At 42.3% G+C, this 288,358-nt stretch overlaps 7 protein-coding genes across 15 annotated transcripts in view; 3 read left to right on the top strand and 4 right to left on the bottom strand.

Annotated features, from left to right (window-relative positions):
- Positions 1–6,612, bottom strand: part of LOC110508411 (splicing factor 3A subunit 2) — a 9,002-nt gene extending 2,390 nt beyond the window's left edge. Inside the window, exons 1-5 of one of the 2 annotated variants that reach the window (XM_021588927.2) lie at positions 6,488–6,612; positions 1,107–1,393; positions 967–1,013; positions 768–877; positions 614–663 (exon numbers count right to left, since the gene is read on the bottom strand). In XM_021588927.2, coding sequence (XP_021444602.1) covers positions 614–663; positions 768–877; positions 967–1,013; positions 1,107–1,304 — 405 coding nt within the window. In that variant the 5' untranslated portion in view covers positions 1,305–1,393; positions 6,488–6,612. Of the gene's footprint in view, positions 1–613; positions 664–767; positions 878–966; positions 1,014–1,106; positions 1,394–5,572; positions 5,994–6,487 lie in introns of those variants that run through there. The other variant, XM_021588928.2, reaches the window with a different exon arrangement.
- Positions 6,613–20,183: 13,571 nt separating this feature from the next.
- LOC110508409 (fizzy-related protein homolog) lies at positions 20,184–50,916 on the top strand. 3 transcript variants are annotated; one of them, XM_021588924.2, is made up of 14 exons: positions 20,184–20,353; positions 23,604–23,713; positions 25,516–25,586; positions 34,825–34,953; positions 35,072–35,135; positions 35,235–35,365; positions 35,526–35,608; positions 35,775–35,958; positions 40,217–40,282; positions 42,048–42,150; positions 42,393–42,577; positions 42,917–43,150; positions 49,266–49,463; positions 49,656–50,916. In XM_021588924.2, the coding sequence occupies exons 2-14, from the start codon at positions 23,701–23,703 to the stop codon at positions 49,695–49,697; spliced, it is 1,503 nt and encodes a 500-aa protein (XP_021444599.1). In that variant the 5' UTR covers positions 20,184–20,353; positions 23,604–23,700; the 3' UTR covers positions 49,698–50,916. The 3 variants fall into 3 exon arrangements, with proteins under 3 accessions (XP_021444599.1, XP_021444600.1, XP_021444601.1); XM_021588925.2 differs by lacking the exon at positions 23,604–23,713; XM_021588926.2 differs by lacking the exon at positions 40,217–40,282.
- Positions 50,917–74,639: 23,723 nt separating this feature from the next.
- LOC110508408 (spindlin-1) lies at positions 74,640–88,228 on the bottom strand. 3 transcript variants are annotated; one of them, XM_021588921.2, is made up of 5 exons: positions 88,088–88,228; positions 87,104–87,145; positions 86,248–86,513; positions 79,616–79,849; positions 74,640–77,826 (listed from the first exon to the last, which is right to left on the bottom strand). In XM_021588921.2, the coding sequence occupies exons 2-5, from the start codon at positions 87,121–87,123 to the stop codon at positions 77,621–77,623; spliced, it is 726 nt and encodes a 241-aa protein (XP_021444596.1). In that variant the 5' UTR covers positions 87,124–87,145; positions 88,088–88,228; the 3' UTR covers positions 74,640–77,620. The 3 variants fall into 3 exon arrangements, with proteins under 3 accessions (XP_021444596.1, XP_021444597.1, XP_021444598.1); XM_021588922.2 differs by lacking the exon at positions 88,088–88,228 and adding an exon at positions 87,500–87,587; XM_021588923.2 differs by lacking the exon at positions 88,088–88,228 and adding an exon at positions 87,351–87,529.
- Positions 88,229–145,330: 57,102 nt separating this feature from the next.
- LOC110508407 (potassium/sodium hyperpolarization-activated cyclic nucleotide-gated channel 2-like) lies at positions 145,331–202,399 on the bottom strand. The gene is made up of 9 exons (XM_021588920.2): positions 202,362–202,399; positions 197,954–199,141; positions 189,500–189,923; positions 178,768–178,929; positions 164,385–164,603; positions 150,586–150,732; positions 150,269–150,509; positions 149,798–149,962; positions 145,331–148,382 (listed from the first exon to the last, which is right to left on the bottom strand). Exons 2-9 carry the CDS (start codon positions 199,123–199,125, stop codon positions 147,313–147,315), a joined length of 3,600 nt encoding a protein of 1,199 aa, XP_021444595.2. The 5' UTR covers positions 199,126–199,141; positions 202,362–202,399; the 3' UTR covers positions 145,331–147,312.
- A 3,104-nt stretch (positions 202,400–205,503) lies between these two features.
- Positions 205,504–210,068, bottom strand: LOC110508406 (E3 ubiquitin-protein ligase RNF126). Its single transcript, XM_021588919.2, has 9 exons — positions 209,918–210,068; positions 209,138–209,196; positions 208,943–209,003; positions 208,585–208,823; positions 208,371–208,442; positions 208,203–208,272; positions 207,998–208,091; positions 207,793–207,908; positions 205,504–207,667 (listed from the first exon to the last, which is right to left on the bottom strand). The coding sequence occupies exons 1-9, from the start codon at positions 209,990–209,992 to the stop codon at positions 207,515–207,517; spliced, it is 939 nt and encodes a 312-aa protein (XP_021444594.1). The 5' UTR covers positions 209,993–210,068; the 3' UTR covers positions 205,504–207,514.
- On the top strand, positions 210,038–219,422 carry LOC110508405 (SURP and G-patch domain-containing protein 1). The gene is made up of 14 exons (XM_021588918.2): positions 210,038–210,174; positions 210,662–210,833; positions 210,965–211,074; positions 211,266–211,523; positions 211,735–211,858; positions 211,967–212,070; positions 216,025–216,148; positions 216,327–216,682; positions 216,977–217,083; positions 217,345–217,522; positions 217,959–218,065; positions 218,234–218,379; positions 218,536–218,665; positions 218,754–219,422. Exons 1-14 carry the CDS (start codon positions 210,156–210,158, stop codon positions 218,778–218,780), a joined length of 1,962 nt encoding a protein of 653 aa, XP_021444593.2. The 5' UTR covers positions 210,038–210,155; the 3' UTR covers positions 218,781–219,422.
- A 17,419-nt stretch (positions 219,423–236,841) lies between these two features.
- LOC110508403 (serine/threonine-protein kinase STK11) lies at positions 236,842–283,848 on the top strand. 4 transcript variants are annotated; one of them, XR_005040119.1, is made up of 11 exons: positions 236,842–236,991; positions 238,188–239,195; positions 257,341–257,424; positions 260,898–260,987; positions 268,250–268,382; positions 268,548–268,684; positions 270,277–270,404; positions 274,292–274,349; positions 278,678–278,877; positions 281,386–281,629; positions 282,501–283,848. XR_005040119.1 is itself a non-coding variant. In XM_021588914.2 (11 exons), exons 2-10 carry the CDS (start codon positions 238,912–238,914, stop codon positions 281,577–281,579), a joined length of 1,308 nt encoding a protein of 435 aa, XP_021444589.2. In that variant the 5' UTR covers positions 237,175–237,363; positions 238,188–238,911; the 3' UTR covers positions 281,580–281,601; positions 282,501–283,848. The 4 variants fall into 4 exon arrangements, 2 of the variants coding, with proteins under 2 accessions (XP_021444589.2, XP_021444590.2); XR_002471301.2 differs by lacking the exon at positions 236,842–236,991 and adding an exon at positions 237,175–237,363; XM_021588914.2 differs by lacking the exon at positions 236,842–236,991 and adding an exon at positions 237,175–237,363 and having other exon boundaries at positions 281,386–281,601.
- Positions 283,849–288,358: the final 4,510 nt, after the last annotated feature.

The following is a 288,358-nucleotide window of genomic DNA, read 5'->3' as shown; positions in this document are numbered from 1 at the left end:
TAATTTGCACACACTGTATACATATTTTTTTATTGTGTTATTGACTGTACGATTGTTCATCCAATGTGTAACTGTGTTGTTTTTGTTGCACTGCTTTGCTTTATCTTGGCCAGGTCGCAGTTGTAAATGAGAACTTGTTCTCAACTGGCCTACCTGGTTAAATAAAGGTGAAATTAAAATGTAAAAAAATATATAGTTCATTTTTAGAAACACGAGTTTGGCCAGTCTGTGGCTTCAGGCTTTTGGAATAAATGTCTTTTAGATTCCACAATGATTATTTAGTTGTGGACACTACATCACTGCACTCCCTCTTGGACCTCGTCTTTATAAGTCACCTTGATTTAGCACCTGTGTGTTTAATCAGTTTCTTTATGAAAATATTTAACAAACTCCATGACATTAGCAAGGGGCTATTTGCAGCACACAAGTAGACTACAAATGCATGCTGGGGCTGGCATGCACTGAGCTTGTGATGTGAGCGCTACTGGAGCGAAATTGGGGCAAGCGAGAATGCTAACGCTCCAGCCTTTGGGAATCTCGCTCCACTCTCCAGTCAAATTGGGCACTCTCCACTCCTCGCCTGCTCCGCTCACATACTCTGATTCAGACTCACCTGGAAAAGTAAAGACTGTTGCCCGCTCTCTGGATCTCTCTGTTTTGTTACTGTTGAGAAGGGAAATAATATCAATACATTACATTAGATTGTTCTAGAGTCATCAAATCCTTTGAGAGCCTGATGATGACTAACAAAACACATATTAACCTACCTTTGTACCCCGGTCGACCAATTTTCACAAATTTCTTGACCTCAACCTTCACCTTTTCGGGGGCTGGCTGGGCGGGAGCTTCTTTTGCTTCTTTGGCTGCTCTTCTCGCTCTGCATTCAACAAAATAGAGAAGTGAGCACAACCAAATATACACAGTGCTAAAATGACACAAAAGTAGTCGTAATCCATATGTACTTACAAATTTGTTTGATGCTTCTTTCCCTGTGTATGGGCCAGGTAGCTGCCCTGTAAAGAGAAAACAACAATGGTTAAAATCTGTAATTCCAATGACAATTGATCATCATATAAAGAGTTATGTTAAAATGAGCACTTCCTTACCTCATTGTTGTGGAGTGTCAGACACAGTTTACACTCATAAGAGCCCAGATGGTTCTTCATGAAATAGGGGTCCTTGTTGATGTCAATGGTCTCCAGGGCCAGCTGGCGGAGCCGCTCTCGCCGGTCCCGGTTGCTCTCCGAGGAGGACGCCACCCCACCACTCCCAGTCTTGCCCCCAGCTCTGTGTTGGAAATCCATTTTGCAGGGCAATGGATTCACTCACAGTCAAAACACTCAACTCCACCTCCTGGACAACTGGTCAAATACTCAAGGTAGACGTCTTCACTCTGGAGAAACATATTGGGGAAAAAAAGTTTAACATAATTTAAAAAAGGTATGTTTTTTCACTTGTGCATTTGGGGAGCATCTTTGGAAAATGAAATGAAGACTTGAAATTGTAGTATGATCTAAAATAAAGACGCGCGACCACGAGGTTCTAGCTCCAGCCTGTTTATTAACCTAACCCTTGCATGTCCTACCTAGGTACGGATGCCCCCAAGGGACATCCTACTACATCTTCCCCTCTCCCATGAACAAGAACTCAACATGCATAACCACTGCAACTGAATAACTGAAATGCAATTTGGAAACCAGTATTATTCTCTAACATGCTACTTCCCATCCTGAAACAGTATGAAAGCATTAAATCACACAGTATGAACATTAACTTAGGTACAGTCTTTTTGCTGGGTATGTTCCTCAGCAGTATGTTATCTCTTCACGTAACATAGTCTTTCAGCCACTCTGGTGGCTTCACATCCCTTTTTGGGCGCGCTTGTGGCTCCGTGAGCATTCTCTCTCCTTCACCCTCTTTTTGTGCATTTTCTGTGGCCTCGGTCTGTGTGGCTGGTAGATCTGGAAGAGCTCTGAGGTGTGTTTTGTTTCTTCGTACCTATTCTGAGCCTGTGTCCACCACATAGGAGCGTGGGGCATCCGCTTTCCTCAGCACTATTGCTGGTGTCTTTGAGTTTGTAATCCACACGCGTTGACCTTCGGTCAGCTCTGGCCTCTCCTTAGCACGGTGTCTCCGATTAAAGTCTCCAGTTTGCGTTTCTTTCAGACGTTTGTCCCTCTCAGCGAAGGCCTTTCTGTTAGGCCATCTGAGTTTGAGCTGAGCCGGCAAGACAGGCAATGGGGAACGCAGCCTCCTGCCCATCAGGAGCTCGGCAGGCGACGGCCCATGATGCAGTGGCGTAACTCTGTAAGCTAACAGAGCCCTGTATGGATCCTTGTTCTTTTTCAGCAGTCCCTTGACTGTTTTCACAGCTCTCTCTGCCTCACCATTACTCTGTGCATGGTAGGGGCTACTGGTCACATGTATGAAGTCATATTCTGCAGAAAAGGAGCTCGCAGAGAACTGGGGAGCGTTATCTGTAACCAGGACCTCCGCGACCCCTTGCCTGGAAAAAATAGACTTTAATCCATTGATAACACCAGCTGATGTGGTTATGGGTGTCTTTGCTATTTCAATGTATCTTGAGTAGTAATCTACCACTAGCACATAAGTGTCATTTTTCCAATAGAACATATCCGCCCCTACCTTTTGCCATGGCCGTTTTGGCAGCTCCGTTGCCATCATTGGCTCCGGATGACAAGGTTGACATTTTGTACAGACCTCACACTGGGCCACTAGCTTGGCAATCTGAGTACTCAGACCAAGCCACCACACTGACTGTTGAGCCCTCAGTCTGCATTTGGTTATCCCCATGTGTCCATCATGCACTCTGTCTAGCATTTCTGGTTGTAGAGTCTCTGGGATAACTATCCGTAGTCCTTTCATGAGAAGGTCTCCATTATAGTGGAAGTCACTTTGGTGCACCCAATAGGGCTTCAGCAGCTGAGGCAGTTCCTCCTGCCTGGGCCATCCCTTTTTGCACTGCTGAACTATCTGTTGGCAGATGTGGTCTCGTTGTTGCTCCTCTGCAATCTGCTGCAGTTTGGTCTGAGATGCAGGTAGACTGTCCCTTATTGCATTAATGGACACCTGTACCTCACCCTCTAGACATTGCTCCTCCTCTGATAATGGACGTTTAATTGGGGCCCTGGAGAGTGCATCTGCTGTGATCAGTGCCTTCCCTGGCACATACACCATCTTGTAGGTGAACCTCAGTAATCTGAGGCGGAAGCGCAGAACTCTGGGAGGCAAGTCGTCCAGTGCTTTTGTCCCTAACAGAGCCAACAGTGGTTTGTGGTCAGTCTCTGCTGTAAACTGCACGCCAATAAGGTATTGGCTGAGCCTTTCACATGCTCATGTGATAGCCAACGCCTTCTTCTCCACTTGAGCATATCTTTGCTCTGTGTCGGATAAGCTTCGGGAGATGTATGCTATTGGACGCCACTCCATGTTGTCCTGCATCTGTGTGAGGACCGCCCCTAGCCCAAAGGATGATGCATCTGCTGATACTTTTGTCTTAGCGTGGGGACGGTACTGGGCCAGCACTCTCTGTGAGGCCAGATCTCCTTTGATTTTGTCAAACGCTACCTGTTGCATGTGACCCCATGACCAGTCATTCTCTTTGGCTAGTAGGTCTCTCAGAGGTTTGGTTGTATCTGAGAACTGTGGGAGGAACTTACCCACATATGTGGCCATGCCTAAGAAGGTCCTGACTTCAGCCACATTCTGGGGTCTGGGCATATCTGTGATGGCGCTGATCTTCTCTGGGTCCGGCTCTATTCCAGCTGCACTGATTTTGTGTCCCAAGAACAAGACTTCTGATTGTGCAAAAGTGCATTTTTCATTGAGTGTCAGGCCAGTCTCCTGGAGTCGGGTCAGAACTGCTGTGAGCCTTACATCATGTTCTGCTCTGTCCCTTCCGCACACGAGCACATCGTCCGCGTGGACTATGACGCCACTCAGCCCCTCCAACAGCTGGGACATGTGTCTTTGGAAATGCTCAGGACCGGAAGCGATTCCAAATGGCAAAGCGTTAAAACAGTACCGGCCAAACGGTGTTATAAACGTTGTGAGTGCCCTACTCTCTGATGACAGCGGTATCTGCCAGAAACCTGAGCGGGCATCTAGCTTTGTGAAGACTTGTGAGCCATCCAACTGAGCCAGTGACTGCTCCACTGATGGTAAGATGTGTCTCTCTCTGCAGAGTGCCTTGTTCAATTTAGTCATGTCCACACAGATCCTTATTTCCCCATTGGCTTTTGGGACCACCACCATCCCTGCACACCAGTCTGTGGGACTCTCTATTTTAGACACCGCCCCAATGTCTTCCATCCTCCCCAACTCTTCCTTTACTCTGGCCAATAAAGGGATAGGCACCCGGCGGGGGGTGGTAAGGGGACAGCATCCTCTTTCAGGCGGATTTTGTAGTCACCTTCTATCCTTCCTAGACCAGAAAACACTTTTGGGAATTTCTTTTTGAAAACCTCACCTGGGTTCTCCAGTTCACTCACTCTCTCAATGTGTTGCAATGCTTCAATTGCTGGCAGCCCCAGCAACGGTCTGGCTAGAGAGTCAATGACGAAGACAGGCTGGATGGCACTTTTGTCTTTACTCTCCAGTTTGATCACCAAGTGCCCTACCACTGGTAAAATGTTATTACTGGGCCCGTACAGTTTTTTGTTTGTAGAGAGCAAAGGGCCATCTCTGCTATAGCTATACAGCCTAGTTGGGATAGCTGTCACTGCTGCCCCAGTGTCTAGTTTAAATGACACAACCTCCCCATTGAGTTTAATGTCTGAATGCCAGCCAGTATTGTTTCCCTTTACTTCTCCCAGCAAGATGCTGTCCTGCTGTACCTCCTCTGAAACCTCATGCATTTGCTTTAATCGACAGACAGCTGAAAAGTGTCCTCTCCTGTGACATTTCCTGCATTCAGCATCCTTTGCTGGGTAATCTTTCCATCTGTGGAAAGGGGATTTCCCACATTTGCGACAAACATTTGAACTAGCTACTGGTGCTGTCTGTGATTGTTTTCTCCACGTCTGTCTCTGTTTTGTGTTCCCCTCTGTTTTTTTTTTTAGCTCTGTATGAAAATGCATGTATTTCCTCACTCTCTTCGTTCTGCAAGTATCGTCTGCTGTCTTTTTACTGTCTCACTCTGCCTAACCTGGTTTACAGCTTTGGACAAGGTAAACTGGGAATCCAACTGTAACTTTTCAGAAAGTGATATATTCCTTATTCCGACTACAATCCGATCTCGGATCAGCTCTTCCCTGAGCGCGCCAAACTGACAATGTTCTGCTAGTTTGTGAACAGCTGTGATAAAACTGTCGGTGGTTTCACCCTGCTCCTGTTTGCGCATATTAAACCTAGCTCTCTCAAAAATAATGTTGTGTCTCCCTACAAAATGCGTTTCAAAACAGTCTTTAACGGCACTGTAGTTAAGTTTCTCTTCCTCGGTCAACGTTGAAGCATTTAATATATCATCGGCTTCATCACCCATAGAGTAGATCAGTATATTAACTTGAAATGCCTCATTTTTCACGTTTAAGCCTACCCTGCTACCCTGTACCTTTCAAAGCGCCTGATCCATTTCGGCCAGTTTTGAATGTCCATACAAACAAAATTCTCCGGGGGACTAATGCGAAATCCGTCAGCACTAGCCACTGGCCTGTCCGTGTTTGCGCCAGAGCCCGTTGAACTTGGGAGTCGCAAACCCTGAAATCCCCCCAGCTTCTTCCTCTTGCAACATGTTGCTTTGCAGTAGCTTAGTCCTTGCTCGTTAGCTAGCAAAATAATAATATGCGCTGTTTTATCTCCAACACTGTGCCCTCCCTGCTTTGAAACAGTCTGAATGTATGATTTACTTGGTACCTCCTTCACGTTTATGTGAATTTTAAAACCACTTCTGACACCATGTAGTATGATCTAAAATAAAGACGCGCGACCACGAGGTTCTAGCTCCAGCCTGTTTATTAACCTAACCCTTGCATGTCCTACCTAGGTACGGATGCCCCCAAGGGACACCCTACTACAGAAATTGTACCAAATTAAATAACATTTCTTCAGCTTAGCTAACTAACTAGTAACATTCGCAGACCATGGCACCTACCTAGCAATTAGGGTGCAACTAGCCAACTAACTAAAGCTACTATTCAAACGTAGTTTGTTACATACATTTCTACACCAAAAGCAAGAGGCCTAACAATGCATGTAATTACACTATTATAAGACAACTACTATAGGCTATAGTATCTATAGTATCTTATACACTGGGTTTTGGTGCAGAGGGTGGATTAGCTAGCTATGCTAATATTAGCTTGTGTTAGCTTTGTTGAGGTAACCGGCAAAGCAGCTACGACTTTAACGAACAAAACGGGACTTATTTTCATATCTGTTGCTGTAGTAAATGTAGGTGCATCTAATCAAGTTAATGGAATATCTTTAATATCTCATTTACCACAGAATTACTCGTTTTTAAACTCACCAATTCCTCAACGTTTGCGTCACAACGTAAACACTAATGCACATTGGCAAACTTCCGTTTCGTACATGTGTATAACTTTATTGACAAAACTACACAACGCATAGTTCAAACAATGCATTTTTGATATATTTTACGAGATAGTTCAGCAGAAACGTGAATATTTGAAGTTAAGCCTCTCTAAAAATGCAAGACGTCCGTTTGTCTATAATGTATAGCCTATAATGTTCAAATGCGTATTTTGTATGTATTTATTTAACTAGGCAAGTCAGTTAACAGTTAACAGGAACAGTGGGTTAACTGCCTTTAAAAAATATATACATATATTTGTTTTATTACCCATGTAGAAAAAGTCTGTATACATACAATACATAGACAATAATAACATATGCTAGGGGGTACAACAAATTACAGATTATACAAAGACCTTAAAAGAAACACACATATTGATTGTTTTAACAGCTTTCTTATTAGAAGAATGTAGAATGGTCCTAATGCACTGCTCAAATTCCTTATAGAAAACACGGAAGAGTGGTTTTTTATTAGTGAATTTACATTTATGAATGTGAAATTTGGCATTAGCAAAATTAGATTTATGAGGTAAAATTGTTTTCCTTTATCTTTATTATGGTAAAGGAAACCGAGCAGCACGTTCTCCCATAACAAACAAAAGTCATCAAGAAAATTAACAATTATAAAACTGTGAATATCTTTCCATAATTGTTTTACATGTCGACAATGCCAAAATAAATGTGAAACTGTTTCTGGATGCTCAACACAAAAAGTACAATCAACATTAGTGTATTTTTGGAGTTTCTTCAGGTAATGATTCACAGGGTATTACTTATGGATCATTCTTAAAGAGACCTCTTTGGCTTTGTTAACAAGCAAGTATTTGTGTGGTAATAACCAGACTTTTCCCCAACATATATTAGTGACCAATGTATTCCAGTAACTTGTGACATAAGGATTGGATACAATCTCCCTTTGAAATAAAGCATGTATACATCTGTTGTTCTGAGGGAGCAAGGAGAAACATATTTTCCCTATTGGAGAGTCAACTGGATTAAGCGAAGGTAGGTCAAGAAGGTGAGGTCTGGCTACACCTCTAAATAACACGAGAGTTCCAGATGGAATTACAGTTAACTGCCTTGTTCAGGGGCAGAATAACAGATTTTTACCTTGTCAGCCCAAGGATTCGATCTTGCAATCTTTCTGTTAGTCCAACGCTCTAACCACTAGAATACCCTGCCACCTATCTTTTTCTTTCTTTGCTTTTTTCTTTGTTGCTTCACACGAACATTGTACATAATAATAGACATATATCACAAATAACAAAAGCCCAAAGAAAAGTAAATAATAAATAAACCAGACAGACACAAAAAAAGTATATTACACTATATAGTTACATTCTGACAAAATACTGTAGACACTTCTTTGACCATTTGCTATTTATACCTTTCAGGGATGTTTAAATAATATTCTAAATCAATTAGAAAAATATTGAAACTTTTTTTTAAACCCTTGAACGTAATTTAATGGATGAAACATTTTCCCTATAAAATTACTTTCACTCTGACAGTCACTTTGGCATTCACTGTGCGTGTATGTAAACATTCAAAATAATAAAACATTTGGTAATGCTTACATGTTTACCCATCTTATCACTAATATACCTTTTCATATTATATTAACGATCAAATATTTGTTCAAATGCTTATCATTCCTACCCAATTGTCAGTGATTGGGTGCAGAGATGTAGCAGAGTCAGGCGCAGGACACAGGTTTGAGCAACACAACGGAATAGGAACAATAGGAACAATAGGAACATAAATACACACTAGCACATACAACAACCACTTAAGACACCAACAATCACGGACAGAACAGAAATGTATGCCAGAGGGTTAAATAAGAAACATGATATGGGAATTGAAACCAGGTGTGTGTAATACAGACAAAACAAAACGAAACTGAAACGTGGATCGGTGGTGACTAGAAAGCCGGTGACATCGACTGCCGAACACCACCCGAACAAGGAGAAGGGCCGTCTTCGGCGGAAGTCGTGACAGTACCCCCCCCCCCCCCCCCCCCCCGACGCGCGGCTCCAGCAGCGCGCCGACACCAGCCTCGGGGACGACCCGGAGGACGGGACGCATGGCGATCCGGTGGAGACGGTGAAACTCCTGTAGCAATGAAGGATCTAGGATGTCCTCCACCGGTACCCAGCATCTCTCCTCCAGGCCAAACCCCTCCCACTCCACGAGGTACTGAAGGCCCCTCGCCCGACGCCTTGAGTCCATGATGGCTCGTACAGTATACGCCGGGACCCCCTCGATGTCCAGAGGGGGCGGAGGAACCTCCCGCACCTCAGACTGCTGGAGCGGACCAGCCACCACCGGCCTGAGGAGAGACACATGGAATGAGGGGTTAATGTGATAATCTGGGGGGAGTTGTACCTATAACAAACCTCGTTCAGTCTCCTCAGGACTTTAAATGGCCCCAAAACCGCGGACCCAGCTTCCGGCAGGGCAGGTGAAGGGGCAGGTTTCGGGTCGAGAGCCAGACCCGATCCCCCGGTGCATACACCGGGGCCTCACTGCGGTGGCGGTCGGCACTCGCCTTTTGCCTCCTGACGGCCCGTTGTAGCCGCACATGGGCAGCGTTCCATGTCTCCTCTGAGTAACGAAACCATTCATCCACCGCAGGAGCTTCAATCTGGCTCTGATGCCATGGTGCCAGGACCGGCTGATAACCCAGCACACACTGAAATGGTGATAGGTTGGTAGAGGAGTGGCGGAGGGAGTCTTGGGCCATCTCCACCCAGGGGATTTAAACCGCCCACTCCCCCGGCAGGTCCTGGCAATAGGACCGCAGAAACCTACCCACATCCTGGTTGACTCTTTCCACCTGCCCGTTACACTCAGGGTGGAAACCTGAGGTAAGGCTGACCGAGACCCCCAGGCATTCCATAAACTCCCTCCAGACTCTAGACGTGAATTGGGGACCCCGATCAGAAACTATATCCCCAGGTACCCCGTAGTGCCGGAGTACGTGGGTGAACAGGGCTTCCGCAGTTTGTAGAGCCGTAGGGAGACCGGGCAAAGGAAGGAGACGGCAGGGCTGAAAACCGATCTACAACGACCAGGATCGTGGTGTTACCCCGCGACGAGGGAAGATCCGTCACGAAATCCACCGATATGTGTGACAACGGTCATTGTGGAACGGGAAGGGGTTGTAATTTCCCTCTGGCCAGATGTCTAGGTGCCTTGCACTGTGCGCATACCGAACAGGAGGAAACATAAACCCTCACGTCCTTAGCTTAAGTGGGCCACCAGTACTTCCCAGCAAGGCAGCGCACCGTCCGACCGATGCCAGGATGACCAGAGGAGGGTGACATGTGAGCCCAACAGATCAAACGATCGCGGACATCAAACGGAACGTACAGACGCCCAGCTGGACACTCAGTGGGAGTGGGCCCTGCACGTGACGCCTCCTCGATGTCCGCGTCCTCCTCCCATACCACCGGTGCCACCAGGCGAGAAGCTGGAATTATGGGAGTGGGATCCGTGGACCGCTCCTCTGTATCATACAGCCGGGACAGTGCGTCTGCCTTAACGATCTGGAAACCTGGTTTGTAGGAAAGGGTGAAAACAAAACGGGTGAAAAACATGGCCAACCTTGCCTGGCGAGGGTTCAGTCTCCTCGCTGCTCGAATGTACTCCAGAATGCGGTGGTCAGTCCAAATGAGAAAAGGGTGTCTAGCCCCCTCAAGCCAATGTCTCCATGCTTTCAGAGCGTTTTCGCTCCGCCGGGCTGAGCTTCTTCGAAAAGAATGCACAGGGGCGGACCTTTAGTGGCATACCCGAGCGCTGAGACAGCACAGCCCCTATCCCTGCCTTGGACGGTCCACCTCAACTATGAACGCTAAGGAGGGATCAGGATGAGCCAGCACGGGAGCCGAGATAAACAGAGCCTTCAGGTGACCAAAAGCCCTGTCCGCCCCAGCTGATCACTGCAGTCGCACTGGTCCCCCCTTCAACAGGGAGGTAATGGGAGCCGCTACCTGACCAAAACCCAGGATAAATCTCTGGTAGTAGTTGGCAAACCCTAAAAACTGTGGCTGAAATGCGGTCAATCTCCATCTCTTCCCCTGACGCTGAAAAGCGGTACCCTAGGAAGGAGATTTCTCAGCCTTGATGTACAGGTCATGTTCCAACAGTCGACCAAGCACCCTGCATACCAGGGACACATGCTCGGCGCGTGTAGTGGAGTATATTAGAATGTCATCTATATACACCACTACACCCTGCCCGTGCAGGTCCCTGAAAATCTCATCTACAAAGGATTGGAAGACTGATGGAACATTCATTAACCCGTACGGCATGACGAGGTACTCATAATGCCCAGAAGTGGTGCTAAATGCTGTCTTCCACTCATTTCCCACCCGGATACGCACCAGGTTGTAAGCGCTCCTGAGGTCCAATTTTGTGAAGAAGCTCGCCCCGTGTAATGACTCGGTCATACTGGCTATGAGCTGTAGCGGGTAACTGTATTTTACCGTGATCTTATTTAAACCTCGATAACAAATTCACAGGCGCAAACCTCCATCCTTCTTCTTCACAAAAAAAAACTTCAAGGAGACAGGTGAGATGGAAGGCTGAATGTATCCCTGTCCCAAAGATTCAGTGACATATGTCTCCATAGCCACCGTCTCCTCCTGTGACAGAGGATACACGTGACTCCTGGGAAGTGCAGCTTCTACCAAGAGATCTATCGCACAATCCCCATGTCGATGGGGTGTTAATTGAGTCGCCTTCTTTTTACAGAAGGCGAGTGCCAAATTGGCATATTCGGGGGGATAAGGAACCTAAGGAAACACCTACACACCTCCCTGAACACTGACAGGACCATCCCTTGAGAGCCCTCTGTTGCCACGAAATAATAGGATCATGAGAGGCCAACCAGGGAAGGCCCAACACAACAGGAAACGCAGGAGAGTCGATCAGGAAGAGACTAATTCTCTCCTCGTGCCCCCCCTGCATTCTCATAGCAATGGGTGCTGTGACCTCCCCAATTAGCCCCGACCCTAAAGGATGACTATCTAAGGCATGTACAGGGAAGGGAACATCAACAGGAACAATAGGGATCCCTAATCTATGTGCCAAGCTGTGCCATCAGAGTTCATGGGTTTGCGCCCAGGCTCTGTCGTAACCGGCCCTTGACCGGGAGGTCCGTGGGGCGACGCACAATTGGCCTAGCGTCGCCCAGGTTAGGTAGGGGTGTCCTTGTCTCATCGCGCACCAGCGACTCCTGTGGTGGGCTGGGCGCAGTGTGCGCTAACCAAGGTGGCCAGGTGCACAGTGTTTCCTCCGGCGCATTGGTGCGGCTGGCTTCCGGGTTGGATGCGTGCTGTGTTAAGAAGCAGTGCGGCTTGGTTGGGTTGTGTTTCGGAGGACGCATGACTTTCAACCTTTGTCTCTCCCGAGCCCGTACGAGAGTTGTAGCGATGAGACAAGATAGTAGCTACTACAACAATTGGATACCACGAAATTGGGGAGAAAAAAAGGGTAAAATAAAAAATAAAAAAAAGAGACTGATAGATTACCTTTTAGGCCAAACATTGCTGTGAACAGATTGGTGAATTTCTGGATTTAAGTGACATATGGAGAGTTAAAAACCCTGGAGATTAACGTACACATGGAGTAATATAGATCGTTCACTACAATCAATAATTGACTTGTGGGTGATAACCTCAAGCCTTGATCCCAACACTGTAAAGGTAAAAATACTGCCTTCCGTCCTGACGGATCATAAAGTCATATGACTGTGCAGTAATAATGGTCAGAACCGGGAAAAAAGAACTTGAGAAAAAGGAAGCCGGGAAAGTACGCTGGTAAGACTTGACAAGACAAGATGAACTGGCAACAGAAAAACAGAGAACACAGGGATGATGGGAAGATGGGCGACACCTTGCGGGGGGTGGAGACATGCACAAAGACATGTGAAAAAAGATCAGGGTGTGACAGAAATAGAGGTTGAGGATAGAGGAAGGACAGGAATAAAAACAAACAAAATATACCCATTTTAAAATAGACTGTGTCCATAAAATGTATATAGTGTGTATAAGCTGTAAGTAGAGGCCTGTTGTTGTTGTTCACTAGTTTACTCCAATTAGGGGAGGGTTAGAAAGTAATAAAGGAAAATGTATTTTAAAAAGATATGCATATATATACATATATATATATATATATATATATATATATATATATATATATATATATATATATATACTGTATGTTTTGTTTGGTATATATATCATATTTATATCCAAAAATCTTATTTTACATTGGCGTGTTATGTTCAGTAGTTCCACAACATGCAGTGATATTGCAGAGAGCTACATGAATTCACAGAAATACACTTCTCCTTAATGCAACCGCTGTGTCAGATTTCGAAAAAACTTTACGGAAAAAGCATAATCTGAGAACGGTTCTCAGAGCCCAAACCAGCCAGAGAAATATCCGCCATGTTGGGTAGTCAACATTAGTCATAAATAGCATTATAAATATTCACTTACCTTTGATGATCTTCATCAGAATGCACTCCCAGGAATCGCAGTTCCACAATAAATGCTTGTTTTGTTCGATAATGTCCATCATTTATGTCCATTTATGTCCAAATAGCTTATTTTGTTAGGGTGTTTGGTAAACAAATCCAAAAGTGTGACGAAAAGTTCAAAAAGTTCCGTTACAGGTTGAAGATACTTATCAAACTAAGTATAGAAGCAATCTTTAGGATGTTTTTATCATAAATGTTCAATAATGTTCCAACCGGAGAATTCCATTGTCTGTAGAAAAGCAATGGAACGAGAGATACCTCTCATGTGAAATGCATGTGACTGAGAACGAGGCTGCTGGCAGACACCTTAGTCAAACAGCTCTCATCCGGCCCCCCTTCACAGGAGCAGCCTAAAAACAACGTTCTAAAGACAGTTGACATCTAGTGGAAGGTTTAGGAAGTGAAGAATTACCCATATCCCACTGTGTATTCGATAGGGGTAACTACAAACCTCAGATTTCCCACTTCCTGTTTGGATTTTACTCATGTTTTTGCCTGCCATATGAGTTCTGTTATACTCACAGACATCATTCAAACAGTTTTAGAAACATCAGAGTGTTTTCTATCCAATGCTAATAATAAAATGCATATATTAGCATCTGGGACTGAGTAGAAGGCAGTTTACTCTGGGCACGCTATTCATCCAAAAGTGAAAATGATGTCCCCTATCCCAAAGAAGTTAATTGGGTTTTGAATGTGACTTGGAAACTGAAGGATTTTTAAAACTGACTGGTTGATTTGAGTACATTTTAGTATGTTAATAACTACTGTATATGAGTGAAGCAATTAATTTCATCTGAATTGGTTTTGATTGTTGTTATGCTGACATGTGTAAAGAAGTTGTGTACTAAAGATGTTGACACTATTCTCAGCATGCCCTGGTGAGTGGAAAGGGTGAACTCTGATCCTGAGAATGAAACTGATCTTAATCTATTTGACCTTTACCCGTTACCAAATTAAATGTTTTATGGTACATGATAAATACTATAGCAGGTTTATGCTAATGGAACATAGATGCCATAGGCATTGCCTTATAAATAGTGGGATCATGATGCTTGTCCTGGGTCATGTTCATTAGGCACTAAACAGAATACATTTTACACAGAGTATAACGACACAGGGCGAGACACAGATGCAGACACCGGAGGCAGATGGTTCGAGTCTCTGATATTTATTGAAAAACAAGGGGCAGGCAAGAGGCAGGTCGAGGACATGCAGAAATTCATAAACCAGGTCAGAGTCCAGAAAGTACAGGGCGGCAGGCAGGCTTGAGGGCAGGCTGAATGGTCAGGCAGGCGGGTACAGTGTCAGGGCAGGCAAAGGGTCAGAACCAAGAGGACTAGAAAAACAGAAACTACGAAAAACAGGAGCATGGAAAAACAAACTGCTTGGCTTGGCTTGACTTAACAAGACAAACTGGCAATAGACAGATAGGACACTGGTATAAATACACAGGGAATAACGGTAACAAATGGGAGACACCTGGTGGGGGGTGGAGACAAGCACAAGATAGGTGAAACAGATCAGGGTGTGACACCGAGTCAATAACTGGATTTGTCCAACAAGATATACTCATTTGTGTTCCTACAGATGGTGCTATAGGGATGGAAATAGTTATATTGATCAATGGGAGTATGCTGATCAATGGGAGTATGCTCAGTATCAACATTATGAAAAATGTACTCTGACTTGATATTGATATTTTTAATGTCTTTTGAAACTTTGTAATTTTTATTTTAAATTGAGAGAAATCTGAAAATGGGGGAATGTGAGAGAAATTACATATTTACCAGATGTTTTATATTAATAGTTAACAATTAATAATTAACAAATAGTAAGACATTTCTGTTCTACTAATGCTGTGTTTTTATGGTCTCCACACTAGCTCCCTGCAGCTAATCTGGGCGTATGGTCAAGGACAATCCCTCATTGTTTCTAATCATTCTTGTATTTGGGAAACTAAGCCGGGTTGGGTGTTAAAACAACACCAGGTGCACAAGATGAACCCAAAAAATGGCGTATGATGCCCCCCGATCTGCATGGGAGGGGTGCAACCAGCCATGACAAAACATTTTAGTGTCAGCTACAGTGGGGCAAAAAAGTATTTAGTCAGCCACCAATTGTGCAAGTTCTCCCACTTAAAAAGATGAGAGAGGACTGTAATTTGCATCATAGGTACACTTCAACTATGACAGACAAAATGAGAAAAAAAATCCAGAATATCACATTGTAGGATTTTTTATGAATTTATTTGCAAATTATGGTGGAAAATAAGTATTTGGTCACCTACAAACAAGCAAGATTTCTGTCTCTCATAGACCTGTAACTTCTTCTTTAAGAGGCTCCTCTGTCCTCCACTCGTTACCTGTATTAATGGCACCTGTTTGAACTTGTTATCAGTATAAAAGACACCTGTCCACAACCTCAAACAGTCACACTCCAAACTCCACTATGGCAAAGACCAAAGAGCTGTCAAAGGACACCAGAAACAAAATTGTAGACCTGCACCAGGCTGGGAAGACTGAATCTTCAATAGGTAAGCAGCTTGGTTTGAAGAAATCAACTGTGGGAGCAATTATTAGGAAATGGAAGACATACAAGACCACTGATAATCTCCCTCGATCTGGGGCTCCACGCAAGATCTCACCCCGTGGGGTCAAAATGATCACAAGAACAGTGAGCAAAAATCCCAGAACCACACGGGGGGACCTAGTGAATGACCTGCAGAGAGCTGGGACCAAAGTAACAAAGCCTACCATCAGTAACACACTACGCCGCCAGGGACTCAAATCCTGCAGTGCCAGATGTGTCCCCCTGCTTAAGCCAGTACATGTCCAGGCCCGTCTGAAGTTTGCTAGAGAGCATTTGGATGATCCAGAAGAAGATTGGGAGAATGTCATATGGTGAGATGAAACCAAAGTATAACTTTTTGGTAAAAACTCAACTCGTCGTGTTTGGAGTACAAAGAATGCTGAGTTGCATCCAAAGAACACCATACCTACCGTGAAGCATGGGGGTGGAAACATCATGCTTTGGGGCTGTTTTTCTGCAAAGGGACACACATGTAGTAACTGAAAAGGTGTTAAACAAATCAAAATATATTTTAGATTCTTGAAAGTAGCCACCCTTTGCTTTGAGGACAGGTTTGCAAACTCATGGCATTTACTCAAACAGCTTCATGAGGAATGTTTTTCCAACAGTCTTGAAGGAGTTCCCACATATGCTGAGCACTTGTTGGCTGCTTTTCCTTCACTCTGTGGTCCAACTCATCCCAAACCATCTCAATTAGGTTGAGGTCGGGTGATTGTGGAGGCCAGGTCATCTGATGCAGCACTCCATCACTCTCCTTCTTGGTCAAATAGCCCTTACACAGCCTGGAAGTGTGTTCTGGGTCATTGTCCTGTTGAAAAACAAATGAGAGAGCAAAACAAATAAGAGCAAAACAGATGGGATGGCGTATCACTGCAGAAAGCTGTGGTAGCCACACTGGTTAACTGTGCCTTGAATTCTAAATAAATCACAGACAGTGTCACCAGCAAAGCACCCACACACCATCACACCTCCTCCTCCATGCTTCACTGTGGAAACCACACATGCGGTGATCATCCGTTCACCTACTCTGCATCTCACAAACACATGGTGGTTGGAACCATAAATCACACAATTTGACTCATCAGATTTCCACCAATCTAATGTCCACTGCTTGTGTTTCTTATCCCAAGCAAGTCTCTTCTTATTATTGGTGTCCTTTAGTAGTGGTTTCTTTGCAGCATTTCGACCACGAAGGCCTGATTCACACAGTCTCCTCTGAACAGTTGATGTTGAGATGTGTCTTAACTTGAACTCTGTGAAGCATTTATTTGGGCTGCAATCTGAGGTGCAATTAACTTTAATTAGCAGAGGTAGCTCTGCGTCTTCCTTTCCTGTGGCGGTCCTCATGAGAGCCAGTTTCATCATAGCTCTTGATGGTTTTTGCAACTGCACTTGAAGAAACTTTCAAAGTTCTTGAAATTTTCCGACTTGACTGACCCTCATGTCTTAAAGTAATGATGGACTGTCGTTTCTCTTTGCTTATTTGAGCTGTTCTTGCCGTACTATGGACATGGTCTTTTACCAATAATGGCAATTATATCTTCTGTATACCACACCTACCTTGTCACAACACAACTGATTGGCTCAAACGTATTAAGAAGGAAAGAAATTCCACAAATTAACTTTTTGTTGAATAATATGTACATGTATTAAAGTGACTATGCATAGATAATAACAGAGAGTAGCACCAGTGTAAAAGGGGGGGGAATGCAAATAGTTTGGGTAGCCATTTGATTAGATGTTCAGGAGTCTTATGGCTTGGGGTGGAAGCTGTTAAGAAGCCTCTTGGACCTAGACTTGGCACTCCAGTACCGCTTTCCGTGTGGGAGAAGAGAGAACAGTCTATGACTAGGGTGGCTTGAGTCTTTAACAATTCGTATGTCCTTCCTCTGACACTTCCTAGTATAGAGGTCTTGAATGGCAGGAAGCTTGGCCCCAGTGATGTACTGGGGCGTAAGAACTTACCCTTTGTAGTGCCTTGCGGTCAGAGGCCGGGCAGTTGCCAAACCAGGCAGTGAAGCAACCCGTCAAGATACTCTCGATGGTGCAGCTGTAGAACCTTTTGAGGATCGGAGAACCCATGTCAAATTTTTTCAGTCTCCTGATGGGGAATAGGTTTTGTCGTGCCCTCTTCATGAACACTGGTCACTTTAAAAATATTTAAATCACCAGACTCAAGCTTTTGGAGCTGTAGCCCCAAATGATTTTGTTTCAGGTCTTTTGACCTGCTGGGATGGTGTAAAACAAGCTACTGTAAGCTACACTGAATTACACACTGCAACGAATACTCCAGACATGAGCCCTGGCCTGCCCTTCCTTTTTTGTGCTGCCTAAAATCAGCATTTCTGTGTACGGTGGAGCAAAATACAGAGAGATCCTTAACTTCTCTAGGATAGGGGGCAGCATTCGGAATTTTGGATGAAATGCGTGCCCACATTTAACTGCCTGCTACTCATGCCCAGAAGCTAAGATATGCATATTATTAGTAGATTTGGATATAAAACACTCTGAAGTTTAGAAAACTGTTTGAATCATGTCTGTGACTATAACAGAACTTATTTGACAGGCGAAACCCAGAGGACAAACCATTCAGATTTTTTGTTGTTGTTGAGGTCACGCTCTTTTCAATGGTTTTCATTGGGAATCCAGATTTCTAATGGACCTTCTTGCAGTTCCTATCGCTTCCACTGGATTTCAACAGTCTTTAGAAATTGGTTGAGGTTTTTCCTTTGAGAAATGAAGAAGTAGCCATGTTCAAAACATATAAGTCAAAATATATAAGTCATCAATGAACAACAAATGAACAATGGGAAAATAATTGTATCTCTAGTCAGCTTTGGATGTTTGGTAAGAAAAGGCAGTTTGCCTTGAGCAAAGGGTGCATCGATTGTACAGTAGGCCTACAGCCAGAGAGAAAGTCAATCTGTCAGACAGGGCAGGAGCTCTTCATCAGGGTCCCTCTCTTTCTCCGACATTCACAGTTCCTCCATAGCCACTCCTCCATAGGTAGTTGATCTGTGCTACATGTGAGCTACACACGAGAACTAATTTTCCACTTTGACAAACGGGTTCAGGTAGCACAGAAGAAACATGCTATACACCCGAACGAAGGTCAACTAATCTAACTGGCATTTGAGGGGGATCTTATAAGAAGATTTCGGGAGAATGGAATGATAGATTACTCAGGAAGTTTCACAGAGCATGAAGGAAGCTGCAACTCATTTGGAAAGTTAAGATTGAAACAATCTAGCTGGTTGTTTTTTTAAATCAAAATCTTTCTTTAGTGTGTCCATTGTGCTGATAGAGCGCTGCGAGATTTCGTGCCATTCAACCTGTCACTTCTTGGTCTAAAGCATTTTTTGAACTCGTATGTTTACTGTGGTACAGCGTGATATAAGCAGAATTCAATATAATTCCAATGCAAGAACCCAAATGATGCCCCTGGGTATGAAAACATTTCGGTATGCTACATTCTATTATGGTTTTCTTGATAAGCCTATTGTTTTTTATTACTGTAAATGGAACAGTATGTATTGGAAAAGTGTTTATGGTGTACTGGCATTTCTAAATTGATTATGTGTGTCAAATTTGATTGACAGAAATGTATTGTGCCATACAGGGTTGGAGAGTAACAGATTACATGTAAGTGATTGCAAAAACTGTAATCAGTTACATTACCAACAAAAATATTATAATCAGATTAGATACTTTTGAAAAATGTGATTATTACTTCGAGGATTACTTTTAAATTCAGAAAGGATGCTTGTGAAAAAAACATCTTTGACACTTCTCTGTTTTCTCAATGACATTCAAACAGCTTTGAAAAATAGAGCAAGTTTAAATTTGTTCAACATGAGCGAGTCTGACAATAAGTCAGAGACCACAATGATGACATACCAAATGTGTTTGATGGATCTAGGGAAAAGTGCAGGAATAGTCTTTTGTAGGCTACGGTCCAAACTATGTCTTCCAATGGTGCGACTGCTGGTGGCATCCAAAGATTATCCAACTTGAATAAACGCTTGGAGGTAAGGATGACAGCAGTGGTGTGGTCAATGGCGATCATTATTGAAATCTACTTAGCGCATTGATGGGAAAAGGGTTAGGCTTAGCTAAAATGAATAGAAGGTCAGGATAAATAACTTGGCAGGTTAGAAGAATTAAAGATAATTAATTTAAGATTAGGAAAGGGGTTGGGTTTAGGTTTAGGTAGAATGGGCAGCAGGTTAGGAGAATGAGGCTAGGAAAAGTGTTGGGGTTAGGTTTAACTAAAAGCAAAACTGTCTTGAGTGGCAACAAATCTGCCCAATTAGCTAATTCCCTTTCTTTACACCTACTTATGTTGATCCTCCCACTTCTGTTGACACACCCACTTTCAGACACACCCAATCATGTATGCAGTTACCCATGACTCTTCAGAATCACTTCTGCCTGTCTGTTCCCTTGACAACGCAAAATGTGTGATTCGAAAAAAGTGACGTAACCGCGTTTTTCCCATGTTCCTTTGCGAATCCCGGTCAAGCATTTGTTGGTGAAAACATTCATCTCTTTCTGGGCTGGAGAATAAAGAATATGTATTTTTTCTCCACATAAATCTCGCCAGACAAACAATAATCTCCGATTCAGTGCATAACTGAGAGTCTTTCACGCTGCACGGTAGGTCCATTTGAAAAATGTTTGTGTGAGAAACAAGTTCGAACGTTTGGAGATTGATAGGTTGCTAACGTTAGCGCGGTACTAACGTTACTGGTCAGCGAAAGGAACAGTTGTGATTTATGACTAGCATTGCTTTATCGTGGTAATTGTAGTTAGCTTTCTACAATCAGTGGCTTTAGTGTCGTCGAATAATTGTATTTTTGGACGGTGTTTGAAAGTGGCTTTCATATTGGCTCAACTATAATATGGCGAGCTAGTTCCGGCATTCTTGAACTAGAGATCTAACATTAGTTTTCTGCCAATTAAAATTGTAACAGACCATCGGGCTTAGTTTAGAGAGAACAACATCAGTAAACTATGCCAACAGTTTTCTGATTATGCACGACAGAAGCAGTTGCATCTAGCTCTATGATGAAACTGGCTCGTGAGGACCACCACAGGAAAGGAATACCTAAAGTTACCCCTGCTGCAGAGGATAAGTTAATTACAGCCAGCGAGATTAGTGCGCCAGCTATTCAAGTCTCTACACAAAACAACCCGAATAGCTAGGTACAATTTACAGAAAACAAAACAGTGCTTTGGAACTAAAGTATTGAATTAATCTACATCATTAAGGCAAAGCCCAGTATCACATAGGAGATGCATAATATGCAGCTGACAAGTACACTATATATACAAAAGTATGTGGACACTCCTTCAAATTTGAGTATTTGGCTATTTCTGCCTCACCTGTTGCTGACAGGTGTATACAGTGCCTTGCGAAAGTATTCGGCCCCCTTTAACTTTGCGACCTTTTGCCACATTTCAGGCTTCAAACATAAAGATATAAAACTGTATTTTTTTGTGAAGAATCAACAAGTGGGACACAATCATGAAGTGGAATGACATTTATTGGATATTTCAAACTTTTTTAACAAATCAAAAACTGAAAAATTGGGCGTGCAAAATTATTCAGCCCCCTTAAGTTAATACTTTGTAGCGCCACCTTTTGCTGCGATTACAGCTGTAAGTCGCTTGGGTATGTCTCTATCAGTTTTGCACATCGAGAGACTGAATTTTTTTCCCATTCCTCCTTGCAAAACAGCTCAGTGAGGTTGGATGGAGAGCATTTGTGAACAGTAGTTTTCAGTTCTTTCCACAGATTCTCGATTGGATTCAGGTCTGGACTTTGACTTGGCCATTCTAACACTTGGATGTGTTTATTTTTTAACCATTCCATTGTAGATTTTGCTTTATGTTTTGGATCATTGTCTTGTTGGAAGACAAATCTCCGTCCCAGTCTCAGGTCTTTTGCAGACTCCATCAGGTTTTCTTCCAGAATGGTCCTGTATTTGGCTCCATCCATCTTCCCATCAATTTTAACCATCTTCCCTGTCCCTGCTGAAGAAAAGCAGGCCCAAACCATGATGCTGCCACCACCATGTTTGACAGTGGGGATGGTGTGTTCAAGGTGATGAGCTGTGTTGCTTTTACGCCAAACATAACATCTTGCATTGTTGCCAAAAAGTTCAATTTTGGTTTCATCTGACCAGAGCACCTTCTTCCACATGTTTGGTGTGTCTCCCAGGTGGCTTGTGGCAAACCTTAAACAACACTTTTTATGGATATCTCTAAGAAATGGCTTTCTTCTTGCCACTCTTCCATAAAGGCCAGATTTGTGCAATATACGACTGATTGTTGTCCTATGGACAGAGTCTCCCACCTCAGCTGTAGATCTCTGCAGTTCATCCAGAGTGATCATGGGCCTCTTGGCTGCATCTCTGATCAGTCTTCTCCTTGTATGAGCTGAAAGTTTAGAGGGACGGCCAGGTCTTGGTAGATTTGCAGTGGTCTGATACTCCTTCCATTTCAATATTATCGCTTGCACAGTGCTCCTTGGGATGTTTAAAGCTTGGGAAATCTTTTTGTATCCAAATCCGACTTTAAACTTCTTCACAACAGTATCTCGGACCTGCCTGGTGTGTTCCTTGTTCTTCATGATGCTCTCTGCGCTTTTAACAGACCTCTGAGACTATCACAGTGCAGGTGCATTTATACGGAGACTTGATTACACACAGGTGGATTGTATTTATCATCATTAGTCATTTAGGTCAACATTGGATCATTCAGAGATCCTCACTGAACTTCTGGAGAGAGTTTGCTGCACTGAAAGTAAAGGGGCTGAATAATTTTGCACGCCCAATTTTTCAGTTTTTGATTTGTTAAAAAAGTTTGAAATATCCAATAAATGTTGTTCCACTTCATGATTGATATCTTTATGTTTGAAGCCTGAAATGAGGCAAAAGGTCGCAAAGTTCAAGGGGGCCGAATACTTTCGCAAGGCACTGTACAATCGAGCACACTGTCATGCAATCTCCATGGACAAACATTGGCAGAAGAATGGCCTTACTGAAGATATTTGTGACTTTCAACGTGGCACCTTTCCAACAAGTCAGTTTGTCAAATTTCTGCCCTGCTAGAGCTGCTACGGTCAACTGTACGTGCTGTTGTGAAGTGGAAAGGTCTAGGAGCAACAACGGACAGCCGTGAAGTGGTAGGACACACAAGCTCACAGAACAGGACTGCCCAGGGCTGTAGCGTTTAAAAAAATCGTCTGTCCTCGGTTTCAACACTCACTACCGAGTTCCAAAACTGCCTCTGGAAGAAGAACTGTTTGTCGGGAGCTTCATGATGTGGGTTTCCATGGTAGAACATCTGCACACTAGCCATAAGATCACCATGCGCAATGCAAAGTGTCGGCTGGAGTGGGGATGTATGGCCCTATGAAACCCATTTAATTTTTTTCCAAATTCCATTTTTTCTCTGTACATTTTTCAAAATTCTGTGTTTTACGGTTTACTCTAATTTCATCATCAGTAAGAGTCTATTAATGTGAATGAATAAAAGGTCAACAATTTAACAAGATATAACAGTACATTTGTTATGCAACACATCGTACAATTTTTTTTAAATCAAGGCAAGTGCTTCAAAACGGAGTTCTACTAAGAGTTTCATTATAAATGGAAAAAAGTAATGTAAGAATCTAGGCAACAATGCATCAACCGTCTCCTGTTTCCAGCTGGAGGATGTTTGTGACTGCCTGGGATGATGACTTTTGTGCCAACAAAAACTCTGTACAGGTGAACATGCTCTGCATGGTACTTCACTGCCTCAAACCAGCTATTCCATCTGGAGCTCTCTGCTTCAGGAGCCTTGGCCAGCACAAACTCCTTCATAATGAGGAAGCTCACCCTTCTTCTCTTTCTGGCAGGCTTCTTGAAGAAGACAGCTCTCATCCATGTCACAAGTGATGCAACTTCAGAGAACTATTTGTAGTGCTGCCAGGTCTCACCCACCAGATTGATGACATGGCAGAGACAGGTAACATGGACACTGTTGGGCATCACTCCTTTCAGAACCTCCTTGTATGCCTTCGGGCAGTAGGAGGCATTATCTGTGACCACTGCCCAGGCATCGTTCAGATCGTTGCTGTGGAGGGAGGCTAGTATAGCTTGGGAAAATGTTGAGTAGTTGCATCTTTCCATGAAAATGACATCCACCAGAAAGTACTGGTTTTCAACACCTGGAATGAAGGATAAGGAAAAACTAGAATTATGTTTGAACCTAAAATAATAATGTGACAACAACTTTTCTCTCAACGTGATCAAGACAAAAGAGAGGATTGTGGACCACAGGAAAAGGAGGACCGAGCACGCCCCCCTTATCATCGACAGGGCTGTAGTGGAGCAGGTTGAGAGCTTCACGTTTCTTGGCGCCCACATCAACAACAAACTAACATGGTCCAAGCACACCAAGACAGTCGTGAAGAGGGCGCGACAAAACCTTATTCCCCCTCAGGAGACTAAAAAGATTTGGCATTGGTTCCTCAGATCCTCAAAAGGTTTTACAGCTGCACCATCGAGAGCATCCTGGTTGCAGGGGGTACCGGTTGTAGTGGTTGCATCACTGCCTGGTATGGCAACTGCTCGGCCTACGACCGCATGTCACTACAGAGTTTAAGCTTCCTGCCATCCATGACCTCTATACCAGGTGGTGTCAGCAGTTAGCAATTGTCAGACTCCAGCCACCCTTGGTGTGGAATGTCCTCTCTGCTACTGTACGGCAAGCGGTACCGGAGTTTCAAGTCTAGGTCCCAGAGGCTTCTTAACAGCTTTTACCCCCAAGCCATAAGACTCCTGAACAGCTAGTCAAATTGCTACCCAGACAATTTGCATTGTTCCCCCCACCCTCTTCTAAGATGCTGCTACTCTGTTATTATCTATGCATAGCCACTTTAATTACTGTACCTACATGAACACATTACCTCGACACTGGTGCCCCCGCACATTGACTCTGTACCGGTACCCCCTGTGTATATCGCCCCGCTATTGTTATTTACTGCTGCTCTTTAATTATTTATTCTTATTTCTCAATTTTTTAAATATATATAGGTATTTTCTTAGCTGCATTGTTGGTTAAGGGCTTGTAGTAAGTAAGCATTTCACCTGTTGTGTTCGGCGCGTCTGACAAAGAGAATTTGATTTGATTTTAAGCTCTTAGCTGTTGGACTCTGGAGTGATGCATCGTGCGTCGGACTGCCAGATGGTGAAGCGCGAGTCTGGATTTGGCGGATGCCTGGAGAACGCTACCTGCCTCAATGCATAGTGCCAATTGTTAAGTTTGGCGGAGGAGGAATACTTGTCTGGGGCTGTTTTTCATGGTTCGGGCTAGGCCCCTTAGTTCCAGTGAAGGGAAATCTTAACGATACAGTATACAATGAAATTCTAGACTATTTTCTGCTTCCAACTTTGTGGCCCTTTCCTGTTTCAGCAAGACAATGGCCCCATGCACAAATCGAGGTCCATACAGAAATGGTGTGGAAGAACTTGACAGGCCTGCACAGAACCCTGACCTCAACCCCATCAAACACCTTTGGGATGAATTGGAATGCTCTTGTGGCTGATTGGAAGCAAGTACCTGCAGCAATGTTCCAATATCTAGTGGCAACCCTTCCCAGAAGAGTGGTAGCTGTTATGACAGCAAAGGGGTGACCAACTCCATATTAATGCCCATGATTTTGGAATGAGGTGTTCAAGCAGGTGTCCACATACTTTTGGTCAGTAGTGTAGCTATGATATTTTTGAATGTAAATCAATGCTATATCATTTCTTATTCCTTTACAGCTATGGACCAGGACTATGAGTGTCGGCTGCTCAGGCAGATCAACATTCAGAACGAGAATGCCAGCCCTATTGTAAGTGGATTGACTTTTTAAAAGGTATTGTCTGTACTGTTTTATTATTCTGTATTGGCTTGTGTTGTCCAATATCATTCTGTATTGAGATGGTATGATGTTCCCTTGTTTACTTCTTGCAAATATCTTAGAATTCAAACCTCAAGATGGTGTCTAAATGTATTCATGTATGAATTGCTTGGCACACACTTAGCTGACCACAGAATGTTCAGGGATTTGGAGAGTGAGTTTTAGTTCAATTGATGGGACATGGGGTGAAGGTAATCTATCCAGAGATACTGGTGATGTTAACGCTTCAGTGTACAGGTTAATTTGCATAATTTGGTGGAATTAAATTGGCGCGTGTGTGTATTTTCGTTAGTTGTCATGTATCTCATTTATCACACAGCCTAGTTTGTGGAGCGGAATAGCCTATCACCTGTCAAACAGAGCGAGAGCAGCTCATCAGAAATGTGCTACTGGAGTGAAACGTGCTTTTGTAAGCCCAGTCATTGCGCCACCAATAATTCTAAATGCAAATATTTCTAAATCGCGCCTCCTATTCGAGTGCATAGGCTTTACCAACGGTAGACAGGCTATCAGCGCGTAACTAGAGAGTATAACTGCATCCAAAATAACACCGTCGACTGCAGTTAATGCACTTTTACTGCAGTTTCAAAACTATCTTTTTTTTGTAAGGGTAGCCAAAATCCAACGATAGAAATGTGGAGGAAATGATTTTATAAAGGCCGTTAAACAGAATTTTTCTCCTTCTGTTTTATTGGTTTTCATAAACTTTATTTAGTTGTCCAGAAGCCGAAGGTACAATCCTAGTCATATTAGCAACCCATGCTAGTTTTTGCTGTTAGATTCGCCCTCTTCTCTAAGTTTCTAACACAGATTTTCATGGAACTGCTCGCCATCAGTTGCGCTGTTTAGAACTGTGTTTTCCAACTAATTGCATTTTGGAAAATGTTAAATGGTGTTTTAATTGGCTGCGTCATTTACAGGAGTTGCTTGTTCAATAATAGGTTATACAGTGGGGCAAAAAAGTATTTAGTCAGCCACCAATTGTGCAAGTTCTCCCACTTAAAAAGATGAGAGGCCTGTAATTTTCATCATAGGTACACTTCAACTATGACAGACAAAATGAGAAAAACAAATCCAGAAAATCACATTGTATGATTTGTAATAAATTTATTTGCAAATTATGGTGGAAAATAAGTATTTTGTCAATAACAAAAGTTTATCTCAATACTTTGTTATATACCCTTTGTTGGCAATTACAGAGGTCAAATGTTTTCTGTAAGCCTTCAGAAGGTTTTCACACACTGTTGCTGGTATTTTGGCCCATTCCTCCATGCAGATCTCCTCTAGAGCAGTGATGTTTTGGGGCTGTTGCTGGGCAACACAGACTTTCAACTCCCTCCAAAGATTTTCTATGGGGTTGAGATCTGGAGACTGGCTAGGCCACTCCAGGACCTTGAAATGCTTCTTACGAAGCCACTCCTTCGTTGCCTGGGCGGTGTGTTTTGGGATCATTGTCATGCTGAAAGACCCAGCCACGTTTCACATTCAATGCCCTTGCTGATGGAAGGAGGTTTTCACTCAAAATCTCACGATACATGGCCCCATTCATTCTTTCCTTTACACGGATCAGTCGTCCTGGTCCCTTTTGCAGAAAAACAGCCCCAAAGCATGATGTTTCCACCTCCATGCTTCACAGTAAGTATTGTGTTCTTTGGATGCAACTCAGCATTCTTTGTCCTCCAAACACGACGAGTTGAGTTTTTACCAAAAAGTTATATTTTGGTTTCATCTGACGATATGACTTTCTCCCAATCTTCTTCTGGATCATCCAAATGCTCTCTAGCAAACTTCAGACGGGCCTGGACATGTACTGGCTTAAGCAGGGGGACACGTCTGGCACTGCAGGATTTGAGTCGCCGGCGGGGTAGTGTGTTACTAATGGTAGGCTTTGTTACTTTGGTCCTAGCTCTCTGCAGGTCATTCACTAGGTCCCGCCGTGTGGTTCTGGGATTTTTGCTCACTGTTCTTGTGATAATTTTGACCCCACGGGGTGAGATCTTGCGTGGAGCCCCAGATCGAGGGAGATTATCAGTGGTCTTGTATGTCTTCCATTTCCTAATAATTGCTCCCACAGTTGATTTCTTCAAACCAAGCTGCTTACCTATTGCAGATTCAGTCTTCCCAGCCTGGTGCAGGTCTACAATTTTGTTTCTGGTATCCTTTGACAGCTCTTTGGTCTTGGCCATAGTGGAGTTTGGAGTGTGACTGTTTGAGGTTGTGGACAGGTGTCTTTTATACTGATAACAAGATCAAACAGGTGCCATTAATACAGGTAACGAGTGGAGGACAGAGGAGCCTCTTAAAGAAGGTCTGTGAGAGCCAGCAATCTTGCTTGTTTGTAGGTGACCAAATACATATTTTCCACCATAATTTGCAAATAAATTCATTACAAATCCTACAATGTGATTTTCTGGATTTTTTTCCCTAATTTTGTCTGTCATAGTTGAAGTGTACCTATGATGAAAATTACAGGCCTCTCATCTTTTTAAGTGGGAGAACATGCACAATTGGTGGCTGACTAAATACTTTTTTGCCCCACTGTATATATTAGAGGTCGACCGATTAATCGGAATGGCCGATTTCAAGTTTATTTTTGGACACTATTTTTTTATTACACCTTTATTTAACTAAGCAAGTCAGTTAAGAACACATTCTTATTTTCAATGACGGCCTAGGAACAGTGTCTTAACTGCCTTGTTCTGGGGCAGAACGACAGACCTTGTCAGCTCCGGGATTCAATCTTGCAACCATAGTTAACTAACGTTAGTCCAACGCTCTAACCACCTGCCTCTCATTGCACTCCACGAGGAGCCTACCTGTTACGCGAATGCAGTAAGAAGCCAAGGTAAGTTTGCTAGCTAGCATTAAACTTATCTTATAAAAAACAATCAATCAATCATAATCACTAGTTAACTACACATGGTTGATGATATTACTAGTTTATCTAGCATGTCCTGCGTTGCATATAATTGATGCGGTACGCATTCACGGAAAAAGGACTGTCGTTGCTCCAACGTGTACCTAACCATAAACATCAATGCCTTTCTTAAAATCAATACACAGAAGTATATATTTTTAAACCTGCATATTTAGCTAAATGAAATCCAGGTTAGCAGGCAATATTAACCAGGTGAAATTGTGTCACTTCTCTTGCGTTCATTGCACGCAGAGTCAGGGTATATGCGATAATAATAAATGTTTTGTTTTCTAAATGATAGTTTCCGGATTCGACCATATTAATGACCTACGGCTTGTATTTCTGTGTGTTATTATAGTTAAGTCTATGATTTGATAGAGCAGTCTGACTGAGCGGTGGTAGGCAGCAGCAGGCTCGTAAGCATTCATTCAAACAGCACTTTCGTGCGTTTTGCCAGCAGCTCTTCACTCTGCTTCAAGCATTGCGCTGTTTATGACTTCAAGCCTATCAACTCCCGAGATTAGGCTGGTGTAACCGATGTGAAATGGCTAGCTAGTTAGCGGGGTGCGCGCTAATAGCGTTTCAAACGTCACTCGCTCCGAGACTTGGAGTAGTTGTTCCACTTGATCTGCAAGGGTAACGCTGCTTCGAGGGTGGCTGTTGTCGATGTGTTCCTGGTTCGAGCCCAGGTAGGAGCGAGGAGAGGGACGGAAGCTATACTGTTACACTGGCAATACTAAGCCCCTATAAGAATGGAATTCAAATGGTATAGAGAGAAATAGTCCTATAAATACTATTTTAACTACAACCTAAAACCTCTTAACTTGGAATATTAAAGTCTCGTGTTAAAAGGAACCACCAGCTTTCATATGTTCTCATGTTCTGGGCAAGGAACTTAAACGTTGGCTTTTTTACATGACACATATTGCACTTTTACTTTCTTCTCCAACACTTTGTTTTTGCATTATTTAAACCAAATTGAACATGTTTTATTATTTATTTGAGGCTAAATAGATTTTTATTGATGTATTAAGTTGAGAAGTGTTCATTCAGTATTGTTGTAATTGTCATTATTACAAAAAAACCAAAAAAATTGTCCGATTAATCGGTATTGGCTTTATTTAGTCCTCCAATAATCGGTATCGGCGTTAAAAAATCATAATCGGTCGACCTCTAATATATATAGTATTTCTACTTTAAGATAATAGGTTTGCTATTGTTGCATCTTTCCATTAAGCTGTTAATGAAAAATGTATGTTCCTTGTATGCATGCAATGTGGTTTCTGTTGGCCATGTCATTTTTGTGTTTTGAAAAAATTGTAACCTGGTTAACAAGGGTATGTTAGTTGGCAGAAAAATGTACCGACATTTGCGTCACCCGAGATCCAAATCCCCTGATAGTAGGTCAGGAGTACGAGTATGCTTTACTTGCCCGACATGTACGAGAACTTGTTTGCGTATTTATTTTTGCAGAACTGCATATGGAACATAATGTTAGGCTAAGCATAACACACTGTCAGTGTTTTGAAGTTCAAAGCTACTGAACAAAGGCTGGATTTCCTCAGATCACTGACAATAGTCTGATACTGGCTCCTCCCTAACCGGTATAATAACAAAACTGCTTTGTGAAGACTAAAGGGAGTGTCTGTGTGAAACTAGGGCTTTGCTATTTATCACAGTGTGTGAAGTCTAAAATATAAGGTTTTATTAAAATAGTCTATTTTATTCAGGTCCCCTAGTGTTTTCTCTGAATTAAAATCACCTATGATTGACCTCTTCTGTTGACTTAATAATACGTTTTTACCCCTCCCCTCTTCCTGTGGAAACCCATTAGAAAATGGGCCTTAGGCTACATGTGTTTCTTTCAATCGTATTTCTATTGAACATTTCATCTGCAGGAATTTTTCTGCCATTGAATTCCTTATGCAGGCCACCTAAGCTATGTTTTGGGCCACCGACAGTACCAGTCAAAAGCTTAGAGATACCTACTCATTCAAGGATCTTTCTTTATTTTCACTATTTTCTACATTGTAGAATAATAGTGAAGACATCAGAACTATGAAATAACACATGAAATCATGTTCTAACCAAAAAAGTGTATTCTTCAAAGTAGCCACCCTTTGCCTTGATGTTAGCTTAGCACATTTTTGGAATTCTCTCAACCAGCTTCAGCTGAAATGCTTTTCCAACAGTCTTGAAGGAGTTCCCACATATGCTGAGCACTTGTTGGCTGCTTTTCCTTCACCCAGTGGTCCAACTCATCCCAAACCATCTCAGTTGGGTTGAGGTCGGGGGATTGTGGAGGCCAGGTCATCTGATGCAGCACTCCATCACTCTCCTCCTTGATCAAATAGCCCTTACACAGCCTGGAGGTCTGTTGGGTCATTGTCCTGTTGAAAAACAAATGATAGTCCCACTAAGCACAAACCAGATGGGATGGCGTATCGCTGCACAATCCTGTGGTAGTCATGCTGGTTAAGTGTGCCTTGAATTCTAAATAAATCACAGATGGGGTCACCTGCAAAGCACCCCCACACCACCTCCATGCTTCACGGTGGGAACCACAAATGCAGCGATTGTCTGTTAACCTACTCTGCATCGCACAAAGACATGGCGGTTTGAACCAAACATCTCAAATTTGGACGCATCAGACCAAAGGACAGCTGTCCACCGGTCTAATGTCCATTGCTCATGTTTCTTGGCCCTCATGTTTATTGGTGTCCTGTAGTAGAGGCTTCTTTGCAGCAATTCAACCATGAAGGCCTGATTCACGCAGTCTCTTCTGAACAGTTGATGTTGAGATAGATATCTGTTACTTGAACTCTAGCATTTATTTGGGCTGCAATTTCTTAGGCTGTTAACTCTGCTGCAGAGGATATGTTCATAGAGGTAACCCTCGGTCTTCCTTTCCTGTGGCGGTTCTCATGAGAGCCAGTTTCGTCATAGCTCTTGATTGTTTTTGCGACCGCATTTGAAGAACATTTCTAAGTTCTTAATTTTCTGCATAGATTTACTTTCATGTCTTAAAGTAATGATGGACTGTCGTTTATTTTTGGTTGTTTGTGCTGTTCTTGCCATAATATGGACTTAGCCCTATTTGGTGAAAGACCATCTTCTGTATACTACCACTACCTTGTCACAACACAACTTATTGGTTCAAATGCATTAAGAAGGAAACAATTCCACAAATTAACTTTTAACAAGGCACACCTGTTAATATAAATGCTTTCCAGGTGACTATCTCATGAATCTGGTTGAGAGACTTCCAAGAGTGTGCAAATCTGTCATCAAGGCAAAAGGTGGCTACTTTGAATAATCTAAAATATATTTAGATTTTTTTTTCTTTTTCTGACATGATTCCATATGTGTTATTTCATAGTTTTGATGTCTTCACTATTGTTCTACAATTAGAAATCAGTAACAATTAAGGAAAAACCCATTAATGAGTAGGTGTGACAAATTATGACTGGTACTATGTATAAGGTCCCACGGTTGACCATGCATCAGAGCAAAAACTAAGCCATGATGTCAAAGGAATTGTCCGTAGTGCTCCTAGACAGGATTGTGTCAGCACAGATCTAGGGAAGGTTCCCAAAAAATGTCTGCAGCATTGAAGGTCCCCAAGAACACAGTGGCCTCCATTCTTAAATGGAAGAAGTTTGGAATCACCAAGACTCTTCCGAGAGCTGGCCGCCCGGCCAAACTGAACAATCTGGGGAGAAGGGCCTTGGTCAGGGAGGTGACCAAGAACCCGATGGTCACTCTGACAGAGCTCTAGAGTTCCTCTGTGGAGATGGGAGAACCTTCAAGAAGGACAACCATCTCTGCAGCACTCCACTAATCAGGCCTTTATGGTAGAGTGACCAGACAGAAGCCACACCTCAGTAAAAGGCTCATGACAGCCCGCTTGGAGTTTGCCAAAAGGCACCTATAGACAAGATTCTCTAGTCTGATGAAACCAAGATTGAACTCTGGCCTGAATACCAAGTGTCACTTCTAAAGGAAATCTGGCACCATCTCTATAGTGAAGCATGGTGGTGGCAGCATCATGCTGTGGGGATGTTTTTCAGATGCAGGTACTGGGACACTTGTCAGGATCGCTGGAAAGATGAACGGAGCAAAGTACAGAGATCCTTGATGAAAACCTGATCCAGAGTGCTCAGGACCTCAGACCTCAACGGTTCACCTTCCAACAGGACAACGTCCCTAAGCACACAGCCAAGACAACTTAGGAGTGGCTTCGGGAAAAGTCTCTGAATGTCCTTCAGTGACCCAGAGCCTGGACTTGAATCCGATCGATGGTCTCTGGGGAGACCTTAAAATAGCTGTGTCAACAACGCTCCACATCCAACCTGACAGAGATTGTGAGAATCTGCAGGGAAGAATAAGAGAAACTCCCCAAATACAGGTGTGCCAAGCTTGTAGTGTCATACCCAAGAATATGTGATGCTGCAAAAGGTGCTTCAACAAAGTACTGAGTAAAGGTCTGAATACTTATGTAAATGAGATATTTCAGTTTATTTTTAATAAATTAGCAAAAAAGTCTACGTTTTTTTGTCATTATGGGGTAATGTGTGTAGATTGAGGGGATAAAAAAAAAATATATATTTTAGATTAAGGCCTAACAATGTGCGAAAATGTCAAGGGCTATGAATACTTTCCGAAGGCACTGTGTGTTTGTGTGTGCTCAGCAGAAAAAGAAACGTCCCTTTTTCAGCACCCTGTCTTTCAAACTTCACAGATCTTCATTGTAAAGGGTTTAGACTGTTTCCCATCCTTGTTCAATGAACCATGAACAATTAATGAACATGCACCTGTGGAATGGTCGTTAAGACACTAACAGCTTACTTAGGACACTTACGTACAGCTTAAACTTAGGACACTAAAGAGGCCTTTCTACTGACTCTGAAAAACACCACAAGAAAGATGCCCAGGGTCCCTGCTCATCTGCGTGAACGTGCCTTAGGCATGCTGCAAGGAGGCATGAGAACTACAGATGTGGCCAGGGCAATAAATTGCAGCATCCGTACTGTGAGACACCTAAGACAGCGCTACAGGGAGACAGGATGGACAGCTGATCGTCCTCGCAGTGGCAGACCACGTGTAACAACACCTGCATAGGATCGGTACATCTGACGTCCCTACCCAATTTGAAGTTTAACTTTTTAAAATGGTAAGGTTTATGATTAGGTTAGGGTTTAGCCTATGCTAAACGTCCCAAGGATTCCTGTTAACACTACCCTCAGTGAACGGTGTCCACTACTCTCACACTGCTGGCAAGATGGGGGTGACGAAACGTGAATTTGGACCAGTCCCTGACAAATGACAACCCATACATCAAAAAGAGGCGCTATTTAGTAACCTGCTGTTTTTTTGTGTGAATGTCTATATAAACATTTGAATGACCGAGCTTGAGGAATAACCTTTGCAAAGAGCAAATATAAAACACCAGATTTTGCCGGCTTCACTAAAGGGGTGCAATGTTAACATCACCACAGAGTTGAACGTTCTTAGCACGGCACTTCTTTACCACCGCTTTACATTTGGGCATAGCATCAATTGTTTTTTACGACACCCAACACCATACCATGACACTTAATGTAACAGTATATGGCCAGTGTGCATTTCTGGCACTTTATTGAGCTGCCAAGCTTCTATCTACGCAGCACTCAACGTAGAAGCCGTAACAGTTAGTTCACAGTAATTCACTGTCCTCCCAGACAAGTGTAGTTGCGTTGGGTGATCGCGCGCCAAGGCAAGATGGGCTTATAGCCATGTAAAGAGTACCCTATTCATTATTTTTCCTGAAGTCTGTTTTCTCCTAATCTTATACCGGTCTTTTTTTCGGTGGATTAAATGGCAATACAAATACAGTAATAAATGCACTTGCATAACTTGGATAACTACACCCAAAATTCTAAGCTTCTTTAGATTTTTTCCTAAAGTGTTTGAAAGGGATTTTGGCTATCTATTTCCCTAGAGGCAGATGAGGTTGTGAATTTGTATGTCTGTCCAGTATGAAGGAAGTTGGTAGTTTTTGGGAGCCGCTAGCATTAGCGCCATGACTGGAAGTCTGTGGTATCTACTCAAAATAAAACATGTGTATAGTGCCCTAGCTTTAAAACTGCAAACATTTTAGCTCAGCTCCATTGGAGAAATGTGTAGAATTGCAGGAAATTGGCTTAAAAAATGGTGTCCTCTGATGACGATTTCCCTGTCTTACACTATCATTCGCTCTTCCCCCCTGTAAAGAAGGCCATAGATGCAGTGCGAGCGCTGACACCCACCAACTCCCCTCTGTCGTCACCAAGCAAACATGGCGACCGCTTCATTCCCTCCCGCGCCGGCGCCAACTGGAGCGTCAACTTCCACCGCATCAACGTGAGTCCCCTGCAATGCACCCTGGGATTTTGTCTTCTGCCCAAAGTTTTACATCTGTGTTGATTGTAATCACTTTCTGGGTTTCAGCACATGTAATCACTGTGTTGATGTTGTGTAGGAGAATGAGAAGTCCCACAATCAGAACAGGAAGACAAAGGATGGCACAACAGACACTAGCAAAGGTAACCCTCTTGACTCCTTTAAAAGTCTCCTACGCACTTAATCTGTGCTGCTCATGCATGTCTGCTCACCCCCTCTGTACTCCACTATTTCTCCTTTAGCAGACGGCCTGGCGTACTCTGCCCTGCTAAAGAACGAGCTGCTGGGGGCAGGCATAGAGAAGGTCCAGGACCCCCAGTCAGAGGATCGCCGCCTCCAGCCCTCAACCCCTGCCAAGAGGAGCCTCTTTAGTGTCCGTAGTAGGCCCTTATACATTCTGGGGCAATAGCGTCTTTTTCAAAACTACCAGGACTAGAGAGGTTATGCTGGAGTTAGACACTTTTTATATTTGTTAGTCGTACTACAACATGTTAACTTTTGATTCTCAATATGCCACTTGTGTGGGTTTACAGTATTCTGTCTGTGCCAAACGGTCTCTCCCTGAGGATGGCAACACAGTCTCTCCATACTCCCTGTCTCCTGTTAGCAGCAACAGGTAACCACCACCTTCACTTTCTCATACATTTTATATTATATGGCCAACAGTGATATTTTATTTCTCCTCTCCCTCTCATTCCATTCTAATTATATTACTCTTGGTGAAGAAGAGTCTTCTGTTTCACATTGAATGAGCAATCCAGCCCTCCTTGTCTCCCTCCTAGTCAGAAGCTGTTACGGTCGCCTAGGAAACCCACACGTAAGATCTCTAAGATCCCCTTCAAGGTGCTGGATGCTCCGGAGCTGCAGGATGACTTCTACCTCAACCTGGTGGACTGGTCCTCCCTCAACGTCCTCAGTGTCGGCCTGGGAACCTGTGTCTACCTGTGGAGTGCCTGCACCAGCCAGGTGGGGGGGTGTGTGTGTGTGATTGTGTGTTTAAAGGGTAACTCTCAACCCAAATTTTAGCCTTTGCCCAACCCCTTCAAAAAAAAAATATGCATTCAGGTGAGAAGATGTGGGTGTGGGGAATTGCTCATGAATATTAATCTGATGAAATGAATGCGCATCGCAAGTAAATAGGGCTTTGGACAGTTGGCTCACAGTGGTAAGGTGGCGAATTCCTGACATCTATGGGGTGCAAAAATAATCTTTGAGATGTAAACTCCCATTTATTGCATATTGTGCTGGGAAGAAGTGCGATCATCACCTTGAAAATGAACATGAGGGGCTCAATTCAATCCATCCCGTATTGCATTATTACGCAGTAGCTCTTTTTCCAATGGCCAAATTAACTCATATTGGTCTTGGGTACTGTACAAATCTACAATTACTACCAGGGCGACCCCCTCTTACAGGTATGCTTTTACTTTTCAGAATTAGAAGTGTCTGGGTATGAGATGATTATTGTAAATAGATTTTTATCTCCAAATGCTTTATCTGCCCCATGTGGAATTAGAACTCACAACCATTGTACTATGAGCCAACTGTCATAGTGGACTGAGCCACCAATCTGTCATAGCATTCAGGGGAAAAATACAACAAGTTGACATGACCACTAATGTCATCTATTTGTTCTTATGATGGATGTTAATTTAGTTTTTTTAATATATATATTTACACAAACTGGGCCTTTACTAGTATTAGCAGACTGATCTATACATATGTAGCTTTCTCTACGATTCTTATTAATGGTATACAGAAAGAACAAAACCCCGACATCAAACATTTATATCAAAAGGTGAAAAGTTGTGGCCAAAGACACACCTCATCCACATCAAATTAAATATGTTTCTTGATCAAATAGCATGGAAAACAACTTTTTGAGTAGTATTAACTTATCGTCCATAAACAACTTAATGTACATTACTGTATTGTACATAGGCTGGTCATGTAGGTTTGTACCTGTAGACTTTCCATCACCATGAAGAAAAACAATGCACAACAGAATAATTGAGTACACAGAAATAAGTTGCGTTCGCAAAGTATTTCAAGAAACTGGAAAACATATCAAGCTAGTATTTTTATATTCCTCAAGTATGTATTCCTTCAGATTTAACTTTTTTGTACAAATAATTATTAGACTCAAGTTACAATTGCTGGTAAACACTCAAATACATTTTAGTTAAACCTTTCCTATATTATCAAAAATCGAATTAAATTGTATTTGTCACATACACGTGTTTAGCAGATGTTAATGTGGGTGTAGTGAAATGCTTGTGTTTTTAGCTCTAACGGTGCAGTACTATCTAACAGTAATATCTAATAATACACACAAATCTAAAGGAATGGAATAAAGAATATATAAATGTTTAGACAAGCATTATCAGAGCGGCATAGACTAAGATACAGTATATACATATGAGATGAGTAATGAAAAATATGTAAACATTATTAAAGTGGGTGGTGTTCCATTTATTAAAGTGGCCATTGATTCCAAGTCTATGTATATAGGGCAGCAGCTTCTAATGTGCTAGTAATGGCTATTTAACAGTATTTCAAAGTCTGATGGCCATTAGATAGAAGCTGTTTACAGTTTCTCAGTCCCAGCTTTGATGCACCTGTACTGACCTCGCCTTCTGGATGATAGCAGGTTGAACAGGTAGTGGCTCGGGTGGTGGTTGTCCTTGATTATATTTTTTGCCGTCCTGTGATATCGAGTGCTGTAGGTGTCCTGGAGGGCAGGTAGTTTGCCCACAGTGATGCGTTGGGCAGACCGCACTCTCTGGAGAGCCCTGCACTTGCAGGCGGTGCAGTTTCCAGACCAGGCGGTGATGCAGCCCGACAGGATGCTCTCAATTGTGCATCTGTAAAAGATTTTTAGGATTTTCGGTGCCAAGTCAAATTTCTTCAGCCTCCTGAGGTTGAAGAGGCTCTGTTTTGCCTACACCACACTGTCTGTGTGGGTGGACCATTTCATTTTGTCAGTGATGTGTACACCGAGGAACTTGAAGCTTTCCACCTTCTCCACTGCGGTCCCGTCGATGTGGATAGGGGGGTGCTCCCTCTGTTATTTCCTGAAGTCCGCAATCAACTACTTTATGTTGACGTTGGGTGAGAGGTTATTTTCCTGGCGCCACACTCGCAGGTCCCTCACCTCCTCCCTGTAGGCTGTCTCGTCATCGTTGGTAATCAGGCCTACTACGGCTGTCGTCTGCAAACTTGATAATTTAAGTTGGAGGCGTGCATGGCAACGGAGTCATGGGTGAATAGGGGGTACAGTAGGGGGCTGAGCATGCATCCTTGTGGGGCTCCCTTGTGTTGAGTATCAGCAAAGTGGTGTTTTTTCCTACCTTCGCCACCTGGGAGCAACCCGTCAGGAAGTCCAGGACCCAGTTGCACGGGGCGGGGTTCAGACCCAGCGCCTCAAGCTTAATGGTGAGCTTGGAGGGTACTATGGCTTTGAATGTTGAGCTATAGTCAATTAACAGCATTCTTACATAGGTGTACCTCTTGTCCAGATGGCATAGGGCAGTGTGCGATTGCAGCGTCTGTGGATCTAATGGGGTGGTAAGCAAATTGAAATGGGTCAAGGGTGTCAGGTAAGGTAGAGGTAATATGATTCTTGGCTAGTCTCTCAAAGCACATCATGATGACAGAAGTGAGTGCTACGGGGCAATAGTTATTTTAGTTCAGATTAGAGATGTACCCATATGAAAACATAATCAACCTATTTCTTTCACTTACTTGTAGGGATGCACGATATATCGGTGAGCATTTCGGAATCGGCCGATATTAGCTAAAAATCCCAACATCGGCCTGATGTCTAGTTTAACGCCGACGCCAAATCCAATGTCAAAGCTGACATGCATACCTATATAACGTAAGTAGATGATGTAATGACTCCACGAAAAATACAGCGCTACACAGAACAAAAGCAGAGAAATTCTCAACGGACACTTCCAACAACTAAACAAGTTTTTAAAGTCGAGCTGTCCTTTGAAAGTGTAAGAACATTTCAGCGAGACAACTCAAAGGCGAACTTCATTTAACGCCAAGATAATGGAATTCATTGCCCTTGACAATCAACCGTCCTCTGTTGTGGATGATGTTGGCTTTCTCTGACTGTTCGAGCCCTGGTACACACTATTTTTCAGATGTTTCCCTACCAGAGTTGCACAGTATTGTTGAAATTCACATCCATGAGCATCACTGCTGTTAGCTTCACATCTGACATTTGGACCAGCGATGTCAGCCCCATGAGCATGGAGTCTGACAGCACAGTTGGTAAACGAGGATTTCATTCTGACCTTTTCTAGGGAGTTTTTCCTAGCCAACGTGCTTCAACACCTGCATTGCTTGATGTTTGGGGTTTTAGGCTGGGTTTCTGTACAGCACTTTGAGATATCAGCTGATGTACGAAGGGCTATATAAATACATTTGATTTGATTTGAAAGCCGTATTTATTACATGCTCAAGAATGTTCTGGTTCTCATGCCATTTCAATGGCATTTGAGAACATGTTTGACACTTGGAAACATGAACACACTCCTAGCTCCATTCGAACAACGGACTAAAGAAATCAGCTCAATTGCGCCTGCAGCAGACGTGATACCCTCTGTCATGTCATTGAAACGCCTGCTCGACAAAACTGCCGACACAGACTGGGGTTAACTTACAAAAGTACTTGAGGCTGTGAACATGCGATTTGGTGGCATTCTCTGAGTCTCTTTACTGTGTTGCCACCATGCTAGATGATAGGGACAAGGACCGCTACTTCGATGCAGACATAAAACAGGTTTTACGTGAAATGTTAGACACAGCTGGACAAGATGAAAACGGTCACAGTGACAGTGTGCACTGAGGAAGAGAGGCCACGGACAGACAGAGCTGAAACTTCACTGCTTGACATGTATGATGAAATCCTGGCTAGATTTACTATTAAAATACCATAATGTGTCACTTTTGCAACAAACTGTCAAAATGAAGACCAGAATTGACATGTTTCACTATAACTAAGCCGGAACATCTGGTTTTCAGCAACAATAAAAACAATTAAAATCATGAAAGTTACTATTTGATACACTGAAATCAGTGACCACCTTCTCACTGCGAGAAACGTTCTACTATTTGATGTTTCCATTTATCTCAAAGGCCTTTTGTAAGCTCTTTCATGTGATATGAGTTGGTAATTGACAATATATCAATTATGTATTTTGGTCTCCAGGTGACGCGTCTGTGTGACCTGTCAGTGGAGGGGGACTCTGTCACGTCAGTGGGCTGGTCAGAGAGGGTGTGTCTGTCTACTTTGCCTCCGATATGTTCTCCCCTTATCAGAGCCATGTACTGTATTTATAGAGTTGGGACATTGAGACTTTGCATTATGATGCATTTTCAGTGCATTCAGAAAGTATTCAGACCTTTTTATTATGTTACAGCCATATTCTAAAATTGATTAAATAGTTTTTTTTCCCTCATCAATCTACACATAATACCCCATAATGACAAAGCAAAAACAGGTTTTTATACATGTTTGCAAATCAGTAAAAAAAAAAAAAAAAATGTAAGTATCACATTTTGCATAAGTATTCACACCCTTTACTCAGCACTTTGTTGAAGTGCCTTTGGCAGCGATTAGAGACTCAATTCTTCTTTGGTATGACGCTACAAGCTTGGCACACCTGTATTTGGGGAGTTTCTCCCATTCTTCTCTGCAGATCCTCTCAAGCTCTGTCAGGTTGGATGAGGAGCGGCACAGCTATTTTCAGGTCTCTCTAGAGATGTTAGATTGGGTTCAAGTCTGGGCTGTGGCTGGGTCACTCAAGGAAATTCAGTCCCGAAGCCAGTCCTGCAGTGTCTTGGCTGTGTGCTTCGGGTCATTGTCCTGTTGGAAGGTGAACCTTCGCCCCAGGCTGAGGTCCTAAGCACCCTGGATCAGGTTTTCATCAAGGATCTCTCTGTACTTTGCTCTGTTCATCTTTGCCTTGATCCTGACTAGTCTCCCAGTCCCTGCCACTGAAAAATATCCCCACAGCATGATGCTGCAACCACCCGTAGGCATGGTGCCAGGTTTCTTCCAGATGTGACACTTGCCATTCAGATAATCTTGTTTCTCATGGTCTGATAGTCTTTAGGTGCCTTTTGGCAACTCCAAGTGACCTGCCATGTGCCTTTTACTGAGGAGTGGCTTCCGTCTGGACACTACCATAAAGGCCTGCCTGATGGAGTGCTGCAAAGATGGTTGTCCTTCTGGAAGGTTCTCCCATCTCCACAGAGGAACTCTGGATCTCTGTCCGAGTGGCCATTGGGTTTTTGGTCACCTCCCCGACCAAGTCTCTTCTCCCCCTGATTTGCTCAGTTTGACCGGGCGGCCAGCTCTAGGAAGAGTCTTGGTGTTCCAAACTTCTTCCATTTAAGAATGATGGCCACTGTGTTCGTGGGGGCCTTCAATACGGCATACATTTGTTGTGTGTGCTGTCTCGGAGCTCTACGGACAGTTCCTTCAACCTCATGGCTAGGTTTTTGCTCTGACATGCACTGTCAACTGTGGGACTCCAGTCAAGTTGTAGAAACATCTCAAGGATAATTAATGCAAACAGGATGCACCTGAGATCAATTTCGGGTCTCATAGCAAAGGGTCTGAATACTTGTGTTGATAACGTATTTGTTTTATTTTTAATACATTTGTCTAAACCTGTTCATTTTTTCCCTTTGGGATATTGTGTGTAGATTGAGAAAACATTTGTTGAATCCATTTTAGAATAAGGCTGTAACGTAACAGAAAAAGTAAAGGGATCTCAATACTTTCCGAATGCACTGTACAGGACACTACAACATTCTATGGCAGCCATTGTTTGCACCCTATTACCATTACATGAGTAATATCTAAACAATGCTATATAACTAAATGAAATAAATTCTGAAAGTTGGTTAAATATATGGCTCTGCCCCTTAGTCGACCCTATATCCCGTTGTAGTCATGTGTTTCTAGAGATTTCAGGGGGTGTGGTGGATTTGCCCTGAAACCATGTCTGGTTATTGTGTGTGTGTGGTTTCAGGGGAACCTGGTAGCAGTGGGGACTCATAAGGGCTATGTACAGATCTGGGATGCGGCAGCAGGGAAGAAGCTGTCTGTACTGGAGGGACACACAGCCAGAGTGGGTGAGTGGGTGTAGACTGATGCTGCCCGTCTTACAGAGAGAACAGGACAGCTTCTCCTTAGAGAGAGGAGCAGTAGTGATGCACCATAGAAATAGATTGATACAGAATACAATATCTATTAATTATATTGCTATGGCTTCATGTAAATATTTAGCGTTTAGTCAAAACAACTATGAAAATTGAGTGCATTTCAACTGTTTTGTATGATTTGAATATAATTTATTTGCAAACTTTCTCTCTAGGTGCGTTGGCGTGGAATGCCGACCAGTTATCGTCGGGCAGTCGTGATAGGGTGATCCTACAGAGGGACATCCGAGCCCCACCCCTCCAGTCAGAACGCCGTCTCCAGGGACACAGACAGGAAGTCTGTGGCCTCAAATGGAGCACAGACCATCAGCTGTTGGCCTCGGGGGGAAACGACAACAAGGTACATGCACAGACAAGGCACCAGTCAATGTCATTTGAAATCAGGAAGTACATTGAAATTCGGATTCTCCAATGTTTTTCAATGAGGAAAATTTAGAATTTGGTTTATATTCTAAATTGACTATAATTTTAAATGGAATTGACCTCAGCCCTGCACAGCACAGACCACCAACTACTGGTATTGGTGTAATTACAAGACACACACAGAAACACAAACCTGCAGTCTGACCTATCCCATCTCACAATAGTTAAACCCTCTCTTGATTAACTACACGACTGCTTTTATCCTTATCCTATAGCATTATTTTCCTAAACTAACAATCCTTCCCCCTCCCCATAGCTACTGGTATGGAACCACTCCAGTGTTCTCCCGGTGCAGCAGTACACAGAGCACCTGGCTGCGGTTAAGGCCATTGCTTGGTCCCCCCATCAACACGGCCTGCTGGCATCTGGAGGGGGCACAGCCGACCGCTGTATCCGCTTCTGGAACACCTTGACGGGCCAACCCCTGCAGTGCACCGACACCGGATCCCAGGTGTGCAACCTTGCCTGGTCCAAACACACCAATGAACTGGTACGTAGCTAGTGGGTGCTTTTTGAGTTCATTCTTTGGGAAACCTGAACAACATTGACTATGAAATGGGGCCTCCCGGGTGGCTCAGTGGCCTAGGGCACTGCAGTGCTGGCTGTGCCACCAGAGACTCTGGGTTCGCGCCCAGGCTCTGTCGCAGCCAGCCATGACCGGGAAGTCTGTGGGGCGACGCACAATTGGCCTAGCGTCGTCCGGGTTAGGGAGGGTTTGGCCGGTAGGTATATCCTTGTCTCATCGCACAAAAGCGACTCCTGTGGCGGGCCGGGCGCAGTGCACAACTAAGGTCGCCAGGTGGACAGTGGTGCGGCTGGCTTCCGGGTTGGATGCGCGCTGTGTTAAGAAGCAGTTGGGTTGTGTTTCGGAGGACACATGACTTTCGACCTTCGTCTCTCCCGAGCCCGTATCTTCCTCCTCCTGTGCACTGAAACCACTGAAGTCATCTCCTTCGGTGTCGGAGTTGAATAGCCTCAGAATTGCTTCATCCGATGTTGGATCGTTTTCATTGTCGCTCTCGTCACTTTCATCCGGAGGCAAATACCCCGCTGAGCTCATGCTGCCCCTTCAACACGCAGCAGTCCAGCCTTTCGAAACCCGTTGATGATAGGGGATTTTTTGACAAGGACCCACTGGCAGACTTGACCATCCTCTTCGCCTGCGGCCCGTTTTAGTGAAAGATTTCTCCCCACTTGTCATCCAAGCCTCCCACTGAACAAGGAGCGCCACCTTAAATGCACGATTTACACTGATGTCGAGTGGTTGCAAATACTTTGGGCCATCTGCTTTTCTTCCCTCTGAAAGCTTTTGTTTTCTTTTTGCACTGAGTCAGTTCCTCACGCTGCTGTTTCCAACGTCTTATAATCGACTCATTAAGGCCAAGCTCCCATGCAGCAGCTCTATTTCCTTTTCCAACAGCCAGATCGATCGCCTTCAACTTGAAAGCTGCATCATATGCATTTCTCCGTGTCTTTGCCATGATGAGGGTGACAAAATTACTACCGTAATCAGAATGATGGGAAATTTGAGCGCGCTCGATTTACGTCACATTATGTGACGGTGCTCAGTTTTTTGGCGGCATGAATCTTGTGAAAGCGGGAAAAATCCACAAATTAGCCGCGTCATTGTATAAACCGCGAGGTTCAAAGTGTGGGAATAAAGTAGCGGCTTATAGTCCGGAAATTACGGTATATTGAGGGGGACACACGTTTTTATTAATTTTAGAATAAGGCTGTAACCCATATACAGTGCCTTGGGAAAGTATTCCGATCCGTTGACTTTTTCCACATTTTGTGGAAGTATTTTAGTACCTAAACTACTTCCATAGGTATTAAATGTGTCAAACAGTTTCCTGATCTTTGTTATATACCTTAGATATCAGGCAGACACTTTTTTTTATTTTTGGGTTTGTTATTCAATGCTAATAGCAGTAAGGCCAAGTTCAATACTTCGTCAAATATTTTTTTAAGCATTTTTGGGGATTCTTAAAGACTGTTAAAATTCTAAATCAAATTGCTAGATTATCCTAGGTATGACCATCTTAAAGGATCTGAGCCCCCCCCCCCAATTTTCTCCTAAAATGACATACCCAACTCAAACTGCCTGTAGTTCAGGACCTGAAGCAAGGATATGCATATTCTTGATACAATTTCAATTGACACACTTTGACATTTGTGGAAATGTGAAATTAATGTAGGAGAAATAACACATTAGATCTGGTAAAAGATAATACAAACAAAAAACATGCTTTTTCATCAACTTTGAAATGCTAGACCAAGGCCATACTTTCAGATAGGAGTCGGTGTAATTTGGATCCTGTGAAGATCTACATTACTGCACAATATTTAGTGTCAAATCTGCCAGGAGTTTGCCCAAATGTGCCGAATTTATACATTTTCATGTACATAACTATAGAGAACATACAAAAATGCTATGGCATTAAAAAACAAAAAAAAATTAACATAGTCCCAAGAATGTCATACATGATGGATCATTAGCTTATATACTTTTACACATCTAGATGGCTGGGCGGGGTGGGTGTGGAGCCAGAGACAGCAGTGGGGTCAAACTGTAGACCCCAGTTCCTACATTTGAACATAATAATGGATTTTATCAAACACAACTATGCTATATTTTTTTCTCTGGGACCCTCAGGATGACAAATCAGAGCAAGATTACTGAATGGAAGTCATTCTAGTCACATTAGCGCATGTTAGCAACAACCGTCCTGGTTTAGGGAGACCGATCCCGTAGAGGTTAAAACAATTCCATATGTTAGCTTAGTACCCCCTCCCCCCAATACACCACAATCCACTAATGCCTATGATTAAGTGTTAAATAACACTATTTTATTAAACAAGGTTAGTTTCAACATGAAATTCATTGCAGCTGAAGTCGTGTATAAAACCCACAATGCAATCTTAATTTGAAATTTCTTAACTGCCTTTTATTTCCATAACCTCAAAGTTATTGGAAATGTTATTCATTTTTTTCCTATGTTTATTCCCCCCCAAAAAGTTAAATGGGATACTTGAAAATAATGTTCTAGGATTTCTTCTTGGAAATGTACTTAACTTTAGGACAGCTAAATGCGTGTCTTGTGACGAATGGATACTGGAACCGTTAATTAACATTTTCTTGCGTCACAGACACAGTTGGCTACCGGACATTTACAGTGCCTTTCGAAAGTATTCGGCCCCCTTGAACTTTGCGACCTTTTGCCACATTTCAGGCTTCAAACACAAAGATATAAAACTGTATTTTTTTTGTGAAGAATCAACAACAAGTGGGGCACAATCATGAAGTGGAACGACATTTATTGGATATTTCAAACTTTTTTAACAAATCAAAAACTGAAAAATTGGGCGTGCAAAATTATTCAGCCCCTTTACTTTCAGTGCAGCAAACTCTCTCCAGAAGTTCAGTGAGGATCTCTGAATGATCCAATGTTGACCTAAATGACTAATGATGATAAATACAATCCACCTGTGTGTAATCAAGTCTCCGTATAAATGCACCTGCACTGTGATAGTCTCAGAGGTCCGTTAAAAGCGCAGAGAGCATCATGAAGAACAAGGAACACACCAGGCAGGTCCGAGATACTGTTGTGAAGAAGTTTAAAGCCGGATCTGAATACAAAAACATTTCCCAAGCTTTGAACATCCCAAGGAGCACTGTGCAAGCGATAATATTGAAATGGAAGGAGTATCAGACCACTGCAAATCTACCAAGACCTGGCCGTCCCTCTAAACTTTCAGCTCATACAAGGAGAAGACTGATCAGAGATGCAGCCAAGAGGCCCATGATCACTCTGGATGAACTGCAGAGATCTACAGCTGAGGTGGGAGACTCTGTCCATAGGACAACAATCAGTCGTATATTGCACAAATCTGGCCTTTATGGAAGAGTGGCAAGAAGAAAGCCATTTCTTAAAGATATCCATAAAAAGTGTTGTTTGAAGTTTGCCACAAGCCACCTGGGAGACACACCAAACATGTGGAAGAAGGTGCTCTGGTCAGATGAAACCAAAATTGAACTTTTTGGCAACAATGCAAAACGTTATGTTTGGCGTAAAAGCAACACAGCTCATCACACTGAACACGCCATCCCCACTGTCAAACATGGTGGTGGCAGCATCATGGTTTGGGCCTGCTTTTCTTCAGCAGGGACAGGGAAGATGGTTAAAATTGATGGGAAGATGGATGGAGCCAAATACAGGACCATTCTGGAAGAAAACCTGATGGAGTCTGCAAAAGACCTGAGACTGGGACGGAGATTTGTCTTCCAACAAGACAATGATCCAAAACATAAAGCAAAATCTACAATGGAATGGTTCAAAAATAAACATATCCAGGTGTTAGAATGGCCAAGTCAAAGTCCAGACCTGAATCCAATCGAGAATCTGTGGAAAGAACTGAAAACTGCTGTTCACTGAGCTCGAGCTGTTTTGCAAGGAGGAATGGGAAAAAAATTCAGTCTCTCGATGTGCAAAACTGATAGAGACATACCCCAAGCGACTTACAGCTGTAATCGCAGCAAAAGGTGGCGCTACAAAGTATTAACTTAAGGGGGCTGAATAATTTTGCACGCCCAATTTTTCAGTTTTTGATTTGTTAAAAAAGTTTGAAATATCCAATAAATGTCGTTCCACTTCATGATTGTGTCCCACTTGTTGTTGATTCTTCACAAAAAAATACAGTTTTATATCTTTATGTTTGAAGCCTGAAATGTGGAAAAAGGTCGCAAAGTTCAAGGGGGCCGAATACTTTCGCAAGGCACTGTACATTCAGCAAGAAAGATGAAGCGCGTTTAATTTATCTAGCTAGCTAGTAATTAACAATATATTACCATATTCTAGAAGTGTTAAAAATCTAGCGTTAGCTCGTCAAATGGCAAAGAAGAACTTGGCTAACTTAGCTAACGTTAGCTATGTTGCCTATAATGTCGTTATGCGTTAGCTAACGTAAACTCACTAACTTTTTCACATCGCCTTGGTCCGTACAATTGACCTTTATTTTAGCGCACCAAAAACGTAATACTTCCAGATCAACACCATTGTAAAGCACACTTTTTCCCCTTTCCAACAAAATAAATGACATGACCTAAACGCTGCCCGTTTCTGCATAATTCAAGCAGGCAATGAGCCCCGTCGAGTCTTTTTTTTTTTTTTTAAATGGCGGGTGAGGAAACGAAACTAATGCATGATAGTAAGAAGGAAAATTGCTTTTTTTCACTCGATTTGTCCACCTTATCGCCTCTAAAATGTAAATAAAACACTAAAGCGTTTATATAATGTGTGATTGCATACCTATTTGAAGGTTTGTGTCGAATTTGAATCGGGTTTTTAGGACGGAGCTAAAGTGATCTTCATAAGTAAACTGTTTTTTTGAGTCGTGATCGCTTGCAGTGACGACGCAAAATATACCCCCGTCTGTCCATTTCTTGTTTTTAAACGATGAGAGAAGTGCTAAACCTGGTGGAGAGAGATTGTAAGACAGAAATAGTAGCTTTATGACACGTCATAATGTAACGGAGGGTCCATTTTTTTCAACTTTTCTCCAATACTATAGAGCCATTACCATGTCAATCAACCCTTGAATAGAAACATAGTTCACACCCCAGATTTTGAAGTCAACACAGTCGCTATACAGTCCCATTAGTTTTCTTTGTAGCCTCGTTTGAATGTCGCAGTTGCGCACATTTGTACGGAATGGGGTGAGTTTACATTAGCTAACTTACCGGTCGTGCAGTCCCTCTACCACCATCCTTCTTATCATGGACAACACCTTCTCCTCCAGCTGGTCCCAATGAATGGTCTCTCAGCTCCATTCTTAGCAGCCGACTTGATGTCGGACCACTTTTTTTTACGGTGGTGTCACTAGCCATACCCCCGACGGCAGAGACCGACTCGCCCACTCTCACCCATCCTATCTTTTTGGTCTCTGCAGTGACCCCACAGTTTGTCTCCCCAACAGCAACCTTTTCCTGGCTGCTATTTCCTCCACCATCACTTCAAACTCTTGTTTGCTGAACATTTTATTGCGCTTTCCTTAGTTATCCGTTTATTGATATAGCTAGTCTGATGGCTATAATGTGTGAAAAAAATGTTTGTTTTTGTGCATCAAGGGTTCGCGAGCCAACAAAAAAAGAATAATTTCGAGACCCAAAGCAAAAAACAAATGGAATAAAATGGAAATATCAACATTTTATTATAGTGGGCCAAATCCTATCATCCCGGTCACAGGCTTGTTTATTGGGTTCAAGCACGTCACTAATGTCAATGCCACATAAGGTATTTACGAAGTTCCTAAGAATGAACTATCTTAGGAACTTATATTTTTCCTTAAACTTCTTACTTTTTTTTTCTTAATGTTTTGTGAATCCAGCCCCAGGTAATTATGAAATGTGATGGGCCATAACCCGATCTCCAGTAACGAGAACCATGTAGCTATGACACATTCCTACATGATTTCTTTATTTCAGACCGACCACTTAGAAGTTAAATCAGGGGGGGGGGGGGGGAATGTTTTACTGAACATAGTCTTTCACAAAATTGGGTGGATTATCCCCTTTAAGCATTTGTCACTATTATTTTTACTTCCAGGTGAGCACACACGGTTACTCCCAGAACCAGATCTTGGTGTGGAAGTACCCCTCCCTCACACAGGTGGCGAAACTCACAGGCCACTCCTACAGAGTGCTCTACCTGGCCATGTCCCCTGACGGAGAGGCCATCGTGACAGGCGCCGGAGACGAGACCCTGCGCTTCTGGAACGTCTTCAGCAAGATGAGGTCCACCAAGGTAACCCCACACCTCATTGACTGGCGACCATTGATTTTGTGCTGCCTGTGCCCCACTTAAAGTCTACCTGTTTTTAAATTATTTTGTTACCAATACCAACCCAATAAGCAAAACCAGTGTCTCATTTGGGAAACACTGGTATAGAGGATTCTAGTGTGTTAGAGAACTGACCCCTGCTCTCTTCCTCTGCAGGAGTCCGTATCTGTTCTGAACCTGTTTACCAGGATCCGGTAGCCAGAGGGAAGCTTGTGTCCAACCAGGGGGTGAACCAGCACACTGGATTTCATTCAAAAAAAAACAACTCCCCTTTCTCTGCCCCCTTATGTCCTCCTCGGCCTCTGGTAGCCTATGGTCCTTTCAAATACCCAAGGCCAGGTCGTCAAGCCGATAGATGGGAGTCAATATTCCAGTGGAATAAATCCTATCCTCACAACACCCATCACAACCAGTGTGACATTACAAGGCCACACCACCATATATAGTGATTTTCCCTGGAAGAGGAGGATTCTGGGCTGTAATCTTCCCCAAGTGATTCTGTTTTGTTTACAGACAGACTGTGCATACCTGCCAAATATGAAGTTTGTCCTTTTTTTTTAAAATGTTTTATTTATTGTTTATCACGTAACGTTGCCAGTGTGCAACAGCAGACTTTGTTTTGTTTCCTGTGTGAGTGAATGTTGAGTGTCGGACTCTTCAGCGAAGAGCCTGAAAGTTTTGTTTGTGCCTGCCTTAAAGGGATAGTTTACATCTTAAAATGAAAGTATGTAAAATATTTTTTTTGCCTCACGAGCTATGAAAATGTGTGACATGCTTTGAATTCAGGGTGAGCTGTCCTGTACCTATTTGTAAACTTTTTTTTTTACATGTTGTAGACCATTCTAATTTATTCACACGGTAAAAAAATAAGTTTTAAGTTAATTGTGTGATGCGTGTCAATAATGGTGGAAATCTTACATTTTTTAATTAGAAAACAAATCTGCAGTTGTCATTTTGAAATTTGAGCTGTGGCCAAATACTAACTACATAGAATCACTTAGTTTTTCTCTGTAAATTGTGTTGTTTTGCCAGTTAATTGTCTTTTTTAAATGTTTAACCAAAGTATCAGTACTCAGTAATCACTTGCATGGATATATGTAGGTTAACCTACATTTACAGAGACAAATTACCATTTTTGGTGTCTTGAGTTCTAAGAAAATGTCATTGCATTCAGTCTGATAACGAGCAAGTAGTATTTGGGAACATAGGTAAAAAACTAGGCATAAACTTTGGAATTTATACTTATACAGGATAAAACCTGAAAAATATTAAAATTGTAATTTTTTTCCTGGGTGTAGCAGTAACTGAAATGCGCTTTAAAGAAAAGGGAAAAACATTCATGGTCTCTTAAAGGCCTTGATGGTTGCATTGTGCTATGTGTGTCTGTCTGCGGTATAAAGATATTTAATCCAGGGTACTTATTTTTTTTCTCAGCATTTCTTTGTTTGATTCTTGTAGTGGTACCTTTTTTCATTTTCTCAGTTTGGATGTGGGTTTTGAGTGACCTTGTGTGCCGTCTTTGAATGAGTGCTATTTATTTGAGCTGTGTAAAAGTGTCCAGTTTACACACAGCATGTGTGTATTATTCTGAGAGCTGATTATTATCTGATAGTTGAAAGATGGAATGCTGACCTGTACAGTGTATATACTAGCTCCAGTCCTAGCTAAGCGTTTGTACTTATTATTTTATGCCACAGAAACAAAACAAAGAATGCTACCAAATTGAAATGCATAAAGAATGTTATGAAGGTCAAAAAATATTTCTGTACTGAGAAAAAAAATTAAGTGATCACATCACTATTTTCGAGTGTATGCTATTATCTGTTTGCATTATAAAGTGTGTGTGTGTAGGAGAGGGAATGCAGAGCATGTATGATTGGCGTAGTGTTGTATAGTCCCCTGAGAGAGACATCATTCTTGCTAAAGAGCTTTAACTGCTGTATGTGTTGATGACTATCATACCGTTAATCTCCCGTGGGCAGATTCTGCATGTAGACCGAGAGATTCTGCCAGGACTGAAAGGGATGTGTGAAATGGAGCAGCAGTAGGTCAGTTTTTTTTGGTGGGTTTCATCACTGTTTTTTTTGGTGGGTTTCATCACATGTTGTTATTGTACCAGAAACTGAAGTCCAGTGTGAGATGGCTCTTGTAAAAGCTGTCCTAATACAAGGGAAGCACCAGAGGGCACCAGTCTTCTCTTCTACAGCAGCAGCAGCCTTTCATCCACACCTCTGTTCCATTTCCGCACCAAGATCAGGCCAGTGGTGGACAACTCCAGTTCTGGAAGGCATGTGCAAACTTTTGATCCAGCCCAGTGCTATTTGATTGAACTAATGGTTGCATAAAAAAAGTAAGTGGATTCGTTGAATGGGTTGAATGTGCCTGCACACACACTGACCGTTCAGAGCCCTCTTGAGCTAGTGCCCTAGCTCCCACCCCTTCAGTGTTCACCTGTGTGAAAGGACTGAGGAATTGTGAGAAATATGGAGCTTCTGCTTAAACTAGTCCTTCAAACGGTTAAGATTTTCAACAATATTGTTTTTAGAGACAAAACCAAAGGTTCAGGAACTGGTAATGTTCCATATGGGCCCACATCACAGCTGCTTCTTAATAGTATTGAATTGCTACCTTTTCTTCATGACCACAAGTGAAAGGAGAGGCCAATAAGGTGTCTCTTTACCCTTCACTGGTCATGGTGAGAGAGGGGATAGAAGCCCATTCTAAAAACAACTTACCAAGCCCCCTCCCCCCTGTCTAACCTGGTTGCTTGTTTGCAAATCTGTTGTTTTCACCTATCCAGTCCTTTCAGTTCTGCAAACAGAGGTTAGCAGATATGAGTTTGTTTTTCAACCAGATAGACAAGTGGAAACTACTGAAGACTATTGGACCACAAAACAATGAAGGATCAAAGCGGTGTGCTCACCTAACAGATAATGGATTGTGTCTTCCATCTTCTTGTAGAAACCTTTCCTCCAGACCGATCATAATCCCATGCAAATTACACAGATATTCTATTGTGATGTAGGGATACACCAGGACACGCACAGCATTACATCTCTACAGCAGCTCCAGCTTAGAACCTGTATCATTAAGCCTTGAGAGAAGGTTGGAGAATAGAGATAGATGTCTTCATCTGGATAATCCTGCCTCCCGATGAGTCTATCAGGAGACAGCCCAGAGAGAGAGGTCTGTCTGATCCATATTAAACCCAGTTGTAGTGCTAGTCACCACCAGGCTTCTTGGCTATCAAAGGAGTGGAGCTGAGTGTTGGCTACCCAGGCCCATCCTACTGACATTTCCTGAACAGAATGGAGCTGTAGTGGGTCATAGAGCTCTTTTGCAAATGGATTCTCATCCTGCCTGTCCCCCCAACCACCTTTTGGCTCAAAATGGAAGGATTTCTTCAGACCCGAAAGACAGGATAGACCTATATCTTGGGTTGGTTTGCAATACAACATAGTAAGGCAATATGATTTGATGCCAAATCCTATTAATAGGATATAATACCATGCATAGCCTATTTACTGGTAAACATTAGGTTGTGCACTCAATAATAATAATACATTATTTTAAAAAGTGCTTCAAAAGCAAAAAAAGCAAAGAAGCAATACATCATGAGTAGCCCATATAGTTAGCTAGGTCAACCTAGTAAGTATTTGAGTGCATGATGCATCCTCCAAAGATGTAGAGAGACAGTTTATGGCTTGATCAAAGAAAGGTGGTCAGGGAGATGGTTGATGAAGTCTGGCGACAATATTGTAGAAGGCTACTCTGGGAACCATTGTGAGTCATGTAGCCACTGTACACTTCTCCTTCATTATGTATAGCACACACTTGGATGATGCCTCAGCAGCTCTGGGTGCCAGAAAGCCCACCACACATAGTTCTCAGTAGTAGCCAGTCTTCCTTGCTACAAGCCCTCTACTGCATCTCATATTCCTCTCAAGCTTCAGGTGACTCTTCAGTTTATGTTTTCAAAATATCAGGAACCAGCAGCCAGGTGAAAAAATAAATAAATAAATTGTACAGTGTCTAGGTGCATCATTCGAAAAAATTATAATAAAAACAATTAGCTAGCTGGACAAGCAAAAAAATAGTTGACCTGCCAGTCTATCTGCAAATCTGTGGGTCAAAACCACCGGAAATATGCAATAAAACTCAATGTTATCAAAAAAACAAACACATTTTGGTGATTTCTGGTATATCATCAAAATGTATCAATAACAGCACATTTTTGGACTCATTCACCAGTTTTTACCTGATTAAGTACAATACATTGGAAATTAATGTTGAAAGTTACATATTCCTTAAACTTAAGTTGAAAATGATGCTGTCGCTGCTTCCTGTTGACAAGACTTGCAGTAATTCTTTTTTTAAAGTTGCCAAATCAATAACCAACATGCAGGGGTATAAAGTACTTGAGTAAAAATAATTAAAAGTACTCCCTTAGTAATTTTTTATGGAAGTTTTCTAAGGTATCTATACTTTACTATTTGACAACTTTTACTTTTACTTCACTACATTCCTAAAGAAAATAATGTACTTTTTACTCCATACAACTAAACCTAAAATGTATTATCTACACGTACAATGCCTTCAGAAAGTATTCATACCTTTTATTCCACATTTGTTGTGTTACGGCCTGAATTCAAAATAGATTAAATATAAAAAAAATTCTACACACAATATCCCATTATGATCAAATGAAAACGTGTTTGCTAATTTATTGAAAATTAAATACAGAAATATCTAATTTACATGAGTATTCACACCCCTGAGTCAATACTTTGTACAAGCACCTTGGGCAGTGATTACAGCTGTGAATCTTTCTGGATAAGTCTCAGAGCTTTCCATACCTGGATTGTGCAACATTTGCCCCTTATTACTTTCGAAATTCTTCAAGCTCTGTCAAATTAGTTGTTGATCATTATGAGAGAACCGTTTTCAGGTCTTGCCATAGTATTTCAAGTAGATTTGAGTCAAACTGTAGCTCTGCCAGTCACAGGAAGATGCACTGCCTTAGTGGTAAGCAACTCCAGTGTAGATTTGGCCTTGTGTTTAAGGTTATTGTTCTGCTGAAAGGTGAATAAATCTCCCAGTGTTTGGTGGAAAGCAGACTGAACCAGATTTTTCCTGTGCTTAGCTTCATTCTATTTATTTTTTTATCCTGAAAAAAATCCCCATTCCTTTATGACTACAAGCATACCTATAACATGATGCAGCCACCACTATGCTTGAAAATATTGAGAGTGGTACTCAATAATGTGTACAGTACTCACTTTGTATTCAGGACAAAAAATGAATTGCTTTGCCAAATTTTTGGCAGTATTATTTTAGCAACTTGTTGAAAACAGGATGCATGTTTTGGAATATTTTATTCTGTACAGGCTTCCTTCTTTTCACTCTGTTCATTAGGTTAGTATTGTGGATTAACTACGATGTTGTTGATCCATCCTCAGTTTTCTCCTATCACAGCCATTAAACTCTGTAGCTGTTTTAAAGTCAACATTGGCCTCATGTTGAAATCCCTTCCTCTCCGGCAACTGAGTTAGGAAGTACACCTGTATCTTTGTAGTGACTGGGTGTATTGATACACCATCCAAAGTGTAATTAATAACTTAAGCATGCTCAAGGGGAAATATAATATCTGCTTTTTACCCATCTACTCATTTTATTTTTACCCATTTCAGCCTATACTGCCCTTCAGTGCTGTGACCTTTTGGCCCAGACAGAGACATAGATCTCCCCAGAGAACACGGCTACTCCAGCTGCTCTCTCTTCCTTTGACACCATTTACTCTCAGAGTCATAGCTACTCCTAACTGGAGAGTTTCTCTTTTCTCCCACTCTAACCTGTCCATTTACTCATTTGAATTCCATGCTGACACTGTCAGTTGTTCACTCAAATATTGTTGTTATCAAACGCCCACCAGGGGCTCTTGGAGAATTCCACAATGAGCTTGACACTTTGATAAGCTAATTTCCTGAAGATGGCTCACCGCTCTTCGTACTTGGCAACTTCAACCTCCCGACGTCTGCCTTCGATTAATTTCTTTCCAACTCTCTCTTTCCCCTACTCGTCTCTTTTGACCTCACCCTTTCCCAATCCTCTCCAACTCAGGTAGGTAGGCAAAACTCTTTACCTCATCTTTACTAGAGAATGTTCGCCGACTAATCTCACTGCAACCCCCCCCCCCCACCCCCCCCAGGTGTCCGATTCCTACATTGTGTCCTTTTCTGTCTCCCTTTCCTTCAACCCTAGCCACTCAGTCCCTACCCAGATGGCAATGCGCTGTCGTAATCTTCGCATTCTCTCCCCCACTACTCTCCTCTTCTATCCTATCATCTCTCCTTTTTGCTAAATTCTTCACCCTCCTGTCCCCTAATTCTCCTCTCTTTCCGCATCATATGACTCGCACTGTCCCCTATCCTCCTGGCACCCCTCCGACACTGTGGCTGAGTGACTCATCGTGAGCTTAAAGAACAGGGCTGCAGGCAGTTGAGCGAAAAGGGATTAAAATTAACTTCCGGAGGACCTATCATCCTTTCACTCCCTCCGTTCTACCTTCTCTTCCTCTGTATCTGCTGCTAAAGCCACTTTCTATCACTCTAAATTTCAAGCTTCTGCCTCTAACTCTAGGAAACTCTTTTCCACCTTCTCTCCCTCCTTAATCCTTTACCCCCTCCCTCCTCCTTCTCTGCGGACTAATTTGTCAACCACTTTGAAAAGAAGGTTGTTGACATCCACTCCTCATTTACTCAGCCTATTGAGTCCACTGGTCCCACTCACACAGAACTACATTACGCCTTGACCACATCCTCCCCTCTCTCCAGATTAAATCTTGTGACTAGTGTGGCCTGGCCGCCTGACAACCAGCCGGCTCGACCCCATCCTCTCCTCCCTTCTTCAGACCATCTCTGGAGACCTTGGCCCATTCTTCACTTCCCTCATCAACTCATCCCTGACCACCTGCTGCGTCGCATTTGACTTCAAAATGTCCCGAGTCGCTCCCCTCCTCAAGAAACCAACACCCTGACATCAAAAACTACAGACCTGTGTCCCTTCTTTCTTCTTTCCAAAACACTTGAGCATGCTGTCTCTGATCAACTCTCTCATTATCTCTCTCAGAACGATCTTCTTGACCCTAACCAGTCAGGCTTCAAGACCAGTCACTCAATCGAGACTGCTCTTCTCTGTGTCACGGAGGCTCTCCGCACTGCTAAAGCTGACTCTCTCTCCTCTGTTCTCATCCTCCTAGATTCATGATGATGACTGCTAGCTTGCTAGCTAAGATTTTTGAAAGTATGACGTTGACAGTCCAATCAAAGCTATGGTAGATAAATCGTGATTTTACATTATTTTATCTGTGGACAATGACCTTGAGGGCATTTCTAATGTGGCAGCATCCAAGGGGCTTGAATTTTCTATCTCTACTCATAGATGTTGCGGTGACAAGGTGTCCCCATGAGTGACAGAATACTGAGCCAATCACAGCTCCACTGAGAAATTGCCAACCCCTACGCTCTGTATTTTCCACTGGCTGCCCCACCACCACAGAAAGCATTGAGCTAGGCTGAAACACCTGCATTTAGGAGCTGCCTTAATCAAGAAAACTAAAAAGAGACCAGCTTTATTAAGTCAATGAGTTTTCACACTGATATGTGACACATATTAATGCCAAAATAACCACTGGGCTCACCTCACAGAAAGAGAGACGCAACACTGTTTTGGCAATCACTCCTATCGATAAATAAGTTTAAATCAATTGCGCAAAAGGAGTTTGCCCGTCCTGTTAAAACAAACACAGAAAAACCACCACCTAGACTAGTGTCCTCATGGTCTGTGCAGCAAGCTAAATGTTTGACATCCCTACTAATAGGTTGTGTCCGTATAGGATTGTAGCGTCGCCCCACAGCATCCTCAGTCATTGCAGACTTGCGGCCATCTATTTGAGTTTGCATGGCTCAGGGCTCTCTTGAGGCGCGAGTGGGACTTCACAATTATGAGCGACCTTTACAGACAATGCTCCTGCGTAATTGTATTCATTCATTTATCCACTGGCTATGAAACGTCTTTACAAATGTTTAGTGAATAGGTATTGTGAGGTATCAGGGGTGAGGTATGGACCATGTCAAAATTAGGGTTGAATTGCAAAGTAGCACCACTTGGATTTTCCAAGTAGGTTTTTATTTTACAAATATGTTTATGTGGAAGAGGGGTGAGATGAGCACTTTCACCAATATTAAGGCACATATAAGTAGGCCTTAGGTGGTTATTGAAGGTTTGACAATTTATTTGAAGAGTTGAAATCCTTTGCATATTATTTCCTATTTCAATTATTTGTTCAGGTAATTGCAACTGGCTAGGAAAAGACAGGATCCACACATGAATATGATCAATCATCTTGTGGTTTCCAGGCTTACACCTGTGTGTAAAGTGACCATACTCTGTAAAGAATAATTGCCCAATGCATTTCACCTTTTCTCATGATAGTAGATTTAATCCAATTGCAAACAGCCTTGTATATGATCATCATGAATAAATGTTATACATTATAGCATGTGCTTGTAGGCCTATTTGCGTTTTACATCATTAATGTGTAACTCCATTGGCTTTTATTTGTAATTTCATGTCACAATTTGTTAGGGCCGCACCCTTGATTTTCTACTACAGCACTAGAAAAAAATAATCGAATCTCAATTGGTCTCTTCCTGTAGTCGTCATCTGCATTGATCCAACCTCCTTTCTGGTGTTTGGACAGTATATAAACAGACAGAATCTCTCTCTCTCTGAGCTACCTAGTAACATCATAATAACCAATACGTGGACCTCAAATGGGGGGGGCTTACAGCTGAGATTGACGTGTGTTTCAATGGCAGCCGGAGAGAGAGATGTGCTGCCATAAGGAGACCCCTGTTGATCCGTATAGGCTACGCTACATGATGGTAAGTCAGACTTTCTCAATTTCACATGTTAGACAGGTAAATCTATTTAAAACGGGTTGTTAAGAACATTTCGTCGACGTGGTCATTGTAGAGATATATTTTGATGTTCACACAATTATGGTTTAATGGTACAGGACGTGTCCCAAATAAGAAAACGGTCAGTGTGAGAAAACAGTAAATCGTGATCTATCATTGACAAATTAAGAGTAGACTCCATCTTTACAGGAGTGATTCTGAAATATATTGTAATTCTCTCGCTCGTCTGCCGCGATATAACTCGAGCCTCGAGAAAAAATATTCCCTCACCGGTTGCTGTTTTTTTTTTTTTTTTTTAAAGAACAAATCGCAAAATGTTTTGAGCAGCCGTTAACTTTCAGTAGCCTATTTACGTAGTTTATCTTCATTTACGTTTAATATCATAAAAAATAAAATCAGCTTTAGATGGGAAACTTTCGAGCAACAGGTGGCAGGTTTTTTTCCGGGCCGGAGTAGGGAAAGGCGAGTCTGATGCTGAGGATGGGAGAGAGATGAAGTAGGGCGTCATTCAGCCCGAGACACCGGACAGCTCCTACGTTCACAATGTCTATTCGCCTATTTATGTGGGTCAATCAATACGAAGGTTGTTTCTTTTAAATTCGCCACCAGATTTTAAATGTGTTTGTTGGTCTTGTTAGCAACTACATCACACCATGTAAATTATATAACTAGTAGGCTTTTGCCTCAGAATATATACACAATATCCTTAATTCATCTGGACATTTAAAAAAAATTAAATCACCATTTACTTTCAAGTGTAAAGGTTCATGAAATTCATGTCAAAAAGAGCCATTGATATGTTTATGTTTCATTTTACTTTTCAATGTAATTTTCACTCTAAAATTGTATTGCCAACAGAAAATCAAGTCAAGGCAGGTCTTGGCAAATATAACCTTGCAAAAGAGGAATTTACTTTTCCACACAAGATGACAAATCTCCTCTAGTCATTCTGTTCTCCTAAGAGAGGGCTTTATCTGCTCGTGATCAGCCAACCTCTCTACCAACCATGGTTGCCAACAACGACTGTCAAGGCCCCTTCCCCCCATCCTTCCCTTCTCTTCCTTTGCTAAACTGTCACCCCCACCCCATCCCCCTCTCCCAGTTGCTCCCAGTCCTGTTGCATAGCTACCAGCTCTGCCCGTGAAACACTGGAGATGGAAGACAAAGATTATAGCTGTGTGTGTGCATGTGAGCATGGCATATGTTGAAAAATACAAATATAAGATGTTAAAGAAAATTAAGTCAAAAGCCAACAATAATCTGATTTATCTGCTGTGGAAGTGCAGTGAAGTTTATTTTTTACTGTCATTAGTGGAGGAGACTGTAGTGTCTAGATAATGTAAGATAATATTTACATTATGAAATCATAGAACCATTTTAATAAATACCTATGTAGATCGGGCATACTAATGAAGGCCATCTCCATTTCTTTAATATTAGAATTTCACTAGAAAAGAAGGCCTCCATGCAGTAGCAGTGCTTTAGCAAATAAGGTTTATTATGAGTGCTATGTTCCCCTCCCCCTATTCTCCTCCACCTCCCCTCATCCTGCTCTCCTCTCCTCTGCCTCTTTGAGAAGAGCTGAAAGGTTGGCATTAGAACAACAAAGGCAGGACAGAATGTCAACAGGCTTCAGAGAGAAATAGGCAGAGAGAACGGAGAGAGATGGGGGGAGAGAAAGAGAGAGGGAGAAAGAGAGAGAGAGAGAGAGAGAGGAAACACAGGAATGAGTAAAGGACAGTGCGAAATCAACCTCTAGCCCCTACATCCCTTTTCACTTTTTATATCTTCCACTAGAGTTCCACTACAGCTCCCAAATGCAGTGTGAGTATGCATAGGAGAGTGTGGTATTTACATGTTGAGTGCATACTGTATAAATGTGGATGTGCGGAGCGGGAATACAAATGTTAGGTGGGTACATACGTGAAATGTCAAGTGGAATGTGAGTTTTTACCCTCAGAATCTGTGTCAAGGCTCTGTGCTATCACATTTTTTTTAATCATTATTCTCTTTCAGCTGAAGCAAGGGATGAAAAACACCAGACAGATGGATGGATGGAGGATGGAAAGAGAGACATGGTCCTAGTGCAGTGTGGAAGACTAGTGATTTTGTTGTGATGCTGAGCAATGAGAATAACAACAAGTCCCAGTCTGCCTCTCAGCACAGGGCACTTCCCTACAGTCTGCTGCATACTAGTGTGTGTGTGTGTGTGTGTGTGTGTGTGTGTGTGTGTGTGTGTGTGTGTGTGTGTGTGTGTGTGTGGTTGTGTGTGTGTGTGTGTGGTTTCGAGGTGGAATTGCAACGTAAACATGCATGACTATAAATGCAAAAAAAAACCATCATGATGTGTAAACTGAAATAACATAGATATTTAATTCAAGACTGGAACATTGATAAAATACAAAACACGTACAAATGGTCACATTCATACAATCAGAAAATGCATTTGAAATTTGGAACCTCATCGCAAACATGCTTTGAACAGTTTCCCAGGCAAGCTGTTAAAAGGGAGAAGCAGCCATTTTCCCCTAGTAATCGCATGTGACTTGCATTTAAAACTGGTACAGTTGAACTAGGGCAGGAGACCAACGGTATATGACTCTATGACTACACTTTGTAGATAAAACCTCTATAATTGCTTTATCTGACATCAACAGACTTCATCAACAGACTTCATCAACATTTGCAGAAAGCCTAGACCAACTAACACATTACAGATTTTAACCTACAGACAATGTACAGGCAGCATTTATATGACTACGGAGACAAAGGGCATTGGTAATGGATTTGTACAAAAGAAGCCATTTTGAAGTGCTCTGTTACCAAGATGGAATACTTCTATTCAATTTAGCATTCCCCTCTGTGTTCCATTTGACCCAATGAGTCATGAGAACACATAGCCTACCCAGACTTGTGTCTGTTCTATTAATTGTATTCATATGACTGCACACAGTTAGCGTTGCTGTCGAGCGTGTCATCACACACACAACACTTCAGAGGTCTTCACGTTACAGTCCTACTTCAACCTTCCGCTTAGCACCATAGTTTATTGTGCACCTTATTCTCTAGACACAGAATATTGCATGTTAATTAAAGGAATGGGTTATAAGAACCGGTGGCTAGAACTCAAATCCTTTGATGTCCCCACATGTAGCACTTGAAGGGGGCTTAAGGAGGGCCTGTGAAATCATTAAAGCAGATCTCAATTGCACACTAGTGACCACACATAATGAGATATAGCCACTATGGTCACTCTACGCCCTGATATGCTTTCCATTTAACCACCCACCTCCTCCCTCCAGATTAGTCTGATTGGTCACAACGGGTGCTGCACCTTGGGTAGTGGATAAGGAGCATTCACCACCATTACAATGGAAATTTTGAAGACATGAGAGCGCCTCATATAGATACAACATCCAACCATAGGTGGAAACGCCTCATATAGATACAACATGGAGTTGGGCTTCCTGTGTGGTCACAGTAGTAGGTGAGCTCATTCCATACAACTATGAGGGTTCCCTTTTTAAGTAGGTGAAGCATGTGGCCTGGGAGTTCCAGGTGTCTGAAAGTCGCTGTCTCTGGATCATATGTGCTGTGAACGTCTGCGAGCATGGGTTTGAATCTGACCCACTGCTCTAGCACCCTCTCTCCTCTATATTTCTATCCTATCCTAAAAAAGTTCCCCCTGACCCTTACCCTGCCCCACTCTGTGTAGTAGGGGCTTCATTCACTAGGGGTTTGAGGCTCCTTCAGTATGTGTAGGAGTTCTCAATGACAATGCTTCTGAAGAAGAGGAACCTGTCTCTGCACAGGCAGGCGAGGTAAATGTAGACAGGGCAGAATGACTTCTTCTGGTGGGTGATGAGGTGGAGGGCAGCATCGCAGGCTGGGTAGACCATCATGTTGGTGTGGCCTCTGCAGGCGGGATATTACATGGAAAATTAAAGATAGGCTGCAGGGTAAGACATTAAGGGTACTGTAATGCATGCTACATGCAGGATGTGTTTAAATGTTTTGATCAGGTTTCATCTCAATTGAACTTCCTGGTTTAATAATGGTTAAATAATAGAATAAGGACACCTTGATAAGACCTACATGATACCTACTGTAATGTTTTCTACTTCATTCTACTTTATCTAAGGCCTACTATAAATGTAGCAGGTATTGCACCTTCATAAATATCCAACTACTGCTACACAAGCAGTCAATACAACTCATGCATGTAAAGTTATGGTGACAGTTGAAAATGTTTATTTTACATGGCCAGTCATTCAACATCACCAGCACAACCACACACACTACCCAGTCATAATGCCATTTATTCAGTAGGAAAAGACAAAAGCTCTAGAACACATAAACAGAAATGTATTGTTGAAAAAAGAACTGTAAATGGATTGTGTGTCTATCAGGCCCAAGGTGGTGATGGTCAGAGATACATTGCTGTGCTAGATGGCTAGCTCATGCTGTATGGTGCCAAAGAAAACATTCACTACAAGAAACCGTTGGCCGCGTAGGGCTCCACGGAGTAGTCATCTTACCTGTAGGGGAGAGAAGGAGAGACCGGGTGAAAAGAAAGTTGGTGAGTTCACACAGTATTGACAGTGCTTGTCTGAGTACTTCTGACAGAAGGACAGATCTTGGTTCTATTCCCCTCTAAAAATACAGTAGAAGGAGTACTAGTGTAGTGTGCATCTGTATAAGACTGTATATGTATAAGACCGTGTGTTGTGTACTCACCCAACAGAGAGGATACTACGATCACAGACCCCTATACTCCAACACTGACAAAGCTGCAGAAGCAATGTTCACGTAGCTGAGGAAAATCACCTTTGGAAAACAGCAACACATTAAAAATTACTATAGCATAGCCTTGTCTCACTTGGCTAGGTGCAAGGCTAAGTATAGCCTAATATAAAGAAAAAAAACGAAGCGTATCTGCATTAGTTCCCTGACGTGCTCCCTGTCTCCGTTCCATATGGCAAATGGGGAGGATCCAATGTGATTCAAAACTAGGATGTCAAAGACATTCTGCAGAACAAAAAGACAGTTTGAAAATGTAAACTAATTATGAATCTTATGAATCTTTTAACAATGACTGAAGTTAATCTAAGTGATCCGATCTTACCCAGCCATCCTCACCACTCCCTCTGGATCTGAGGCTTGGCACACATCTCCTGTCACATACAGAGCCTTCTGGGCCCCCAGGCTTGTGCTGTTCTCTGCCACCTACAGGACAGAGGGAGCAATGACACACTGGTAAAGAGGCTGTCACCATCTGGTCATAATAGAAAGGACAGATGTACATACACTGCTCAAAAAAATAAAGGGAACACTAAAATAACACATCCTAGATCTGAATGAATTAAGTATTCTTATTAAATACTTTTTTCTTTACATAGTTGAATGTGCTGACAACAAAATCACACAAAAATTATCAATAGAAATCAAATTTATCAACCCATGGAGGTCTGGATTTGGAGTCACACTCAAAATTAAAGTGGAAAACCACACTACAGGCTGATCCAACTTTGATGTAATGTCCTTAAAACAAGTCAAAATGAGGCTCAGTAGTGTGTGTGGCCTCCACGTGCCTGTACGACCTCCCTACAACGCCTGGGCACGCTCCTGATGAGGTGGCGGATGGTCTCCTGAGGGATCTCCTCCCAGACCTGGACTAAAGCATCCACCAACTCCTGGACAGTCTGTGGTGCATCATGTCTCGCTCCATCCATCAACGCCACATTGGTGGATGGAGCGAGACATGATGTCCCAGATGTGCTCAATTGGATTCAGGTCTGGGGAACGGACAGGCCAGTCCATAGCATCAATGCCTTCCTCTTGCAGGAACTGCTGACACACTCCAGCCACATGAGGTCTAGCATTGTCTTGCATAAGGAGGAACCCAGGGCCAACCGCACCAGCATATGGTCTCACAAGGGGTCTGAGGATCTCATCTCGGTACCTAATGGTAGTCAGGCTACCTCTGGCGAGCACATGGAGGGCTGTGCGGCCCCACAAAGAAATGCCACCCCACACCATGACTGACCCACCGCCAAACCGGTCATGTTGGAGGATGTTGCAGGCAGCAGAACGTTCTCCACGGCGTCTCCAGACTCTGTCACGTCTGTCACGTGCTCAGTGTGAACCTGCTTTCATCTGTGAAGAGCACAGGGCGCCATTGGCGAATTTGCCAATCTTGGTGTTCTCTGGCAAATGCCAAACGTCCTGCACGGTGTTGGGCTGTAAGCACAACCCCCACCTGTGGACGTTGGGCCTTCATACCACCCTCATGGAGTCTGTTTCTGACCGTTTGAGCAGACACATGCACATTTGTGGCCTGCTGGAGGTCATTTTGCAGGGCTCTGGCAGTGCTCCTCCTTGCACAAAGACGGAGTTAGTGGTCCTTCTGCTGGGTTGTTGCCCTCCTACGGCCTCCTCCACGTCTCCTGATGTACTGGCCTGTCTCCTCGCCTCCATGCTCTGTACACTACGCTGACAGACACAGCAAACCTTCTTGCCACAGCTCGCATTGATATGCCATCCTGGATGAGCTGCACTACCTGAGCCACTTGTGTGGGTTGTAGACTTCGTCTCATGCTACCACTAGAGTGAAAGCACCGCCAGCATTCAAAAGTGACCAAAACATCAGCCAGGAAGCATAGGAACTGAGAAGTGGTCTGTGGTCACCACCTGCAGAACCACTCCTTTATTGGGGGTGTCTTGCTAATTGCCTATAATTTCCACGAGTTGTCTATTCCATTTGCACTTATTGTCAATCAGTGTTGCTTCCTAAGTAGACAGTTTGATTTCACAGAAGTGTGATTGACTTGGAGTTACATTGTGTTGTTTAAGTGTTCCCTTATTTTTTTTGAGCAGTGTAGTTAGTCAGACAGACAGATCCACAAACCTTCTGCAAGGCGAGCTCCTTCCTGGCCGTGATGACGATCTGGCCACCCATCTTTGAGTAGTGGTATTCCACCTGCTCTCGTATGCCCGTGCTGGCACCAGTCACCAGCACCATGGCACCACGAACAGACCGAGGGGAGAGACAGACAAACATCAGTCAGTCAGGCTGCTTGGGGTGAGGAAGACAACTGACGAGGGAGGAAGATCATTTTACATTTCAGTCATTTAGCAGACGCTCTTATCCACAGCGACTTACAGGAGCAATTAGGGTGTCACGTGTGCTCTGTCTACGGCCTCTAGGTCACCAGGCTGCTCGTTAGGGTACACACCTGTCAGCAGCGTTACGCGCATAATGACACTCACCTGGACTCCATCACCTTCTTGACTACCTTCCCTTTATATATCACTCCCTTTGGTTCCTTCCCCAGTCATCATTGTTGCTGTTTCATGTCGGTGCGCTGTTTGTGTTTCTTGTTTTGTTAGTTTATTTATTAAATGTATTCACTCCCTGAACTTGCTTCCCGACTCTCAGCGTACATGGTTACACAGGGTTAATTGCTTTGCACAAGGGCGCATCGACAGATTTTTCACCTAGTCGGTTCGGGAATTAGAAAATCATCTCATCACAATGGATATGATACAATATTGGTGTTTTGAAGTTGAGCATGAATTTGTGATGAAATGATCATCATCATCATCATTACCATAAATACCCTCACATCAAATTTCCTACATTTTTGAAGCCAACATACACGTCAGAAAGAGCTCCATTATATTGTCAAATAATCACAATAGTCAAATCAGTGCATTAAATCTCAATGTATGTGAAATAGAAAAAGGTAAAAATGAATATAAGAATGGAAAATGAAAATGACAACAATTGCCTTAAAAATAAAGAATATACATAAAAGTAGCTCAAAAGGTGTATTCAAAACCTTTTGCCTGCCCTTTGCCTTGCTACTCAACTGACATGGATAGCTACTGTTGGAGAACTGGATCAAATGTGTCCTTCCAGAGGACTGCCATCAGCCAAATGCTGAACATGAAAAAACGTGGTCTTCATCCTGCCCTTCGTAATCATGTTGAATTCATTTCAATGCTACAGGTGATGCTTCGGTAACACACCTTATTTGTTTAAAAAAAAATCCCGCCTGTGTCAATATCCTAGTTGATCTAAAATCAAAACTGTCAAAAAGTATATTCTAAAAACTCCACCAAGTTCTGTACAGGATGGTAGCCTATGTAGGTACTCTGCTGCAAGCCGCAGGAAGAGAGTTTCTCGCCATCCAATGGGATGACATCCACTTCTTCAAATGTATATTAGGTATAGCCTACTGCTTGTCTTCCCGGAAAGGGGGATACCTAGTCAGTTGTACAACTGAATGCCTTCAACTGAAATGTGTCTTCCGCATTTAACCCAACCCCTCTGAAGGGCATGGAAGTTAAACTAAGGGCTCTATTCAATCTTTATCACTGAAGTTTTACAGATTCCACAAGATAAATTTTAAGGTAATTTCCGATTGAGCCGACATACACAGAGTGTATAAAACATTATGAACACCTTCCTAATATTGAGCTGCACCCCCTTATGCCTTCAGAACAGACTCAATTTGTCGGGCTATGGACTCTACAAGGTGTCGAAAGCATTCCACAGGGATGCTGGACCATGTTGACTACAAGGCTTCCTTGGGGAAGCAGCTTACAGTTGTGTCAAGTTGGCTGGATGTCTGTTGGGTGGTGGACCATTCTTGAGACATACTGTTGAGCGTGAAAAATCCAGCAGCGTTGCAGTTCTTGATACACTCAAACCGGTGCGCTACTACCATGCCCCGTTCAAAGGTACTTAAATCTTTTGTCTTGCCCATTCACCCTCTGAATGGCACACATAGAAAATCCATGTCTCAATTGTCTCAAGGCTTAAAAATCCTTCTTTACCCTGTCTCCTCTCCTTCATCTACACTGATTGAAGTGGATTTAACAAGTGGCATCAATAAGGGATCATAGCTTTCACCTGGTCAGTCTATGTCATAGAAAGAGCAGGTATTCTTAATGTTTTGTATACTCAGTGTACGCAGCTTCACTGTGAATGCAGTCTCCATTGACGCGGAAATATTGCCATTAAATTTAAATCACGCTGTAAAACTGAAATTTACAGATTGAATAGAGCCTTACTACTATAGCCTTATCTAGCCCAGATGCCAAGGTTTATGTTTTGATTGTAAAGTTGGCACATAGATGGAGACTCAAAAGACTCAAAGACTCCAGCCACCCATGAAACATGTTCAATTTGGTTTAAATAATGCAAAAACAAAGTGTCGGAGAAGAAAGTAAAAGTGTAATATGTGCCATGTAAGAAAGCTAACGTTTAAGTTCCTTGCTCAGAACATGAGAACATATGGAAGCTGGTGATTCCTTTTAACATGAGTTCAATATTCCCAGGTAAGAAGTTTTAGGTTGTAGTTATTATAGGAATTATAGGACTATTTCTCTCTATACCATTTGTATTTCATATACCTTTGACTTTTGGATGTTCTTATAGTGTAACAGTATAGTATAGTGTTGCCAGTGTAACAGTATAGCTTCCGTACCTCGCCTCGCTCCTACCTGGGCTCGAACCAGGAACACATCGACAACAGCCACCCTCGAAGCAGCGTTACCCATGCAGAGCAAGGGTAACAACTACTCCAAGTCTCAGAGCGAGTGACGTTTGAAACGCTATTAGCGCGCACCCCGCTAACTAGCTAGCCATTTCACATCACATCGTTACACCAGCCTAATCTCGGGAGTTGATAGGTTTGAAGTCATAAACAGCAGAGCTGCTGGCAAATGCACAAAAGTGCTGTTTGAATGAATGCTTACAAGCCTGATGGTGCCGACCATCGCTCAGTCAGACTGCTCTACCAAATCATAGACTTAATTATAACATAATAACACACAGAAATACGAGCCTTAGGTCATTAATATGGTCGAATCCGGAAACTATTCTTTCAGTGAAATACGGAACCGTTCCGTATTTTATCTAAAGGGTGGCATCCATCAGTCTAAATATTCCTGTTACATTGCACAACCTTCAATGTATTGTCATAATTACGTAAAATTCTAGCAAATTAGTTCGCAATGAGCCAGGCGGCCCAAACTGTTGTATATACCCTGACTCTGCGTGCAATGAACGCAAGAGAAGTGACACAATTTCACCTGGTTAATATTGCCTGCTAACCTGGATTTCTTTTAGCTAAATATGCAGGTTTAAAAATATATACTTCTGTGTATTGATTTTAAGAAAGGCATTGGTGTTTATGGTTAGGTACACTTTGGAGCAATGACAGTCCTTTTTCGCGAATGCGCACTGCATCGATTATATGTAATGCAGGACACGCTAGATAAACTAGTAATATCATCAACCATGTGTAGTTATAACTAGCAATTATGATTGATTAAGTTTAATGCTAGCTAGCAACTTACCTTGGCTTCTTACTGTATTCGCGTAACAGGCGGGCTCCTCGTGAGGCAGGTGGTTAGAGTGTTGGACTAGTTAACTGTAAGGTTGCAAGATTGAATCCCTAAACTGACAAGGTACAAATCTGCCGTTCTGCACCTGAACAAGGCAGTTAACCCACCATTCCTAGGCCGTCATTGAAAGTAAGAATGTGTTCTTAACTGAAGATTAAATAAAGGTGTAAAATCGGCAAAATCGGCATCCAAAATTACAGATTTTCGATTGTTATGAAAACTTGAAATCCGCCCTAATTAATCGGCCATTCTGATTAATCGGCCGATCTCTACTACATACAGTATATGTACATATCTACCTCAATTACCTTGTACCCCTGCACATCGACTCGGTACTGGTACCCAGTGAAAATAGCCAACTTATTGTTACTTCCTTGTGTTTTTCTTCTATTATTTTTCTCTTTGCATTGACGGGAAGGGCAAGTAAGCATTTCACTGTTAGTCTACACCTGTTATTTACGAAGCATATGAAATAAAATTGGATTTAATATACTGTACCAGTCAAACGTTTGGACACACCTACTCAATCCAGGGTTTTTCTTTATTTTTTGCTCTTTTCTACATTGTAGAATAATAGTGAAGACATCAAAACTATGAAATAACACATGGAATCATGTCGTAATCAAAAAAGTGTTCAAGAAATCAAAATATATTTCATATTTGAGATTCTTCAAAGTAGCCTTGATGACAGCTGTGCACACTCTTGGCATTCTCTCAACCAGCTTCACCTGGAATTATTTTCCAACAGTCATGAAGGAGATCCCAAATATGCTACTTGTTGGCTGCTTTTCCTTCACTCTGCAGTCCAACTCATTCCAAACCATCTCAATTGGATTGAGGTTGGGTGATTGTGAAGGCCAGGTCATCTGAAATCACCTGGAATGCATTTCAATTAACAGGTGTGCCTTGTTAAAAGTGTATTTGCGTTTGAGCCAATCAGTTGAGTTGTGACAAGGTAGAGCCAGTTGAGTTGTGACAAGAGATAGCCCTATTTGGTAAAATACCAAGTCCATATTATAGCAATAACAGCTCAACTAAGCAAAGAGAAACGACAGTCCATCATTACTTTAAGACATGAAGGTCAGTCAATCTGCAAAATTTCAAGAATTGTAAAAGTTTTTTCAAAAACCATCAAGCGCTATGATGAAACTGGCTCAATTGAGGACCGCCACAGAAAAGGAAGACCCAGAGTTACCCCGGGATGCAAACTAGTCACCTTTCTGGGAAATAACATTCACATTAACAGCAGAATGCAGCACACGGCTGAAGAGAGAAGAGACAACCAATTTGCTAGTGACAGCATCAGCGCCTGCTCTGGAAAGACAGCAGAGAGTAGAAAGGCAGTTTGCCACTTACAGCAGTGTGTCCCCTAAACGATAACGAAGAGGTAGGTGAAAGCATGACTACGGAGACGGGGTGAGAAGGTGATGAAGCATACTTCATGAGCTGTAACCAAAAAACAACTGGCATTTGGAAAGTTTAAGGTGAGGGAGAAAGTGTGGTGAAACAAGTACTATTATTGTTAGCATTGTTAAGTAACGTTATTTTGCTAGCTGGAACTAATTCTCCATAAGCTAGCCAGAGAAATGTTGAGCAACATTAGCCAATTTAACTGATAATTTAGTTTATGGTGGGAAAATTAGCTGGCTAATAAAGTCAGTCAGCTAACGTTAGCTAGCTAACGTTACACCATCAGATGAACTAACATCAGATGAGCTAACCAATTCGCTATAGTATTAACTTAACTGGTATAATGTTATGACTCCTTGCCATTCTTGAAGTTATAACGCGTTAGTTGCTTACGGGACCCTGGCAATCTATGTGAAATGTTGACTAGTTAGCTAGCTAATGAACTAACTACTATTTGTGAACTAATGTTTTCCCTCTACAATATGTGGTTAATGTTCAGAATGAGAGAATTAGGTAAAAATGAGGCGTTGCTTGTTAAACAAGTGGATTGGGGCTCCTGAGTGGCACAGCGGTCTAAGGCACTGCATTTCAGTGCTAGAGGCGTCACTACTGACACCCTGGTTTGAATCCAGGCTGTATCACATCCAGCCGTGATTGGGAGTCCCATAGGGTGGTGCACAATTGGCCCAGCGTTGTCTGGGATTGGCCGGTGTAGGTGTCATTGTAAATAAAAAATATTTTCTTAACTGACTTGCCTAGTTAAATAAAGGTTTAAAAAAAAAGTGTAGCCAGTCCTGGCTTAAGCTGGATGCCACTATAGAGGTGAAAGGAACACCATACACCACACACTTCCTCTCTTTCTCACTTTTCCAATAAAGTGGATAAAAAGGGGTATGCCAGCTGCACTCTGCCTGAAAGAGATCAATTATGTCAACAAAGGGTCTCATGCTCTGCGGCTGGCACATTGTAGAACAGATGTCTACAGGCAGAAAGTGTACAATGTAATAACCTGCAGTGTAGCCCAAAGATATTGATTTTGTGTTGAACTTCACAGTACAACTTGTGTGTGAGTGAGGGGGGGGGTAATTAAATGTTTTACTCGGTGAACGTTATTTTTGCACACGTGTAGCCTTGTGCACTTGATCAATGTCTACCATAGTGGCCACTATAATAGAGCAACAATAGAATGCCTGTGTGTTTCTGTCACGTCCTGACCTTAGTTCCTTTTTTATGTCTCTGTTTTAGTTTGGTCAGGGCGTGAGTTGGGGTGGGCATTCTATGTTGTGTATTCTATTGTATTTCTGTGTTTGGCCTGGTATGGTTCCCAATCAGAGGCAGCTGTTGATCGTTGTCTCTGATTGAAAACTTACTTAGGCAGCCTGTTTTCCCACTATGGGTTGTGGGTAGTTGTTTTCTGTGTCTGTGTTTTACCATACAGAACTGTTTTCATTTCTTTTGTATTCAGTGTTCGTTTATATTTCATTAAAATATGGACACTTACCACGCTGCGCATTGGTCCCATCTTTCCTACTCCTCCGCAGAAGAGGAGGAAAACCATTACAGTTTCATTCTATTTGTACTTTAAGATGTTTTTTTCCCAAGTGCAGGGATTTTTTGCATGCTTCGGTGGAAATTAAAAAAGTGTCACCTTTTTAGCCCTCACCAGTTTGCGTCCCAGGTTACCTCTGCTGTAGAGGATAAGTTCATTAGAGTTAACTGCACCTCAGATTGCAGGACAAATTAATGCGTCACAGAGTTCGTAAGAGACACATCTCAACATCAACTGTTCAGAGGAAACTGCATGAATCAGGCCTTCATTGTTGAATTGCTGCAAAGAAACCACTGCTAAAGGACACCAATAATAAGAAGATACTTTTTTGGGCCAAGAAATATGAGCAAAGGACATTAGATCTGTCCTTTGGTCTGAGTCCAAATTTGAGTCTTTGTGAGATGCAGAGTAGGTGAACAGATCTCTGTATGTGTGGTTCCCAACGTTTAGCATGTAGGAGGAGTGATGGTGTGGGGTTGCTTTTATGGTGACACTGTCAGTGATTTACTTTTAATTCAATGCACACTTAACCAGCATTGCTACCTCAGCATTCTGCAGCGCTACGCCATCCCATCTGGTTTGCGCTTAGTGGGACTATCATTTGTTTTTAACAGGACATTGACCCAACACACCTCCAGGCTGTGTAAGGGCTATTTGACCAGGAAGGAGAGTAATGGAGTGCTGCATCAGATGACCTGTTCTCCACAATCACACAACCTCAACCCAATTGACATGATTTGGAATGAGTTGGACCGCAGAGTGAAGGAAAAGCAGCCAATAGAAGCATATGCGGAAACACCTTCAAGACTGTTGGAAAAGCATTCCAGATGAATCTGGTTGAGAGAATGCCAAGAGTGTGCAAAGCTGTCATCAAGCCAAAGGGTGGCTACTTTGAAGAATCTCAAATATAAATTACATTTTGATTTGTTTAACACTTTTTTTGGTTACTACATGATTCCATGTGTTATTTCATAGTTTTAATGTCTTCACCATTATTCTACAATGTAGAAAATAGTAAAAAATAAAGAAAACACTTCTAAGCTTACTAAATAATACACTTTTGTAGAAAGCTGCAAAATAACATTGCAAATATATTTCCTCCGAAGGCCTTGACAGTCCTGTAAGCTCGCAAACTATATATACACTGTAACAACGAAGGAGAGGGAGGAGAGAACATTACAAATAAAACATTTATTCCAAACAGAGATTTTGAATGCCACTGACTGATAGACTGGCATAATGACAGAAACAACGGTTTCAATAGCTAGCAAACACAGCGAGAATAATAGAGCAAGAACACAAGAGGAGAGGAAAATGACAAGTCTCAAAATGGGATGTATAATTTCAGAGTTAAATTAAACATGGCATTTTGAGAGAACATGACTAAGAAGGTATTTATCTTCAACTTTTCTAAACAAAAGCTAGTTTCAAAAGTCAATTTCAACATCAACCTCTTACTGTGGAAAAATACCCCATTAAAACCTAATGTCCAGCTTTAGAAAGGTCTGTGCAATTTTTACACCTGTTATTTCCCAAGGTGAACGAAGAACAAAAGCTAAGCTAGAAACATTAAACGTTTTTATTACCATTTTATGTTTCATTCCTTATTCCTTTTTAGTGAATCTGTCCACAGAGCGCAAGTGATTTTCTTCAACAAATCTCCTTCGGAATTGTATTTCTAATGACAACCCATTGACAGTCAATCACTTGAACTGTACAAGAATGGACTAAAACCACTACAGAAGTCAAATCAAATCAAACTTTGTCACATGCGCCGAATACAAGTGTAGACTTTACAGTAAAATGCTGACTTACAAGCCAACAGTGCAGTTCAAGAAGAATAAAATATTTACCAAGTAGGCTAAAATAAAAGTAATAATAAAAAGTAACACAATAAGAATAAGAATAGAGGCTGTATACAGGGGGCACCGGTACCGAGTCAGAGTGCAAAGGGGGGGGGGGGTCAATGTAAATTGTCCTGTTGGGACTGTTTTATGAATTGTTCAGCAATCTAATGGCTTGGGGGTAGAAGCTGTTGAGGAGCCTTTTGGTCCCGCTCCGGTACCGCTTGCCGTGCGGTAGAAGAGAAAACAGTTTATAACTTGGGTGACTGGAGTCTCTGACAATAGGCTTTCCTCTGACACCGCCTATTTTATAGGTCCTGGATGGCAGGAAGCTTGGCCCCAGTGATGTCTGCTCTTCCTATCATTGTGAAGCAGAATTCACCAAGCGTTGGATTGTTAACCCACTAATAGGGAACGTGAGCTGGGTTTAGACCGTCGTGAGACAGGTTAGTTGCCATACCTGGCGGTGATGCAACCGGTCTGGATGCTCTCGATGGTGCAGCTGTATAACCTTTTGAGGATCTGGGGGCCCAAGCCAAATCTTTTTAGTCTCCTGAGGGGGAAAAGGTTTTGTTGTGCCCTCTTCACGACTGTCTTGGTATGTTTGGACCATGATAGTTCGTTGGTGATGTGGACGCCAAGGAACTTGAAACTCTCAACCCACTCCACTACAGCCCCATCGATGTTAATGTGGGCCTGTTCTGCCCTCCTTTTCCTGTTGTCCACGATCAGTTCCTTTATCCTGCTCACATTGAGGGAGAGGTTGTTGTCCTGGCACCCCACTGCCAGTTCTCTGACCTCCTCCTTATAGGCTGTCTCATCGTTGTCGGTGATCAGGCCTACCACTGTTGTGTCGTCAGCAAACCTAATGATGGTGTTGGAGTCGTGTTTGCCACGCAGTCATTGCTAAAACAAGGAAATGCTCATTTTACAACAATTGTTCAAAGTGTGGTTTAATGTGTTTATTAAAGCTTTTGCTCAATTGAACTATTTATAACAATCAGTAATTACCTGCTAGAATCATATTACAAAATTGTTTTCTGTTGTCCACACTTGCTTCAAGATGTCCACCATTGTTCCTGTACCCAAGAAAGCAAAGGTTACTGATCTAAATGTCATCATGAAGTGCTCTTTTTTGTAAAAAAAAAAAAGACGTTTTATTATACAATACAAAACATACACAAAAATGACAACATGCTGACATACAAACATCCACAGCCTCACCCCTGCCTCATGAAGTGCTTTGCGAGGCTATTTAAGGACCATATCACCTCCACCTTACCCGACACCCACTACAATTTGCATACCGCCACAACAGATCCATGGAAGACGAAATCGCCATTGCACTGCATACTTTCCTATCCAACCTTGACAAGAAGAACACCTATGTGAGAATGTTGTTCATCAACTTCAGCTAAGCATTCAACACCATAGTGCCCTCCAAGCTCATCACTAAGCTCAGGACCCTGGGTCTGAACCCCTCTCTGTGCAACTAGACTTCCTGATGGGCCAACTCCAGGTGGTGAAGGTACTCCCCATTCACACGACTGCATGGCAACGCACGTCTCCAACTTTATCATCAAGTTTGCTGACGACATAGTGGTAGGCCTGATTACCAACAATGACGAGACAGCCTACAAGGAGGAGGTGAGAGCCCTGGCGAAGTGTTTGCCAGGAAAATAACCTCTCCCTCAATGTCAAGAAAACGAAGGAGTTGTTTGTGGACTACAGGAGACAGCCGAGAGAGTACGCCTCCATCCACGGGGCCACAGTGGAGAGGGTCAAAAGCTTCAAGTTCCACGGAGTGCAAAGTTCCTCCTGAGAAACCTGAAATGGTACCGCTACACTGATACCGTGATGAAGGGGCAACAGCACCTCTTCAACCACAGGAGGCTGAAGAAATTTGGCTTGGAGTCATGTTTGACCATCTCAAACTTCTACAGATGCACCATTGAGCACCATTCTGTCGGGCTGTATCACCGCCTGGTATGGCAACTGCACCTCCCGCAACCGCAGGGCTCTCCAGAGGGAGGTGCGGTCTTGCCCAGCGCATCACCTGGGGCACAATGCCTATCCTCCAGGACACCTTCAGCACCAGGTATCACAGGAAGGCAAAGAAGATCATCAAGGACCTCAGCCACCCAAGTTCACCCTGCGACCATCTAGCAGGCAGAGACAGTACAGGTACATCGAAGCTGGCCCCAAGAGTCTGAAAAGCAGCTTCTATCTCTAGGCCATCAGACTGTTAAACAGTCATCACTAGCCGGCCTAGATTCAATCAGATCAAGCATTAACTGGCGATAGCAGACACCCGCATAGCGGATGTTTTGGCGGTGTTGGAGGTGGAACTGCATTGGGTAAAATAGGTGAGCAGCTGCTCTTGCCATCATTGTCATGAAACCACACCCGCCCCACTTACACCCGCCCCATAATTACGCTCTATCATCCTGCTCGAGGTGTAAATTAAATGTCATCTTCCAGTGTTCAAACTTGTAAACAAGGCTGCATGGGATTACTGTTAATGCGACTCCATGCAGCCAAGAGCAATGTCCACTTTAGGTGTTGTTTCTACATTATTTCAATGAAATTACATTGAACCAATGTGGAAGACGTTGAATTGACATTTGTGCCTAGTGGGATACTGTATTCTTGACATAGCTCATCCTATACAACTACTGCTGTACATACCCTTTTACTACTTACACCGTATATTGTAGATATTGTCTATACACACCCTGTATTAATATTCCGGACTCTAACATTGCTCGTTTCTTAATTTCTTGTTTATTTTTATTTTGTTTTGTCGCGGCACCTGCTTTAACATCTGCTAATCTCTGTACTAATAAACTTTGATTTGATTTTAAATGTTTATTTAAAATGTTGGAGGGGGGGAGGATTAAATGATGGAGAAACCATTTGTCCTTCTGTCTTTTTGTATATATTGTGCTGCTTTACCAACTGGGGTGGTTACCCACCATAATGAAACAAACAATAATGAACCAACAATTGCTGCAATCTCTAAATCATGCATTATTTAACAGCAAATCATACCAAAGCATCTTTGCAGTATTTTCAAGAATGCCTCACAATACAGGTATTTACAAAAGCAAGTACAGTTACGTTCACAGCGTTCTAACGTGACAGAAATATTTGATTATTCAACCATGACTAAGGGTATATTATAATCCAAAATGTCTTGCAGTGACAGCCGATAGTATTTAAATGTCTGGCTCAAATAAACATGACTTCTCTGTACTCATGAAACTAGTAGGTCTAATAATTTGACCTCAGCTGGTGTTTGGCTATTCTGAGACATGTGCAGTCAAATCTTGGCAGTTGTTTATAATTTCTATTAAATCATTTTTTTATTGCACTTATTCTAGCAACACATTTGAACATCAACATAGGTCATTTTCATTGATAATATCTACTTCCTTACATTTATATTTTAGTCATTTAGCAGACGCTCTTATCCAGAGCGATTTATAATTAGTACTTCTTAGCCAAACAAAATCAGACATAACTGCTTAATCACTTGTTTCTTAAAAGCAAAGGAAATACATGCAAGCTTTGCACTGTTTACAAAACACTAGTCACTATGAGTCACAGAGTTCACACTTTTAGCAAACTTCTGACGTTGGACAAGACACAGGTCAGGGAATATGTCCACAATAATGGCAGGGTAGTGTCATGGTTGCAGAGTTCCATTTCAATCCAGTCAATTCAGGAAATGGATTGACATTCCAATAATGAATTAAGTTTCCCAATATTTTGACTTTGGTGAATACTGAACTTCAACTCTCTTCCTGAATTGACTTGAGTTGAAATAGGCCTCAACCTAAGATGAGTGTACAGGTGTGAGGGTTGGAGGCAGGGGGGCCTAGTCCTTTCTAGGGGGCTTTGACCGGGTAGAGTTGTATTCTAGGTCGTTTTGACCAGGTCGTAGACGTGGATGTGGAAGTCATCGTCGTATTTGATGTAGTAGACAGAGGGTTTGGCTGGAACCTGGTAGATAACCAGCCCCGTCCTTTTCACGCCCTTATCCGTGACGTACTCCACCTGCTTACCCACAAGGCTCTCTGTCTCCTCGCCTGGCTTCCTGTCTGCAGGCAGTAGGTGTTTGTTCTCTGGGAAACAAGAAAATAATAAGATGAGGAAGAAAGAACAGAGATAATGAAAAAAGAGAATTTGCATATGCTGTCGTCTGCCCTTTTACTTCACATACCAAAACAAATACTTCCTCCTCATTCAGGTAGCCTGCTCAGAAGCTAAGCTATTTATTTAACCAGGTAAGTAATTGAGAACACACTCTATTTTACAATAACATCCTGAACAGGGAATGAGCATAAGGTATGTGTGTGTGTTCCAGTTCTCATGCTCAATTAAAAACTCAAGTCTATTTCACCCAGTAGCCTCACAAGATTTACATGACCTCCTATTTTTTCATATGCTTTCAGTCACCTGCCTTCCATTTAGCTTCACAACAATTACTTCACCACAGGTGGTCATAGTACTCTCGACGTCATTCTCTTCCTATGTCCCTATTCCAACTTCAGTGCTGTACGCAGTAAACTCCAGTACTATGCCTTCTTAAAACCTTGAGTGTAGGGGGCAGTATTTTGATGTTTGGATGAAAAACACACCCAAACAAAACTGCCTATTTCTCTGGCCCAGAATCTAGAATATGCATATAATTGTCAGATTAGGATAGAAAACACTCTAAAGTTTCCAAAACTGTCAACATATTGTCTGTGAGTATAACAAACTGATATTGCAGGCGAAAACCTGAGGAAAATCCAACCAGGAAGTGCTGTTTTTGCTGAAACGTCTCTGTTCCATTGCAGGCCTTCCCTCCATTTAAAGGGATATCAACCAGATTCCTTTCTCTATGGCTTCCACATGGTGTGAACAGTCTTTAGACATAGTTTCAGGCTTTTATTCTGAAATATGAGCGAGAAGGATCACATGCGCAACAGCTTGGAGCAGACATTTTCTCTCTTTCTCTTATTGAAAAAGCTACGGTCCGGTTGAAATATTATCGATTATAAACAACCTGAGGATTGATTATAAAAAACGTTTGACATGTTTCTACAAACTTTACGGATACTATTTGGAATTATCATCTGCCCCGTCGTGACCGCTCGAGCCTGTGGATTTCAGAACAAAACGCGCTAACCAAATGGAGGTATTTTGGATATAAAAATAATCGTTATGGAACAAAAGGAACATTTGTGTAACTGGGAGTCTCGTGAGTGCAAACATCCGAAGATCAAAGGTAAGTGATTCGTTCTATTGCTTTTCTGACTTTCGTGACCAATCTACTTTGCTGTTTGTAATGTTTTGTCTGCTGAGAGAGATGTCCTAACATAAACGCTTGGATAGCTTTTGCTGTAAAGCTTTTTTGAAATCTGACACGCCAGGTGGATTAACAACAAGCTAAGCTGTGTTTTGATATATTGCACTTGTGATTTCATGAAAATTAAATATTTTGAGTAATTTAATTTGAATTTGGCGCTCTGCAATTCCGCGGCTGTTGACGAAAATGATCCCGCCAAGAAGTTTAAGAAGATAAGATACTGTAGAGCTATACCAACATGAGTGTACCCTTGACAATCAAAAGGACCACCATCCCCATTACTATGTTAAATGAGGTTTCCCTTTGGTCAGCACTAACATTGCATAAATCCTGAGATTATCATAATAGGCTATTTGAGAGGGAATGATAATTATCTCTGGCAGTGTCTGAGAATGTTTAATCTTTCATTTGTATAGTCCAGATTTATCAGTGGACCGATTATCTCTCTCCATTTCTGTCTCTCTGTATTGCCCTTCCCTCTTTTTACAGGATTGGGGAATTAGCTGATTCCAACCAAAGAAAATTAAAACAAATATCCCAAAACAAATAAAAGCTCTTACCTGCTTCAGGGAGGATGCGGAGGTCTCCGTCCTTATAGTCGTCCCAGAGCTGGTACATGTAGAGCACAGGGTCCTTCTCATAGGTGATGTAGTACCAGTTGGTCATGATGGGGGCGCGAGACAGCACCATGCCCCGCCACTCGTTCTTCTCACCGTCCTCCTTCTCAAACAGGTGCTCCACAGCCTTCCCCACCAGCTCTGGCGCATCATGGGGCACCTTGATCTTGTTGTTTACTATAGGGGTAAACCACAGATTTTATAGTGTTGAAAATAAATCAAATAGCAACATGGTTAAGCAGACCGAATGCTGCGCTCACTTTTGGTTTAAAATTAAACAGAATATGAGCTTTTGCAAGACAAGGCAGATTCCACCAGGCAACTAAAATAGTTCCCCAATTAGGGAAAGGTAGAGGGAATAGCATTGATTTTTTTGTGTACTTTGGGCGGTGACTAGAGGTGGAAACACAAATACTCAATTTCAAAACCACTCCTAAGCACTTGTGTAGATCTGAATGGCATGGATAGCTGTATAGGTCCAATCCTACACAATCCTTCCACATTGACACATATACAGTAGAAGCGAGGTGCTAGGGTTCATAATGGGATTGAGCACAATTATATTGCACAGAGTTGTGGTTTGCTGTACGGAAGAAGAATACAATTATCAATGAGGGGAAATTACACATGATAAGGCAAAACTGAAGGACCTCGGCGTTACACTGGAACCTGATCTCTCTTTTGAAGAACATATCAAGACTGTTTCAAGGACAGCTTTTTTCCATCTATGTAACATTGCAAAAATCAGAAACTTTCTGTCCAGAAATGATGTAGAAAAATGAATCCATGCTTTTGTCACTTCTAGGTTAGACTACTGCAATGCTCTACTTTCCGGCTACCCGGATAAAGCACTAAATAAACTTCAGTTCATGCTAAATACGGCTGCTAGAATCCTGACTAGAACCCAAAAATTTGATCATATTACTCCAGTGCTAGCCTCCCTACACTGGCTTCCTGTCAAGGCAAGGGCCCTTGCTGTCTCTGCCGGGCCGGTTCCCCTCTTTCCACTGGGATTCTCTGCCTCTAACCCTATTAAAGGGGCTGAGTCACTGGCTTACTAGGGCTCTTTCATACCGTCCCTAGGAGGGGTGCATCACTTGAGTGGGTTGAGTCACTGATGTGATCTTCCTGTCTGGGTTGTGCCGTGGCGGAGATCTTTGTGGGCTATACTCGGCCTTGTCTCAGGATGGTAAGTTGGTGGTTGAAGATATCCCTCTAGTGGTGTGGGGGCTGTGCTTTGGCAAAGTGGGTGGGGTTATATTCTTCCTGTTTGGCCCTGTCTGGGGGTGTCATCGGATGTGGCCACAGTGTCTCCTGACCCCTCCTGTCTCAGCCTCCAGTATTTATGCTGCAGTAGTTTGTGTGTCGGGGGGCTAGGGTCAGTTTGTTATATCTGGAGTACTTCTCCTGTCCTATCCGGGGTCCTGTGTGAATTTAAGTATGCTCTCTCTAATTCTCTCTTTCTCTCTCTCGGAGGACCTGAGCCCTAGGACCATGCCTCAGGACTACCTGACATGATGACTCCTTGCTGTCCCCAGTCCACCTGGCCGTGCTGCTGCTCCAGTTGTTCTGCCTGTTGTTCTGCTCCAGTTGTTCAACTGTTCTGCCTGTGATTATTATTATTTGACCATGCTGGTCATTTATAAACATTTGAACATCTTGGCCATGTTCTGTTATAATCTCCACCCGGCACAGCCAGAAGAGGACTGGCCACCCCACATAGCCTGGTTCCTCTCTAGGTTTCTTCCTAGGTTTTGGCCTTTTCTAGGGAGTTTTTCCTAGCCAATGTGCTTCAACACCTGTATTGCTTGCTGTTTGGGGTTTTAGGCTGGGTTTCTGTACAGCACTTTGAGATATAAGCTGATGTACGAAGGGCTATAGAAATAAATTTGATTTGATCAAATTAATCTGTTATGTACATGCTGGTCTGGAGCAAAGACCTGCACACACAGTAGCTCTTGTGTATTTTGTAGATAGACTGACTGGACTTCCAATTGGTGAACAGTGTTTAGCAAACAGACAAAACTTTGAAAACAAAATGTAAATATGTTGTTTTAAACTTCCTAAAGTTACATTAATTACTCAGCAGGCTATCTTAACCATATGGGAGACGTCTGCTACGCTACCGTTAAGGCAGAAAATAACCCGGATGGAGATTCGCTTTGACAAAAACGAGACTGACGGTATAATGGAATAATTGAAGATGCTCAATGTGAAAATGGTCACAATGCAAACAATTCTTGAAAAGCAAATAAACAGCCAGGTCGACAGCCTTCGTGACAACATGGAGAAGCTGGTCATAGAAAATCAAAATCTCATCAACTGATTTGGAGCAGAAAGCCAAATAAATCTGTGAAGATATTGACCTGGATATAGCGCTCCTGAGTTCAAGAATGGGCAGTATCGAGGACAAAAATGTAACACAACAAGAACCCAACTAAACAGCTTGACCCAGACGCATCTATAATAGTAACCTTACAAGGACAACAAAGACACGGCAGAAAAGGAGGAGAGCTGTCACCGAGGGTGCCAGAGTTGGTGGCCACTGAAAGAATGAGAGCAAGAGGCTGGGGACCAGGAGTCGTGAAGGTCACATTAAAGATAAAGGGTATGTCCTCCGGCTAAAGCATCATCGGTCCACACAAATGGAATAATCAAAATCAACTTCAAAACTTCAAGATTTCTACATTTCGGGGAATGGGAGGATGATGAAGCAGTTCTTCTGATCCCTAGGGCGACCACAGACGCCGGGACTAACAGGTCATGTCCCGGCTTAACAATTGCATTTAATTCACTGGAACGTTAATGGATGGACGACCTCAAATTCTACTCTTAGAACATTACTACTACAGGCCCTACACTCTGACTATTCATCTGAATGAAACTCATTTGTCTGGCGACTCCACTATTGACTTGGATGGTTATTCTTGGTTTGGACGCAACCAAAATGTTCATATAAGAGCAAGAGCCCCTAAAGCTTCAGGTGGCATCTGACTTTTTTTAGGAACAAATTGAACAATAGAGAGTGAACATTGTGGACAAGTCAATGGATGGAAAAATTGGTGTAAGATTTGAACACCGTGTGTCTAGATAAATAAAAAAAACATTATTTTGTTATTTTGTCTTGTTATTTACCACCGGAGGGTTCTACGGATGTGCTTGTCATTGGCAAGGACTAGGGAGTTTTTCTTAGGATAAAAAAGAACCAGAATAGAGCTAAGCACAGGCAAAATCTTAGAGAAAAACCTGGTTCAGTCTGCTTTCCAACAGACACTTATGAGACAAATTCACCTTTCAGCAGGACAATAACCTAAAACACAAGGCCAAATATATACTGTAGGTGCTTACTAAGACGACATTGAATGGTCATTAGTGGCCGAGTTACAGTTTTGACTTAAACCAGCTTGAAAATCTATGGCAAGACTTAAAAATGGCTGTCTGGCAATGACCAACAACCAATTTGACTGATCTTGAATAATTTTCAAAAAATAAAAAATTGGCAAATATTGTACAATCCAGGTGTGCATAGCTCTTAGAGACTTACCCAGAAAGACTTAACTGTAATCGCTGTCAACGGTGATTCTAACATGTATTGACTCAGGGGTGTGAATACTTATGTAAATTGGATATTTCATTTTCAGTACATTGGCAAAATGTTTTAAAACATGTTTTCATGTTGTCATTGTGAGGTAGATGGGTGAGAAAAATAAATATTTAATACATTTTGAATTCAGCCTGTAACACAAAATGTGGAATAAGTCAAGGGGTATGAATACTTTCTGAAGGTACTGTGTGTGTGTGTGTGTGTGTGTGTGTGTGTATATATATATATATTCGGTGACCTGAACAGTCGTATCTGTGATCTGAAAGATTGTTTAATTGACATTGATGTTATTGCACCTAAAGTTGCTTTAGACACAGGTTTAAATAGGCATGAGTTCTCAAAAGGATTCCAAATTCTACATTCTAGACGGTAGATTATCACCACAAAATGATAATTTTGTCAACAAAGTGAAAAGCAGTCGTCGACTATATTATAACACCTCATGACTGTCTGAATTCATGCGTGGAGTTGAATGTGATTACTTCAACTGAGCTTGTGGAAAGTAAAGGTCCTGAGTGTATCGGCCTGATTGGAGGCCTGCTCCTTCATTGTTGTTTCTGAAACTATACTGGGGAGGAAGGTGATGTAGGCTTATCAAAGCCAAGTGCAAATCAGACAAAAAGAAGGCCTAGAAACCTAGCTGACTATTTTCTTTCATCTGACATGTGCTGTACTGTTCTTATGGACCTTATTGATAACCTGGAAGCTTGCCAGAAAACACAATATAATATCGATCAGTGGTATGGCCGGTTCTGTGATGTACTACATGATGCAATGGAAAAGTGTTTACCTGTTAAAATCAGTATCATCCAAGCCCAAAACCTCAACAAATTGGTAAACCCTTACTGGAATAAAGAGTTAAGTCATTTATGGTTTGTAATGAGTGTTGCAGAAAATATGTTTCTAAAATGTAACGACCAATCAATGAGAAGAGGTTTAAGGGAAGAGTTTAAACAGTGTCAACATATGTTGACAACAAGCTAAGTTCTAGAAGAGGAGATTCAGTAGGGGCCAAGCACTGCATCTTGAACAACTGCAAAGTAAGCAATTTTGGACTGAAATCAATAAACTGGGTCCGAAAAGAGTTATGAAAATTCCAATGGAAATCATACTGGAAAATTATCAACTTGAACATAGGAAGAATTGTGTATTAGATAACTGGGAGAAGAATTTTGTTAACCTATTTTCAGGCAATAATATACCACCTGTGCTTGATGATTAATTATAAATTATACATGTAACTTAAAGAATGGGTTGGAAATTGAGATGAATAGGGCTGGATACACCTCAAACGTGCTCCTGAATTGACTTTGGAGGAAGTTAGGAAGGCTGTTGAGAAAGCAAAATAAGAAAAGCAATAAGAATAGCAGAGTTGCCAAATGAAGTCCTAAAGTCTACTAGGTTACTGCAGACTCTATTTTGTCTTTTACTATTGTACCCGGATGATATTGTTCTCATTGCAGAAAGCGAGTTTGATTTGCAATGTATGCAGAACACAGTCAATCTCTGGTGTACCAAATGGAGATGAATGATTAATGAGACAGTAAGAAGTTTTCATATTCTCTTTTGAAGCAATACCCCTAAAACACTAACTCATATTGGTTTCCTTTTGATGAATGTATGACTTTTAAAGAGGGTATAAAGTATGTACTAGATTCTGTCGTAAGTACACTGAAAGTCTGTAAAGACCTGGGCTATTGTACATATTCGCAGCTCTTTAGTTCATGTGTGTCCTATACTGAACTATGCTGCTGGAATCAGGGGTTTTATAGAATCCAAAACAGCAGACTCTATTCAGAATAGAGCCATACAATGTTTTCTGGGAGTGTGTAAGTTTGCTCCAAGCCTTGCTATTCAAGGAGACATGGGTTGGGAGCTCTGTGAAATAAGACAAGAGGGGGGAAATTATTAGGTTATGGAACATATCCTATCAATAGCCTTATCAATATTCCAGTGGACAGAATAACAAAAATGTATTTCAACTGGGATAAAACACACAACTACCCTTGGACAACGGAACACGATGCCATATTTAAGGAAGCTGATCTACAACACTTTAGAAACAAGTTAGGATGCAGTATGATCAAACAAGTTTACCAATTTTCATTGTAGCTAAGGGTTAATGGACATATGGCTAAACCAAAACTCTGAACTTACAACCAGATCAAAGGAGCTACAATCTATGACCTTATGTCACCTCTCACCTAACCAAAAGGTCCTTGTGTGCCCAGTTGAGAACCAGGATACTGCCTCTGACAATTTGAAGTACGTAGGCTCAATGCCATTGATGAAGAAGAGCGACTATGTACTATCTGGGATTTAGGAGGTTGAGAATGAAGTGCACATTTTATTGTACTGTATATGATGATTTGAGAGCTATACTGTTTGCTAAAATGTTGCAAAGAAAACAGGAACTATTCTGGATTTTAAAAAAGAATGGCAATTTACAAAAAAAAATATTCCTGGTTGTAAATTGTATCTCCAAAGCTTGGAAGATGCAACACGGTAAACTGTGTACTTCAAAGGTTTTCACCAGATTATTTTTTCCTAAATAGCCAATTTCTGTATACATTAAAGTTTTTTGCCAGATCAGGACCTAACATAAGGACAACTCAGAGTATGCTGTTCTGTTCTTCTGAAATGGACTACATTTTCATCATACCATGTTACTTTAGACCATTCTAAAATAAATAATGGATTTATTGTGAAGGTGTAGGCTATATTACAGGGATTTATAAGACTTTCTATAATATAGATGTTTCAAAGTTCTCCAACGGTGGCTTGTAGACTACGTGTGGAAGCCAGGAGAGGCTAAATGTGTTTATGTTCATTAACGGTCAATTACCGTGAGATCGGAAGTTATTTGCTTGACAATCACCGGCTGACTAAATTTAGTGACCGCCATAGCCCTACTCGTGATCAACCTGGTTAAATAAAAGCTTCAACATACTCAAATAGCAAGCCAACCCACCGACTTTCTCTGTTAAAACCTGGAGGTTGGACACTCGCTCATCCTTGAACAGCTCAATGCCATAGACGCAGTCGAATCCGTCGTATTTGACCATGTAGAGGGAGGTGTTGACGGTGAGGCGCTCCAGCACTGTGCCTTTCCACTTGGTCAGGTTGCCCTTCTCCCTCCAGATGTGCTCAATCCGCATGCCCAGCAGGTTGTTAGGGTCCGGGGTCGATGACAATGACGAACCTGAACTCTCACTCAGCTCACCGCTGCTACGCTTTCTGAGGGGAAGGGAGAGAAGAATATAGGCTCTTCATCTATGTCTGTAATGTCTTTTTCGTTATGTGTCAGACCCCAGTAAGACTAGCTGTCTCCATTGGCGTCGGCTAATGGGGATCCTAATTTTTTTTTAAAAGTAATCTGTAGCTAGAGGACTTCTGCTCTCTCCAGGAGTAGCTAATTATCAGTTATTTGTCTTAATCAGTTGTTGCCGTCTTTTGTTGGCTAGTGCCATTACTTTTTTCATACTAGCACTTTGCTGATAACTATATTGAGGTAAAACTTACTATGATTGTGATATGTGGTTGTCTCACTTAGCCATCTTTACGCTAAATTTAAGTCACTATGGATAAAAGCGTCTGCTAAATGACAAATGTAAAATGGGTAAAAAATAAATTCAACCCACTGGGCACAGACGTCAATTCACAGTCTATTCCACGTTGGTTGAACGTAATTTTGTTGAAATGACGTGGAAACAACGTTAATTCAACCATCGTATGCCCAGTGGGCAAGTTCGGGTTCAAGCAAACCAGGAAACACACAAAACAGTACTAGAATATCAGTGAAATAATCAACAAGTGATTCAACCTACCTGCCCCTTTTCTTGGACATATTTCCATAAATTCACACAATCCTGTGGGTAGAGGGCAAAGAGTGTATTTTACAACACAAAAACATTTAATAATCTCAATCTTGAGAAAGTAACTTGATACAATTGTATTGTGTGTTGGATTATGAGTTTATATTTTACTAGGTTATATGGATAACACATGGACAGTGTCTTGAGGAGCAGAAAGACCTATATTCAAGTTACAAAGGAAGAAGGCACACATATTTACCTGGGGATTCTGGACACTCATAACAATATTGGCTAAATTACAGTGTTATCATATCGCATAATTATGGTTACGTAAATTATGCTGTCCCCCACAACCAACAAACCCACCAATGTAGTCTACAAGTAGTCCTACAGGATTGGTTATTTTACCCATGTAGCCTAGTAGTTTCCCGCGAGTAGACCACAGGGGTGGTAGCCATTGTAGCCATACCGGATGTCAACAAACAACAATGTCGCCCTCCCTCTCGCTGTATAGCCTCTTTCAACTTCTGCCAGTGCAATTTCCTATACAATCATGTCGCGTCTCTAGTGTCATTTCGCTGCGACCAAGTTTCGAAAAATTGTAGCAATTAGATTTTTCTGGACTAGACAAGAGATATACCTGGCGACAGACATAATCAAGTTGAAGCCATCCTGTAAGCAGAGGTGTAGCTTTTCACATTCGTAATTTTTGTTCAGATGTTGACAATTGTTTTTCAAAGGCGCGCGTGCCTATTTGCGACATCAACGTCGATGTAACAATCAACGTCATGTAATCATGTATAGGCTACAGTGAGGTTGTTTTGTGACATAAAACTGACCTCTGGTCTACAGTAAAACGACCATTGCGGTATTTGCATTACAATAGCGCACGCAACAGGCGAAGTTGACGCACTGGAGGGCTTGAATTACAGCAGGCTTATACTCTAGTGCAGTAAAACGATTATTAAAGTAGAGTAAATATTTAAACAGAGTTACCTGGGCACTATTTTCATATCTACTTCCCTCTGCTGAGCAGAATCCACCTCATGAAAGCTACAAGGAAATAGTCTTACTACGGAAACTACAACTACCAAGATAGGTCTATGCCTTAACGAACTGTTCATTAAATCAGTGTACTTCTCAAAGGACGCTGGGAGTTGGTGTCCATTACGTCACTCACCATAAAGCCATGGAAAGTGATTGGGTGCTGTATCTCACAAAGGAGCGGACATGTTTTAATTTAGCATACATCTACAGTGTGGCTTTGGCAAGCATTTAAAGATTCCGTGTGTATCTATTTTGCCTATCTGTTAGTAAACTTTGAGGCCAATAGGCTACGTACGTTGAACTAACCTACATTTCCCACCATGCAATACATTTTGTGAATTGTCTTTCCCAATATTCATTATCTCTTTCCGCCTCTCACAATCCGACTGCTGTGTCCGTACTGTACATAATCAACTAGAGCTACAGAGCAGACTGATCAGAAAAGACAGCTACCTGACACAGGACCTCTGAATCTCAATGGATGTGATCAGTCATGTCCAAAAGGAGGCTCCTAAATATCTTACTCAAATGGTGGAAAACGTATACAATTCTCATACTTGAGTAAAAGTAAAGATACCTTAATAAAAAATGACTCAAGTAAAAGTGAAAGTCACCCAGTAAAATACTACTTGAGTAAAAGTCTAAAAGGTTTTAAATATAGTTAAGTATCAAAAGTAAATATCTGCCAGAAGTCCGCCAGATCAGTGGAAATAGGGATGACCAAGGGTGTTCTCTTGATAAGTGTGTGAATAAGACAATTATCCTGTCCTACTAAGCATTCAAAATGTAACATGTACTTTTGGGTGTCGGAAAATGTATGCAGTAAAAAGTACATTATTTTCTTAAGGAATGTAGTGATGTAAAAGTAAAAGTTGTCAAAAATATAAATAGTCAAGTAAAGTACAGATACCCCAGAAATCTACTTAAGTACTTTACACCACTGTTGGCTGGCAGCAATTATTTATTGTGTTTTATTTAACTCAGAACTTTGTCTCCCATCTCAGTATTTTAGAACAGATAATATGCATACAGTTTTACTAATAAAGGGTAGCCTAGTGGTTAGAGAGTTGGACTAGGAACCGGAAGGTTACAAGTTCAAACCCCTGAGCTGACAGGGTACTAATCTGTCGTTCTGCCCCTGAACAGGCAGTTAACCCACTGTTCCTAGGCTGTCATTGAAAATAAGAATTTATTCTTAACTGACTTGCCTGGTTAAATAAAGGAACAAATAAAAACCATGCTTAAATGTAGGCTAAGTACAATTTTGGTATCTCTCAAAATGTCAAGGAGGTTAAACCAAGTAAAATAAATGTTACATTACAGTAACAACGATGATGTAATAGGGATCATAAGTTTCCACATCTCTCCGTTTTCGCTGGTCTCCTCCAGTGGCCAAACATGGCAGGAGATAGAGTCTAATCATGTTGAGGGTGGAGGATCATAAACCACTGTCCAGTCCAAGTCCTGTGACAGATCTAACAAATACCTGCCTTGTCAAATAAATGACATAAGAAAAATACTCTGTACTGTTAGCTGCTAAGGAGGCCGGATAAACCATTACATCTGATCAAATTTGGCCTACTCAACAAACTCCTCCAACGATACTGTTCTAGTTCTAGTTTTTACCACTAGATATTCTAGTTTTATAAGTTCTAGTTTTTACCACTAGATGTCAGACACAGTCTATGTCACAGCAGACCATTCATAATGATCAAATCAAAGTTTATTTGTCAAGTGTGCCGAATACAACAGGTGTAGTAGACCTTACAGTGAAATGTTTACTTACAGGCTCTAACCAATAGTGCAAAAAAAGGCAATAGGTGAACAATAGGTAAGTAAATAAATAAAACAACAGTAAAAAGACAGGCTATATACATTAGCAAGGCTATAAAAGTAGCGAGGCTACATACAGACAACAGTTAATCAGGCTGATTAAGGTAGTATGTACATGTAGATATGGTTAAAGTGAGTCGCAGTAGCATAAAAGAGGGGGAGGTGGGTGGCGGGACACAATGCAGATAGCCCGGTTAGCCAATATGCGGGAGCACTGGTTGGTCGGCCCAATTGAGGTAGTATGTACATGAATGTATAGTTAAAGTGACTGGGTTGGACAGACTTTCATGGATTAACTGTACAAAGCAGATGATTGAGTGTTTCAGAGGGCTTCTCTGACAACCTATCCTCTATTAGAGCTCTGAGTACCTTTCTTAGTTCCGCAGTGGCATGTGTGTGCGTCAGTAGGACGCACACACACACTAGTGGGATATACCTGCTGGAGCGCGTTCTACGGATGGGTGTTGTTATCGTGACCAGTAAGCTGAGATAAGGCAGAACTTTACCTAGCATAGACTTATAGATGACCTGGAGCCAGTGTGTCTGGCGACGAATACATAGCGAGGGCCAGCCGACTAGAGCATACAGGTCGCATTGGTGGGTGGTATAAGGGGCTTTGGTGACAAAATGGATGGCACTGTGATAGACTGCATCCAGTTTTCCGAGTAGAGTATTGGAAGCTATTTTGTAAATGACATCGCCGAAGACGAGGATCGGTAGGATAGTCAGTTTTATGAGGGTATGTTTGGCGGCGTGAGTGAAGGAGGCTTTGTTTTCGAAATAGGAAGCCGATTCTAGATTTAATTTTGGATTGGAGATCTTTAATATGAGTCTGGAAGGAAAGTTGACAGTCTAGCCAGACACCTAGTTATTCGTAGTTGTCCACATATTCTAAGTCAGAACCGTCCAGAATAGTGATGCTAGTCAGGTGGGCGGGTGTGGTCAGCGATCAGTTGAAAAGCACGCATTTGGTTTTACTTGCGTTTAAGGGCAGCTGGAGGCCACGGAAGGAGTGTTGCATGGCATAGAAGCTCGTTTGGAGGTTAGTTAACACAGTGGCCAAAGAGGGGCCCAGATGTATACAGAATGGTGTTGTCTGCGTAGAGGTGGATTAGGGAATCACCCGCAGCAAGAGCGACATCGTTGATATATACAGAGAAAAGAGTCAGCCCGAGAATTGAACCCTGTGGTACCCCCATAGAGACTGCCAGAGGTCCGGACAACAGGCCCTCTAATTTGACACACTGAACTCTGTCTGAGAAGTAGTTGGTGAACCAGGTGAGGCAGTCATTTGAGAAACCAAGGCTGTTGAGTCTGCCGATAAGAATACAGTGATTGACAGAGTCAAAAGCCTTGGCCAGGTCGATGAAGATGGCTGCATAGTACTGTCTTTTATCGATGGTGGACATGATATCGTTTAGTACCTTGAGCGTGGCTGAGGTGCACCCGTGACCAGCTCGAAAACCGGAATGCACAGTAGAGAAGGTACGGTGTGATTCAAAATGGTCAGTGATCTGTTTATTAACTTGGCTTTCGAAGACTTTAGAAAGGCAGGGCAGGATGGACACAGGTCTGTAACAGTTTGGGTCAAGAGTGTTTCCCCCTTTGAAGAGGGGGATGACCGCGGCAGCGTTCCAATCTTTAGGAATCTCGGATGATATGAAAGAGAGTTTGAACAGACTGGTAATAGTGGTTGCAACAATGGCGATGGATAATTTTAGAAAGAGAGGGTCCAGATTGTCTAGCCCAGCTGATTTGTATGGGTTCAGGTTTTGCAGCTCTTTTAGATCATCTGCTATCTGGATTTGCGTGAAGGAGAAGCTGTTGGCCTGGGTTGGGGTAGCCAGGAGGAAAGCATGGCCAGCCGTAGAGACATGCTTATCAAATCAAATCAAATCAAATTTTATTTGTCACATACACATGGTTAGCAGATGTTAATGCGAGTGTAGCGAAATGCTTGTGCTTCTAGTTCTAGCTTATTGAAATTCATTGGTGGTGACAGTGTTACCTAGCCTCAGTGCAGTGGTTAGCTGGGAAGAGGTGCTCTTATTCTCCATGGACTTTACAGTGTCCCAAAACTTTTTGGAGTTAGAGCTACAGGATGCAAATTTCTGTTTGAAAAAGCTAGCCTTTGCTTTCCTGACTGACTGCGTGCATTGGTTCCTGACTTCCCTAAAAAGTTGCATATCGCGGGGACTATTCGCTGCTAGTGTAGTCCGCCACAGGATGTTTTTGTGCTGGTCGAGGGCAGTCAGGTCTGGAATGAAGCAAGGACTATATCTGTTCCTAGTACTATTTTTTTTGAAAGGGGCATGCTTATGTAAGATGGTGAGGAAATTACTTTTAAAGAACAACCAGGCATCCTCGACTGACGGGATGAGGTCACTTTTCTTCCAGGATATCCGGGCCATTTCGCTTAGAAAGGCCTGCTCACAGAAGTGTTTTCGGGAGCATTTGACAGTGATGATGGGTGGTCATTTGACTGCGGACCTGTAGTGGATGCAGGCAATGAGGCAGTGATCGCTGAGATCCTGAGTTCAAGGTTTGGGCCGACAGATAAACAAAGAAATAAACAAAATGGAGTACCGTGATTAATTAACAGTCCAGCAGTTATCAGCTATGTAGCCAAGTGATCATAGTCCATTGAACAGCAATAGATGGAACAGGGAAGTCGCGGGGTAGTCGTTACTATGCTAGCACGCTGAAGACACAGCATTTCAAGTTAGCAGGCTGGGGTAATTAGAAGCTTCTGCTCCGACATCTGGCAAAGGCCGGTTGAGGGCACAGCGGGTGGAGTTACGTCGGCGGACCAGTCGTGTTGGTACTTCGGGGCGTCATATCGACATTTGGTCCGGACCAGATGGCGAAAGAGGTATTGTTGCGGATAACTGGTGCTCGCTTCGGGGCAGGGGCATTTGCCACTATAGCCACTCGGTAGCAGCCAGCTAGCAGCGAAGGTCCAGAGCTCCGGGAGGCATCAGCTGAGTAGCCGAGTGATCACAGAGTAGGCCGGGAGGTGGGCCTGGCTCAGGGCTAGCTTTGCAGGTGGGTCACTCGGTGGCAGCTAGCTAGCTGTGATGATCAGGAGTAATGGTCCAGGGTTTATGGCAGGAATCCGGAATTGTAGTGGAGAAAACAGTCCGATACGGGCAGACTATTATCCAGGCTAAAAAAAAACGTCTGGTGTCTGTGCAGAAGGTAAAGGTCGCTAGCAGTGGCTAACAATGACTAAATAGCTAGTAGCTAATTAGCTGGTTATCTCCTGATGGCTAGCTTCTGTCTGAGGTTCTGGCTAGGGCTGTGGTATATTTAATTTAAAAATGGAAAAGAGATTGAAAATAAATTGAAATATATACAAAAAAAGACGAAAAATACAAAAAGTAAACGAGAGGACGACAAACCACGTCTGCAATGCTACGCCATCTTTATGTACCCTAGCATACTAGAGCTTGCAGACACTTAAACGGTGTGCTATTAATGAGTACAAGGAAGCACTGATTTGTTGATGTGTAAATATAACAGTCTAAAGTGGCCTCTTCTTTTTGTTCCCTTCATCTGTACTGGTCTGAGAACACAGGCTAGGGGAATGCAACGTACATTGATATATTTGCGAGGAATGTGGTTTCGCTTGTCAGTGCACACACAAGAAGACCAGGTAAGGAAAATGAACTTTAGACTATTGAGATGCACCCAGATGTGTCATTCTGCTGTCAGTCTTATCCCATCTCTCTCCCATAATCCAGCGTAATATATACCCTGTGCCCTGTCACAATACTTTTGCAATGCATCCTTCTTTCTTTCCTCCCTCATTTGAACAGTATTTGAACAGGGCCATGGACTGCTCTCTCTCTGTGGTTTGGATGCCAGTGTGCCTCTGCCTTGGCTAACTCAGCAAGACTGGATCTGTCCAGAGAAGTCTGTGGGTTTGGCTAAAGCTGAGATGGTATACAATCCTCCCCCTCAGCCATTCATCATTATGGACACAGGACACTGAACAACAGAGGTGATTGTTGTTGTATGAGGATCATCCTGGCCTGACTTGAGAAACTAAAAGCCTGGTACACAAGGATATATAATTTTGGTCAAACATTTAAAGTAAAATACTGTCATAAGGCCTTTGTCATAAGGCCTACATCCTTATAATGATGTCGTCATGAATAGTCATGCGTTATTACAACATATGTCATCTTATGTCAACTGTCATGAGTCATGACAGCTTAGGAAATATGTCATGACATTATAATGGAACTGCCATGTACGCCCCATGAAAGAGTAGGCCTAAAGTGCATTTTCTGATGTCAGAAACTGAAACTCTGTCTATCAGCCAAACACCTAACACTATGAGTAAAGTGCTGCCACAATGTCTTCAGTTCTACACAGTGCAGATGTTTAGTCAGTGTGTGTGGGGGTAGGTCAGAAAGTTAATATGTTAAACTGACAGAATGTGTACAAAGCATTCCTGCTGTCCAAGGTTGCCTGTCCACGTCCCTGGCTTCCCGTCATTGTCACAGCAACGGAGCAGAATGCATTAGTTCACTACACTGCTATGTTGTTTCACCAAATAGCTGAACGTTTTTAGAGATGAGAGAGTTTAATAGACACATGTACACCTTTGCATATGTAATTACAGGGGTACAGTGAAGTTCTTGAACTCCAACAATACAGGACAAATTTAAAAAAAAGAAGACCGGGGGAGCAGGAGAGAGTACATGGGGTGTAGGTAGCTGACAAGCGGTGGCTATTCAGCATGATAAATGTCCATTGAGGTGGGGACAGGGTAAAAATGTCCATTGAGGTGGCTGGGGATGGAGCTATTGGCCAGTCTTGCAGTTTTTGCTATGATGCTCCTATACTGAGTGATGGAAATGGGAGAGCAAGCAATGGGTCGGGTGTCTGGGGTCCCTGATTATCTCCTTGGCCTTCCTGCAACACCTGGTGTGTTCGGCTGAGCGTACAACCCTCTGTAGCGCCTTGCAGTTTGCGGCGGTGGAGTTGCCGTACCAGCCTGTGATGCAGCCCGACAGTATGCTCTCGATGGTGCTCATGTAGAACACTGTGATGGCCCTCGGAAACAGGCCACATTTTTTCAGCATCCTGAGGTTGAAGAGTCGCTGTTAGGCCTTCTTCACCACAGTTTCCCTGTGGTTTGACCATTTCAGCCACTCAGAGATGTGTACGCATTGACCGTCTCCACGGTTGATGAGGATGGGGGCATGCCCAGCCTAGTTCCCCCTGAAGTCCACAATCAGCTCCTTTGTTTTTCTGGCATTAAGGGAGAGGTTGTTTAACCGGCACCACACCGTCAGATTGCCTACCTCCTCCCTGTAGACCGTCACATAATTTGTTGTAAATCAGGCCTACTACTGTGGTGTTGTCAGCAAACTTGATGATGGAGTTGGAACTGTGTGAGGCCACACAGTCGTGGGTAAACAGGGAGTACAGGAGGGGCCTGAGGACGCACCCTTGTGGGCCCCCGTGTTAAGAATCAGTGCCGAGGAGGTGATGTTGTCGACCTTCACCACCTGAGGGTGGCCCGTCAGGAAGTCCAAGACCCAGTTGCATAGGGAGTTCAGTCCCAGGGCTGTGAGCTTTGTGGTGAGCCTAGAGGACACTATGGCATTGAAGTTGTCTTGACTAATAGGATAACTGATTCATATTTGTAAGAGTGAACCAGAATGATGACGATGCTATTCTGACTTTCTCCTGATTTCATTTTCCACACAAAGTTGTTGTGTATATTTTCTTGGGAGGGAAATGAGAAATAAAATATGACTTTATTATATTTTACAGTTAATTTGGTCCACTACATTTTTTAAATTTTTTATTTATTTCACCTTTATTTAACCAGGTAGGAAAGTTGAGTACAAGTTCTCATTTACAACTGCGACCTGGCCAAGATAAAGCAAAGCAGTTCGACACATACAACAACACAGAGTTACACATGGAGTAAAACAAACATACAGTCAATAATACAGTAGAAAAAAGAGTCTATATACAATGTGAGCAAATGAGGTGAGATAAGGGAGGTAAAGGCAATAAATGGGCCATGGTGGCGAAGTAAATACAATATAGCAATTAAAACACTGGAATTGTAGATTTGACAGTAGTGTGCAAAGTAGAAATACTGGGGTGCAAAGGAGCAAAATAAATAAATAAATACAGTAGGGGAAGAGGTAGTTGTTTGGGCTATTTATAGATGGGCTATGTACAGGTGCAGTGATCTGTGAGCTGCTCTGACAGCTGGTGCTTAAAGCTAGTGAGGGAGATAAGTGTTTCCAGTTTCAGAGATTTTTGTAGTTCGTTCCATTGGCAGCAGAGAACTGGAAGGAGAGGCGACCAAAGGAGGAATTGGCTTTGGGGGTGACAAGTGAGATATACCTGCTGGAACACGTGCTATGGGTGGGTGCAGTTATGGTGACCAGCGAGCAGAGATAAGGTGGGACTTTACCTAGCAGGGTCTTGTAGATGACCTGGAGCCAGTGGGTTTGGCGACGACTATGAAGCGAGGGCCAGCCAACGAGAGCGCATTACTTCTAGTTTGTTGAGTATAACGTTAATATGGTGACAACAATGTAGGCTGTGTGGCGGTTATGGTATGAAGGTTTGTCTTGAAGAGGTTTTTGTGCCTGGTCACAGACAGCTGTTATGTTTTTCTCTGAAGTTCACATTCAAAGGGAAAAGGTGAGAGGAGGAGTGTAGCTTTTTTTTACAACAAGCAAATTGATGATGCTGTGTGTGGCTGCTTTGAAAATTGACTGTGTGTGATCAGGGGTGTATTCATTCCAGTGATTCTGTTACAAATTGCTAGGAATGAAACAGGGAGGGACGTACCTGAATTTGTCCAATATAAAATATAGTTTTAACGGTTTGGACTAATGAATACACCCCAGATCAGTTAGATGCAGGCAAGAGTGTGCAAGGCAGTATTGAATGTGTCACTGTCTGTCACCTTGATTACTCCAATTTGTCACTCGACCTGTGCACCTACGTTCTAAACTTTCATTTGTAGGCTAGGTTGTAGCAACCTCATGATGGGTATAGGGCATATTCGAGTATCATGTAGTAGACTAAACATATTGATGTTACATTGATCTGGTTGAATGGAATATGAATGACAATCATCCAATATGCTATAATGGAAATAAGGCCTCCCAAAAATGTGTCCTCATTAATCTTAATCGGCACCGACCGCCACTGACACATTACATGTGCACACACAGACAGACAGACAGACAGACAGACAGACAGACAGACAGACAGACAGACAGACAGACAGACAGATAAATGTTTTTCGAAGTAAATAATTTGTGTCTTTTGCTGTCATGATAATGGAGGATAGGAACAGTCTGCAGCTCGACCTCAACTCTCCTCCTCCTCCTCCCTTCCCAGCACTTAGCTCTTCATAAGCCTCATAAAAACCCCTCTGTGACAAGCAGTCTCAGACCTCCCTGAATGAGACATGAGTCCTCCTAAATGGGGGGAAGGGGCATCTCTAAATAGCCAGCTAACTATCTGCTGCTGTCTCTGCTGCTAAGAGGTTCCTCCAGCAGTGTTATTCAAGGAGGGGATCCCGTGGAGGCGTTCTTCCCAGGGGCATGCTGCGAATCTCGGCTACAAAAATAGAGTACTCCCTCCATCTCACATCTCCAGATATCTGTCCAGGCAGAATGCTCAAGATTGACTTCGAAATTTGACATCTGTGCATGTCCTGAGGATGACAGGAAATACCTTAACCTCTCTGCTCACCGAACCCGTTAGCGGGATGAAATTCGACAACATACGGTGATCGCTACATAAATAGTCATATTAAACATTCATGAAAATACAAGTGTCTCACATGTTTCGAAAGCCTAGAATATTGCTAATCCAACTGCGTTGTCAGATTTAAAAAATTTAGATTTACTGCGAAAGAATACAATGAGATTATCTGAGGATAGAGCCCCATAAAAAACAACTATTTCAACCAGCACAGGCGTAACAAAATCGCAAACTGCAATAAAATAAATTGTTTACCTTTGACAATCTTCCTCTGTTTGCAATCGCAATGCTCATTGTTACACAATGAATGGTCTTTTGTTTGATCAACTCCATTTTTATAGCCCAACACGAAACACAAAACATTTTGTGAACTGCTTGTGTTGTGAATTCCGTCTCATTCCATTTTCGATGACACATTCAATGTAAATACACACACTAAACGTGACTTTTCCAGTCATGTTTGGTTTCATTGCAATCAACTGGTTTGTTTGTAACACAACCATCATCACTTTGTTTGTAACACAACCAAACCTGATGTGATGGGTCATTTCGCGGGACGTATTGAAAGAAACCGATTTGAAGACAACAAGCAATGACATCATTGTGCACCAATGAAATGACCTCTGTTTCGTTGATTACTGTATTTTAACCCAATGACCACTGATCATCTTGAAATCTAGCTGGGTAGTTAGCCAATGAGCTGAGGTAAACGGCAATATGTAATGTTTATGTGTTGGAAGACCAACCCATGTAGTAAACTCCTGCATAAAGTGGGTCATTCGCCATTGAAGTTTCATACCGGAAGGAGCAACACATGTTACGCACAGCGTTGTTTTGGTAAAGCGCATCTTCAGCTGTTTATACATCAATCAGTATGGCGACTAAGTCAGGGAAAGCTAAATCTTTTTTAAATTATTTTATTTGTTTTATTTCACCTTTATTTAACCAGGTAGGCTAGTTCAGAACAAGTTCTAATTTACAACTGCGACCTGGCCAAGATAAAGCATAGCAGTGTGAACAGACAACACAGAGTTATACATGGAGTAAACAATTAACAAGTCAATAACACAGTAGAAAAAAAAGAAGAAAAAAAGTCTATATACATTGTGTGCAAAAGGCATGAGGAGGTAGGCGAATAATTACAATTTTACAGATTAACACTGGAGTGATAAATGATCAGATGGTCATGTACAGGTAGAGATACTGGTGTGCAAAAGAGCAGAAAAGTAAATAAATATAAACAGTATGGGGATGAGGTAGGTAAATTGGGTGGGCTATTTACCGATAGACTATGTACAGCTGCAGCGATCGGTTAGCTGCTCAGATAGCAGATGTTTGAAGTTGGTGAGGGAGATAAAAGTCTCCAACTTCAGCGATTTTTGCAATTCGTTCCAGTCACAGGCAGCAGAGAACTGGAACGAAAGGCGGCCAAATGAGGTGTTGGCTTTAGGGATGACCAGTGAAATATACCTGCTGGAGCGCGTGCTACGGGTGGGTGTTGCCATCGTGACCAGTGAACTGAGATAAGGCAGAGCTTTACCTAGCATGGACTTGTAGATGACCTGGAGCCAGTGGGTCTGGCGACGAATATGTAGCGAGGGCGAGCCGACTAGAGCATACAGGTTGCAGTGGTGGGTGGTATAAGGTGCTTTAGTAACAAAATGGATGGCACTGTGATAAACTGCATCCAGTTTGTTGAGTAGAGTATTGGAAGCTATTTTGTAGATGACATCGCCGAAGTCGAGGATCGGTAGGATTGTCAGTTTTACTAGGGTAAGTTTGGCGGCGTGAGTGAAGGAGGCTTTGTTGCGGAATAGAAAGCCGACTCTAGATTTGATTTTAGATTGGAGATGTTTGATATGAGTCTGGAAGGAGAGTTTACAGTCTAGCCAGACACCTAGGTACTTATAGATGTCTACATATTCGAGGTCGGAACCATCCAGGGTGGTGATGCTAGTCGGGCGTGCGGGTGCAGGCAGAGAACGGTTGAAAATCATGCATTTTGTTTTACTAGCATTTAAGAGCAGTTGGAGGCCACGGAAGGAGTGTTGTATGTCATTCAAGCTCGTTTGGAGGTTAGATAGCACAGTGTCCAAGGAAGGGCCGGAAGTATACAGAATGGTGTCGTCTGCGTAGAGGTGGATCAGGGAATCGCCCGCAGCAAGAGCAACATCATTGATATATACAGAGAAAAGAGTCGGCCCGAGAATTGAACCCTGTGGCACCCCCATAGAGACTGCCAGAGGACCGGACAACATGCCTTCCGATTTGACACACTGAACTCTGTCTGCAAAGTAGTTGGTGAACCAGGCAAGGCAGTCATTAGAAAAACCGAGGTTCTGAGTCTGCCGACAAGAATATGGTGATTGACAGAGTCGAAAGCCTTGGCCAGGTCGATGAAGACAGCTGCACAGTACTGTCTTTTATCGATGGCGGTTATGATATCGTTTAGTACCTTGAGCGTGGCTGAGGTGCACCCGTGACCGGCTCGGAAACCAGATTGCACAGCGGAGAAGATACGTGGGATTCGAGATGGTCAGTGACCTGTTTGTTGACTTGGTTTCAAAGACTTTAGATAGGCAGGGCAGGATGGATATAGGTCTGTAACAGTTTGGGTCCAGGATAGAGAGAATAAAGTAGACGGCACGGGTCAAAATTTTGATTTATGACCCTGTGTCCATGATGACGTGTATATGTCCAAATATCGGCCTCCGGCCATCCTGTTCCTGTGGTCACTTGTTAGAGGGTGTGTTATTTTATATCTATATTGCGTCCTTTGAAGTTGTCATGCTGATTGATGTCTAGGGACCTGGTTGAACTGGGGGGGGGGTTCAGTGTTTGAACTTTTGAAAGTGTATGGCCCCCCACCCCCAGTTTTATTGCCCTTATGGTTGTTATCTGATGAAGCAGGAATGTTCGGGGTATTGGCTGTGGCAGACGCATTATAAATAAAAGTCCAGAACAAGGCATGCGACCCCAGAACAGTAAACAAGATTTTTAAACATAGATTTTGTGATCAGTGGCAAAGCTGTGATGACTGTAACAAAGGAAGCAGGACCGCAGCTGAAACATAGAGAAAGGGCCAAGTATAATGCCGCAATATACGATGCGCCAAAAAGCGGTTTCTAAGTGTGTATAGAACCCAGATACCGCCCGCAACTGCGCTGAAAGATCAAGTGCTGATGTCTAATGGACAGCAATGGGGGTATCTGTTTGATTACTTGGCCTGTAGAGTGAACCGCTATACGGTAGCAGAAGGAGAAGAATATACCGACCAGACATTAGGAGTGGACTATGGGGTTGAAGACTGGACAGTTTTTCGCCAGGTTTTATGTCCCGAACTGAGACTTATCACCAAGGGGTATAGCTTGTTCACAGGCTACGAGACCCGTTGGGAAGGTACCCCTGACTCCTCAGGAAGAGTATTTCACAGGGTGAAAATACAAAGAAAGAATGGACTTCCATGTGGCTGCGTGGAGTTCTATATCAGCAACGAGGAAATCCGCAACCAAAACATTCATTATGGGGATTTTAGTTTGCACATGCTTATTCCTTTTAAAAGTTTGGATTTAATGGAATTGAACATGTTGGAGTTGTTGGACGCTCTGTTTGTACAGAGCCAACAGCGACAGAGCATTGTTCGGCTAAAGAAGTGCATAATATATACGAATCCCGAGGATTATGATTCAAAGGAGCCCCAAGAAGGTACATTGTCAGAAGGGTCACCCCCCGAAGAAAACTAAGTACGCGGCTGCGTTAACCAAGCCCTGATACCCAGAGTTACCCAGGGTTCAACAATAAAAGGAGGGTCCTTAAAACCTACAGTTCTTCACTTACGCATTAACCATACCAGAACTCCGAAACGTCATGGGGGCCCGAACCTAAGGATTGTATGCCTCGCAGCCCAACATTCTACTCCCCCCTGGCAAGACCCGCGACACCCCCTACATGTACACAGCCAGAGGACATGTGTGATGGGGTGGTCAGTACTATTTTTGTGGACACCATCAAGGCCTCTGTAGCCACGCTTTTAGACGTGGTGATTGGAGAGTATATACGAGAAAAATGCATCGGTTGTGAGATCAATCACCCCAACCAGCGCAGGCATCCATGCCTATACGACCCCCCAAGATACTACTTCTTCAACCATTTTGAGGAGCTGGTGAAAAGACTTTGGTCCTGCAGGTTTATACCATCGCTGGTCAGAGCCCTGGAGTCTATGGGTCTTGTGCCGTCTATCCCCAGAGTTTACGGGGTAACCGAGGCTTTCCTACATGAACTGAAGGAGGCGATCTACATCCACGAGAAACTCAAAGAAATCCGACACACCCTGGTGGACAATAACAAATACAGGGAAGCTGTAGTGGCTGATGTGATGACTTTCTGGCTCAATAAACCCCAAGAGACCGAGTGACATTTTGTTATTTAGATGTAAAGCAATGGGTAACTATGTGTATATGATGTTAGAGAGAATAAATACATTTGTTCTTTTGAGAGAACTTACAAATGTTATGCATCAAATTATTGAAAATAAAGTGAACAATGTATCGTTCTACACAACCCACAATTCCTGGACTAATGTAGAGCGTGTGCTGAAAATGGAAGAAATCATGAATCATGTACGACATGCGGGCGAGAGTCTACAATGGACACAATTGGTATCCCGTCTTGGGGATGATTCTGAAGAACTAGAAACAACTTTGTCTAAGATTTTACTTTATTTGTTTGAAACACCATTTAATTGTAACATGTATCATATTTGTTGTTTATATACTTATATAGCGGATGTGTGTGTCTTAAAAATTCAGCGACACCAGCCTGTTAATCTAAACCAAATATACAGGGTGTTGCATGATGTGATCATTGAGAAAACGGGGACATGTATCCTGCAACGAATTCTGAATTGTCTGTATATGTAATACATAATGTTTTCTTGAAAATAAAAATCCAAAAAATGAAAATGAAATGTTGTCGTTATTTGAAAGTGGCTCATTAACGTTATTGCACCTCAGAGAGGCAAGAAAGATGGCAGAGCAGATGTTGAAAAACATTTATTATAATCCCTCTAACCCTGGGTCTTATGGGGGTAAGGAACGTTTACAGAGAGCTATAGCCGAAGAAACAGTTAGCCGGTTAAGCGATGCTAAAGTGAATGAGTGGTTATCAGAGCAGGATGCGCACACTCTACATAAACCCGTAAGAAAACAATTTCCAAGAAATATAGTTTTTTCTACCCAACCATTGTCCCAATGTCAGGCTGATCTATGTGACATGCAGGCCCTTGCAGATAAAAATGATGGAAATCGCTACATGCTAATGGTTATAGATATTTTCTCTAGCTTTTGTCAGGGTCTTAAAAAATAAGAGCGGGGCAGAGGTGACCCTGGCCTTTGACTCTATCTTGAAGGAAGGAGGAGCCCCCAAGAAAGTGCAGACTGATGGCGGAATTATTTTTTTTAATAATACTTTTCAGAAACTCATGAAGAAGCACAATATAGAACATTTTGCTACAGGCTCGGATTTGAAAGCTTCAGTTGTTGAACGCTTTAACAGAACTCTGAAGGAGCGGATGTGGCGCTACTTTACAGCTCACATAGTTCAAGATTTAGTAATGGGGTACAACAATAGTTACCATAAGAGTATACGGATGAAACCCTCCGAGGTCTCTTCTGAAAACTCTTTTCAAGTCTTTAAAAATGTGTATGGTTTGTTCCCCCTTCGCCGTAAGATTTTTACATTTTTTTATTCATTGTGGGGGACTTGGTGCGTATATCCAAGTTGAGGGGTGTTTTCGACAAAAAATATGAGCAAGGCTACAGCGATGAGTTGTTCACGGTTACTGAATGTCTGCCGCGCATACCCCTGGTCTACAAATTAAAAGATTATGACGGGGAACTTATAGAGGGATCTTTTTATGAGAAGGAATTACAGAAGGTACAGTTGGGTAAAGACAAAGTATTTCACGTGGAGGAGATTCTAGATCAAAAGAGAGAAAAGGGTCCAAAATGTGTGCTGGTCCGCTGGAAAAACTGGCCCCAAAAGTTCAACAGTTGGGTATTAGAGCAGGATGTGGTGGAGGCATCGGGGGTCAATTTAAACCCACATGCATGATAAAATACATCATAATTCGCGTGTACACAGGAGTGCATCATGGAACACAGCGGCTTGAAAGATAAATTATTCCCATTCCCCGCGGATGGGAATGCTGGATTTTACAACATGTTTGTGTATACCGACATCATATCCTATCAATGGGTCGGAGACAGCTGTGTGCCACTCCTGAGAACGGTTCATATAGACGGAAAGGATGGGGACATAGTCACTGTCACCTACGACAAGCCACACCACGTACCTGTAAGCAAGAAATATAGTGAAAACATTCTTGTTGAGCTTAAAATGGATCAGAACGAAAACATCAAATTTACTTATGGTAAAACGATTGTAAAAATCCACTTTAGACCCACCAAAACCTCTCTACATATATAATATTAGTATTATATATTTTAAATACATAATACAAATAAATTCAAAAGGGTTATGGAACACCCACATCTCGACCCTAACCATTATGTCTCATACTATGTTGATCAAGTGGGTAATGGGTTACCCGGCTATTATGGATCCCCAACCATGTACTACGGTTCAGGGATAGGAGGTATATTTCTTAACCTCTTTAGGATGGTTTTACCGTTTATGAAGAGAGGCCTCAGCATAGCCAAACCGCATTTAAAATCAGCAGCAAAAAATATAGTAAGTGAGGTTGTAGCCAATGCTATGACCAGAAGGGCGTCACCAGATGTCGAGCGTCAAGAAGGCTCGGGGCTGATGATGTTGTCTCGAAGACCAAAAAAGAGACCTCCGGGTATAAGGCGCAGGCTTGCGCCTAAAAAACTGAGATTGACATGGGTTAACAAGTCATGCATAACTTTATCTTCAACAGGCATTTGATCTTCAGACGGTAAGCTCGCAGGTACAGGCATTACAGGGGCTTGGCTCTCGCTAGGCTCGTCATCTTTTAAAGGGTCCGGTAGGGAAATAGTTAAATGGCGGGTCTCTCTCTCCCCTTGTTTCACCAAGGCCAAATACCTTTGCAAGAGGTTTGTGTATTTTTGGACCTTATCATAGGGGTTCAATCCTTTTTGATTCAAAATATCCTTCATGGCCGTATCCAAATCATTTTCCCCCTGTTTGTCTGATATTTTCAGGACCCTGCACTTGTTTTTTAAGTCTATCCAACTCTTGTTGTGGCACCAGATACATTTTATTGGCCATCACCCTCTGTGTTCAACCCCCACGTCTGGCAGCAATAAGGCTGGTGATGAAGGGCACGGCTATACTTAGTAAAGGTAGAATAAAACCGCCAGACTGTTGTATGCTGTCTTTTCTTTTGAAGACTGACCCTTTTATTGGCAAAGAGTTTGATCACGGTCTTTTGTTTCTTTAATTTTTTCAATTGGGTCAGGGTGAGTGGAATGTGTCCTTTGAGAAGATTCAAAGCAATCTCACATAGGGATAATATGAGATCTGAAGAACAGTGACCCAAGATGGCCTTCCGTTCATTAGATGTAGCCCCAACTAGGCTTCTCAAGAGGGGCAGGTTTCTTTTTAAACGCAGAGACATAGCGGTTACTTTTTAGGAATGTACGCAGCCGGCCACTCCCACGGAAACAGACCTGTTCGTAGCCTCAGGTGTTCTGGAGTATTTGTTTTAAATCCACGATTAAATAAGAAAATTGCGCTTTGGTAGTGTCCTCGTAGCTTTCCATGAAGTAGGATTTCCTTCCCGGGTACATCTGCTGAGCTAGAGTGTTAATTTGTCATTTGTCATTTTTGAACAAAACCATGTAATTGGCGTTCAAACTGATGGTGCAGCTATTTTTATCTTGGTGAAACACATTCTGCACCAAGTAAAGCACAGACAGGTTTCTATAATGAGTATATTGGGAAAACGCTCAGGCAATTTCGGGATGTTCGCTACCTGCAAATAGCATATTGTCCAAAACCAGCAGATTGTTTTTATGAGGAGGTAAAAGTTCATCAGACAGGGATTCAGGTATTCCTTCAACAAACTTGATTTTTATTGTCTTCAACAATTCATCATACAGAGGTTGATAACAAGAATAACACCACACAACATTATCAGGCTTTTGAGATAACACATGTTCAGAATGCTCTAAAATACTTTTAACAAAACAAGTTTTAACACTATTAGACGGCCCTGCGATTAAGGCCGAAAATGGCAGTTGCAACCGGGGATCAAAACCTTCTACAGCAGTCATTATATCTTAAGCTTTAATGACACACTGCGGCTTGTAGCATAAGTTAGTAGCCAAAGGGCAATGTGGTCCGGTCAGGCAAAAGCCGTCTCTTGTCATAGACTACCCTGAATCTTTTAGTAAGTGGGGCATTCCTCAGGTGGAAGCCCTTTTTATCCCTAACAATCTTTTTGTAGGAGCTCAAAATCTCCAAGTCACTATTCCTGTCATTTATGAACCCCTCGACCAAGCGTGTGATTGATTCCAAGTTTACACGCGGGGCATTTTCATTGTTTTGAGTCACGCCTTTGGCTTTCAACACCACGTGATTCTTTTTAGTCCTAAAAGCATAGCTTTTGGGACCACAGGAGGACCATTCTGTGATGTGGTCACCCTCTTCGAGTTCACTCGTTAAGCCACCCAGATAGTTGCTGAGTGGGGGGCTCCAATCCCCCTGTTTGCTTACATAGACCACAGAGTCTGTGTCATGGTAAAGAACCCGCCTCTGAAGCTGCTCCATGAGCGTGTACAGTTCAAGTCGGCCATAGGCCGTGGTAAATGCTGCAAAAAACACATTCACATTACCCGGGGGTAGAACCCATTTCTTGTTACGTCGCCATTGCACCAGGGCAATGTCTTGACTCAAGAATGAAAAATGTGAAATTTCGTATTGGTCCGAAAAAACAAATTCCAAAAATTCTTCGGGGTCTTTAATAATCGACGTTGTTAGCATATTACATATCTGCGATAATTTGCCCCAAAGCGAATTTAAGTACAATTTCGACACATTTCCTTTGGTTTTGTTGACCTCTATTCTGTCAGGGTCAAGAAGTATGCCATCTCTGTCGTGATAGTCTTGAATGTACCTGTCTTTGCTCTCTTGATCTGTGACCGATGCAGGATAGCCTGAAGCCATTTGCTTGCATCTCAAGAAGGTTTTGATGTACTCTTTAAAAAGAGTGTCTGATTTCTTGGAAAAGTTCCACACTTCAAAGATTTTGGCCACACGATACCCCATCTCTAAAGCCTTAGAGAATTCAACTGTGACCCACACCCCTGTCAGGGCTCTTTCTTGATCTGAGTGATCACGTGGGGTTTGCTGTTTGTTTTCACTGCAGGTGTGACAAAGGGGAAAGAAAAGTTTTCCTTGAGGGCCCCTGTAAGGCAACACTGGTATAAACAAACACCTAGGAGGGTAGACAGTTGCTTTGATCAGACCAAAATAGTTTTGAGGTAAGTCAAAATCGCAATGAATAATTTCCGGATGCCCCATAGGATAGCATGAGGAACTCATTACATGAGGATAAAGGGATGTAAAATCTACATATCCTATTGTCTCGTTGGGTTGCGCTACATACCGCAAGGTCAAAGCATTGGTGCGGCCTCCATACTAGGCCGGTCGTGGTTCCAGGGGTTCTGGTGTGTCATAGCTGGAAAGGAAGGCTTGAACATGAGGATCAGACTTTTTGAGGGCGGCCCATTCGTGCTCCCACAAAACCTCCACTTTTAGCCCGTAAGTAGCCTGTAAAGAATCCAATTTGTCTTGAAACTCTTGGTACATTTCCCCAAAAGTCTTTTGGGTTAGGACACACATGGCGTGGGGCACAAAGCAAGATTTACAACCGTGGAAGAAACAACCGTTGTACTCATACACGTCCATCTGGGTGTATCCATCTACATGGTAAGAGCCAAACGCCTTCTCGCCCCGATTCAAAGCATGTTGAATAAAAATGTCTTTATCCTGGGCCATATACTCCAACCATTGAATGGACCCACTAGAGTATGACTTGAATTGGCGTCGGTAGTTGTCAGGCGAGGGAATTGCTATAGAGGATGTAGGCAGATAGTGTGTCGATAGATTTTCATGCATGCCGATGCAATAGTTGTACAATTCCAGGGGTCAATGCCTGCATCTTTGATTACCTCTTCTCTGAATCTGAGGTATCCTTCACGAAGTATAACCACATCATTGTCACAGTATGATTCCATCTCTTTATGGAAATCAAAGGTGCCATGTCTTACTGTCTCGTACCACGTCATGAATCTCTCACGCTCTTTGGGAGACATTTGATCACACCCGTACATTTCTGGGCTGGGATATGATCTGACATAATGTAGATTCTCCTCAGATGTGAAGAAGTGGGGGAACCAGCCTTTCACAGAGTTTTCAAAACCCAAGGCCTCTGGCATTTGAGCCAATCTCATGGGTAAGAAGCTTAAACTGTCAATGTATCTCTGGTTGAAGGCTGGGTCTACAAAACACAAGATTTTACTACCTTGAGCTATGACACTAGGTGCCACGCCTTGCTGCATCAAGGGGTTCAGAAGAAGGTAGGCTCTAGCATTGTGCGCTATAAACGTGAAGTTTCTGTACTGGGGTTTTCTAAAGTGTTTTAGAAAGAGCAGTGCACAATTCAATCCCTCTGCCGACCACTTTTCACCCTTGAAAGTCATGGTAGATACAAAAATAGGTAAATGAACCTTCGATTGCTGATTTGTCTCAAAATCATAGAACACATATTTCTCTGAATGTTCATCTTCAGCCAAGGGCTGAATATAACACTTGTGTGGCACTTCTTGAACCACTTCAGCGTTTCAAAGGCCCTTCACGGATTGGACAATGTATGATTCCACACACATGCGGTTTAGGGCAATCTATTTTAAGGTTGTAATTGCAATGACATTTTGGGCATTTCTTGCTAATGTCACAACTGCTTACAGATTTACATGCCTTGGGGTGCCATGTTTCAATTTTGTGTTTTTCGTAACAGTAGGTCGAACGACATGTGCGGTGGCAATCCTCACAGGGTGTCAAGTTTAAGGGTTGCTTTGGGCAATCTGCATCCTGACATACTGAACAGTTATAATGGCACGGGTGTAGCCGGCATGGCAGGATGGACACACATATGGTGCCCCTATGAATGCCGTGATGTTGGTAACGGCGTAGTAATGTTCGTTTTGCACATAAAAGTACAGAATCTGAGGATGCGTTTGGGGGTTGTTTTGGAACTTCAAGAGAGCTGCATTAGCTCTACTGTGGTACAAAACCACAATCTTGATATTCAGAAAGTTTTCAAATTTGACTATGTCAGAGAAAGCCACAGCATCCTGTATACCGAGACCCACGGCCGTTTCAAGCTATCTAGCCTTTTGCAATGCCGTCAGATCAGTACATCCAGGGTTAAGTAAATGCGCTAGGCCTATTGCAAAACATAGCCTATTACCTGGATTGTGAACGTTTATGAGGAAGGTCCTTTTATTGCTTATGATTTCTGACTGCATTAGGCTATCAAGCTTCCTTCTCTGCCCACCACCACCCTGGGGTTGATATATTATTTGCACTACAAGCTCAAGGGTCTGATCTGCTATGACGACTAAATTTGACTGAACAAGGCGTTCTAGCAGTGCGATAAATTTCCACAAATTTCCAACTGTAAGACATCACGTGGTTCGCCATAATCTCTTTCCCTGTCTAACAGATCGTTCAGAGTGTCCAATATCATTACGTAAAACACAGCATAGTCAAGATTCTGATTCACCCATAGGAAATTGAAAAACGGTCGAATCTCTGTATTGTTGAATTTATTCCGGTACACAACCTGGACACGTCTATCAATACCATTTTCAATTTTCAAATTCCCCAAAAACATAATGTGGCGTTTCAGACTCTACGGACATGGGCGTTAACGGTTGGGATGTCGCTGTTGGTGTAGCGGGTGCTGAAAATGTCAGTCTCTCGTTCATCCGATTAATTAGGGTTATGAGGGCTTCGGGAATCTGTGATAACAGGTTTTCATCGGGCGTCCCTGACTCGTTCATACGATTAATCATTTCTAGGAGTTCGGCTGGAATCTGTGATAATATGCTTTCATCTATCGGTATTATGTCTGTTATCCCCGCCTCGTTCATACGTTTAATAATTTCTAGGAGTTCTGGCGGTATCTGTGCTAAGAGGCTTTCAACTGTCTCAACTTGTTCCTGTGGTTCTGCCATTTGGATAATTAAGGATGTGCGTTTTTGGGTATTTCTGGAATGATCCATGTTACATACAGTGCCATGCGAAAGTATTCGGCCCCCTTGAACTTTGCGACCTTTTGCCACATGTCAGGCTTCAAACATAAAGATATAAAACTGTATTTTTTTGTGAAGAATCAACAACAAGTGGGACACAATCATGAAGTGGAACGACATTTATTGGATATTTCAAACTTTTTTAACAAATCAAAAACTGAAAAATTGGGCGTGCAAAATTATTCAGCCCCTTTACTTTCAGTGCAGCAAACTCTCTCCAGAAGTTCAGTGAGGATCTCTGAATGATCCAATGTTGACCTAAATAACTAATGATGATAAATACAATCCACCTGTGTGTAATCAAGTTTCTGTATAAATGCACCTGCACTGTGATAGTCTCAGAGGTCCGTTAAAAGCGCAGAGAGCATCATGAAGAACAAGAAACACACCAGGCAGGTCCGAGATACTGTTGTGAAGAAGTTTAAAGCCGGATTTGGATACAAAAAGATTTCCCAAGCTTTAAACATCCCAAGGAGCACTGTGCAAGCGATAATATTGAAATGGAAGGAGTATCAGACCACTGCAAATCTACCAAGACCTGGCCGTCCCTCTAAACTTTCAGCTCATACAAGGAGAAGACTGATCAGAGATGCAACCAAGAGGCCCATGATCACTCTGGATGAACTGCAGAGATCTACAGCTGAGGTGGGAGACTCTGTCCATAGGACAACAATCAGTCGTATATTGCACAAATCTGGCCTTTATGGAAGAGTGGCAAGAAGAAAGCCGTTTCTTAAAGATATCCGTAAAAAGTGTCGTTTAAAGTTTGCCACAAGCCACCTGGGAGACACACCAAACATGTGGAAGAAGATGCTCTGGTCAGATGAAACCAAAATTGAACTTTTTGGCAACAATGCAAAACGTTATGTTTGGCGTAAAAGCAACACAGCTCATCACCCTGAACACACCATCCCCACTGTCAAACATGGTGGTGGCAGCATCATGGTTTGGGCCTGCTTTTCTTCAGCAGGGACAGGGAAGATGGATAAAATTGATGGGAAGATGGATGGAGCCAAATACAGGACCATTCTGGAAGAAAACCTGATGGAGTCTGCAAAAGACCTGAGACTGGGATGGAGATTTGTCTTCCAACAAGACAATGATCCAAAACATAAAGCAAAATCTACAATGGAATGGTTCAAAAATAAACATATCCAGGTGTTAGAATGGCCAAGTCAAAGTCCAGACCTGAATCCAATCGAGAATCTGTGGAAAGAACTGAAAACTGCTGTTCACAAATGCTCTCCATCCAACCTCACTGAGCTCGAGGTGTTTTGCAAGGAGGAATGGGAAAAAATGTCAGTCTCTCGATGTGCAAAACTGATAGAGACATACCCCAAGCGACTTACAGCTGTAATCGCAGCAAAAGGTGGCGCTACAAAGTATTAACTTAAGGGGGCTGAATAATTTTGCACGCCCAATTTTTCAGTTTTTGATTTGTTAAAAAAGTTTGAAATATCCAATAAATGTCGTTCCACTTCATGATTGTGTCCCACTTGTTGTTGATTCTTCACAAAAAAATACAGTTTTATATCTTTATGTTTGAAGCCTGAAATGTGGCAAAAGGTCGCAAAGTTCAAGGGGGCCGAATACTTTCGCAAGGCACTATAGTTCCCAACAGGGCATTAATTTCCTAAGATCCAAACAATTCCCAGAAAATACCTAACTGTCATGGGAATTTTACAATTCCTATGTGTTCATTAACCAATTAAATTAAAATCACTCTGTCTGTTTCTAAGAATTTGTAAGATCCTTATTTGCATAAAATAGACAGAGACCAGTCTTATCAAAATTAGCCAATAGTATTTATTCTCGGAGCGCGCTGCTCAAAGAACCCGGTACAACAGTTTATATATCAAATATGACGTCATAGGTTTGAAAATGTCCTTCCTCCTCTTGATCAGGACAAAGCAGGTTCAAAAGTTAATTCCAACTCACCAGCGCACACACGACACACAATATAACTGGATTAACTCCTGAAGTCTCACCATAATTTATTACCACTTAGCAGACAGTTCCAGATACGGAAAACCTGGAGAGGCTCTCGCTGTCTTATTTGATCGCCACAGAGTTATAGTTGAGTCGGTTCAAACATAGGTTAATGACCCTCTTTGCTTACTTAAGACACACACACACATTCCTTCCTACACAATGGTTATCATTTCCAATTACCCCTTATCCATGCTACATAACCTCTTTCTTAGGAACTAACATTATTAATCAGATATTGTAAAACAGGGTAGAGTTAGTTATAGTTCTATTTAAATATAGATATTGTTTAGTCATTATTCATAAAATTCCTAACACTAACGCACCCCAAAATCGATTATATTAATATCCTCACTTTCAAAATTCTCCATCTCTATAGGCTTGCAGAAACGCAAGAAAAGAGTTTTCATCAGGACCTCTGTCCTGACTGAGACATAGTATGGAATGAATTTACAGAGCGTGGGGGGAGTTTAGTGTTTTTCGGGTGACATCCTCTATGCAAAAATGAACCGATATTAAATGGGTTGTTTAGAAAATAAACATTGTTTTTCAACCTTAGGGGGCGGGCTGTCTAGACCTTTTATATGCAGGGATGGCGGCAATGCCTTTTTCTTCCTACATCCTCGGGGGATATAACGCCTGCTGTTTTTGGGAACACCCAGTATGCATAATGAACCGTTAGTACCGGTGTTGATTAGAAATAACATTGTTTTTAAATCATAGGGGGTGTCTAGACCGTTTATATTGTGGCTGTGGGTTTTGACTTTTGAGCCCCCACATCCTTTGGGGGGGTGGAAATAAATTAGGATTTGAAAGGCTTATGTGATAATGACACAAAAGTGCCTACCTGGTTCCAAACACACCATGCAGACACACAACCTCGAAAAACCCATTGTTTTTGAAACATACACGCCCGCACGCGCACGCACACACACGCACACCCGTCTTTCCTGAAAGCCTTTTTTTCTCAGACACCCAGGGAGTGAGGGAGCGTGATATTCCAGGTGTTAAAGGTGAGATACAATTTTTCAAAACTTTTATTTAATTCAAAATATTTAGTACAGACCTTTTAAAACATGCTATAATTAGTACAGACAATTTGACTATTCCTTTCTTACAGATAAAGGGTTAGCTCTGACATCCATCCGTTTCCAATTCACCATCGTCAAGACAGGCTCTCTTGCTCACTAGATATCCCGCACATTCCACGTTACATAAGTTTTCAATCCATGGCTAGTTCATACGTCCTGCACTTAGGCCCAGGTTGTGTCTTAAGGATAGAAGTGCCCAGCGGCGTAATTGTTCACGATTTTGGAAAAGATTGTCCAGCTTTTTCATCATGGTTAGGAACCCTTTCAAAAAGAGGATGGCATGATTGACTGTGACAGCCACCCCCTGGAGAGCAGCTCTCCTTTGGGGTGTAAAGGGGTATAAACTTTTTTTTTTTTGGATCCCCAACCTAGGAAAAATCACCTGTTGTTTGGGTATCGTTATGTATATATGTCCTCCTATTGTTGAATTGTTTAGATAAAAACACATTGTTTCAAACACCCCTGCAGAGACATATATATACACACACACACACACACACCCCTCACACACACACACACACACACCCCGAAAAAAACATTGTTTTGAAACACAATTGCATACACTCACACACACACACACACGCACACCCCAGGATAGATCAACTGCAAACACATGCTTTAACATGTACAGATGCACTATCTTGTTAAATAAACACTAACTCTAAAGTGTGACAGCTTCAAAGGAATAGATGCACTATATGCATAAATTAACACTCTAAGGCGTGAGAACGGATGACAGGATGTACTGACAGGATGCCCATATATGGGCACTCCCTAGAGCATGTGATAACTTCCCGCCAGGATGTCCTGACAGGATGCCCATATATTGGCATACACACGTAACCCATGACATAGGGTCATAAATCACACGTTTGACGTGTGCCGTCTACTGTACTCTCTCTCTTACAGACACACACACTCACACATGGGTGCGCACACGTAGGTACGCACACATACACAGACGCACGTAGGTATGCATGCACCCAGGCACAAATACACACACACCTACCACTGTATGGACTTATCATTAATAGAGTGCTTCTCTCTCTCGCTCTTTCTCTCTCTCTCTCTCTCTCTCTCTCTCTCTCTCTCTCTCTCTCTCTGTCTCTCTGTCTCTCAATTCTTTAATCACTCACTAAATCCAAGGTCCTCAGACGGACTCCTGACTATACAGTCCTGAATCATACTCTATTACTCTGGTTGCATCTCCATAGTCTTCAGTGGTTTCCTCTCCGTCATCTGCACTAATCTGACAAGACAGGGTCGGTCAATGCAATAGTGGAGAATCTACCAAGAGAGTTTGCTTTCACCACAGTACGTCATTGATATATGCTCAACCCCGCATCCTCTGAGCTTGGTGGTTCACTAATGGTTCAGTAAAAAGTTTGGTTCAAGCTTTCATTATGTAACCCTGAAGAAGGCACTGGGTTGCCGAAACGTTGGTTAGGTTTACCCATTCAATTATTGTGAGCGTATATACAGTGGGGCAAAAAAGTATTTAGTCAGCCACCAATTGTGCAAGTTCTCCCACTTAAAAAGATGAGAGAGGCCTGTAATTTTCATCATAGGTACACTTCAACTATGACAGACAAAATGAGAAAAAAATCCAGAAAATCACATTGTAGGATTTTTAATGAATTTATTTGCAAATTATGGTGGAAAATAAACTTTTGTTATTGACCAAATACTTATCTCAATACTTTGTTATATACCTTTGTTGGCAATTACAGAGGTCAAATGTTTTCTGTAAGTCTTCACAAGGTTTTCACACACAGTTGCTGGTATTTTGGCCCATTCCTATATGCAGATCTCCTTTAGAGCAGTGATGTTTTGGGGCTGTTGCTGGGCAACACGGACTTTCAACTCCCTCCAAAGATTTTCTATGGGGTTGAGATCTGGAGACTGGCTAGGCAACTCCAGGACTTTGAAATGCTTCTTACGAAGCCACTCCTTCATTGCCCGGGCGGTGTGTTTGGGATCATTGTCATGCTGAAAGACCCAGCCACGTTTCATCTTCAATGCCCTTGCTGATGGAAGGAGGTTTTCATGTCGTGTTTGTCCTCCAAACACGACGAGTTGAGTTTTTACCAAAAAGTTATATTTTGGTTTCATCTGACCATATGACATTCTCCCAATCTTCTTCTGGATCATCCAAATGCTCTCTAGAAAACTTCAGACGGGCCTGGACATGTACAGGCTTAAGCAGGGGGACACGTCTGGCACTGCAGGATTTGAGTCCCTGGCGGCGTAGTGTGTTACTGATGGTAGGCTTTGTTACTTTGGTCCCAGCTCTCTGCAGGTCATTCACTAGGTCCCCCCGTGTGGTTCTGGGATTTTTGCTCACCTTTCTTGCGATCATTTTGACCCCACGGGGTGAGATCTTGCGTGGAGCCCCAGATCGAGGGAGATTATCAGTGGTCTTGCATGTCTTCCATTTCCTAATAATTGCTCCCACAGTTGATTTCTTCAAACCAAGCTGCTTACCTATTGCAGATTCAGTCTTCCCAGCTTGGTGCAGGTCTACAATTTTGTTTCTGGTGTCCTTTGACAGCTCTTTGGTCTTGGCCATAGTGGAGTTTGGAGTGTGACTGTTTGAGGTTGTGGACAGGTGTCTTTTATACTGATAACATGTTCAAACAGGTGCCATTAATACAGGTAACGAGTGGAGGACAGAGGAGCCTCTTAATGAAGTTACAGGTCTGTGAGAGCCAGAAATCTTGCTTGTTTGTAGGTGACCAAATACTTATTTTCCACCATAATTTGCAAATAAATGTGATTTTCTGGATTTTTTTCTCTCATTTTGTCTGTCATAGTTGAAGTGTACCTATGATGAAAATTACAGGCCTCTCTCATCCTTTTAAGTCGGAGAACTTGCCCAATTGGTGGCTGACTAAAAACATTTTTGCCCCACTGTAGAGTGCGCGGCTTAAATAGTTTGATTTTAGATTTTTTTTATATTAAACAATATATAGAGTGTGGAGAAAAAGTATTTGATACACTGCCGATTTTGTAGGTTTTCCTACTTACAAAGCATGTAGTTGTCTGTAATTTTTTCATAGGTACACTTCAACTGTGAGAGACGGAATCTAAAACAAAAATCCAGAAAATCACATTGTATGATTTTTAAATAATTCATTTTCATTTTATTGCATGACATAAGTATTTGATACATCAGAAAAGCAGAACTTAATATTTGCAATTACAGAGATCATATGTTTCCTGTAGTTCTTGACCAGGTTTGCACACAGCAGGGATTTTGGCCCACTGCTCCATACAGACCTTCTCCAGATCCTTCAGGTTTCGGGGCTGTAGCTGGGCAATACGGACTTTCAGCTCCCTCCAAAGATTTTCTATTGGGTTCAGGTCTGGAGACTGACTAGGTCACTCCAGGACCTTGAGATGCTTCTTACGGAGCCACTCCTTAGTTGCCCTGGCTGTGTGTTTCGGGTCATTGTCATGCTGGAAGACCCAGCCACGACCCATCTTCAATGCTCTTACTGAGGAAAGGGCCAAGATCTCGCGATACATGACCCCATCCATCCTCCCCTCAATACGGTGCAGTTGTCCTGTCCCCTTTGCAGAAAAGCATCCCCAAAAAATGATGTTTCCATCTCCATGCTTCACAGTTGGGATGGTGTTCTTGGGGTTGTACTCATCCTTCTTCCTCCAAACACGGCGAGTGGAGTTTAGACCAAAAAGCTATATTTTTGTCTCATCAGACCACATGATCTTCTCCCATTCCTCCTCTGGATCATCCAGATGGTCATTGGCAAACTTCAGACGGGCCTGGACATGCTCTGGCTTGAGCAGGGGGACCTTGCGTGCGCTGCAGGATTTTAATCCATGACGGCGTAGTGTGTTACTAATGGTTTTCTTTGAGACTGTGGTCCCAGCTCTCTTCAGGTCATACACCAGGTCCTGCCGTGTAGTTCTGGGCTGATCCCTCACCTTCCTCATGATCATTGATGACCCACGAGGTGAGATCTTGCATGGAGCCCCAGACCGAGGGTGATTGACCGTCATCTTGAACTTGTTCCATTTTCTAATAATTGCGCCAACAGTTGTTGCCTTCTCACCAAGCTGCTTGCCTATTGTCCTGTAGGCCATCCCAGCCTTGTGCAGGTCTACAATTTTATCCCTGATGTCCTTACACAGCTCTCTGGTCTTAGCCATTGTGGAGAGGTTGGAGTCTGTTTCATTGAGTGTGTGGACAGGTGTCTTTTATACAGGTAACGAGTTCAAACAGGTGCAGTTAATACAGGTAATGAGTGGAGAACAGGAGGGCTTCTTAAAGAAAAACTAACAGGTCTGTGAGAGCCGGAATTCTTACTGGTTGGTAGGTGATCAAATACTTATGTCATGCAATAAAATGCAAATTAATTACTTAAAAATCATACAATGTGATTTTCTGGATTTTTGTTTTAGATTCCGTCTCTCACAGTTGAAGTGTACCTATGATAAAAATGACAGACCTCTACATGCTTTGTAAGTAGGAAAACCTGCAAAATCTGCAGTGTATCAAATACTTGTTCTCCCCACTGTGTGTATATATATGTGTGTATATATATATATATATATATATATATATATATATATATATATATATATATATATATATATATATATATACGGTTCTTTAATTCTTAACATGGCATTGTGGTTTGTCCTTCCTAGCATGGCCAGATAGTGACTGGTGTAGTGGTTATTGGACTGGCAGCAGAGGGCGCTACTCCTCTGCAGTATGGGTTGATGATACCCTCGGCTCCCCTCAGCACAACCTAGAAAAGTGTGTGTGTGTGTTTGTGTGTGTGTGTGTGTGTGTGTGTGTGCGTGCGTGCGTGCGTGCGTGCGTGCGTGCGAGAAAGAGAGAAAGAGATTGATGTTTTGTTTTTGTTCACTGCTGTTTGTGTGTTTGAGAAAAAAGAGATAGAGAACCTCCACTTCGTTTCCTCCCTTGTCCCGAAAGTGCGTCATCTCAGATACACCGTGAGTGTGAGTGTCATAGAAGGACCCAGTGTGTGTACGTGGGTAAATCCATGTGAGGACAAGCCTTGCTTGCTTGCTGTAATCTAATGCTTTTGTCTTTGACTCTATTTAAATAATATGAAAGTGCATCACACGCTTCCTGACTTCTTGGGTTGGGGAAAGCTACAGTGGATGTGGAACCTTTGCTTTAACCAGTCCACTGTTGTACTGTCATTGCTGCTATCATCAATGACCTTAGTCTTTGTTGATGTTGTTGTTGCTGACTGAGGTCAACTCAGTCAATTTACGAGATAAAAATGGATTTAAGGCCATCACTTGATACACTAAACTTAACACCAATTATCACTATCAGAAATTACTCTGTTCATACTCTCTCTTGCTTATTGTTTTCATGTTTTCATTGTTACGAAAGTGATCCTATAATTAGAACCAATCAAATCAACACTCTGAATCAATCATTAACCAATTGAACAGCATAATGGATGGGATTATCATCATTGTCAATCATTGATTAAGGAAAAACAGTGTTTAGTGTTTCCTCCCTCCACACCACTGAGCTTCCCGTTGGATTTGATCTGATAAGGACTGATCATGTATAATAACTCCTTCTATATACCATTCAGGTTGAGAGGCTTCATCCCCACTATGTTGTAGGGTTGCTGTGAGCAGCATAGAATGAAATAGAACATCAGCCACTGACTGTACAAAACATTAAGAACACCTGCTCTTTCCATGACATAGACTGACCAGGTGAATCCAGGTAAAAGCTATGATCCTTATTGATGTCACGTGTTTAATTCACTTCAGTCAGTGTAGATGAAGGGGAGAAGATGGGTTAAAGAAGGATTTTTAAGCCTTGAGACATGGATTGTGTATGTGTGCCATTCAGAGGGTGAATGGGCAAGGCAAAATATTTAAGTGCCTTTGAACAGGGTATGGTAGTAGTTGCCAGGCTCACTGGTTTGAGTGTGTTAAGGTTTGAGTGTGCAACTCTCATGGGTTTTAAATGCTCAATAGTTTCCCATTTGTATCAAGAATGGGCAACCACCAAAAGGACATCCAGCCAACTTGACACAACTGTGGGAAGCATTGGAGTCAACATGGGCCAGCATCCCTGTGGAACGCTTTTGACACCTTGTAGAGTCCATGCCATGACAAATTGAGGCTGTTCTGATGCCAAAATGGGGTGCAATTCAATATTAGGATGGTGTTCCTAATGTTTTGTACCCTCAGTGTGTACTGTATCTCTATGGTGTGGGCTATCATTTTATTTAAATTGTCTATTAATCTGTGTACTGCGTCTACAGACATGTCCTTATTGACGGCTACATTTTCAATGATAATGGCTGACCATGTGAAGCCCTATGTCCCAAAGTTAGCCATCTACAGAAGTATTTCCCATCTCCAGTACCCCCAAGAGCACACAGTTTTGTTGTAGCACCAGCCAAACTCAACTCATTGAGGGCTTGATGATTCGTTGACAAGTTGAATCAGGTAGGCTTGCAGTTGGGGGTGCTCGAGGACTGGAGTTGTGAAACACTGATATACAGGAAATGATGTTACATGGCTCCTCCACATCAAGCCCAGAGGGTCTAGAAGATAGACCACATCTATCTATTGTCAATATAAGGCTGCTTGCGATCTGGTCCATTGTTGGCTTGGATGAATCAAACGGTGTGACTGTGTCTGCAATGACAAATCCTTGAGGCGCTGTGATGGGAGTCTGGCGTGCCTCTCAGTTCAGCACAGGGGAGAAAATGACAACAAATCTTTGATTTGCAAAAAGCAAGCAGTTAGATGTGACCTTTTCACCAGAGTGCGAATTATACTGTGACCTTCGGGGGGTTTCACTGGGCCTCCATTTTTTATAGGCCGAATAGTAAAGACATGTCATTTAACGGTAAAGCATGTGTATTCCCTTTTTAATTAGGCATGAAAACAACCAGTTATTTTTTCCTCTTCTTGTCAAACAAATCACTTCAAAAAGTAGACCCTTTTCATCCACTCCAAAATAAAACTCCAGCATCCAAACAGTACATTCATGTCATTTGCTGAATGGAAAGAGACATCTGTTACGAAACACCAAAAACTGTAATGACCTTCGGTGATTGTCATTGGGTCTACACTCTTGTAGCCTGAATTAACTGATCCGCCTTGCTGACAAAATAACCTTTTTTTTTGTAGAAAGAGGGGGGGAAAGACTCGGAGGAGAGTTGAGGTCGAGCAGCAGTCTGTTCCTATCCGTGATATATTACTTCTAAAAATGTTGTGTGTTTCTGTGTGTCAATGATGGTCAGTGCCGTTTAAGATTAATGAGGACACATTATTTGGGGGGCCTTATTTCTATTACAGCATATTGGATGACAGTCATTCATATTCCATTTACCCAAATCAATGTAACAGCAATGAGTTTAGGCTACTACATGATACTCGAATATGCCCTATACCCATCATGAGGTTGCTACAACCTAGCCTAAAAATGTACGTTTATAACGTAGGTGCACAGGTCAAGAGACAAACTGAGGTAATCAAGGTGACAGACAGTGACACATTCAATACTGCCTTGCACACTCTTGACTGCATCTAGCTGATCTGGGGTGTAGTCTTTAGTCCAAACAGTTAAAACAACATTTTATATTGGACAAATTCAGGTACGTCCATCCCTGCTTCATTCCGTTTGCTTCTGCTAACGTTTTGTAACAGAATCGCTGGAATGAATACACCCCTGATCACACGCAAACACAGTTCCTTTTTATAGCAGCCGCATACAGCATCATCAATTTGCTTGCTGTAAAATAAAGCCATTCTTGCCTCTACACTCCTCCCCTCACCTTTTTCCTTAGAATGTGGACTTCAGAGCACATCACAACAGCTGTCTGTGACCAGGCACAAAAACATCTTCAAACCAAACTTTCATACCATAACCACTAACCGCTACACAGCCTACATCATTGTCACCATATTAATGTTATAGTCACCAAACTAGAACTAACACATTAGTGAACCCACAATCCAATCCATGTGTACAATCATGCAGTACAGTGTACAGCAAATAGTTATCAGTAACACTGGCAGGCCCCAGTGGCAATAAAGAAATAACACTTAAATAGGAGCTTAAATAAATAGGAGTCTCTGTTTGAGTCAGGTTGTTGAGTAGGCTAAATGAGCTGCATTAGCTAAGTCAGTGGAAGGAAAACTAGAAAGAAAAAATTCAACAAAATATAAGTAGCTCTCGAAGAAATGAATTTGTTCTAATCTTTTCAACTATTGTCTTTCTCTCTCTTTGAGTCAACTACTCACTATACTTTATGCACTGCAGTGCTAGCTATCTGTAGGTTATGCTTTCAGTACTAGATTCATTATCTGATTCTTTGATTGGATGGACAAGGTGTCAGTTCCTAATGAAGGAGCTCTGATAGGTTGGAGGATATCCTCTGGGAAGTTGTCAAAGTTACTGTGTAAGTCTATGGAAGGGGGTAAGAACCATGAGCCTCCTAGGTTTTGAATTAAAGTCAATGTACCCAGAGGATGAATGAAAATAGCTGTTCTCTATGGTGCTACCCTAGAGGGTGCTGTTGAGGCTACTGTAGAACTTCATTGCAAAAAAGTGTTTTTGTACTCAGTTATTTGGTGCCATGAATATATTTAGCATAGTTTTATCTAGAAAGGATAACTTTTTAAATGTTTAACTTTTTTTAATGATAGTCCTCCCCTTCTTCCTCTGAGGAGGCTCCACTGGTGTGTGTGTGTGCGCATGTGTGTAAACGTGCGCGCACGTGTGAGAGAATGAGAGCGAAAGCCAATTGCTTAAACAGCATTATTCTGTGAGTTAAGTGGAGCTATATGCTCTAATATTAAGCAAACTCACAATCCTATTGCAGCTGGTTGCCTTAAAATTGCACATTGAATAAACAAACTCTGCTCAAAGTGAGCTGAATTTGTACACGCTTGTTGAGTAAAATTACAAATGCCCATAATTATCATATTTCCCAACATGGTCTCTTGCAGGTTGATTTTCAGAATTGTTTCTTTCAATACCTGTGTTTTTGCATGTACATGGATTGGTTGATTAATCTTATGCTACACATACATAAATAAAATAAAAAAATCTAAACTAATTCAATCTGTTAGTGTTTAGACTTTTTACACATGTTTACTGAGATGTCTGTCCCAGTTGATATGATATAGGTAGTCTCAATAATCAATCTTCCCTACCCCGGTAGTTGTTCTGAATGCAGGCTGCAGGTGATTAAAAGTTCCAATTGTTGGAGTTCCTCACTCTCCTCACTCTCTTCCTCATTCTGCTGGACAATAGAAATTAAACATCACTTTGCAAGACAACATAATGTGATTTGCAGGCTTGATGTGGCCTGTAAACCAGGATTTTCAGACCACTCTGTTAGGGTGTAGCTAGGCCCTCATAAACAGGCATCATGAAATGTATTGTGTTGTCATATAGTTTCATTTTACACTGGGAAATATGCAAACAGGGTAGAATACATTCACCATGTTGAATTGTATGTTCACTCAACCTAAAATTCAAAGTTGAGTGAACATACAATTAAACTTGAGAATGTCTGTTGGTTCAGCTACTGTATATGCCATATGTTGATCAAACTCACAGTCTTATTGCAGCTGGTTGCCTTACAATTAATTGTATGTTGAATCAACTTTTTTTTACAGTGTAGCTGGAGGAGGTTTAGCGAGAGAGAGAGAGAGAGAACACCGCACTCTACTTCCAATTCCCCAGATGAAGGGTGTGAATAATCCTTTCGTCCCTTCTTAGGATATCACCATTAGTCTCATTACTTCAGGGGTGAAACTAAATGTTGGCCAACATCTCATCTTCATTAATGTCAGACATGATTACATTTAAAAACTGAAGTTAAAACATGCAAATGTTGACTTTCAGGCAGCTACGTTAACTAACAGTAAGTGTAATTGAAGACTGCTACACAGTCTCCGTAACAATAGGAATTTCATTGTAATCAAATCAAATGTCATTTGTCACAGTCTTAGTAGAATGTGAAATTCTTAGTAGAATGTGAAATGCTTACCTACGGGCCCTTTCCAACAATTCAGAGAAAAAAATAAAAAAAATATAGAAAGATAGTAATAACAGGAATAACTACACAATGAGCAAATGATAACTTGGCGATATACACTGGGTGCCAGTACTAAGTCGATGTGCAGGGGTATGAAGTATTTGAGGTAGATATGTACACATGGGTAGGGGTAAAGTGACTAGGCAACAGGGTAGATAATAAGCAGTAGCAGCAGTGTATGTGATGAGTCAAAAGAGTTATTACAAAGGTGGGTCAATGCAGATAGTCTGGGTAGCTATTTGGTTAACTATTAAGCAGTCTTATGGCTTGGGGGTAGAAGCTGTTCAGGGTCTTGTTGGTTCCAGACTCGGTGCATCGGTACCACTTGTCGTGCGGTAGCAGAGGGAACAGTCTATGACTTGGGTGGCTGGAGTCTTTGACTATTTTTAGTGCCTTCCTTTGACACCACCTGGTATAGAGGTCCTGGATGGCAGGGAGCTCAGCCACAGTGATGTACTGGGCCGTGCGCACTACCCTCTATAGCGCCTTGCATCCAGTCAAGATCTAAGGGCCCAGCCACATTTTTTTGCCTCTTGAGGGGGAAGAGGCATTGTCGTGCCTTCTTCACAACTGTGTTGGTGTGTCCTGACCATGTTAATTCCTTAGTGATGTGAACACCAACTCCATCTCTTTCAATCAAATCTCTTTCTTGTTCTTGTTCAAGTCTGGCTGCACATTCTCATTCTTATTCTCTTTCCCTGTGCTCAAGCTCTAATTTCTGGTTTTCAATCTCCAATTTTTGTTACTCCAACTTTGCCTTTAAAACAAATGTTTTGCACCACTACGGGATGTACTCTATCACCCGTAGGACCCATTTCATCAACCTTCCTCTCCGGAAGGATTTCCTCCTCCACCAAAGCAGTACAGATCAACTCTTTGACTACTGCTTTTGGATTGCCTGATGCTCCCTTAATGTCATAATGCTTTGAAATGACAAGCATATTCGCCCTTGTACATTATTTTAGCATCTATGAAAGTCCATGAAAGTGTTTATGCAACTTTCAAAATGATTCAACCAATCTTATAACCCCTCAGGGTGGATCTCAGTGAATGAAACTCTACCACAAAAGTGTATTTTGAACACTAAAATATCTGGGCACAGCAGAGCTTCAGAGTAGGTGACTAGAGGGACTACCATATTCATGGGAAACAAGATCCCGGACGAGCCCCAAACTTGAACACAGAGGAACCCGCTCCACTACAGCCCCAGTGATGTGGATAGGGGCGTTGAGAGAGAAAGGTTGTTGTCCTGGCACCACACTACCAGGTCACTGACCTCCATCCTATGGCTGTCTCATTGTCTTTGGTGACCAGGCCTACCACCGTCGTGTTGTCAGCAAACTTAATGATGGTGTTGGAGTCGTGCTAGGCCACGTAGTCATGGGTGAATAGGGAGTACTTGGAGTGGACTAAGCGATCACCCCTGAGGGGCCCATGTGTTGAGGGTCAGCATGGTGGATGTGTTGTTGCCTACTATCACCACCTGGGGGCGGCCCATCAGGGAGTCCAGGATCCAGTGGCAGAGGGAGGTAATGAGTCCCTGGGTTCTAAGTTTAGTGATGATCTTGGAGGGCATGCTGAGCTGTTGTAAATGAACAACATTCTCACATAGGTGTTCTTCTTATCCAGGTGGGAGAGTGCTGTGTGGTGTGCAATAGAGATTGCGTCACCTGTGGATCAGTTGGGGTGATACGTGAATTGGAGTGGGTCCAAGGGGGCCGGGGATGATGGTGTAGATTTGAGCCATGGTCAGCCTTTCAAATCATTTCATGGTTACTGACGTGAGTGTTATGGGGCGATAGTAATTTAGACAGGTGACTTGGGCATTCTTGGGCACAGGGACTATGAGGGTCTACTTGAAACAAGTAGGTATTACAGACATGGTCAGGGAGAGGTTGAAAATGTCAGTGAAGACACTTTCCAGCTGGTTAGCGAATGCTCTGAGTACACGTTCTGGTAATCCATCTGGCCTTGTGAATGTTAACCTGTTTAAAGGTCTTACATCGGCTATAGAGAGCGAGAACACACAGTTGCCCAGAACAGTTGGTTCTGTCATGCGTGGTTCAGTGTTGCTTGCCTCGAAGCGAGCATAGAAGGCATTTAGCTCGATTGGTAGGCTTGCGTCACTGGGCAGCTCAGGGGAGGGCGAGGTAGAGCCAAAGGGAGGGCGAGGGAGAGCCTTTACGTGTGTTTCTGTGTCTGGAGTAAAGGTGATAAAGAGTTTTGTTGCTGTAGTTGCACAGGTAAAATGAGGTAAAGCGGATTTCAGCTACTCTGCGTTAAAATCACCGGCCACGAAAAGCTCCGCTTCTGGATATGTTTTTCCTTGTTTGCTTATTGCCCTTTACAGCTTGTTGAGTGCGGTCTTAGTGCCAGCATTGGTTTTGTGGTGGTAAATAGACAGCTACTAAAAACATAGATGAAAACTATCTTCGTATACAGCGTGGTCTACAGCTTATCATGAGGTATTCTAACTCAGGGGCGCAAAAAACTCGAGGCTTCCTTCAAATTAGAGAACACACCCCAGCTGCAATTAACAAAGAGACACGCCCCTCCCCATAGCCTTATCTAAAGCTGCCGTCCTGTCTCGACGATACATGGAGAAACCCACAAGATGTATATCTTCCATGTCCTTACTCAGCCAAGACTCCGAGAAACATAGGATATTACAGTTCTTCAGGTGCCATTGATAGGATAGTCTCAAACTGAGTTTATCCAGTTTGTTCTCCAGTACATTCACCAGCAGAACAGAAGGAAATGGCGGTGAATTTGTTAGTGATCACTGTTCCGATGTCCAGACGCTGTTTTCAGTCACAGGAAATGATGGCTGAGACATGTACCAAAAAAGTTAAGATTTGTATAAAAAAAACACAAAATAGCAGAATTGGTCAGGAGCCCGTAAAACGGACACTATCCACAGAGCCATCTCAGCGTCAATGCTGATGCCCTCTAATGGAGCATAAAGTGGTCTAATATTATTCAGACTCTTACTTCACTCACAATTCCCCTTGGTTGATGCTTCCGGCTACATCCGCTGACAGTGGGGAGCCAGCAGGACAGAAATAGACCCACACTGGGATGGTTGTGTTGTGCTGCGGTGAGGAGATAACAGGAGCGGAGAGGAAAAGAGAGGAGAAGAAAAGAGATAAAAATGGCCTGGGCTGCTGGCAGCATGGCAAACACACTCTGGATCATTAATGTAGAGAGGAGAATTGAGCATTGGTGTGTGTGGACAGTTAGGACCGTTTGCGAAACAGTTCGAACTCCTTCGTTCTTATAAATTCCACCAGTGTTGGTCATTGTTTGAGTCAGGTTAAAGCATCGGGAAGAAACAATGTTAGTGTGCGCATACTGTGTACGTGTGTGTGTGTGTGTGTGTGTGTGTGTGTGTGTGTGTGTGTGTGTGTGTGTGTGTGTGTGTGTGTGTGTGTGTGTGTGTGTGTGTGTGTGTGTGTGCCTGCGTGCATGCGTGTGTGTCATGAAGAGGTCACAGCAGTGCAGGAAGGGCAGGAGATGAGCTGAGCCTGAGGAATGAGGGGGAAACTGCTTCCATATCTCACTCAAATCAGTTTAGGTCCCTGATTAAGAGTGTTCCCTGTCTCCAACAGGCCTCTCTGTGTGTATATGTCATAGTCAACAAACAGACAGACACAGAATGTATCCAAAAATTACTTACACTACCATTCAAAAGTTTGGGGTCACTTAGAAATGTCCTTGTTTTTGAAAGAAAAGCTAATTTTTTGTCCATTAAAATAACATCAAATTGATCAGAATTACAGTGTAGACATTGTTAATGTTGTAAATGACTATTGTAGCTGGAAACGGCAGATTTTTTATGGTTATCTACATAGGCGTACAGAAGCCCATTATCAGCAACCATCACTCCTAGCACGTATCTGAAGCATCAGCATTTGTGGGTTTGATTACAGGCTCAAGATGGCCAGAAACAAATAACTGTCTTCTGAAACTCGTCAGTCTATTCCTGTTTTGAGAAATGAAGGCTATTCCATGCAACAAATTGCCAAGAAAATGAAGATCTTGTACAACGCTGTGTACTACTCCCTTCACAGAACAGCACAAACTGGCCCTAACCAGAATAGAAAGAGGAGTGGGAGGCCCCGGTGCACAACTGAGCAAGAGGACAAGTACATTAGAGTGTCTAGTTTGAGAAACAGACGCCTCACAAGTCCTCAACTGGCGGCTTCATTAAATTGTACACGCAAAACACCAATCTCAATGTCAACAGTAAAGAGGCAACTCCGGGATGCTGGCCTTCTAGGCAGGGTTCCTCTGTCCAGTGTCTGTGTTCTTTTTCCCATCTTAATCTTTTCTTTTAATTGGCCAGCCTGAGATATGGCTTCTTCTTTGCAACTCTGCCTAGAAGGCTAGCATCTCGGAGTCGCCTCTTCACTGTTGACGTTGAGACAGGTGTTTGCAAGTACTATTTAATGAAGCTGTCAGTTGAGGACTTGTGAGGCGTCTGTTTAGAGCCAGTTTGTGCTTTTCTGTGAAGAGAGTAGTACACAGTGTCAAAATGGATTTTTAGGTGCCTCCTGTTTCCATTGATCATCCTTGGGATGTTTCTACAACTTCATTGGAGTCCACCTGTGGTAAATTAAATGAATTGGACATGATTTGGAAAGGCACACACCTGTCTATATAAGGTCCCACAGTTGACAGTGCATGTCAGAGCAAAAACCAAGCCATGAGGGGGAAGGAATTGTCCATAGAGTTCCAAGACAGGATTTTGTTGAGGCACAGATCTGGGGAAGTGTACCAAAAAATGTCTGCAGCATTGAATGTCCCCAAGAACACAGTGGCATCTATCATTCTTAAATGGAAGAAGTTTTGAACCACCCATCCAAACTGCCCATCCAAACTGAGAAATCGGGGGAGAGGGGCCTTGGTCAGGGAGATGACAGGATGGTCACTTTGAAAGAGCTCCAGAGATCAAATCAAATTGTATTGGTCACATACACATGGTTAGCAGAGGTTATTGAGAGTGTAACGAAATGCTTGTGCTTCTAGTTCCAACAGTGCAGCAATATCTAACAAGTAATATATAAGTAATAATACATAAAAAACTAAATACTGCTAAGTTTCCTAAGTACTAGAAGCGATGCAGCCCTCTCTTTCTGCGCCATTTTAATCATTTAACTCCTCTGTGGAGATGGGAGAAAATTCAAGAAGGACAACCATCTCTGCAGCATTCCACCAATCAGGCCTTTATGGTAGAGTGGCCAGACGGAAGCCACTCCTTAGTAAAAGGCATATGACAGCCCGCTTGGAGTAAGGCACCTAAAGACTTTCGGACCATGAGAAACAAGATTCTCTTACCTGATGAAAATAAGATTGAACCCTTTGGCCTGAATGCCAAGCGTCACGTCTGAAGGAAACCTGGTACACCCATTTGGTGTAGCACGGTGGTGGCAGCATCATGTTGTTGGGATGTTTTTCAGAGGCAGGGATTTGGAGACTAGTCAGGATTGAGGCAAAGAACAGAGCAAAGTACAGAGATCCTTGATGAAAACCTGCTCAAGAGCGCTCAGGACCTCAGACTTGGGTGAAGGTTCAGCTTCCATCTGGACAATGACCCTAAGCACACAGCCAAGACAATGCAGGAGTGGCTTCGGGACAAGTCTCTGAAGGTCCTTGAGTGATCCAACCAGAGCCCGGACTTGAACCCGATTGAACATCTCTGGAGAGACCTGAAAATAGCTGTGCAGTGACTCTCCCCATCCAACCTGACTTGAGAGGATCTGCAGAGAAGAATGGGAGAAACTCCCCAAATACAGGTGTGCCAAGCTTGCAGCTTCATACACAAGAAGACTCAAGGCTGTAATCGCTGCCAAAGGTGCTTCAACAAAGTACTGAGTAAAAGGTTTGAATACTTATGTAAATATTATATTTAAAAAAAAATACATTTGCAAACATTTCTAAAAACCCGTTTTTGCTCCGTCATTATGAGGTATTGTGCGTAGATTGATGAGGAAAACGTAACACAATGTGGAAAAAGTAAAGGGGTCTGAATACTTTCCGAATGCACAGTAAGGTTAAATTCATGGTTAGAACAGTGGTTAACAAAGTATGACATGGTTATATAGCTGATTAGACATGTTAAAGGGTTTCTGGCAGAGGGATCTTGAGCCCGCCCAGAGGAGAAAACTGGTTGCAATGACGTCATTATGAAACTAAATGTTGTTATTATTGTGCACTCTGGGCATAGTCCATTTGGATTATTTGCACAATGTCTAGATACACTGTCAGTAACATTATAACATTATTTTCAACCCTATGGGGAGAACATGTGAGGGAATGGAACAATGTGCTCTCTCTACGACCCTGGGCCATGCTGTATGATGATGATAAATGCTGAGGGGATTCTCCTCTGCTCTCTTGGCAATTAAACCACTGCTGCATGGTGTTCCTCAGCCCAGAATAAGCCACCCTGCTGCATGTGATGTCATCAATCTTCACCCCACTACTTAATGTTGGAGTCCTACATAATGTTAGTCTACCATGGAATGCTGGATTCCACTACAGAATGTTTAAATCCTCTATATAATGTAAGACTCCACTAGACTCATCAATTTTCACTCAACCCACTATGGAATGTTGGAATCCTCTAAGGAATGTTAAAGTCCACTACGGAATATATGATGTGCAACTGACATCCTCCTAAATTATACTTCCGGGTCCTGTCCCCTAATCTTTTGAATGGGCTTGGTGTTAATATCATCAAATTTGTGAAAATGGGGTCATTTAATGTTTTCGAACTCAGCTTTCCCAGGGACCCCACCCAGGCTAATCCGGTGACCCAGGGATGTTAGCAAAAAAAAACAACAACATGTATTGTCTTATCATCAGCCAAGTGATAATGGCAAGTAGAAGTAATCAACATTTTAAAATGAATAGATTTGGTAGAAAATGTCATTTTTTGACCTCCCGACAGTCCATTGGAAGAAGGAGTGTAAACAGTCTATTAGCTAGAAATGTAAATGTGGAATTGCAAGTTCACCCGTGAAGTTGAATCACATGTAAAAAATAACATTTGCATATTCACATAAGAAAACTCCACGTGTGAAAAACACATTTTCACATGGTATTGTATATCCAAACAAGAGGGTATGAAGAATAATTATTGTACAATTTCCTTAAGATAGTAAAACAAACCGAGTTGAATGCATTGTTGCTACCACTTCAAAGTAATCCCTCTCCTTCTTCTGCAACTTTGGTGTCCACCTACAGTCCTATTTCAAGGTTGTTCCCAGGTCACTTTTCAGGGAAGACCCAGACATGCAGACAATGTCAAAGTAACAAAAGTGTATCACTAGAACAGGGGACAGGCAAAACGACAGGTCAAGGGCCGGCTGAGGTCAGAAATCCATGGTGGTGTGAATAGGTACAGAAAAGGCAGGCGGGCTCGGGGTTGGGGCAGGCAGAATGGTCAAAACCGTGAAAACAAAGAAAACAGGAACTAGAAACAGACAGGAGCAAGGGAAAAACCGCTGGTAGGCTTGAAAAACAAAACGAACTGGCAACAGACAAACAGAGAACACAGGTATACACTGGGGATAATGGGGAAGATGGGCGACACCTGGAGGGGGGTGGAGACCAGCACAAAAACAGGTGAAACAGATCAGGGTGTGACAAAGAGATCCTCACATTTATGGGATTGCTTAGTAAGGTCAGATTTGCCTAAGAAAAAAGCAACACATTGTATGTCTTTCATTCCTGATGGCAATTTCTCCTGTCACAACTGAGTCCACTGTTATGCCATGATCAGAGATAACTCTCTTATCCATCCCCATTTTGGTGAGAGGATAAAGGTTTGAGGTAGAATAACATGTAACACGAAATACAGTATGTTGTGTATCTACTTAAGTGTTCCCGTTACTGTTATTGTGTGGGTTAGACCAAACGTGAATTTAAGACAAGGATATGTGAGCGTAAGAGCTCCATTCACAGCCATGATGAAACATCACCTGTTGCCAGTCATTTCAATAGCCATAATCATGACCTAAGTGCCTTAATACTTATGGGTATTCAAATTGTGAAGGCGCCACATAGGGAAGGAGATGGGGATCAATGACTTCTTCAAAGAGACATGATGGATAGACCGCTTGGGCACTCTTGCCCCAGCAGGCCTTTTAATGAGGAATATCATTCTTCTAGATTTTGTAGTGTGTTTTTGTAGTAGGTTATAAATAGGCTGAACATTTAAGTAATGCCATCATAATGTATTTGTATTGTGTGTCTATAGATCTTTATTTCATTTTCATGTTTCCCCCACAGCTCCCTCTGCAGGGATTTGAGCCAATGCTGACTGTGAATTTATAATTCTTCCCACCTGTGTGGTATTGTTGTTGTGAGTCATCTCCAAAATATCGTTATTTTTTTTAAACAAGCCATAGAAAGTTGGTTGCAATTTCAGTTTATTAATCCACCTGAAAAGACAGAACAAATAATACAACAAATATTGTGATTAAAATCAAATATACAAATTGATTAAAAAAAGGTATAATCTTTGTAAATTATATCATAAATAGGACTGGTGGAGTTGTCACACATGCAGCTAACACAGACATATGGAAATGTCTGCTCTACCCAAAATTACAACCAACTAATTGCAGCATTACCACAAAAATGGAAGAGGAAAGTGGAAGGGGGAAAAATTTAAAAACTTGCCAGTTGTCACGCCCTGACCTTAGATATCTCTGTTTTTCTATATATTTTGGTTAGGTCAGGGTGTGACTAGGGTGGGTACTCTAGTTGTTGTATGTCTAGGGGTATTGTCATCTAGGGTTTTTGTATGTCTATGTTGGCCTGATATGGTTCCCAATCAGAGACAGCTGTTTATCGTTGTCTCTAATTGGGGATCATATTTAGGTGGCCATTTGCCCCATTGTTAGTTGTGGGATCTTGTCTATGTATAGTTGCCTGTCTGCACTATTTCTATAGCGTCTTGTTTGTTTGTTTGTTTGTTTGTTTGTTTGTTTGTTTGTTTGTTTGTTTGTTTGTTAGATGAGTTTCAGTTTATTAAAATTATGTGGAACTCTACTCATGCTGCGCCTTGGTCTCATTCATACGACGAACGTGACACCAGTCTGCCCTGCATTAAAGACCAAAATTGGTTAAAGAAAATTGTGATAAATAAAAATATACACCAGTTTCATTTAAGGACCAAAAATGTTTGCTCTTTGATGTACCGATTCCATGGCACATGGTTTATGAATTGACATGCAAAACGACGCCGGATTCAAAACTTTGAATTGTTCAATTTAAATTATTGTACAAAATTCTTGCAACCAATAGAATGTTATATATATATGGGGGATACAATCTTCCCACCTCTGCAGATTTTGCTGCGAGGAGGCAGAGTCATATTATTGCAGGGTTTGCAGGGAATAATAAATGAAGGTATTATTTTTTTTTAAGTGTGTATGTGTATATATACTGTATGTGTGTATGTATGAATGTTTATATATATATATATATGGGTATGTATATGGGTATGTGTATGTACAGTGCCTTGCGAAAGTATTCGGCCCCCTTGAACTTTGCGACCTTTTGCCACATTTCAGGCTTCAAACATAAAGATATAAAACTGTATTTTTTTGTGAAGAATCAACAACAAGTGGGACAAAATCATGAAGTGGAAGGACATTTATTGGATATTTCTAACTTTTTTAACAAATCAAAAACTGAAAAATTGGGCGTGCAAAATTATTCAGCCCCTTTACTTTCAGTGCAACAAACTCTCTCCAGAAGTTCAGTGAGGATCTCTGAATGATCCAATGTTGACCTAAATGACTAATGTTGATAAATACAATCCACCTGTGTGTAATCAAGTCTCCGTATAAATGCACCTGCACTGTGATAGTCTCAGAGGTCCGTTAAAAGCGCAGAGAGCATCATGAAGAACAAGGAACACACCAGGCAGGTCCGAGATACTGTTGTGAAGAAGTTTAAAGCCGGATTTGGATACAAAAATATTTCCCAAGCTTTAAACATCCCAAGGAGCACTGTGCAAGCGACAATATTGAAATGGAAGGAGTATCAGACCACTGCAAATCTACCAAGACCTGGCCGTCCCTCTAAACTTTCAGCTCATACAAGGAGAAGACTGATCAGAGATGCAGCCAAGAGGCCCATGATCACTCTGGATGAACTGCAGAGATCTACAGCTGAGGTGGGAGACTCTGTCCATAGGACAACAATCAGTCATATATTGCACAAATCTGGCCTTTATGGAAGAGTGGCAAGAAGAAAGCCATTTCTTAAAGATATCCATAAAAAGTGTTGTTTAAAGTTTGCCACAAGCCACCTGGGAGACACACCAAACATGTGGAAGAAGGTGCTCTGGTCAGATGAAACCAAAATTGAACTTTTTGGCAACAATGCAAAACGTTATGTTTGGCGTAAAAGCAACACAGCTGAACACACCATCCCCACTGTCAAACATGGTGGTGGCAGCATCATGGTTTGGGCCTGCTTTTCTTCAGCAGGGACAGGGAAGATGGTTAAAATTGATGGGAAGATGGATGGAGCCAAATACAGGACCATTCTGGAAGAAAACCTGATGGAGTCTGCAAAAGACCTGAGACTGGGACGGAGATTTGTCTTCCAACAAGACAATGATCCAAAACATAAAGCAAAATCTACAATGGAATGGTTCAAAAATAAACATATCCAGGTGTTAGAATGACCAAGTCAAAGTCCAGACCTGAATCCAATCGAGAATCTGTGGAAAGAACTGAAAACTGCTGTTCACAAATGCTCTCCATCCAACCTCACTGAGCTCGAGCTGTTTTGCAAGGAGGAATGGGAAAAAATGTCAGTCTCTCGATGTGCAAAACTGATAGAGACATACCCCAAGCGACTTACAGTTGTAATCGCAGCAAAAGGTGGCGCTACAAAGTATTAACTTAAGGGGGCTGAATAATTTTGCACGCCCAATTTTTCAGTTTTTGATTTGTTAAAAAAGTTTGAAATATCCAATAAATGTCGTTCCACTTCATGATTGTGTCCCACTTGTTGTTGATTCTTCACTTCACACAAAAATACAGTTTTATATCTTTATGTTTGAAGCCTGAAATGTGGCAAAAGGTCGCAAAGTTCAAGGGGGCCGAATACTTTCGCAAGGCACTGTATATTATGCAGACAATTACATTGATGGAAGCAACAATCTATCCACAATATTAAAGCTGATCCACCCCCTAATATTACATTTTTAAAATTAAAATACCACATAGGTGGGCATAATTATAAAGGGCTATTGAGGTGACCATATTACTGCCACACCGGCAGTCGGCCAGGAGTTCATGAATATTTCTGGGTCGTAAATGGGAAGTGTTTACCAGTTTGTTAAAGCAGGAAAATAATCCTCCAGCAACAGGAAATGTCAATTATTATGTGGATTAAAATTCATTGATCTTTTTTGTAGGGGTTGATATGTTTTACTTTAGGGCAAATCAAGTCTGACATTTTTAAGTGGAAATCACTAACTTTAGAAGCCTTTTTAAACATTGAATACACTACAAGTTTGCAGGAAAAATGTCATCAAATTAAGATCATATATCTGTACATACTGTACGCTGTGAGATGGGAAGGCATTTATGTGACTCAGTGCTGTGTTTGCCCACTTAGCTAAAGCCTAATTGTATAAGCCCTGGATTTCACGACTGTGAATACAGATATGCATCTGTTGGTCACAGATACCTTAACAAAAAGGGGTGTGGATCAGAAAACAAGTCAGTATCAGGTGTGTCCATTATTTGTCTCATGCAGCGCAACACATCTCCTTCGCAGACTGTTGATTCTGCAATCTGGAATGTTGTCCCACTCCTCTTCAATGGTTGTGCAAAGTTGCAGGATATTGGCTGGAACTGGAGAATGCTGTTGTACACGTCGATCCAGAGCATCCCAAACGTGCTCAATGGGTGACATGTCTGGTGAGTATACAGGCCACGGAAGAACTGGGACATTTTCAGCTTCCAGCAATTGTGTACATATCCTTGTGACATGGGGCCGTGCATTATCGTGCTGAAACATGCGGTGATGGATGGGTATCGGCTCTTCCTATCATTGTGAAGCAGAATTCACCAAGCGTTGGATTGTTCACCCACTAATAGGGAACGTGAGCTGGGTTTAGACCGTCGTGAGACAGGTTTGTTTTACCACCATTCCTCTCTCCCCTCCCTCCCTTCCTCCCCGACCCAGCTCCATGACAATGGGCCTCAGGATCTTGTTATGGTATCTCTGTGCATTCAAATTGCCATCGATAAAATGGGAATTGTGTTCGTTGTCTGTAGCTTATGCCTGCCCATACCATAACCCCACCACCGCCATGGGGCACTCTGTTCACAACTTTGACATCAGCAAACCGCTTGCCCACACGACACCATACACATGGTCTGTGGCTGTGAGGCTGGTTGGACATACTGTAAAATTCTCTAGCGCAAGGTACACCTGTGTAATGATCATGCTGTTTAATCAGCGTCTTGATATGCCACACCTGTCAGGTGGATGGATGGCAGGAGAAAGGAGAAATGCTCACTAACAGGGATGTAAACAAATTTGTGCACAACATTTTAGAGAAATCTGATTTTTGTGCATATGGAAAATTTCAGGGATCTTTTTTTTCAGCTCATGAAACATGGGACCAACACTTTACATGTTGCATTTATATTTTTGTTCAGTGTAAAAACAAAGTCATTTAAATTCCAAATTAAACTTACTCAACTGAGTAAAGGGTTCATTCTGGCCATGAACAACTTATAGATTTTTCCATAAGAGAAACAAACCATGAAGACAGCACAGCACTAAGATTATTTGCACACATCTCATCAGTCCCCATCTGCCAGGAGGCTGTCCCCTGGCTCCAGTGTGTTGTGCAAGTACCCTCCTCCCATTGGAGCTGTGTTTATTGCAGTAATAGAACACTTGACCCTGTTCACCACCCCTTACAGATGTCCCACTCCACAGAAGCATTTAAAGGGATGTTTTACTATGGTGATTATGTAGGACCAGTATGTGTAATGTATCCTGGCTTTGGCTTTTCATTTTGATCATTTCATACGGATTTAGTGATTACATGTCTTGGTTCATAATGACAAACAAATTCAATTTGTATAACATTTCAATTGAGCTTCATTTTTCCTTCATGAGAGGCTGAATATGGTTAATCCAGAAGATACAACATATTATGATGCATCATGAATAGGGGTTGTAAGTCATGATCATATGTTGTGTAATGATATAGTCCTACTCATGCATAGGGTGATTTTTAACATTAGTTTTGATTGGGTTGCAAAAGCGTTGTCTTTGTGCACGTACTGCATTATGTATATCAATAAGAACATCACTGTTAATGTTATTGAACTGTGGACTGATTGGCAGTCCTTGGAGGTCAGTTGGAGGGAATAACCAGTTTAGATAAAGAAAGATACATATATACATCAACAGAGGAGGACATGAACCCACCAAATTATTTCAGGGAGATCTCTTGGTGCAGTCGGGCGAGAGCTAACCATCCTGACCTAACTAGAGAGAATCAGGGGAGTAGGTAGGGAGAGGGGGAGTGTACCAATAAACCCTTCGCTAAGCCCGTCCCAGAATGTTGGACAACCAATCACAGCACTCCGGTGGATAGCAACTGTCGCTAACCAAGCTCGTGTCCAACGCCACTTTGACAAGCTTCAGTTTCAAGCGCATGGAAGACAATAAGAGGACAGAATTTTACATTTTTATTTTATAATTGTTTAAATGGCTAAATAATTTAACAGTTCTTCAGTGGTACTGTGACTATGATTTATGAAATGCAGAGCCTATTGATTAAGTATTTTTCTAATCTGAAATTATACCTTTTTGCATTGTTTGCTAGCTGATTAACTAGCTCTTAGTCTCTTTGACCACCGTTAAACATGTTGCTAAAGCTAGCTAGCCAGACAGTTAATATAACTTGTTTTCTCTAAACGTATGTTAGCTAGCCAATAAGTTTCAAGTTTTAATGTCACGTGCACAAGTACAGTGAAATGCATTTCTTGCAATCTCCAAAACCCAACAATGTAGTAAGACGTTGGCTAAATTATGAATAAATCTCTCATCTGCTGTCGACATCAGTATATACGATTTGAGAACCCTAGTCAGCTCTGAATGTGGTTAGTAGCCTTGAATGCATGCTGACAGTGCATTCAAAGCCATAGTGGCTAGGCACACTACAAAGTCCTTTTACCAGGATCCCGTGAAGCAATTGGAATGACAGTTCACCACAACATACCCGAGTCTCCTGATCTTGCAAGGGGTAGCCTGTGTTTCATTTTGTTGTGTGAGTTTGAGATATTGTGAGGTGTTTTCTCCAGTAGTTTAAATGGGGAATTGAGCTTCCTGGGAAAATGTTACTGTTGACCAACAGTAACCAAGGGTTCAGGGCTTAGAAAAGGGTAAATTAGTTCCAAAATAAACAAAGAGAGAGAGAAGTTGCTGTTAGGTGCCTCACAAAGCAAGGAGACTAGAAGGGGATGGATGGGGATACCAGTTAGTGACTAAATACGCAAATTCCCCTCTGGAGGGAATCAGCCAGGGGGTGTAAAGTGAGAATGGTGATATAATTAATGGAAGTAGGCCAGCAGGACATCCAGGGACGCTGTAGAGGACTACCAACAAAGAGGAAAGGAAAGGGAAGGAATTCCACTTCTGTACAAATCCCGGTAGGGCTATACACACAATGTATGTGTCTTCATTCACATTATAAAAAGATTTATGAGAAATTATGCTGCAAGGAATGGTTCTTCATAATTCAGTGCCCCTGTTATTATCTCCCTAGTCTCTCTCTCTGCTCCACCCTGGATCGCTGCACTCTGTGTGTCCTGAGAGGTGTGGTGGAGCTGGGGAGGGGAGGAAGGGAGGGAGGGAGGGGAGAGAGGAATGGTGGTAAAGGGGAAACACAGAGGGGTAGAAGAAAAGGGAGAAATGAGAGAGAGAGAAACGGTGGAAAAGGGATAGAGGGTAAAGAGGAGAAGAGAGATAGTTGGGAGAGGGGGAGAGAGAGAGAAAGCGAGAGAGACAGAGAGGGTGGGAGCTGTGCTGTAGCTTCTCCTGGGCCGCGCCAGAGGAGTGTGTCCTTGGGCTGCCCTCGTCTCTGACGCATGCATGAACAAACATACACATACACACATTCACTCGTTTCTTCACACACACACACACACACACACACGTGTTAGGAGGCTCCCAGACTCAGACACCTCATCAGGGATGCAGAAGAGCCCCTGTCTGCAGAGATAGAGGGATTTAAAAAATGAGAGGTAGATCTTGTATCCAGGGTGGAGAGAGAGAAAAAGACAGCACCCTGTATGATTAATTGGGCTTGTGTTTGTTGCTTCTGTTTTGTAACAACAAATCAAAGGTCCATACATCTGTTCAGGCATCTAAAGAATGTGAGTCCTTGTCGACCTATATATTTGTACTGTGGTGGTTATCTTCAAAAACATTTGCTTCACATGGATGGTCTTAAGTACAACCACCCACACTATTTGACTAAATGTGCCTGTGTGTCTTCCACTGGTGTGTGTCTTCCACTGGTATTCATAAAAACTCATTTGGATCCTGTTAGCCTGTATAGATCATCTCCCCCTCTTCATGCAGAAGTAGACTACATTATTTTCCTCGTGAAATATCTGAAAAACACATTTTGTGAGGTGTGTATCATTGTCAGAATCAATCTTGTCAGGTATACCACGAATTCGAACACACGAATCAATGAAGGGACATGACTCGTGAATATGCCAATGCGCTCATCTTTTTATTGCACAACACTGAATTGTTTGGTTAGGGACAATTTAACAACATTGCCACTGATCGACAGACCAGCTTAATGAGAGACTAGAGCCTGGCTCTGCGTTCTGGATGAGCTAGAGGGCAGCTGTGTAACCTGTCCCAAAGACACCTTTAGGGCCTCCTACCCCTATGTACTTATGTTCATCTGAAAGTACTGGGTAGGTGGAACTATTATGGTGGAAGTTCCATCAAGCCTATCAAAGGACAAGGAGGAGCTATTACCACATTGAGTAAACCTATCCACTCCTTGCAGATATAGAGTACAGGAAGTACGTAGGAGTAGGGGTTAAGGGTCAGTTTGAGATTGGACAGTTAGATATCAGCTCAGACAGAGTACAGTATGGAGTTCAGTGAAGCGTTAAAGTCCTTCAACCTTTACAGACCCAAACACAAGCTGGATCTACGACAACCTATATAGGGGCGACAAACACTGAGTGACAATGATCTGAGAAATCAACCTTTTCAGTGCCAGAATAGGATAAAACCCATAGTGGCTGAAATATAGTATCTACTTGAGTTCTGAGAACCTTTGTACTACAGCCACTGTGAGGAACGCTGGCTACAGTGCAGTAGAATGTATTTTGTCCAAAATAAACAGCTTTTTTTCAGATGCCAACTCTGTCTGTGTCTGTTTTTGCTTGAGGTGGGCTGGCAGACCTAGCTTGGTGTTCTCAAGTGGGACCAACAGTGTAGAAGGAAAGGCACAGGTACACACAAACACACTCACACACATTATACAGAGAGTCCTGAAGCGGAGAGAAGCAGGCTACGGTAACTACAACACTAAGGTATAATATTTGTCAGACTAGATGACGTTTTAAATCATTGTAGTTGGTTACACAGCAATGTCTAGATTTGAAGGTCCCACGAGGAATTATTAACCAAACATCTCCTTTAGGTTAGAAGCAAATGCATTGGCTTGTCAAACAGACAGACATAAAGACCATGATTCAAGCAGCTTTGCACTGCTGTTGGTCCCCTGGTCTTCAGATATACATTTTGGGGGTTAATTTTCAATTGAATGATTCTAGATTTTTTTGTGTTCAATTTTGAGTTCAGTTGTCCAGACAAACTGTTTGTTGACTGAGGTGATATCTAGACTGCATAAACTTCACAAAAAGCCTGTTTGACGTCACCCTCTCATTGTACAAAATGCTTTGGTGACACCAGATTGTAGTAAAAATGTAACTATGTGCCCCCACAACTCTGTGTATAACACACGTACAGTAGATGAGAACAGAGTACAGCGCACATGGTGTTTGAAGGCTCAAACCAACAAAAATGTGCAATTTTGTGTTTCCCAAATCAGGGAAAATGATATATACTGACATTATAATTTTAATTCAGCAGTACTCGTCTTTAGCTAACATTTGTACATATATTGCAAGTTGAAAATAAAAACACATATTTGCATTTTTACAGGCACATACATACCACAAAAATAGACTATGTGGAAACTAGATATACTAGGCACAAGGTATACACAGTCCATGTGCTTTGGGGCAAATGGTAAAAAACAACAACAAAAAACAAACAAACAAAGAAGACACTTCTCAAAACAGAAACAGAGAATACCCTGATTTGCTAAGACATCAATACCAAGACATTTAGTACCCTTAATATCTGGTACGGAAAAAAATAGATTTTTAAACTAAGATAATCGTCTCTCAATAATCGTCAGTCGATTTCAAGCATGCATGGGGAATCAAATTTTATTCCATTGGAAGTCTCTTTTTTTATGAAGAACGAAGTAACAATAAATTAAAAATAACATTTGACTTAAAACCTGCAAAACCGTGTCTCGTGCATGATATAACAGATGCCAGGGATTCAAGAAAAAGGTAACCAAATTCACTGAGGTGTCGTCATTCATTGATAAAATGTTATGCTGGATGCATGGGAACTCCTGCAATGAAACAGAGATGATATTGACTGAACAAAGCAGGGTTTTTTCTCTCTCTCTGTCCCGTTCTCTTTCACTGACTGTGGACACAAATCCTTACAAATAATATCAGCACAGTCCTTATTGCAGCTTTTATAGGGCAAACTCTGGTATTATCACATACTAGGATTGGGTAAGAGGACTCATTCATAATTCTATTGGCATTTTGGCATGCATCTTTCCCATGGGAGAAATCAACAGAATATTAATATGTTGGGGACTATGACCTGACTTAAAATATGTGACTTGACAGTCAAAAAATGATAGTCTTAAAGGATAAGCTTTTGAACTGTGGCTTAGAATGTACTGAAAATATAAGTAATACACTTGTGAATAATATATATTGTTATGAAATGATCCAGAATGTATATGAAAATGAAGCTTTTACATAAATTAGTGAAGCCCTTGGAAATTCACATTCACTATTATTTTCCATCGTTATTTTTTCAATATCTAAAATGGCCTCCTACACCTGTAAGTTAGGAGATCAAAACAAAAGTGTCAATAGGGCTTTGCTTAGAACTTCTGCATTCTATTTCAACATATAACTTATTAATTATCCTATATCCTGTGTGTTTGGTGCAATTAATCAGAATTCAAGGCCAACTTGATGCAAAATGAAAACAAGTTGATTACAAGAACATAAACAAACTGTACCTACAACAAATTAATAGTAAACCAATCACGTATCATTAAAACGATATATCTTTCCGGAAAGGTAGCAAACCTGAGTGAAATGTCCATCATCATGATTTAACAGCTTTGCTCTCCATCGATAAAGTTCAAAGCTTCAAAAGCCAGTTTTTTTGCACATTGAGCCAGTTGCCAAATTTCTCTCAGATTTGTCCACAGACATTATTAGGGTATTTTTATTTATTTAAATGTTTGAACCTTTATTTAACCAGATGTGATCATTCTAAGAGACTGAAGCAGTGATTTGTCCTTTGCTTAAAACGTCGTAATGTGACACAATGTGCTTAAATGCTGAACTCAACTTTGCTGTGTTGCTTTAAACCAAAGGGTTGGATCTCAGTGACAAACTGGAAATGGTTTCAACTCTCTATGCTACAGTACATCCAATAAATAAAAAGTGTATTCTCTCATCATAGAACAGGGAACAGGGTAACATACAGTTTACATACAGAACACACCCAAACGAGAGAAGCATCAAACCTTACGAAACATCACACAAACACACAAACACATACAGCAAAATCTCCCTTCGCATTGTCACCCGTAATCATTTCAGTCCTTGTATTTACATGGCAGTTTATTTCTGATTAGCTGTCTTCCCCCTCATATGGCATACACTCAGCAAGAGAAGGCTTGAAGCACACCAGGGTTAGAATAACTTAAATATTTATCTTCAAAGTCACAACCCGCCACAGCCTTGAATTGATGAATTATTGAGGAATAAATTATTATTGTCGTACAGACATTCGTGGAGTTTTGGACTCGAAGCAGCTGCTCTTGCTCAATATACTGTACATACAACACCAAACTCACACAGATGAAGATATACTTTTCCTTTTCTTCTGCCCCACCCCATTTCCCATTGGCATGCATTCTGTCGATTAGTTAGTCTTGCTTTACAACGTACAATATTACTTTAAAATGTCATTTAAAATGACAGTTTGGGGACTTGTTTTTCATAACTCCATTCTGAAATCCGCAGGTGACCTTGAACAGGTTTGAAACCAGTCTGCCTCATTTGATCCACAAAAAAACTACATCCACTCACTTCCTGTGACATTTTAGGTTAAGGTAACAATATGGTCGCTGGACTACAATATCTCAACTAGTGAAGCCACGGCAGCTGCTGATTCTTTAAGGTTTCACAGTAAAAAAACAAACATATACACTATATATACAGTGGGGCAAAAAAGTATTTAGTCAGCCACCAATTGTGCAAGTTCTCCCACTTAAAAATATGAGAGAGGCCTGTAATTTTCATCATAGGTACACTTCAACTATGACAGACAAAATGAGAAAAAAATCACATTGTAGGATTTTTAATGAATTTATTTGCAAATTATGGTGGAAAATAAGTATTTGGTCAATAACAAAAGTTTATCTCAATACTTTGTTATATACCCTTTGTTGGCAATGACAGAGGTCAAAAGTTTCCTGTAAATCTTCACAATGTTTTCACACACTGTTGCTGGTATTTTGGCCCATTCCTCCATGCAGATCTCCTCTAGAGCAGAGATGTTTTGGGGCTGTTGCTGGTCAACACGGACTTTCAACTCCCTCCAAAGATTTTCTATGGGGTTGAGATCTGGAGACTGGCTAGGCCACTCCAGGACCTTGAAATGCTTCTTACGAAGCCACTCCTTCGCTGCCCGGGCGGTGTGTTTGGGATCATTGTCATGCTGAAAGACCCAGCCACGTTTCATCTTCAATGACCTTGCTGATGGAAGAAGGTTTTCACTCGAAATCTCACGATACATGGCCCCATTCATTCTTTCCTTTACACGGATCAGTCGTCCTGGTCCCTTTGCAGAAAAACAGCCCCAAAGCATGTTTCCACCCCCATGCTTCACAGTAGGTATGGTGTTTTTTGGATGCAACTCAGCATTCTTTGTCCTCCAAACACGACGAGTTGAGTTTTTACCAAAAAGTTATATTTTGGTTTCATCTGACCATATGACATTCTCCCAATCTTCTTCTGGATCATCCAAATGCTCTCTAGAAAACTTCAGACGGGCCTGGACATGTACAGGCTTAAGCAGGGGGACACGTCTGGCACTGCAGGATTTGAGTCCCTGGCGGCGTAGTGTGTTACTGATGGTAGGCTTTGTTACTTTGGTCCCAGCTCTCTGCAGGTCATTCACTAGGTCCCCCCGTGTGGTTCTGAGATTTTCGTTCTTGCGATCATTTTGACCCCACGGGGTGAGATCTTGCGTGGAGCCCCAGATCGAGGGAGATTATCAGTGGTCTTGCATGTCTTCCATTTCCTAATAATTGCTCCCACAGTTGATTTCTTCAAACCAAGCTGCTTACCTATTGCAGATTCAGTCTTCCCAGCCTGGTGCAGGTCTACAATTTTGTTTCTGGTGTCCTTTGACAGCTCTTTGTTCTTGGCCATAGTGGAGTTTGGAGTGTGACTGTTTGAGGTTGTGGACAGGTGTCTTTTATACTGATAACATGTTCAAACAGGTGCCATTAATACAGGTAACGAGTGGAGGACAGAGGAGCCCCTTAAAGAAGAAGTTACAGGTCTGTGAGATCCAGAAATCTTGCTTGTTTGTAGGTGACCAAATACTTATTTTCCACCATCATTTGCAAATAAATTCATTAAAAATCCTACAATGTGATTTTCTGTTTTTTTTCCCCTCATTTTGTCTGTCATAGTTGAAGTGTACCTATGATGAAAATTACAGGCCTCTCTCATCTTTTTAAGTGGGAGAACTTGCACAATTGGTGGCTGACTAAATACTTTTTTGCCCCACTGTATGTATACAGTAGCAGTCCAAAATTTGGACACACCTACTCATTCAAGGGTTTTTCTTTATTTGTACTATTTTCTACATTATAGAATAATAGTGAAGACATCAAAACTATGAAATAACACATATGGAATCATGTAGTAACCAAAACGTGTTAAGCAAATCAAATATAACCACACATGCGGAGATAATCCGTTCACCTACTCTGCGTCTCACAAAGACACGGCGGTTGGAAACAAAAATCTCAAATTTCTTTGCAGCAATTCGACCATGAAGGCCTGATTCGTGCAGTCTCCTCTGAACAGTTGATGTTGAGATGTGTATGTTACTTGAACTCTGTGAATCAGCCATTTCTGAGGCTGGTAACTAATGAACATATCCTCTGCAGCAGAGGTAACTCTGGGTTTTCCTTTCCTGTGGTGGTCCTCATCATAGCGCTTGATGGTCTTTGCGACATTAATGTCTTCAAGTAATGATGAACTGTCATTTCCCTTTGCTTATTTGAGCTGTTTTTGCCATAATATGGACTTGGTCTTTTACCAAATAGGGCTATCTTCTGTATACCACCTCTACCTTGTCACAACACAGCTAACACATTAAGAAGGAAAGAAATTCCACAAATGGACACCTGTTAATTGAATTGCATTCCAGGTGAATACCTCATGAAGCTGGTTGAGAGAATTCCAAGAGTGTGCAAGCTGTCATAAATGCAAACGGTGGCTACTTTGAAGAATCTCAAATCTCAAATATATTTAGATTTGTTTAACACTTTTTTGGTTACTACATGATTCCATATGTGTTATTTCATACTGTCGAAGTCTTCACTATTATTCTAAAATGTAGAAAATAGTAAAAATAAAGAAAAACCTTTTAATGGGTGGGTGTGTCCAAACTTTTGACTGGTACTGTATATGGCCAGTTGATTTGGTACAACCATCTAGTACAGGGTCAGACCCTGCTTTGCCTCCAGGACAGCCTGAATTCTTCAGTGCAAGAAAACGTTGCTCAATTGGTATCAAGCGACCTACCATGTGCCAGGAAAAAATTCCCCTCTCCATTACACCACTGCCACCCGCCTGTACCATTTACACTAGGCAAAATGGGGCCATGGATTTATGCTGCTTAGCCAAATCCTGACTCTGCCATCAGCATGACGCAATAGAATTCGTCGGACCAGGCAATGTTTTTCCAGTCCTCAATATTGTCCAGTGTTGGTGATCGCATGCCCACTGTTTTTAGCTGATAGGACTGGAACCCAGCGTGGTCGTCTGCTGCAATAGCCCATCCGTGACAAGAACCGACGAGTTGTGCTTTCCGAGATGCCATTCTGCAAACCACTGTTGTACTGCACTGATATATGCCTGTTTGTGGCCCGCCTGTTAGCTTGCACGATTCTTGGCATTCTCCTTCGACCTCTCATCAACGAGCTGTTTTTGCCCACAGGACTGCCGCTGACTGGATGTTTTTTATTTGGCACACCATTCTCTGTAAAAACCTGGACACTGAAAAGCCACGCTCAAGGTAGCTTAGGTAACTTGTGTTGCCTATTCTAACATTCAATCAAACAGTAACTGAATGCCTCGATGGCTGTCTGCCTGCTTCATATAACAAGGCCATGTGACTCACTGTCTGTAGGAGCGAACCATTTTGGTGAACAGGGTGGTGTACCTAATATACTGGCCACTGAGTGTTTATACATATAGGCGGGGTAAGTGTATTGCAGAATTATATTGCATGTATTAATCAATACACCTGGATGAAAACAAGCAAGTATACAGTTTGGGTTGTTTGCGATGGTTCTTTTTGATAAAGCGCTGACAATTTACCACCATTTTTGCCTCCAGTGTCACGATATGTATATTTCTGCCAACATGACAAGTGGATATCTTCCCAGACACATTTAGCTGAACAGAAAAGCTGTGAAATATTGCCTGTGCCATTGCCAGCAAATCCAACCAACCATGCCTGACAAAGCAGTGTAAAGATATGAGTACACATGTCAGCTCTCTTGGAAAAACCGAATGGAACCAAAAACATGCATACCAACTCTCTCTCTCTCACACACACACACACACACACACACACATATATATATATATATATATATACACACACAAACCAAATTTATGGCTTCTAAACTTGGAATCAAGGCAGTTAAATAAATGGCATTTTCTTCTGGATCTCTTTTTTAGTTGATACAGACACAACCAAACTTCGTGTTCAAGCTCAACTTTGGTTTAGAATAGATACAATGAAGATATTATCTTTCGGTCATTTTTTTTTACTATTTCAACTATTTACATATCGATGTAAGATCGACCAGCGGTCTAAAACACTATTTTAAACAATGTGAAGAGCAATGTATTTATTTTTGCTACAACAGCGTATACAGAAAAAAAGGACACCCAAAAACACGTTCTGAAAGCGTAAAATGTCATCATTGTCCTTTGATTCAAGTCCCTGATTTTTCGTTTTTAAGTCCAGCTCCTGCAAGATTGCGCTGTATGGATTCTACACAGTATGCAACAGTTTCTTTCTCGATATCTTTACAGTAAAGACAGCAATATAGGTGTTTGGAAGCAGTGTAAGGGGTGCTACTAAGAATAAAGGTGCTGGCACAGTAGAACAGTCCAGTCTAACCTTTGTTAAACTAGTTGTTAACTAATTGTTTGGACTCACACGAGTCACAGAGTTCCTCTTTCCTCTTTGTTGACTCTGACCGACACACAAGACATTCCTTATGAATGACTGACGATGTGGCCCGTATTCTGTCGGCCATGTCGGTAAGGAAGCCAACCAGTCAGGCAGAGTTTTAGATTCACCTACGTAAAGGCCTCTATCCTGCACCTGTCAAAGGGTCACAAGTTAGAAGACAGCCGGCTCCGGGCTGAGTCTAACTCCGGTAGGCTATCGATCAAATCCTTGTTGGGGACCCCAGAGTCCGGGATCCCCGACCCAGCTGCCACCACAGCCGCCCCCATCCCGGGTGCTCCTGGGGGAGGAGTAGAGGCGAAAGCCACACGCTGTGGAGCTCCCGTGGGTCTTCCCTCAACCTGGACCCCCACCCCGGAGGGCCCCGGCTGGCTAGGGTGAGTGGGCTGAGGAGGGCCGATGGAGGTGGAGGAGGCATGGGTGGACGGGTGGGTGGATTGGGGAGGGCTAGGGGTGACGGCAGGGGTTCCTTCCTGAGGGAGGGAGAGCTGGGAGGAGGAGAGGGCACGGGCGTCTTGGCTCAGGGTGCCCGAGTGGAGGGAGTGGGTGCTCTTGTGCGAGGAGGGCCTCTGGATGGTGTGTGTGGGACTGGGAACATGGTGCTGCACCAGGGACAGCTGAGACCCAGAGGGCCCAGCTCCTCCCATGTACTGGAATGTCCGTCCCTGGTGCGTCAGAGGGCTCTGGACTGGTGGGCAGGAGATAGCCGACCCAAACGCCCCTGTTGCATGAGCCATCTGGGGTGGCTGGGACTGGAGAGGGGATGCGGAGACTGGGCTCTGAGACAGGCTATGGACCACCTGAAACCTCCGCAACATGCGGGGGGACTGCAGCGTCCCTGACCCCGAACCAGACGCCATCCCCATCGGACCTGGCCCCATCGGCCCAGTCCCCATACCCATCGGCATACCCATCAGCCCCATCCCTGGCATCCCCATTCCCCCCATCGGCCCCATCCCCTGGGGGCAGAAGCTCATGGCCACAGCCTGCTGGAGGCTGGCGAGGGCCCCAGCCCCGGAAGGGCCTGCAGGGGAGAACATGCCCCCGGGGACAGAGGAAGTCATGGACATGGTGCGGGGTCTCTGGAGGTCCACCAGTTTGACCATCTCACGGTCGTACTTGACGATCTCCTGGATCATCTCATTCTCATGGTTGTTGAAGACGCCGGAGTTGAGGTCGTGCTGCACTTTGTGCATCAGAATGGTATTCTTCTTGCCTGTGATGAAGGGAGGAGGGGGAGAATAGTAGAACATGATGAGGTAGAGGAAAGAGGAGAAGTAGGGGTAACAAATTAAGAGATAAGGGGGGGGGGGGGGGGGATAACATACAGCATATTCTGACCTTCAAACTTGGTATATTTTGGGGCAAGAAGCAATGCACAAGGAAAATACTGAAAACAAGAGGGTCATAGTGTCACTTTATCAATTAACACTGTCCTATAGTGTGCTGAAGCCACAGCATTACTCAACTGACTGCCTGGGATAGAGATCTTATTCATAGATTAGTTTGCATCTGCTATTTCTTAGAGGGCGTAAAACATAAAAAGACAGAACATAAAGGTAAAATAAAAAAACATTGATATCAATACGTAACATTAGGATCTAATATGAATATGAAGTATCAATATAGATAGTGTCATATTTCAAGCCTTGTTTTTGTCCTCTTCCAGCTTGTGAAAATAACAGGTGGATCCACTTAATAAATCTGTACCAGGTCTTGATTATTTGGAACACTGATGTATCTGGCAAACAGTGGGGACTGCAGCATCTGTGGCAAGGTTATTATAGTAAACTATAACTGAAACTAAAAATAAAAATGTCTTGTGCATAACAATCACTAGCTATCACCAGCTAACATGGAAAAAATTGTCTAGGTAGCCAACTTGATTCTTCTTACATGTACTACTAGTTTAAAAAAATTATTAAAATGCATTGGAGAGTTTCCTTCAACCATATTTTTTTTGTAGCAGTCTCAGCAATATTCCTTTTAAAATCAAGTCACAATGGAATTGACTTTATAATTTAAACCTGACCTAGAACCTGACCCATTATAGAACCTGACCACCTTATGTATTACTGCATCCCAGTGGCAAGAAGTAACACAAACAAACTATACAAAACAATGCCTCACACACATGCTTTCTATCCTTAACACTAAGACTTAAACTGAAATGAAGTAGTATAAAAAACAAAACATAAATATTTTGATATAACTAAAACTGAATAAAAACTAGCAGATCAGGTCTGAAAACAAACAAAGCTAACAATTTCAAAAACGGATGCAAATAAAAAACGAATATAAAAACATATATTAACCTTTATATATAACCTTTATAACATATTAACCTTTACCTGTGGAACCACCTGGGTACCACTAGCATGAAAACTGCTATCACACAGGTAGTTTCTTTCTCTCTTTTAAGAGAGAGAAGCAGTACAACTAAGGTCTTATTTAACTACTTTAAAATGCATCCTTCCTTCCTCCCGTAGTTATCACTGATCGAACACAAATGGATGGTGAAAGCAACGATTCCACAGCTTTCATAGACCCAGTAATGTCAGACCAGTGATGACTTTGAGGAAGGACGCAAGCAAGGTGCATTGGTACAGGGCCCAGAGCTCTCTTCAGTACCTATGCGGTCCAGTCGGTCGATGGCCACTGTCTCAAAGGCCCGTCTCATCATGGGGTATTCCTCCAGAACCTCATTGAAGTTGTCCACAGACAGGGAGTAGAGACGACAGTATGTCTCCGCTCTAACACTGGCAGTACGCCGGCCACGTGTCAGCAAACAGATCTCTGGAAAAGGGAAACAGGGTCAGGAGACACAGAGATAGAGCAACATGTGGCAGAGATACAATATAATAATGTTATATTTAATTATGTTTCAAATATACTGTAGAAACCACACTGCATCTGTTCAACTACCAGCCATCTGGGATTGTCTTACACTTCCAAAAAAGTACCCCAACACACAAAGCACTTCATCATTTGAGAACATGGTAATAGAGTACAAAGATGTAAGGCAAAACACAGGAGGCACTAAATATGAATTGTTTGCTGAATTATATTTAATTCTGTGTGTGTTGTGGTTCAGGCCCATACCTCCAAAGTAGGAGCCATCAGAGAGCTTCATTCCCAGGGTTCCCTTAGTGATGACATTACAGACTCCATGCTGGATAAAGTACATCTTCTTGCCGATGGTGCCCTCTCTGATAATGTAATCACGGGGCTGGAAGACCTCGAAGCGGAGCATGATCAACATGGCTGTCACAAAGTTGGGCTCTGCGTTGGCGAACAGTGGCATGGATGCCACCAGTTTACGGCAGTTGAAATTGACAATTTCCTTAAGATAGACATAGTTTGTTAGTAATGTTTGTGTGCATGTTTGTGCATGTCCAGGCAGGGACTAAGGGACTTACCTCTCTGAGTGGTTCATTCAGCTCTTCCAGGATGCTCTCTTCATCAAACATCTTCCCCTGGTACCGGTGCTCGTAATAATCATGGATTTTCTGTCGGAAGTCAGCCGGCAGCTTGTGGAAGGACATATACTGCTCCACTTGTTTGTACTGTAGAGAGAAAGAGAGAGGGATAGGAGGAGAGAGATTGAACGAGTGAATAAAGTAGTGAAGTCACTTACACTACCTCAAAGTCAACACGGAGCTTAAACTTCCACCATTCGATTTTAAAATGACTGGATTTAAATTTTTCTGGAAAAATAATAACAAGAGGTGGGTAGACAGGCCCGTTGCAAACAAAGAGCTGTTCATTTCAGCCACGCGATCAGGGCACCATCGAAGGCAAAGGGACATATTCCTGTGTACTATTGAGGGAAATTTGCTTGATGTTTGAAACCCACTGAAAGTGGACAAAACATGAAAATGAGCAAAGGACCAAAACTAGCCCATTTATTCAGCTAATCAATACCAAGCAATCAAACATTATGGTTGAACTGCTGCTGCAGCAGTTTGCCCATTACTAAAGTGGATGCCAGACCGACCACGGTGAAAACTAAGGGCCTGTTTTCACAGATGAAGCATACCATGCTTCATGGCAAAGCTTTTTTAGTCTAGGACTAGTGCTTTTTATACTAGGACTAGACTTAATCTGTGTCTGGGAAACCAGAGCAGACCAACTCTAAATCAATGAAGTGTATCAGGTGGTGTATAACTGGCAACCCTCCTCAGGATGCCAGCCTGGCAGTCAGGAAGAAATTGCTGGAGTTGTAAAAGCTGTAGAGCTCTAAGAGATAGAGAGATTACTCTTATGTCAGGCCCTGTGCAATTCAGCCGTCTCACAAACATACCACTCCACCCAGCACTCATAAAGCCTTCACAAACATAACACAGGCTTGGATCTTAACCGGCACTGACACACTAAAACACACACCCCACAAACATACTTTTTTCCTTCCCTTTTGTCTCAAACCATTAAAGATTCACAAAAACAGAATCTAATTTATCATTTAGGAACCAAACAGAAAACAAAATATTATCTTCAGCAGAAGATGCTGGCAACCAATAATATTGTCAGCAAACTGTTTATCCCATTATCCCCCCTAGCAGGAGGACAAGCATAAATGTAGTCACTCTTTTTGTTAACATGACATGGGTGTGGGTGTGTGTGTGTGTGTGTGTGTGAGGGTGGGGGGTGGGGGGGGGGGGGTGTTAACCTTGATATCTGCAAAAGGAGCCAGGGCCCTTAGAAACACTTACAGGGCCTCCTTTTAAGGTCAAGTAATAGAGCGTTAATAACTGCCTTATTCATGATCTATTAACGATCTATTACTAAACGGTAGTACCGTAAAGGTTTACCAAACCCCGTTTGACCCTGCTCTGGTTTCTACCATATCAAGGAACTGAACAGCTATATAACTCTAACAAGCTCAGTTGAATAATTAAAATGCAAAATAAAGAAGTGACATCTCCCATCGGTGAGGAACGCTCTGCTCCTCTAAATGAAGGCGTTACGTAATGAGACACTTCAGATGCGTAAGTGCTGCTGCTCTCTGACAGGCAGACGGGGTGCTGAACTGAAGGTGTGGTGGCGTAGGTGTTGCTGAGAGAAACAGCCCAGGACCTAATGGTGATGCTGACAGGCTAACCATCACAACAACTGGTCCTGGTGAGGATGCCTGAGACACATAGGGCTCTGGTCAAATAAAGGGAATAAGGTGCCATTTCAGCAGCCAGTGTTCCCATACTGGTGAGAACATAGAACTATACTGTTCTTGCTATTCCATTTCTATCATACATACCAGTAGTCATATTCTTTACATGATCTCTGTAATTACCACCCCAAATATGGATTATACCAAGAAAACATGATGTTCAATTGAATAGTGGTATCCCATGGTGCTAAAAATGTCAATTGCATGAGTATTTTAAGTGGCTAATGGTACTTAAATATCCACCCCATACTACTACTCCTTGGCTCAGTTGATCATAAGAGGCAATTTATGCTTGATCGGAAAATGTGGTCGGAGGTGCCGTATGGAGGGTGTGACGCAATTGCAGAGCCTCCAGAGGCACGCAGAGGCCAAATCGAGCACAGTACCACATCGCTGTGCGCTGTAACAATGCAGAGGGCTCCGTATAGCTCCGCATTGACATGATTGGTTGACGGTAGGTCTTCCTTCACAACAGCTCTGCGCTGCTCGGCGAAGCGCAAGAAGTATGAATGCCCTGACTTATGCAGAGGCCATATCACCGTAAATGCTGCACGACCAATGTAGACATTGGATTGACCATGCAGCGCCTTTAAACCTTATTTCTCTCTGCCCTTTCTGATTGGTGGATGATGATAGAGGTCAGAGGTCAAACCAGACTCAAGGGATTTAGACTTTTAAATACAGCAGAATGAGTCAGCAGAACACTATCTGTTTGGCTGCTGATTGGCTAAAATAGCTGCGGTTTAAAGACATGCATTTGAAAAACATGTCCGAGTGCCAGATAGATTTTTACAACCTGACAGTTCTCTAATGTGATTGAGAAATGAGACAAAGGGTTAGCCTATATGTCACAGCACCCGGAGGGGGACTGACAAACATCCAAAGACGGTCGAAATGACGTTCATTTTCTGTGTGTCACTTTGATGGGCATCTACAGTGGATTCGTAAAGTATTCAGACCCTTTGACTTTTTCCACATTTTGTTAAGTTACAGCCTTATGTTAAAATGAATTAAATTGTTTTTTCCCCTCATCAATCCACACACAATACACCATAATGCCAAAGCAAAAAATGTTTTTTAGAAATTTGACCAAATCTATTAAAATTGGAAAATGGAAATAACCCATTTACATAAGTATTCAGACCCTTTACTCAGTATTTTTTGAAACACCTTTGGCAGTGATTACTGCCTTGAGTCTTCTTGGGTATGACGCTACAAGCTTGGCACACCTGTATTTGGGGAGTTACTCCCATTCTTCTCTGCAGGTCCTCTCAAGCTTTGTCAGGTTGGAAGGGGAGCGTCGCTGCACATCTATTTTTAGGTCTCCCCAGAGATGTTAGATCTGGTTCAAGTCCGCGATCTGGCTGGGCCACTCAAGGACATTCAGAGACTTATCCCAAAGCCACTCCTGCATTGTCTTGCTTCGTTGTATGCTTAGTGTCATTGTACTGTTGGAAGGTGAACCTCTGCCCCAGTTTTTGAGGTCATGAGCACTCTGGAGCAGCTTTCCGTCAAGGATCTCGTTGTACTTTGCTCCATTCATCTTTCCATCAATCCTTACTAGTCTCCCAGTCCCTGCCGCTGAAAACAGAGAGAATTTTGTTTCTCATGGTCTGAGCGTTCTTTAGGTGCCTTTTGGCAAACTTCAAGCAGGCTGTCATGTGCCTTTTACTGAGGAGTGACTTCCGTCTGGCCACTCTACCATAAAGGCCACAGAGGAACTCTGGAACTCTGTCAGAATGACAATCGGGTTCTTGGTCACCTCCCTGACCAAGACCCCTCTCCCCTGATTGCTCAGTTTGGCCGGCGGCCAGCTCTAGGAAGAGTCTTGGTGGATCCAAACTTCTTACATTTAAGAATAATGTAGGCCACTTCGTTCTTGGGGACCTTCAATGCTGCAGACATTTCCTCAGATCTATGCCTTGACACAACCCTTTCTCGGATCTCTACGGACAATTCCTTCAACCTCATTGCTTGGTTTTTGCTCTGACATGCACTGTCAACATTGGGACCTTATATAGACAGGTGTGTCTCTTTCCAAATCATGTTCAATCAATTTAATTTCCCACAGATGGACTCCAATCAAGTTGTAGAATCATCTCAAGGATAATCAATGGAAACAGGATGCACCTGAGCTCAATTTTGAGTCTCATAGCAAAGGGTCTGAATGCGTATGTAAATAAGGTATTTCTGTTTTGAATTTCTTATAAGTTTGCTAACATTTCTAAAAACCTGTTTTTGCTTTGTCTTTATGGGGAATATTGTATAGATTGATGAGGGAAAAATGTAATTCAATCCATTTTAGAATAAGGCTGTACCGTAACAAAATGTGGAAAAAGTCAAGAGGTCTGAATACTCTGTAAGCTGCAGCAAAACAGTGTGAGAGAGGACATCTTGATATGGTCTCAACATTGGCTTTCATGGATTTCTATTTAGCACTTGGTGGTGCAATGATTCTCCTTTCACTGTTGACAGCAAGATGGGGGATATTCTACCACTTTCACATCTACCCAGGGGTATACAATTGTGTGACACTGTTTATACCTTACAGTAAAACATAAAAAAAACATCTTCCAATCTTCCATTTCCAATGGAAATAGATGGAAATAGGTTGTGTCAAATCCATTCATCACACATTATCTTGAAGCTGAACTCAACTCTCATGTCTGCTTCAGTGACATCAGTTACATGTACTTTAATTAAAGCTTTTTAATCTCAAACCCGACCAATGGCCTCCCCTCTTCCCTCTCTCCTCTCTACCCTTTCCTCTACCCTGGATTCTCGCTCCCCACCATGAGGAATTCTAATTTTGGTTCAGCGCGGACAGCCTTTCAGATGTAGAACTAATTAATCCATTCCAGCCTAAATCGCTTCATTATAATATATCTAGCAGAGAGAGAGAGGCTGGTGACAGCCAAGTCAAAGCCTGTCTCCCTGTCCCCAATCCCGGCAGAGGAGATTTGAGCAGTGGGTAAAACAACACACTTTAGCTTGTCAGAAACATTAAAGTCACCACAGCTGTGTTATAATTTGATTTTTAAGAAATCAGAAGAGGAAAATAACACAGATTCACACTGAGAGACCTAATGACCACAGGATGGTTGTCTGTGCAAGTATTTTCCTCCGTTGAATGGCTGAATTGTCACGCCCTGACCATAGTTTGCTTTGTATGTTCATATGTTTTGTTTGGTCAGGGTGTGATCTGAGTGGGCATTCTATGTTGTATGTCTAGTTTGTCTGTTTCTGTGTTTGGCCTGATATGGTTCTCAATCAGAGGCAGGTGTTAGTCATTGTCTCTGATTGGGAACCATATTTAGGTCGCCTGTTTTTGTCATTGTGGGTTGTGGGTGATTGCCTGTGTGTAGTTGCCTGTGTAAGCACGTGTTATCATAGCGTCACGTTCGTTTTGTTGTTTTTGTTTAAGTTTTCTTTGTGTTTTTCGTCATTCAATAAAATAATGGATTCACACCACGCTGCGCTTTGGTCCCGTCCATACGACGAACGTGACATGAATAGGTGTTCTATTCTAAGAGCTATACAGGTTCCAAAAGGATTCTTCGTCTGTCTCCATGGAATAACCCTTTTTAGTTCCAGGTAAAACTGCAGAAGGTAGAACCCTTTTGGGTAGAAAAGGGTTTGACATGGAACCCAAAAGGGTTCTTCTATGAGGACAGCCGAAGAGACCTTTTAGCTTCTCGGTAGCATATTTTTGTCTGAGAGTATATGCCATTTTAACATATACATACAGTACGTACTACTGCTGGCTACAGTAGAACCAGCCTCAGTTTGAGTAATGGAGGTGGTTAGTGACTCACTGAATGTGTCCGAGTAGACAGATCACTGCTGTGGCTGACGGATCCTCCATCCTCTTACATGCTTCAGCCAGGCAGCTTGGTCTGTGGAAGACCTGTGCTTATCACTAAGCTACTATAATATCAGAGTCTAAGTCTAGAGTTATATGGTACAGCAGGGGTGACCAATCCTACACTAGCACACCTGATTAATCCAATGACATTTGCCTGATTCATTGGATTAGGTGTTTCAATGCTGGGCTGGAACAAAACTCTGCACCTACTGTATCTCTCCAGGACCAGGATTGGCTAGTAGTGGCCATCACTGTGCTACAGCACAAACCCACATAGACAGACAGACTGACTCAGTATTTAGTATTTTATTAGGATCCCCATTAGCTGTTGTCAAGGCAGCACCAACTCTTCCGGGTCAGCAGAGGGAGGATGTTTAAACAACACACTCGGTAATAGTTTGAGGCATAGCAAATTCCCCTGACAGCGAGCAGCTTCACTGGCCTGGCAGTTTCTTCTCTGGACATTTTAATAAAGCCAACGTCATCCTCAGCTCAGGGACCATAATCCCACGAGGAGTAGAGTTGCGGAAAAAACTGACAACAGATCACAAGGAGAGAGAGAGTTTCTGTATTGATCTGGCCTCACTGCAATGCATGGCTGAGTGAATGACAACGATGCAGAAGGATTAGAGAGTAATACAAATAAAATACACCCGTACACACCAATTAAAGAGTTATTACAACTCTATTACAAATCTTTAATTCTGTTCTTTTCACCGTGAGGACTTTAATTTGTCTACCAGTGTAAACGTACTTCCTGAAGAACTTTGAGATGGAAGTACATTTGCGCTGGGAGGCAGAAATTCCAAAACACCAACATTCTGATATGTCATCGCTGTATTAGTATTCACCCTGCCTCTCTTCCATCTGCTCTGTCTGATTTCCTTAATACTTTGTCTGTTGTAAACCCTGTCACTGTCTGCTGTCCGGAGGTTCAGTAAAAGCGGCCACTACCATCGATCTCGTGAGAGCAGGGGCAAGTGTTAGGATTTAGAACTAGGTTATTACATTCAGGAAATGAAAAGGAGCATTGCCGTAACAGAGGATCTTCCCAGAAAAGAATGACTATCATTGTTCCGACATCTCTGACTATGCCCAAAAATCGCATATCGCGCATGGAACGCTTACGTAGACGAGGTAAGAGATTTCGAACCCTCTATAGCCCACAGGTCTCCTCCTCTTCCTCGACTCCTATACCACTCACTTGGCTCCCTGTAGCAGCCAGTTAGCACTGCACCTTTCAAGGACACAGCCACCAGTGAGAGAGAGAGGGAGAGAGAGAGAGAGAGAGAGAGAGGAGACAAAAAAAGCAGGGCGATATTAAGAGATGGAAGGAGAGAGAGAGAGGAGTAGACAGACAGAAAAGAGGAAAACGGAGAAGAAGATGGAGAAGGAGAGCTAGAAGGGATTCACAGAGAGAGATTAGCAGAATGGGATGAGAGTGACAGCGTATGTGTGTGTGTGGTGTGTGTGTGTGTGTGTGTGTGTGTGTGTGTGTGTGTGTGTGTGTGTGTGTGTGTGTGTGTGTGTGTGTGTGTGTGTGTGTGTGTGAGAGAGAGAGCGAGCGAGAGAGTGGGAGAGGCAGGGAAAGGCAATCAAGTATGAGAGAGAGAGAAACGGAAGAGGGGACCAATGTCAGAACAACATTGGCGGCAGGACACACAGGTCTGCTGTCTCATCAATTCTGCTGCTGGGTGGGGGGACGTCATATCACTACCGCCCACCCTACCTCCCCCTCCTCTCCCACATCTGCCACCCTCCCTTATCCCCCCCCCAACCCCCTTCCTCCTCTGCCAGCCCCAGCCCACGGCGAATTGGCGCTACCTGGGCGAACACACCCGCTCACTCTGATTGGCTGCTGAGAGGCAGTAACACTCCCCCATCTCCCCAGCCACAGAGACTCTGCTTGGAGACAGCCAGGCTGCTGAGCTGCTCACGCTGCGTTGTGTTGCTATCGCTGCTGCTAACACCAGGCAACACTACTCAATAACACTACAGTTTACGGCTCTGCAGGTATTTACCTGGGATTTACAGAGAAACTATATGACGCTAAAATACTATACTACAGGTGCTTTCTGGTACCAACAGGTAACTGCCAAAATAAAGGAAACACCAACATAGTGTCTTAATGGGGCGTTGGGGCACCACAAGCTGCCAGAACAGCTTCAATGGAATTTACAAGTGTCTTGAATATGGAGTGATTTCAGTGCCAACAGAAATTGTAGTTGAATTAGGGCGGCATCCTGGTAATAGTTGGTTTCCAGTAGTATTAGCTACTTCTACCCGTGGTCTGTTGCTCTCCGTCGGTTTCCACCGTTCGGAGTTACAATTGAATTGGAAGTTTACATACACCTTAGCCAAATACATTTAAACTCAGTTTTTCCCAATTCCATGTCATTTAATCCTAGTAAAAATCCCCTATTTTATGGCAGTTAGGATCACCACTTTATTTTAAGAATGTGAAATGTCAGAATAATAGTAGAGAGAATGATTTATTTCAGCTTTTATTTCTTTCATTACATTCCCAGTGGGGCAGAAATTGTTTAACTTGGGCCAAACATTTCGGGTAGCCTTCCACAAGCTTCCCACAATAGGTTGGGTAAATTGTGGCCCATTCCTCCTGACAGAGCTGGTGTAACTGAATCAGGTTTGTAGGTCTCCTTGCTCGCTAACGCTTTTCTAGTTCTGCCCACAAATATTCTACATGATTGAGGTCAGGGCTTTGTGATGGCAACTCCAATACCTTGACTTTTTTGTCCTTAAGCCATTTTGCCACAACTTTGGAAGTACAGTATGCTTGGGGTCATTGTCCATTTGGAAGAACCATTGGCGACCAAGCATTAACTTCCTCACTGATGTCCTGAGATGTTGCTTCAATATATCCACATCATTTTCCTGCCTCATGATGCTATCTATTTTGTGAAGTTCACCACTGCAGCAAAGCACCCCCACAACATGATGCTGCCACCCCCATGCTTCACGGTTGGGATGGTGTTATTCGGCTTGCAAGCCTCCCCCTTTTTCCTCCAAACATAACGATGGTCATTATGGCTAAACAGTTTTATTTTTGTTTCATCAGACCAGGGGACATTTCTCCAAAAAGAATGATCTTTGTCCCCATGTGCAGTTGCAAACCGTAGTATGACTTTATGGCAGTTTTGGAGCAGTGGCTTCTTCCTTGCTGAGCGGCCTTTCAGGTTATGTCGATATAGGACTTGTTTTACTGTGGATATGGATACTTTTGTACCGGTTTCCTCCAGCATCTTCATAAGGTCCTTTGCTGTTGTTCTGGGATTGATTTGCACTTTTCGCACCAAAGTACGTTCATCTCTAGGAGACAAAACGCGTCTCATTCCTGAGCGGTATGACGGCCGCGTGGTCCTATAGTGTTTATACTTGCATACTATTGTTTGTACAGATGAACGTGGCACCTTCAGGCATTTGCAAATTGCTCCCAAGGATGAACCAGACTTGTGTAGGTCTACAATTTTTTTCTGAGGTCTTGGCTGATTTCTTTTGATTTTGCCATGATATCAAGCAAAGAGGCACTGAGTTTGAAGGTAGGCCTTGAAATACATCCACAGGTACTCCTCCAATTGACTCAAATGATGTCAATTAGTCTATCAGAAACTTCTAAAGCCACGACATCCTTTTCTGTCATTTTCCAAGCTGTTTTAAGGCACAGTCAACTTAGTGTATGTAAACTTCTGACCTACTGGAATTGTGATACAGTGAATGATAAGTGAAATAATCTGTCTGTAAACAATTGTTGGAAAAATTACTTGCACAAAGTAGATGTCCTAACCGACTTGCCAAAACTATAGTTTGTTAACAGGAAATTTGTGGAGTGGTTGAAAAATGAGTTTTATTGACTCCAACCTAAGTGTATGTAAACTTCTGACTTCAACTGTAATTGTCTTGGAATGGCCTATTCAAAGCCCAGACCTCAATCCAATTGAGAATATGTGTCATGCCTTAAAGATTGCTGTACACCAATGGAACCTATCCAACTTGAAGGAGCTGGAGCAGTTTTGCCTTGAAGAATGGGCCTGTTGACCTAAAGCCTAAGCATTGGTCCTGTGACTTGTATGGGTCTGTTCAATGAGGAGGTCAAAGGTGGGTGAAGTGTAACAAAGGTGGTTCAATGAACACGCTTGTGTGATGAGTAAATTGACTTAGACCTGAATAGATTAATTGTCTGGTGCACAGGAGACCTGGTTTAGAACCCCATCAGTCAAACTAAACATGTCTTCATGTCTCAGCCAAGGTTGCTCATCACATAGCCTTTCGAGCCGCCTGATCCCACGAGCTTACATGAATGGTTCGCTATACATGGTAATCAGCCTGGTAATTACGAGGCTACTCATCACATGGATGGGTGACCAAACAACCTCTGTTGCACTCTCATTAAATGGGGTGCACAGATCCTTCTGCTTCTGTTTGCCACAGAAAGTGTTGTTGTTGTGCAGTAGGTCTCATTTTGAACCCAGTCACTTACAGTATATTGGCTCCGTGATCTCTGAGTATGAGGTCAAAGGGGGGCGAAATGGAACCAAAGTGGTTCGATGAACCTTGCTGGAGACTTGAAGACTTGCATTAGCTTCCTGGTCTAATCCCTATGGGCTTTGTCTATGTAGGCTATCTTTAGAAGGGCTGTGACAGGGCTATTCAACTATATTCTAATGGGGCCCAAGTTGCGTTTCATGTGACACTCCTTTCTATCGCGATCATCATAGAAGGGAACAAAACACAAATCCATGCTCCAGAGAGTCTTAGCTTTCAGGAATGCGGTCATAATAACTTATAGCCAAAGTGGTTCAAACGCCAGAGCCAAATTCATAGGAAAAAAAATATTAAACATGCCACATTGGCTTCAGAAACCGCCAGAAGCTTCTGGAGAGAGTGCTTGATTCTATCTGATCCCCTCTACCTTTCCTGGCTGGCAAAGTAGCAGGGCCCAGTTTGCCGATAGCAATGTAACTTAGGCTTTTGAGTATTTTAACAATGCATATTTCCTACAAAGTCCGAAGTTGCAACATGCGTTTCCCAAAAACACCATGCAGAGAGAACGGTCGCTAAGTGCATAGTTGGAGCATGTGTCGATACTGATAGGATCGAAAGAAAGGAAGCGCTGCTCTCAAATCAGCTTTCTTCATTCAAATCTTTCCTTAACATTGTAATTATTTCACAATACTGACAACGGATCAGCTCCAAAAAAACGTAGCACTTAGCTGTTCTACGAGTGGTCTGAGGGAGCCGTTAGATTCAGAGCATTTTCAAATGCAACTTTAACAACAATGGTTTGGGGAAACAGCTCTGAGATTTAAAGAAGCTCCTACAAAGGTTCTAACGATTAACTTAGCCTAACTTAAGATGCTCTTGGAAACCGGGCCCAGGATGTTGTCTCTGGTTTTGAATCTGAATTTAGAGAAATTAATTTAAAAACTGAATCTGAATGTATCTGAGAAGTTGAATGTCACGTTCTGACCATAGTTCTTTTGTGTTTTTCTTGTTTTAGTGTTGGTCAGGACGTGAGCTGGGTTGGCATTCTATGTCTAGTTTGTCTATTTCTATGTTTGGCCTGATATGGTTCTCAATCAGAGGCAGGTGTTAGTCATTGTCTCTGATTGGGAACCATATTTAGGTAGCCTGTTTTTGTGTTGGGTTTTGTGGGTGGTTGTTTCCTGTCTTTGTGTTCTCTGTACCTGATAGGACTGTTTTGGGTTTTGCCACGGTTGTTATTTTGTATTTGTGTCGTGTTCACGTTATTGTTCTTTTATTAAACATGTTGAACACGAACTGCGCTGCATTTTGGTCCTCCTCTCCTTCGACGGAAGAAAGCCGTTACAGAACCACCCACCACAACAGGACCAAGCGGCGTGGTGACGGGCAGGAGCAGGAGAGGCAGCGATGTCAGGATTAATGGACTTGGGAGCAGAATCTGGACTATACAGCTTGGGAAGAGATAGGTGGACGGTCGACCCAGGGAGAGTGCCGGAGCCCGCCTGGGATTTGCCGGAGCAGTGTGAAGAGGGTTACAGGAGAATGGAGTTGGCGAAACGAGCACGGCGACGCGGTAGGAAGCCCGAGAGGCAGCCCCAAAAATGTATTGGGGGGGCACACAGGAAGTGTGGCAAAACCAGGTAGGAGAACTGCGCCAACTTCCTGTGCTTACCGGAGAGCGAGAGAGACCGCGCAGGCACCATGTTTTATGCTGTGGAGCGCACGGTGTCTCCAGTGCGGGTGCATAGCCCGGTGGGGTACATACCAGCTCCTAGTATCGGCCGGGCTAGAGTGGGCATCGAGCCAGGTAAGGTTGGGCAGGCTCGGTGCTTAAGAGCTCCAGTGCACCTGCACGGTCCGGTCTATCCAGTATCACCTCCACGCACCAGCCTTCCGATGGCAGCCCCACGCACCAGGCTTCCTGTGCGTGTCCAGAGCCCAGTACTCCCTGTTCCTCCTCCCCACACTCGCCCTGAGGTGTGTGTCCTCAGTCTAGATCTGCTATAGTCTCCCGCCTGTCCAGAGCTGCTAGTCTCCCGCCTGTCCAGAGCCGCTACAGTCTGCAAGGAGCCGCCAGAGCCGCCAGTCTGCAAGGAGCCGCCAGAGCCGCCAGTCTGCAAGGAGCCGCCAGAGCCGCCAGTCTGCAAGGAGCCGCCAGTCTGCAAGGAGCCGCCAGTCTGCAAGGAGCCGCCACAGCCGCCAGTCTGCAATGAGCCGCCAGAGCCGACAGTCAGCCAGGATCCTCCAGAGCCGCCAGTCAGCCAGGATCCGCCAGTCAGCCAGGATCTGCCAGAGCCGCCATTCAGCCAGGATCTGCCAGAGCCGCCATTCAGCCAGGATCTGCCAGAGCTGCCAGTCAGCCAGAAGTTGCCAGAGCCGTCAACCAGCCTGAGCTACCTCTCAGTCCTAAGCTACCCCTCAGTCCCGAGCTACCCCTCAGTCCGGAGCTGCCCCTCAGTCCAGTGCGACCCTTTGTTAGGGTTCCTAGGCCAAGGTAGGCGGCGAGGGTCGCCACTCAAAGGACGCTAAGGAGGTGGACAAAGACAGTGAAGGAGTGGGGTCCACGTCCAGAGCCAGAGCCACGGACAGATGCCCACCCAGACCCTCCCCTATAGGTTTAGGTGGTGCGGTCAGAGTCCGCACCTTGGGGGGGGGGGGGGGGGGGGTACTGTCACATTCTGACCATAGTTCTTTTGTGTTTTCCTTGTTTTAGTGTTGGTCAGGACGTGAGCTGGGTGGGCATTCTATGTTGTATGTCTAGTTTGTCTATTTCTATGTTTGGCCTGATATGGTTCTCAATCAGAGGCAGGTGTTAGTCATTGTCTCTGATTGGGAACCATATTTAGGTAGCCTGTTTTTGTGTTGGGGTTTGTGGGTGGTTGTTTCCTGTCTTTGTGTTCTCTGTACCAGATAGGACTGTTTTGGGGTTTGCCACGGTTGTTATTTTGTATTTGTATAGTGTTCACGTTATTGTTCTTTTATTAAACATGTTGAACACGAACTGCGCTGCATTTTGGTCCTCCTCTCCTTCCCAGGAAGAAAGCCGTTACATTGAATATATGAAACTTTGATTAACTTGAAATTATGGTTTCTAAACTTGACAATAAATGCAATATCTAACATATTTTAACTGAATATATAAAATATTGAGTTAGAATATTCAATCAAATTGACATTTTATTTTAAAACTGAATGCAATACTCATTCAATTCTGTTTATAATCAGGAAATACAAGTTTTATTTGTGCATTAAACATTCAACATTCTTTAATTCAAATGCAATATCCTAATACAAATTCTAAATGATAAAATCCAATGAATGCAATGCAATGAAATCGCTCCACACTTGAACTCTATTGGAGGGATGTGACTTCATTCTTCCGCAAGAAAATCCATAATTTGGTGTTTAGTTGATGGTGGTGGAAAATGCTGTCTCAGGAGCCGCTCCAGAATCTCCCATAAGTGTTCAATTAGGTTGAGATCGGTTGACTGAGACACACAACATTCATTTAATTGATTGGAAATTATTTTGTGGCTTTACATCACTCAATTCCTAATTTTAGAATTGGACCCCCAGGAAAGGAAAGGAAGCTATAATTTTCACTGCACCATTCAGGCAACATGATCGTAGTTATAACAGAATTGAGAGATAGCGGGAGGATGATGAAGGGAGAGGCTCCTTACCTTCTCCTGGTACTGTCGTCGGGACGAGTCCAGGGACTGGATGAGTGCTGTGGCATGGCCTATGAACACAGCATAGCAGGTGGCCCCGACGATCATACTGAGCATGGTGAGCCAGATATCAGACAGGCTCTCCGGGGCCTGCCGACCGTAGCCGATACACAGCATGTGGCTCATCGCCTTGAACACTGCAAACGAATATAGCTCTGACCAGGTGTCATTCTGCAGAAAGACAGAGAAATTAAACAGAAAATATTTTAAATATGGATAAAAGACAGAAGTTACCCATTTGGGGAGGAGAGGAGAAGGAATGGAGGAAGTTGGTGATTCAAAGTAAGAGACAAAAACACACAGAGAGAGAGAGACCGAGGAGGGTAGGAGAGGAGGGTAGGAGAGGAGGGTAGGAGATAGAGAGGGCAGAAAATTGAGAATTGGGGACAAACGGGACAAGGAGAGGAAGTTGTATAAATGAGGACTCAGGGGAGATGAAGAGAGGGAGAGAGATAGAGAGGACGAGGAGGATAATTAGGGGGGTGAGAAAGGGGGGGAGAGGGAGTGAAAGAGGGTTAGAGACAGAGAGGGAGAGAGAAAAAAGAAAGGAGAGAGGAAGAAAGAAAGAAGTAGAAAGAAAGAGAGAGAGAGAGAAAGACAAAGATAGAAGGTTAGAGAGAGAGAAACAAAGAAAGAGAGAGAGATATTGGGGGAATCCTGTGAGGCCTAATCAGTGAGAGGTAGAGGAGGTTCTGAGATTATTGTCTCAAAATGTTTTGCTTGTCAGCAATCAAGTTTTCAAGATATATTTTGCAAAATGCATCATACAGGGATGATTTCTGTATTTTTTCAGTTACAAGCAACAAATGACAAGCAACATTTGGGACTATGTCAATAACATACTTTTTTTTACTAGGCAAGTCAGTTAAGAACAAATTCTTATTTTCAATGAAGGCCTAGGAACAGTGGGTTAACTGCCTGTTCAGGGGCAGAACGACAGATTTGTACCTTGTCAGCTCGGGGATTCAAACTTGCAACCTTTCGGTTACTAGTCCAACACTCTAACCACTAGGCCACCCTGCCGACTAATGAAACAAATACCAACAGTTTTGGGGTATTTTCCTTTAATGAGAGGCAATTAAATATGCCATTTCACAAATCTGAATCTCAATCAACACACACCACAACAACAACAGCAACAACAACAAAACAACACACACACACACACACACACACACACACACAGTGACATTATGCAACCAATAAAAACAATACTGTGGAGCAGAATTCATTTTTATGCATGTCTATGAGATGGCGCCAATAATTTAAAGGTGCAGAGGTGCAGTATTCCACTCATTTTGTATTACAGTAAGTGTTCTCCGGTCGATTCGAAATATTGCGGTTTGTTTTTGGTACAATCTCAGCAATTTATTGCAGTGGGGGCTGTGTAGTCAACAGAAAATGTCCAGGAAAGAAGCAACTAAAGGCCACGTCCTAATAGTCTGGCCAAGTCCCAGTACTTTTGAACAGCTTCCTTTCCTTGCCTCCTCTCCTTGTTTGAATTCTTATTTGAATTGCGTTGACAGCTAAAGAGACCTCTACAACCCTTTCACCTGTCTGTTAGTGGAAAGAAAGGTCACAAGGAAAGGAAGCCAGCCAGTCCCACTTCACTCCATACTCCCTCCCCTTGGCCAATAACCCTTTGACGTTTCCAGATCTGAAGCATCTGGATAGGTATAGGGAGTGCGGTGGTGGAGCTTCAACCATATTGCTAACACTTTACAGATCTGCAAAATTGGGATATGGCCAAGGGGAAGGGCTAGGGGGCGAATTGGGACCGGATGATAGTGTTGGAACATAGCCCCTATCCAGGGAGACTCTGATGTCAACAACACCTTGTGGCCAACTGAGAAGCAGTTCAGTTATCCATTATTCCTACCAAGCACACAATGTTCTGTACTGACACAAAGTCAAGGCCTCCATAGATTTCTTATTTCCCACACCCTTCTCTACCGCCCACGACACACAGCAGAGCAGAACAGGGAAAGGGTACAGCTAGAGACTGCAGTCAAAATGTTCCACTTTGTCCTGCTCTCCCCTCCAGACTGCATTCAGTGGTGTAGGTTTAAATGTAATCGACTATGATAGAATAGAGAAACATTATTGGGGAGGGAATTTGTCTTGCAAATACAACAAAACTCTTCTGTTTCTCCTCTTTGTTTTAAACAGCTACATGTACACTATTCTACTATAATATGCTATGTTGAAACAACATATATTATACAACAGGTGGGTTTAATCCTGAATGGTGATTGGTTAAAACCGCATTCCAGCAGGTGTCTATTCCACAAGTTACCTCCGGCTAAATCTGTCCACTGTCTCAATCCACCCCAGCCAAGCAATTTATAAACTTGATCTCCACAAAAAAAAGCATCTAGACATGATCTCACAATTCTTTTTAGACTAACATTTAGTTTCCAACAGCGAACGATTTGTATAAACCTTGCTGTCTGTCTCGTCTGACATTTGCAACATTGTTTCAATATTCAAATTCGATCTCGTAGATAATGAACAAAAAAGACTGAACGACTGGGTCGAGTCTCTGGCAACCATGCCGATAGAATGAACGACCAGCCGGCTTGGGTAGAAACACTAGATTTGTGTCGGGACTATATCTTGTTGAAGGATGAAATATATGTTAGTAACCGGTTGTATAAAATTGATAATGCCCTCGAAGCCGGTGTTTGGAGGATATATTGGCACGCTTTGCCGGCCATCGACTTCGTCTCGGGCCTAACAACACCCATGTCAACATATCCTCCAAACACTGGCTCTCTGGCATTATCAGCTACACTGGAGCATATATGTTGTTTCAACATAGCATATTATAGTAGAAGAGTGTACATGTAGCTGTTTAAAACAAAGAGGAGAAAGAGAAGAGCTTTGTTGTACTTGCAAGACAAATTCCCTCCCCAATAAATTGCATATTCAACAATTTACAAAAAAATTTAAACTGAAATTGGGATTTTATTTTAGGAATAAGGCCTGTTTTTCTTTTGAAGCCATTAGGAGGCAATCATCAGCTACATTTATGTCTTTGCTAGACTATAGGGATATTTTATATATGGATGCTTCCGCTCAGTGTTTGAAATCAATTGACACCCTTTACCATGGCACTTTGAGATTTATTTTAAACTGCAAAACCCTTATGCACCACTGCACTTTGCATACCAGGGTTGGCTGGCCTTCTCTAGTCACTCGTAGGCTCAGGCACTGGTATACTTTTATTTACAAAGCCATTTTGGGTTTACTACCTTTTTATTTGGGCATTTTTATTGTTCAGAAATGTGGTGGGTACTCTCTTCGTTCGCTGGACTTTATCCTGCCAACTGTTCCAAATGTTCAAACTGAATTTGGTAAAAGGGCACTCTGCGCCATCGTCTTGGAACACCTTACAAAATACTTTTAAACTGGAAGAACTTGTCCCCGATTGGTGCTTTTAAATCACTGATGAAGGATTTTGAGGCTGATTCCTTGACCTGTCAATGTTTTTAATTTGCTGTTTTTTTATTTTGTTATACTCTGGTGAATTCAATGGTTTTTACTAGATTACTTGTAGTTTTTCATGTTGTCTGTCTGTCATTTTTTGTAATGACCTATCTTGGCCAGGGCGTTCTTGAAAAAGAGATTTTAATCTCAGTGAGCCCTTCCTGGTTAAATAAAGGTTAAATAAAATAAATAAATAATACATGAAGTAGAACACTGAGCACTAGCTGATCCATATCTAGGATTGTCTGTATTAAATGGTTAGAGTGGAAAGGAGGGACTGTTTTACTCAGGTAATAAAATAGAAGGAAGAGAGATTCTTAAAATAACCGTTGGACCCACTGCAGGGGCTGGGGCTAAATGGTGGATGTGAAAACAGAAACAGAAACAGTAGAGTGAAAGAGAGTGAATAATGGATGAATGATGAGCACTTTGGCTTGAAAATAGCCCAGGCAGCTGAGAAAGAGACAGAGTGTCACAAATCCCGCCGAAGATGGTGCCTCTTCCTGTTCGGGCGGCGCTCGGCGGTCGTCGTCGCCGGCCTACTAGCTGCCACCGATCCCCTTTTCTGTTTCAGTTAGTTTTGTCTGATTAGTTTCACCTGTTTCTTGTTTGGGTTTTGTTTTGGGCTATTTAAACCCGGTAGGCCTGCCTGCTTTTGTGCGGGCTTGTTTTTCTGTTCATGGTGTGTGGATTATTGTGGATTCCTTTTACCCGGACAGTTTCGTCCTGTTTGTTGGACTTGGTATTTATGCGCCCTTGTGTTTGGTGTGACCGTTACTCTGTTCCTGGAATAAAGATCCACGTTTGAACTAACCCTGCTCTCTGAGCCTGACTCCTCCACCCACTACTCCTAGAAGCCTTTACACAGAGGGAAAGAGAGTGAGTGAGTGAGTGAGTGAGTGAGTGAGTGAGTGAGTGAGTGAGTGAGTGAGTGAGTGAGAAAGAGGCAGTCTCAGGGGTCAACCACACTGGAGCATACAGGATCAAAGTGATACATGTATAAACAATCTGTTCAACTATGAAAGGCCTCATAGTTGAACAGATACCTCACCAAGTGAGGCTCCACCTAGACTTCCTATGGACTACGGGGAGCTTCCCCCATACTGTTTAAACCAATTTGGTTCTTTCCCATCTGAAAACACTTCAGGGATAGGAGGCTATATGCTCAGGTTTTGAGAGCCTGGCTTGGAAGTACAGTAGTAGGTAGAGGAGAACAGGATGTAATTGACGACATCGGGGTCTCCTTGAATCCTTAGGGGCTGTGTCCCAATATTTTAAAAGTTTATTTTCTTTGAGACTCTCTGATGGCTCACAAGTAGTTTGTCCAGACCATACATAAGCTATACTCGATTAGTACAATTGATTCCAAGATGGCGTAGCAGTTCAGATGTCTTTGTTTTGTTTTGTCGTTGTCCCGTGTATATCTTTTTTTCCTTCGTAAATATTTCAGATATATTTTTTATATTTTTAACCTCAGTTTCAAAATACTCTCCTGCAACCCACCTCACCCAATGTGGTATAGATCTGCTATTTTCTATACTTTAGAACCGGAACCCCCAACATAAGTTAGCCAGCTAACTAGCTACTAGCTAGTAGTCAGCTAACCTTAGCCCGGGCAAGTCCTGCCAGTCTGCACATCGCGATTCAACCCAGAGCATACCTGACTGCTTTTTCTCCACATCTCCAGGTTCCTACCCCAAGCTCTCAACCTTTTCACTTGGATCATCACAGATATCTGCTATCAGAGTGGCTAACCCCTGGCTAATGTCTCTGTTCCGAAGTAAGCATGGGCCTAGCCTCATGCTAGGCCCATCTCCCAGCTAGCTGAAGAGGCCCATCAGCCACTCCTTGGGCTACAATATATATTTTGCCAATTGGCCTGGACCCCTTTTTCTGCCGACACGGATCCCCGCCGATCCATTTGGGGCGGCAGGTAGCCTAGTGGTCAGAGAGTTGGACTAGTAACCGAAAGGTTGCAAGATCGAATCCCCGAGCTGATAAGGTAAAAATCTGTCGTTTTGCCCCTAAACATTGCAGTTAACCCACTGTTCCTAGGCCTTCATTGAAAATAAGAATTTGTTCTTAACTGACTTGCTTAGTTAAATAAAGATAAAATTAAAATAAATAAAAAATTATGACTGGTCTACCGACGTAATTTGCCCGAGGGGTTTTAACAGGCTCCTCCGTCGAGATGTCCCCTGTAGGCCCATCTGCTAGCCTACTAGCCGTGGCCCGCAAGCTGTCTATAGCATATCGGACTGTTAGCTGAAGAGGACCTTCAGCCAATTTCTTGGGCTACAATAACTATTTTGCCAATTGGCCTGGACCCTTTTACTACATACACAGAGCCCTGCCGATCCAGCACGACTGGTCTGCCGACATAACCGTCCGAGGGAGCTACAACAGTCTTCTTCCATCGCGACGTCCCGCTAAGGCCCTTCTGCTAGCCTGCTAGCCCCAGCCCACTAGCTGTCTGAATTGGCGTGTCTCCAGCTCGCCTAGATACCCACGGGTCCCTATGATCACTCAGCTATGCATGCCTCTCAATGTCAATATGCCTTGCTGTTTTGGTTTGTGATTATTGTCTTATTTCACTGTAGAGCCTCCAGCCCTGCTCAATATGCCTTAGCTAGCCCTTTTGTTTCACCTCCCACACATGTGGTGAGCTCACCTGGTCTAAATGATGTCTCTAGAGACAAAACATCTCTCATCGTCACTCAATGCCTAGATTTACCTCCACTGTATTCACATCCTACCATACCCTTGGTTGTACATTATGCCTTGAATCTATTCTTCCGTGCCCAGAAGCCTGCTCCTTTTACTCTCTGTTCTGAACGCACTAGACGACCAGTTCTTATACCCTTTAGCCGTACCCTATCCTACTCCTCCTCTGTTCCTCTGGTGATGTAGAGGTTAATCCAGGCCCTGCAGCGCCTAACTCCACCCCATTCCCCAGGTGCTCTCATTTGTTGACTTCTGTAACCGTAAAAGCCTTGGTTTCATGCATGTTAACATTAGAAGCCTCATCCCTAAGTTTGTTTAATTCACTGCTTTAGCACACTCTGATACCCCGGATGTCCTAGCCGTGTCTGAATCCTGGCTTAGGAAGGCCACCAAAAATCCTGAAATTTCCATCCCTAACTATAACATTTTCTGACAAGACAGAACTGCCAAAGGGGGCGGAGTTGCAATCTACTGCAGAGATAGCCAGCAGAGTTCTGTCATACTATCCAGGTCTGTGCCCAAACAATTTGAGCTTCTACTTTACTTCTACTAAAAATCCACCTTTTCAGAAGCAAGTCTCTCACCATTGCCGCTTGTTATAGACCACCTTCTGCCCCCAGCTGTGCCCTGGACACCACATGTGAATTGATTGCCCCCCATCTATATTCAGAGCTCGTACTGTTAGGTGACCCAAACTGGGACATGCTTAAAATTAATTAACACCCCGGCCATCCTACAATCTAAGCTAGATGCCCTCAATCTCATACAAATTATCAATGAATCTATCAGGTACAACCCCAAATCTGTTAACACGGGCACCCTCACAGATATCATACTGACCAACCTGCCCTCTAAACACACCTCTGCTTTTTTCAACCAGGATCTCAGCGATCACTGCCTCATTTCCTGCGTCCGTAATGGGTCTGCGGTCAAACGACCACTCCTCATCACTGTCAAATGCTCCCTAAAATATTTCAGCGAGCAGGCCTTTCTAATCGACCTGGCCCGGGTATCCTGGAAGGATATTGACCTCATTCCGTCAGTAGAGGATGCCTGGTGATTCTTTAAAAGTGCTTTCCTCACCATCTTAAATAAGCATGCCCCATTCAAAAAATGTTGAACCAGGAACAGATATAGCCCTTGGTTCCCTCCAGACCTGACTGCCCTTGACCAGCACAAAAATATCCTGTGGCGTACTGCATTAACAACGAATATCCCCCGCAATATGCAACTATTCAGGGAAGTTAGGAACCAATATACACAGGCAGTTAGGAAAGCAAAGGCTAGCTTTTTCAAACAGCAATTTGCATCCTGTAGCACAAACTCCAAAAAGTTCTGGGACACTGTAAAGTCCACGGAGAATAAGAGCACCTTCTCCCAGCTGCCCACTGCACTGAGGCTAGGAAAAACTGTCACCACCGAAAACTCCACGATTTTTCTACGGCTGGCCATGTTTTCCACCTGGCTACCCTTAACTCGGTCAACAGCCCTGCACCCCCCCACAGCAACTTGCAGCTTTTCCTTCACCCAAATCCAGATAGCTGACAATCTGAAAGAGTTGCAAAATCTGGACCACTACAAATCAGCTGGGCTAGACAATCTGGACCCTCTCTTTCTAAAATTATCCACCGCAATTGTTGCAACCCCTATTACTAGCCTGTTCAACCTGTCTTTCATATCGTCTGAGATCCCCAAAGATTGGAAAACTGCCGTGGTCATCCCCCTCTTCAAAGGGGGAGACACTCTAGACCCAAACTGTTACAGACCTTTTTCCATCCTACCCTGCCATTCTAAGGTCTTCGAAAGCCAAGTTAACAAACAGATCCCTCGACCATTTCGAATCCCACCGTACCTTCTCTGGTATGCAATCGGGTTTCTGAGCTGGTCATGGGTGCACCTCAGCCACGCTCAAGGTCATAAACAATATCATAACCGCCACCGATAAAAGACAATACTGTGCAGCCGTCTTCATCGACCTGGCCAAGGTTTTCGACTCTGTCAATCACCACATTCTTATCGGCAGACTGTACAGCCTTGGTTTCTCAAATGACTGCCTCGCCTGTTTCACCAACTACTTATCAGACAGATTTCAGTGTGTCAAATTGGAGGGCCTGTTGTCCGGACCTCTGGCAGTCTCTATGGTGCTGCCACAGGGTTCAATTCTCTGGCTGACTCTTTTCTCTGTATACATCAATGATGTTGCTCTTGCTGCTGGTGATTCTCCGATCCACCTCTACGTAGACGACACCATTCTGTAAACTTCTGGCCCTCTTTGGACACTGTGTTAACTAACCTCCAGACGAGCTTCAATAGCATACAACTCTCCTTCCGTGGCCTCCAACTGCTCTTAAATGCAAATACAACTAAATGCATGCTCTTCAAACGATCGCTGCCCACACCTGCCCGCCCATCCAGCATCACTACTCTGGACGGTTCTGACTTAGAATATATGGACAATACAAATAACTAGGTGTCTGTTTAGACTGTAAACTCTCCTTTCAGACTCACATGAAGCACCTCCAATCCAAAATTAAATCTAGAATCGGCTTCCTATTTCGCAGCTAAGCATCCTTCACTCATGCTGCCAAACATACCCTTGTAAAACTGACTATCCTACCAATCCTTGACTTCAGCGATGTCATTTACAAAATAGCTCCCAACACTCTACTCAGCAAATTGGATGCAGTCTATCACAGTGCCATCTGTTTTGTTACCAAAGCCCCATATGCTACCCACCACAGCGACTGTATGCGCTCGTTGGCTGGCCCTTGCTTCATATTCGTCGCCAAACTCACTAGCTCCAGGTCATCTATAAGTCTTTGCTAGGTAAAGCCCCTACCTTATCTCAGCTCACTGGTCATCATTGCAGCACCCACCTGTAGCACGCGCTCCAGCAGGTATATTTCACTGGTCAACCCCAAAGCCTATTCCTACCTTTGGCTGCCTTTCCTTCCAGTTCTCTGCTGCCAATGACTGGAACGAATTGCAAAAATCACTGAAGCTGGAGACTCATATCTCCCTCACTAACTTTAAGCATCAGCTGTCAGAGCATCTCACAGATCATTGCACCTGTACATAGCCCATCTGTAAATAGCCCATCCAACTACCTCATCCCCATATTATATTTATTTATTTGCTCCTTTGCACCGCAGTATCTATACTTGCACATTCATCTTCTGCACATCTATCACTCCAGTGTTTAATTGCTAAATTGTAATTACTTCGCCACTACGGCCTATTTATTGCCTTACCTCCCTAATCTTACCTAATATGCACACACTGTATATAGATGTTTTCTATTGTGTTATTGACTGTATGTTTGTTTATTCCATTTGTAACTCTGTTTTTGCTTTATCTTGGCCAGGTCGCAGTTGTAAATGAGAACTTGTTCTCAACTGGCCTACCTGGTTAAATAAAGGTGAAAAATATTTTTAAAACAGTCAACCTCACCGCAAAGGAACTGGGTCACAGCCAACACAGGCAAACAAAAGAACCCAGAACACAGAGATGTATGTTTGCTTTGCGCTGGCACATTGTCATATATTTTCCCTTTCTCAGAACAAAAAGGGGTCCAGGGCTTTGCTTGGCCATAATAGGCACGTAAAGAGAGAGAGCCAACGAGAGACAATCAACACGTGTAGTTGGGGAGCGATAAGCTGAGCAAATATCAGCAGATATAGTACAGCACGTTATGAAGCCGACAGTCCAACCCTGTTGAGCCGCAGGCTCTATTACACTAGCTTGACTGAATTTATAGTGACCAGCCACTGACAGAGACAGCCAGGCCATCTCTCTCTCTCTCTTTCTGCCCCCCCCCCCCCCCCCCCCCCATCGTTCTCCCTCCATCAAAACCACTGGGAGGAGAACACAACATTGTAATATATTTGTTTAATCTGTGAGCAGAAGGCCAGACATCCTCTTTTCCGAGCCCATTCATTCCCAGCACCAGAGGAAGAGTGGCATCCTTTTTTTATTTTTTATCTATCTCTGCCTCTGCCTCGATGATGATGGGGTCTAGTGTGGGAGTCTGGATCGGTTTGTATGGCGTCAGTCTTTTCTCATAAAGCCTTTTTTTGGAAGGGAAACAGCAGCTCTGATGGATATGTCTAATAGGGTTACTTGGGTTCCACAGAGGAGCAGTACAGTAGATAAGGCCAGAGAGACACTATTATTATAACATGGAACTACTGAACTCCACATGCAATGTGGTAGAAGCTTAGCTAACCTTTCTCTTTATATGATTAATTTGCTTGCCAATATGCCCTTTATCATATACATAGTCTATACAAAATCTACAGAGTTGTTTGTTCCCATGTTGCTGTTAGTTTCAATATGTTGTTTTCTGGCAAAACCTAGTTCTCCATATGTTAGAATGTATTGGCTTGTGGTACAGCAGGGCTAGGGGAACAAGCTCCAGCTGAGCGCTGTTCCCTTAATGAGAGTGGCAGCCCTCTAGTTGACTGCTGTGGAGGATGCCTAGCCAGCACGAGGAACGCTAGCTAGGGGAACAAGCTCCAGCTGAGCACGGTTCCCTTAAGGAGGATGTGGCAGCCCTCTAATTGACAGCCTAAAGATTTAAAGGTGTGCAGCGCTCATTTTGAGGGAGAGTTTAAGCTGTTGACTAGTCCTGTTGACTTTGTTTTGTTTTCTACATTTAACATCAGACCCTGTAGAGCTCTGAAAGAGCCAGGATTTAATTAGCCTTTTCTTAATAAAAGCCTCTTTGTTTGCACTGCACATCTGTCTCCTTTGCCTTTAAATCATTGGTCTAGGAGGTCCGGCATAGGCAGTGTTTTCCAGACCCCAAGGGGTGAACATTTCGTTTTTTGCCCTAGTACTACACAGCTGATTCAAAAAACAAAACTTGCAACCCTTGCGGTCCCGATGACCGAGTTTGGGAAACGCTGCCCAAGACAGTGTAAAACCCCTTGCACTGTCACATTGCCACCAATACACCCCCTACTGTACATTCAGGAACATATGACTTTGGTGGAATTATTCACACACTCAAAACCAAGACCAGCTAATGGGGCTAGATATGATCTCTTCCTTTGTCTTGCCTCTCTCTCAGACAGTGACAACAAACTCATATCTAAATCCTTCACTGATTTCACTCAGTACCTGTTGGGGGTCTGATCACAGTTAATTATGCAGCGTTGGATACGGACTCTGAAACTCGAAATTCACTTTAGCCCACCCTGATACTGCATACTAGTCCAATCCCACTAGGCACAGACATCCGCTCAATATCTATTTTTGATTTACATTTGGTTGAGTTGTTATTCAATGTGAAATAAAGAAATCTCACCATCATTGGATTTAGGTTAAAAATATGAAATGCCCTTATGTTTTCTTCTTGCAAATCCAATCAGTTTTCCACATTGATTCAATGTCATCACATAGGTTTTGGGGGTGGAAATTATGTGGAAACAATGTTTATTCAACTAGTTTTTGCCGTGTGGGATAGACTAGTTATTGTATATGCAGTAACGCACAAATAGAGGGAAGTGGTGGCTGGTGTTACTTTAAATCGGAGGACGGGCTCATTGTAATGGCGGGTATGGAATAAATTGAAAGGTATCAAACATATGGTTTCCATGTGTTTGATGCCATTCCATTAATCTATTCAAGCCATTAGGAGCCTTCCTCCATTCACCAGTCTCCTGTGGCAGAGACTGACGTCTCAAGGAAGCAGTTTTTCTAAAGGTACACAAGAGCCTCTATTTCTTGGCCAGTCGTTTCAATTAAGCACGTCTGTTCTTTACAGTAGTGTTTAATCAACATCAATAATTACAGTTCTGAAAGCCTGACTGTCTGTTTGCCGCTGCTGCCGCTATCATTATCCATTTAGCCCCTTCACTCCTGTGACGCATGTCTCTTTCTCTCTGCTGAGGAAAAACAAACTATCTCTAACTGTTAATCCACAATCCCTCCCAACATAGAATTAAAATTGATAGAACAGACTAGAATTGATCAGCGTTCCCTGGTGGTTGTAACATTCGTCTATTTAAAATGTTCAAGAATCGATGCTTAATTGCCATGGTAATTGCTATTGTTCTCCTATGGGGACAACCAAAGAACCCCTTTAGGTTCTAGATTGTGTATTTTGGAATTCTACAGCTCTATGATTGAATTATTAGCCTTATGTGACGTCATCCATTCAACAAAAAAGGGAACAGGCAGTTTATACTCTTCAAAAGGGTTACAACCCCGTGCCCCCATCCGCCTCACCTCGCCCTCCATGGGTTACTACCTGTGTGCCCTCCTGCCACCTCCACTGGCCTGTACTTTAGCGTGTGTAGGTCTAGTAGTGATGATGGATGTCCTGGCTGCTACACAGTGGATAATATTACGAGTAGCCAGCCACTCAATAGGAGGGAGGTCTCAGGTGGCCTCGGGAACACTGCATCCTGCCAACCTGGGCCGCTCGGTAAAGAGTGACAGCCCTCTGGAGAGAGTATCATGTGGGAGTTTATACAGTATACAACACAGTCCTCAGGACCCCTAGTTGTCTATCATAGAAGGGTAAACTCTGAGTTTTTGCTTTGAGGTGGCCAGTCAGAATGCCTGTGTTGGGTTGTCATATGAATGACATTAAGTATCTGTCAGAGAAGGTTATGGAGGTTTATTACAGTCTGACATCAAAATTATGGGAACTGACAATAACGCTCCTGACAGGAGGGATGTGATGTTCTGAACCTTTCATTGGAGAGAATGTCCTGGCCGATCCACATGATCCTCACTGTTCTCATCACATTCTCAAACAAGCCTTTCTCAAACAAGCCTTTCTCAAACAAGCCTTTCAGATTATTATGGTTACCTGGTCAATCAACTGATCAACTAATATCTATTCTGGTCACTTGACCCCTCACCTGAACAAGGTTGTAAGATTGGGAAGCAGAGCCAAAGTCGTAATCACCTTTCTCAATCAACTGACCTGATTTTAAACATCAAACAGATGAAAACACAGCACAGATAACAGTCTAGCATAATTCAATCGAACATCACAAACCAAGATTTGTTCCTTCACAACTTGGATGGAAGGAAAATACTTGTTTTCTCTTCTCATTGCTTAAGGCCCACCGGGGGACTCATTTGATGGGGTATTAGTTCTGTATGTTCATTAAAAAAAAGGAACACACTTCAACATCTTCCCTGCAGGAAAAATTTTAACTAACAGAAAATGTACGAGATACAGGCCCAATGGCGGCAGAGGAACAGAACCCAATCCGTTTAAAACCCCATTTAGAGCTGTGCCTCGTGGCTAGGGCCTGGGAGACAGGGCAGTTTTCCATGGGTCTGTAAAAGGCTGAGCTGACGGACGGACCTACACTCTTGAAAAAAAAGGTTATATTTAACCTAAAATGGTTCTTCGACTGTCCCCATAGGAGAACCCTTTTGGTTCCAGGTAGAAACCGTTTGGGTTCCATGTAAACCCCTTTCCACAGAGGGTTGGTTCTACATGGAACCCAAAAGAGTTCTACTTGGAACCAAAAAGGGTTCTCCTATGGGGACAGCCAAAGAACCCTTTTGGAACCCTTTTTTCTAAGAGTGTATAAACAGCGGGCTTTTATCTCTCAGAGAAGAGAGACAGGAACAAAGGAGCCAGCTGCCTGGACACATTCCCATTTCACCCCTTTAATCTTTCCTGTCATCACCCCACCCCGGTGAGAGAACGAGAGGGCTTTCCCTTGCTCGTCCTTAGATGGCTCTGCTGGCTGTGTCTGGCTCACTGGCTGACTGTTCTAACAGGAGACAGTTCAAACAACCATCAATCAATCCAACTCATTGGATTGATTTCTAGTTAAAACACATTGATGTGTTTTCCCAATAAGCCTTCATCAGGAAGCTTTCATCAATAGCAATTAGATGAAGGTCTTTTGAGCAATCGATAAATCAACTAGAGTATCTGTATTAAAGCAAGCATTGAGCCTATCTTATGAAATGCCTCTGTGGTTACTAAATACCACTGATATGTGTATTGTGTAAGTGTTGGAGACTATTCTTATTGTTTATGAATAAGAACGGATTCATGAATGGCTCATGACTGATGTTTCCTATTGCCTCTCTACTCGCTGGTTTTACTTATGAATGTAAAGGATGTTATGAATCAAACACATACCACCATCTTGTTGAGTGAGACCCAGCAGTCTGAGGGGAAGTCCTGCAGCATGGGAACCAGGAACTGTAGACAGCCATCCCAGTGACACAGCAGCAGCATCATACCAATCAGGTTGAAGATACGCATCACCGCACTGGCCAGGTCATAGGTCATATGGAAGATCTGAAACAGAGATAGAGAAACAGAGAATTAGTTCAAGCCGCGAGAAAGGACGAGAGTGAGTGAGTGAGTGAGTGAGTGAGTGAGTGAGTGAGTGAGTGAGTGAGTGTGTGAGTGAGTGAGTGAGTGTGTGTATGTGTATCTGTGCAAGAGAGAGACAGAGAAGCAGAGAGAGAAAGAGAGAGAGTGAGAGAGAAAGAGAAAGAGATAAATAGACAGAGAGAAAGCTAGCGAGAGACAGAATCACAGTCACGGAATTCTGTTTCATTTGAGATGTCATGTTTAAAACCTCTGCCCCCTTTTTTCAATTTTCACCTAAAATGACATACCCAAATCTAACTGCCTGTAGCTCACCTGCATATTCTTGATACCATTTGAAAGGAAACACTTTGAACTTTGTGGAAATGTGAAATTAATGTAGGAGAATATAACACATTAGATCTGGTAAAAGATAATACAAAAAAAATTGTACCATCATCTTTGAAATGCACGAGAAAGGCCATAATGTATTATTCCAGCCCAGGCGCAATTTATATTTTGGCCACTATAGATGGCAGCTGTGTATGTGCAACTTTTTAGACTGGTCCAATGAAGCATTGCATTTCTGTTCAAAATGTTGTATCAAGATTTCCCATATGTGCCTAATTGGTTTAATAAAAACTTTCAAGTTCATAACTGTGCACTCTCCTGAAACAATAGCATGGTATTCTTTCACTGTAATAGCTACTGTAACAGTGCAGTTAGATTAACAAGAATTTAAGCTTTCTGCCAATACCAGGTATGTCTATGTCCTGGGAAATTGTCGCACATTAGCTCACATGTTCCACGGTTGGGACACTGATCTATAGAGATCCTTAAGAGTTTTAATGCAAAATTCTCTGGTGATCAAGAAGACAAGTCCTAGAAGCAGGATTAAATGAGAAGACTCTAGTCAGCAGTACCATGTTGCCTGCTGTATCGTTGGACCATACCAAGCATGATTAATGAGAGAGGAAAGACAGCTCCCCATCAGACACAGCAGGAACAGAGCAACACATCAATCAGAGATGTAACACACATGACAGGAGTCTCTCACTATCACACAAACACATACCAGTACACAAGTCTGTAGGCACAGACACACACACACACACTCTCTCTGTATGATGGACAGGAAACGATCAGGATTCCTGATACGTCATCTCACTTATCAATCATCTTCAGTCACAAGGTTGTCACTTTAGCCAACCAATGATCATTATTGTCACTTAAGCCCTCCATCTATTAGTACTTTGGTGTGATGGCTGAAATCATGGGGTGACCAGCTAAAATCTGTCTATGCTTCTCTATGCCCAACTAGACTAAATTCACCAAAAGATATACATCTGTATTTCTGCACAAGAAACCAAACTGACCGCAAGGACAATCACCTTTCAATGACCCCTGAGGAAGTATTAAGAAAATACAAGTTGGAAAACGAAATGCAGTTTAGTCAGTATGGTGCATTGCTAACTCACAGTCACTGACCGATGACTTTGTCCTCATACAGTATCTCTGCAAGGGCTGTGATTGAACATGAATCACCAGTTGATATTTCGAAATGCCACTTTAACCTTTCAGGCCTTGTGACAGTTGGTGTCTAATATGAGCTGGAAACTGACAAAATACTGCACTTCATCACATCTATTTATAAAGAGTCCAACTGCTGCTTAGAGGACAACTCGTGATTAGTGACATGTTAACTGGCTGAGGAGGAGAGGGTCAGACACAGTTAGATGTATTATTATTTTTGTTCCTAAAGGGGTACAAATACTTGTCACTGGGGTGGTACCCTGTTAGGTCATCCTTTGTACCTCTAGATATTGTAACGAGTGCGCTGAGCGTCGGGAAGAGTGTCTTAATAAATAAACGCAACATAATACAAAACAAGAAACACAAACAACGCACATGTAACGGCATTCCTCCGCTGAGGAGGAGGAGGAGAAGCGAGAAGGATCAGTGGACCAATGCACAGCGTTGTAGTGGACCAATGCCCATAATAAAGGAAATAAAGGTCAGAACGTGACAGCACAGACATGAAACAGAAACAAAAACAATAACGCCTGGGGAAGGAACCAAAGGGAGGGACATATATAGGTGTCACGACTTCGGCCGAAGTTGGTCCCTCTCCTTCTTCGGGCGGCGTTCGTTGGTCGACGTCACCGGCTTTCTAAACACCACCGATCTATGTTTCATTTTCGTTTTGTTTGGTCTTGATCATACACACCTGGTTTCCATTCCATTAATTATGTTCCTTATTTAACCCTCTGATTTCCCTCTCTGTTTTGTGCATTATTGTTTGTCATTTGGGTTCTCATTGTTCGTGCTTGGGATTATTGTATTTGTTCCTTGTTGGAATCTTACTTATTTTGGAGTAAATTTTGGATGATTACTCAGAACTGTGTCCTGCGCCTGACTCTGCATTTTTTCATTTTACCAACGTCTTCACAATAGGGAAGGTAATCAGGGAAGTGATGGAGTCCAGGTGAGTCTGATGACACGCAGGTACGCGTAACGATGGTGACAGGTGTGCGCCATAATGAGCAGCCCGGTGACCTAGAGGTCTGAGAGGGAGCACACGTGACAGATATACTGTAGGTACATAATTGTACCCCAGTTCATAACTTAGATAGTACCTTTCTTACATATAGTCCACAGGTACAAAGGTGTGCTTTTATAAAAGGTACATTTAGCCTTTATAAGGAATGTATCCCTACCATAGACCACTTAAACTGGTACAACACTCACGGGTGGCCAAAAATAACTATCTGAAAGCTACACCCCCACTAAGCCATGCCTCCAATATAATTTCCCAGTGTGCCATGCCTTTTCAAGTGCATTGTAGTGTTACCCCCCATGACTATACTTGTTAGTGACAGCGACACGGCTGTTGAATTCATTTTTTTTCAATCCTGTGTCCTTCACCAAATTAGTTCCTAGGCAAATGTTATCATTAAAACTAAACTCTTTATAGGGCCTTATTTTGAGGCCTACTTTTACCATGATACATCAGCCCTGCAAGTAGGGTTGCAAAATTCCGGTAACTTTTCCCAAATTCCCAGATTTTCCAGAAATCCTGGTTAAAGGATACTGGATTTCTTGCTTATTTCTTCACATTTCCAGGAATCTTACAACTGGGATTTCTGGAAAACCTGGAAATATTGGGAAGTTACAAGTCACATTATACTGGCATGCAAAGTGATGTGCAATTCCTATTGGAATCCAGCCAGAGTTAGGCTTTCCATCAGCTGGAATTTTTATTCACCTGCAACCTGCATTCAGAATGACTGCCATGGGTTAGGGACATTGTGAGGAGACTTCCTAAGGCATTTCAACTGGAACAACCATTTCAGTAAAGGGTACACAAATTCAAAATAAATGAATGGATTAATTTAGATTTTTTTGTTGTTGTTTATCTCTGTGTAGCATAAGATTGATTAATCAATGTAAATGCAAAAACACTGATATTTAAAACAATTCTAAAAAATCTACCTGCAGTGGAGCATGCTGGAAAATATCATAATGATAATGATTATGGTACTAATTGGCCTTTTATGGTGCCACCACAGTGACAAAGCTGTTAGTTCATTTTAAATGGTAAAAACATCATTGTATCTTTTGGTGGGTACAAATATGTACCTTTCTTCAATGCATTACCGTACAGTACCATGTGAGATCACATGTGTATCTCTGAAGGTACATCATGTGGATTTTGATCTTTGTACCCCAGGGAACAATACTGTACTCAAAGGAGATGATTGTGGACTACAGGAAAAATAGTACCGAGCACGCCCCATTCTCATCGACGGGGCTGCAGTGGAGCAGGTTGAGAGCTTCAAGTTCCTTGGTGTCAACATCACCAACAAACTAACATGGTACAAGCACACCAAGACAGTCGTGAAGAGGGCACGACAAAACCTATTCCCCCTCAGGAGACTGAAAAGATTTGGCATGGGTCCTCAGATCCTCAAAAGGTTCTACACCTGCACCATCGAGAGCATGGTTGCATCACTGCCCAGTATGGCAACTGCTCTGCCTCCGACTGCAAGGCACTATAGAGGATAGTGTGAATGGCCCAGTACATCACTGGGGCCAAGCTTTCTGCCATCCAGGACCTATATACCAGGCGGTGTCAGAGGAAGGCCCAAAATTGTCAAAGACTCGAGCCACCTCTACGCATAGACTGTTCTCTCTGCTACCGCACGGAAAGAGGTATTGGAGCACCAAGTCTAGGTCCAAGAGGCTGCTAAACAGCTTCTACCCCCAAGCCTTAAGACTCCTGAACATCTAATCATATGGCTACCCAGACTATATGTGCATTGCCCCCACCCCTCTTTTACACCACTGCTACTTTCTGTTATCATCTATGCATAGTCACTTTAATAACTCTACCTACATGTACATATTACCTCAACTAACCCCGCACATTAACTCTATATATAGACTCACTATTGTTATTTTACTGCTGCTCTTTAATTACTTGTTACTTTTATTTCTTATTCTTATCCGTATTTTTTTAACATCATTGTTGGTTAGGGGCTCATAAGTAAGCATTTCACTGTAATCGGCACATATGCTAATAAAAATGTGATTTGATTTGATTTCTAAATATACAGTACCAGAGCCATATTAACAGTATACAGAGTTCTGCTAACTCGGTTTAAGATATAGGATCCGAACGAGCAGCATGTTGGCACCCACAGGTTCCAAGACAATTACATTCTACAGAGAATGCAGATTAGAATGCTACTTTAATGGAACGCTTGGTGCCAACATGTAGCTGATTGGCAAACTGTATGGCTCTGTTAGGTTCTAATTTTGAGTAAATAACTCACGAACACGAGAGAAGCTTAACCAACACAGCTGTAATTCATACAAAAAAACAAACATTTCACACGAGCACTGGTATTTAATCCTTTATCTTAAACTGAGTCTCCTCCTCCACAACAGAACAGCCAATGCATCTCTGTTGCTAGACAGAACCTTAGTGATATCGGTTCTTCCTCACATCATCTAACCTGATCTCTACCCCAAAGTGATCACTCCTCCCCAACTCAAGGATGTCATGGTTATTGATACCAGACCGTGTCTCTTCTCCTTCCAGAGGATACCTGATGGCTAACAATGATATATCCTGACACAATGTAACTTTCCCTCAGTGACATTGTTAGTTTCTAAGATTTCCACCCGTCTCTCCTCATCAAATGCCTGCCACATGTAATCGCTTCCCTGCACTCAACACATTCCAAGCTTAGTTGCACAGACTACATTACCTTCCTCCTGTAACCCTTAACTTCTGGTGTAGACCCTCTCTACCTCAGCACTCCATCAGCGACATGAATAAGTATATTTTCATAATCCCAGAACCCAACAGCTCTAATCAGCACCATGGACAGCGTCAATGTTCTTCCTGACGGTAAACAGATAACCAAAGGGAAGCAGTAATAGAAAACAATTTGAGGCGTATTCTCAGCGTTTCTGTGTGAAAATGTAATCACTAGATGGACTCATTCCCTGAGGCCATCCAGTTTTCAAACAGAAATTTGCATCCTGTAGCTCTAACTCCAAAAAGTTCTGGGACACTGTAAAGTCCATAGAGAACAAGAGCACCTCCTCCCAGCTGGCGAACACGGTTACCACCGATAAATCCATGATAATCGAACATTTCAATAAGCATTTCTCTACGTCTGGCCATGGTTTCCTCCTGGCTACCCCAACCCCGGCCAACGGCTCCGCACCCCTCGCAGCTACTTGCCCGAGCCTCCCCATCTTCTCCTTCACCCAAATCCAGATCGCAGATGTTCTGAAAGAGCTGCAAAATCTGGACCCGTACAAATCAGCTGGGCTAGACAATCTGGACCCTCTCTTTCTAAAATGATCCGCCGCCATTGTTGCAACCCCTATTACCAGTCTGTTCAACCTCTCTTTTGTTTTGTCCGAGATCCCTAAAGATTGGAAAGCTGCCGTGGTCAAATTCAAAGGGGGTGACACTCTAGACCCAAACCTAGACCCAAACTGTTACAGACCTATATCCATCCTGCCTTTCTAAAGTCTTTGAAAGACAAGTTAATTAATAAACAGATTACTGACCATTTGGAATCCCATTATGCCTTCTCCACTGTGCAATCCTGTTTCCGAGCTGGTCACAGGTGCACCTCAGCCATGCTCAAGGTACTAAATGATATCATAACCACCATTGATAAAAGACAGTACTGTGCAGCCGTCTTCATTGACCTGGCCAAGGCTTTCGACTCTGCCAATCACCGTATTCTTATCGGCAGACTCAATAGCCTTGGTTTCTCAAATGACTGCCTCGCCTGGTTCACCAACTACTTCGCAGACAGAGTTCAGTGTGTAAAATCGGAGGGCCTGTTGTCCGGACCTCTGGCCGTCTCTATGGGGGTACCACAGGGTTCAATTCTCGGTCCGACTCTCTTATCTGTATATATCAATGATGTCGCTCTTGCTGTGGGTGATTCCCTGCTCCACCTCTACGCAGACGACACCATTCTGTATACATCTGGCCCTTCTTTGGACACTGTGTTAACTAACCTCCAAATGAGCTTCAATGCCACTCTCCAACTGCTCTTAAACGCTAGCAAAACCAAATGTATGCTTTTCAACCGATCACTGCCTGCACCTGCCCGCCCGACTAGCATCACTACTCTGGACGGTTCTGACCTAGAATATGTGGACAACTACAAATACCTAGGTGGCTGGCTAGACTGCAAACTCTCCTTCCAGACTCATATCAAACATTTCCAATCCAAAATCATATCTAGAATCAGCTTTCTATTTCGCAACAAAGCCTCCTTCACTCACGCCGCCAAACTTACCCTAGTAAAACTATCCTATCCGACTATCCTACCGATCCTCGACTTCGGCGATGTCATCTACAAAATAGCTTCCAATACTCTACTCAGCAAATTGGATGCAGTCTATGACAGTGCCATCCGTTTTGTTACCAAAGCGCCTTATACCACCCACCACTGCGACCTGTATGCTCTAGTTGTCTGGCCCTCGCTACATATTCGTCACCAGACCCACTGGCTCCAGGTCATCTATAAGTCTATGCTAGGTAAAGCTCCGCCTTATCTCAGCTCACTGGTCACGATAACAACACCCACCCGTAGCACGCGCTCCAGCAGGTATATCTCACTGGTCATCCCCAAAAACAACACCTCCTTTGGCCGCCTTTCCTTCCAGTTCTCTGCTGCCAGTGACTGGAACGAATTGCAAAAATTGCTGAAGCTGGAGACTTACATTTGCCTCACTAACTTTAAACATCAGCTATCTGAGCAGCTAACCGATCGCTGCAGCTGTACATAGTCCATCTGTAAATAGCCCACCCAATCTACCTACCTCATCCCCATATTGTTTTTATTTCCTTTGCTGCTCTTTGCACACCAGTATCACTACTTACACACCATCATCAGCTCATCATCATCAGCTCATCTATCACTCCAGTGTTAATCTGCTAAATTGTAATTACTTTGCTACTCTGGCCTATTTATTGCCATACCTCCTCATGCCATTTGCACACGCTGTATATAGACTTTCTTTTTTTTCTATTGTGCTATTGACTGTACGCTTGTTTATTCCATGTGTAACTCTGTGTTGTTGCTTCTGTCGCACTGCTTTGCTTTAAATTGGCCAGGTCGCAGTTGTAAATGAGAACTTGTTCTCAACTAGCTTACCTGGTTGAATAAAGTTGAAATAAAATATAAAAAGTCTTCCAAACAACGTTGTTGTTTTGGTGTGTAAAACAATACACACTCACGTAATCAATTGGACGAGTGAATAACAACAACAAAAGCAAACCTGCTACTACCACAGCACAAAGAGTTATATCGCCATGGCAAATCCCATTAGCAGAGAGTACAGCGTAAGTTAAGGGCACACCATTCAACCCTAAAAAGTGGAGAGGGACTTTCAACACTTCCTCTCCAAACTCCACTCTATGGCCTTGTTCAAACACTCAATGCAGGCATCCTTCTTTCATTCCATAATTCCTGTACAAACACTTAATACAAGCATTTTCCTTCATTCCATCTATGCCTCCTTGTTTGACATTATGAATAAGAGCGAAAATGTGGAGAGATCTTGAACTCAGTTATCCAACTACATGCAGATCAGTGATTATCAAAAGGAAGGATGCATTTCGGAAGTATTCAAATATGGCATCTGAGGGATAGATCTGCCAGTCATTAAGGATCTGCCAACTGCTCCATCCGTCCATCTGACTGCTGTCTGCCTGTCTGTGCCTATTTAACACCAACCCATCTCCGCGCTCCTCTTCCATGCATGCCAAGTATCCTCCTCTAACCATCATGCATCGCTCTGTTTGTTTGTCGCATCATGTCTTCCGAATCCAATTATCCAAAGATAAGGGGCACACACAGGGCCCAGTGCATCCACCATCCACACCACTGTAAAATGCCAGCTTGTGCCCGATGCCTGGCCTGCCAATACTTTCATAAGAGAAAAGTTAGAATGATCCCATTATCCCCATTAGACCTTTTGTGGCATCGATGTAAGATGAGGGATAGATAGACGGACCAGACAGACCAAGGCCCCTCCAAGAGAACACAGTAGAGGGGGAAAATTAATAGAGCAGAGGTATATAAGGGCTACCTAGTGGTTAAAGCGTTGGACTTCTAACCGAAAGGTTACAAGATCGAATCCCCGAGCTGACAAGGTACAAATCTGTTGTTCTGCCCCTGAATAAGGCAGTTAACCCACTGTTCCTAGGCCGTCATTGAAAATAAGAATTTGTTCTTAACTGACTTGCGTAGTTAAAGGTACCATAAAAATACCAAAAATATTATAGATGAACGAATAACTAGTAATGGCTAAAGGACAAACCAACCAATCAAGTACCATCCGAAGCTAACAAATAGACAGAAAATGAATGGTGACACAATTAAAGGCTAACCTACGAGGAACGCTAGCCTAACTGAATTATAATAATAATAACAATTAGCCAGATATATAATCATAGTGTGCCATATAACCACCCCACCTGCTCCTCCTTGGCTTCTTAATTTATTAACTGTGTTTGCCTCTTCTAAAATGTTGCTTAACAAAATGAGCAGACGCCTTCTGGGAGTCGCGGGTCAAACGGGGAGACAGCGACGGCACTGATGGTGATTAGGATGCAAAGTGTGTTTTAAAGTTTAAACCCTCCTGCCAACAACAACACACAGGTCGAGAACAGCAAAGTAAACCTCCTGGCCCTCGACAAACGACTGGGAACAAACACAGGCAGGGCTGGGTCCAGATGGAACATCTGTTTAACAGCTTATTGGTTGTCAGCCAACAACTAAAGTTCTTAGATGGAACTCGGGGACCTGACAGCACTTAGACCAAAGTCTGCTTTGATATTAATCTATAAAGAAGTCCAAATGGATGTGGGACCAAGAGGTCCTGGGTACAGAACAGTGCGGTATACCTGTCAAATATTTAATGCTCGGCAGAGCATTCTATAATTTCCACCTAGACAACTTGTCTGGACAACCTGTCACACTATATATTTTTTTACCTTTATTTAACTAGGCAAGTCAGTTAAGAACAAATTCTTATTTTCAATGACGGCCTAGGAACAGTGGGTTAACTGCCTGTTCAGGGGCAGAACGACAGATTTGTATCTTGTCAACTCGGGGGTTTGAATTTGCAACCTTCCGGTTACTAGTCCAAAGCTCTAACCACTAGGCTACCCCTTACTACCCAATTCACTACCACTCACTACCAAACTTACTACCCACAATTCACTAACCATCACTACCCAAAATCACTGCCTAAAATTCACTACCCACTTTCATTACAATCATCAGCAATAGCACGATCCTGGCTCTTAGCCTACTTCCTCCGTGACAATAGCCACTTGTCCTCTTTAGCATGGCCATCTAGTGACTAACCTGAACCCATGGGTCACGTAGGGATGTTAGCCTACTTTCTCCCAAGGGTAACTACACATTAGTAGTGGAGGAGGTGAGTTGACCACTGTACAATGTAAAAGCACTTTACATCTAGAGTAAAGCACTTTAGACCTACAGTGGAAAGTGTGGTAAAAAAATAAATAATCCAATCCATTATCATTTTCATTATTGTCATGGGAAATTGCATGATGCTGCTGTGAGCCTATCTCATCTTGCTTCTATACAATGCTGTCCAACCTCCCTACTGTACCTTCTCTCTGACAATACGTGTACTTGTCTAGTATAGCCATGTAGCTTTCTAGCATAGTTATCTATGGTGACTATCCTAAACCATGTATTATGTAGCCATGATGCTGTGAGTGTGTACTACACATTAGTAGTGGATGAGATGAGTTTCCATCTTACAAGCTCCAGAAGAATGGTGCTATGTGTATACTATAGTTATCATCCTTTCTCCTATCATCAGGACAATAAATAGTTGATGAGGCTAGTTTGAGTTCCCCCCCTTACAAGTTCTTTGAGAACTATTGTGAAAAGTGACAAATAGATGCAATCCATTATAATAATTATTATAGGCCATGAAGCATTTTGGGGGGCTGTGTGGAGTGTTGTCCTACCTCTTCCCACTGGTGGATGTAGCGGATGAGCCGGGACAACCTCAGGAGCCTCAGTAGGCTAAGGATCTTAGTGAATCGTACGATCCTCAGGGCCCTGGCCGTCTTATACATCTCAGAGTCGATCCCCTTCTCCACGATCAGGAAGATATAATCCACGGGGATTGAGGAGACAAAGTCCACGATGAACCAGGTCTTCAGGTACGTCTTCTTGATGGTTTTGGGGTCCAGGATGATGTCGGAGTTGTCCTCGATGATGATGCCTGTGCGGAAGTTGAGGACCAGGTCCATGAGGAAGAAGGTGTCTGAGATGACGTTAAAGATGATCCAAGGGGTGGTTGTCCCGTCGTTGAAGAAGGTGATGCCCACCGGGATGATGATCAGGTTACCCACCATGAAGAGAAGCATTGTGAAATCCCAGTAGAACCTGGAGAAAGAGAAAGGGAGAGAGAGAGAGAGATAAGGGAGAGTTTGTGTGTGTGCGTGTGTGTGTGAGGGAGTGAGTGCATTTGTGTGTGGATGAGGGAAAGGTAAAAGCGAGAGGGAGAGGTGGAGGTGGAGGAAAAGGATAGAATAGAGGACAAAAGCAGAGTGATAGAGGCAAGGGAGGGAAACGGACAGGCACCGGGGACTTTCTAACAAAAACTGGTGAGTGCGTAAGCAAACTACAAAGACCTACAATATGTTAGGCTGAAGGGTTATGTTAAGCTGATTAATATCGATTTGCATTTTGCATTTTAGTCATTTAGCAGACACTTTTATCCAAAGCGACTAACAGTTAGTGCATTCGTATTAAGATTAGACAACTACATATCACAGTCATAGTAAGTACATTCTTCCTAAATAAAGTAGTTACCAGCAAAGTCAGTGTCAGTAGGAAAAGACAAACGCAATTGTATTTTACTTATGTTTTTATAGGGTAAGACTGAGATGTCTTATTTCAGATACTCTTTGAAGAGGTAGGGTTTCGGTTGTTTTTGGAAGATGAGCAGGGACTCTGCTGTCCTAGCTTCAGGGGGAAGCTCGTTCCACCACTGGGGTGTCAGGACAGAGAAGAGCTTTGACTGGGCTGAGCGGGAGCTGACCCTCAGTGGGGGTGAGACGGCCAAGAGACCAGAGGTGGCAAAATGGTGTGCTCAGGTTGGGGTATAAGATTTAAGCATAACCTGAAGGAATATGAAAATTAATGATTGATGAATGAGAATGAGCATTATTGTTGTAAATTATTGTTTTGGTACACCTCCAGTGTAGAAAATACATTATACAGTGGGGCAAAAAAGTATTTAGTCAGCCACCAATTGTGCAAGTTCTCCCACTTAAAAAGATGAGAGAGGCCTGTAATTTTCATCATTAGGTACACTTCAACTATGACAGACAAAATTAGAAAAGAAATCCAGAAAATCACATTGTAGGATTTTTTATGAATTTATTTGCAAATTATGGTGGAAAATAAGTATTTGGTCACCTACAAACAAGCAAGATTTCTGGCTCTCACAGACCTGTAACTTCTTCTTTAAGAGGCTCCTCTGTCCTCCACTCGTTACCTGTATTAATGGCACCTGTTTGAACATGTTATCAGTATAAAAGACACCTGTCCACAACCTCAAACAGTCACACTCCAAACTCCACTATGGCCAAGATCAAAGAACTGTCAAAGGACACCAGGAACAAAATTGTAGACCTGCACCAGGCTGGGAAGACTGAATCTGCAATAGGTAAGCAGCTTGGTTTGAAGAAATCAACTGTGGGAGCAATTATTAGGAAATGGAAGACATACAAGACCACTGATAATCTCCCTCGATCTGGGGCTCCACGCAATATCTCACCCCGTGGGGTCAAAATGATCACAAGAACGGTGAGCAAAAATCCCAGAACCACACGGGGGGACCTAGTGAATGACCTGCAGAGAGCTTGGAACAAAGTAACAAAGCCTACCATCAATAACACACTACGCCGCCAGGGACTCAAATCCTGCAGTGCCAGACGTGTCCCCCTGCTTAAGCCAGTACATGTCCAGGCCCGTCTGAAGTTTGCTAGAGAGCATTTGGATGATCCAGAAGAAGATTGGGAGAATGTCATATGGTCAGATGAAACCAAAATAGAACTTTTTGGTAAAAACTTAACTCGTCGTGTTTGGAGGACAAAGAATGCTGAGTTGCATCCAAAGAACACCACACCTACTGTGAAGCATGGGGGTGGAAACATCATGCTTTGGGGCTGTTCTTCTGCAAAGGGACCAGGACGACTGATCCGTGTAAAGGAAAGAATGAATGGGGCCATGTATGTATCGTGAGATTTTGAGTGAAAACATCATTCCATCAGCAAGGGCATTGAAGATGAAATGTGGCTGGGTCATTCAGCATGACAATGATCCCAAACACACCACACGGGCAAAGAAGGAGTGGCTTCGTAAGAAGCATTTCAAGGTCCTGGAGTGGCCTAGCCAGTCTCCAGATCTCAACCCCATAGAAAATCTTTGGAGGGAGTTGAAAGTCCGTGTTGCCCAGAAACAGCCCCAAAACATCACTGCTCTAGAGGAGATCTGCATGGAGGAATGGGCCAAAATACCAGCAACAGTGTGTGAAAACCTTGTGAAGACTTACAGAAAACGTTTGACCTCTGTCATTGCCAACAAAGGGTATATAACAAAGTATTGAGATAAACTTTTGTTATTGACCAAATGCTTATTTTCCACCATAATTTGCAAATAAATTCATTAAAAATCCTACAATGTGATTTTCTGGATTTTTTTTCTCATTTTGTCTGTCATAGTTGAAGTGTACATACAGTGCCTTGCGAAAGTATTCGGCCCCCTTGAACTTTGCGACATTTTGCCACATTTCAGGCTTCAAACATAAAGATAGAAAACTGTATTTTTTTGTGAAGAATCAACAACAAGTGGGACACAATCATGAAGTGGATCGACATTTATTGGATATTTCAAACTTTTTTAACAAATCAAAACCTGAAAAATTGGGCGTGCAAAATTATTCAGCCACTTTACTTTCAGTGCAGCAAACTCTCTCCAGAAGTTCAGTGAGGATCTCTGAATGATCCAATGTTGACCTAAATGACTAATGATGATAAATACAATCCACCTGTGTGTAATCAAGTCTCCGTATAAATGCACCTGCACTGTGATAGTCTCAGAGGTCCGTCAAAAGCGCAGAGAGCATCATGAAGAACAAGGAACACACCAGGCAGGTCCGAGATACTGTTGTGAAGAAGTTTAAAGCCGGATTTGGATACAAAAAGATTTCCCAAGCTTTAAACATCCCAAGGAGCACTGTGCTAGTGATAATATTGAAATGGAAGGAGTATCAGACCACTGCAAATCTACCAAGACCTGGCCGTTCCTCTAAACTTTCAGCTCATACAAGGAGAAGACTGATCAGAGATGCAGCCAAGAGGCCTATGATCACTCTGGATGAACTGCAGAGATCTACAGCTGAGGTGGGAGACTCTGTCCATAGGACAACAATCAATCGTATATTGCACAAATCTGGCCTTTATGGAAGAGTGGCAAGAAGAAAGCCATTTCTTAAAGATATCCATAAAAAGTGTTGTTTAAAGTTTGCCACAAGCCACCTGGGAGACACACCAAACATGTGGAAGAAGGTGCTCTGGTCAGATGAAACCAAAATTGAACTTTTTGGCAACAGTGCAAAACGTTATGTTTGGCGTAAAAGCAACACAGCTGAACACACCATCCCCACTGTCAAACATGGTGGTGGCAGCATCATGGTTTGGGCCTGCTTTTCTTCAGCAGGGACAGGGAAGATGGTTAAAATTGATGGGAAGATGGATGGAGCCAAATACAGGACCATTCTGGAAGAAAACCTGATGGAGTCTGATAAAGACCTGAGACTGGGGCGGAGATTTGTCTTCCAACAAGACAATGATCCAAAACATAAAGCAAAATCTACAATGGAATGGTTCAAAAATAAACATATCCAGGTGTTAGAATGGCCAAGTCAAAGTCCAGACCTGAATCCAATCGAGAATCTGTGGAAAGAACTGAAAACTGCTGTTCACAAATGCTCTCCATCCAACCTCACTGAGCTCGAGCTGTTTTGCAAGGACGAATGGGAAAAAAATTCAGTCTCTCGATGTGCAAAACTGATAGAGACATACCCCAAGCGACTTACAGCTGTAATCGCAGCAAAAGGTGGCGCTACAAAGTATTAACTTAAGGGGGCTGAATAATTTTGCACGCCCAATTTTTCAGTTTTTGATTTGTTAAAAAAGTTTGAAATATCCAATAAATGTCGTTCCACTTCATGATTGTGTCCCACTTGTTGTTGATTCTTCACAAAAAAATACAGTTTTATATCTTTATGTTTGAAGCCTGAAATGTGGCAAAAGGTCGCAAAGTTCAAGGGGGCCGAATACTTTCGCAAGGCACTGTATGATGAAAATTACAGGCCTCTCTCATCTTTTTAAGTGGGAGAACTTGCACAATTGGTGGCTGACTAAATTATTTTTTGCCCCACTGTATATTCAGAAGTAAACTCAGCAAAAAAAGAAATGTCCCTTTTTCAGGACCCTGTCTTTCAAAGATAATTTGTAAAAATCCAAATAACTTCACAGATCTTCATTGTAAAGGGTTTAAAGACTGTTTCCCATGCTTGTTCAATGAACCATGAACAATTAATGAGCATGCACCTGTGGAACAGTCATTAAGACACTAACAGCTTACTTAGGACACTTACTTACAGCTTAAAATTAGGACACTAAAGAGGCCTTTCTACTGACTCTGAAAAACACCAAAAGAAAGTTGCCCAGGGTCCCTGCTCATTTACGTGAACGTGCCTTAGGCATGCTGCAAGGAGGACTGCAGATGTGATCAAGGCAATAAATTGCAATGTCCGTACTGTGAGACGCCTAAGAGAGCTTTACAGGGAGACAGGGTGGACAGCTGATCGTCCTCGCAGTGGCAGACCACGTGTAACAACACCTGCACAGGATCGGTACATCCGAACATCACACCTGCGCGACATGTACAGGATGGCAGCAACAACTGCCCGAGTTACACCAGGAACGCACAATCCCTCCATCAGTGCTCAGACTGTCCGCAATAGGCTGAGAGAGGCTGGACTGAGGGCTTGTAGGCCTGTTGTAAGGCAGGTCCTCACCAGACATCACTGGCAACAACGTTGCCTATGGGCACAAACCCACCGTCGCTGGACCAGACAGGACTGGCAAAAAGTGCTCTTCACTGACGAGTCGTGGTTTTGTCTCACCAGGGGTGATGGTCAGATTCGCGTTTATCATCAAAACATCTCACAGCAAGAACTGGCAAATCTGGTGCAGTCCATGAGGAGGAGATGCACTGCAGTGCTTAATGCAGCTGGTGGCCACACCACATACTGACTGACCCCCCCCTCCCCTTTGTTTAGGGACACATTATTTCATTTCTGTTAGTCACATGTCTATGGAACTTGATCAGTTTAAGTCTCAGTTGTTGAATCTTGTTATGTTCATACAAATATTTACACATGTTAAGTTTGCTGAAAATGGACGCAGTTGACAGTGAGAGGATGTTTCTTTTTTTTCTGAGTTTATGTGGATACCACTTCAAATGAGTGTATTCGGCTATTTCAGCCACACCCGCTGCTGACAGGTGTATAAAATCGAGCACAGAGCCATGCAATCTCCACAGACAAACATTGGCAGTAGAATGGCCTTACTGAAGAGCTCAGTGACTTTGAACTTGGCACCGTTATAGGATGCCACCTTTCCAACAAGTCAGTTCGTCAAATTTCTGCTCTGCTATAGAGCTGCTCAACTGTAAGTGCTGTTATTGTGACGTGGAAACGTCTAGGAGCAACAACGGCTCATCCACAAAGTGGTAGGCCACACAAGCTTACAGAACAGGACCGCCAAGTGCTGAAGCGCATAAAAATTGTCTGTCCTCAGTTGCAACACTCACTACTGAGTTCCATACTGCCTCTGGAAGCAACGTTAGCACAATAATTGTGTACCGGGAACTTCATGAAATGGTTTTACATGGCTGAGCAGCCGCACACAAGCCTAAGATCCCCATGTGCAATGCCAAGCATCGGCTGGAGTGGTGTAAAGCTCGCTGCCAATGGACTCTGGAGCAGTGGAAACACGTTCTCTGGAGTGATGAATCACACTTCATCATCTGGCAGTCCGACGGACGAATCTGGGTTTGGCGGATGCCAGGAGAACGCTACCTGCCCAAGTGCATAGTGCCAACTGTAAAGTTTGGTGGAGGAGGAATAATAGTCTGGGGCTGTTTTTCGTGGTTCTGGATAAATCCCTGAGTTCCAGTGAAGGGAAATATTAACACTATAGCATACAATAACATTCTAGATGATTCTGTACTTCCAACTTTTTGGCAACAGTTTGGGGAAGGCCATTTCCTGTTTCAGCATGACAATGCCCTCGTGCACTAAGCAAGGTCCATACAGCAATTATTTGTCAAGATCGGTGTGGAAGAACTTGACTGACCTACACAGAGACCTGACCTCAACCTCATCAAACACCTTTGGGATGAATTGGAATGCCGACTGTGAGCCAGGCCTAATCAGCCAACATCAATGCCCGACCTCCCTAATGGCTAAATGGAAGTAAGTCCTCACAGAAATGTTCCAACATCTAGTGGAAAGCTTTCCTAGAAGAGTGGAGGCTGTTATAGCAGGAAAGAGGGTACCAACTCTATATTATTGCCCAAGACATTGGAATGAGATGTTCAATGAGCAGGTGTCCGCATACTTTTGGTCATGTAGTGTATATATTTGCGTTTTATTATTGTAGTAAACATAGGCCTATGTTGTTTTTCTTATCAACAACAACAGTAGCAGCATATGCCTTGATTGCACGTTTATGAATATTTCTATAAACTGCATGGGAAAAGAAAATAGCTTAAGTGAAATGGTACTAGTATTTTGGTCAAACTAATTCAGTAAAATCCAATGAGACGAGGCTTAAAGAGCGGGTTACACGGTTGGGTGCTGCTGAGGATGACAGTCAGAAGTACAGGCCTAGTAGGCTTGTTTTCATTGATAAGAGTATTCATGGCCGGGCAGTCAGAGGGGGCTCGCTGCAGGTGCAACGCTGAGTCATTACACTGCGACTGACGCACTAGGTCTTAACCGTGTACCTAGAGATAGTGAACACAGCTCTGCAGTTTACACCACAATAATATCATATTTGATTAACCCTGTCAGTGACGCTATTTGTGAGAACTATGGTCATGCCTACTCCTATGAGAGACTTGTAATTCTGGTGTTGTAATTCTGGTCTCTCTTCGAAACTATACAGTCAAATTATACATATTGGATACGTATAAATAAAGTATTGTATTGAATCAACATTATTTGTTCAGATACGTAAACATGAGCTGAGCAGAAACAGCGCGATGTGTGAATCGAAAGTAGCTAAAAGTAGCTGCCAGCTCCACTCTTAGTTAAGCGGGAGCTGTCCACACGCGAGTGGTGCTGAAACGAGGGAAGGAAGCGCCCATGTGTCTATCACGAACTTCAGTGGCACAAAGATGCAATTCTATGACCCTGTATACAATGGGCCCATTTCGCGAAAGTAAAGCATTTCATAATCAACATGACCCTCTCAAAGGCGAGAGGACCCACATATGTATGTCAAAAGGCGTGAGATGTCGATTCTCCTTATCGCTGATAAAACCGTGATAAAAGGGAAAGCAAACCCGTCATTATTCAAATGCTTGATCTGGGGAGTCATAGAGGCGGATATGTCTCGAGTGAGCATGCTTGAGGTTTTAGCACACTTTGCTCAAGGTGACATTCCATTACTGAGTCCATCACACACCCCGGCAGTCCTGTCAGTCAAGGATCTAGAGCACAGCCGGCCACGACGCTAACATCGGCTCGAAACAAACCATATTTTAATCTAGCCCCACGGTAAATTGCCTAGTAATTGGCGTGATTTAATAATGTTGGGTTAAGATTAGCATATTGTTCTGAATGAGATCGATGCGAGGCTTGGTTGGTTATCCCAGACATTCAACAGAGGACTGTTGTTTACAACCTTGAAAGGACACGATATCATCGCTATTCATAAAGCCTATACCTTGCCAAAAAGCTTTGCGCGCAGGTTGTCTTTGAAATATACTAAAAATAAAAAGCACGACTAAAAAACCTGTCTTTGTCAATGTCCTATTGTTGAATGAAAATCACTACATAGATGGGTTCCATTCAATAAAATGTCATCGAAATGTATAGTCTAAAATACCAGGCAGAACAGGTGGGCCAAAATGGGTTATTATGTCTGGTTTATAACAACTAATGACAATAGACTGTGTTGCACAATGCACATTGATAATATGCATTCTAATTCTGGGCCCCTGGATTCTCATTATAACTTGTTGATGGTGCTATGGGGCCAAACAAAGGCCCTCCATGACAATGCCAACATGCACACTCACAGATACCAACCGCAGCACTTAACCCTTACCTGAAATCACTGTAGGGGTGGATAATCCAATTGCCCGCTGATTTAACCCGCTCTTGCTCCCTCTCCACCGCCTTTTGACTCCCATACATACGTAAGGAGAATTTGTTAACTCCAGGTTGCAGCATGGCACTGAATTGTCGCTGCATGAAGGTGCTTCCGCCGGGCTCGGCATCCTCGGTCTGGATCTGGGGTCCCTCCTCGGGCTTCTGGAAGGTTACAGAATTCCTGGGCTGCTGGGTCGTCTGGGTCTGGGTCGAGCCGTGCAGCGATGAGGAGGCTTTCCTGCTCGGCGCGTTGGAGAAGGACACCCTGGAGTCTTTTTTCTCGGGGACGCCGGTGGAAACCGGGGTGATACCGGGGTTTGCGCCCACTTCCCCGTGGCCCTGCGTGGTGGAAATTGTCATGGAGCCATCCATGCTGGCCCTGGCTGAATTACAGGCACCACGCCTAAGGGTCCCTCCGTCTTCGGCCCTCCCCGCCCCGGCAGTCTTGTTGGAGATGATCGAGCGCAGGCTCCCGGTCCCGGAGTCCCTCCTGCATTCTCCGTTTTTGTTGCATTTCATTCTTGAAATTGGAGCGGTGCTGTTGCAACCATCACCTGCTGCCGCATTTAAAACCTCTAGTGTGACGGCGGCTCCAGACGTCTCCGCCCCTGCCACTCTGTTGGTCTCGCCGCGCACGGCATTATCTCCCAGACACGTTGTGGTATCAATCGCTTTGGATGCTACAGTGGGCTCAGTGGCAGCAGGCGCGTTCGCCGCTTGCAGTAGGCTGGGCTCGTTGTTTGTAGAGTTATTTCTGGTAGCCGTGGCCACGGCTCCCCCTCCTGGCGTAAAGTTCTTCATTCTGATGCTACCTCCTCCGCCTCCACCACCACCGCTACTGCTGCTCCCCCCGGCTCGGCGCAGCCGCGGATGCTGAAACTTGGACTCCTCACCATCCTCCGCCTCGTCCATGACTGCGTTGCTGGCCACGACGAGCTGCTTCACACTTGGGGCGCTCTGACTGGCAGAAGCAGCGGGGACAGAGTCAACACAATTGCCGCTGTTGCTGCTCCTACAATTGGACGCGGCAGCTTTGGGCGCGCTGATGTGGCTACATCCGCTTCCGCCCGCAGCCTTCTTTTTCATGGTCGCCTTCTTGTCCATGGGCATGTCAAATTGTGCCTCCATTTATCTTTAGAGAAAACTAATCAGGAACAAAGTAGAGGGGAGAGAGAGAAAGGAGAGAGAGGGAGGGTGGACGTGACTTCTTTGCAAACTTTACAAGAGCAGTTATCTGTGGCTGTGCTCACTTTCAGAGATCATGTAAGCATCGCTTCAAGATAGTTTCTCTTTTATCACATATAATACAAATTTGATAGCAGTTGCTCTGTGATTAAGTCACATTCGACAAAAGATACTGTAAACCTTAGGCCTTATTTAATTAAACTGCAATGAAATTCTAATTGATCAAACTTCCCAAATATTCAACAAGCTTTCAGCTAAAATCATAATGTGGAGTCCTTTAGGGTCAATGACTCACAGCATTCAAAAGCTATATTAAAACGAACCAATAATATATTTTTTAAGGGTGTTTTCAATGACAATATGTCAAACAGGCGTGTAGCCCCCTCTAGTGTCCATACAGGTGGAATACATTGAAAGAGACCTCAAAGTGATACTAGTATTTTTCCTTTACCTCAACTCATCTGCGCTGATGAGACGGTGAACTCCCACAGTAACAGCAACTTTCCAATTGGCATCCATAACTTTCAGGGAATGGAAATCAAGAGATAAGGGGAGGAGGCCGTAACTATCGAAATGCATCCTTTATAAGCATGTCCTTGAATCTAAATATTTGGGTTTTCATTAAAGATTATCTTCAAAGATACAGCTTTCATCTTACACCAAGCTTTCCAAGAAGTGGGGTACAGTCACCCAGACCTTAGATTAGGATATCAGTGAACAGATACATAGCGTTCACAGGCACCAAATGATTATTTCTGGTAGGGTTACATTCTATCTCCAGTTATAGCCTGATGTTACCACCATCAACAGAACCATATAACTTATTGTAACCACATTATTATTTCAGGACTACTTTACAATACAGAAACAATGTTCAATCCATCTCAAATTGTATCCAAGCATTTACAACCCAGTGAGCTGAGCACGTATTGCATTTTAATCAATCATACAGTGATCAAACCAGACCAACAGTAGGATACTAAGGAACAGCTCTGAAAAAGGACCCCAACTCCTGATCTGATAGTAGACAAGGATGCCTTTGAGGGAGATCAATGGTTAGGGAAAAAGTGGCCAGTATTTCTTTATTGCCAAGTCTGCTATATCCAGAGCCATGTATTTAAAGTGTTGGGTGCTTCAGAACAGGCATCCCCATTCAAGTCAATGATGGCATAATGGGTGGACTGGAGGCCATTGCAAGTGTACCCATAGGACAAAGCAGTAACTAAAATCAGGAACTACAAGCAAGAAGTGTACCCATCAATATGTGCCGTGATTTTTGATTCAACTCAACTCATCCAGGCTGTATCACAACTGGCCGTGATTGGGAGTCCCATAGTCCCATTGGCAGGTTTAGGCAGTCATTGTAAATAAGAAGTTGTTCTTAACTCACTTGCCTAGTTAAATAAAGGTACAAAATAAAAAATATATAGAAAAAAAAACTGACCAGAGGCCTAAATGGAATGGTATCAAACACATTTACATTCCATTAATTCCATTCCAGCCATTACAAGGAGCTCATCCTCCTATAGCTCCTCCCACAAGCTTGCAACTGCAATTACAAAAAATACATTCCTTTGCATGAGCCATCAGTTTACATATATTTGAATGACCAGAGGAGGCTGATGGAAGGGCCTATAGGATATTCGATTCTATTTCTATTGTTGGGACATTGAGTTTACAATACCATAGAAATTATTGCATCACAATACCAGGCAGACATTGTGAGTTTACCAGTCAAATTGCCAGGGTTAGAAATTCCAAGCTTGTTCTAGTCATTTTATTTCTATGGATGAGAGATTGAGGTTTCTGCATTATGATGCATTTACAGGACACTACAACGTTCAGTTTGTAGCCATGTTAGCACTCCATTAACACTACATGGGGAATAGCTATATATATTTAAAACAAATGCTATGTAACTGAATATCTAGAATATAACAATATAAACAATTCTAAAAGTTGGCCAAGCTCTCTAAATATATGGTCCTTGGGATGTCCCTACCCCATTGAAGTTTAAATGCAAAATGGTTAAGGTAAGAGCTAAGGTTAAGGTTAGGAAAAAGAAGGTGGTTAAGGTAAGGGTAGGTAGGATAGGGTTAAGGATCCCGGATAGCACGAACCCTAAATATATGACTATGGCTATATCCACTCTCCAGATGGACGGGACGTTCCGTATGGTTTTTGCAGCGGGCGCAAAAGTGGGTCATTTAGCGAATGATGTTCATTATATTTCATTCGTAAATTAGGTATGACTAAATATTGTTTCCACACTTAGGAATGTAATCAGAACCTTATATTATTCATTTTTATATTATTCGTTATTCACCCCTGGCGTAGTCAGCCAGATGCCGTGAAAGACAGCTGTCACTCTCAAGTGCTCGCCCGGTGGCTACCTAGAGTTACGTTAGCTTTTAGCTCTTGTGTGTCGTGGACCTTTTGGATATGGATCCCTTCAACAGTTTAGAGCCTGTGATATCTGTTCCTGTTGGTCTAAAGAGGAACTCTTCTAAAAAAAGAGAATGAACAGGAGAGACAAGATCTAGCGACGGGAAACAATAATGGGCTATACTGGCTGCAAACAATGAGCTGTGTCACTCAAGAATCAATCCATCCTTGACCAGTAAATTAATTGTGACATACTTTCAATGTTCTTATTATTCCTCAAATCCTTCCCTAAAGTGTAGGCTATATAATCAAACTCAAAAAACTTCCCTTGATTTATCCATCAAAACAACTGTAAAATCCCCATTATATAAAAAAAAAGTTGCTTAAAAGTCCTTAAGGAAAACACACATTGTATGAACTGCTCCCTCTGGATACAATAAATCAGCTAGTTGATTATTTTAATATTTATTTAAGTATAGCTACTTTATTACAAGTAACGTTTAAAACCCAATCAGGATACTATTGTTCTGTTGTTTGGGGTGGATATATGATGTTTTGCCCCCAAAAACGTGATTATTTGTCTCTCTAAAATAAAATAACCTTGCAATATATTTCAAACAAAATAATGTCTGTCTTTCCACTAGCCTATGTCATGGTAAGATGGAAAAATAATTGCTCTCTCTCTTTCACAAGATGTGTTTTTAATTCATGTCAATTTACCAACATTCCCCCCCCCAAAAAAAATGATATATCATGTTTTGGAACAAAACTTCATATATAACCTGATATTTTACCTTCTACATTGAGATCTTGCTCTTCTGTTACAGTATCAATGGGACCTGCATGAGAGGACGCACACACACACACACACACACACACACACACACACACACACACACACACACACACACACACACACACACACACACACACACACACACACACACACACACACACACACACACACACACACAGCCTTCATAATCATTGCCGCTGATCGCACACACTCTGTGTCAATGACATTCAGAGGTTGTCTGCAATCACTGAACTTGTCTCAAACATCCATGCAGCGATACTAAACTAAGTTTCCCTGCGGTCAATTAGGTTATCGTGTTCCAAGTCTCCTTGCCGCAGGTCTCTTACCTTTTCACAGTGACGCTGTCTGTGAGATGCCGGGTCCAGTCTGAGCTGCAAGACAGTGTCTCTCGCTCTGCAGAGGCTGCCTGCCTCAGTTCCACTTCCTGGTATAGTATGACGCTCTGGATTCATTTGCATAAAAGGCAGAGTTCCAAAAATAATAATTGATCTTGGAAGAGATCCAACGAGATCTGAGGAATCCCAGAGAGAGACAGAATGGAAGGCTGGTTGAGCAGATTCTGCTGTGGGGTGGTCTGGTGGGACTGACCTGGAAGCAGTGTACACAGGCAGTGTCAACATTCATCATTGTTGTGTGAGAATTTGAAGTTGCAGCTATAACCACTGACACAAGGTCAGCTATTCTTTCAACCTTCTATGGTTTAGGTTCAAACTGGGGTTATGGTAATCTGGTCTCAGGTCTGTGGTTAAGGTCAACATCAAGCTAAAACCCCAGCTACCTTTTATTTCACAATGACATAACTTTTCTCCTTAGCCCCTTCTGACACCCAGGTGGTGACACACATCTCTGCGTGCCTGGCAGACATCTCAGCTTGGATGTCAGCCCACCACATCAAGCTCAACCTCAAACAAAACGGAGATGCTCTTCCTCCCGGGAAAGGCTTGCCCGCTCCAAGACCTCTCCACCACGGATGACAACTACACGGTGGCTCCTTCCCAGAGTGCAAAGAAACTTGGTGTGACCCTGGACAACACCCTGTCATTCTCTGCAAACATCAAAGCAGTGACTCGCTCCTGCAGGTTTATGCTCTACAACATCCGTAGATTATGACCTTTCCTCACACAGGAAGCGGCGCAGGCTCTAATCCAGGCACTTGTCAGCTCCCATAAACACTACTGCAGTTCTCTGTTGGCTGGGCTCCCTACTTATGCCATCAAACCCCTGCGAGTTATTCAGAATTCTGCAGTCCGCCTGGATTTCAACCTTCCTAAGTTCTCCCATGTCACCCGCTCCTCCGCACACTCCACTAGCTTCCTGTCGAAGCTCACATCATCTTCAAGACCCTAGTGCTTGCCTACAGAGCAGAAAGGGGAACTGCACCTCCTTATCTTCATGCTATACTCAAACCCTACATCCTAACCCAAGCACTCTGTTCTGCCACCTCTGGTCTCTAGGCCCTTCCACCCCTACTGGAGGGCAGCTCCCGCTCAGCCCAGTCAAAGCTCTTCTCGGTCCTGGCACTCCAATGGTGGAACATGCTTCCCTCTAGCCAGGACAGTGGAGTCCCTAATCCTAAATTCTTTGTTGAGGGAAAGTGTACATGATACGATTGTGATGTGTTGTTTCACCTACCTATCTTAAGATGAATGCACGAATTGTAAGTCTGCTAAATGACTAAAACGTCAAATGTAAATGAAGACTGGTCATAACATATTCATAGAGTAACAATAAACATGTCAGTCATGTGCAGGAAAGGGTTTAGTGAGAGGAACACAAGAATAATGCTTTACACTTCTCTATCCTCCTCCACCTCCTGTTCTTCTCAGGAAGCCAATCAGTTGAAGGTGTGGATAACACCAGGCCAGGGTGGTCTCTTTCTCTCTATTTTTGTTCTTTTCCCCACCCCTTTCTTCTTTCTCTCATTTCCCACCTCCAAACACACACACACACACACACACACACACACACACACACACACACACACACACACACACACACACACACACCACACACACACAGAGAGAGAGAGAAAGATAAGGCTGCTCTAAATGGGTCATAATGAGTTTAGCCTGATAGGGCTGCAGCAGTAGAGAGGAGAGCTACAGTTTACACAGATGAGTCTCACCAGCAGGACTGATAAGGACATTACTTGGGTGGGGGGGGTCTTCACACACTAGAACATACTTTAATCTTTATCGACACATTGCTTGGTCTGAAATAACATTGAAATGTTCCCATGATCCCTTCAGGGACAATAGGTGCAAGCCTAGGGGTAGCGGTTAGGGGAATATTTACGCTGGGCCACAAGAACACACAAAATACACTGTACTATGCACATAAAGAGTCAACAGTACAACGTCAGGTACCATCTTTGAAAAGGCGATAAAATACGCATAGTGAAAAGGAGGGTGCATTGGGCAGGGTGAGAAGTGTTAAATGGCCACATGTTTCCAGAGGCTGCGGCCTAGGACATCACTCTTCCTTCATTTCCTCCTTCAGGACAAGGCTCCTGAGGGAGCAGAGCTATGATTGGCTCCATGGTTGAGCTCATAATTAAGCCATGTTGATTGGGTTACTAATCAGCATGCTGTAACAGTGTTCTGCAGCATGGCAACACTTAGCAAATATTGTATAATGGATTCACATAATGGTCACGTTCCACTGCTTAGACTTTGCCAGACCTTACAACGCCTGGATAGGTATTTTACCTATCAGTTTACCACATCATATGTTATAGCAATCTGTCAGTCGATGACACAGTCAATGACACAGTCGATGACATGGCACGCAACCATTAATTGATGCATGCAACATCTAAGCGGTGGAATGCGACCATTGCCTGGCTTAAGGCCATTGATATGTAATATAGTTCAGGCCCCTGATGGGTTGCTTCAAACCTTCCTACCTTCCTTGACGTGACTAACTACTGAGGTGAAATTACCTTATTTGTGCTACTGTACTTTCACCTATCGGGAATAATCAGCGAGAATGGATGGAAGGGAGGGTGCTTTTCTAAAGTACTGGAACAAGGCACTCGATTCCAGACAGCTCACATTTCACCAATCAAAAAACATTCTAGACTCTTCCAGAAGAAAACACAATTTCTACTAATACTGTAGTAGTGCTATGATCAAAACTGCAGTATAGTCCAGTTTTGGTATTTTATTATGCCTTTACCCCAACAACTTAGAACAGGTTCAAATGCATTGAACTGAAATTCATTGTATGGGATATTCAAGGAGGAAACATACAGTAGTGAGAACTTGCTTTCCATTTTAGAAAGACATAGTAAGATAATCTTGTCAATTGATAGCCTACAAGAAATTAGAGAAAACCAAAACTTTTGAAAAATGCAGATAAATTGAGACTAATGTGAGAATCACAATATGAGCCTTAAAATGACTGTTCAGAGATGCAATACTATCTTTTCTCAGTAGTAATTTCCCAAAAGTCACATTCTTGAAACCAAACAAAATGTTGCGCAAAACAAAAAGTGCAAATAAATAATCCTAAAATTAGATGCATACACTCAGTTCTCTCTAAGATTTAGTTGGCTGTACAGTGGTTGACCTGCTTGTTTATGTTCTTAATATGAATACCTCTATGTACACATCTCTCTGTCCTTCGGCATGGAAGTCTGTAACACCACGGTTGAGTGTAAAAAAAAAAATAATCCCTTTTAAATATAAAATGTTTCCCCATCTTGTGGCAGGAAGTCAAATCGAAGTCCATTCCGGTTCAAGCGCACTCTCAGTTCTTCTGTGGATACTATTATACCTCAGCCTGTGCTCATCATCCTCTTCCTCCAGTTTCATTTTAGTCTTCACTCCTTCCCTTAACAGAAGCATCGTAACAGGAACAGTGCCAGCGTCCACTCCAGTTCACACACTCATGGGGAGGAATGATTTGTGTTCAAAGTTCACAATAAAAAGGGGGGTAAAATAAACGTTTTGTGTTTATTGCAGGGTTTGGAACCGACATTATTTTTCACTTGTTTCGTTTTGAACAGAACCATTATTTTTTTCATTCTGAAGAGTTCTGAAACGGTTCAAACACCAAAACAGTACTGGTTTATATCGTTCCTTTCTGTTCCTTTTTAAGCATCTTAAATATATATTTATAATTTGCTCAACATTAAATTACTAATCAGTGTGGATACAGCAACTTGCTGTGGAGCGGGTTACCGATTTAATTTGTACAGGAAGGTCGTTAAGAGCAAATTGTATTTCGTCATAACAGCATGGTTTAATCATAATTAAAGACAAACATACACACTGTGCTGCCAGTCACAGTGTAGGGTGTGAGATGCAACTGACATTTTGAGGGTGAAGAGAGAGCAAGGATGGAGGAAGCTTGCCTTGAAATGCTGGGCAACTTGTTATGACATGGATTATCTGAATTAGGCCCACAGAATTATACCTACGGAGGAGCGGCTTCTATGGAGGAACCTTTAATGTCTTTGAACCTCCGAGTTGGTTTAACATTAGACCAGAGCAAACGTTAGCTCGCTAGCTAACAAGCTTGTGTGTAGAGCAGCATTATAATTAAAAACACATCTTTCCTTTTTGTAGTTAATAAAACCAACATGAAACATGATAACTATAGTATCCTTCACTAGCAGTGAAATACACGCTTGTTACGTCGTCAGTAGGATACAGTAACCTATGCTTCAGAGGGGAGGGGCAGGTACCCTACACACACACGCACTAGCAAAGATTTCCAGCTGGCAGGCAGACGTGAGGGCTTTGTATTGGCGCTTTGTTGCAATTTTTGTGGGACTGGAAAAAAATGCCTGGAACGTGAAAGAACGTTATTAACCGGTTCCCATCCTTTTAAAATAACGGTTCTGTTCCGGAACTGTATAGATCAGTTTCATTTTTGATTCGGGTTCTGTTCCTCAAATAATTTCTTTATTTTCCGGTTTTCAGTTGTGTTCCCTGAACCGGTTTATTGTTTCGCCTCCAGAGTAGAGTCATCTCCCCAGCAGCTTCTCCCAGAGGGCCTAGCAGAGCACTGAGAGAGGTGGCCATCCTGAGCCAGTGGTAGAGTGGGGGTGTAAGTCTGCCTGGGGTGGGGATGAGGTGTTGGTTGTTGCAGGAGGTGTTATTGAGGTTTGATGGTGATGGAGGTCTAGGAGTTGTTGGCAGCGTTCTCGTTACTGGGGGAGTTGGAGGAGGATGAAGAGGAGGAGGAAGGGGAGAAGTTCATTCCTGATAGTCCCGGGGGGTCTGTAGCTGTGTTCTGTCCACTGAGACTCTTTCTGCACACTGGACATGTGTCGTGCTGAAGGAGGAAGAGTAGGACACAGACAAAAGAGGTTCAGCTGACATCTGCTTCAATGAGAACACATACATTCACACCACTTCATTGAAATGAATGAAAATGTGGTGTAAACGCAGCCCACATACTTGTTCCAGCCATGGTACTATACAGTCATTGTGAAACAGGTGATTGCACGGAAGTTGCCTGACAGTCTCCCCGACACTGTAGTCTTCTTTGCACACAGGACATTCTAAACTGGAACCTAGAATTAAAGAGAACCAATTTTGTGGTGAAGTATTCCTTTAATATGACCTTTGAACTCTGGGGTTGCTTGATGATTTGTTGACTCACCCACATGTTCCTCTGTGATCTGGATGGTGGGCAGGGTCTTTATCCTCTCTCTGTCAGCAGGAGGAGGACCCGTGTTCTCAAACTGATTCAATAACTACAGGGCAGAGAGGGAAAGTTGTATTATTAGGTTGTGGAAATGTCACCAGCATTTGATGTCATTGCATGTAATTGAATCCCTTGTGAAGTGTAGAGGATTTGGGTATACCTGGGTAATGATAGCATCAAGTCCATTGGCACCCCAAGCATAGTCCATTGGATTTGAGTGTAGCATGCCCCTATCAAGAATATTCCAAGAAATTACTAGAAACTCAAAGCAACTAGTATGTTCACAGACACAACATAGAGTAGAGGGTATTTATATAATAACACATACCATGGTCCCATCCCAATGTTTGGAGCCATGGCTGTGGGTGCTATGATTCCATTTACTAGCTGCTGGATGATTCTGCAGAGGGACAATGAGAAACATCTTAGTCATTTCCTGAATTCCTTCCTCAAGGAAACTGAACCATGTCGCTACACAAGCAAGCATCATTCCTTTCTCATCTCCTCTCAAAAGGGCAAGCAAGCTGTAAAGTGTTCCATACCCCTCTAAAGTGGGTACTCCCTCGTGTCTCTGTCCCTGTCGCCGTGGGATGTGTCGTCCCCGTGGTTGCCGGGCACTGTACCGTTGCCGTGATGCCATCTCCCGTTCCCGCCGGTTCTCCGTCTCGCGGTTGTCTTCCGTCGGCATCCCCGCTCGGAGGTCAAAATTTTCATCAAAGATCCCCAGAGAAAACTGCCCGTATCCAGGCGGAAATGTAAACATGTGCTGGTGGTCCATAATCTGAGGGGGGAGGACAAATGGAAAAACATACGGTCACTACCTTGAAGTCCAACCAAGCTGCATAAATTCATTAGGAACAAATGTTGAGTTGAGGAACATATCAGTTCTGTGTCACTAACCTCGAAAGTCGGACGGTTCTGATCGCTGGTGGAGGCAATGGATGTGGACTCATTTTCAGTGCTGGAAAGAAATATCAGAAGTGTTTTCATCTTATCTTCAACCATGAACCAATGTGGGACACAGACAGTACTGTTAAAGGAGAATTGCTGCTGAAAGTGTTTCGAACTCTGATAGACAAGCAGATAATACTGTACCTTCTTTCCTCTGATAGCTCTTCGATGAAGCCAGATTCACACTGTGGACAGGTGTAGTCCTGCAGGAAGGCAGAGATAAATCGTATTTATAACATAATCATACATTTGCATCAGTCAGTCTCATACACTTTCATGTTTTTATTTGATCTAAAGCAAAACAAAACAAAAACATGCCTATGTAAGTACTGGGGAATTAAGATCGTTTAGCTAACTTCAACCAGATGTGACTTGAATTTAAACAAAAACAAATTAAAAGTTGGCTATTGACCTCACACTTTGATCATTTTAACAATAGCTGATGATCTATTCAATGACCCATTGCTAATGGGAGATATTTGATCTCTCTTGGATTCCAAAAGAAGCTACCTTTGGAGGGGCTAGGGACCAATGTCGCTGTTTATCTGGCAAGCTGTCAGAATCATGAACAGATAGACAGACAGACACGCTGTCATTGGAAGAGCATTTACTGGTTAGCTTTTTCATTTAGCTAATTTAGCTAGCGCCTCAACTAATCCAACAAGTCACGGAAGCATGGTCTCGGAACATCCTAACAGACAAACTACACGCTATTTTGGTAGCTGGCTAGATTATAAATTAAGTCAGCTGTCAAATGACAAAAACACACCTGTCAACGTGAACGTTCTAGCTACAACCCAACGTTTAGCGTCAGCTAGCTGTCACGCTTCAGTCAGAGGCAATCGTGAATGAAATAACGTAAACCCCACTTAGCTGGCCATGGTTTTCTTTTCTAAACGACAAAAACCTCTATGGAATGCTTACCGGGAGACGAGGGTTGATCTCTGCTGAACATTGGTGACAAAAAAAACGACAGGGCCGTAGGGGAGCTTCAGCCATCTTCTGATTCTTTACCAGACAACAGAGACGGAACGTGTAAGGGTAGCGACAACGGACATAACTCGCTGCCTTCGGGTTCAATTTGCAAGACGGACCGGAAGCGGAAACGAGTTTAGCAACAGCTAGCTCATAACAGCGAATACAGATCTAGCTAGCTGCAGCTATGGAGTCCGGAGATACAGGTAAAACTTCGCACTAATATGCAATATTTGAAATGACAGACCTGTATATAGCTAGTAACATGTATTCCAATATTGCTAAACTATTGCCCCATCAAATCCGGTTCTTGTAGCTAGCTACCACCGCCCATCAACAGGATTTGTTGATGATGCATCAAAACTCATCAACCATATTTGTTGCCACAATCAGTATCAACTGCATATGTGAGATTCGTGAAAGAATTGGTTGTAGTTTGGTAGCTACTTCTTACTAGAATAATACCTGAGTTGATGCCACCCGAGCTAGTTAAAACTAGCAAACCCTTTTTTTACCAACCCAGGCCTACTTCTCTTGTCTGTGGCAACAAACACGTTTGTGACTTACTAAAATACTCTCAAAGAGCAATTACAAAGCAATCCCCTCTTGTGATTAACATTATTGGTAACAGTACACACAGACAACAAGTGTTCCAAACTCATCTGCTGACTGTCTCTTTTATTCCCACTGCAGGGAGAGGAGGCTGGAACAACAAGTTCCGGCCACCTCAGAAGAACAGGATGAGTGTGAACATTCTCCGTCAGGAGGAGCTGATCGCCCAGAAGAAGCGCGAGATTGAGGCTAAGATGGCAGAGCAAGCCAAGACCAAGAGCCTTCCGACTCCCAACAGGCCACTGCCACCAAGGTACAGCAGACCTGGGTTTCTGAAACACTACAAATAGGTCTACCTCTATGCTTAATCCCAGCTGGAAGTACTTGATTGGTCCACTTGACTGGTTGACTACAGCCATTCATTTTGACTTCTTATCCCCACAGTTTACCCAGTTTACAGGGTCCGTCTTCGAACAATAACAAGTATGTGAATGACGGAAGTTTCTTACAGCAGTTTATGAAGCTGCAGAAGGACAAACCCTGCCCTGACTCTGGTGAGATGGGTAGCTATTTTGTCTTAATGGGTTTCAATAGAAAATGTTAGGGTTTTATTTTGATGGTACAGAAATTATGAAGTAAAACAATAACACAGTAATATTTTATCAATTACTTGTTTCTTCTGGATTCATTAAACAATTAAGGAAGCACTGCAGTGAGTCTTAACCCAATTCTGTACCCTCTCCAGGCTCCAGCAATGACACCAAAGCCCCATCTTCATCCATCCCCAGTCTGTCGTCAGGAGTGTCTCAGCCCCAGAAGAAGAGCATTCTCATTGGCAAGCGTCCCGGTCTAGGCATCAGCAGCATGCTGAACCAGTTTAAGAACTACTCCCAGTCAAAGAAGACCCTGCTTCGCCCCCAAAGGCCTAGCATATTCAGCTCCCCAGATGATGATGATGATGAGGAGGAGGATGTTGATGATTTAAGCTTCCTAGAGATCAAAGGTAATCAATGATCTGGTTTTAGACATCTAAGGACTGCCAGTAGCCTGGGTGCTGGTCGGATTCTGTACTAGGCTACTTGTTGTTGTCATTTCACCCATGTCATTGACTGTGTATTCTAGTGACAGAGTAGCTGCTTGCCTGAGAATAGTGCTTTTCCTGAGTCTGCATAGCCTTTTACAGTAAAGGTAAGGTACTCATAGCCCTCTTAAAGTTTCTCCCCCAGAGGACCCAGACACACGACTTATCCTGGACAAGATGGCAGCCTTTGTGGCTGAGGGAGGGCCTGAGCTAGAGAGGAAGGCCAAGGAAAACTACAAGGACAACCCTGTTTTCTCGTAAGTCTGTATGGCTGAACTAACAGTATGTCGAATTTATATTGTGTTGTATGTAATGTGGCCTCTTTTTGTCCTGATATAAAGATCTGTTCCTTTTCCATTTTACAGATTCTTGTATGATAAGAACAGCCGGGACTATCTTTATTACCGAAAGAGAGTTGCTGAACTACGAAAGGATAACCCAAAACCTGAGACGCCGTCATGTTCTAATGGTAAGATTACCTATATCGGTTCTCTCTCTCTCTCTCTCGCGCTCTCTCTCTCTCTCTCTCCCTCTCTCTCGCTCTCGCTCTCTCTCACATATATGCTTGGTCTCAGCTCCAAAGACTGCAGATGAAAATAACACCATTCAATCTATCTTTATAAATGTGAATGATATATACATACAGTTGAAGTCGGAGGTTTACATACACTTAGGTTGGAGTCATTAAAACTCATTTTTCAACCACTCCACAAGTTTCTTTTTTACAAACGATAGCTTTGGCTAGTCGGTTAGGACATCTACTTTGTGCATGACAAGTAATTTTCCCAACAATTGCTTACAGACAGATTATTCCACTTATAATTCCAGTGGGTCAGAAGTTTACATACACGAAATTGACTGTGCCTTTAAACAGCTTGGAAAATTCCAGAAAATGATGTCATGGCTTTAGAATCTTCTGATAGGCTAATTGAGTATTATTACTCTACTATTATTCTGACATTTCACATTCTTAAAATAAAGTGGGGATCCTAACTGACCAAAGACAGGGAATTTTTATGAGGATTAAATGCCAGGAATTCAGAAACTGAGTTTACATACATCTTAGCCAAATGCATTTAAACTTCTGACTTCGTGTATGTGTGTGTGTGTGTATATATATGTATATGTGTGTATGTATATATATATATATATATATATACATACATATATAGGTCGACCGATTATGATTTTTCAACGCCGATAAGGATTATTGGAGGACCAAAAAAGCAGATAGCGATTAATCGGCAGATAAAAAAAAAAATGTATTTGTAATAATAAATTAACACTTATTTTAACTTAATATAATACATCAATAAAATCAATTTAGCCTCAAGTAGATAATGAAACATGTTAAATTTGGTTTAAATAATGCAAAAACAAAGTGTTGGAGAAGAACGTAAAAGTGCAATATATGAATTTCTTGCAAATGTACTAAAAATGTAAAACATATCACATTAACATAAGCATTCAGACCCTTTACTCAGGACTTTGTTGAAGCACCTTTTGCAGCGATTTTCAGCCTCAAATCTTCTTGGGTATGACGCTACAAGCTTGGCACACCTGTATTTGGAGTTTCTTGCATTATTCTCTGCAGATCCTCTCCAGCTCTGTCAGGTTGGATGGGGAGCGTCACTGCACAAGTCCGGGCTCTGGCTGGGCCACTCAAGGATGTTCAAAGACCTGTCCCGAAGTCACTCCTGCATTGTCTTGGCTGTGTGCTTAGGGTCGTTGTCCTGTTGGAAGGTGAACCTTCGCCCCAGTCTGAGGTCCTGAGTGCTCTGGAGCAGGTTTTCATCAAGGATCTCTCTATACTTTGCTCCGTTCATCTTTCCCTCGATCCTGACTAGTCTCCCAGTCCCTGCTGCTGAAAACATCCCCACGGCATGATGCTGCTACCACCATGCTTCACTGTAGGAATGGTTTCATCAGACCAGAGAATCTTGTTTCTCATGGTCTGAGTCCTTTAGGTGCCTTTTGGCAAACTCCAAGTGGGCTGTCATGTGCCTTTTACTGAGGAGTGGCTTCCGTCTGGCCACTCTACCATAAAGGCCTGATTGGTGGATTGCTGCAGAGATGGTTGTCCTTCTGGAAGGTTCTCCCATCTCCACAGAGGAACTCTGGAGCTCTGTCAGTGACCATCGGGTTCTTGGTCACCTCCCTGACCAAGGCCCTTCTCCCCTGCTTGCTCAGTTTGGCCGTGCGGTCAGCTCTAGGAAGAGTCTTGGTAGTTCCAAACTTTTTCCTTTTAAGAATGATGGAGGCCACTGTGTTTTGGGGGACCTTCAATGCTGCAGAAGTGTTGTGGTACCCTTCTCCAGATCTGTGCCTCAACACAATCCTGTCTCGGAGCTCTACTGACAATTCCTTCGACCTCATGGCTTGGTTTTTGCTCTGACATGCACTGTCGACTGTATGTTATGTAGATGTGTGTGCCTTTCCAAATCATCAAATTACCACAGGTGGACTCCAATCAAGTTGTAGAAATATCAAGGGTGATCAATGGAAACAGGATGTACCTGAGCTCAATTTTAAGTCTAAAACAAAGGGTCTGAATACTTATGTAAATAAGGTATCTGTTTTTTATTTGCAAACATTTCTAAAAACCCGTTTTCACGTTGTCATTATGGGGTATTGTGTGTAGATTGATGAGAAATGTTTTATTTAATCAATTTTAGAATAAGTCTAATGTAACAAAATGTGGAAAAAGTCAAGGTGTCTGAATACTTTCCGAATGCACTGTTTTTGTGTGTGTGTTATGTATGCATACATGCATACATACAGTACCAGTCAAACGTTTGGACAAATGTACTCATTCCAGGGTATTTCTTTATTTTTACTATATTCTACATGGAATCATGTAGTAACCCAAAAAGTTTGAAATAAATCAAAATGTTATAATTGAGATCATTTAAAGTAGCCACCCTTTGCCTTGACAGCTTTGCACACTCTTGGCATTCTCTCAACCAGCTTCATGAGGTAGTCACCTAGAATGCATTTCAATTAAAGGCTTTGCCTTGTTAAAAGTTCATTTGTGGGATTTATTTCCTTGTTAATGCATTTGAGTCAATCAGTTGTGTTGTGACGAGGTAGGGGTGGTATTCGGAAGATAGCCCTATTTGGTAAATGACCAAGTCCATATGGCAAGAACAACTCAAATAAGCAAAAAAACGACAGTCCATCATTACTTTAAGACATGGATCAATCAAAGTCGGAAAATTTCAAGAACTTTTAAAGTTTCTTCAAGTGCAGTCACAAAAACCATCAAGCGCTATGATGAAACTGGCTCTCATGAGGACCGCCACAGGAAAGAAAGACCCAGAGTTACCTCTGCTGCAGAGAATACATTTATTAGAGTTACCAGCCTCAGAAATTGCAGCCCAAATAAATGCTTCAGAGTTCAAGTAACACTGTGTTACTTGACTGTGTTAATCAGACCTTCATGGTTGAAATGCTGCAAAGAAACCACTACTAAAGGACACCAATAAGAAGAAGAGAGTTGCTTGGGCCAAGAAACACGAGCAAATGAACATTACACCTGTGGAAATTTGTCCTATGGCCTATTGAGTCATTTTTTAAATGTTTGGTTCCAACCGCAGCATTCTGCAACGATACGACATCCCTTCTAGTTTGCGCTTAGTCCCACTATCATTTATTTTTAAACAGGACAATGACCCCAAACACACCTCCAGTGCTGCATCAGATGACCTGGCCTCCACAAACACCTGACCTCAACCCAATTGAGATGGTTTGGGATGAGTTGGACCACAGAGTGAAGTAAAAGCAGCCAACAAGTGCTCAGCATATGTGGGACCTCCTTAAAGGCAGTTGGAAAAGCATTCCTCATGATACTGGTTGAGAGAATGCCAAGAGTGTGCAAAGCTGTCATCAAGGCAAAGGGTGGCTACTTTGAAGAATCTAAAATATATTTTGATTCAACACTTTTTTTTTTGGTTACTACATGATTCCATAGGTGTTTATTCATGTTTTCACTATTATTCTACAATTTAGAAAATAATTAAAAAGTAAAGAAAAACGCTTGAATGAGTAAGTGTGTCCAAACTTTTGACTGGGACTGTATATTGCCCTCCTTTTAGTTTTAGTTTATTTTGAAAGGTACCATTGCACACACAAGCGATGAGGGCCGACGCTTCAAATGACAGACACAATTATTTACTGAAAACTACTAAGTCCTTCACGACAGACAGCATTTACCATGCCCACTGTTCATGGGGTTATTTATTCAAAAATTAGGCCTATATTTTAATATCAAATCCACTTCCCCAATCACCACCATGTCCCCCTGCTCCTCCTCCCTCCTCCCTCTTCTTATCCCCTACTGGCTGTAGACTGGTGTGTGAGGGCCAGTTGAGTACAGTACGGTAGTAGTGTGAGTTGAGCCCCAGTACTGATAGGCTGCTTAAAGTCTCCCCCCCAGTGGACGAGGAGACCCAGAGGGTGGCTGAGAAGCTGGCCAGTTTTGTGGCTGACGGAGGCCCCGAGGTGGAAGCCATCGCCGCCCAGCACAACAAAGACAACCCCGCCTTCAGGTTAGTGACAGTCTCCGATATTGTAATGAGTGTTTTAATGCATTGATCCAATTGCATTTTTATTGATCCCCAAGAAGAAATTGATTTGTCATAGTATTGCATACATTATTAAAAAACCTAACATGTAAAGTGACCGAAATACAGTTAAAGATGGCTTATTTCTTGTTCCTCTTCTCAGTTTTCTTTATGACCTCCAAAGCCCCGCCCATCACTTCTACAAGGAGAAGGTGGAGGAGTACCGCCAGGCCAAAAAGGACCAGAGCCCCCCAATCAAGCAGGAGCCCGGAGTGGGGTTCATGAGGCCAGCTGCTCCTCCCCTGACCTATCCTCCCTTACCTTCTCAGTACCCCAACCTGCTGGGACAGGTGAAGCTTGAGCCGGGTCTGGAGATAAAAGAGGAAGTAGCAGGGCCCCCCATGGTTAAGAGGAAGCGGAAGAGCCGCTGGGGATCAGAGGATGACAAGGTGGATCTGTCGCTGCCACCCATCATCATCCCCAAGGAGGAAGAGCCAGAGCCCAGCATGTGTCTTTCTGGTACACCCACACACACCATAGTACACAGCCTCTCACAGAAATCAAATCAAATTTAATTGGTCACTTACACATTTTGCCGATGTTATCTCGGGTGTAACGAAATGCTTATGTTCCTAGCTCCAACAGTGCAGAAATACCTAACAACACAAAACAATACACGCAAATCCCAAAAATTAAGAAATATTACAACGGAGAGACAGTTGTTTTAGTATATCTTAGACTAAAAACAGTGTTTGTAAGGTATGTCTATCCTGGCCCTGTGTTGTGTCCATCCATGCGGGGTGTGTGTTTCAGTTCATGAACTGAGAGATCTGGGCTATAAGAAGGGAAAGCCTGTTGGCCTGGTTGGGGTAACAGAGCTCTCAGATGACCAGAAGAAACAGCTCAAAGAGCAACAGGAGGTACTGCATGACCGACAGACAGAGCACAATACACAATGGCAGCAAATTGTACTTTCACTGTTTTGAATTGTTGGGGACTTGGCAGTGTTAATCATTTTAGTATTTTGGGCATGGTTTGGTATGGGATTGCCCAGCATACTTCAAACCTAGCCTCTAACAAGGCAAGATGGGCTCAGTTGCGTCCGTTCTCAGCCGTCTCTGAAACCTTGACTGAGGTGTGTCCGGCCTGCACATGCATGTGTGCCTTTGTTCTCACCCCAGATGCAGGAGATGTTTGACATGATCATGAAGCATAAGCGTGCCATGGCAGAGATGCAGGTGATGTGGGAGAAGGCGGTGAGGGACCACTCCCACGAGTACGACAGTGATGAGGAAGTGGACCAGCAGGCTGGCACCTGGGAGCACCGCCTACGGCACATGGAGATGGAGAAAACGCGTGGTAAGATTCATGAAGACAATGGCCATGTTCGAGATCATCAAAACCGTGATGTATCATTGGTAAATTCTGACTGACTGATCTATAAATAATATTGAGTAGTTATTTATGATACAAGGAGATTTGTAGCTCAGTCAGTCTCAACTTTAAAGTCAGCTGCAATGTCAAATGCGCATAATGTGTTTGTTAAAAAGTGAAAGGAATTTTGAATGTGAGATTTTATTCTTGAAAAGATCAATTTATTACTACGAGAATTTTTGTTTAATCAACGACTACTTTCAGAACATTTTGTCAACAATTCATTAATGAACTCTGAGAGATACTTCTTCATATTAACCTGGCCTCGTTCAATCTGAATGTTCAAAACGTTGTGTCCTGCTGAACGCGCCCCTGTCGTAATTTTGTGTTGACGTAAATGGCTACTTGTCTTTTCCTCCAGAGTGGGCGGAGTCGCTGACTGACATGGGAAAGGGGAAGCACTTCATTGGTGACTTCCTACCTCCAGAGGAGCTGGAGAAGTTCATGGAGACCTTCAAGGCACTCAAGGTCAGTTCCAAATCTTCTCCCCAACTTTTCTCTTTGCCACTTAACCCTTGACCCCTTCGTTGCCTAGCCTCAGCCAAAAAGGAATTACCGGTGAACCACCATTTGGGGAAAACATACTCTATTCACATGATCTCATGTTCTTGCATTGGGTTTTGTGGTGTTCTGCAGGAAGGCCGCGACCCAGACTACTCGGAGTACAAGGATTTTAAGCTAACGGTGGAGAACCTCGGTTTTCAGATGCTCATGAAGATGGGCTGGAAGGAGGGCGATGGTCTTGGCTCTGACGGACAGGGCATCAAGGCCCCTGTCCACAGGTGTGGGACTGTCGAATTCACAGACACAGTATACACACTTGGACTCAGGCATAGTCACACGAAGACATGTAAAAACTAGACATGAACACGCACACTATTGGCTGATACAAGGTCTTATACACAGCTAACCAGCTGCTGTGGTTTGGTTTTCTCCAGGGGAATCACAGCTATTGACGGGGCAGGGTTTGGCGTGGACCGGCCCGCTGAGCTCTCAGGACAGGATGATGAGTATGACGCTTTCAGAAAGAGGATGATGCTAGCCTACCGCTTCAGGCCTAACCCACTGGTAATTACTACATAATATGCAAGCTGTTCTGTTCAGATGACCTGGCATTGGTAAGAGTTTTGGTAACACGTCTTTTCTCTGTTTTCAGAACAATCCAAGGAGACCATACTACTGATGAAGAGGCCTGAACTTGGCCGACTGTCAAATTTACTTTTTTAAACCACCAACAGTGGCATGATGGCCCAGTTATGCCTTTCACTTTGTTGTGGGAACAAACTGTAGGACACTCAGTAATAGTAATTTCCTCTAGATTGTGTGGAATTTTATAGTTGTTGATAAATTGTTTAGGTTGGAGAATAAGAGGGACGGATTTGTCGGATTTAAGTTGTCTAAGACTCAGTTGATGTTCTTACGCAACTGCAGAATCAAAGTATCATATTTGATAAATTGGATGGCTAGGGTATAATTGTGATGGCTTATCTGAATTTACAGTCACGATTCAAAACACAGAATGACCTATCAACACTACCTGTCCTCTCTGTATTGTGATGTCTATCTTTTTGTTTGGATTTTAATTTCTTCACATGTTCAAGATGCTACTTGACAATGACCGTAACCAAAATACATAATTTGACTGGTAATAAATGGCTTTGTAGTTAGTTCTTTCTGTACATGGGTTTGCTATGGTTGTTTGATCACCCTTCAAAGATTTGAACACAGTGTTAACACATCGTAAATGTATTATTTACATCGTAAATTCAAGCAACGAATGTAAAATGCTTCACTGCGAACAATTAAAAAAAAAATGTATTGTGTTGAATGTGTAGAATTGGAGTATGCTTGTCGCTGATCATTGCCCTCTGACTTGTGGAAACCAATTGTACACTGAACAAAAATATAACCGCAACATGTAAAGTGTTGGTCCCATTTTTCATGAGCTGATGTAAAAAAAAAAATCACAAATGTTCCATATTCATCTTATTTCGCTCATGTTTTGCGCACAAATTTGTTTACATCCCTGTTATTTAGCATTTCTCCTATGTCAAGATAATCCATCCACCTGACAGGTGTGGCATATCAAGAAGCTGATTAAACAGCATGATCATTACACAGGTGCATCCTGTGCTGGGGACAAAAGGCCACTTTAAAATGTGCAGTTTTGTCACACTACACAATGCCACAGATGTCTGAAGTTTTGAGGGAGTGTGCAATTGGCATGCGGACTGCAGGAATGTCCACCAGAGCTGTTGCCAGAGAATGTAATGTTAATTTCTCTACCATAAACTGCCTCCTACATCATTTTAGATAATTTGGCAGTACTTCCAAACGGCCTCACAACCGCAGACCACGTGTAACCACGCCAGCCCAGGGGTGCTGAGGAGTATTTCTGTCTATAATAAAGCCCTTTTGTGGGGAAAAACTAATTCTGATTGGCTGGGCCTGGCTTCCTAGTGGGTGGGCCTAGGCTCACCCATGGCAGCACCCATGCCCAATCATGTGAAATCCATAGATTAGGGCCTAATACGTTTATTTCAATTGACTGATTTCTTTAAATGACCTGTAAAACTCAGTAAAATCTTTGGAATTGTTACATGTTGAGTTTATATTTTTGTTCAATATATATATTTTTTCAATTCTGACAAACTCCAATTCCACAGTTTAGATCAAATAAAGATATTTATCTACAAGATAAAGTGAAAGTCCATTATACAGTATGTGTAAAATACTACTTCTATTAGTGAATGTTTATTTCACCGAGCAAGTAGCATGTTTGTTATTGCACAGCATTGCAGGGGTGCAAGGAGCAATAGTTGAAATTAGTGTTGTATAATGTGTACTAGAGGTACACCTGGGGCACGTTCAGCAATAGGCAACATTTTGGAACTTTCAGGTAGAAATATGCTATGTAGAATAAGGAATCGCATCGGCTCTTCGTGCCATTTCTATCTCCAACATTTGGCTACTGAACGTGGCCCTGATGCCCATCTTATTCTGGTGGTTGAAGAGTTCGTAACCCTGATAGGGTCTCCTCGAAAACCTGCAACTTCATCCTCGTAGTCATACCCAATACATACAGGTATGGGAGGGGGTATCATAACCCCTCCATTATCACCCCCAGGGTTTGACAGCCACGGCAGCCATTTAATGAGGGTAACAGATCTCTGAAATTAGAGCTTCAGTTTGCCATTCCCTGGGGGTTAACACCAGTTAAATATAACACAGATCGGCCAGCTAAGCAAAAGAGACCCCTTGGAGAGCAACATCAGCCAATGGCAACACAAGTGTTGGCCTCTGAAGCTGAGGTAGCTGGATACTTGTGTAGTGGGGCAGGGTTGGCCAGTATGCAGTCAGTGCCCTGGCAGGCAGGTCAGCACCACTGACTGCACTCCTGTGACCAGACATGGGGCAAAATGTTGTGGATTATGTAAAACGTTCAAGGATTACATCAACAGCAATGAAAGCACCCTTGTTTTGTTTTTTTAAATGTCTGTGTCCATTCATTTAAAATTCAGTGATCACTTTTATTTCTGAATTATGCAGGCCTTTCAGTGTGTTAGAATTAATAGATTACACCCTACATGATCACATGCTATTTCTTCTAGAGTTTTTATTTTATTTGTGGTGCCTTTGATATGTGCATATTTGTGTCCCTAAATCTGTCCTAAATTGTTAAATGTATTTCAGTCCTCAATTGTTTTTTGTGTAAACCGTCAAATTGGTTCTAGGGCATATTAAAAGACAAGGTACATTTTGTGAAGGCAGCGGGTGTGAAGTATAAAAAAAGTCTGGGACAATGTTGACCGTTTCTGTGTACCTTTTGTTACTTTGATTTACGAGTCAAAACTGAGAGTGGAATACGTAAAATAGCTTGTTTTTCATTTCTGATTTTGAAAAATGAAAATCTACTTGTTTTCTTACTTATTGTGACAAAATTGGACATGGAAAAACAGAAAATAAATAACATTTATTCAGGTTGGCAGCACAACGATTTTACAGCATAAAGAAATTAGACTGTTCGAAGATCTTTTTTTAAAATTTTTTACTAATGTTAACTTATGAAGTTAGCATACCAATAGAACAAACTCAACAAATACTGAACAAAGTTGGTTTACACTAGCTGAAGAGCTAGCCATCACTACCTGGCTAGCTAGCACTAGCTGGCTACTGACTAGTTAGCAGGCAGACTAGCTAGCCCTACCTGGTTACTGGCTATAGTCATGCTAGTTAGTAACGTAAACTCGTACATCGCCTTGGTCCGTACAATTGCCCTTATTTTAGCGCCCCAAAAACGTAATACTTCCAGATCAACTGTAATGTCAATACCATTGTAAAGCACAATTTCTCCCCTTTCCAACAACATAAATGACATGACCTAAACGCTGCCCGTTTTTGCATAATTCAAGCAGGCAATGAGCCCCGTCGGGTCTTTAAAAAAATGGCGGGTGAGGATGCGAAACTAATGTGTGATAGTGAGGAGGAGAGCTGTCGTGTGGGAAAACTTTTTTTTTTTCACTCGATCTGTCCAACTTATCACCTTATCACCTCTAAAATGTAAATAAAACACTATAAAGAGTTTCTATAATGTGTCATTACATACCTATTTGAAGATTTGTGTCGAATTTGAAATCGGGTTTTAAGGGCGGTGCTAAAGTGATCTTAGAAGTAAAACAGAGGCTTTTAAAAAAAATATATATATATATATTTTTATTTATTTACAAGTTAAAAACATTTTTTTATTTATTTTTTTATTTTTTTAATAAATGTATTTTATTCATAACACAAAAATCAACTTACATTGCTACATCAAACATGTCTAGCAAACCAAACACAGGTATTAACAATGCTCAAACATACAAAAAATATAAATACAAATAAAATACAAAAAATAAACAATTTAAGTGCAATTATATTCACTCTGAAAATATCTTATTATAATGATTCATGAAGATGTTATTCTTTTTGTTATTCACTAGGGTTAGTGTTTTAATAAGATAATTAAATTAAATCAGAAAAATTGGTAATTTTGGTATAGAGTTTTTGTTTGTGTAGAAAGTATTTGGCAACAAGAATGAAAAAAATAACAATAATTTCAGTGGTTTTGTCATCATTGCAATAGTAACATATTATATATTTTATGTTAAAATTATAGGCAGTGTTCATAATGGTAAATAAGTACCGTGCAAGGTTTTCCCAAAATTCGGACACAAATTTACATTCAAAGAACAAGTGAGACAGATTCTCACCTTCTTTTTCACAGAAAACACAGATATCATCAATAGCCACAAATTTGGAAATCATAGAATTACATGGATATATCTTATGCAAAATGTTGAAGTGCACTTCCTTAACTTTGTTTGGTATACAGTATTTGTAAGGTCTTAACCATGCATTTTTCCAGACAATGTCAGGAATAAGCAAAGTTCCAGAAAAACTTTCCTCTCGGTGTAAGTTGGTTTTGTGAATGAAGAATTTGTCCTATATATTTATTACAGCAAGATTTCTCAAATAAGCCCACACCTTCCAATCTGAGTTCTGGATAAACTTTGTGATCATTCCCAAAATTAAGATTACTTTTCATAAAGTGTAGTTAGACCACTGGGAACGGCTTTGATCACAGAAATAAACTCTCTGAAATGTATTGGAAACTCTTTCAATGTTATAAATTGTTCATATGTGAGAATATTACCCTTGTTGTCGAAAATATCAAGGTCAAAGTCAATATTCCTTTCATGCCAGCTGGGGTAGAACAATGACTTATTCCTTACAGTTATGTCTGAATTATTCCACAAAAGAGCTTCATGAGGGGAAAAATTGTGCAGGAAACATATATTCCAGGCAGAGGCTTTAAGAATGATGATCGCATGCAATGATGACGCAAAAAAAATGACTAGGTATCCCCCAGTCACCGTCCATTTCTTGTTTTTAAACGATGAGAGAAGTGCTACACCTGGTGGAGAGAGATTGTAAGACAGAAATAGTTGCTTTATGCGTGCTGTACGTTACGGCATGACACGCCACGATGTAACGGAGGGTCCGTCTTTTCAACTTTTCTCCAATACTATAGAGCCATTACCATGTCGATCAACGCTTGAATAGAAACCTAGTTCACACATTTGTACGGAATGGGGTGAGTTCACGTTAGCTAGTGGATAGTCCAGAGACGTGACCAGATGAATGAACTCACCAATGGTAAGTGCTTGCCATTCAACTATTAATCAAGTTTAGTTGGCTGTGAGTGAGTAATGTGTGCGTGTTTCTGTGTCTGTCTATCTGTCAGTGGCTGAGTTTATGTATGTGTGTGATGAGGCACAGCTAGCTAGTCTATTAAAGCCAAGTGTGTGTGTGTGAGTGAATGTGTGGCTTTGGAAAGAGAGAGAAGTGGGGTATGTGTAGCCCATGCAACCTAGCTAGCTATGTAGCTAGTAACTTATGGGACTTGTTACTAGCTTTGTGGTGTTTGTGTGTACTGTGTGTGTCTGTGTTCACCCATGCATTTTAATGAGTGCAGGTTATAAGTAGTTTGTGAGTGTTACAAAAAGTGAGTTGATATTACTTGAAAATGTATTGGCTAGAATAGATTATGACGATGACTGAATGTTAAAGAATTGTATATTGTTTTTTGTTTTTCAGATGAAAAGCATCTAGTGCTCATTGCCAAGATAGCTGGTTCCATGAACGTCTGCAAGGAAACAATCAGCTCAAAAAGGAGAAAACAAAAAGGAATCATCAGATAACATCATTTTTCCATGATAGCCAGCAAATCTGCAGAGAAACATTCAAATTCCTACACATGTAAGTTTTCTTAAAGAGGAATACAACTTTATGGTTTCTGTTGGGGCTGCAACAGTATTAAAAATGTTATGCGGTAGTTAACCCCAAATGGATCAGTGTCTCGAAATCAGGACAGTTGTTGCTCAATATGTGTTATTTGAGTTGTAAACTACAGCCAACTTTCCAGGACATAGAAATGTGTTATATCGTCAAAAAGCTTAAATGACTGTTAATCTAACTGCAGTGTCCAATTTACAGTAAAAAAAAAAAAAAAAACATTATCAAGGCAACCGGTTTGATACATTCACCGGTAATGCGAAGGTTTGTGTCGGTAAATAATGTACTTACATTCAGTAATCTTGCTCTGATGTGTCATCCTGAGGGTCCCAGAGATAAAATGTAGCACAGTTTTGTTTGATAGAATACATTTTTTTTATATCCTAACACGATCCATGTTGTATACAGCGTTTTGCATTAAATCCGACTCTTTCAACAAAACTATTTAAGAAATCTAATCTGCAAAACTCTAGTCAATCCGGTCAATTTCTGTTTCTGTGCAATCCGCAGACACTCTAGAAGGCAACCAAACGTGTTTCATCATTCTACATTATGTATTGGCTACACAACACATCAATTAGCCCATGAAGGTCAGCCATCATTACTCACCAATGAGACGAGGGGTGTTCACTTCATTGACAGTGTCTTGGTCCAATGACCACCTGTCATTTTGAAACATAGCTAGCTAGATAGCCAATGAGCTCAGCTTTACAGTAGTATGTGAATGCCCTTTGTACGACAAACAGACATCAAGCTAGAGCTGTGCGCAACAGTGTTCATTCTCAAGGGGAAAGCAAACAGGATGCACCGTAGTTTATGTTACGCAGCAGTTAATTATCTTCTTCAATCTTTTCTCAAAACTGAAAAGGTAAAACATGGCTACTAACATGCTGACCAGACCGCTCACACGTATGTTTATTTTGTCCACCCACACCAGACCAGTTGCCACATCACGACACGCAGGTTGAAATATCAAAACGAACTCTGAACTAACTATATTAATTTGGGGACAGGTCGAAAATAATTAAATATTTATGGAAATTTAGCTAGCTAGCTTGCTGTTGCTAGTTAATTTGTCCTGGGATATAAACATTGGGTTGTTATTTTACCGGAAATGCACAAGGTCCTCGACTCCAACAATTAATCCACAGATAAAAGGGTAAACGTTTGTTTCTAGTAATCTCTCCTTCTTCAGGCTTCTTCTTCTTCTTTGGACTTTATATGGCAGTTGTCAACCAACTTTAATGTGCATTACCACTACCAACTGGATTGGAGTGTGGACCTCAGTTAATCTTTCAATCATCCATGTGGGTAAATGCTCCAAAAACCAATGAGAAGATGGGGGAGGCAGGACTTGCAAAGCATCAAGTGTCACAAATAGAACCAAGTTCTATTTTAGGGCCTGGCTACGCAGACGCTCGTTGACACACGCAATCAGTGTTGGTGCAATGATTGAATAACATTTATGTGTAAATTAATTTTGCTCATTTATTTCATGACGCGAGCGGTGTGGTCAGCATGTAAGAGTGGAAAAGCTAAATCGAAGTCCAAGTATACAAATTTGGATGACATTATTGCAGAAATTGACCGGGACAGTGACACAGAACTAATGGATGAGGACTGAGTGAGCACAGTTATGATTGCAGCGTGGAAGAAATGTTCTTGGAAGGAAAATATCCACTTTTAGATCAGTAAGTAAAATATGTTTTTGCTTCTCATGCTAATGAGAATAAATTAGTTTAAATGGTTGCATATTAATTCAAAAAAATAATCTTTGATTTCTATATATACACAGTACAATCGGAAACTATTCAGACCCCTAGAATTTTTCCACATTTTGTTAATTTACAGCTTTATTCTGAAATGGATTAAATAAAAAAAGTTCCTCAGCAGTCTACACACAATACCCCATAATGACAAAGCAAAAAAAAAGTTTAGAAATGTTTGCAAATTTATTTAAAAAAATAAAAAATGTAATACCTTACATACATAATTATTCAGACCTTATGCTATGAGACTCGAAATTGAGCTCAAGTGCATCTTGTTTCCATTGATCATCCTTGAGATGTTTCTACACCTTGATTGGAGTCCACCTGTGGTAAATTCAATTGATTGGACATGATTTGGAATATATAAGGTCCCACATTTGACAGTGCATGTTAAGAAAAAACGAAGCCATGAAGCCAAGGAATGGTCCGTAGAGCTCCGAGACAGGATTGTGTCATGGCAAAGATCTGGGGAAGGGTACCAAGAAATCGGGGTGGAAGGGAGGTGACCGAAAACCTGATGGTCGCTGACAGAGCTCCAGAGTTCCTCTGTGGAGATGGGATAACCTTCCAGAAGGACAACCATCTTTGCAGCACTCCACCAATCAGACCTTTATGGTAGAGTGGCCAGATGAAAGCCACTCATCAGTAAAAGGCACAAGACAGCAGGATCTTGTCATGGCAAAGATCTGGGGAAGGGTACCAAGAAATCGGGGTGGAAGGGAGGTGACCGAAAACCTGATGGTCGCTGACAGAGCTCCAGAGTTCCTCTGTGGAGATGGGTGAACCTTCCAGAAGGACAACCATCTCTGCAGCACTCCACCAATCTGGTCTGATGAAACCAAGATTGAACTATTTGGTGTGAATGTTTTTCAGCGGCATGCACTGAGAGACTATTCAGGGTTGAGGCAAAGATGAATGGAGCAAAGTCAAGAGAGATCCTTGATGAAAACCTGCTCCAGAGCACTCAGGACCTCAGACTGGGGCAAAAGTTCACCTTCCAACATGACAATGACCCTAAGCACACAGCCAAGACAACGCAGGAGTGGCAAAGCCAGAGCCCGGACCCAATCGAACATTTCTGGAGAGACCTGAAAATATCTGTGCAGCAATGCTCCCCATCCAACCTGACAAAGCTTGAGAGGATCTGCGGAGAATATGAGAAACTCCCCATATACAGGTATGCCAAGCTTGTGGCGTCATACCTGAGAAGACCCCAAAGGTGCTTCAACAAAGTACTGAGTAAAGGGTCTGAATACTTATGTAAATATGGTATTTCTGTTTTTTTTTTATACATTTGCTAAATATTCTAAAAACATATTTTTTGCTTCATTATTGGTTATTGTGTGTAGATTGATAAGGGGAAAAAACGATTTAATACATTTTAGAATAAGGCTGTAAATGTGGAAAAAGTCAAGGGGTCTGAATACTTTCCGAAGGCACTGTGTATATATAGACCTGAGGCATACAAAGTATTAGCATAGCCTATGTGTATGTCATGTTGGCTATGAGATTCTGTGGCTGTTTTTTTTTATGTCTTATTGCCTATTTGCCCACATATTTAATTATAATGATTGTGTTCCCCATACTCAATATATTATATTTGTATATATGTGTTGTGTACTTGATATATTGATGCAGGGCTCATCCGTAAAAGTATTGATGCAGGGCTCACCCCCTGCCAAAATAAAGGTTAAATAAAATAAGTAATAGTAAACTTGATTTCTAACTTAATTTTTAAAAATCCTGAGTAGAGGTAGAGACTCAGATGACCTCTGGGAGCCAACGCCAAAGAGATCACATTCAAGTCCTCCATCCCCCACTCATTCAAACGTAGGAACTGGTTCCTCCAGTCTGACCCCTGCTCCACACCCACCCGGCCAAAAAACATAACTGAATTTGCCTCGGGGCCAAAAGAGCACACATTGTGCCACAAAAAATCTCCTATCCCCTGCACTACTTGTGCTGTTACCCTCTGCTTCACAGCAGAAAAAGAAAGCTATGGGACTTGGCATCAGCAGCACAATCTGGTGTAGAGGACTGTGGGTGTTCTAAATACTATAACTGTAAATACTGTGTAGTCCAAAACTTTACACACACACTGTTGCCCTGTTGTGGACAGCATCTAAATGATTCCCAAAAAGAAAACTCATGTCCTACATTAATTTCACATCTCCACAAACTTCAAAAGTGGTCCCTTTCATATAGTAACAATAATATGCATATCCTTGCTACAGGAAGTTAGATTTGGGTATGTCATTTTAGGCAGAAATTGAGAGGTCCTATCCAGAAGAGGAAAGAATGAGTAATAAATAGTAGGCTGTATCATGAATAGGAAAAAGAGCAGCGAATACAGTGCCTTGCGAAAGTATTCGGCCCCCTTGAACTTTGCGACCTTTTGCCACATTTCAGGCTTCAAACATAAAGATATAAAACTGTATTTTTTTGTGAAGAATCAACAACAAGTGGGACACAATCATGAAGTGGAACGACATTTATTGGATATTTCAAACTTTTTTAACAAATCAAAAACTGAAAAATTGGGCGTGCAAAATTATTCAGCCCCCTTAAGTTAATACTTTGTAGCGCCACCTTTTGCTGCGATTACAGCTGTAAGTCGCTTGGGGTATGTCTCTATCAGTTTTGCACATCGAGAGACTGACATTTTTTCCCATTCCTCCTTGCAAAACAGCTCGAGCTCAGTGAGGTTGAATGGAGAGCATTTGTGAACAGCAGTTTTCAGTTCTTTCCACAGATTCTCGATTGGATTCAGATCTGGACTTTGACTTGGCCATTCTAACACCTGGATATGTTTATTTTTGAACCATTCCATTGTAGATTTTGCTTTATGTTTTGGATCATTGTCTTGTTGGAAGACAAATCTCCGTCCCAGTCTCAGGCCTTTTGCAGACTCCATCAGGTTCTTCCAGAATGGTCCTGTATTTGGCTCCATCCATCTTCCCATCAATTTTAACCATCTTCCCTGTCCCTGCTGAAGAAAAGCAGGCCCAAACCATGATGCTGCCACCACCATGTTTTACAGGGTGGATGGTGTGTTCAGGGTGATGAGCTGTGTTGCTTTTAAGCCAAACATAACGTTTTGCATTGTTGCCAAAAAGTTCAATTTTGGTTTCATCTGACCAGAGCACCTTCTTCCACATGTTTGGTGTGTCTCCCAGGTGGCTTGTGGCAAACTTTAAACTACACTTTTTATGGATATCTTTAAGAAATGGCTTTCTTCTTGCCACTCTTCCATAAAGGCCAGATTTGTGCAATATATGACTGATTGTTGTCCTATGGACAGTCTCCCACCTCAGCTGTAGATCTCTGCAGTTCATCCAGAGTGATCATGGGCCTCTTGGCTGCATCTCTGATCAGTCTTCTCCTTGTATGAGCTGAAAGTTTAGAGGGACGGCCAGGTCTTGGTAGATTTGCAGTGGTCTGATACTCCTTCCATTTCAATATTATCGCTTGCACAGTGCTCCTTGGGATGTTTAAAGCTTGGGAAATATTTTTGTATCCAAATCCGGCTTTAAACGTCTTCACAACAGTATCTCGGACCTGCCTGGTGTGTTCCTTGTTCTTCATGATGCTCTCTGCGATTTTAACGGACCTCTGAGACTATCACAGTGCAGGTGCATTTATACGGAGACTTGATTACACACAGGTGGATTGTATTTATCATCATTAGTCATTTAGGTCAACATTGGATCATTCAGAGATCCTCACTGAACTTCTGGAGAGAGTTTGCTGCACTGAAAGTAAAGGGGCTGAATAATTTTGCACGCCCAATTTTTCAGTTTTTGATTTGTTAAAAAAGTTTGAAATATCCAATAAATGTTGTTCCACTTCATGATTGTGTCCCACTTATTGTTGATTTTTCACAAAAAAATACAGTTTTATATCTTTATGTTTGTAGCCTGAAATGTGGCAAAAGGTCGCAAAGTTGAAGGGGGCCGAATACTTTCGCAAGGCACTGTACATTGTGCCTTTCAGCACATATTAAAAGCATGTTTTAAAAAGTGTATTTTTTACAGATAAGCTGACTGCAGTGATTAAATTCTATAAGGAAAATGGCGTGGCTTCAAGGAAGAAGAGTGTGGTGGTCGTCGCCACGCCAGTAAAAGGGTGATGTCTCATGAGGGTATTCAGCGAATTGTTCACTATGTCAAAAACGTTGATGTTCACGCGATGTCGCTCCTAAGATGGATCCCTGGAATTAAGAGGGCAGACATCCAGGTGCTACTGACATTTTAGACCAAGTCCTCTGTGTGGCGCAGGTACAAATCATGTTGAGTGTTTTCCTAAATCCAACATTCAACATCTCAAGCAAGTGGGCCAGCGGCAAAGACTAACCAATGCCCACACAAATCGGATCCAAATAGGCCATCAGTCATTACTCTCTGGTGACGTGTGTGTGGTCATATTTTCTTTAACATTTCGAATTGATTTGCTGTTTAGAGAGAACAGAGCTTACTCTGACCCTGTTTAGCTCTCAGCCCCTCCATCCCCTTTCCTGTTTTATCTCTTTTCAGATGCTTACTCTGTGCGGGGTTCATAAACATGCAGGTCCTGGGTGTGTGAGAGGGTTGCTTAGGCACATCTACATACTGTATGCTGTACCCAGGGAAAAAATGTGAGTATAGGCTGTACACTTTTTCTGTTACATGTATTTATAAGAGACGTTATTTAACGTGGGAATTTCTTGTGTATTTATCCTCCCTAGCCTTATCTTCGAATGTAATCTGACATGGAAAAACAACGGGGCAAGGGCCAGAACCATATGTGCAAGGACTACACGGGGTGCGGACATTTGTACATGTATGTGCGTGTACACATGAACACAAACACGTGCACACTGCCTGTAGTCCTCGCACATACTGTATCACGGCATGAACATGTGCGGTGTGAGTTTTTCGCTGTCATACATATGTATCTGCATGTACTGTACATGTGTACATGTGCAAATAAGTGAATGTAACCAACACATTCTGATGCTTGTATGTGTACACACATATGTATGCACGCATACACGTGCAAATGTACACATATACGTGTTTGCGGACAACTATGCAACAGACACTATGTCTGCAGTTTTGTATTAAGTAAATAGTTGTTAGTCATTATTTGAATAAATGTCTTAAGTAACTGCAAACTTTGACTGCGTTTTTCTCAAAATCACGCTCAGCACGTAACGGTGCGCAACTCACTTGATATTTGGAGTAGAGATATCATGTGGGTTTCATTAGAAAGCTAACATTTGCCTCTTTTCAGCACTGTATAAAAATCCAAATGTGTTTTTAGGGTCAATGTGACTGATTTATGATAGAGCAAGTCACATACAGTATGTTAACATATATCACAAATTAACAGTTAACTTTCCCTCTCTATCTTGACAATCCTCACAGTTCACTCAGAGATGGTATGTAATGCTGGTTGATGGCACCTGCAGGCCTGTTTGAGGGACAACTGGACAGAACATATTAGAATTTTTGGACTTCAGCTGAGACCCTCCTCCTTTACACATCCTGTTAGGAAAGCTCCTTCTTTACACTTCCTGTTAGGCATGATGCTCTCAAGGGGTGTCTCTTCAATTATCTAATGTCGTGTGGTATTACCTATAGATGACCCTTACAAGCTTTCAGATTGCTTGCCTGTGAATGGTTGTCCACATAATCAGGCTATTTACTTGATTCTCATGTAACAACATGGGTCTTTAAATACGGTCTCTCTTACAGAATTTAAATTATTCAACTGCCCCATGCTTTCAAATCAAAATCAAATGTATTTATATAGCCCTTCTTACATCAGCTGATATATAAAAGTGCTGTACAGAAACCCAGCCTAAAACCCCAAACAGCAAGCAATGCAGGCGTAGAAGCACGGTGGCTAGGAAAAACAACCCTAGGTTGTGCAAAGGCCAAAACCTAGGAAGAAACCTAGAGAGAAACCAGGCTATGAGGGATGGCCAGTCCTCTTCTGGCTGTGCCGGGTGGAGATTATAACAGAACATGGCCAAGATGTTAAAATGTTCATAAATGACCAGCATGGTCAAATAATAATAATCACTGTAGTTGTCGAGGGTGCAACAAGTCAGCACCTCAGGAGTAAATGTCAGTTGGCTTTTCATAGCCGATCATCTCTTTCTTTCTCTCCATGATATATTAGGGGAAGTTGTTTTGCTGTTGGCACCGATCCCATGCTGCCAAAATCAATTACTTCATCCCTATCATACTAAACTTTGCTTGCTCTGGTTCAACTACCCTTTGATTAAATCCATTTAATTCAATGTATAAATTTTCTTCAAGTGTGACTTTTACTTATAGTTGACAGATGGCACTTGTATGGAAGAATGTGGGTGTGGGGGGGAAAGAGTGGATAGATGGGTGTACATAGGTTTAGTTGAAGAAACTCCCTTCTCTTGATAAGAAATGAAAGTTCATGTAATTGATACAAAATCAAATCTAATGTAATATTTTATAAGTTACAAGCGAAGACAAAATGAGATTTCAAGATGTTACTGTGTCTTCACACATCTATTCACTACTGGCCAAATGCATTCACCATCCACTTCAGCAAGCATTTCCATTTTTTTAGGCCTGTTTTAAAATGAAGGTAAAGCATTTTGGATGAAGTATAAAAACATGTGACAGGCTGTATTATTCTACTTATGGTACTATATACACAAGTTATTCAATATATTTTTAATCTGACAATAGTTGGAAGTTAGTATCATTAATCCTACAAAAATTGGGGCGGCAGGGTTAGTGGTTAGTGGTTAAGAGCGTTGGACTAGTAACCGGAAGGTTGTGAGTTCAAACCCCTGAGCTGACAAGGTACAAATCTGTCGTTCTGCCCCTGAACAGGCAGTTAACCCACTGTTCCCAGGCCATCATTGGAAATAAGAATTTGTTCTTAACTGACTTGCCTGGTTAAATAAAGGTAAAATAAAAAATAAATAAAAAGTCTCAAATGGCTGAATTGCGGTGTATTTACTGAATAACCCGTGTTGTGCAATTATTATTCACCAGATGGCAGTAATGAGAGAGGTCTGGTGTACCTTTCAAGTACTGAGCGAATGTCAAAATTCATGAAATTCCCTGAATGTTAAGCCCCCAACTCCTGTCACTCACTCCATTAAATATCTTAAACATATACAGTTTGGCATGGGGCGCATGTCCATGATTTATAGACAATGACACTTAAATTATTGGTTGGAGAAATATTCTTTATTGTATCTCTTCAAAGTATAAGCCAAGAATCCTGAAAAAAAGAGAATGTTGTATTGAATAGCGCATTCGGTTTGCCAACAATGCCGTACTTTGACAAAGTCGAGTGTTTGTTGTGCATAAAACAATGTAACTTGTTAACCATGTTTCTATCGCGTATAAAGCTGTCCCTTTAAAAGTACATGCTCTAGCAATGTGAAATATATTATTATAATAAAGACCGAAGTGTTGGTAGAGTATAACCATATCATTTAACCTACCTCGTGTGTTTGTCAGAAGCGCCGCGCTAAATTACTTCCTTGTTGAAGTGGAAGTGTGCATTACGTTTGACGTAAATTAGTCTACGAATCATTGAAGAACATTTATCAGTTGACTGGAATAAACAAAGTTATGAATTATCCCGGGGGTGAATAACTTAATGAATGCGCATTGTGTGACTTAAAGAAGAAAGTATGGTACAAGTTATTGAAGTGTATGTTAATGTAAAACTGTAGTTTATGATGGTATATGTCCATGGGAAATTACGCATCTATGGTAGAAATGTGCTTTGGAGCTATCAAAATGGAACATTCCTAGCTGAAGGGAGTTCCTGGAAATAGCATTTAGGTACTCAGTTGTTGTTGTTTTGTTTGTTTTATGCCTTGGGGAGAGCAGGCTGAGTTTGAGTAATAGGCAATAGGAAATAGTTTACACTGAGAATATCTTAGATTTTTTTCAAGTCCTGATTGTTATTTTCTGTACAAAGTGTATTGGCCAATTAATCCTGCACACCTGTTAATATTGTAAATAAAAGCCTCTAAGAGAGGTGAGCACCAGAACATCCTGTCTCCTCACTGTCCGATCCACGGCTTTGGATTCTTCACCACACAGTTGAAGGTCTGGTCTGAATATTCCTTTTGATTGCACAAAAAATAAAGATTTAAGAGGCAAAGGCCTGAGGCTACAGCCCATTAACAAATGACTAGCCAGACCACCACACACACCTGTATCTGTGCCCCCACTTACTTACACACATACAATTCAAGAAAGAGCTAAGTCTGTGTTCACTTGGGGCTTGATTCAGACTTAGGATATTTACACCTTTCCAACACACTTCTCAGTAGTTGGTATTCAGACTTACCTTATGCTGGTGTGATTCCCTTGCATCCAGTAGGGGTTTCAGTACATTTATCTAAAGCAATCCCTTGAAATTTGGTGTACCTTTTAATTTGAATTTTCTCACCAGACTCACTGGAATATATGGAGAGAACGGTTCAGAATATTAATGAAAGAATGAAAGAAAGCCATGTAGACCTAAATACACTTATATTTTTGTCTCCTTTTTAGCACCACATGGATTTAAAAAGACTGATCTTGTATGTTATTTACAGTTAGGCAACTATTTATGAATAATAATACAAAACTGGTTTGGACAGCCTTTACGTACACAATATATCGGTGAATAAAAATATACAGTGGTTTGATTCATCCTGAAAGTTGCCTTATTCAATTGTTCAATCCAATGAATATTGGAAGGTGAAAAAAGTGCACAATAGGGGTTCAACAGTAGTCCTTTAAATCCACCCTAATAATCCTCTCTAATCATGGAACTGTGATGACTACGGTTCAAGTCCAGCAGTTATGAACCGTGCACCAGGCTCCAGGTTTAAACTGTTATGTATGGTCTGCATTCCATAATGATACAAATAGGCTGCATGTCCAACATTATTGCACAACTTGTAATAAATTAGCCTAATATGATCCACTAGCGCTAGCAATCCTCAGGAACAACAACATGAACGTGACAGATGAAAGAAAGCTAAACTAATGGACTAACCATGCATCATGGAATGATGCAAAATGTAAGGAAACTAACACTAAAACAACAGTTGTAAATGTATGTGGGTATAACTGACTGTGGCTACCGATTGTGGCTAATATTTAACATGATACAAATTGTAAAAAAAAAAAGAAAAGTCTGGCCATGTAAATAAAATATTATAGAAATCATAAATCAACTCAGTAGAGTTGGCGCTGTACTGTCATTTGTGCATGGCTACAGAAGCCTATAGCTTGGGTCTCCAAATTTCATCCTTGCAAGTTATATTTGTCTCCAGCGATCATAAGATAAAATATATCTAAAACAATTGCCATTTATATTTAGAATCCCCTTAACTAAATAGCTTACTCAAATACCTTGCTCTTATCGATAGCTCTTATACATTTGTAAATTACAGTACATGGAGAATAGTGTTATATCTATCTGAAAAAATAAAGTAGAAGTGACAAGTTGCTTGGCCTTATTCATTGTTTCATCACGCGTAAGGTGGTGGAACTGTGAGGAAATTAAGTCTAGGTCAGAATATCTGTAGACTCCTCTGCCATAACCTTAATTTCTTTGATCGCCACCCAAATCGAATAGCGAGTGAATAGCATGCTATTCTCCTGCTTAAGTTAATTGTCAGAATATGCAAAGAGACAAGTGCATAAAACGGGAATTCCATTCCATTTCCTTGCGCTTAACTCGGGTTGGAATTCCCCCCTGATCTAGGATCACTGATCAGGTCCCTCTATGTGATCAGTAGATGCAGCTGCTGTTTCAGCACTGAGGACCGGACCCCTGAACAACTTCTCATTATAGGAAAGGTCACATGTCATAAGTTATTGTAGTGATGACACAATTGTCTTAATATTGAATTGTGTCTATTGATTAAAATTTATTTCAGGACATATCATTCTGATTCAGACTCTTCGCACCTGTTTCTTGGGCCAAAAATAACAAGTGTTTTTTTTTTTCATGCCCACGGCTATCCATATTATCCAAGGTATTGATAACCATAGAAATGTGTGCTTTCATGAATATAAACAAAGATTTTTGGCATTCTTATCAACATTTCAGAAAAAGGCTAATTTAATTAAGTTCAATTACATGTAATAGCTTTTAAAATCCTCTGGATCACAGTAGCGAGCTGTTAACCATTTTAACCATGTTAACCATTTGAGACCTGAACATAGAACCTTGAAATGACAGATGATATGTGTAAATAAACACAAACACACTGCATAAAAAATAGAGGTAGACAGACTTTTGTATCCCACTTTTTACATAGATTGACTTTTTTTTTAAAATCTGAAAGTGTTATTGAATATGACAACTTGAGAAATTACAGTTCAACAATTGATCTTAAAAATGGTCTTTATTAAAAACCAAATTTGCATAGAGGGGGTCAATCCCTAATCATTCCCTAAAACCTATGCACTTGTGGCGATCTGAGATTATTTGACAGGTGTAATCAATCTGATAATAACTCCCACCCTATGTTGAAGTTAAATCTCCAATCAAAACTCCAAAAGTGCATAGGGTGTACACCCTAGGGGTGATTAGAAAAGTGATCGAGTTGCCTATTTCAATTTCCTGAGTTTGGCATGCTAACTTCTTAATACATTCTGCATTTTAGCTAACATGAGTATTTGTATCTTTCTGTCACACTTACACAGTCTAATCCTTTATTTGTGCTGCCAACCTACACTGTATACACCTCCCCTAAACCCTGGAATATTATAGGAGGGGGGGTACTTCCAGGTATGAACAAAATGAAAAACTTAAACCTAAAAATGTAATACATGTTGTTTGTATTTATTTTATGTTATTCCATGTCCAATTTTGACACAATAAATGAGAAAACAAGTCGATTTTAGTTTGTAAAATTCAGAAACGAAAGACGAAAAACGGCAATTTCGTTTTTCCACGCCCCGTTTTGACTCGGCGTTGACGCAAGTGAGAGGTTGGCTTTCATTCATCTGGAGCAATAACATGGCGGCAACCTGATAGCAGCTCCATCAAAAATAGCAAACCTCACATATTTGTGCAAACAGACACAAATAAAAAAAATACAGAGGAAGACTACATAACTAACAGGACATCCATCGACTTCGATTCAGTCTGAATGTCAAGGTGAGACTTGTTTACCAAAAGGCCAACGTTTAGCTAACCTACCATCTGTATTTAACGTTAGCCGTTAACTACTGTAGCTTTTTGCAGTTTGTAAACACTGTAGGGATGACGTAGCTAACTTACTGTTACTGTACTCGTCTTGTTTGTTAGTAACTTTATCTGATTCTGAGCATAGCCTACAAAACTAACTAAACACCGATTACTTATCCGAGTTAAATGGTTAACGTTATCTAGCACGTCGTTAGCTAGCTACAGAAATGCTAGTTGAATGAAAGTGTAACGTTACATTTGTGCTGGGGTTCGGAACGATAGGAGTTGAGGTGTTAAAAGCATGTTACCCGGTGTAGTCACACCGAAACTATTTGTTTGGAAAACTACCCTCGTCAGTTGAGGAAGGCAACTATGGCTCTGTACTGAAACAAACAGCAAAATACCCGAGGCTAGTTAACGTTCACTAGTTAGCTAGCTCAAGCCAACACATAAACATGAGCAGATTTTTTTTGGAACACAAAATAAGCATGCGCATATTTTTGGGTTGCAAGCTTTTCTATGTACGACACGCGTTTACTGAGTCGTGCGACAGCTAGTTGTCTGAGAAGAACATTTCATAAAAGATTTTCCTTGTTTGCTTGCGTTCTTAAACGCTGATCTTATGATTTAGTATTTTGACAGCAGACCGGGCAGAAGTAGCGTAAAACGCATAGCTAGCCAGTCTTGTGGACCTATCCTGTAGCAGTCACTCGCTTTCTACAAAATGAACATTAGGCTAATATCCCACCTGATTGCTGAGAGATTTGACTGTTGATGTCGTTATTCACCCACAGGTTCCCTGGAACATAATCCTGAGTTGCCAGTTGAGAAAGGCTAGTGGACTCACTAGAAGAGCTGACAAGAAATATAGGATTCAGAGCAGTAATAACGATACTAAAGACTGAAAGGACTCATTTTGGTTTGAGTATTTAGCTATTGCATCTGGACTTAGATCAAGGCAAACCGATGGTGCCCTCTCTGAAGTAGAGACCATGGATCGCTACCAGGACCTATGGCCGAAGTCCAGGGCTTGGGTTTGAAACGGGACCATTTTACCTCTCCCCCTGCCTGTCACCATCCCATATCAGATCACAGATGGAGGTGACATGGAGCTAAGCAGTGAAATGTAATCTCGGCCAGAGATCCCGCTCTCTGCTCAGTAGCACCTGTCACAGCCTGAACTCTCCACAAATATTTTCATCCTGGACCTTGAACTCATTCGGTCTTAGCTAACTGCCCTACACCTCTCTGGTAACTGTTACAGCTAGCCTACAGTTTCCCACAAACCAAAACTAACCCCTTCATGTTTACAGACCTACTCTATCCCAACGTCAACAGTTTCTCTCAATGCCCAGACCTGGCCACACCTCCCATGTCCCTTGATTTTTTTCTAATTGAACTGTATCCCTGAGCCACCACGACACACAGCCAGGCCAAAGGCTTGAGGTCACAGTGCAGTTGCATTGGACTGTCTGGAGCACACTGCAGTGACTAAGCTCTAACTAAGTTGATTTAAACATGAGTGACGGGGAGCTGCAGCACCTGGACTATCTGACTGAGAATGAGCTGATGGGCATGGACACGTTCATTCACCGCATTGACTCAACCGAGGTGATCTACCAGCCACGCAGGAAGAGGGCCAAGCTGATTGGGAAGTACCTGATGGGAGACCTGCTGGGGGAGGGCTCCTACGGTAAGGTGAAGGAGATGCTGGACTCTGACACACTGTGTCGCAGGGCCGTCAAGATCCTCAAGAAGAAGAAGCTGAGGCGGATCCCCAACGGAGAGGCTAATGTGAAGAAGTAAGTTTTGGGGATGGGAGTTTGTGTGGTGGTGGATTTTTCTTTCATTTTTTTCTCTCCCTATCTTTCTTTTTGCTCTTCTTCCCTCTGTTTACACTCTTGGTCATGCATTGTCAAGCACAAGTATTTATTAACTATTATAAACTGGCTGATTTGAGCCCTGAGTGCTGATTGGCTAACAGCCATGGTATATCAGACCGTATACCACGGGTATGACAAAACATTTATTTTTACTGCTCTAAATGTGTTGGTAACCAGTTAATAATAGGAATACGGCTCCTTGGGGGTCTGTGATAGATGGCCAATATACCACAGCTAAGGGCCGTGTCCAGGCACTCCTTATTGCGTCGTGCGTAAGAACAGCCCTTTGCCATGGTATATTGGCCATATACCACACCCCCTTAGTCCTTATTGCTTAAATGTCACTGCTATAGGATGATTGCTTGGGTAACGCTTAATATTGTGCCTCTGTGATTATCATTAGCATGTGCATAGTCTATTACTGTGTTCACGCCTACAGTGTCTCAATAACTGTTTTCTCTACATGTCTAAAGTGCACAACAACACTTTGGATCTTCATTTGCATTTCGCTCTCCTATTCAAATAAGTCCCTTTCCCTACATGGCGGCACCATAGAGCACCTAGAGATTTTGAGAAAATACCCTCGGCCAGACCTTTTTCGGTAATGTGAATTTGTCACATCTAGACCACTACCTCCGGAGGTCGAGCACTACACTCGCCTGACAGTTGCCCCCTCCAAGCAGGTCAGTATAAACAGAATTGTCTCGTTGAGCCCAACACTCATAGCCGAGTGACGTTTTTGAAACCGCCGAAATGTATAGGCATTTTCCTTATATTATACTCATTTTTTGTTTTTTTACAGGAAAAGACGGTTATTCTGAAATTGTCGCCGTATGTTTAAAGCAGGGATGTGTAACTGCCGGGCCTGCCCCCCCTTTTGTAGGCCCACTGAGGTATAACAACTGTTAAATCCCTGTGGATTGATGAGTAATTGAAAAATGTTACGGTTGAGGGATGAGGCAAATAAGTCTGGCTGCACAACCGATTGGCAAATGTTATGCAAATTGAGAAATCATGTGACTAAACTAAGTAAAAAGAAGAAGCTATACTATGAAACAAAGATAAATTATATAAGAATGATAGTAAAACGCTTTGGAACACCTTAAATGAAATCTTGGGCAAATGGCAAACTCGGCTCCTTCGTTCATTGAATCAGATGTCTCATTCATCACAAAACCCACTGATATTGTCAACTACTTCAATATTGTTTTAGGGCTGACCCCATTTCGTCGACTGGTTTGATTGTTTGGTCTACAGGCTGTTGGTCGACCTAGACTTCTTTAGTAGCAATAATTATTTATATATATCACACACAGTGGGCTCCAAAATTACTGGCACATCTGACTGGCAATGCACAAACAATACTTTAAAAAATATAAACAATATAATTATAGAGAGACTCAAAATACCAACATTTGAGAAATACTGTACTTTATTAATGTTTCAATGGAACCAACCAAAATCATAATTTAATACAAAGTACATTTCACTAAAATCAAGGTTTCATAATGATTGGCTCTCCTCATTTAGTACTTAGTGCAACCACCTCTGGCAAGGATAACAGCATGGAGTCTTTTCCTGTGATGTTTGACAAGGTTAAGGAACACATTTGGAGGGATTTTTGGACCATTCCTCTATGCAGATCCTTTCAAGATCCTTCATTCTTGGGTTTGCGCTTATCAACTGCCCTCTTCAACTCAGCCCACAGGTTATTGATTGGATTGAGGTTTGGCGACTGAGATGGCCTTGGCACAACATTGATTTTGTTGTCACAGAACCATTTCTGTGTGCATCTTGAGGTATGTTTTGGGTCATTGTCTAGTTGGAAAGTCCACCTATGGCCAAGGCCCAGCCTTCTGGCAGAGGTAACCAGATTGTCAGCCAAAATTGCCTGATACTTGGTGGAATTCATTGATGGCACAATCTTAACCAGTGCCCCTGGACCTCTGGAATTAAAACAGCCCCAAAACATCACTGACCCACCACCATATTTCACCATGGGTATGAGGTGCCTCTTCCTTGTAGGCATCTCTGTTTCGATGCCAAATGTGCCAATGCTGTATCTGACCAAAACGTTCAATTTTGGTCTCATCTGACCAGAGCACCTTCTTCCAGTCATAATTTAAATGACGTTTGGCAAACTACAAGCGCTGGCGTCTGTGTCTTGTGTTCAGAAAGGGCTTTCTTCTGGTAACACTTCCAGCCTGTGGTTTGAAAGCTGGTGACCCCAAGACGCCACCAAGGCCTGCAATTCTTTCACTGTGATTCTTGGGGATTTTGTTGCTTCTCTCACCATCCTCCTCCCTTCCTGGTGGGCAAATGCGTCCTTTACCTGTGAGGTTTTCAACTGTTCCATATCTTTAGAATTTTTAAATAATTGCCCTGACAGTGCTCAGTGGTCTATTCAGTCGTTTTGTGAATCTTCTTCTAGCCATTACCAGATTTATAAAGGTCAATGACCATCTCTCTCTTTTGAACTGTCAGTTCTTTTGTTTTCTTCATGGTGTTGGATGACAAAGGGATATTGCATGCATGTTACCTCATTTTTTTTATGCCTGAGTAAAACAGGAAGTGATGTAATGGCTCAATATAGTTGCTTAAGAGTTAAACTTATTTAAGTGGAATTTAATTCCTGGCTTAATTATGGTAGATGTTATTTATAGTCATCTTTATGGGTGCCATTAATTGTGAAACTCTGATTTGGAGGACGTAGATTTTTAATAAAACACATATGGAATCATGTAGAAACCAAAAAAGTGTTAAACAAATGAAATTATATTTGAGATTCTTAAAAGTAACCACCCTTTGTCTTGACAGCTTTGCACACTTGGCATTCTCTCAACCAGCTTCATGGGGAATGCTTTTCCAACAGTCTTGAAGGAGTTCCCACATATGCTGAGCACTTGTTGGCTGCCTTTCCTTCACTCTCTGGTCCAACTCATCCCAAACCATCTCAATTGGGTTGAGGTCGGGTGATTGTGGAGGCCAGCTCATCTGATGCAGCACTCCATCACTCTCCTTCTTGGTCAAATAGCCCTTACACAGCCTGGAGGTGTTTTGGGTCATTGTCCAGTTTAAAAACAAATGATAGTTCCACTAAGATCAAACTAGATGGGATGTCGTATCGCTGCAGAATGGCGTCCTTTTATTTTTTATTTTTTTTGTTGTTGCAGCAATTCCACCATGAAGGCCTGACTCAGTCTCTTCTGAACAGTTGATGTTGAGATGTGTCTTGAACTCTGAAGCATTTATTTGGGCTTTAACTTTAATGAACTTGTCCTCTGTAGCAGAGGTAACTCTGGGTCTTCCTTTCCTGTGGCGTTGCTCATGAGAGCCAGTTACATCATAGCGCTTGATGGTTTTTACAACTGCACTTGAAGAAACGTTCAAAATTCTTGAAATTATCAGATTTTGACTGATCTTCATGTCTTAAAGTAATGATGGACTGTTGTTTCTCTTTGCTTATTTGAGCTGTTCTTGCCATAATATGGACTTGGTCTTTTACCAAATAGGGTTATCTTCTGTATACCACCCCTTCCTTGTCACAACACAACTGATTGTCTGAAACGCATTAAGAAAGAAAGAAATTCCACAAATTAACTTTTAACAAGGCACACCTGTTAATTGAAATGCATTCCAGGTGTCTACCTCATGAAGCTGGTTGACATATTAATTTTTTTTGGTTACTACATGATTCCATATGTGTTGTTTCATAGTTTTGATGTCTTTTTACTATTATTATACAATGTAAAAATAAAGAAACCCTTGAATGGGTAGGTGTGAACTTTTGACTGGTGCATGTGTGTGCATACAGTTCAAGTTTACATACTTAGGTTAGTCATTATAACTTTTTTTCAACCACTCCACAAATTTCTTGTTAACAAACTATAGTTTTGACAAGTCGGTTAGGACATCTACTTTGTGCATGACACAAGTAATTTTTCCATCAATTGTTTACAGACATTATATTTCACTTATTCACTGTATCACAATTCCAGTGCGTCAGAAGTTTATATACACTATGCCTTTAAACAGCTTGGAAAATTCCAAAAAATGTCATGGCTTTAGAAGCTTCTGATAGGCTAATTGACATCATTTGAGTCAATTGGAGGTGTACCTGTGGATGTATTTCAAGGCTTACCTTCAAATTCAGTGCCTCTTTGCTTGACATGGGAAAATCAAAAGAAATCAGCCAAAACTTCAAAAAATACATTGTAGACCTCCACAAGTCTGGTTCATCCTTGGGAGCAATTTCCAAAAGACTGAAGGTGCCACGTTCATCTGTACAAACAAGTATAAACACCATGGGACCACGCAGCTGTCATACTGCTGAGGAAGAAGACGTGTTCTGTCTCCTAGAGATGTATGTACATTGGTGCGAAAAGTGCAAATCAATCCCAGAACAACAGCAAAGGACCATGTGAAGATGCTGGAGGAAACAAGTAAAGTATCTATATCCACAGTAAAACGAATCCTATATCGACATAACCTGAAAGGCCACTCAGCATGAAAGAGGCCACTGCTCCAAAACCGGCATTAAAAAAAGCCATAATACGGTTTGCAACTGCACATGGGGACATAGATCATTATTTTTGGAGAAATGTCCTCTGGTCTGATTAAACAAAAATAGAACTGCTTGGCCATAATGACCATTTGTTATGTTTGGAGGAAAAAGGGGGAGGCTTGGAAGCCGAAGAACACCATCCCAACTGTGAAGCACGGGGATGGCAGCATCATGTTGTGGGGATGGCAGCATCATGTTGTGGGGGTGCTTTGCTGCAGGAGGGACTGGTGGACTTCACAAAATAGATGGTGTCATGATGAAGTAAAATTGTGTGGGTATATTGAAGCAACATCTCAAGACATCAGTCAGGAAGTTAAAGCTTGGTCGCAAATGGGTCTTCCAAACGAACAATGACCCCAAGCATGCTTCCAAAGTTGTGGCAAAATGGCTTAAGGACAACAAAGTCAAGGTATTGGAGTGGCCATCACAAAGCTCTGACCTCAGCCCTTAGAAAATTTGTGGCCAGAACTGAAAAAGCGTGTGCGAGCAAGGAGGCCTACACACCTGACTCAGTTACACCAGCTCTGTCAGGAGGAATGGGCCAAAATGTACCTAATGTATTGTGGCAAGCTTGTGGAAGGCTACCCAAAACGTTTTACCCAAGTTAAACAATTTTAAAGGCAATGCTATCAAATACTAATGGAGTGTGTGTGACCCACAGGGAATGTGATGAAAGAAATAAAAGCTGAAACAACTAATTCTCTCTACTATTATTCTGACATTTCAAGTTCTATAAATTAGTGGTGATCCTAACTGACCTAAAACAGGACATTTTTACCTGGATTAAATGTCAGGAATTGTGAAACTGAATTTAAATGTATTTGGCTAAGGTATGTAAATTTCCGACTTCAACTGTATGTCTGTATTCTTAAAGAATTATAGAGGGCAGTTTGGAAAAAACGAATCCTGTCCGAATCATCCTCTGGAATAACGGACTTTCTGAAGTAATAATTACATACCCAACGTTCTCTAGTAATGTTAGTCCCATGCAAATAGGTATTTGGTCACATGCATACATGTGCCACATAAAGAGAGCAAGGGTTGAGTGAGTAGGGAATGTTTTTTTTCTAAACAAATTAGGAATTTTGGTAACTGAACCTTTTTAGTCAGAAATGGCTGTAGTTATGTTGCATATGTAGCAACACGGACAGTGTGGGAAACACAAATGTTCTGTGGTGGTTGCTGCAGCAGGGAGGAGAGGGTGACAACGGGCGCTAGTCACACTTCAAAAACCTTTTTTATTTAATATATTTATTTTTTTAGCAGTGCAGCAAATATGACTCCTGCCCGGCACAATCAAATCAATTGCTGGTCGGACTCCCTCTAGTCATTTGTGTGCCTTAATTATTTAATCATAGTGTGCTTAAAGCATCAGACAAGCTCAGTGAATATAGTTGATTTGATTAAAACACATACATGTTTTGCATTTAGGCCAAAGAGTTCAATCATCAGACCAGAGAATCTTGTTTCTCATGGTATGAGAGGTGCCTTTTGGGAAACTCTCTATGCGTTCTATCCTGTGCCTTTTACTGAGGAGTGGGCTTCCATCTGGCCGCTCTACCATAAAGGCCTGATTGGTGGAGTGCTGCAGAGATGGTTGTCCTTCTGGAAGGTTCCCCCATCTCCACATACATATACATATATTTGTATATAACTGCCTTAATGTTGGAACACAGGAAGAGTAGCTGCTGCCTTGGCAGTAGCTAATAGGGATCCTTAATAAATACAAAATAGCTGAAATACATGTTTTATTATAATAAAAATTCAACGGGGACTTGCTCATGTGACTCAGGAGAGGCAAATGTACTGCTTGTTGTTTCAGCACAGCTGGGTGAGGGATGGGCGCAAGAGGAGCAGGGGCCAGAAAGAGAAAATAGCCAAACCAAATCCTTCAAGTTTGACAAACTTGTTGCTGTGATAGGCACTGCTGGATGAGATGATAGGTTATCTATCTTGCATCAAATCGATGCAAAGAAGCTAGCTAGCCAGCTAAGTTAGTTAGCCAGCTAGCTAGCAAGGTTGCATCACAACCTGGTATGGCAACTGCTCTGCATTTGACTGTAATGCGCTACAGAGTAGAGGTTGGCCGATTTTTTTTTAAATTTTTTTTTTAATTTTTTTTTTAAGTTTAATTATTTTTTAATTAGGGCCGTTTTCATAATAATCAGTAATCGGTGTTCTCGGACACCGATTATGGCCATAGATTACATTGCACTCCACGAAGAGACTGCGTGGCAGGCTGACCACCTGTTAAGCGAGTGCAAGCAAGGAGCCATGGTAAGTTGCTTGCTAGCATTAAACTTATCTTATAAAAAAAACAATTAATCTTAACAATCACTAGTTAACTACACATGGTTTATATTACTAGTTTATCTAGCTTGTCCTGCGTTGCATATAATCGATGCGGTGCCTGTTCATTTATCATCGAATCACAGCCTACTTCACCAAACGGGTGATGAATTAACAAGCGCATTTGTGAAAAAAGCACGTTCTTACACCAATAAATACCTAACCATAAACATCAATGCCTTTTAAAAAAATCAATACACAAGTATATATTTTTAAACCTGCATATTTAGTTCATATGCTAACATGAATTATTTTAACTTGGAAATTGTGTCACTTATCTTGCATTCTGTGCAAGCAGAGTCTGGGTATATGCAGCAGTTTGGGCTGCCTGGCTTGTTGCGAACTGTGTGAAGACCATTTCTTCCTAACAAAGACCGTAATTAATTTGCCAGAATTGTACATAATTATGACATAACATTGAATGTTGTGCAATGTAACAGCAATATTTAGACTTAGGGATGCCACCCGTTACATAAAATATGGAACAGTTGCGTATTTCACTGAAAGAATATACTTTTTTTCCCTCTCAATGATTAGTTTCCCCGATTTGACCATATTAATGACCTAAGGCTCGTATTTCTGTGTGTTATATTATGATTAAATCTATGATTTGATAGAGTAGTCTGACTGAGCGGTGGTAGGCAGCAGCAGGCTCGTAAGCATTCATTCAAACAGCATTTTCCTGTATTTGCCAGCATTGCACTGTTTATGACTCCAAGCCTATCAACTCCCGAGATTAGGCTGGCAATACTATAGTGCCTATAAGAACATCCAATAGTCAAAGTTACCTGGGAATATTGAAGACTCATGTTAAAAGGAACCACCAGCTTTCATATGTTCTCATGTTCTGAGCAAGGAACTAAATTGTTAGCTTTTTTACATGGCACATATTGCACTTTTACTTTCTTCTCCAACACTTTGTTTTTGCCTTGAAAAATCATAATCGGTCGACCTATACTACAGAGGGTAGTGCGTATGGCCCAGTACATCACTGTTATTATTGTTCATATTAAACACCCCTACCTGTTGGCCAGAAGCAGAACTTTCTTCTGAAACTCGTCAATCTATTCTTGTTCTGAGAAATGTGAGAAATTGCCATGAAACTGAAGATCTCGTACAACTCTGTGTACTACTCCCTTCACAGAACAGCGCAAACTGGCTCTAACCAGAATAGAAAGGAGTGGGAGGCCCCGGTGCACAACTAAGCAAGAAGACAAGTACATAATTGTCTAGTTTGAGAAAGACGCCTCACAAGACTTCAACTGGCAGCTTCATTAAATTGTCCCCGCAAAACAGTCTCCACGTCAACAGTGAAGAGGCGACTCCGGGATGCTGGCCTTATTGGAAATGTATTGTGTGGAATAGCCTTCATTTCTCAGAACAGGAATAGACTGATGAGTTTCAGGAGAAAGCTATTTGTTTCTGGCCATTTTGAGCCTGTATAAACGAACCCACAAATACTGATTCTCCAGATTCTCAACTTGTCTAAAGAAGGCCCGTTTTATTGCTTCTTTAACCAGCACAACAGTTTTCAGCTGTGCTAACATAATTGCAAAATAGTTTTCTAATAGCCTTTTTAAAATGATACATTTGTATTAGCTAACACAACGTGTCATTGGAACACAGGAGTGATGGTTGCTGATAATGGGCCTCTGTATGCCTATGTAGATATTCCATACAAAATCTGCCGTTTCCAGCTACAATAGTCATTTACAACATTAACAATGTCTGCACTGTATTGCTGATCAATTTTATGTTATTTTAATGGACCAAAAATTAGCTTTTCTTTAAAAAACAAGGACATTTCTAAGTGACCCAACTTTTGAACGGTAGTGTGTGTTATATGGTAAAGTCATACAAATTCAAGAGGGTAATTTTTCATTATCTCTTATTACAAGAATTAGGGCAGTATATGTTAGAAATGTCAAATTACAGTGCCTTGCGAAAGTATTCGGCCCCCTTGAACTTTGCGACCTTTTGCCACATTTCAGGCTTCAAACATAAAGATATAAAACTGTATTTTTTTGTGAAGAATCAACAACAAGTGGGACACAATCATGAAGTGGAACGACATTTATTGGATATTTCTAACTTTTTTAACAAATCAAAAACTGAAAAATTGGGCGTGCAAAATTATTCAGCCCCTTTACTTTCAGTGCAGCAAACTCTCTCCTGAAGTTCAGTGAGGATCTCTGAATGATCCAATGTTGACCTAAATGACTAATGATGATAAATACAATCCACCTGTGTGTAATCAAGTCTCCGTATAAATGCACCTGCACTGTGATAGTCTCAGAGGTCCGTTAAAAGCGCAGAGAGCATCATGAAGAACAAGGAACACACCAGGCAGGTCCGACATACTGTTGTGAAGAAGTTTAAAGCCGGATTTGGATACAAAAATATTTCCCAAGCTTTAAACATCCCAAGGAGCACTGTGCAAGCGATAATATTGAAATGGAAGGAGTATCAGACCACTGCAAATCTACCAAGACCTGGCCGTCCCTCTAAACTTTCAGCTCATACAAGGAGAAGACTGATCAGAGATGCAGCCAAGAGGCCCATGATCACTCTGGATGAACTGCAGAGATCTACAGCTGAGGTGGGAGACTCTGTCCATAGGACAACAATCAGTCGTATATTGCACAAATCTGGCCTTTATGGAAGAGTGGCAAGAAGAAAGCCATTTCTTAAAGATATCCATAAAAAGTGTTGTTTAAAGTTTGCCACAAGCCACCTGGGAGACACACCAAACATGTGGAAGAAGGTGCTCTGGTCAGATGAAACAAAATTGAACTTTTTGGCAACAATGCAAAACATTATGTTTGGTGTAAAAGCAACACAGCTGAACACACCATCCCCACTGTCAAACATGGTGGTGGCAGCATCATGGTTTGGGCCTGCTTTTCTTCAGCAGGGACAGGGAAGATGGTTAAAATTGATGGGAAGATGGATGGAGCCAAATACAGGACCATTCTGGAAGAACCTGATGGAGTCTGCAAAAGACCTGAGACTGGGACGGAGATTTGTCTTCCAACAAGACAATGATCCAAAACACAAAGCAAAATCTACAATGGAATGGTTCAAAAATAAACATATCCAGGTGTTAGAATGGCCAAGTCAAAGTCCAGACCTGAATCCAATCGAGAATCTGTGGAAAGAACTGAAAACTGCTGTTCACAAATGCTCTCCATCCAACCTCACTGAGCTCGAGCTGTCTTGCAAGGAGGAATGGGAAAAAATGTCAGTCTCTCGATGTGCAAAACTGATAGAGACATACCCCAAGCGACTTACAGCTGTAATCGCAGCAAAAGGTGGCGCTACAAAGTATTAACTTAAGGGGGCTGAATAATTTTGCACGCCCAATTTTTCAGTTTTTGATTTGTTAAAAAATGTGAAATATCCAATAAATGTCGTTCCACTTCATGATTGTGTCCCACTTGTTGATTCTTCACAAAAAAATACAGTTTTATATCTTTATGTTTGAAGCCTGAAATGTGGCAAAAGGTCGCAAAGTTCAAGGGGGCCGAATACTTTCGCACGGCACTGTAGATTTTGGTTGATTTTATAGGTACACTTAACCTAATTTAAATATTTGGCTCTACCGTAGGCTAAGCCCTTGGCACTCCACTGGTTTTGTTCAGAGCATCACCATGATCACTTGAATAGGTGTCATGAACTGGATGACCCAGACCCACATCGTCCACAGTCCTGTGTAACTCCGTCAGTAGAGCATGGCGCTTGCAATGCAAAGGGTTGTGGGTTTGATTCCCGCTGGGGCCACCCATATAATAAAATGCATGCATGCCTTACTGTAACCATCTCTCTCTTTCTATAAAATCGCAGTTTTCGAACCTCAGCTGAGGTTTTAATCACACAGTGGAGTTTATTTAATAATCTTGTGATGAGCTGCAGGCGTGTCTAAATATAGAGGAGCGAACTAATGCAACTGTCAAATGAGTGAGTTCTCACCGTGGGAAGTATTTAGAGATGGAGGAACATCTCCGTTTAGGCTGCTTTGCTTGCATGTAGAACACGTTCTCTGTACATTTTTCTATTGATTTTTGTTGCAAGTTCTATTTCGGTTAGATTCAATTAGCCCATTTCAAATGTGATTTTAAATTGACTTGATTATGTTAGTGTTGCTGTCTAGGCTACCAGCCACAAGTGTTGTTGTGGATGGGGCATTCATTTGCAGCGATGCAATGTTCTGTCTTGTATTGTACTCACACCCTCTAATTATTACTGTCTAGTACTAAGCACACCAGTGTGTGTCCTATGCTGTTGTGCACATGCCTGAGTTTCTCACACTTTTGGTGGGAACAGTGTCTGTAATATGTTTGGGCCCACCAACATAGACATGCACAATCTTATTTTTTTTAAGCATGTGTGAGAGCCATACCTAGCCTTATAAGGCCTGGCCCTGGATGCCATAGTACAGCACTACCCTGAGCCCCTCTCTCTCTCTCCATTCACACTCACAGCAGCCATCGCTTAACATTCCTGTCTGACAAACACTTCCTGCTTTCACTGCCCGGGGTTGCCACGGGGATGGACACCCTCACACTCTGCCGTTGCGCAATGACCATTCCTGTTGCTTGGGCGATGCCTCCGAAATTCCGAGCCATGGTTTGGAATGCCGCACACACACTCCTGAGTGGGGGAGATAGGGAGGTGTGTTTGTGTGTGGGGTCACGTTCTTTGAGTCCATTGATTTCATTTGACTTCTAGCAGGTAACATTTTAAGAAGTTTGTCATCATAATGAATAAGCTTAGAATTGGTGCACCGGCAGCTGTAGAATGTAGCTAAGGCCAAGTTTAAGCTATATGTGTAGAGGAGTGGTCACCAACCGGTCGATCTTCAAGGCATTCCTAGTCGATCACTTAACATTTCTGTCAAATCCAACTATAAAGGCTTGCGCTCTTCTTTTTTTGTGTGTGTTGCGCTGTTGGCAGTAGGTGCACTTGATTCAGAAGCCCTGTGTATGAGGTAGGCAAAATGTTCCCATTTTGAACCATTTCATTTTTCTGAAAAGACAAACTCCCCCTTCCCAGCAGACCAGGAGATCTGTGGCTAAATCGAGTGTGCCTACTGCGCTGGCTGATCGGATAGCTCAAATCACCATGCCCACAGCTTCCAGGACCCCAGCCACAGCAAAGTTTGATACTAGCCGGCATGAGATTTTATGACTTTTGAAACTATGACCAGAGAGAGACTGTTAAAAACAGCAGCTCTTTGCTGTATTCTTTATGAATGAGTTCATGTCTAAGTTTTTATTCAACACTACTACAAAATATTTCACATTTTCTGGTCAAAGGAACAACATAAATTCGTGCCTGAGGCAGAGGTTTCGCCATCAGGTGGAAGACTGGGAAAAATAGTTTGGAACGGTCATCCAACTCAGAAGTTCAAGTCTGAACTCTGGCATCTTTTCTAGAGCTCTGACTTTCCGACCTGAAGATCACCCCCCCCCCCCCCCCCCCCCCCCAGTTTTCTTGAAAGCACAATCACCATCAGATGCAGGTACCATCAGTCCAGTAAAATAAAACAGCTATTTATTAGCAAATTATTTTAATTTATGCTCAGCTGTGCCTCGCAAGTGCTGCACCAACTGAACTATTTTGTTATGAAAGCTCGAGATTTTAAATATAATATGGTCTGAGAAGAACAATATTGCCAAGCATATATATGCCAGCCAAATATGCTGTGAAAATGTATTCGGCCTACTGCACAAGCCTCATTCATACAGAACTGTTTTTATTGGGTTAATGTTAAATTCTTTGAAGTCATGTTTTTAAAAGAATCGGAGCAGTAGATCTCTGCTTGCTTTTTGACTGCAAAGTGACTCAAAAGGGTTGGTGGTCACTGATGGTCAGTCGATCAATTGTAAAACTGTTTTGTAAAAATGCAGGTTTCCGTCCTCCTGGACAGCATCCCACAGAGACATTTGATCCACTGCAGAGCAGATACTCTCACTACGCAGCGGACACAGTCCAGCGCTTTAGACGTCACAAAGCTGACGCTCTAATTTCTGTCCTAGAGAACAGCAGTGCTGCTAACTCCTCTTGTTGAACTTGAATGCGGAATGTTTTTACCCTTGAATGAGAATGATGATGCAGCAAAGGTTTATCAATTGCCTTTTCAGTACTAGGAAGTGAAGTGACCACAATTCTGATAAACATAGGCCTGTATTTACATCAAAGATGGTATCCCAAAACAATAACACTTTTGTTTTGTGGTGTTGCTCTGTACTAGTATGATTAAAGCAGCTTTCTTTTCCCTGCCTTTTTTAAATGGTCTGGCATGTATGCATTATCCCTTGCAGCAGTGTTTGTCCCTTTTGCTGTGTGTGTGGCTGCTTGCAGGCGGGATGTCTCTCTGACTCAGTCAGTTGTGATGCAGGCAGTAATTGTTGGGTATATAGCAAAGGACTGGGCCAGCCTGTGACTGCAGGCTAGTATGGTGAGTGAAACGGGCACACCACAGAGGGAGAGCTACAGTACAGTGTGTAGATTGTGTGTGAGAGACTGGCGACTTAGACTAGCGAAAGAGGGTGTGTGCGCGTTCCTGCCCTACATGGTGTTTTCAATAAGCTGTGTGCAGAATGCAGGCAGCCCAACGCTGTGCACTGAACTACTGGCTTAAAGACCGACTGCCCCTAAAAAGTATAACTGCCTATGTAGCGTCTGAGTCAGAAACATGTATTCTAGTGCCAAAATTGACTACAACGTGTAAATAGAATAATTTTGGTCATGAAGTCAGTCTCGTAAACTGAGATTTACGACATTATACTTTTTTTTTTTTTTTGTCATGGAATGAAGGGTACTGTAACAGTTTTTTTTTCTTGGGTTTATTTCAATCCTGCACACATTCACACAGCTGGCAGCACCCAAGTAATCATCAATTCAGAGCGCAGCTGCAGGAGACCCGAATCTTAATGCCCATGGTCAATTTGGTTTGACAGTCCATATCCTTTTGGAGCCTTAGGGACCATCAGTAAATTAAACATGTACATGGGACAATATTTTATAATGTCAATAGTGCCTAATTTCCATGAATTAACTTCAAAACAACTATACATTTTACAACTTCAAAATAACTATACATTTATGTACAAATATTGAAAGCATTTAATGATACAACTAAAAGATGTGCACCATGAAAATATTGTCCCATTTACATTGTAATTTAGGGTTGCACAATTTGGGGAATATTCAGAGGTGGAAACTTTACATGGGAATTAATATTAATACCATTTTAAATGTAGTTTTTTTGTCTCCCATTGGATGTGTTTGCCATATATTTACCATATGGAGACAGAAACATAAACCTTTTACCTTATCACAATTGACATAATTGCAAATGATTAAGTCCTTCCAATAGAAATAAAAATGTAGTTAGGAATTTAACTTTAATTAAATGAGTTGACTCTTCACATGGGATGATTTCACTGAACAAAATAAATACAATCTTGAATAATCCCCAATGATCCATCACATCTCCCCAAAAAAAATTTCAACATCTGTAAAATGATAGTCTAAACTAAAGCTTTGGTTGTCTTCCTCTCAGGCCTCCATGTCTTCTCCCTGAACCTCCTCAATGTCCACCTCTTGAACATCAGACTCTGAGGCCTCATCTTCACTGTCACTTTCCAACCTTGTTGAGGATGGCTCGTTGTCAAGCTCAAAAAGCCTCAAATTTGCCAGGATGGCCACCAATTTTTCAACCTTTGTATTGGTGTGTGTGTTCCCAAACAAGGACCAGTTGCACTCTGAGGCGGCTGATGTTGGTGGGATTTAGAGGATGATGGAGGCAACGGGAAAGAGCATCAGATCCACAAAGTCCCTTCCACCAGGTGGCTGATGAGATATGTTGGCACGACTGCCATATTGCATCCCAAGGCCCTTGCTTGGAAGTGTACTTCGCCAGACTGCCAAGAACCTTGCCCAGGCCAAGGTGGCGAGACATGGTAGTGATGCCACCATAGGCCTTGTTGATCTCTGCACCAGACAGGATTCTCTCGCCAACATGTACACTGCGGCGTGTACGGGCTTCAGGCAGAAGTTTTCACTCTTTTTGATGTTTTTCAGAACTGCAGTTTCCTCTGCTTTGAGCAACAGTGAAGTGGGCTGGGTTGTATGGATTTCTTCTCTTACATCTGCAAGCAGAGTCTGAATATCAGACAGGATGGCATTGTCTCCTTCAATCTGTGCAATGGCTATAGGTTTCAGGTTGCTTTACCACTCTCCCAAAATGCATCATCCAGGAGGATCCTCTTGATGGGGCTGTCCATATCGGCAGACTGTGATATGCCATTTCTTGGAGAGACTCCTTCCCCTCCAGGAGACCGTTAAACATGATGACAGCACCACCCCAACGGGTGTTGCTGGCCAGCTTCAATGTGGTTCTTCAATGTGGGAACTTCATGCACTTGGTCAGATTCTGCATCTTTGTTGCATTATTCACATATGATTTGGCACAACATTTGCCAATATACACAGCTTTTCCTTCTACATTAGCTGCAGTGAAATGTCTCCACACATCAGATAGTGCCTGTGGCATTTTCCTTTAAAGATTAGAAAAAATGAGTAAAACAAAATACAATTCCATGTACACATAAATAGTTCAACAGTTAGATTAAACAACTCCTTTGTAAGATAAATGTTATAAAATGAATGTTATAAAATTAAACCTGTATGGAAACAGGTGAATTAACACTCCTCAGTTAGCAGGCTCAAACGAGCTAAAACCCACGTTATCAAAAACAAACTCGCAGAAATTGTTAACAAGTCAGAAATTATTTAACTTCTTATGGACGTGGTTCCTGCACAGGAACACATCAGCGGAAATTTCAGAGCGCCACCTATAGTAGTATAGTACTCGATAAATCTCAAACTTTCATTAAAACACACACGCAAGATACTCAATTAAAGCTACACTCGTTGTGAATATAGCCAACATGTCAGATTTGTAAAATGCTTTTCGGCGAAAGCATGAGAAGCTATTATCTGATAGCATGCACCCCCCCAAAATACCTGAACGAGACCTAAACAAAAGATTTTGCGGTAGCCGGCGCTACACAAAACGCAGAAATAAAATATAAAACATTCATTACCTTTGACGAGCTTCTTTGTTGGCACTCCTATATGTCCCATAAACATCACAATTGGGTCTTTTTCCCGATTTAAATCCGTCAAAGTATGCCAAAAATGTCCATTTATGAAGGCCGTCTGATCCAAGGTAAGATGCACCTTTACACGACGCAACGTCACTTTTTAAAATTAACAAAGTTGCCTATAAACTTTTACAAATCACTTCAAACTACTTTTGTAAACCAACTTTAGGTATTAATAAACGTTAATAATCGATAAAATTGATCACGGGGCGATCTGTATTCGATAGCAGCAAGTCTTGAAATCATCGTCCATTTTTTTCACTTTCATAATTTCCTGGGTGCACCCCAAGACAGGAAGTGCCTATACGTCATCCCACCAAAGATAAACGTGCAAAGAAATGCCCGTATTGGCGACATCGTGTGGAAGCTGTAGGCGTTGTAAGCGGAACCTCATCTATTTTCTATCGCCTTAGACAATTCAAAGACTGGCGGATGAATTTTTTGTTTTTGTTTTTGGTGAACAGTTTTCCCTGGGATTTTTACTCCTGAACACGTTCTGTTATAGCCACAGACATGATTTAACCCGTTTTAGAAACTTCAGAGTGTTTTCTATACACACATACTTATTATATGCATATACTATATTCCTGGCATGAGTTGCAGGACGTTGAAATGTTGCGCGATTTGTAAAAAAAAGCTGCGAAAATTCGCAGCATCCTTAACATGTTTTAAACACACTTTGCTGTTGGCTACTATTTACTAGTTAACAAAAAATAATGTATGTCATAAAATATATTCACCCCACCCAATATTGTAATCAAAACTTACCAGAAAGCATGAAGTCCTTGGCTCAGACAGTGTAGTAGTGTGGGCTCAATAGCATCTCATTAGTGTGTAAGATCTTGAGAATTAGCTGTACATGTAATGGAAGAATGCAATGTGCATGCAGAGGGTTGCAAATCCATTGAATTGGGGATAGTTTAACCAAAATATGTTGCTTTGTGTATCCCACAAAAAAGATTCACTGGTATAAGCTAACTTTATTTGATGAATTTAAGAAAAATTCCCGGGCTTAACTTCCCATGGAAAATTTCCGGAAATTTCCCGGAAAGTTTCCGACCCTTTAACCGTCCCAGAGATGGGCTATCCAATGTCAAACCAGCTTTGCCACGGTCGGAACCCCAGTTGGCTGAAGCTAATAGCCGAAAGAAGTTTGCTCTGCGACTTCAAGACAGGACTTGGTTAAACGGTTTCAAGTTATCTAGAATAGTTTGTGACTGTGTACTGTTTTGGCAGAGAGAATGTATAAACTCTTGCCACGTACGAAACCCACATTAACCCCCCTGCCCCAAAGACAACTCTCGTTTGGCTTCGGTCATGGCTGCTTCATTTCTTATTAATGACCAAGCTGAAAAACTAGGCCAAATCAGTAAGTTCAGCACCTCTGTAACTAACCTATTATTGTACAACACTTAAGATTAGCCTATTATGAGAACATTTACTCATGAAAATGCACTTTCAAATGTAGCCGAGATTTCCTTCCCATCCAGTTGAATGACATGGATAATTCAAACCCAGTCATTTTAAAAACAAGGACGCTTGTTTTGAAAGGGGATGTTTCTCTGTGACGTAGACTGAGGCATAAATACACGAACACTTTTGGCCTGCCTCGTTTGTGTTTGCTCCCTTCATGCAGTAGCTGTAGTCATTAGTGGCAGGCCGGCTACTCTGTAGCAGATGAATGTGGAGTCTCCTGGGGGTTTGACATGGTGGTCATTTAAAGTTCCCCCTCCAGCGCCAGTTTATAGAGCTGTCTCAATGAGCTTAGCCACCCCAATGTGTCGTTCACCCTTTCTTCTGCTGTTATATTCACCTTAATGCTTCATTCCCCCTGAAGTCTACGCATAATTTCTTTTACGATGTGCTATTTATTTATTTATTTTTCAATTTCACCAATGTTTCAGTTGTGATGCCTGTGAGGGAGTTTCATTTGTAACATCTCTAACCTTATTTGTCTCTTGGTTTGTTTGTGTTTCAGGGAGATCCAGCTGCTACGGAGACTCCAGCACAAAAATGTGATCCATTTGGTGGATGTGTTGTACAATGAAGAGAAGCAGAAAATATATCCTTTCTTCTGTGTGTGTGCACGCCAGGGTTTCTGTTAGGAAAATGTGACACTGGCCAACGTGACCTGGGAGATTTAAATTTGACCATAGGCATTGGATTGTATCCCATTTAGGGCGTCCACCCACTGTGCTCAGAATGACAAATCACATTTAGACTATTGTAATGCATCTTAACAGAGCATATAACTCCTCTAATGAAGAAACCAATAATACAAAATGTTCAAACATTTGCCAGAAAGCAATTCTGCTAGCGGTTCATATGTGACATATATAAAAAATCTTATTTAGGAACATAGAAACGGGGAATCTGAAGATGTAACAACTAGGACTTGGCTTCTGGACAATGAAAGAAAGTTGATATGAAAACTAATAGAAGAGGAGAGAAATGGCATACGAGGTATTTCATAGGCCGGGGTGTCTAGTAACTTCCCCTAAAGTACATTGAAATACATTTGCCAAAAGCTATATAATTACTCCTGTCTATACAGAAATGAAAGAACTCATTCAAAATATTTCACCAGAGAGCATGATTTAGGAATAAAATATTATTTTGATTATTTAAAAAATAGTGCGTATTTGCCTATGCCTATTTGGGCAGGGCGCATGGCAGTAGGCCTAGCTGATTAGCTGTCTGTGAAAAGTGACTAAAATATGTGTGAAGATGTGTCTTGTCTTTAAAAGAAGGGGAAGGGTGTGTGGCTAATACAGTGGGGCAAAAAAATATTTAGTCAGCCACCAATTGTGCAAGTTCTCCCACTTAAAAAGATGAGAGAGGCCTGTAATTTTCATCATAGGTACACTTCAACTATGACAGACAAAATGAGAACATTGAGTGAGAGGTTATTTTCCTGGCAACACACTCCCTTTTCCGTTTGTAGTCTGTGACTGTCTGTACACCCTGCCACATACTTATCGTGTCTGAGCCGTTGAATTGCCACTCCACTTTATCTCTACTGATCTTTTGCCTGTTTGTTTGTTTGCCTTACAGAGGGAATAACATCACTGTTTGTATTCGGCCATATTCCCAGTCACCTTGCCATGGTTAAATGTGGTGGATTGCGCTTTCCATTTTGCGTGATTGCTTCCATCTATCCACGGTTTCTGGTTAGGGTAGGTTTTAATAGTCACAGTGGGTACAACATCTCCTATACCCTTCCTGATAAACAAAGTCACTATCAGTGTATTCGCTAATGTTATTCATAGAGGCTACCCATAACATATCCCAGTCCGTGGGATCAAAACAATCTTGAAGCGTGGATTCCGATTGGCCAGACTAGCATTGAATAGTCCTTAGCACGTGTACTTCCTGTTTTGAGTTTCTGCCTTTAGGAAAGGAGGAGCAAAATGGAGTCGTGATAAGATTTGCTTAAGGGAGGGCGGAGGAGGGCCTTGTAGGCATCCCGGAAGTTTGAGTAGCAGTGGTCGAGTATTGACTCGGGTGTGAATACTTATGTAAATGAGGTATTTCTGTATTTCATTTTAAAATAATTAGCTAGAATTTCTCAATATGTTTTCACGATGTCATTATTGGGTTTTGTGTGTAGATGTGGGAAAACAACAACAATTTAATACATTTTTAATTCGGGCTATAACACAAAATGTGAAATGGGTCAAGGGGTATAAATACTTTCTGAAGGCACTGCATGTCACCAGTAGTAAATGTACCGTTAATCCCCATAATTTGGTTACATTCATTTCTGTTAATGCATGTACTAATTACAGTAAATGCCCGTTCTCAAGCTACACTTGTGAGAGACAAGTTTTATTTTAATGACCATCGTTTACAAGTTTACGTTTTTTAATTGTCTTGTTTTGAGTGCTCCATATGAGCATGTTTGGTTTCACTGTCCTGTTCATGATGAGGGAGCGTGTGCCTGAGCATGCATAGAAGTACCTGGCTTGCTGAGTGAAAATGTAGGAAAGTGCCAATTTGGGGATATCTGATTTCTGATATTCTTAACTCACCACAACCACCATTAAAAAGCTGAGTTTTTGCGAATGATAATAGTTCCTCACATTATTTAAAATCTTTCCGACAATCTCCCGGCCTCAATCACCAAGTCTCTGTAAAAAAGACCATTATCTGATCATCCCATATCTCCAGTGGAAATAATACCTGAACACTTTTCCCTTGCTCAAAGACCACTGTCTGTCCCAAACTCACTGACATGGGAAACTACAAGGGCCAGGAATAGGCTAGTTGATACAATGTTGCAAGTTAGCAAGCAACAGCTTCAGCTGGACCTTTGTTGATACATTTGATACAATTGCTGTGCTTCACTAGCAATGGTTCACATCAAGACAAATAAAAAGGGTGGCAGACGGGCTGAGTAGAGAGATGAATGCTATTGGAGAATACTTTTCATCTGGATATTTTATACAGTTTTTATTCGTCAGCTTTATGTATTTTTAATTAGTTAACAATGTACCATAACTGGGCTTATAAAAGCGAGAGAAAAAATTGGCCATGGTACTGTTTATCCATATTAAGAAGCTGTAGCTAGTATATTTATTTGCGGATTAATTGTGGGGAACTGTGGGTATCTGACCCGATGCAGGACTCTAGTGTGTTCCCTTCTCTACCCTGCAGCAGTGGAGAGACTCCTGACACAGACATGACTTCGCAGTTAGCTCTGCGTCATCCCCAGGCCTTTCTCTCTTTCTCTCTCTTTCTCTCTCTTTCTCTCTCTTTCTCTCTCTCTTTCTCTCTCTCTTTCTCTCTCTCTTTCTCTCTCTCCTCTTTCTCATATATATAAATAAATAAACTACAAAATCTTCTCTTCGCCCCATGGCAGAATGTGTAGAATTGCCGCAAACTTGCTTTAAAACTGCAGCATTTTCTCTACAGCCCATGGCAAAATATGTAGAATATATATATTTTTTTACCCCCATCAAAGTTGCCCATCCCTGACCTCTAGGTTTTCTTGAAGATAATATCTAATTGGTTTATATCTAGTTTTTGCCTTATCAATTTATCTTGTAGTTCCAAGATAACCTGTGTTGCTGCTGGTTCAAAGCATTGGAGAAACTCACCTAGAGTAAAACAAATGCCATATTTAATCAATTTCCCACTCTGAGACAGTGTTTCTTAAAAAAAAGATATATATATATATATATATTTTTTTTTAATTAACCTTTTATCTAACTATGCAAGTCAGTTAAGAACAAATTGTTATTTACAATGATGGCCTACCGGGGAACAGTGGGTTAACTGCCTTGTTCAGGGGCAGAACGACAGATTTTTACCTTGTCAACTCGTGGAGTCGATTCGGCAACCTTTCGGTTACTGGCCCAACGCTCTAACTAATAGGGTACCTGCCGTCCCCGTTACCTATATGCATTCTGTTAGAAGAAAATGTCTTTCCCTTTCTGTTGTATTTTAATGGCTGTTTAATATGGAACTTTTAATGTGTAAATTCTTCTCATTGCGCTGTTGTGTTTTGAGTATTCCCTTGACTGCCCATCTTACGTATATGGTGATGGAGTATTGCGTATGTGGGATGCAAGAAATGCTGGACAGCGTCCCAGAGAAAAGATTTCCAGTATTTCAAGCTCACGGGTAAGTTTCTTTCTCTCTTCTTTCTCTCTCGTGCTCTTTTTCTCGGCAGCTCCCTAGCGCAACAGCTATCTCTCGCTCACCATTTCTCTATTGTTCTCGCCCGCCCTTTATCTATTTTGCCATCTTTCTCGCCGTCTCTCTCTCTCCCTCTCTGCCTCTAGCCCCCCCCATTCTTGTTCAATTGCACCATCTCTCTCTCCCTCTTATTTTTATTTTATTAGTCTGAGCTTCTGTTCAGAGTCTACTCCAAGACTAAGTCTAGGCCCTGGACTGCAGAGCTCTCCATTGCTGATAATGCTAAGACTGTTTTGTTATTGCTTGAGTTTTTTGCTAAAAGTAATTTTTACCCATTACTTTTAGGGAGCTCTTAGAGTTCTATTACAGTAAGGTATTAAGGTACTTAACCCTCATACTACCACCATATTGAACATACATGGATTACCAACTGGAGTAATTTTGACCCCAAGAAGAAACTGTTGGAAAATGCAACAGTCATAGCAAAATATCAACTTAATTCTCATTAAAACATCATTAGACATGTAAATAGGGTTATCAATTTATTTATTTTTTACTTGTTACATCCGTTAAGTGATTGATAATAATCGGCTAATTTGTTTAATGTCATTACATTAAGATATGGGGGAAGGTGGGATCATGGCTATATTCAATAAAATTCACAAGTTGATTTAACTTATGTTTAACCCTTTCTCATGGTTGGTGTTTTGATGGATTTGTCTGAAATCGTTTGACATGAAGCATTTACTTTTCTGTCATTACATTTATGGCACTGTATGTACTCATTATACGGCATCATTCGGTGCTTTCAGAAAGTATTCAGACCACTTCCCTTTTTCCACATTTTGTTACGTTACAGCCTTATTCTAAAATGGATTAACTAAAACAATTTCCTCATCAATCTACACACAATACCCCATAATGACAAAGCGGGTTTTTAGAAATGTTTGCAAATTTATGAAAAAGATACCTTATTACCTTGAGCTCCGGTGCATCCTGTTTCCATTGATCATTCTTGAGATGTTTCTACAACTTGTTTGGAGTCCACCTGTTGTAAATTCAATATATTGGACATGATTTGGAAAGGCACACACCTGTCTATATAAGGTCCCACAGTTGACAGTGCATGTCAGAGCAAAAACCAAGCAATGAGGTTGAAGGAATTGTCCTTCGAGCTCCGAGACAGGATTGTGTTCGAGGCACATATCTGGGGAAGGGTACCACAACACTTCTGCAGCTTTGAAGGTCCCCAAGAAGACAGTGGCCTCCATCATTCTTAACTTCTTTGGGATAGGGAGCAGCATTTTCACTTTTGGAAGAATAGCGTGCCCAGAGTGAACTGCCTCCTACTCGGTCCCAGATGCTAATATATGCATATTAGTATTGGATAGAAAACACTCTGACGTTTCTAAAACTGTTTGAATGATGTCTGTGAGTATAACAGAACTCATATGGCAGGCAAAAACCTGAGAAAAAATCCAAACAGGAAGTGTGAATTCTGAGGTTTGTAGTTTTTGAACTCAACCAATATCCCACTGTTTCTTCGACCTGTAATATAACTTTTTGAACGTTTCTTCCGAATGGACCAGATCGCGCATTTGGATTTGTTTACCAAATCCAATTGGACATAAATGATGGACATTATCGAGCAAAACAAGCATTTATTGTGGAACTGCGATTCCTAGGAGTGCATTCTGATGAAGGTCATCAAAGATAAGTGAATATTTATAATGCTATTTATGAATAATGTTGATTACCCAACATGGTGGATATTTCTCTGGCTGGTTTGGGCGCTGAGCTCCGTTCTCAGATTATGCTTTTTCCGTAAAGGTTTTTTGAGATCTGACACAGCGGTTGCATTAAGGAGAAGTGTATCTATATTTCCATGTCTAAAACTTGTATTTTCATTGACATTTATAATGAGTATTTCTGTGAATTCATGTGGCTCTCTGCAATATCACTGCATGTTTTGGAACTACTGAACGTCACACGCCAATGTAAAATACGATTTTTGGATAGAAATATGAACTTTACAGAACAAAACATACATGTATTGTGTAACATGAAGTCCTATGAGTGTCATCTGATGAAGGTCATCAAAGGTTAGTGATCAATTTTATCTCTTTGTGCTTTTTGTGACTCATCTCTGGCTGGAAAAATGGCAGGGTTTTTCTGTGAGTTGGTGGGGACCTAATGAAATTGTTTGTGGAGCTTTCGCTGTAAAGCATTTTTTTAAGTCAGACTGTGGCTGGATTAATGAGAATTGTATCTTTAAAATGGTGCCTAATACTTTGAGAAATTAGATTTATTAGATTTCTGTTGATTTTGTATTTGGCACCCTGCAATTTCATTGGCTGTTGGCGAAGGATTCCGCTAGCGGAACTGGGTCGTAGATAGGTTAAGTGGAAGAAGTTTGGAACCACCAACACTCTTCTTAGAGCTGGCCAAACTGAGCAATCAGGGGAGAGGGGCCTTGGTCAGGGAGGTAAACAAGAACCCGGTGGTCACTCTGACAGAGCTCCGGAGTTCCTCTGTGGAGATGGGAGAACCTTCCAGAAGGACAACCATCTCTGCAGCAATCCACCAATCATTTCCTTTTTGCCAGAGTGGCCAGATGGAAGCCACTCCTCAGTAAAAAGCACATGACAGCCTGCTTGCCAAAAGGCACCTAAAGGACTCTCATACCATGAGAAACAAAATTCTCTGGTCTGATGAAACCAAGATTGAACTCTGGCCTGAATGCCAAGCGTCACGTCTGGATGAAACCTGGCACCATCCCTACGGTGAAGCATGGTGGTGGCAGCATCATGCTGTGGGGATGTTTTTCAGTGGCAGGGACTGGGAAACTAGTCGGGATCGAGGGAAAGAGGGAAGTACATAGTGATCCTTGATGAAAACTTGCTCCAGAATGCTCAGGACCTCAGACTGGGGCGAAAGTTCACCTTCCAACAGGGCAATGACCCTAAGCACACCGCCATGATATTGCAGGAGTGGCTTCGGGACAAGTCTCGGAATGTCCTAGACTGGCCAAGCCAGAGCCTGTACTTCAATCCAATCGAACATCTCTGGAGAAACCTAAAAAAAAGCTGTGCAGCGACGATCCCCATTCAACCTGACAGAGCTTGAGGATTTGCAGAGAAGAATGGGAGAAGCTCCCCAAATACAAGTGTGCCAAGATTTGTACTGTCATACCCAATAAGACTTGAGGCTGATATCGCTGCCAAAGGTGCTTCAACAAAGTACTGAGTAAAGGGTCTGAATACTTATGTAAATCTGATATTTCAGTTTTTTTATATTTTTTTTAAATCTGTAAAAAATTAAACTTGTTTCCTTATCATTTAAGGGGTATTGTGTGTAGAGTTATGAGGAATAAGGCTTTGACGTAACAACGTGTAGAAAATCAAGGGGTCTGAATACTTTCCGAATGCACTGTATACCATTAGCAGACGTATAAGAGTTCTCAGTCCGAACCCGATGGGGCCCAACTGCTGCTGGGCCTCATTCTGTGTTATGGGTTTGCGGTGCTGTGTTAATCTTAACTGTGCGTGTCTGTGCACCTTTCACTACTGCTCTCTCTGAGCAGCAGGCACTAGCGGCGTCAGGATTCCGATATTGGCTGGGCCAGAGAAATTCGTGGCCATGATGAAGCTTTTTTTCTGATCATTAAAATGTTTCATATTGCAATACGAATAGGTTGGAGTGCATTCGATAGAATGAGGATCCACAAGACCACCACAGACAGCTCATCTCAGAATCAGGAGAAGCCCATATTCTCACAGTATGTGAGCGGAGTTGAGCTCAACGCCCTTTCCAGCCACTCCGCTAAAAACCGTTAACACGCTTACAGGAAGGGGGGAAAACTCGCTTCAAATTAGCTTCATAAATGTTTTGTTTAAAATCACCATTTAACCAACACCTATTTATCTTTGACTAAGTGGACCTACCATTTTGGGTTTGATGTTTTGAAAGCAAACCATATGATTTAAATGGAAAGTATTTCCATAAATAACAAAGGTGACTGTAAGAAGCACTCATCATTTCAAAAAAGCTATATGTCATATTAAGCAGCACATAAACACTCTAAATAGGTCATGAGCCAGACGGCCTAAGAAGCAATGAAAATGAATTATTTAGGCTATATTATTAGTCTATATCAATGCTATAGACTACAAATACATACTTTGAAGCGAGTGTGACGAACTAAGCTGGCAGGAACATTAAGCTCCTCAGCATTTAAACAACACTTCGTTGTATTAAATCCTTAGTCTATAAATTGCACATATAGGCTGTGTCTTACTTAGAATTAAATGAAAATGAAATGGAAAAATTCCTTATTTGGCTCAGTCTACCGTGCCTTTGAATTCACTTTGAGAAACACGATTTTGGCCAGAGTCTGTGGCTTATGCGATGGTGCCTTGAGAGTAGGCCAGCAGCGGAAAATACTCTCTCTGTGCTTGCAGAGCCACTGGGGATGCTAAAAAACCTTTGGCCACTCTTGCCAGGCAGGGCAGGGATGAGGAGATGTCTTTCCAAAAGGTGATAACGTCTGCGTTTCTTCTCATTACCGTTATGTACTCCTTTACCTCTGCTTTTGATTGTACAGAGGACCGCTGCTGCTGAATGACGAGCTGAACATGTGAGGTCTTTTGGGCACTTCGTTTTGCTCAAGGGCAGGTTTGGGTGCTGCTGGTACGGCAAATGCACCTGCCGGAGGCACATTAATAGCCTCTGTTTCCTTCACAAGGAGGTTGCGTATCTCTCCAAGCTGGTTACGCACCAGCTCATCCCTTATCACCCGCTCAGTTTTAAACCTGGGGTCCAGGATGGCAGTTAGGACAAGATGTTTATCATTATAATACCCCCTGTAATGAGTGGAAACGTTATCTGATCGTTTCTGCAAAAGCAGCAATGTCTATGGCCTGAGACACGGTAGTCAGCGGTTTATTTCTGACACCACGGGGAACGTGGGCATGATTCTCCCCATCTCTTTCTGCATATTATCGGTGAGGTCAGCTTGTGTTGTCAGTACCTCCACCAGGACCTGTAGCCAACTCATTTCGTTTAGGGTGAGTTTTGCATCATCAAAGGTAGACTTCAGTTTGTTTTGCCACAGTGGGTCTCTTTAGAACATCTTTATACAGACTCAATCATGCGTAATTGGCTGTTCTTGTCATATATGCTGTTGTGGGATGCACTCCCAATCTGTCACTTTCTTCTGTGTTCAATGTACACTTCCTAACACCTTTCAGAAGTTTTTCCAGTTTCTGGATCAGTCCGCTAACCCCATCATGCATGTTAATGGCATCCTTTGTTGCGAACTGAAGCATGTGAATTGGGCACCGTAAATGGAGATTTGACTCTGAAGTACTGGTTTACCATCATGTCCACATTGTTGGCTATATGGTCAGTTTGGAACTGAGATCGCAGGTGGTGCGCCCTCCATATCGGATGCCTCATCTTCCTCCTGTCCATCATCATTGGTCTCCTCAAAACAAGGTAGGTTGAAGGCTTCGACCATGTTGCTTGCGCTGTCAGTCACCACTCATATTAATTGTCGCTGCACGTTCCAGTTCCTCAGGACACTATTTTTGGTAAATGGCCTCTGCTGTGTGGTGTTTTTGTATGTGCTCGCAGCTCAACAACACTGTTTGTCCTTGATAGTTTCCGTCAATGAAACTGGCGACAATCCCCAGGAAACAGTGTCCCTTTCAGGTAGTCCAAATGTCGTTGACACAAAACCATCACCTAGCTGCAATAGTTCTCAAATTGGCTTCCATTTCTTGCAGGGCCGGTGTGTAGCCTGGTTTAGCTTCACTAAACCAGGCTACACACCTGGTTTAGGCTGCACACGGCTAAAAGGCTACACACCTTGCAGAATACCACATCCCTTCCCATTCTCCCTTAGTTATTTGGGAGAAACTCTCCAAATGCAGGTGTGCCAAGTTTGTAGCATCATACCCAAGAAGACTCAAGGCTGTAATCTCTGTCAAATCTGCTTCAACAAAGTACTGCGTTAAGGGTCTAAATACTTATGTAAAGATGTTTTTGTATTTTTTGCAAAAATTTCCCAAAACCTGTTTTTGCTTTGTCATTATGGGGTATTGTGGGTAGATTGATGAGGGGGGGAATGATTTAATACATTTTAGAATAAGGCTGTAATGTAACAATTTCGAGAAAGTCAAGGGGTCTGAATACTTTCCGAATGCACTGTAAGCAGATTAATAAATTAGCTACCACCTCAACTTATTTTCCCAGCCAGAGATCAATTAGCCTAACTAAATATATAGACAGAGATTCAGTGAAACAAAATCACATTGATTATCAGACAGGCTTTTTTTTTTGAGTAAAGAGCAAAATCCACTTAAGTTAACATTGTAGCAACTTGTTTCCTCTCTTTGTGCTTTTCTAAGACTGGCGGTTTCCTGGTCTCCTCACTCCACTGCTGCCCGCTTCATTGTTCTCAACACCAGTTTAAATCAATATACTGTTTTCTAGAAATCATGCTGTTTGGGCTCATTTACATTTCTATGATGTCGGACTGGGCCTGGGCTCGGGCTTCAGCTCACCAGGCTGGGCCAGAGAAATTAATGGCCATGATGAGGCTGATTGTTTCTGCAAAAGCAGCGATGTCTATGGCCTGAGACACGGTAGTCAGCAGTTTATTTCTGACACCACAGGGAGAATCATGCCCAGCTTCCCCATCTCTTTCTGCATATTATTGGTGATGTCAGCTTGTGGTGTCAGTACCGGGCTCTAATTTTCAGGCCCGAGGAGAACACTTTTGGCTGTGGTCAAAATGACCCCGAAGGACTGGATTTTTATTTCATTTGAAGTCTTTATACAGAAACACTAAGCAATTTATGTATATTTATTAAGAACAAGTTCATTGACAAGGTCATTAACATTTTGAAGAATTGAATAAACCACCTATTGGCTATGATATAAAATATGCCTCTGGGTTCAAAATGACCCCAGTATGAGGGTTAATTGTTACCCAGAAATGAGTTGATATATATAACGGCTGCATTGGGCCTTTAAACACTAATTTATAGTCACACTTGATTAAAAGACCTATTAGATTGCTTGGATCGATACATCGTGAATGGCTGAGCTCACACTTGTGTCGTGTAAATTATGCACTGATGTTTTGATTTATGCAAAATATCAAGTTGTTTGTGGTGTGCACAGATCTCAAGTTAGGATTCACCGTAGAGAGGATTTTATTATTAACCCTCCCTCCCTCTCAGGTACTTTTTACAGCTGTTAGATGGCCTTGAATATTTGCACAGCCAGGGAATCGTTCACAAGGACATTAAACCAGGAAATCTGCTTCTGACTACCGACGGGGCACTCAAGATCTCCGACCTGGGCGTGGCAGAGGTGAGATGTCATCTCACCTCAGTCACCTTTACCTGTATATTACCTATTGTTAGGGATATGCATGTTCTTAACTATATTATGCAGACATCATTCTTCCCTCTAATGAGTGTGCTGATTTTGAGCCTTTTCTCCCTATCTCTCGCCCCCACCCCCCACCCCCACCAGGCTCTGCACCCGTTTGCAGAGGATGACACGTGTCGTACGAGTCAGGGCTCGCCGGCGTTCCAGCCCCCCGAGATCGCCAATGGCCTGGACACCTTTTCAGGGTTCAAAGTGGACATCTGGTCCGCAGGCATCACACTGTGAGTAATAGCCATTGCAATGTCCAAGTCCACCCTGACCCCTAGCTCAGCACCTTCTGTTGATCTGGAAGGATAATCAATGGTAATGAAAATAGCTCCACCGAGCGCTTTGATTACCTATCTGTCCAACATACACTGAGTGTACAAGAGATCTGCTCTTTCCATGACATCGACTGACCAGGTTTATCCAAGTAAAAGCTATGATCCTTATTGATGTCCCTTGTAAAATCACCTTCAATCAGTGTAGATGAAGGGGAGGAAATGGGTTAAATAAGGATTTTTAAGCCTTTAGGCAATTGAGACATGATCTGTGTTCGAATACTTGTACTAACTGCACTAACCATACTATTTGTGACGTGAATTGAGTATTTAGTATGCCAAAAGTTCCCGGATGTCATACTAAATTCTCCAAAATATGAAGTATACACGCATAATTCAGGAAATGGCCGTGGCTTCACATCGTTTCCAGATTTGAAGAAAATATCGGAAAATAGGCAGTCGAAATACGAGAGAGGATACAAATGAGTTGCTTTAACTAATTATGACAGATGTTAAGAAAATGTTGAGCAATGTAATAAAGTAATGCCTTTTAAAACAGGTTACCTTACATGTTATATTGGCTGACAATTTGTTAGCTGCGCTGTCCATAGTGTTACAGCAGGATGTTGATACAACAGTAGCTAAGATGGGGAGAAGTCTGTCCATAATAAAGCGCTGCTCTGCCTTAACAACACTATCAACAAGGCAGGTCCTGCAGGCCCTAGTCCAGTCGTGTGGTCAGGTGCCACAAAGAGGAACTTAAGAAATGTACAATTGGCTCAGAACAGGGCTGCACGGCTGGCCCTTAAATGTACACGGAGAGCTAACATTAATGATATGCATGTCAATCTCTCATGGCTCAAAGTGGAGCAGAGATGACTTCATCACTACTTGTTTTTGTAAGAAGTTTTTACCAGCTGAATGTACCGAGCTGTCTGTTTAATCTACAAACACACAGCTCTGACACCCATGCATGTTCCACAAGACATGCCACCAGAGGTCTCTTCACAATCCCCAAGTCCAGAACAAACTATGGGAGACGCTCAGTTTTACATAGCGCCATGACTACGTGAAACTCTATTCCACATCCAGTAACTGATGCAAGCAGTAGAATCAGATTTATTAATTTTTTTAAAGATAAAAATACACCTTATGGAACAGCGGGGACTAAAGAGACACACACTGGTACAAGCACACGCACAGTGGTATTATATTGTAGTGCTGTAATATTGTTATGATTTACTGTTTGTCTTTTGTTTTATGTGTGGTGTAAGTGCCTTAATGTGATTGGACCCGAGGAAGAGTAGCTGCTGCCTTGGCAACAGCAAATGGTGATCCCTAGTAAATACAAATTCCCCGATGAATTGAGGCTGTTCTGAGGGCAGGGGGGTCCTTAATGTTTTTTACACTATTTTCAACGGCTTTCTTTGTATTATCATTTTGAGAGGTAATTATACCAGGTCATAGACCATGCAAGTTAACAGATCTCAGATATGAAGTCTCAAACTCATAATATGTGATGTCTTGCCTGTTTCCCTTTTTCCATGCCGTAGATACAACATTACAACGAGTCTTTATCCGTTTGAAGGTGACAACATCTATAAGCTATTTGAGAACATTGGGAAGGGAGACTACAGTGTTCCAGAAGAGTGCGGGCCTGCCCTGTCAGACCTACTGCAAGGTGAGGATGACCATGATGAAGACATCTCTGAATAAAAGGTTGATTTAGCTCGAGGCTTTAAACAGCCGTTAGTCAGTCAGTGGCTTACTCTGGTCATGTAGAGTAAAGTGAGAGCTTTCTTCCAGGTCAACTCAAATGCACCCGATTTCAACTACTGATGGACTAAAATTGAATGTTAGTGCTGGGCTGGAACAAAAGCCTGCACCTGCTATCTATCCCGGACAGGAGTTGGCCACCATTGTGTGTTAGGGGAATCACTGGAATACATTGAAATGCCCTGTGGTATTTTCTGAGCTTGTCCAGTAGATGGCACCATAACGTTGACTCCATCTGTCTCCTCTGCATCAGAGGCCTGTAAAACCTATCATACACTCTATTGAAATTCCTCTGAAGAACCCTGCCGCTATCACTTTCCAATTGACATAGGAACAGAAGTGGACTACGCATATGGTAGAACCTCAGACAATGAGATTTGGCCTTGGAGACTTAAGATATAAAAGGGAGATATCTTCTTCAGAAAGAGGAATGTTAGCACGCCTTGTGGTGCAGTCTAGATACTTCAAAATTATTTCATTCCCGGGGTGTGTGTAAGTTCACGTGTGCGTGCGTATACAGTAGTGTTTCCCTCTGTGACATTCAAAGGAACCTCATCTGCATCAGAGATAAACCTTTGACCTGTCCTACACTTGGGTAGTGTAGGACAGGTCAAAGGTTTATCTCTGATGCAGATGAGGTTTGTCTGCAAGCTCATCATAGCTTTTGCAAAAGACCCACACGCATTTTGTGAACGAGACTAGATTCAGAATAGAAGTATTTTTTCCCCTTTGTTAAACTTCTTTTTAGTCAAAGCAATTCAAGCTTAAAAATAGTAATAGAAATTGGTTTGATATTTCTCTAGTCAGCACTGTCATTAATGCAGACCACCATTATCTGACTGTCCATTTCCTCTTGACGTGTCTGTGCGCATGCCTGCTTGTATGTTAGATATGTGTGTATGGTGACGCAGCCCAGTTCTAAGAGCCAGCCTGCAATTAGCGTCTCTAAAATAAACTCGCTGCCTGACACAAAGGTGTCCTTCAGCACGCCCATGAATGCCATCAGCACGCATGGCGTACCTCCCCCAACCTGTAGAAAGTAGAACCCATTAACGTAGTCATGCTGATAGCTCTGCACGGCTATGGCATTGAAAAAGCATTAGTTCATTTTGGGGACCTAATTGGAATGACTGTGTTAGTGTAGGTTGATAAATGTCTTGGCACTATATATTATCACATTTATTGCAGCAGTGTGCACATTTTGCGATGCTCTAGTCTGACCGTTTTGTCATAGTATTTGTATTATGAGCAGTTCATCGTTGTCATTCTGTCCTCGGATAGCCCCCCCCCCCTTGCTTTGGCAGCGTGCTAGGCAGTAATAAGGACAGAGAGATGGATAGTAGGGATGTGCAAGATTAGGGCCAACCCCATTTTGACGGCTGGTCGTTTGTTTGGCTGATAGGCTATTGGTCGACCAAGATTTATTTTCGTCAAGCAGTAGTAGAAAAAACAAAATGTACACCATGATTTATAAGACACCTGTCTGAGTGGAGGCCCTGGGGATGGCACAGTGCATCAGTCTAAGAGATGTGCTACTGAAATTGTTTGTGGTTATTATGTACGAACAATTGTGCAAAACAAAATAAAAACTATTATTTTATAACATGCACTTTCTCCCACATTGGATAGTGGTTGCTGTTCTGACACACATCAGTGCGCTGTTAAATTGTTGCCTTTTCCTAGACCTTGTTGCCAAGTGCAAAATAGCAAAGTTACCCAGCATATTGGCGTTGAGAACGATGCGGCAAGCAGCAGCAGAATTGGGAGATGAGAAAACAGCCCTTGACTTAATTGTCTAAGAACAGTGAGGAGAGAGGAAACCCCAACTTAATTAGGTCTGTAATCAACAGCCTAACTGTGCCTGGCTTTATAAACCATCCATATATACAGAAGTAAGACAGATCCTGCTTCTGTTGCCTGTTTGAGTGGTTTGTTTTAATAGCCTACTGATCCCGTGAGCACCGAGCCTCACGCAACAATTTCACAAATTCGGCAGTTTTTAATCTTTGCTATGCTTTTACACTTTTTATTGTTAGACCAGCCTCTCTGGTATTATCCAAATTGTCGGATTCATATTCATTATCGAAATAATAACCCTCTTTCCTTGATCACCTTATTGTTATAATTACTATTATGATCATCATTATAATAATAAGTAATGTCATTATCATTAGTAGGCTTATTAGAGCAGCCTTGTATTACCACCATCAAGCTGTAGGCCTAAGAGCCCATCCTGTTTAGTCTTAATACCGTAACTTAGGCAGGCCTACAGTGCATTCGGAAAGTATTCAGACCCCTTGACTTTTTCCACATTTTGTTACCTAACAGCCTTATTCTAAAATGTATTAAATTGTTTTTTTTCCCCTCATCGGTCTACACACAATACCCCATAATGGCTGCAAATGTATTAAGAATAGAAAACTGATATTACATTTACATAAGTATTCAGACCCTTTACTCAGTACTTTGTTGAAGCAACTTTGGCAGCGATTACAGCCTCAAGTCTTCTATGACGCTAAAAGCTTGGCACACCTGTATTTGGGGAGTTTCTCTCATTCTTCTTTGCAGATCCTCAAGCTCTGTCAGGTTGGATGGGGAGCATCGCTGCAGAGCTATTTTCAGGTCTCTACAGTGATGTTTGATCGGGTTCAAGTCTGGGCTCTGGCTTGGCCAGTCTAGGACTTTCAGAGACTTGTCCCGAAGCCATTCCTGCATTGTCTTGGCTGTGTGCTTAGGGTCATTGTACTGTTGGAAGGTGAACCTTAGCACCAGTCTGAGGTCTTGAGCGTGCTGGAGCAGGTTTTCATCAAGGATCTCTCTGTACTTTGCACCGTTCATCTTTCCCTCGATCCTGACTAGTCTTCCAGTCCCGGCTGCTGAAAAACATCCCCACAGCATGATACTGGCACCACCATGCTTCACTGTAGGGATGGTGCCAGGTTTCCTCCAGATGTGACGCTTGGCGTTCACGCCAAAGAGTTCAATCGTGGTTTCATCAGACCATAGAATCTTGTTTCTCGTGGTCAGAGAGACTTTAGGTGCATTTTGGCAAACTCCAAGCGGTCTGTCATGTGCTTTTACTGAAGAGTGGCATCCGTCTGGCCTCTCTGGCATAAAGGCCTAATTGGTGGAGTGCTGCAGAGATGGTTGTCCTTCTGAAGATCTCCAAAGAGGAGCTCTGTCAGTGACCATCGGATTCTTGATCACTTCCCTGACCAAGGCCTTTCTCCCCCAGTTGCTCAGTTTGACTGGGCGGGCCAGCTCTAGTAAGAGTCTTGGTGGTTCCAAACTTCTTCCAGATCTGTGCCTCGACACGATCCTGCCTCGAAGCTCTAAGGACAATTCCTTCGATCTCATGGCTTGGTTTTTGCTCTGACATGTACTGGTGTGTGCCTTTCCAAATCATGTCCAACCAATTGAATTTACCACAGGTGGACTTCAATCAAGTTGTAGGAACATCTCAAGGATGATCAATGGAAACAGGATGCACATGAGCTCAATTTCGAGTCACATTTTCAGACCCTTCGCTATATCTAAATAAGCTAATAAATTTGCAAAAATGCATAATTCTGTTTTCGCGTTGTCATGACGGGGTATTGTGTGTGTGTGATCCATTTTGAGAATAAGGCTGTAGCGTAAGGAAATGTGGAAAAAGGGAAGAGGTCTGAATTCTTTCCGAATGCACTGTAAATGTGTACTCTTCCTCTGTATTATAATTATTCCTATTTCCCCCTTTTTTATCTCCCTTTTCCACTCCTGTGTTCTTACATTTAGCTTCTTTGTCTTCTCCAGGAATGCTTGAATATGATCCTGTCAAGAGGTTTTCAATACAGCACATAAGGCAACACAAGTAAGTGACTGACGTAATCCATGTTGAAAATAGCCTAAATGACACCTTCCAAGTCTTCAGTTCGATTCCATTCATCTTCTGATTCGATTGAACTGAAATGGAATTGACCCTGACAATACTCCAGTCCATGTGCCCTCTTTGCCCTCAGCTATGCTGTGAAGTCTGTCACTGTTCATCCAGACTGTTCCACACAGAGAATTAGAATTATTCTGTTGTGGTTCTCTGGTTCTACTGCTCCAGCATCAAAGACAGACTGCCTGAGACCTGAGGAGGCAAAGGGATGGGCACTTTATATCACACAATCTCAAGCTATGAGTTTCTCTAAGAACCTCAGACAATTAGATTTTTTGCCTTGGGGAGAGTTCAGCTATAAAATGGAGATATCTTCTTCAGAAAATAGGAATGTTAGCACACCTTATGGTGCAGTCTAGATGCTTCGAAATGAAATAAACAAGTAATGGTACGCTAGAAACCGAGAAGTCATAGATCTTTGTTTTTATTAGTATGCAATAAGCAGGCTCGACAATAACACTTGTCCAGGGAAAGTACAATTTCTTTTGGACAAGCAAATTATAGATTTTAAGTTGTCAGAATGAACAAATCAAATAAATCACTCAAGAATCACAATATTAGGCTGCTCCAATCACAATTTGATCATAGTGTCCTCTGGATGCAATGTGTTGCGCACTGTCCTCCCAATCTCTCCAGAGCTTATAGGAGTAGAATTATTGTAGGCCAGCATTGATAGGCACGAGCGGTCTTTCAATGATATGAAGTCGCAAGTTGGGTTTTATTGTCAGTTAATTTTGCACGCCCAATTTTTCAGTTTTTGATTTGTTAAAAAAGTTTGAAATATCCAATAAACGTCATGATTGTGTCCCACTTGTTGTTGATTCTTCACAAAAAAATACAGTTTTATATCTTTATGTTTGAAGCCTGAAATGTGGCAAAAGGTCGCAAAGTTCAAGGGGGCCGAATACTTTCGCAAGGCACTGTACAACAGACTATCAAGATAACCAGCCAAAAACTACACAATGTTTTGAATTGGTTATCTTGCTAGTTAGCTATTAGCATGTATTAATATCATTGTCATGTCTGATGTCCTAAAAAACCTTCCACCGCCACTTGTGTATAACTGCAAATGGCAGACACTCAGTTGTGCAGTTGATGAAACCAATGCTGCATACTCTGGTTGTAAACTGTCTCAAGTGCTGAAAATCTGGTGTCGAGAAATAATTCTGACACCATTGGAAAGCTGGCATTCTCCACTATGCAATACTGGCCGTAACGGAAATATTTTTAGAATAGCCTACTAGACAAGTAACTTCTATGTTCTCAAGATCTTCCTGAAAACAGAATATTTTAGCATACAAATAGATCAACAAACATGTTGGCTAGTTGAAGTCAATAATAATAATTCAAATTTTCAGTCACCTTTTTGGCTCACGGTGTTGGCCCATTTGTTGGTGGGGGACAAGAAACTTGAGCTTTTGGAAAAGTCAGAAATCTGTCCTACTTTTCCAAATTGGCCCCAAAAAGTTTATTTCAAGCCCTATAATACGGTCTATTCCATCCTTGTGATGTGTGTGCATACAGTTGTATTTTCCTCTGAAATTAATAGCCTTGAAATTATTAGACCTCCAAACATATGCTTAATATTATTATTTGTTGCATGCTCGTTGATACAGACAAGATGCTCCGATGACATCAGTGGGCTAGGAAAGTATAAACTAGAGGTCGACCGATTTTATGATTTTTCAACGCCGATACCGATTTAATTGGCCAACTTTAAAAAAAAATATATATATATTTATTTATTTATTTGTAATAATGACAATTACAACGATACTGAGTGAACAATGAATACTTTTTTATTTTAACTTAATATAATACATAAAAATCTATTTAGTCTGAAATAAGTAAAGAAACATGTTCAATTTGGTTTAAATGACGCAAAAACAGTGTTGGAGAAGAAAGTAAAAGTGCAATATGTGCCATTTAAAAAAAAAAAAGCTAACGTTTAAGTTCCTTGCTATATGGAAGCTGTTGGTTCCTTTTAACATGAGTCCTCAATATTCCCAGTTAAGAAGTTTTAGGTTGTACTTATTATAGGACTATTTCTCTCTATACCATTTGTACATCATATACCTTTTGACCATTGGATGTTCTATTAGGCACTTTAGAATTGTTAGCCTAATCTCGGGAGTTGATAGGCTTGAAGTCATAAACAGCATTGTGCATCAGGCATTGCTAAGAGCTGCTGGCAAACGCAGTAAAGTGCTGTTTGAATGAATGCTTACAAGCCTGCTGCTCCCTACCAACGCTCAGTGAGACTGATCTATCAAATATCAAATCATATACTTAATTCTAATATAATAAACACACAGAAATATGAGCCTTTGGTCATTAATATGATAAAATCCAGAAACTATAATTTTGAAAACAAAACGTTTTATTCTTTCAGTGAAATACGAAACCGTTCCGTATTTTATCGAACATGTGGCAACCCTAAGTCTAAATATTGCTGTTACATTGCAGAACCTTCAATGTTGTCATAATTATGTAAAATCCTGGCAAATGAATTACTGTCTTTACACAGTTGGCAACGAGCCAGGCGGTCCAAACTGCTGCTGACTCTGCTTGTACAGAACGCAAGAAGTGACAATTTCCCTAGTTAATATTGCCTGCTAACATGAATTTATTTTAACTACATATGCAGGATTAAAAATATATACTTGTGCATTGATTTTAAAAAAGGCGTTGATGTTTATGGTTAGGTACATTTTGTGCAATGCATGTGCTTTTTCCGCAAATGCACTTTTGTTAAATCATCACCCGTTTGGCGAAGTTGAAGTAGGCTGTGATTCGATGATAAATTAACATGCACCGCATTGATTATATGCAATGCGAAATAAGCTAGTTAACCTAGTAATATTATCAACCATGTGTAGTTAACTAGTGATTATGTGAAAATTCATTGTTTTGTTTTTAATTAGATAAGTTTAAAACTTCCTTGCAACATAACTTGGCTCCTTGCAGCCACAAGGTCCTTTTGATGCTGCACTTGCGTAACAAGTGGTCAGCCTGCCACGCAGTCTCCTCGTGGATTGCAATGTAATTGGCCATAATCGGCGTCCAAAAAGGCAGGTTAGCGATTGTTATGAAAACTTGAAATCGGCCCTAATTAATCGGCCATACCGATTAAACGGTATATGGTATGGAGGGAGAGGAAGAATAGAGAGGGAGAGAGGCTGGCCAAAGCATGCTGAAGTCTAGTTACCAAATGTGCCTTCAACTTATCTGTAACGTATGTTTAATACAATTATATTTAAACTTAATCTGATTGTCTGGGCCCTCAGCTGGTCAAAATTTGAGATCAATATATCAACAGGAAAGTAATACTACACCGATTTCAAAAGTGGGTCTATGTGTGTGGCAATCAAGATGTGCCTTCAGTCATAAGCAAAATAGATGTACAATACTGAAGTACACGCATGCGAACCATGCATACTCACTGAAGTCTTGCAGATGTTTTCTTGGTTTTGTGCATGTTCCAGGTAATTGCAATTTCTTCTTTCGTACCGGTACTCTGAAAAGGTAAACAATACTTTCTTGTAGATATTGCCTCACGTTTCTAGCAGCTGAAGGACCGACACCACGGACAATCGGCAGAGTAAGATCAAGTATCATTTTATTCAATATTTCAACACTACCTGACAGGCAAGCTGAAATCAATTTTCTCCATTTCTGTGTGTGTGAAAGAGACCAGAAGAGAGAGAAGTATTTTCAAAGTGCATTCTGACACTTGACTAAAATAAACTCCAATGACTTTGATGACTCAGTTTCCATGGTTACTAATAAGTCATCCTTTTTCTATAAGGGGGTCCTTGGCCCTCTTGCAATTTGGGGAGAGAAAAAGAGTGAGTGAGAAAGGGAAAGAAAGTAACCCTAGGGAGAGAACAAGAGGGGCGAGAGAAATAAACCCTAATCACCCCCTCAGTAGCCCTCCTGCTGAAACACCCTCCACAACTGACTCTGATGGTGCCTCATTTAAACTCTTTAAAGCAGCATGGTGCTGGGTATATAAGCAGTGAAGCATACATGAATCCCCCCCCCCCGTCACACACTGAAATACACTTTCTATATCAGGTTGGGTTGCATTAAAATGTAGCTAAATGTCGGCATATGAAAACTGACTTAAGTTGTGATACAAACATGTGGGTCAGCCTATTGGAGAGGTATCGGGCTATACTGGCTTACCTTTTGCCAAGATGTGTTTAGTAACTAGTCATACAATTCCCCCCACCCACTTTGCCTTCTGCCCTTAGCTGGGTACGTAAAAAACACCCGCCAACAGAACCACCGGTGCCGATCCCTGCCAGCGCGGAGAGCCGGGACGTGTGGCGCAGCATGACGGTGGTGCCCTACCTGGAGGACCTGCACGGGTACACCGAGGAGGAGGACGACGACGAGGAGCTCTACGACCAGGAGGACACAATCATCTACACTCAGGACTTCACTGTGCCAGGTAAGAAGGGAGGAGCCCTACATAATTCCACTTTATTGGGGTATTGTGTGTAGGCCAGTGACAAAAAATCTCAACTTAATACATTTTAAATTCAGGTTGTAACGCAAAATAATGTGGAAATAGTTGGAGTGAATACTTTCTGAAGACACTGTATATGACTTCCCTGTGCCAGGTAGAGGGAGCGAGATAGAAACAGACACACACATGGATTGGTGGCGGGCTCAGGAAAGGCATGGCGAGTTCAGATGGAGGATAGACTACAGTCAGTAGGAAGCAAAATAGATCAAAACTTCAAGTGCCTATAGTTTGTTTTTAAAAGGCTTTGGGGGAACAGTGTTGCAGCCTTCTCTTTACATGTTTCAGTTGTTTTTTGAATACTGTATGCCACAAAGACGGGGCTTAACCATGTCCTTTTTTAAGTTGATGCTACCAGTTTAGACTGTTAAACGTTCAAAGCTCGGGGGGGACCATTCAACTGGAAATATAACATACTACCTCCGTTAACTTACTGCACTAAAGACATTTTGTAGGTTGGGCAAGCCTCACAGTTTGGACAGTTGGTATACTCGAACATCAATAAATACACATCTTTCCTGAGTCTTGGTTATAATGGCTTAAGAGGACCTAAACCTAGTGCTTGAAGAATTCTGATTTTGTTAGCTAGACTTCTCTTTATTTTCATTCAAGTCTTGCTTGGCAACAAAGGGACTGTAAATATAACCGCCGTGTTCCCTGCCAAAATCAAATTGTTCAATGGAGCCGCAGAGAACGTGAATGGCGGTGATTATCTAATAATACACTACATGACCAAAAGTAGGTGGACACCTGCTCGTCGAACCTCTCATTCCAAAATCATGGGCATTAGTATGGAGTTGGTCCCCCTTTGCTGCGGGGACTTGCTTCCATTCAGCCACGAGCATTAGTGAGGTTAGGCACGGATGTTGGGCGACTAGGCCTGGCTCGCAGTCGGCATTCCAATTCATCCCAAAGGTGTTTGATGGGTTTGAGGTCAGGGCTCTGTGCAGGCCAGTCAAGTTCTTCCACACCGATCTCGACAAACCATTTCTGTATGGACCTCGCTTTGTGCACAGGGGCATTGTCATGCTTAAACAGGATAGGGCCTTCCCCAAACTGTTGCCACAAAGTTGGAAGCACAGAATTGTCTAGATTGTCATTGTATGCTGTAGCGTTAAGATTTCCCTTCACTGGAGCTAAGGGGCCATTTCCACTCTGTAGTCCAATGGCTGCAAGCTTTACACCACTCCAGCCGACGCTTGGCATTGTGTATTGGGATATTGGGCATGTGTGCTGGTGCTCAACCATGGAAACCCATTTCATGAAGCTGATTGTGGACTTCAGGAAACAAGCAGAGGGTGCACGCCCCTATCCACATCGATGTGACCGCAGTAGAGAAGATGGAAAACTTACACATCACTGACGATCTGAATTGGTCTACCCACACACACAGTGTGATGAAGGCGGCGCAACCTTAGGAGGCTGAAGAAATTTGTCTTGGCCCCTAAAACCCTCACAAACGTTTACAGATGCACAATTGAGAGCATCCTTTCGGTTTGTATCACCGCCTGGTATGGCAACTGCACCGCCCATAACCGTAAGGCTCTCCAGAGGGTAGTGAGGTCTGCACAACACATCACCGGGGGCAAACTACCTCCCCTCCAGGACATCTACACCACCCGATGTCACAGGAAGGCCAAAAAGATCAAGGACAACAACAATCCGAGCCACTGCCTGTTCACCCCGCTATCATCCAGAAGGCGAGGTCAGTACAGGTGCATCAAAGCGGGGACCGAGATGCTGAAAAACAGCTTCTATAAACAGCCATCACTAACATCAAGTGGCTGCTGCCAACATACTGACTCAACTCCAGCCACTTTAATAATGGAAAAATGTATGTAATAAATGTTTCACTAGCCACTTTAATCAATGCACTTCATATAATGTTTACATACCCTACATTACTCATCTCATATGAGCAAGGAATTTTTTAAACCATATGACCTGACTACACAAATAATCTGGTCCCGTCATAGCCTGTCAGTTTTTTTTTTTTTTCTTCAGCTGATTGATTACTATGCCATACCCTACAGCTAGGGTCCTGAGTTTGTTAGTTTAGCCTAGTACCACACCAGGAAACTGGGCCCTAGAAAAACCATTCCCATCCCCCGGCCTCTGTGGGACCTGTGTTGCCACCTCTGAAATCACCACACAATGTTACAAAATAAAATAGTTTTCATGTTTTTTGTGGTGGGGGTGGGCCTCCATAGTTTTACGTGGCTCAGTACAACTACGACAGTTTCAGAATGTAACAGGTAAAAAAAATCTATAAAACAAGTCTCAAATATTAGGAAAATGCCTATCAGCTGTTTACAAAACAATGCGCTGCAACGAGAAGCGCTCTTGGTCTGTATATGTCTCTCTGTGTTTGTGACTGTCACGGTGTTCTGTGTTGACCAGTCTCTATTCCCTCTCTCTCTCTCTGTCCAACAGGCCAGGTGCCAGAGGAGGACTTAGACGAGGGTGAGGTGGATCGGAGCCGGGCCCAGGCCAAGCCTGTTTGTGTGAATGGAACAGAGAGCAAGGCCAAGCCAGAGTGCAGGTCCTCGTCCTCATCCAACCCCTCCCGCAAAGGAGTATCCACAGCCAGCAAGATACGCAAGCTCTCCACCTGCAAACAGCAATGACTCCACCTCAACAACCCACCTGGTGAGAAGGGTATGTCATTTTGGATGTGGTAGGTGTAATATTTTTTGCACTCTCTCAAAAAGCATTTACTCCTGAGTGATGGAGGGAATTGTGAATGAGACATTTGTGCTGGTGGGGGTGGAACTTCTTCTTCTGAAGAGAAGACCGAAGGAAAGACGGAGGGAGGGAAATGAAGACAGATGGAGGGAGTTACAGGAGGAGAGTGGAAAACAGATCCTCAGACAGTGAGGGAAGGGAGGAGAGAAACGGATGAGATTCAGCTGTCTTCTGTATGAGTCATCTCCATCACACCACTGCTCCCTAGGCATCCTCTCAGAGATGACACACACACACCACAACTGCATTAGGATGGCACACCTCTAACACACCTCTAACAAAGCCTCTCTCTCTTTTACTCACACATTTAGCCTTTGCGCTAGTTGTCATAAAGCTCTCGCGAGCACACCTAGACTGCAGAGCTACTTGGTAGGATGTGCAGCAGTGTCCGTATTAATTTGTTCCAGAAGATGACTCACGTTGGTCTAGATGGAGTGGGGTGCAGGCAGGATATTGTTTCCCTCTCTGTCCGTCGCTACCGCTCTCTCTGTCAGCTGTATTTTCTCTGTGATCCCGCCTGCCCGGCTCTCTCCTAAATAACCCCCATTCATTCTCCATGTAGGGTCTGCCACCATTCAGCTGCTTTATCTGTGTGCTGCTGGAGGCAGAGGGAAGTCTCGATCACTTTGTGTGTGTGTGCGGGTTTGACAAATAAGCCTTTGATGCTCATATAAGGAAAAGTGTGCCCTTAAATATCCTTTTTAAGTCGCTGTATGTCATAAATAATCCTTTTTGTCAGGCCATAGTCTCGTACAATAAAATGAACTAAATGAAGCTTGCCCTTCCTCTCTCTGTCCTCCCAGGTTCATCTTTTCCCGTCCTTCTGTTTTTGGAGTGCTTGGCAACGGTGAGAGAAGCCTGCTGATGTGGTGCCCCACGTTTCCTCCTGAACCATTCGGCTACAAACTCTTCTTCAAGGATGCCATGGACGTGACAGAGAGCGGGAAAGGAGAGAAATGGCGACTGCTCAGAGACTACCCTCGAGGGTCTTGGTGTGAAGTGGTTGTGTTTCCCTTCACTCCCTCCGTTGTCTGGCTGTCCCAGAGGAGGCGTGGCCTGGCCGTGTGAGACCCACCTTTTCTGAGTCCTGCCCCAGTTTGTTTTAGTTTATAGACAATCTTTTATTTTACAGAACCTAACTGCAGTTTTTAAAGATGCACATGTGTAAAAAGAATGACGTTGATAAAGAACACGTATATATTTAAACTATGATGACGATGATAGTGCTACCCATGTAAAACTGCATGCTGTGCGGAGCTTTGAGTAAGGAAAACTACTTGGTTAAGGACAGACAAATGGACTTAAACCTTGACAACCACCGCTGATGGTGAGTTGGGGGGGGGGGGTTTGTTTCCATTAGTTTTTGTTTTGATTATTTTTTTCCAATAAATATTTTGTAATTATTTATGTAAAACATGTCCCAACCAAACCCTATTTGTTGTCTGGCTCCCATTTTTTTATTTTCTGACGGTGCACGTGGTCATTATACTGCAGGGTTTTATTTATACATATGAATAAACCTTGTGGTTTTATTTCACACCAACACGATGTTAGTGGGAACGGAGATCGAGGGCGATTCGAAACTTTAAAACTGAAGAGGGGATCAGAAAATGTCAAATGGGTTTCTTCAGACCACGGAAAAACTTAAGTAATATGTTGTCGGGCATCTGTGTGTTAAAAAAAGATGCACTGCTAGCCTTTTTTCCACTCTGATCATCTTATTGTTCCCTGATCACATCCCTGGAAACTTCTCTCTTCCACCTCCATCTTTCCTTTTCTCCCTTGCTCTCTGGTCTGACTCACCTGCACTTTCCTCTGCTGTCTTTCTCCCTCTCTCTTCTGACTTACCTGCTATCTTCTTTGCCCTCCATCCCCCGCTTTCCCCTTCTCTCCATCCCTCCAACTCATCTCCTCTGCTCTCTCTCTTTTGCGCCCCCTCTCCTCCCTCCCTGTGCTATGACTCACCTGCTCTGTAATCTATTCTTAGTGCTGGCCTGATGGGGGCAGCTAATTGCGTAAGATGGAGAGAGACAAACACTGCCTTTACGTGTCAGCCCAGCACTGAGAGAATCTCTGGCAGAGCCCAGACCAGGCAAAACCTCAGCAATATACCTTTTGATTTAATAAAGAATTCCTGCTTTTCTGACCACATTCTTAGTTTATTTCTTAACTGTTGGAATGAACCCATCCCCATGATTGTGCTGATGGCATCTTTGACAATGTGTATGTCTGCCCTGCATCCTCTGTGGTTTACCAGTCATCTATTGCTGTCATCGCTATTTTGTTTCGTCGTTCAGTCTGCTCCCCTGCAAAGCCACCTTGAATTTATACAATGACGGAAGTGAACACAGGTTCTTCTGTCTTTTTTTTCTCAAAGAAATATGTACATTGCTTAGTCCCTGGAAGTTTAGGAATCACGGCATTACAAATCGTTCGGGATTTCTACTCTGTACAGATATTTCTTTCTATACATAGACGGGGACCTTTTTGTTCAACAGCTCGAACCCTGGTCCCAGTAGCAATGCCAAGGAATTCACACTTTATTTTGCAGAATAAAGTGAACAATGTAACAAGTACCAGTACCCAATATTTTAAGGTCTAAATCATGTTTGCAAACACAACATTGCTTTAACATGGAAAAACAATCCCTTCAAGTGAGGTTGGGTAATTGGGTGCCAATAACTCACTCATTGGCGCAAGGGAATGGGTGGCACACTTTTGCCCAGCTAACACCTGACTCCAATAATCAACTTTCAGTTTAGAATGCAATTAGTTTATTCAGCTGTGTTTGTAGGAATGGGGGGAAAAGTGATATCGCTCCGTGGCCTTGTGGTTAGTGTCCACCGTGATGTTGGGAGTTTGATCTCCGGCCGAGTCATACTAAAGACAAAAATGGGACCTGATGCATCTGCTTGGCACTCTGCATTAAGGAGATCGATTTAAGGCCCTGAGAGACTAGCGTCCTGTCCAGGGGGTGTACTTATACATCAACCTGCCATACTCTATGGAAACAAGAGATCGGCTCCTGCGCCTCGCTCGTGCAAGGCTACTTACTCTCGCCCCCGAGGACTTGAGTTACCCATCCCTACATTCGCATATGCAGGGTCAAACTACTGTACTGGAAGCATTTAATCAATTCCAAGCATTTAGTTCAGTCAGTAAATGATCCTGAATGCAACTGATTTCACAGTCCTGTGATAGCTACATCCCAAGTTCTCCTTCGCCTGCTCTCTCGTCTCTTTCCTTGTCCTCTCTCTCCCCTCGGGACGATCTGTTTGTTGCATACTCCTTGATTCCTCTCTCCTCAACTCATTGGATGAGGAAGCCAGAGGTCCCTTCTCCAATGGGTTTTAAGAAGATGAGGATGTAAGAAGTATGCAATTGAGATTTCTCCCCCTTTCTCTGTCCTTTGTCTCAATTGGATTTGAGTCTACTGGCCTCCTTTTAAAAAAGGTCAAAAGTAATCGAGAAGAGAGGAAAAGTGGACAAATGCGCTTGTATGAAATCACTCATTTTCCTATCGCCTGTCACCAGACATTACATTTACAGGAGTAGATCCCAAAATGTGTAAAGTGATATCGCTAGTTATGCAAGACATTTTATAGATAAAAGGATAAGTATAATTTTTAAATGTTTGCATGCTTTTCTCAGAGAACAATATCTGATTAAAATTTGCTTTGCAAATTTCGTGAAGAATTCATGTAGGATACACTTGTTCTTCCTTGCCAAAAGGAGGCTATTGAGGAGGGGCGGACCATCTTCCATTTGACACTACTCAACCACTTATCGTTTACCGGGTCACGGAGGTCTGACTTTTTCCCAAATGAGAGAATGCCCATGAGTGTGGAAGTTTCTATGGCAGACACATGCAGCCCAATTCTGATATTTTGCCCAATTATTTGCAAAAGATTTGATCTGACTGGTCAAAAGACCAGTTAGTGGCAAAAATATCAGAATTGGGGGTGCTTGCGTAAATGCAGCCTTGTGTCAGTCAGTGATACACACTAAAAGTATGTGGACACCTGCTTGTCGAACATTCATTCCAAAATCATGGGTGTTAATATGGAGTCGGTCCCCTTTGCTGCTATGACAGCCTTCTGTGAAGGGTTTCCACTAGATGTTGGAACATTGCTTCAGAGACTTGCTTCCATTCAGCCACTAGATGTAGTAGAGAAGGTGGAAAGTTAAGTTCTTCGTGTAAACATCACAATCAAACTGAAATGGTCCACCCACACAGACTGTGTGGTGATGAAGGTGGCAACAGAGCCACTTCAACTTCAGGAGGCTGAAGAAATTTAGCTTGTCACCTTAAAACCCTGACAAACTTTTGCAGATGCCACAATCATGGGAAAACGGGCTGCCAGGTACAGCAACTACACCAGAGGTTGGTGCTGTCTGCAACATCACTGGGGGGAAACTACCTGCCCTCCATCACACCTACAGCACCCAATGTCACAGGAAGGCCAAAACGATCATCAAGGACAACAACCACCTGAACCACTGCCTGTTCACCCCGCTGCCATCCAGAAGGCAAGGTCAGTACAGGTGCATCAAAGCAGGGACCGAGAGACTGAAAAACAGCTCAAGGCCATCAGACTGCTAAACAGCAATCATTCACTCAGTCTGCTGCCTACATAGGCTCAAATACCTGGCCACTTTAATAAATGGATCACTAGTCACTTTAAACAATGTAGAGGTGCTGTGTGAGTTGGGTCCGGAGGGAGCGTCTCTCCCACATAGGTGGGTGTGGCATATGAGGGCGTACACACAGTTGGTGTGTAGCATCATAGACCCATAGGGACTGCTCATACCTATGACCATATGGGGTGTTGTGCCTCAGATGCTGTAGAGTTGGTGGAACTGAAATTCTCCAGTTGCTTTGCATGGGTTTAGTGGCCGCAGGTGGCTGTGTACCAGTGCATCGCGGAGGTTGGGGTTCCTCCGTTAGGCGAGGATTGTTTGGTGCAGGGGAAGAGCCTTCGGCTGGAGGAGGTTCTCCTTGAGGTGTCTTTCCACTGTGCCACTGAGCAGGTTGTACGTGATAATCAGAGTAATTCCGCTCTGTCCTTGTATTGTCATTCATCCGCTGCCGCTATTGCATCTGTTGGGTTTGGTGATAGATCTGGGTGGCTGCAGTAAGTCTCGTCTTGCCTGTTGTAGGGAGGAGCAGGTGTAGCCCCTGTTCCATCTAAGTGCTTGGGATAGGGTAAGTGTCCAGCTCATGTGTAAGGTGGATGGATGGGTGGTGTGCATTGAGCACAGCGCAAACTGCCTGAACTCCTCCGTGCTGTGGAGCCAAACCACCCAATATGTCGTCCAGGTAACGGTAGAAGTGTGAAGATCGGACAGGGCATAGAGGGAACGCGGTGGTTTCCCATTCCACCAGGTAGATGTTGGCATAGGAGGGGGAGAATTGTTTCCCCATGGCCACTCCTTTGATCTGTAGGTAGGTGCGTCCGTTGAATTCAAAGTCATTGCATGTGAGTGAGATCTCCAGCAGTTGCAGGAGTGGCTCGTACAGCCTGCCGGGCTGGGGGTGGCGTTCTAGTTTGGCCTGCCTGCAGCCAGGCCTGGTGTTACCTCAATATTGGTGTAGAGGCTGTCCATGTCCATACCTTAAGGGAACATTTCGGCATTTCGTGTATGATCAGTGAAAAAGTCCATATTGCAAATGTACGGTCCCTTACTAGACGTCCGAAATCGTTTGTAAAATTCGCGGTCGGCGTCGGGCCGTGCGGTAGGGCCGGACCTACCGGGAAGTCATCGAATGAACTTTGTCGGACATTCGGTTTCCGTTTAATAAAATAAACAAGTTTTGGACCGTTTTTCCGCTATCCCGGAAATTCCCACAAGAGGGCATACGGAATCATATGGCAATTTGGCAAAACATCACGAATCACGACGGGGCCTTATCTCGAAAACGGAAAATATTTCGAAGCCGAAACTTGGTGAGCGTAGGTTTGGCATAATGGGCAGTTGGCCCCGAACAAGATGGCGTCTAGGCCTCGACGGTTTTTGAGTTATGGCCATTTTTCTGGGATTAAAGGTCCTAAATGGAAATAGAGAAATTATTTTTCCACTTCAGGTCAAAGTCAAGGAGCCTCCGGTGTCAATAAAAAAAGAACCAGCCATTTATCTATCGTCATTTAAGAGAAACGGAACAATGACAAATTGGGGATGTTCACAAATAGGCAGGTTTTTTTTTTCAAAGGTTACAGATCCAGTTGCGGGGTGTTCATACGAATCTTTTTAAAGTGTGAGGCGGAGCTCTGCGATTTTCTATGATTTTCTGAAATAACACACACACACTAAACCCTCCGTAAATAACTCAGTTCTTAACGTAAAGACTTAAAACTCAGGATTATGTAAAGGCATACCCCAATCAGGATATGAGTTTATTTATAGCTTCCTGTGCCAACCAGAAGTGCCTTAAATGGTGTCAGTGGCTGTTTCCAAGGGTTAAAAAGGTCAGATCTTTTCAAAACTTCATATGTGTGATTAGGCAACCCCCATAAACTGTAAGTCAGTCATTTCTCCCAACAGATGTCAAAGAAAAGCTCTCACACACACACACACAGCAAGGATGGAGTGACAAAGTGCGGTGCTTAAAGACACAGAGAGCAGGCAATGCAATGCATTACCATAATCCCTAGGCCGTGCC

This window comes from Oncorhynchus mykiss, chromosome 28 (genome assembly GCF_013265735.2).
Source record: "Oncorhynchus mykiss isolate Arlee chromosome 28, USDA_OmykA_1.1, whole genome shotgun sequence".
Classification (NCBI taxonomy): Eukaryota; Metazoa; Chordata; class Actinopteri; order Salmoniformes; family Salmonidae; genus Oncorhynchus; species Oncorhynchus mykiss.
The sequence above is the reverse complement of the archived record's forward strand: the minus strand, read 5'-3'. Positions and strand labels throughout refer to the sequence as shown.

Coding starts and splice junctions, on each gene's coding strand:
- LOC110508408 (XM_021588921.2), bottom strand. CDS start 87,123: ATGTCCAAGAAAAGGGGCAG. Junction 79,850..86,247: donor GGTTTTAACAGAGAAAGTCG/GTGGGTTGGCTT, acceptor TTACCCCTATAG/TAAACAACAAGATCAAGGTG. Junction 77,827..79,615: donor CCGCATCCTCCCTGAAGCAG/GTAAGAGCTTTT, acceptor CTTGTTTCCCAG/AGAACAAACACCTACTGCCT.
- LOC110508406 (XM_021588919.2), bottom strand. CDS start 209,992: ATGGCTGAAGCTCCCCTACGGCCCTGTCGTTTTTTTTGTCACCAATGT. Junction 209,197..209,917: donor AGATCAACCCTCGTCTCCCG/GTAAGCATTCCA, acceptor GCCTTCCTGCAG/GACTACACCTGTCCACAGTG. Junction 207,668..207,792: donor TAGTACCATGGCTGGAACAA/GTATGTGGGCTG, acceptor TTCCTCCTTCAG/CACGACACATGTCCAGTGTG.
- LOC110508409 (XM_021588924.2), top strand. Junction 35,136..35,234: donor CACAACAGACACTAGCAAAG/GTAACCCTCTTG, acceptor TTTCTCCTTTAG/CAGACGGCCTGGCGTACTCT. Junction 35,366..35,525: donor CCAAGAGGAGCCTCTTTAGT/GTCCGTAGTAGG, acceptor GTGGGTTTACAG/TATTCTGTCTGTGCCAAACG.
- LOC110508405 (XM_021588918.2), top strand. Junction 216,683..216,976: donor GCCCAGCATGTGTCTTTCTG/GTACACCCACAC, acceptor TGTGTGTTTCAG/TTCATGAACTGAGAGATCTG. Junction 218,666..218,753: donor GCTTCAGGCCTAACCCACTG/GTAATTACTACA, acceptor CTCTGTTTTCAG/AACAATCCAAGGAGACCATA.
- LOC110508407 (XM_021588920.2), bottom strand. CDS start 199,125: ATGGAGGCACAATTTGACATGCCCATGGACAAGAAGGCGACCATGAAA. Junction 178,930..189,499: donor ACATCCACCAGTGGGAAGAG/GTAGGACAACAC, acceptor TCTCTGTTTCAG/ATCTTCCATATGACCTATGA. Junction 149,963..150,268: donor TGATGGCTCCTACTTTGGAG/GTATGGGCCTGA, acceptor TCCCTTTTCCAG/AGATCTGTTTGCTGACACGT.
- LOC110508403 (XM_021588914.2), top strand. CDS start 238,912: ATGAGTGACGGGGAGCTGCAGCACCTGGACTATCTGACTGAGAATGAG. Junction 260,988..268,249: donor CCAGTATTTCAAGCTCACGG/GTAAGTTTCTTT, acceptor CCTCCCTCTCAG/GTACTTTTTACAGCTGTTAG. Junction 270,405..274,291: donor CCTGTCAGACCTACTGCAAG/GTGAGGATGACC, acceptor TGTCTTCTCCAG/GAATGCTTGAATATGATCCT.